This window comes from Amblyomma mixtum, chromosome 2 (assembly GCF_055824585.1).
Source record: "Amblyomma mixtum isolate Tamu chromosome 2, ASM5582458v1, whole genome shotgun sequence".
NCBI lineage: Eukaryota > Metazoa > Arthropoda > Arachnida > Ixodida > Ixodidae > Amblyomma > Amblyomma mixtum.
In genome coordinates this window covers 117044375-117262309 of record NC_143013.1, presented here as the reverse complement: position 1 = coordinate 117262309, position 217935 = coordinate 117044375, and the positions used below count along the sequence as shown (strand labels likewise).

General features: G+C 48.2%; 4 protein-coding genes and 1 pseudogene across 7 annotated transcripts; 2 read left to right on the top strand and 3 right to left on the bottom strand.

The window, feature by feature from the left end:
- Positions 1–13716: 13716 nt before the first annotated feature.
- LOC149360691 (sulfotransferase 1C2-like) lies at positions 13717–140583 on the bottom strand. Of its 2 annotated transcripts, none has more exons than XM_089572456.1 (4): positions 140448–140583; positions 21393–21755; positions 16928–17176; positions 13717–14905 (listed from the first exon to the last, which is right to left on the bottom strand). In XM_089572456.1, the coding sequence occupies exons 2-4, from the start codon at positions 21705–21707 to the stop codon at positions 14411–14413; spliced, it is 1059 nt and encodes a 352-aa protein (XP_089428582.1). In that variant the 5' UTR covers positions 21708–21755; positions 140448–140583; the 3' UTR covers positions 13717–14410. The 2 variants fall into 2 exon arrangements, with proteins under 2 accessions (XP_089428582.1, XP_089428583.1); XM_089572457.1 differs by lacking the exon at positions 140448–140583 and adding an exon at positions 46311–46409.
- Positions 46088–49277, bottom strand: LOC149360693 (26S proteasome non-ATPase regulatory subunit 6 pseudogene; annotated as a pseudogene). Its single transcript, XR_016288203.1, has 3 exons — positions 49055–49277; positions 46822–47027; positions 46088–46456 (listed from the first exon to the last, which is right to left on the bottom strand). The product of XR_016288203.1 is annotated as a 26S proteasome non-ATPase regulatory subunit 6 pseudogene (transcript).
- Positions 49615–78295, top strand: LOC149360692 (uncharacterized). The gene is made up of 9 exons (XM_089572458.1): positions 49615–49796; positions 49956–50103; positions 52207–52339; positions 55907–55949; positions 58031–58136; positions 62838–62874; positions 69016–69182; positions 74294–74414; positions 77980–78295. The coding sequence occupies exons 2-9, from the start codon at positions 50027–50029 to the stop codon at positions 78061–78063; spliced, it is 768 nt and encodes a 255-aa protein (XP_089428584.1). The 5' UTR covers positions 49615–49796; positions 49956–50026; the 3' UTR covers positions 78064–78295.
- Positions 97283–174755, bottom strand: LOC149360690 (sulfotransferase 1C2-like). Of its 2 annotated transcripts, none has more exons than XM_089572455.1 (4): positions 174510–174755; positions 104965–105327; positions 100486–100734; positions 97283–98557 (listed from the first exon to the last, which is right to left on the bottom strand). In XM_089572455.1, exons 2-4 carry the CDS (start codon positions 105277–105279, stop codon positions 98063–98065), a joined length of 1059 nt encoding a protein of 352 aa, XP_089428581.1. In that variant the 5' UTR covers positions 105280–105327; positions 174510–174755; the 3' UTR covers positions 97283–98062. The 2 variants fall into 2 exon arrangements, with proteins under 2 accessions (XP_089428581.1, XP_089428580.1); XM_089572454.1 differs by lacking the exon at positions 174510–174755 and adding an exon at positions 140448–140585.
- LOC149360689 (endothelin-converting enzyme 1-like) lies at positions 166047–217535 on the top strand. The gene is made up of 9 exons (XM_089567895.1): positions 166047–166138; positions 166563–166687; positions 182577–182668; positions 201854–201931; positions 202630–202698; positions 206530–206849; positions 208606–208740; positions 214016–214585; positions 216344–217535. The coding sequence occupies exons 1-9, from the start codon at positions 166047–166049 to the stop codon at positions 217533–217535; spliced, it is 2673 nt and encodes an 890-aa protein (XP_089424021.1).
- Positions 217536–217935: the final 400 nt, after the last annotated feature.

Here is a 217935-nt window from a genome sequence, read left to right as displayed (position 1 = left end):
TGGCGGGCCCGGGCTCGGGCTCAAAGCTGCGGACCCGAGCTGGCCTTGGGTACGTACAGAAACGGCTGGTGTCCGACTATTCATTCACTATTGCTGAGGGAAGTACACAACTGCGTCATTGGAGCAGCAACGCGGATGAGCTATGGGTTATAGTACGCATTGAGAAAGAAACTAAGCTTCATTCATTGACTTATTTATTTGCCCTATTTCCATGCCGCGGTGGCTGGTAAAGTTTCTTGACTACTGAGCCGGGGAACCAGGGTTTGCTCCTAGCCTCGGCGGCCGCATTTCTATTTAGGCGGCAAGCACGACAGCCATGTACTTTGTAGTATCATTGCTCATTGAAGAAACCCAGGCGGTGTAAATGATCCTTTGCTTCGGTGTCTCTCACAGCCTGACTCTCCTGGGGCCCTTAAGCCCCAAAAACATAGATTTATTTAATAGCTATATTTTTCTCATGAGAGAAAATTCACAAACTAAAGCGCGTTTGGTTTTCTTTTTGATCAGCTGACCGGAACATCTCGTAAATGAAATAGCCGCAAAAGCTCGCGAGAGTTTGTAAATCTCGTCTCATAACCACATCTATCCCTCCTCGCTTCTTCAGCCTGGTTGTCATGACAAGTGTTTTACCCTGTAAGTTATCACATGGTTCGCGCGCGTTATCTTCTGCTCCACCAGTAAGAGTAAAATTCAACCGGCCTTAATTGGCCATTGATCGTTCGTCACACCAAAACATACCTATACACTATTAGAAATGCATTCGGGGAGAACATATAAGTTTAGGACGCTTATAGTCTTTAAACACACACCGTGAAATACTCAAGCCTTTTAGCTTTTCGTTTCTACTGAAAGGCGACCATTTCGGCTATGAGTTCAACCTGAAAGATCGCGTTCACTAAAAAAAATGTCATCCTACTGCTTGCTAGTCAGCTTTAATGTTTCTACTTCGCGGGCGCCAAAATATAACTGATTAAAATCATGGGGAAATGCAAAGTAGTCTATTACGCTCGTATGAAGCCCTTTTTATTTGGCTCTCGGAACTTCCGAGTTTATTTTTGCGCACCTACACGAGATCACTGTCCAAAAGACGGGCCTGGCGAGCACTACTCTTAATCATGTGCACTTTCTTCTGGGTTAAAAAGAACCAACTTTCTGCAAGCCAAACTGAGGTTTCAGATCCTTTGCCGGCCAGTTTCTTATCGGTATAGTAGCAGTCTACTTGCTCAGAGTGAGCAGTATACCTCAAGCATTACTGTGAAACGGCCCGGGCTTGAAGCCACGGGCCTGGGCCGGGCTCGGGCTTCAGGTCCCGGGCCCGGGCCGGGCTTGGGCCTCAAATTGAGGCCCGTGCAGTGCTCTAACCGTAACGGCGAAATGTGTATCGCAAGTAAATGACGAGGTCATTTAAGACGTGGAATTCGAGGTAAATACCATTTTTTTTTTTTGGCGCGGCTATCTTCGCAAGATGCTTAATTTCGTTGGGTGGCTGAGTTAGGTGCATGCAGGTTTGTTGGCCAAATAATAAGGATTTTGTTACGTGTTTCGCTGAAAAATAATGGAAATAATTTTTATTTTAACTTAAAATAAAGTGGCCTTAAGGCGACACGCGAGGCTGAGGAGAAAACGAAAACACTCACGAAATGCGCCTACCAGCTTCTTGCTATGTACGGCAAAGAGAAAAAATGCTCTAGTTTGGTCAATCGCTACAACGGAGATAAGCGGTTGGTATATTTATTTTAATGCCGATTACAGCGCACGCGCATCCCCAAAACAATTTATTTGCAGAGCCATCGCTCATATGCAAACGCTCATTCATGTGCAAGCAAACATTTTGATTATTTTTGTTTTTAGAAATTTTTTACATGTAAAGCAACTTCGAAAATTGAGCCAGGCGTCACAAGTCGGAACATTGAGGCGATCACTGACCTTGCCTCACGCGTCTGCATAATGCCGCTAGCTCTTGTCAGTCTCCAAAATAAAAAAAATGGCAAAAGAAATGAGTTTCGTTAGCGCGAGCTTTACTAAACACTGCATGCTTAGTGAATTACAGCAAAAACTGCTCAGAAATAATATTACGCGTGCAACATGCCAAACGTGTTTAGCAACAGGAAAAAACTCTTCACCCTGCCCATAGCAGTTATCGAGACCTGCCGTTTCTCGTTCTCATCCATTTCATACCCAACAATTCTGGACAAAAACATTTTTTAATAGGAAAAAGTGTATGAACGCATTTTTTTTTTCATATAGTGGAAGATTTCACTATAGCAATCTCCCATCGATAGGCTTGCATTTTTTTTCGTATTAACGTTTTTCCTATCGTCAACTGCTCCATACGAGCGATGAAAAATATTTAAGATTTTGCTGCATATAGAAAGGGTGGACCATTACCTTCAATATTTCCGTTACTGTACGTTACAATTTTCCAATATTATTTTTTTTCCCCCAAGAATGTAGGACATCTCCAGGAAATCTGTAGAATTACACGGGCAGTCCTTGGCCGTCGATGTTCAGAGAACTATTGTGACAGCCCCAGACACAACAAGTTTCTCCACTCTTAGAACTTCGCAGAATTCACAGCGAGCGGCAACAACACTTTTGTGCGCCCGCGAGCAGGACGGCACGTGCTCACAATGAAAGAAAGAGTGCCAGCTGCGCGAGCAGCACGCGCGTACCAGTCGACAGGCTGCTGGCTCAATGCGCTCCGCCCGCGACGTGCCCGGACGGAAATGCCAAAATGACCGGCAGGGGATAAGTGGCGCTGGTGCAGTGGGAGCAAACTTCAGGTCCGCTTCCCTATGGAAGGAAAAATGATAGGTGTAACGTTAAGAGATCGGAAGCGGGAGGAGTGGATGAGAGAACAAACGCGGGTTAATGACATCCTAGTTGAAATCAAGAGGAAGAAATGGGCTTGAGCAGGGCGTGCAATCCGAAGGCAAGATTCCAAGAGAAGGCAAGCGTAGTAGTGGCCGGCAGAAAGTTAGGTGGGCGGATGAGATTAAGAAATGTATCGAAGTAAGACATGATGTTGGGCTGGTCGGTTCATGGTTAGAGCGAAACAAAACTGCACGAAGACGACGGGACAAAAGAAAGGCACGAATACACACACACAGAGGTCAGTTGGAAGTCTGCGCTGTGTGTGTGTGTATTCGTGCCTTTCTTTTGTCCCGTCGTCTTCGTGCAGTTTTGTTTCGCTCTAGAGATTAAGTTCGCGGGGATACGGTGGCCGCAACTGGCAAAGGACAGGGTTAATTGGAGAGACATGGGAGAGGCCTTTGCCCTGCAGTGGGCGTAGTCAGGCTGATAATGCGTAAGACTTTAGTAAACATGAATCAACACGTGAAAGTCACGTACGCCCAGTATATAACATATTGCATTTATTCTTCCGTGCAGTATCGATTTTAACAGGCGAAAGATATCTGCGACGTCACAAATGAGCACCAGATCACGTGAGACGTGCAAAAACTGCAGTATAATAGTTCTTTGACCAGTTAGTGCCATATGCGGCTTCTGGAGCAGTTCAGTGTCAGAGATTGAATGAATGAAAACGACAAAGCAGCGGTTATGTTGCAGATTTCGTATGCTGCACTTGATCCCATACTCCCTAGTGACGTCGCAACCATTGTCTGGGAACCTAAACAGAAAGCGAAACAACTGAGGAAAACAAAATTAAGAACTTCTTGTTGGGCGAGTTGGTGTATATACTGTTGTAGGTACACACGAGGGAGACTGAAAGAGCTCTTTCAGTCTCCCTCGTGTGTTTTTTTTTCCTGTGTGTGTCATTTGTGCGCAATTCGTACCTAAAACAAAATTCAATTCCAAATTATTTATTAAGCGCTGACGAATTCCACGTGGTGATCCATGTTAATTGCTAATGTCGAGCACGTCAATTCCAGAGCAAATACTGAGGTGGTCGAAATTTCCGGAGCCCTTCACTACGGCGTCCCTCATAGCCTGAGTTGCTTTGAGACGTGAAAGCCCAATAAACCAAACTATTCTGAAAAATTTGGTGTCGCCACTCCTTTAAGACAAGTGTTTTCACGCGACGTTACTCATTCCCACACCGCTACTAAAAGATAGCGAGCCCTCTAGTTCCCCAGCTCCCTTACAACCGCTAAGCCTCGCGAACCAACTAAAGGAGCGATCTTTGGAAAGGTTGGGCCTGTTGTACGCAATGCAGTGGTGGCTCATGAGCAACGAGGGAAGCCTTTGTACTGTAGTGGGCCAAGGTCGGCTGAGGACAAAAATGGCGACCATGGTGCACTCTCGCGGTAATTTATTGGCGTTTGGCGCCACTGAGTTGAGCTTTAGTCACGTGGCCACGATTGCTCCAACTCCAGATGGCACCAGCTGATGGCGCTCTTTGGTGTCCCATCTGTGCTGCCGTCTTGCTGGCTTTAATTTTCATTACGCTTCTTGTTTTCAGTTCTGCATGAGAAGTTTAAATGCGAAGAATTTGCAGGGTTTATCCCTTAGGTTTTTAGTGCGGAATCACTTTTAGCCTACCCCCAGAGATTTCGACAATGTCAACCGCGAAGAAAATGAAGCCTCAGCCAGACTCAGTAAGGGAATAGGTGTGCATGGCAATGGACAAAGGAACGCTCAATTTTGAGGATCACCCTGCAGCGAAAGGTGACAACACATAGTATGACACATGAGGGATGTCCCAAACATGGTTCCGAAATTCGACCTTGCAATGACCTTGGCCCATTTGAAGACGTGTGAGACACCAAGAAAATCTCAGTTTGGTTGGGGACGGCCTTGCAGGGTAAGGATGGCAACACCTGGTATGGTACATGAAGCATGTCCCATATGCGGTTAGGACACCTAAAATTTGCTGCTGGGATGACCTTTGCCGAATTTGACTGCAGGTGAATCAAGGTGCGCTCGGGTGGAAGACAGGCTTCACCTGTCTCAAGGAACAGGCTCAACTCGGAAACCCGCCGCGGTGGCTCAGTGGTTAAGGAGCTGGTCTACTGAGTCGGAGCACCCGGGTTCGAACCCGACTGCGGCGGCCGCGTTTCTATGGAGGCGAAACGCAAAAGGTGCACGTGTGCTTCGCGATGTCAGTGCATTTTGAAGATCCCCAGTTGGTTGAAATTATTCCGGAGACCTCCACTACGCGGCACCTCTTCCCTTCTTCTTTCACTCCCTCGATCCTTTATCCCTTCCCTTAAGGTGTGGTTTAGGTGTCCGCCGAGATATGTGAGACAGTTACTGCGTCATATCCTTTCCTCAAAAACCAATTTTAAACTTACCTCCAAAAATGGGGTTGGCGCTTCCCGACATTTGGTACCCACCCGTAAACATTTGAAAATAGGGTTGACCCAGGTTCTGAACCAACGTGGGTAGGACACCCCTAGAATGGGTTTGGCCCACCCCCAAAATTTGAATAACACGGGAAGTCTGAGAAAGAATATGAAACAGTTGTTAGCGCTTCTACTATATGGCCACTACGCTCTATTCAGTCATGCCATAGCGAACCACCTGGCTCAACACCGGTCAAGGAATGTGTGTGTCCTCTATGGCTGTGGCCTGATACTCTGCGCTCCGAGTTACAGGATCTTAAAACTAGTTTGGGAAAATTCAGCGCGGAATAATTTTCTAAGCACAGAAAGCAGCCTTGTGTGCATCCCATTTGTTTCTTACACTCGCGCAGTACTGCGCCCAGCGGCGTGAAGCGCCTCATTCTGAGGCTGTAGTCCGCTAGCCATTGGCACGAGTGCTGCCTGTCGTGTGCCAAGTCGCGAGTAAAGTTTCACAGGTTCTTTATCTTCCTCGCACCAGAGGTGCCCCGCCAGAGACGGTTTGTTCCAACTCGAAGACTGAAGCGTTCCTTCGCACCAGGGGTGCCCCGTCAGAGACGGTCTCTCGATGAGTAGAGATGCAGGGATAAAGGGAATACTTACGTACAGTTTATGCACAGCAATTTACAATAGATACAAGTTCAGGCACTTGAGACAAATTAAACAGCAAAGGACAAACAACAAAAAGGCGGAACTGGCTAACACTAGGGGAGGCCCCTACTCGGCATAGCCGAAGATGCATAGCACCTGACCTTAGCCCAGAACCCCGCTTCCGGCTCCGGGGTCCGGTTTTAAAGACCTAAAGGCCCGGCCCACATTTCGTAGCAACCAATCATGTTACACTCCTCACATGATTGGTTTACTGAGAGCATGGCCAGCCCTCCAGCTTCCGTAGGGCAAAACGCCCTTTCCATTGCACAATAAAAGTGAAAAACAAAGACAAATACACTTTCGCGCCAGCAGGTGCGCGAAACGGTACCGCGGGGCGGGGGACACCCGTAGTTCCCGGCGCGTTCGTGAGCGGCCGCGTTCCAAGGAAGGAGACGCTTCGCTTTGAGCGCCCCCAGCCGCGTTCCGATGGCCCCGCGTACACTAACGATCCCTTACACGCCCTTCCCAAGATTCTACAAAGGGCTCAAATGCCACTTTTAGAATTATAACAAGAAGGGATCGGTCCGGGTCACAAAACCACCCTGTGGGTGACGTACCGCAGCTACACCAGCGCTGGCACCAACAAAACCAAAAGCAAAATGCAAAATGCACACACAACATAAGCAAATTCCACAAATACACACGGTGGCATGCCTGCCGTGCGCCGTAACACAGCGTCCAAGTTGGTGGGTTGCACCCAGTTCACCGCCTCAAAGTACACACCCTCGTCCTGCTCGCGAACGAGCACACACACACACAGACACTCGCAACTGGAGCGTTCAGTAGCACTGATATGGGGTCCGTTAGCGGCCACGTGAGCGTCCTTGGTCGCACCGAGCGTCCCTGTGTGCGTTCGAGCCCCCACGTGTCTCAGTCGACACGATTAACACCTAATGGTCGCTATGCTCATTAGGCTGGCGCCACAGCGGGGCGAGAACTCGAAAGCTGGTGCCCTCCAGGGTCAAAAACGTCCCGGGTTTTGATGGGTCCAAACCCCTCACTACACGACGCACCTGAGGGCCCGCTCTCTCAGGCGCGCCGGTACGAACCGCGTGCAGCGTAAGGAGCATAGCCCTTGCCCCGTTTAACCATACCAATGCAGCCGGTCTCGCTACACTTGATTTGGCGACCTGCAGCACGGAAAGTAATGTTCCACGAACCGACTTTCAACATGAAAGCTGCGCGCCTGCCTCCTGGCACTTCGCCTCGCTTAGAGCCATTTGCCCCGTTCCTGCTCGGGCATACACTGACGTTGCCGTTCCCTGCTTGATAGGCATTTGCCGACTTCACGGCATCATCTGTCTCTGAGGCTGTATGAGGTGACTCGTAGTCACTTGATCCGAATTGGCCTTGAGTCAAGTCATTTCCTTCTCCTCGAAGGACCTGGTCGGACGCCCATCGGGTGCGTTCGACAATTGCGCGGCGCTCCACCCGGTAGGCGCAACAGGCCCACCTCCGTTCTCTGGCTCGGATGGAACGCTCCTGCCATCACTGACACTACGAGGCACTTCCTGCCCTATGGCCGACACAGTGTGTGTTTGCAGCAACGCCAGATTTTCACCTGTTACTAGCTCCGTGTCGGAGGTCACAATCTTTGTCATAGAGCCTGCAGGAATTCCACCGCTGTCCTGTTTGTTATCGGACACTTTGGTCTCGATTGGCCCTTGATCATGAGAATTAGGCTGCTCCTTTTCTTTGCTAGCCGCCCGCGGTGGCGGAAAAGCCGTGATATTTCCGCACCCTTCAGGAATCTCGTTTTCACTTCCTGAACCTTTAGCGGCCTTTCCTAACGAAGATGCGTTGCCGCATACCGGCTGATTGCTTTCAGCGTCCTCACTGCTGTTTTTCTGACCTGTGCATGACAAGCATAATCCTTTGTCTTCCAGCACAGGCGGCCTCACCTCTCGGGACTCAGAGCAGTTCTCCCTGGCTCTTCTACTCTCCTTGATCTTAGAGATCTCGAGCTCTACCTGCTGGCGTCTTGCTTCTATAACCTTCAAGACATACTTTACATCCTGAGGTTCTTCCTCGCGAAGCAGCGCCTTTCCGCCATTTACTTTCGAAAGTTGAGCCTGAAGGTCCGCTAAGCGCGCCTTCGCTAACTCTACCTGGTACCTCACATCCAGTGAGGGCCGGCATGGATAACTCTCCATACCGCTGTCTGTACCCCTCAACTGTCCTACCGGCTCGAACACATGCACAGGGACGTGAGCAATGCGACGAAGGAAACTCACAGTTTCGACGCGTCGATCCGCATTGCCAGCTCCTTGGCGTCGGAGTCCACCGCCACTTTCACCAGACGCTGCGATGAGCTGTCGCACGCCGCTGGTCCTGTGCCCGCTGTTGTCACTTGCTGTGACCCGCCGGTGACCGTCGAGTTCTCGACGCGCTGCTTCCTTGACCGGACGCAGTCCCGCGTCGCTGGACTACTGTCGTGGTCCTTGCCGCGGTCTCTCCCTAGGTCCGTTCTCGAACACTGACCTTGTGCCTTCTCGTCGCCTTTCTCCCTGCCTTCAGTCTTCTTCCTGCGCCGTCTTCCGATGGCCGCAGGATCCTCGTCGACTGCGCCAGTAAAGTTTCACAGGTTCTTCTTCTTCCTTCTTTGCACCAGAGGTGCCCCGCCAGAGACGGTTTATCTAACTTGGACTGAAGCTTGATCTCTGCACCAGGGGTGCCCCGTCAGAGACGGTCTCGTGATGAGGTGCCACGCAGGGATAAAAAAGGGAATAACTGAAGATTTATATACAAATATTTACAGTATATACAAGATTAGGCACACTAGAGACATAATAAGCAGCAAAAAGGACAAACAACAAAAGGGTGGATCTGGCTAATACTAGGGGAGGCCCCTACTCGGCGTAGCCGAAGATGCGTAGCATCTCACCTGAGCGCAGAACCTCGCTTCCAGCTCCGGGGCCCGGTTTTAAAGCCCTAAAGGCCCGGCCCACATCTCGTAGCTTCCAATCATGTTGTGCTCTTAACATGATTGATTCTTCAAGGGCATGGCCAGCCCTCCGGCTTCAACAAGATAAACCACCCTCTCTACCACTACATAAACATAAAAACAAACACAAATACACATTCGTGCCAGCACGTGCGCGAATCGGTACCGCGGGGCGGGGTGGACACCCGTACTTCTTGGCGCGTTCGCGAGCGGCCGCGTTCCAAATAGGAGACGCTTCGCTTTGAGCGCCCCCAGCCGCGTTCCGATGACCCCGCGTACACTACCGATCCCTTACACGCCCTTCCCAAGATTCTACAAAGGGCTCAAATGCCACTTTTAGAATTATAACAAGAAGGGATCGGTCCGGGTCACAAAACCACCCTGTGGGTGACGTACCGCAGCTACACCAGCGCTGGCAGCAACAAAACCAAAAGCAAAATGCAAAATGCACACACAACATAAGCAAATTCCACAAATACACACGGTGGCATGCCTACCGTGCGCCGTAACACGGCGTCCAAATTCGTGGGTTGCACCCAGTTCACCACCTCCAAGTAGACACCCTCGTCCTGCTAGCGAACGAGCACACACACACAGACACTCGCAACTTGAGCGTTCAGTAGCACTCGCACGACGTCCGTAAGTGGCCACGTGAGCCTCCTTAGTCGCACCGAGCGTCCTTGTGTGCGTTCGAGCCACTACGCGTCTCAACACAATTAACGCCTAACTGCCACTCGGCTCATTAGGCTGGTGCCCTCCTGGATCAAACACAGCCCGACCCTCGATGGGTCCAAATCCCTGACCACACGACGCCCCCGAGGGCACGCTCTCTACGGCGCGCCAGCACGGGCCGCGCCCTGCGCAAGGGGCATATCCACTTCTCAGTCTAACCGTACCAGTGAGGCCGGTTTTACTACACTTGATCTGGCGTACTGCAGTACGGAACGAACTGTTCCACGCGCCGACTTTCAAGGTGAAAGCCACGCACCTGCCTCCTGCCACTCCACCTCGCCCGGGGCCATCTGCACCTTTACTGCACGAGCAAACTTTGAAACCGCCGCTCCGTGCTTGATTAGCGCCCGCTGGCCCTGTGGCATAGTCTGAGGCTGCATGAGCTCCCTCGCAGTCGCCCGACCCCAATTGGCCCCGTGGCAAGTCGCCGTGCATCTCCCCGTCCTCGAATGAACTGATCGGGCACCCGTTGGGTGCGTTTGACAGCCGCGCGGCGCTCGGTCTGATCGGCCCAACAGGCCTACCTCCGCTCTCTGCCTCGGATGGGATGCTCCTGCCACCACCAACGCTATGGGGCACTTCATACCCTATGCCCGACACAGTGTGCGGTTGCAGCAACGCCAGACTTCCTCCTTTCACTCGCTCTTCGATCTGACGTCTGTCCTTACCGACCGCCCCCTGCTGAACGAAATGCTCTTTTTCGCAGCCCGCTTGAGACCGCGTTTTTGGAATTAGAGTGATTTCCAACAATCCTGAACTCGCGTCCGCGTCCCTGGTGTCATTTGGGGTAGAGCTAACCTGGGCGGCCGGATCCTCGGAGTGCGCGTTCACCGCCTCTAATACCGCGACGCTGCGTTTCGTCACTATACTTTCTTCAACTGCGATTCCAGCTTCGCAGAAATCTTGCGCACTTCTTACTTCTGCCTGGCTGTTTTCTTGACCTTTACTTGACAGGCATAATCCTTTGTCTTCCAGCACAGGCGGCCTCTCTGCTCGGGACTCGGAGCAGTTCTCCCTGGCTAGTTGACTAGCTCTCCGAGACTCTTTGAGCTCAGCCAGCTCGAGCTCTAGCTGCTGGCGCCTTGCTTCTAACGCCTGCAAATCCGGAGGTTTTTCCTCGCATAGCGGCGCCTTTCCTCCATTCACTTTTGCAAGCTTAGCCTGATAATAATCTAAGCGCGCCTTCGCCAATTCCACTCGATACCTCACATCGAGTGAGGGCCGGCAAGGATAACCCTATATACCGCCGTATGTATCCCTCAACTGTCCTACCGGCTCGAACAGACGCACAGGGACGTGAGCAATGCGACTAAGGAAACTCACGGTTTCGATGCGTCGATCCCCATTGCCAGCTTCCTGGCGTCGGAGTCCACCGCCACTTTTACCGCACGCTGCGATGAGCTGTCGCACGCCGCTGGTCCTGTGACCGCTGTCGTCACTTGCTGCGACCCGCCGGTGACCGTCGAGTTCTCGACGCGCTGCTTCCTTGACCGGACGCAGTCCCGCGTCGCTGGACTACTGCCGTGGTCCTTGCGTCCTTGCCGCCGTCTCTCCGCAGGTCCTTTCTCGACCGCTGCTGTTGCCTGACCGTCGCCTTTCTCCCTGCGTTCAGTCTTCTTCCTGCGCCGTCTTCCGATGGCCGCAGGATCCTGTCGACTGCGCCAGTAAAGATCAGGTTCTTCTACTCTCCTTGCACCAGAGGTGCCCCGCCAGAGACGGGTGGTTTAACTCGCAAGACAAGCTTGATCTTCGCACCAGGGGTGCCCCGTCAGAGACGGTCTCTCGAGGAGTAGAGATGCAGGGAAAAAGGGAAAACTTATGTACAGTTTATGTACAGCTATTTACATTGCATATATAAGTTTAGGCACTCGAGACAAATTAAAGGGCAAAAAGGACAAACAACAAAAAAGTGGATCTGGCTAACACTAGGGGAGGCCCCTACTCGGCATAGCCGAAGATGCATAGCACCTGACCTTAGCCCAGAACCCCGCTTCCGGCTCCGGGGTCCGGTTTTAAAGACCTAAAGGCCCGACCCACATTTCGTAGCAACCAATCATGTTACACTCCTCACATGATTGGTTTACCGAGAGCATGGTCAGCCCTCCAGCTTCCGTAGGGCAAAACGCCCTTTCCATTGCACAATAAAAGTGAAAAACAAATACAAATACACTTTCGCGCCAGCAGGTGCGCGAAACGGTACCGCGGGGCGGGGGACACCCGTAGTTCCCGGCGCGTTCGTGAGCGGCCGCGTTCCAAGGAAGGAGACGCTTCGCTTCGAGCACTCCCAGCCGCGTTCCGATGGCCCCGCGTACACTAACGATCCCTTACATCGCGGTTCCTTTTCTTCAAACTGGGCGAAACTCACCAGTTTTTTTGTTTTTTTGCGGGCTGGCGCCTTGGACCAACGTTGTCCAGATGAGAAGACGCAAATTTGTGTGATGCCGGTGATGCGCTCCGCGCATAGCGAAACACGGCCGCTGTGACATCCAGTGAGCGGTAATACTTAGCCGTGCCGAAACTTGTAGCACTTGAAGTGCAAGGACGGAACGAAGTGGACACCACATGCGTTATCAGCATATCGCATAAGCGTTACCCACTTGATTCTGTCCTTGTGTTTCAAGCCCTACAAGCTCTGTCACGGGAAACCAACTCGCACAAACAGTTGCCATGATACTTTGCCAGCTTTAGGAACAGCAGAACACCACCGTTGAGGATATGCCCGGACCTTCGTGTCGCCTAGTCCGTGCACCTTTGCGTGAAGTTGAATGCCTACTTAATGTCATAGTAGAAAGGACTTGACTTCGTACATTTCTTGCTTTTTTGAGTGCCATTTTCGTACCTTTGCATCACGTTTTGTATCACTGCATGTTTTTTTCGTTTCTTTTTCGTTTTTTTCACCTATAATTCAGTGCCTGCAACCGTTTTCATGTCCACATTTTCCTTTTTTTCCTTCACCGTATGCTGAGGTGCTGTGTGTATTGAGAGGCTGACATTCGTCAGGCATCCGTGCCTTTTTGTCAGCCTCTTAGACAGACCTGTATACATTTGTATCACGTCTGCCTGAAATAAACCTTCAACTTTCAACCGTGTGAACCTTGTAAAGTATAAGCTGGGCATCTGTCTCGACGTGGCGAATTCTCACGAATGACGGTCGGGTAGCAGGACCCCTTCAGCCTTTCAGGCTACAGCAAGCGGACTAGTTGTCGCACGGGGTGCACGAGCAAGACCGCTGTAAAACTCTTACCTTGCCAACGTGAATACTGGTCGTGCATATGGACGTTCTGCAGCGCTACTTTGCTGTGGCCTATGGCGAGCCATCTGTGCTGATGCCGGAGGCAGTACACTAGTGTAATTGCGCGGAGGTGGAATGGACTGCATAGGCGGCTCCCAAAGTATATATTTACACCCTTTGGGCGAGAACCCAAAGGTTTTCATACTGAGCCGCGCTGTGTGCCTCGTTATGTATCGCCAGCGGTCAAAATGTATTAAAGGCGAGAACTCTTGCCCTTTCCCCTCTGAAACTTGCACGAATGCTACATGATGCCCGCTGCATTACTTGAAACCGAAGCTCTTACTCTTTTTACTTTTGGCGCGGATTGTATGTCTAAGGTCCGTATACAAGCCAGTGCGACGGATAGTGTCATAAGGGAACGGCCGGCGTTGAAAGACAGGCGACAAGTTTGCATGAGTCGACTCATTGACCGTAACCTATACTGCACTGTCGGCGACCGACAATGTTCTCGCTAAAACCGCTATAATGTTACCTAGGTGCTTTGTACTGTCAACAAATTGCTCGGTTCAGTGTCGTCATCTAGCGACGCAATAATTGAAAAAGCACCAGTAGCTGCAAGAGCCTTCTACATATACGGTACGCCTGGTTGTCCACACAAAGCAAGTATTTTGCAGAGTTGCGAGTAACTCAATAATTTTGTAGTTTGAAATGACAGCTCGGAACATGGCGTGGGTGATGAGGAGGAACACAGCGCTAATAATTGGTCACAGCGAGTCGCTGTCAGGAATGACATGTGTGTTCTTTTCATTTCTTGTGTTTTATTCGAAATGGCACTTCAAACTAGGGCGTGCATACTAGTTCTGCTTCACTCGACTGTACAGTTCTTCGAAGCCCCGCACTGAGCTTCACGTTGCACCGTAGTGAACAGTCCCGCTACGAAATGCCAGCCTGCCAGCCGGCACGTCTTGGCACGTCTTCACATGGGGGAAGCACTGGCTAAAGTCAGTGACACTCTAACACATTTGCTTTCTTAGTCTCAGACCGGGTACGGGCAGTGCATGATGCACTCACTCGTAAGAACATGACTCGGAGTAAGGGCTAAGAGAGCTTCAAATTCTTGTTTCACAGACTGCATACTTGATGCTCAGAACCAGAGCGAGGGCATAAGCTCTCACGATCTTGTATGAAGGGGTACGAAGGGTAGTCCCTTACTCAGCTTGACAGCGGCAACATCTAGGATTACTACGAAGTCAGACGCGCAAATATTTGATGCCGCTATCCAGCTTCTTTCAGACATGGACTGAGATGTTGATCGAGACGAGAATCCTACGCGAATGAGAAGCGCTGGAATACAAGAATGCTGGAAGCGCTATCTGGCCAGACCGCGGAAAAACACGACCGACACTTTTGAGGGCGCTCAGTGCAACTACTACACGGTTCTTCCGAGAGGGATATGTGCACGGCCCTTGCAGGTGTCCTCAAGGATAGTCGCGACGCCTCACTCTCCAGACGATGGCCTTTACCAGGATGGCCTGTCCAGCGGGACCATCAGAAGTCGCTGTCGTCTTCTTCGTCCAGGTCGAGCCAGAGTTTCCAGAGGCCCGTGTCCTTGGAGCGGTCTCTGAGGAGGCGCTCCAATTGGCGTTCCTGGGTTGCGTTGAGCGTGGAACGCCAGTCGCCCACCGTCCCGCGGCGTGCGAATGTCCGCGTGCGCATGGCGGGCACCTCCACAAGCACGTCGTCGTCGTCTTCTTCCTTTTCGTCGTCCTCCTCCTGGAAGCGTCGCACGGTGCGCGTGGCGTGCTCCTTCATGAAGTCGTACGAGCTGTGGTGGACGATCATGTTGAGCGCACTCTCGTCCAGCGCCACGGACTCGAGCCACTCGTCGCCCAGGAACTGGGCCAGCTTCTCGATCACCTCGTGCGGCGCCCGCTTGATGTCCTCGTAGAGGAGGAAGAGCACGTTGGGCTCGTCCCGGCGCGCGTACCAGCCGCACACGTGGTCGAAGTAGTCGCCCCAGATCATGTCGCCGCTCACGAATTCCTGCGTCGTGGATTAGGAGGAGAGGGAAATGCGGGGAGGACACTGGGTGTGAAGGTGACGAATGAGAAAACAGCGAGCTTGAAGGGAAACTGCACAGGTTTTTGAAATCAACGAGCTTAAGAGGGTCGAATGAGTGAAACTTACAGGTAAAGCATGCGAAATCTTTTTGGGCTAGCACTTGAAATAGTGAAGTAATCGCCGATTAAAATCAGGATGCCCTTCAAGCTTCAACTCAGTGCACAACGACAAGTGGGGGGTGCATGATGACGTCATCGAAGGTATCGGTATATTTCAACGCGCAAACGCCTGCTTTGAAAGGAAAAAAACCAACGCCACAGAAGGCAAACCCTGCCGAGAGTTGTTTGGTAGCGTCTAAGGAGTCAGGGCAGGGTGTGGCTACCGACAGCGGTAATTTGAAATCAACCTTCCGTGACGTCATGCTGAATTTCTCTGCACTCCTCTGGTGCATTGAGGAGAAGCGCAACATTCAGTCGTCGATTAAGTCACTGTTTTAAATGCTAGTTCAAAAACACTTGACATGCTTTACCTACAGCAGATATAGATTTGAATCCTTGAATACCACGAAATTCTCAAAAAAGTGCTGCAGTTGCCCTTTAATACAGCAAAGACTCGCGTTAGCCATCACAAACTCAGCTGCTCTGTCTGGTTGCCTCACGCGCACATCATCAGGTTTACTAGCATGTCTGCCAAGAGCTAGATCTCTCATATCTGCAAGCCGCCTTCAGACTGTTTCAGTCACAAAATAGGCATCCAGTTTTGTGGCTGTTTCAACTTCCTGCCAGTCACAAGGTTGACTACTCTAGCGGCAGGGCAATGTGCGCTGCAGTCGTTACACACAGAATCACACTGACTCGCAACTTGCATTCTACTCCGAACTTCTGAAACTCACAACTGCGCCATTGGTTCATACGAGGAAACAGGACTAACGCGAGTTTTAGGGAATTTTTCTTTATACAGAAAAGTGTCTTCGTGCTGCGGTGGTACTACAAACATATAAATAAATGTTTGAATGAATAAATAAATGAATGAATGAATGAATGAATGAATGAATGAATGAATGAATGAATGAATATGCTCTTCCCGTCCAGAAAGCTTGCTCAAAGTACAACTTTGTGCGACAGCTAGGCCCTTTCCACTTCATGCGAAGATGATCCTGGCCTCGGTGTGGGGCGGCTGGCGGAAGAAAATACCGCAAAAAGAAAGCGCAGAACAAGAAGGCAACTGATGAGGCTACTCGAGAGGAAAGGTAGTGAGAGAAGCTCTTCAATGAAAGAGTATATAGTTTGCGTTGAGTATTCTGTGTTGGAGAGTTGGGAGAGAAAGGCGTGAGGAAAAAGAAGGGTGCAGGAAATAGTAAAGTAAGAAATGCACAGGCGATCGTAAGATGTGCTTTGTGACAAATCTGTGTTAGCAGTATTGGTTACAGCTACATTTCCCTTTTTGCATTGATTGCCTTCCTATCGCGTTTTTGAGTATGCTTTCGCCGTGGCATTTTGTTGGGTGAAGGCTTTTTTGGGGGTGGATGTTGGTTAGTGGATGTTGGTTAGTGGCCTTCTGGAGGTAGGTTTAGGTGGACAAGTGGTAGGTGGAACAAGTTGGCGATGCATTTTTGGCGGATGCTCCACCTATCGGACCGGAAGGGCGCCCAGGAGCTGAAGGCTTCACATGGAAACACAGACAACGGGCTTTTGCCGATATAGAATTGTATTGGTAATTCAGTACAAAAAATAATAAGAATAAAATGATGCAGTCGCTGAATTCGGGTGAGAGTGCTACAAATGAGAATGTGGTAAAGCTCTAAAGTTAGGGAACAAGTCCAATCTCCTGGAGGTGGGTAGACAAGCCCATCCAAGTGCAGATAAACGCTTTGTGCACAGACATCTCTGCATTGTAGCGCAGCTGTTCGTAACTGTCACTGCTTTGCACTAGGCTAAAATGTCTGGAAACGCGTTTGGAAGCGTGTTGGATGAAAGCGACGTGGCAATGTGCGTCGGCCCGTACCTGGAACGCGGCGTCCATGGACTTCTGTTTGAGGAAGAGCTGCCGGTTAAGGAAGATGGAGACGAAGCAGTCCTTCGGGTTTCGCGCTACGTAGATGTACTTTGCTCGCTCGGACCAGGGCATCAGCTGGACAGGCAGGTGTGACTTGATGGCGTTGGGTCGCGGCATGCGGCGCACGGCTTCGGCGCCCACCAACTCCAGGTGCGGAGTAGCCTTGGACCACTTGACGTAGTCGCCCGTCGGATGACCCTGCAGAACCCGATGTGGTCGCGGGCGTGAATGACCAGAATGACTACGCCATGCCGCAACTAAACATCGGCGCAACAGGGTTAAATGCAGCGCGAGGAAATTGTTGATCGTTGTTGCGCCTCTTGAAAGTAGCATGTACGAACACGAGAAGTGCATCACCACCGATAGACTTGATTTCATAAGCAAGGACGGGAAAAGAAATGAAGGTAGAGTAAAATTAATCAAAACAATGATGGAGAGATGCTTACTGAGTATTAAAAAAGGAAAAGGAAGCATGACAAAAATTACCGGAGCCCTTAAGGAACTTACGTGCGAGCACTGCAACTCTGATCCAATTCTATTCCAATTTCATTCAATTATATCTCACTTTTAATCCATTCTAATTCTATACTATTTCTTTGTAGTTGGTGCAGTTGTAAGTACTAGTACTGACTGTTACTAGTTAACGCTCCGTATTTTCCCACCTTTGATGATGTCACATCGTTTCTACCAATCGCTGTTTTTAACGCCGCCATTTTTTGGCAAACACGAGGTTTTCATGTCGATGAGTCATCACATGCTTTCGCATTATCAAATGTACCAACAAAGATGGAGATGACAGACTGCACACCATCGTTGTTATCCGGTCTGTTTGATGATGATGTCCAACGGCAGAGCGAACGGCCTCTTTCTAGAGCCCCACTGAATGATTCCAGGCAGCAATAGATTGCCGCATGAACGATCCTGGAGAGCGGCTATTGTCTTAATTGACCAAATTTAACGTGCTGGTACGCAATGAGATCTTCGAAAGCCCGTGGGCAACCGCTGCATGCGTCAGCGCACAATGTGCCCATTCTATACGTGCGAACTTACTTGGGCTCACCCTTCCATCTGATTTTCCACCACTTCCTCTACGTTAAGTTCAGCTCCACATCCTTCATGATTCTTGTCACTTTCGTCTCTTTCCTTACACGCGGCGATAGAAGAGCCTGCTCACGTTCGTATCAAGGTAAACAAAAAAAGAAGTTGCAGTGCATTGCTCTTTCTATTCCGGGCCTGCATCTAGCATCCGGCGCGCCAGCAATGTGGAGAGGACAGAGAAAGCATAAGAGAGACATTGCTCCATAAACAAAGTTTGTTTCGAGGTCTGTTTCGTATCAGCTCGAATGTCAACAAACTGCGTTAGAAGTCTGTCCTGTTTCTATCGCTGCATGCCACACTGTTATGTTTGACTTAGAGCTATGTGTGTTGCGCATTGGCTCGTGTTCTCAAACTTATTCCTGAGTTACAAAATAAATGTGCTTAATGAAATACGTTCTCGTCTACTTCCAAAATTTTGTACTTTTCGGAAGAAAAAAAAAAGCAGGAATAAAGCGTTTTTTTTTTCTGAACTTTCAAAATTTCTTGCTTCTCTACTCAGAAAACGACATATGCGACACAGTCATGTCCGCCACAACTGCCATGAAATCGAACTTAGTTGACTCTGGTGGTTCTTCACATGCTTACGTGAAGAAGAAGGATTCTGTGATCACGTATATGAATTATTAACGCCACATCGTTAAAGGCCCCGTTACCCAGAAAACCCGGCGTCGGCGTTGCCGACGTTGTGAGCGAAAAATCAGGAGCATGACTCTGGCAGGTGGTGCCCAGAGAGTAAGCTAGGAGGAAGACGGGCCACCCACGTCACGTGACCTTGCAGAGTCATCACGAACTGCCCATAGGATAGTAAGCAAACTGCCCACTGCGACAATTGGCAGTTCAAGACTGGTCGCTCGGGAAGAGCAACCTGGTCCACATAAAGTCCACCAGTGGCAGCACCTGTCATCGCAGGGCAGTGGCGCATCGCTTAACCGCGGCACCACTCCATCGGGAGTGGTATGATTACTTCCAGAGACCGATGAATGTAAAGTAGAGGATGACCTTCTACATATATGGCAGTTAACCCATTACGCTATGGCTTTATGCCCTTCAGGTGGAGCTTTAAGTGTCTCCTCCTCTTCTTTCTTTCATTTATTTCCGTGATTCAGCACATCGCGCCAGTACACCCGGCCAAATCTTAAACTGGCTCGCGTGTTGCATAAGGTTCTTTTCGGCTACAACGCTGCCATATTCATGCTGTAATTTAAAGCGTGTGATGGCACTTCGTGGTTCCTTTTTGTTTATTTAATGTTTGAGTGGAGTACTTGCGTGTTTAGATCAAAGTTATCAGAAATATTCATCGGCCGCATCTAAGAAGAGCCGAAACAAGCGGCATACGCAGCATTGGTTCTGGTCCATATGGCCTCCTCCTCTGGGCAAACTACCACTTCTTTCATGGCGGACAAGTCGTTTACCCATAGTAAGCGCAAATGCTCCACCAGAACCATTGCTGCGTATTCCGCTTGCCTCGGCTCTTCGTAGTGGCAGACAATGAATATTTCTGATAACTTTGATCTAAACACGCAAGTACTCCACTCAAACATTATACGAACAAAAAGTAGCCACGAAATGCCATCTCACGCGTCAAATTACAGCATGAATATGCTAGCGGTGTAGCCGAAAAGAACCTTTTACGAGGTACATTTAGCGATGCAACACCCAAGCCAGTTAAAGATTTGGCCGGGTGTACATCGCAGTCTTCTTGCACTAGCTGTCCTGTGTACAACGTTCGCGTCCAGACGAATTCCTTTCAACGATGTTTCCTTAGCGCATAATGCCCGAGACCGGAATGGCCTTGCCGACCGTGCTGCCATAACCCTGGTCCCAGCCGCTGACATCTAGAAATCAGTTCATTTATGTACTCCTCTTTGTGAGCTGGCCGATTGCATTACTACCCCTCATGGATTTGCCGCAATGCTTGGATACATATCAGAATCAACGAAGAAACCAATATGCAAAACAGGAAAGCTTGCAAGAAAAATGCATACGGTGTGACATTACACAGCATCTGCCACTGGGTAAGCATGCCGTATCACGTGGACTTTTGCTTGCATCTTGACTCATAAACAACGCACAAAAGTTAGGAATGCATTTTTGTGCTTGGCAGCCTACAATGCAAGACAGGACAGCGCGACTGTAGTCCACAAACTGCATAGATGCTCGATGTGCAGTCAAGGACAAAAATTCAGGGGGCACTTTGGCTCTCTAAAGTGCTGCAAGGCCTTTCCTGGCGCACTGTTTGGCACTGACTGCGAGACTGTTTGTGCTGTACTAGCGCTTTACTTGACTACACATTACAACCACACACAGTTTGACTGCTTCTTTAGCACGACTCTCTCTCTGCTTCGATGAATTCGGTTGTATCCATGGCTCTGTTCGCAGTAATGAGGTATGCAATGTGGTCACCCACGGACACCTTGCCCCCCCCCCCTGCCCCCGCCCCCCCTGTCGGAGCGGACGACAACTATTTGATTAGTTGTCGTGTACTCCAAAAGGGGGCGTCAGGCATCTGTGGGTGACCTCATTACTTCGAATCCGCGCACTCTGATGTCATAACCATTTCGACCAACCGAAAAGCGTGACACCTCTGCTGACAACCTTCTGTCGACAACAATGCGGCATTAAAGGCTTTAGCCTTAAAACTATCCCGACCGCGCGATCCTAGACCGAATCGCATTGTCTGTCCGTTGAGAGCGAGCTTCGTACATTCCAGCGCTATGACCAGAATGCTTGCGTGATGGCCTTGTCACCCATGGGTTTAGCACCAAGAACGATTGTCGCTATTACGGATCATCACGATCCCAATGAGCCAAGGAGCTCGCGTATAAATTTTCTGCTAACGTTTTACTCTCGACGACGCATTAATATAAAAGGAGAAAAAAAATCAACGAAGGAGACACAAAAAGAACAGGCAGCGGAGGACCTGCAGAACAATTTCCCGAAACTGCAGTAAGAGCGCTAAACACACAGCCTTCCTTTAGGAACAAGTACGAGAAGGCAAGAATGGGACGGTACCGGCCTCGGTAATCTCCCTTTCTTCCCTTCTCGCCTTCGTCGGTGGAGGAAAAATGTGTTCAGTGCTGTTAGTATAAAGTGCATCAACATCGACTACCATGCTTTCTGTGTTTGCTGACCGATTTCTCCTTGCTGGCATAATCGCAAGCAGTCAAATATGGCCGCTTCGAATGTCACTCAAAAATTTGAACTGTGCTTCAAGAGCAGACATTTTTTTAGTAGTCACGTCGCCATCAGGGCTGCCATTGTGTGTTTACAACGTCGAGTGTTACACAGCATGCGTGGACGGCGATCTCATCCGCACCTTGTTGAAGATGAGGTGCACAATGTGCTGGACGAACGCAGCGCCGCACTTGGAGTAGGACACGACGAAGACGTCGTCGTCTCGCGGCTCATAGTCCATCGCGGACTCGACCAGGGAGCGGGTGAACTCCCGCGGCAGCTTCAGGCCGCGCACCCAGAAGGTCTCGTCGTCTCCCGCGGCGATGGATTCGGGACTCCGTGGTGTGGCGCTGTCATCGCCTCCTTCCGCGGCGGCCCCGGAGCCAGCCTTGCGGTCAACGGCGCACGCCGCCATCTGTGGCGTCAGCGACTGCGACCGCCGGTCCGAGTGGGGCATGGCCCGGCAGAGCGCACTCAGCGACGAAGGCGGCCCTCGACGGTGGACCTGCGAAGTGCGCGAGCCATTGGTCAGTTGGGCACTGAACGCGGTTAGTGCGCTGCTCCGAAAAGTCAGACGTCTCCAGACGGAGACGTGAAAAGACACTGCACAAAGGTACGGAAAGAAAAAAAAAATGTTCTCAAGAAAACTCTCCAATGACTTCCACCTGCCTCCGGGGTGAACAATTGCGACACGAATAGATGTGCCATCCCCCTCTTTCTCATACTTGAGACAGGCTCTGCAGGCCATGATGACCAAGCCCCTCTGGACTCTACTTAATGTCAACAAAAACACCGTTGAACCGTCATAAATTTCTACGCCCAGCTATCCTTATAAAGCATCAAGTCGCGAGAAAACAGTCTAAATCCTATGACATTTTATTGGGAGTTACCCGACATGTTTATTGACATGGACATATTTGCCTAACTGTTGTTTCATGCCTGCTTTTAAGTGTTTTTAAGTGGTCATTGTGATGTATCTGACCTAGTGTGCGCTCGTTTAGGCCACTTGGCTGTTGAGGCACACTCAAATAAACATATCTATCTATCCATGTTCAAAGATGTTGGAGCCGGTAGAGTGAAGATTCTCCCCTCAATCATCAGGGACAGGCTCAAGTTAAGTGCGCAGCTGTTTACAGAATCGGCTCAGGCTCAGGATTCTTAGCACGGAGCCAGCGCATTTGTTGCTCGGGCATTTATTGCAAGGAGCTGAGAACGTCGCGCCGCCCACGGTTTGAACAGCGAGGACTTTTTCTCACATGGCTTAACGTCGGTGCGTGATGGCTGCGTGGTCGCTGCGTGGCGCACAGATTGCGGTGCGTTAGAGTGAGGAGGAATATCGTGGAATATCCTGGGCTAAACCCAGCGAGCATATTAAATAATGGCACATTGACACATTGCACTAACGTCGTTTCTGCACCTTCCCGTCGCACCTCTAATCCGTACCCATTTCTGTGGTTCCCTGTAGCCGGAATAATTATAATGAGAATACAAGCAAAGTTTTTCCCATCCCATTCAACAAATCTCTCCTTTCCAACACTTACACTTGTGAGAGTAACTAATCTCAACCGTTTTTTAGAGATATAAACTTACCCGGGAACAAACCGGTTCACTTTTATGATTCTAAAATTATGTTGTTATGTTTGTGCCTAATGCAAAAAATAAAAGAAAATTTCTGTGGCGGAGTGGTAATATAGTGTTCGCGGCTGCTTTGTACAAGGTCCCGGAGTGTAATAATTACCGACCACGGCGACAGTATTTCGATGGAGTCGAAACGCAAAAACACTCCAGTGTGCTATTCGATGTCAGTGCACGCTAAAAAAACCCCCGGTGGTTGAAATTATCCCGGAGCCCCATCACTATACGGCGCGTCTTTCTCCCTTCTTTCACTCCCAGCTGCACCACTTCCCTCAAGGCGCGGTTGAGGTGTCCACCGAGAATTGAGACATTTACCGCGCCTTTCATTTCCTGATAACCAATGTTATTTTTGTGACGTTGTTCAATGTTCACCAGAAGAAAGGAACAAGTGCTGGGCATTGAACCACGACTATACTGATGACAAAATTCTAGGTGCCAAAAACGACGAATTGGATGCTTATGCGCAACTTTACAGCTAAAACTCGATGCAAAAAAACCCAACCTTACCAAGTTCCCGATCTAACGAACAAATTTTGATTCCCCGGCAAGTGTGCATAGGGTTCAATGTTCTCAGTAACCCGAAATAACGAAGCAAACGGCCACTAAACCCTATTCAACGCAGGTTTTCCTACAATAAATGAGTAAAAAAACAGTTTCCCACTTATTTTTCCCACGCTGCCTCGCAGCTTGTTGGAAGCGTTCCAGCCGTAACATATAATCGCCCAATTCACGGCCCTGTTTTTTTTTTTTTTTTTTTTTTTTTGCTGGGGCTCCAAGCTGCGCCGCTGCATGGAACAAAAGACTCAGCAATTGGCGCGCTTCACGCCTTGACTTCCAGTCCGTTTTACAAGATGGCGCTCTCGCACGAAAGCGATTTGGGCAGCTTTTACGGACTTTTCACACGCGCAGGCGTGGGCTGTCGGCAAATGCGATGCCGCGAAATTTTTGGTGGCCGCTATACGTTGCAACTTTAGATTTGAAAGGGCGGAAAAATGTCTTCTTCGATTTTAGCAATTTGTCGATTCAGCGAAATAATTCGTGGCTGCTCTTCACTTCGCTAAACCGAGTCTTACTGTATCTACAAATGGCTTCACGAAATTGTTCCGTTACTCAAAACTTGTAAACCTGTCTCTGCGACGAAAAAGAAAGCAATATTTTTAATGAGTGTGTTAACTCTGTAGCCGAAGCGTACTTATGAGGCGTTAGGAATCCTCACTTTTCTGATGGAATGAAAAAAGGAAAAAGATCTTTGTGCAGCATTTCCGTTGTCATCGTTTGGTATTAACAACGCTGAAATACAAAATTGAGCTTTATATACTCTAACTTCCGTGCCGTGTCGTTATTTTAATTGCGAAACTAATCTCGCATTTCAGGAGAGCAAGCTGCCGGGCTAGTTGGTGATGCATTTTCTGAAGAAGTTAGAGCAAAAAACGGACAAGGGACAGAAAGAAAGGGCACATAAGACATTCACATAAGTCCTTTTCTTCTGTCCCTTGTTCCTTTTTGCGCTAACTTCTTCAGAAAAGAACCTTGCATACTCACATTTTTATAAAATTCCGCAGGAAAAAATTTGTTGATACCTTGAGTTTGGCGCATGATAGCCTTAAATGCTTATGCGCCACTAAACACCACGACACAACACAACACATCTCGCAGAGTGTGGTATGAGAGACGGGCGCTCCCACGATCAAGACACATACACTGAATGCTTTCTGCGAAGGCCAAAGGAAGCTAAATGAGACGCTTCTTGTTTCATGAGCTTTAAATTAATTAATCCAACGTTATCAGAATAATATATTAGGTGCCGCAGAGGAGGTTGTATATTCTGCCCGTTCTACTTAATGCTACGAAAACGCAGTTACTAAAGTTTCTTCCACAACTTTCGATGTGCGACTTGCGACGATTAATTTTCCACTGCAATGGGGCCAAGAAAAGGAATCACGTCGCAGACCGCGTGCATACTGCGCATTCTGTGCGTGGCACTTTTCGTTTTTGAGAACGACACGCTGTCGGCGCCCAGCGCTTTGATGACGTGACTGCCTCATCCATCAGCTCCGTCGCGAACGCGTGGAGGTAACGGAAAAGCCCGCTATTCCACGCGGCAAAGACGAGCCAAGGCTTCGCTGGACTCGCAACTTCCTGAAGGACAGTTCTTTCATTATTATTGTCGTTTCGTTTGCCCTGAGAGCCGAACTTTGAGGAACGTGCTGTGGCTTGCCTTTCTTGCAATATGATGAATAAGTCATCGTGTCGTGTAGTTACTATAGTGCGGTATAATATAGGATTGCATAGTACAGTGCGTAGTACAATGCAGAAGCGTAGTAAAGTGCTGCACATGGAACTTTGTTGTAAACAGCAGTGCTTTTGCCATTCTTTGCCTCGCTCTATCGAAAAGCTGGAACAGCTGATGAGCTGCGCTCAAATTTCGCATGAGGAAGTAACGTAATCGTCGTCAATTTTTTCTCGCAACCACCACCATCGCCACTACCAAATGCGCTGTGCATGGCGACCCCTTGGATGCCTCGATGCGAGCGGATGGCTCTTCTTGCCCGGCAAGTGGGCAGAGAAGCGCATGGCACTTGGCTCTGCAGTAGTGGTGAAAATATTTTAATGAAATAGTTTAGGAGGTTGTAGCGGCGGTTGGAGCTCTCAGTCCCGACCCCATTGGCGTAGGCTGCTGTCCGCGCTCTTTCGATGAGTTCTTTTTGACTCGTTTCGTCCGAGCTGGTCAGAGCTGCCTTCCACCCCTCCTGCGTTGGCTGGTTATTAACAGTGACCGCCTGATTTCGTTGGCAGGCCCATACCATATGGTACAGGTCCGCCTTCTCCCCGCAGAATTGGCTCTGCGGAGCTCGCGTCGTTTGCCGTGCAGTGCGGCGCTTTCGCGGCAGCTGCGACGCGGTCTGTACGAGTGCCGGCTGTCGGTTGTGCGTTGCGCAGCGCAGTGGGCTGTGCAACATCCGCCTGGCATTACTTCAGCGTGCACATTACTATAGGCATGCTGCGATCAGTCGCCGTTCTCGCTCAAACAGGTTCCGCATCATCAGGCAGGGCAGCGAAGAAAAAATTAAAGGGGGGAATTTTGTTGTGAGGTGAGGCGAAAGCCTTTAGCGCGGTGTTGCTGCTTGGGCCACAGATGTGTGGTTAAGATGTTAATTAAGTACACAATTGTCTGTGAATCTTAAATACTGCAGACACTGTAAGGCTTTTGGTAGGCATCCGTCTGATTCGGCGCCTTTCTGGAAACACTCTCCAGCGTCCTAGACTAGGAGAACTACATAAGCGTTGGCAGGAAGTAGCGTAGCCATTAGCATACTCGGCTGCGGGACGGAAGGATGGTGGTTCGAATCCCATCGCGCATAAACTGTTTTTTTCTTGTCTGACTAGAAAAAGCGTGACACCTCTGCGGACAACCTTCTGTCGACAACAATGAGACGTTAAAGGTTTTCGCCTTAATACGACGCAGTGCTAGTCGAGCCCGTAGAGTGACACCGTCCCAGTACCGAGGCATGCTATTTTATTCGCCCGTACGTAAAAGACACGGAATGATCAGTTAATGAGCGCGCATTTAATGATGCCGAGAGAGGAGAGTGCTAAATTTAGCTTGTTGGTTCGTGGCTTGAGAAAAACGCCATGTCCTCTGAGCCACCGCGTCGGCTCAATTTTGTGAGCTGACTCAGAAGGCAGGAAAGCCGCCGCGGTGGCTCGATGGTTATGACGGTCGGCTACTGACCAGAAAGGCGCGGGTTCGATCTCGGTTCCGGCGTTCGCCTTTCCATGGAGGCGAAATGCTGGAGGCCCGCGTACTGTGCGATGTCAGTGCACGTTAGAGAACCCATCATGGTCGAAATTATTCGCAGCCCTCCGCTGCGGTTTCCCTCATAGCTCATAAAATCAATAAAAAACTCAGAACTTTCTTGTGGGATGGTGGAGTATAGAGTCGTTACAATCATATAGAGTCCTCACACAAGCACCTGTTTCTGATGTAAGAATGTTTATCTAGGACACTTTGTCGTCAGTTATGAGTCAGATTCAGAGAAGAGCACGCCAAAAACCAAACGAGCGGTCCCCTAGCTGGCCATGTCAAGTGCGATAATGTACTAACAGGTCGTCAAGGTATCACATTACCATGACAGTAGTTGATTCACCCAATACTGCTTAAAGACATCTGCCATAAGAAGCCACTAAAATATCAGAACAATAGCAGGCCTCTACATATAAGAAGAAAAGTGCCACGTTTGTCATTTATGTACTCACTTAGTCCAGCAAAAATTTGGTATTTCACCTGCAGACCACCTAGAAAGATTTGAGACCCTTAACACTCGTAACACTCGCACCATCGCAACGACTCCAATTCTCCCTGCTTTGCATGAACATGCACACTTAAACCATCCTATTCCCCCCGAACCATTTGAGATTGGAACAAAGTATCAGAAAATATGTTACTATATGACAACTTTGAAATGGAAATAAGGGAATATTTAAAGTAATTTTTGCTTTTCCATTTGGTATTGCTTTCTTTACTTGCCCTGTATTCTTTATTTTCTTGTGATAACTGGTGCCTGTGTGCACGCGAAAAATTTATATGCATTATGTATTACTCATTTTCCAGTTGTCGAAGTAACAAACTGTTGTCACGAATGTTATATTTTCTTTTTGCCCTCTGCTTGGATCGGCCCCGCCGCGGTGGCTCAGTGGTTAGGGCACTCGGCTGCTGGCCCGAAAGACGCGGGTTCGATCCCTGCCGCGGCGGCTGAATTTCGATGAAGGCGAAATTCTAGAGGCCCGTGTACTGTGCGATGTCAGTGCACGTTAAAGAACCCCAGGTGGTAGAAATTTCCGGAGCCCTTCACTACGGCGTCCCTCATAGCCTGAGTCGATTTGGGACGTTAAACCCCAATAAACCAAACCAAACAAAACCTGCTTGGATCGAAAACTTAAGGTTTGCAGTATTGCATAAAGAAAGAAAGATACACGTTTCTAGCACTTGTCCTTGGGTACCGCACTTATTATCCAGTGGCTTTCTTCACTTGTACATTTCTACAATTTTAGCGGCATTCATTATTTCTTAAATTGAGTGCTTACTTGTTCTCAACTTGCCTCTCCTCTTCTGTGACTGCATGGAAGCATTATTTAGTTGCTATGTAGGGAACAACCCAATGTGTGTGCTAATGAGTGCTAAAAACTGGCCGCCTTCTCTCCTTGTGTAGTAACCTCGATAAAGAAGCTTTAAATATACACTGCGTAAAAATATCAATAGAGATAAAAAAATTCAGGGGGCACTTTGACGACCTGAAGTGCGCGAGGCGAAAGCCTGTCCACGAAACTTTGGCAGCACGGCCGTTGGCACACACGAGGCGGCTATGGGGCGACTTGGGTTGGCTAATCATGACCCATGACTAACTATTCAAGATTGCTTAATGACTGACTAGTCATGGTTGGTTATTAACTAGTCATGATTGATTAATGACTAGATAGTCATGACTGGTTAATGACTAACTAGTCATGACTGGTTAATAACTAGTTAGTCATGACTGGTTAATGACTAGTTAGTCATTACTTGTGACCAGTAATGACTAGTTACGACTTTCACTTCAGATGTAACGGATGGACGGACAGAGTCATGGCCACTAGTATGAGCGCTTAAAGGCTTTCGCCTTAATACAAGTCATCGGTATGCGGCTGCCGTGAGCGGGATAGAACACTCTAACTATGGTTTGGGCAGTCGAAATTCATGAGGAGTCTGCCACTACGACATTTCCTAGAGCTGGGGCTCTGGGTTTGCGGTGTTTATTCTTCAATTTTTTTGAGAGCTATATCGGATCATCAGAGTATTCTCTTCAATGCACCAGATCTTGGGAGTTTTTTTCGCGTTTTATTTATTCGGTACAACGCATGACGTAACATTCTTCTTAATCGCAAATATGCCGGGCCGACGATAAGTTTGTTGGCCGAGTGGTGCCCATTTCATGTAAAACCTTCGGCAGGGGGTATTTAATTGCGTACTATGATTAAATAGAGAAATGTGAATAGAAACGCCGATAGACAGCGAGGTATACGATGTTCTTGCGTGTATCACTTAACTAATGAGCTTGTCTTGTTAATATACGCTCACTTTCTCCTTTTTTTTGATCATTTCATTTTGACAGAACTGGTTACAATACAAGACCGAATAACACACATTGGCATAAAGCACTGCCAAGGTAGACGAGGCAAAAGGCGTTTAATGCACGCCTGACGAGGCCTCGTCTCCGGAATATTATTGCATCAGGATATATACAAGTGGCCGGTCGCGCCAAGAACAAGAAAGAATAAGGAGGCAGCAAAACTGTGCAGTTACAAAACAATCAGAAAGATGCTGTACAAGACGCCATTATTAGAAACATCAATCACTGAGCAGGCAGTTGTGCAAAGTTGAGTTGTGCAAAGGCACAACTCAAGATACAATAGAATACCATACATAAAAAACAATTAAGAAAAAACAAATCAAACAAATTAAAACAGCATACATCAAAACAGCGTAGTTATGTTTTATCTAGTAAAAAAGTTTTAACTTCTCTCTTAAAACTATTTACTGAGTTGGAGTTACAGACTAATTGAACAATTTCCTGAAACATGTTTAAAATTGCAGGGATTTGAAAGTTAACCGACTGCTTCCCATAAGATGTTCTGATCAGGTTTGAGGTAAACAATACATTTCTCAACTCGTAGCCACAGTGAGCGCGTTCATATGTTGCGAAAAAGCCTGGTTGATCACGTTTGATTTCGTTGTATATTCTGAGTGCTAGTACTTGGCGAAATACGTTAGTAAATGTAAGAATCTTTTTTTCATAGAAAAAACCTTCAGTATGTTCACGTGCTGATAAGTTTTCAATAAATCGAATCTCTTTCTTCTGCATGATATGAAGCCGTTCAAGATTGCCCTTTGAAGTCGTGCCCCATACCAATACGCAGAAGTGTAGTCGTGAGTAGATCATTGCGTAGTACAACTGTCGCTTGAACCACGTGGGTACTATGTACCTGAATTTGTTTAGGATACCTAAGGGTTTCGACATACTGGTGCAGATGCTATGGATGTGTGGTGTCCAGTTAAGGTTTTCGTGAAAGATCACGCCTAGAAATTTCTGCTCGCTTACTTGCGTTATCACTTTTTTCTGAAATTCTAGCTTTAGATAACAATCTGCTGCCTTATTTTTGGGTCGAAATATCATGTAGTTTGTTTTTTCTGTGTTCAGGACTAGCTGATTATATATATGATATAACCAGATAGACAATTGTTCAAGCCATGCATTTGCTTCTGTTAATATGCTGGTTAAGTCGGTTCCTTGAAAAAAAATATTTGCGTCATCAGCGTATAAGATAATATCAGGAGTTCGAGGAATACATACAATGTCATTAATATAGAGAAGAAATAAAAGGGGACCTAAGATAGATCCCTGCGGGACACCATACTGTATCAGTTTAGACGTTGATTTGAAGCTATTGATTTTTACAAACTGGTAACGGTTATGTAAGTAACTTTTAATTAAGTCAAGCGCGATTCCACGAATGCCATAGTTACAAAGTTTATTATATAATATATCATGTTTAATCGAGTCAAAAGCTTTCCTAAAATCTAAAAATATGCCTACGGTGTACATCTTATTCTCAATATTAGTTATTATTTTTTCTTTGATATTCAGCAAGGCAGATTGAACTGTTTTTCCTTTCTGAAAACCATACTGTTGTTTTGTTATTATTTCTTTCTTTGATAAGAATCTGTAGAGTCTGTTATTTATAACATACTCAGGTATCTTTGAAAACAAAGGTAATACAGATATAGGTCTGTAGTTCGCGAGAACGTTCTTAGGTCCACCCTTATGTATTGCACAGACGCGGGCAATTTTCATGCTGTCTGGGAATATACCATGCCGCATTATGTTGTTGCAAATATGGGAAAGGGGCACGCAAAGAATATCAGATACTGCTTTCACTGGTCGGGCAGCAATGTCATCATAACCACAAGCAGAAGAATCTTTCATATTTTTTATCGCTCCTTCAGTTTCATCTGGTGTGGTTGGCGTCAAAAAAAATTGAATCTATTTCAGTATTACTTAGATTTAGGTGTGAACTGACCGAGCTGCTGCGAGATGCACCAGCCGTAAGAAAATGATTGTTAAATAGGTTTGCTAGTGACTCACCGGCGTGGCTTGTGCCATCTACGACTAACTCATGGGGTATAGTGTCACTTCTCTGCGAAAGAATTGAGTTGAACAAGGTCCATGTCCAGTTAAGGTTTTAGTGAAAGATCACGCCTAGAAATTTCTGCTTGCTTACTTGCGTTATCACTTTTTTCTGATATTCTAGCTTTAGATAACAATCTGCTGCCTTATTTTTGGGTCGAAATATCATGTAGTTTGTTTTTTCTGTGTTCAGGACTAGCTGATTATGATATAACCAGATAGACAATTGTTCAAGCCATGCATTTGCTTCTGTTAATATGCTGGTTAAGTCGGTTCCTTGAAAAAAAATATTTGCGTCATCAGCGTATAAGATAATATACGGAGAATATTGCAGTATATTCTCCGCTTCCCAGATATCAGCGAAACGCTACAACAGTATTACTTTTTAGAGCGAATTTCGCAACCATAGCTGCAAAATCCGGGATATCGCTGAAGACTTCACCTTGACCATGAGAAAAAATCTCTGCGTCTCCCGTAACCGAGAGTAGAGTAAGCATGAAATGCAGGACGATGCAGAAGCGTACGCTGACACGACGAAACGCAGGCCTGACGAGAATGTATATATGCAGCGTGTTCGAAACTGTCTGAAGTTCGTAGAGACGAAAGCGTTTTCCGCATCACTTTGCCTATGTGACACTGGTGACGTCACCACTGGATTACGTCACACATAATTGATGCAGTGATGACTAATTACTGATTAATGACTAAATACTGATTAACTGCTAATTAATGGCGCTTAGGCTTCACCTTTAGGAGTGGAACGCCACAGCGTGTTGTAGCGCTGCCAGGCAGTCCACGTAACGCCACCAGCCGTTTGGCGCGATGCCTTGCCCTTTGAACGCGACACTTTTGGAGGAAAGGAAATTACGCAGTAGTTCTCTGTAATCTCGGTGGACACCCGAACCGCACCGTACAGGAAGGGAGGAACGCCACCACCCGTTCGGCTGGATGCCTTGCCCTTTGAACGCAACGCTTTTTGAGGAAAGGAAATGGCGCAGTAATTCTCTGTCATCTGGGCAGGCACCCAAACCGCACCGTACAGAAGGGAGGAACGCCACCACCCGTTCGGCGCGAAGCTACCGGCGCTTGTATACCGGTCCTGTAGGAGGGCTTAGAGTGTCTCGTTAAATCTCGTTAAATCTCGTACGGTGCCCGGATGAGTGGAATTCAGTGCCCGGATGTTGGCTCTCGGCCTCGGCGCGACGTCACCACACTGCCGACAACGGGAGCTAAAAGCATTTCATGCTTAATATTTAAATAAATAGGTTTGGTTTATGGTGTTTAACGTCCCAAAGCGACTATGGCTATGAGAGACGCCGTAGTGGAGGGCTCCGGAAATTTCGACCACCTGGGGTTCTTTAACGTGCACTGACATCGCACAGTACACGGGCCTTAATAAAATGGCTCTCAGATATGCCAGATATGCTCCTTTTGAGTCTATCTCCAAAATTGTCGACGCCAACGCCAGTGAACCCATTGAACGCCGGCGGCCTAGTGCTCCAATGCTACGTTTCTGCCACAACGCTGTTTTTATTCGATTTATTTGATCTATTTTTATTTTCTTATTTAACTTGGCACAGACCCACGCACATCGCAAAATCTTGCTCGGGGTTTATACATCAGAGAAGTGCTTTCATACTGAAAAAAATAAATTTTGCCGCGACAGGGATTCGAACCCACTGTGGCGCGGACAGATCAGCTTCGGTGGCTACCGCACGAGAGCACTTTTCTATTTTTATGCGAAGCATATTACTAGAGCTACACTACAGCCCGTCGAGCGCGGCGGTGGAGCTACCATTGACCTTTAGCGTGACCACGTGACAACACGACGTCACAGCAGAGGAGAGATGGGCTGCCGGCTCGCGCGGTCGGCCGCGGCGGTGGAGGCTCCACATCAGAGGCGCTGCAGCTGACCACGTGACGCTACAGCAGCGGTATAAAGCTGAGCTTGCCTCGCTCTTGCCTCGCTCTCCGGGCCCTTAGGATGTGTATCTGTTCTCGCTTCGGCGAGCGCTGCTTCGGCCGCTTACCTGTTTTTTTGAGCAGCGTCCGCTCCGGCGGACGCAGTTGTTGCTGCGACGAGCGTCTTTTCTTTCCTTTTTCTCTTTCCTCTGATCTTTTAACTCTCCTCTGTCTGCACGTGGCAGCGGTGGTGGCTCGGATCGAGCCAGTAGGCAGGCCCGTGCAATTTCCTTTTCATCCTTCTCTCAGTCACAACAACAACAACAACTCCGGGCACTTACGAGGCGGCCAGGTGTTGGGTTGCCGCCTAGAAGCAGGGGTGATTTGAACGAGAAGCGAAAGCTTCAGCGTGCCACAGAGACCGATGAAGAGCGGGGTGAACGTCTGGCTAAGCGGCGTATTGCCAAGCCTAGCCATCAATATGCTTCGCATCTGACTAGGCTTAACCTTAGCTAAGCCTCAGCCATTTTTTTTTTCTTTCATGGTATTACTGCCGATCACGTCTTGTGTCAAACTTGTGGGCAATTCCTCTGCGCGGAGACGCACAGGCAGTCACTCGAGGCAGGACTTTGTACAAAGGGTTTATTCTCACATCAGGGGGGCCGGTCGTCGTCGTGGCAGCTGGGTCAGGTGGTCCGTTTGCAGGGCTGGTCCGAGAGCGAGAGACCGCGAGCCTCTCCGGTCTCGCCTTATAAAGGCTTTCTCCTCGCCTCTCTCCCCCCGCCCCACCACTCGGGAAGAAGGGGTCCGAGACTACCCGCGGTGAGCGGCGCGAGATTTGACTTGCCCGCGAGCAGACCCTACATCTCCCCCCCCCCTCAAACGTCCGTCCCGGGGTCCGCCAGTAGGCGTTCGACGACCTCCGGGTCCGGGACCATAGAGTCGTCGCAGGGGGGAGGGGTGCTCGCCGGGGGGCCGCTCACCGCTGGCTGGACGGGCTCCTCACGAGCCGCCTGGGGGAGCGAGGCGCCTGGCTCCGCTGGGGGCCCTGCCGGCAGCGCCCTCCAAAGCTCCTCGGCCGCCGGGGACAGCAGGTCTGGGCGGCTGGACTGGAGGATGCGGAGGGCCGCCTCCTCCGGGCGCCCCTCTGCAGTGGCACAGCGGGGGAAGGCGCTGCAGCCGCCAAGCGCTTTTCCGCCGCGAAGGGGCTGCGCCTGGTCCCGCCACCTGGACCGCGCGCAGTAAGAGATGGCCGCTCCGTTGGCGACCGTGGTCCAGGTGGCCACGTGCCGCAGGACCCTGGGCCGCTTGGGTTGCGGCTGCTCGGCGGCCGAAGCGCCGGCTGGGTGCTGAGGGGGGCCCTGCGCCTGGTCGTCACTGGCCCTCTTGCGTTGGCCTGCACCACTGGGAGGTGCTCTCCAGTGGTTAGGCATGTGGTTTGGCGGGCGGTGGGGGCCACCGCGGCCGTGGAACCTGCGCCACTCGCGCGGCTCCTGCCGCCAGCCGGGTGGCGCGCCTTGATGGCGGCCACCGTTCGACGGTGGTCTGCCTTGCCTTCTGGAGTCCGAGCCACGGGCGTCGGTCCGCTGGAGCTTCCTAGAAGACATACTGAGAGGGCGAGAGCACTGCGAGTGATAATTGATCGAGAGACACGGGTGCTACCTGGTCCTCAGGTTGTAGCGTCGGTTGCAAACCGCACCGCTACCTGCTCGTCCTCCCGGGGGTGAGATCGCCGCATCGCGCTGATTTTCCACCGCTTCGCAGCCATCGTCCTTGCGAAGGTGGAAAGCCTTCAAATCAGCGACATGCACCGGACCGGCGGTTTCGCCGTTTGTCAACAACCGCAGCTGGTAGGTGAGCGGCGTAGTCCGTGCCGTAACTTCGTACGGCCCAGCCCACTTGTGCGCTAGCGACGCGGCGAAACCGCGCGCTGCGTTACTAAGTGGGTGCGTTCTCTTGAGTACTAGGTCGCCCGTGTTGAAAACGACGTGACGGCGACCTTTGTTGTACTGGTCCGCCTGCTCCATGCGCGCGACATCGAGGTTTTCTCGGGCTGCGTGCTGCGCTGCCTCCAAGCGCTCCCGGAGCCTTGCCGCGTACTGCGAAAGCGGAGGGGGCGCAGGCCCCGCCGCGTCGAGTAGGGCATTCTCTAGCGGAAAAGCGATCTCTCTCCCAAAATTCAAGTAAGCGGGTGTAATACCCACTGACCTGTTCACGGTTGTCCTTGTAGCGAACGCCAGTTCGGACAGCCGCGCGTCCCAATCTCTGTGCTGCTCGGTCGTCGCGACCAGCATGCTCTTCAGATTTCGATTCACCCGCTCGGTTATGTTGCTCTGAGCGTGGTAGGGACTCGTTCTCCTGTGGCAGATTTGAAGCGCCCGACAAGAGTCTACAAAGACTTTGCTTGTGAAATACGAAGCATTGTCTGTAATCAGGTCGGAAGGGAAACCGAAACGAGTGAAAGTCTCCAACAGTTTTTCCCAAATTCGTTCGGACACAAGCTTCCTAAGGGGGAAAACCTCAACCCACTTGGAATAGTGGTCCGTTATTACCAGGATGAATTGGTTTCCGCGCGCGGACCGAGGGAGGGGTCCCATGATATCGCACGCGACCACTTGCCACGGGTAGTTGCTAACTACCGCCTTCATCATGCCAGCGGGCTTGCCCGCCCGAGGCTTGGCTACCTGGCATACCGGGCAGGTACGGGCGTATCCCAGCACATCCTTTCTCATGCCTGGCCAGGTCGCGACACGGCATAACTTGTCGTAAGTCTTACTGCCGCTGCCATGGCCTGCCAGCGCTGAGTCATGGAAGTACTGCAGGAACCGTTTCCGCAACCTTCTCGGGACCACGACTCGGAAAGGGGATGCTATCGCCTCTTCCTCGTCAAGTTGGGGAATATAGCGGAGCAGCAAGCCATCATCGCCCAGCAGATACGCGTCGTACTTGCCCTCAGCGTTCCCGGTGCAAGCTGCGCTGCTCGCAAGCTCCTTCAGCACCCACTGGCAAAGACCGTCTGCTTTCTGGGCCTCGATCAGCTCTTCTCTACTGACCGCTACTCCCCAAGACAGATTTCTTTCTGCCTCGCTCCTAGGCAGGCGAGCGGTCGCCGCCACGAGCTGCTGTGTTTCCCTTCCGTCACAGCACCGTGCGGGACCTTTGTCCGCCTCCTCTCTCTCCAAACAGGGCGCGACACTCCCGTCCGCCCTCTCCTCCTCTCCAACAGCGGTGACGCCGCTTTTTACAAAGCTGGGCTGCGCCTCTGAAGCGCTTCCGCCAGCATTCCACGGTGCGCGCGATAAAGCATCGGCCACCTTGTTCAAGCTGCCCCGGCGGTACTCGATGGCGTACGCGTAACGTTGCAACGTCAGCGCCCATCTCGCGAGTCTGCCTGCGGGGTTCTTGAGCCTCTTTAACCAAGACAATGCCTGATGATCTGTCTGCACGGTGAAGACCGCTCCGTCTAGGTACATGTCGAACTTCGACAATGCGAACATGATCGCCAGGCATTCCTTTTCGGTCACGGAGTAATTCAGCTCCGCTGATGTGAGCGTGCGACTAGCGAACGCGACAGGGCGCAGTTTGCCCTCGTGTTCCTGCAACAAAACAGCTCCAACACCGTAGTCACTAGCGTCTGTCTGCAAGACAAACTGCTTGTTCAGGTCGGGGAGGCGCAGACTAGCGGTATTCGCTATCGCGCGAGCCAAGGCAACAAATGCGTCACTCTGTTCCTTGCCCCAGACCCACTTCGAGCCTTTACGCAACAGCAGGTTCAGCGGCCTTGCAAGCTCCGAACAGCGCAGGATGAATTGCCTGTAGAACGCAACCATCCCCAAAAACCTCTGCAAGCTTTTCACATCCATGGGGCAGGGGTAGTTCAGAATTGCCTGCAGTTTGTCATCATTCGGTCTCAGTGTGCCATCATCCACGACAAAGCCCAAGAGGTTCACTCTCTTCGATGCCAACTGCACTTTCTTTGGATTAATGGTTAGACCGGCACGTCTGATTCTATCGAGAACGGAATTCAGGTGAATGAGGTGCTCCTCGAACGACTGTGAGAATATCACAACGTCGTCGAGGTACGCCATGGCCACGGTGTAAGAATATATTTAGGTGTTGACACTGGCCGCCCGCCGCGGCGGAGAGCGCGCACAGATTGTGTTCGCCCTCTAGTACATGCGCCGACCGCAGCGGCGCGGGGGCGCTGCGGAGCAGAGGCCCTTCGCTTTCGGTGCGGCAAGCGGCGTGCCCAGAGCCGTATATTCCCTTCTCCGGCGTGCCCTGCTTTAGGTGCCCTTTTAGGCTGCGTTGGTCGATGTTTTGGGCTGAGAGAGTGCATCACAAGCTGTGAACACCACGATCTCAGCTTCCACGTCGTCAGCTTCCATCGTGGACGAGCAAATTTTGCTAGAACTAGCTTTTTGTGTCGCGGTTTGGCACAAGCCGGATTGACAGTTGTGGAAGCGCACGTGGTGGCGCGGGCCGACGCCATGGACGGTCGTCGCGGCCTATGTGCATTGTGTCTGTGATCTGTTGTTTGTTGCTGTGACACACCTGTCAACTTCAGCCGGGTCCAGAAGTCTGCTAGACGCAATTATGGGTAAGAAGTGCTTCGTACCCAACTGCAGTTCGGGCTACCGGAGTTGTCCGGATCAAGTTTCACTTTTTAAAGCTCCGTCGGAGCCTGCTCGCTTAGAACTTTGGCGCCGGGCAATTCCCAGAGCAGATAGGATATTGCAACCGAACGACCACGTCTGCGCGAAGCACTTTCCCGAGCATATGATATCAAAATCGTACTATGCCGAGTTCAATGGCAAGGTACTTTTAAATGTACCGAAGAAGATCCCGGTGCTGTCGGCGAATGCTGTGCCCAGTATTTTTCCCGGGTGTCCGAAATATCTGACAAAACCGACAAGGTCAAGAAAGCCTCCTAGAAAACGACAGTCTACGGCCACGTGTGGCGATCAGTCAAGCAAGCGGCCCGCTCCCGCCGCTGTCGCACTGCCCGTTGGGACGGTCTGTGAAAAACAAAAAGGCACCGATCCATCATCGAGCCCTCAGAAGAAACTGCAGACATGTGAGTGGAGTGATCAAGGAACGTGCCCTTCTCCCACCATGGAACTTGGAGGCACCTCCTCAAGTGCCACCTCCGTCTTCCTTGGCGTTCATGACGTTAAGGTTTGTTCTCTTCTGCACTGCTCCGGGTACTTAATATTCTAGGTGCTTAGTGTTCCCTGTGCATAACTTTCTGCTAACCGTATCGGTCCTCCCAGCATGCCATAGATACCTATAGGTGCCCCTGGATAACGAGATACAGTTGCTTGCAATACAGGTTAATAGTAACTGCCCAGCCCAGGACATTAAATAATTTAGCTGTTGTTAACATACAGCTTGATTAAGCCCTTAGCTTTTGAAGCAGTCGGCGAAACTTTTGCCTGTAGCTTTTTGGGTTTGGCTGCTTTTGATAGTAGCATATGTTTTATAACAATACCTTAAATCCATTTCCACTGATATAATTTCTCTCATTTTTCGTCAGGACAACCGCACGAGTCCACATCAGGGTGGTCCAGATGGATTGTGTCACGTCCAGACTGAAGCACCATTGGCAGCATGCAGCAGCCTCGGATTAGTCGAGGAAAGTCACGAGGGAGTGTCTGTCAGCGGCCAAGATGAAAAGGAACCGCTCACATTTTCATGTCTCTCGAGTTATGTATCCAGCATTCAACTTCCAGGAACCTCGTGGGCAAGACAAGTTGTTGATAGCATTGGTGTGGAGGCTGTAGTCTTCACGGAAGTGGCTTTGGCGAAGAAACGCGACCAGGCACCTTTCCTGAGGAAGTCATTAGATGCTACAGTTTCATCCAGCGGAATGCTGTCACTGCGTGCCTTCATTTATGGTCACCCTATAACTGTCAACGCCATAAGCGGCGATATTGTTCCATGCGGCCTAAGCGACTTGGAGAGTGTGATTCACAAGTTTCACAACCTGCACGTATGCGCTGGTGGCCCCGGTGGCGAGATGTACCACAACATCCAACCCGAGTGTGCATATATCGACGCATATATCGACGCATAGGCGAAATGCGGAAACGTCCTTGAGGTTTCTGTGCAAATTAAAGAACTCCAGGTGGCCGAAGTTAACCATGTTCTCAACACGGCGGTCATCTCGCAGCATTGGCGCAATACACTGCTCAAGCAATGTTTGAATGTACGCGTAGGCTCTTCAGGCCAAATGTGGGCGCGTTGAGTCCGACCTTTTATATTTAAGAGGCAGTGTAGTTAACTATGCTCACAGCAGTCGTGCGGATGAATGAAAAAAAAATTTGCTATGAACGCATTTCGATAACGAGCTCGGAAGCAGCACAGGGCTGCGTCCTCGCTGCTGTTCCGCCCATTCATGCAGTCTCAGCAAGAAAAACACGAAGTAGCCCAAAATTATTTGCTGTCGACAGCAGTTTCAATCCTTCGTTGTCTTGCCGCACTTCACAAAGCACGCGTACACGCAGCGGCACCGAAAGATCCCGTGGCATCTGCATTACGGCTGCCGAAGCTCGGCGACTAGGGGCCCCGGGTGCGTAGCGCCATCTGTCAGCGTTCGAGAGAAGCGCAGGGAGCGGCGAACAAGTCCTGGTCGCGCCGCCGAGCGCAGTGTCAACACCTAAATGTATTCTTACACCGTGGCCATGGCGTAGTTGAACCTTGCATCGCCCAGCACGATGTCCATCAGTCGCATGAACGTGCTCGGGGCGTTAGACAAACCAAACGGGAGTCGAGTAAATTCGAAGAGCCCGCGGTGGCAGGTGAATGCGGTTTTCTTAATGTCACCTTCGGCCACCTCAATCTGCAGGTACCCTCTGCTTGCATCTAGGACTGTGAAGAACCTCGCGTTCCCTAATGCGTACATCACAGCCTCGATCGACTGAAAAGGGTACGCAACCGTAGGCGTCAGTGAGTTGAGCTTACGATAATCAACACACAGCCTGACCGATCCATCTTTCTTCGGCGCTAGAACCACTGGTGACGCCCAGGGACTTTGTGAGGGTCTCACCGCACCGGTGTCAATCATCTCGTCAAGGGCACAGTCGAGAAGCTGCCTCTTATGCGCACTTAACGGCCTCGGGTTACACCTGAAAGGGCGCATATCACCCGTCTGAATCTCGTGCTGAAGCAGGTCGGTTCTGCCCGGTTTCTCCGTGAAGCAATCCGAAAACGGGAGTAAAGTTTCCGCGAGCCTTCGGCGCTGACTACTGGGTCCTGAGAAAGACGCAATAATCGCTTCTAACGGGCCACCGTCTCTCAGCGTCTCGGGTGCTGAAGGAGCTTGCGAGCAGCGCAGCTTGCACCGGGAACGCTGAGGGCAAGTACGACGCGTATCTGCTGGGCGATGATGGCTTGCTGCTCCGCTATATTCCCCAACTTGACGAGGAAGAGGCGATAGCATCCCCTTTCCGAGTCGTGGTCCCGAGAAGGTTGCGGAAACGGTTCCTGCAGTACTTCCATGACTCAACGCTGGCAGGCCATGGCAGCAGCTGGGTCAGGTGGTCCGTTTGCAGGGCTGGTCCGAGAGCGAGAGACCGCGAGCCTCTCCGGTCTCGCCTTATAAAGGCTTTCTCCTCGCCTCTCTCCCCCCGCCCCACCACTCGGGAAGAAGGGGTCCGAGACTACCCGCGGTGAGCGGCGCGAGATTTGCCTTGCCCGCGAGCAGACCATACAAACTGCAAGACACACTCCCGCTCTGCACTGCTCATCGCCGTCTTCATCAACCTCCATCTGCGGCGCGAACGGACCAGATCAGCTTAAGCTCGGTCAGTGCTTAACCTAAGTCCAATATCGTCGCCATAGGTGCCGGCGACCCAGCAAAGCAAAACTGTGAGCCAACCAGGCTAAACACATGCTTTCGCACGTCTACTCAGTTTAACACGTTAAAATTTTGTGATATTTTTCGTTTTGGCCAAACGTTTGCATGTCGGGTGTTTTTCAAAAATACGCTTCTTCAGGTAAAAAAAAGAAATCTCTGCCTCTCCCGTAAACGAGAGTAGAGTAAGCATGAAATGTTTACGGGCCTAATGTCATCTCGGTGGACACCCGAACCGCACCATACAGGAAGGGAGGAACGCCCACCACCCAAAAGGAAATGGCGCAGTAATTCTCTGCCATCTCGGTGGACACCCGAACCGCACCATAAAGGAAGGGAGGAACGCCACCACCCGTTGCCTTGCCCTTTGAACGCAGCGCTTCTCCCCCGGATCACGTATGACAACGAAGTGTAACGTGGCATTTATGTGCTTTTTGCACGCGTTATTAGAAATCGGAAATTATAATTCCGTGCATTATCAAACCCACAGCTCCACTGATATCTTGATAAACATTGAGAAGGCACTGGCAGCAGTTATTTTTTGTCTCGTTAGGAGACCGACCGGCGCTTGCATGCCGGTTGCGTAGGAGGGCTTAGAGAGTCTCGTTAAATCTCGTTAAGTCTCGTACGGTGCCCGGATGTTCTCGTTTCAGAGCCCGGATGACTGGAATTCAGTGCCCGGATGAGTGGAATTCAGTGCCCGGATGAGTGGATTTCAGTGCCCGGATGAGTGGATTTCAGTGCCCGGATGAGTGGAATTCAGTGCGCGGATGAGTGGAATTCACTGCCCGGATGAGTGGATTTCAGTGCCCGGATGATGGCTCTCGGTCTCGGTGTGACGTCACCACACTGCCGACAACGGGAGCTAAAAGCATTTCATGCTTAAAATAGTTTTGTGGCATAGTATTACTGGTGTTGGAAATAGAGGAGTTAGGCGCCTGATTGCGGTTATAGATTTGTATCCAGTCGTTAGTAATAGCCATATCAGTTTTTAGTTTTTCGAAAATGCGATTACCCTCGCTGCAGTGGCTCGACGAAATCTGGCTGCATCGTGCGAAAATACATGCGTTATCGAAAGAATGCAGGCAAAGCAACCCCTCCAGCGCACGTAACTAGACGAAAAGAAACAAACTTTGTCCATACACAGCGCCAAGGGTAATCGTGTTTTCGAAATTATAAAGACTGATATGGCTATCACTAACGACCGTCTACAAATCTTTAACTGCAGCTAGGCGCCTAACTCTATTAGTTAAAAAGTTAATTATTAAAAATTAGTTAACCAGCCTACTACTTAACACGATTCATCGGTTTTCTGGTTTCCGCCAGAATTGGTAGTACTTTGCCGAAAAAACCATATTTTACCCGAAAAAGCCTAGTTTTGAAAATTTGAAAGTGTTTGCTGAAACACCCGGTATTGTTCTAAATGCATCTTTTTTTCTATCGCTTTCGGAACGTTACAAATAGACGTTGTGTAACCTTGCCCTAACCTTAATTCAAAAGTAAAGGGCATAAATTTTGCTTTCTCTAAAATGCCTTGAAAGAAAACCCATCAGTTGGAAAGGTTTTTATTTATTTTTTACTACACCCTCAGGGCTATTAAGGCATTATAGAGGGGAGAGGTACAAGAAACGGGTAAATTAGACAAACTGGAGTTGATGAGGAAGAACAGCGCATATAAGAAAAATGGCACCTAAATATACAAAGTTAGCTGTGGCGTTCGTGAAAAAACAAGTTGGACAAAGTGCAGAAAAAAGCTCCTAGTTATATACAGCATTACCCATACAGCATTAGCTTTACAGTTATACAGGATTAGATTAAAGCTTCACCAAGGTAAACGACGAAGGCTGCACTTGAGGGTTTGTGCCATTAAGCCTGAGGACATCATCATCATCATCACTACAATACAGCGCAGCCAATGCATGCAACTCGCTTGCCTCCGGACGGATACTACGGAGGCAAGTTTACATAGCTATTATCGAAGGGTGTCCCACAAATGACAGTAGTGAATGGGATAATTAGCTAAGTTTTCAAGGAAGGAAGGAAGGAAAAACTTTATTTTACTCTAGTCCTTTTTCCTGCGGTTTGGGAGCATCTTCAGAGACGTTTTCTCCTTGATTTTACCCCCAGGAGTCTTCTCTGTCGAAGTCGTCCGCCTCTAATCAGTGGTCGGTTGCCCTCAGTCCAGGGCTCCGCTGGCCACTGCCGCCCGTTGAGCTCGCTGTACCAGACCTTCTTGGTCTTCACAGCGGTCGCTGGACAGCAGAGTCTCCCACTGCTCCGCACTCGGGTTTTGTATTTTGGGGACCACGTCTATCTTTTGGCAGGCCCATGTGATGTGATAGAGAGTAGGTTTTCCGTCGCACCAGGGACATTTGTCCGCGTATATGGTAGGGTGCATTTTGTTTAGTATATGTAGGTTTGGGAAAGAGCCTGTTTGTAATTGTCTCCAAGTGACAGCTTCCTCTCTGCTGAGAGATTTGTGCGGTGGGGGATACCGCAATCTTCTGCCTCTGTAGTTTTGTAGTATGGCCGAGTAATCCCTGGGTGCTGGCGCGAGTTCCGCGGGCTCATCGGATGCTCGGAAAGTAATGTATCCTCGAGCTATCCTGTCGGCCTCTTGGTTCCCTGCCACCCCCGTGTGCCCCGGTACCCACACAATTTTGTGTGGGATCTTGTCGCTTTGTTCTTCCTGGTTTTTAATTCTGTCGCTCGCTGCGAGGAGTATACGGAGCGCGTGACGACCTATCCTGCCATTCATGTAATTTCGGCAGGCTGTTTGAGAGTCGGTGAGTATTGTTAGCGACCGCCCGGTTCTATAGCCCTCCGCCACCGCTAGAGCAACGGCTACTTCCTCGGACTCTGCAGCTGTGCAGCCTCGGAGAGACGCGCTGGTCATTTCGCGTAAAGACGAATCGACCACCGCCGCCACAGCGATTTTGGTGTCTCCTCCTCTCCAAGACGCGTCTGCATACACGGTCGTGGCTTGAGGAGCGTATGTTCTTTCGATGAAGTCTTTGTTCTTTCGATGAAGTGTTTGTGAGAACAGATGGTGATGGCTACCCCTTTTTTTGATTTTTCAACCTTCTCCAAATGAACAAAAGCTTCCGTTTTCAGTGAAGGTAGTCCCTTTGTCATTAAAACGTAGTAATCTATCAGCCCAGGTCAACTTCGATCTGTCCTGAGTGTTCCTTCAACTTGCAATGACATCAGACAGCAAACTGGTGTTTTTACATTTTGCCAGCAGTGAGATGTGGCTGCCAAGGCTGGGATTCGACCCCGCATCCTTGCATTGAGCAGGCACACATGACAGCCACTAAGTTGCCACAGTGGGTGCTCACCTTATTGTTCGTTCTTCTTTTTCAGGCAGGGGCTTAAAAATACACAGGGTTTGTCACCAATCGCTATGTAACTTACTTCACACGAGTGGAAAAACCCAAACTACAGATCCAAAGCAGACAAAAGTAGCAAATGCAGCGCTCGTCATACGTATCGCACCCACTCAACAACTAACTGGCGTTGGCAGCAAGAACTGTGACGAGGCTGAAGTCTGCACTTCTGGTTCTCCGGCGATCTTACATAGTGATGTGAATGAACACAGTATTCAACACCTACACCAGCGCTCTCAACAAAGACTGCAGGAACTTGTTCATACAACCCAGTAAAGACACTGATCACATGCAGAGCGGCCAGCCATGCTTTCCGGAGTCACTTAAGTTCCGTCACTGCAGAAAACCGCTCAGAGAACAACACTGCTCTGTTGGCATGCTGGCTATCAGTACGGCCCCCTACAGGGAGACAAGGGAGGTTCTGAGGGGAACCTGCAACCAGTGCTTTAAGGGGGGAAGAGGGTCTTAGAAATAAATTTTTATTAATGAAGTCACAACCATGAAATCTTCGGGGAACATGCATTTTTGCGTGCTGATACCAAATATGTAATTTAATTTCATGTACACGTCCTTGTGCACTTATGCAATATGTTAGATAACGTTTGCCGAGAGTTTGAAAGAAATTCTACAGCAGAGAACTTGTTAGACTGCATGCCATTGGTTTCTCTTGACATCAAGCTATGCAATAAGGGCAAAATTACCATCCTGCCTCTCATAGAAGACGAGTCACAGGATTTTGAAATCATCAGTTGCTTCCCCTCTGTGAAGTGGCAAATTCAAAACCCTGCAACTCAACTTCTATGATAGGCAGGATAATAATTTTGGCCTTATTGCATAGTTTGACGTCAAGACAAGCCAATGGCGTGCATCCTAGCAAGTTTCCTGCAGCAAAATTTATTGAAAGCTCTCGGCAAAAAGTTACACAACATATTATATTAGTGCACGAGGACTTGTTTTACATAAATTTAAATCACACATTCGGAATCAGCACAAAAAAATACATGTTTCTTGAAAGCTGCATAACTGACTTTATTAACAAAAATTTTTTTCTAAGTCGAGCTTCCCACCTTAAATGGGAAGCACCAACTAAAACCATTGCGACAAATGAGAAGAAACTGAAATGAAGAGGCAAAACAAGCCCCGAAGAGACCCGTGAAGAAGGACACCGGAAGTTCAACAGAAGACAGCAGAGCAACAAAAGCAGGACATTTGGAAGACAGCGCAGTTTCTCAAACGGGAGGCCATGAAACAAGGAAGAGAACGGCACAGAGGAGGCAAGAGAGCCAGACATGGGAAGCAGCAACAGCAGGGGTATGTGCAACAGCAGAGGGTCAGCGAGTGTGGAGCTTAAAGGTGCACTGAAGAGGAATCTTAACTCGTCTTTGTGCCGCTTGAACTCTATCTACACGTTCCCAGCATTCTTAGAAACATCGATTTATTGCCCTGTGTAGCCGATTTCTCTAATTAAATCGAATTAACGTCCGGCTCCCGCCTTTATTTTTTGAATTCTCCCCGTACGGTGGACGGAGTCGACCAACGCGTGGAGTACCTTTCAGCCAGCTCCGTGGAGGCTTTGCTTTCGCTTTATTTTGTTTTTTTTTTAGGTTTCCGTGAATAAATAGTTTCATTCACAGATAATATAGCCGCAAAATAAGCCCGCAGAAATAAAAATACGCCCAGACTATTTGCTACTACGGACTACTATGTATTACTCCGCCGATGGCAGAGCGGCATGCCACCATGGGACTGGGTGAAAGGCACTCCACGCGTTGGTCGACTCCGCCCACCGCACGGGGGAGAACTAAAAAAAAAGGCGGGAGCCAGATGTTAATTCGATTTAATTAGGGAAATCGGCCACACAGGGCAATAAATCGAAGTTTTCCAAGAATGCTGGGAATGTGTAGATTGAGTTCCTGTGGCAAAGAGACGAGTTCAGATTCCTCGTCACTGCACCTTTAAGCAGGACGTGCAGGATCCAGAAGAAGAGTACAAACAGAGGAGCACAAAAAGCCAGTCCAGGAGGGGGAGGGAGGGGTGCCTCCGAGAAACGCAGTGCTCGCCTCTTGGCCTTGTCGATGTTGCGCGTGATGAGGTCGTGGTCGAGGTAGAACAGCCCCAACCGGATCAGGTGGAACAGCAGGTCGAGACGGTGGCCCAGAGACACCGTCTTGTCGTACGTCTTGCGCAGCTGCGTCAGTGCTGCCTCCTGCCAGCACGCAACGCAACAAATGAAAGCAGCAACGAATGAAATGCGAACAAGAAAACTGAGGTGGCAACACAAAAACACCAACATATTAGCTCCTGTATTGGAAATACAAGCGCGGTTCAATAACAAGAGACTTTATGCCTTCGAAATTGAAATAGCAGGAGCTAGTATACAGCTTCCCCTGGCTAAGAGCTGTGCATTTTCCAGTGCGTGGTTCAATTGTCTTGTTCACGTTTCATTTCTCAGTGATAGTACAGTGCAGAGGTGCTTTCGTATTTCACCTCCATTAAAATGCAGCTTCTGCAACTGGGATTCAATTTTGCAACCCAGGCCCGGAAAGTTTCCTCTTTCTACCAGCAACGCACCTTGTCCCCTATGCGGCTGAGGTACTCAGCCTTGGCCAGGTGGGCCTCACGGACTTCCATCTCGCTCAGGTTCTTCTCGGCATCCTCGATGGCAGAGTCAAGCCGCGCAATCTCGGCCGTGTTGGCTGTCTTCATGTTGTTCAGGAGACGCTGGTCTACGGGCCAGCCAAGCTCAGCACAGGTCTCCTCGTAGAAAGGGGCCATGTCTGCAAACAAGTCGATTGGTTGGTTTATTGGAGTTTAACGTCCCAAAGCAACTCAGACTATGAGGGACGCCGTAGTGAAGGGCTCCGAAAATTTCCGCCACCTCGGGTTCTATAACGTGCACTGACACCGCACAGCACACGGACCTCTAGAATTTCGCCTTCATCGAAATTCAGCTGCCGCAGCTGGGATCGAACCCACGTCTTTCAGGTCAGCAGCTGAGCACCATAACCCCTGAGCCACCATGGCAGCTCTGAAATTCTTGTTTTAAAGCGATAGCAATAGGAGGTTTATGAAGGCAGAAATTGTCCGGACAACTAGTACGCTGTTACTTGCTATGTAGTAACAGTACGTACTCAGGCTATACATTTATCAACTTTCATTTCTGTCTATTCCCTTCATCCCACCCACTGCCTTCATGAGTGGTGTCTCACAGACCTTGCAGGTTCCTTTCGAACTAAAATGCTTCACCATACTGACCGTGTGTTCATGTTATCAACACTACCAAAACAACAAAAGTTCAAAACTTGTTTGAAAGAGTTTTAAGGGCTGCATCAGCTTGTAGGATAAGAAATGGGCGTGCTTACAGACCCATCCTCGAAGTTGCTCTCACAAGAAAGTTCTAAACTGCTAATAAATGAAGCTAAGACGTGCACAACTAGCAAACATGCTCAAGCGCTAGTAGTGAACAATGAGTCATTTCAAAGATTTTATTAGTTTGAGAGAGTAAGTGCTGCAAAACTGAAGAAGGCAGGGCAGACTTGTGCACTTTGCGATGAGTCCAGAATTTTTTTTTTTCTTTCCAAAAGGAACTTTAGAAGCACCTCGTGTGTGAAGGAAATATGTCGGGATGTGACAGAACATGTGTTCTCAGACTATTTGGCATTGATTCAATGCACACACTGTCTTACATTTGCAGACTGAGCATTTGCACCCTGAACACCCCAGCCCCAAGCCGGTGTTTGTTAAACATGTCACCATTGCAAGACATTGTATCCAGCTCAGTTGTGAGAATAGCCATACTTTCGGTAGTATTAATGCATTCCCCATCAACAGTGTCATACACAGACATCAGCGTAGCCAGTGCCAGCATTCTGCACGCCACACAGAAACTTAACTTCATGAAAATACAGCGAAATTCACGGCAAACTTTCATTGTTCAACTCTGTGAAACCCACACGTGGAGATCACACATTTCGAGTTTGTTTGATAGTGTGTGTACAGGCTGCCTACCCTGAGACGCAGTGAATCTCAACACAGAAAGCTACAAAGTAATTGACAAGTTAGCTGTTTTAAGATTTTTACTCCCAGACCAAAATTTGCAGCATTGCGCTACTATGTTTGCTCCGTTCCTTATGGTCATTAAGCACTGGAGCTCTTCAATATCGCCTGGTTGGCATCGTGTGCCAGTACCACAAGCCAGGCATGTCTATTTCGACAGGTAGCATTCAGAGGGGTAGCCAATGCCCTAAGGTTTACAGAGGTGAGTAGCACACATTGGCGGTGGAGATTAACGAGCCAACGCATGTTGACCGGTGCACATATGTTTGTAAAATGAAATAGCCAACTAAACGAAAGATAATTAGCAAACAGCAACGCCCGGAAGTTTAACGGAAAGCATCGGAGTCTGCAAAATATCGAAGATGCTTATCCAGCTGAGTCACTGCGATAAGTCGCGGCTTTGAAGGCTGCGTACAAGGCACGGATCATACTAACTAGCACTTATGAGCCCGCTCTCGAGGTGGTCTGCATCTTTAACGTGTCGTGTGACGTCCAGACGAATCATATGCCTTGAATGTTATGTTCTTTTGCACTCCACCTATGCTATACCGCAAGTCTTTCAATGAACTTTGACAGGACTTCTCCCCAAGACAACTCGAGACCCATTCGCAAGCGGCAGAAAGTGCTCGATACACCGCTCGCACGAGAAACATAGTTCACGCGTTTTATTATCACGACGGCATTTCACGGGTCAGCCGGAAAAGGAAACTGTACTGCTGACCGACCGCGAACAAGTTCAGGTGCTTACTGTGCTCGGTGATCGCCGTCATGAGGTCTTGCTTGATCTTGTCGTTCTTGGGCTCATGATGGGCCAACACAAACTTCATCTGCGCCAACTCGAGGTTGGGATTCTTCTCCAGACTCTCCTCTTCCAAATTTTCCAACGGCATGATGAATCAAAATTGATCCGGCACACGACGCGCTAGCAAAGACGACAATCACCCACGCTATAGTGCCTAGAATATACTGGCTATATATATAGAATATAGAATATATGGCTAGAATATAGAATATAGTGCCAGTATTTTAGGCGCGCCTCCACGTCTAGACAGATGAAAAATGTTACGCCATGCACAGATCAGCCTAGACGTACGAGTGTCAGTAGGGTGGAAGAGGTAAGCAGCGGCAAGACGGTCTTAGTGCCAGTAGTATTTTTGTTAAAAATTAAAAATCGAAGTGTTATTTTCAATAAAAAATATGTTAAAAATATTTTATTCTAATTAAAATTAATTAACGTTTGAACTAAAGTGGTATTAGAATTTGCTACACGACTGTAGCGCCACTGCACAAGTCATCGCAGAAAGAATTTTTTTTTTCATTGTTGTGCCCTTAGTCCAATGTGTCCGCGCACTGGTCCGCGTTAATTCAAAAACGGGCAGCGCGCGACTCGGGCGACTCGGGCGATTCGGGCCTGGACACTGCGTCGCCGGATACTGGTTAGTGAAGGTGACATCCCGCCGGACCGGCCGTCAATTTGAAACGAGTTCGAGGTAGGCGCCTCTTTATTTTCGTGCTTCGATACGCAAGCATTTGCTAAGAGCCCGTTCTGCTGTAGTACGAGGCCTTGGCGCTGTCGTTAGTGAAGTGGCCGCTCAAACGGAGCTGTTTCGGGCCGTTTTACTTTTTCTTTTATTTACTTTTTCTGGCAGGTAGCCTACCTCCCGCTGCTGACTCATCCTCCCCTGCTTCACGTAGCCTGCACTGATAGTGTGAAGTGAAAATGCCTCGCACCAAGAAGGGGCGTCCACGCAACTCTTCACTCCTTCCCGGCACCACGCTCAGCCCCGACTCGATCCGGTATGAGTGGAAAGAGCGAAACATTGCAGTGCCATGACTCAAAAGATGTGTTGCTTTTCTGCTCTCTAAGCACCTTTCTTTTTGTTTGCTTTTTCTTCCTGTGTTAGGCGTGAAGCGAAAAGTATTTATTATTGGTTACCCTTGATGGGAAGACACATGACTCAACGAGAACTGTTTGTCACTGCCGCTGTTGTTATTTGCGAGAGGCAGTGGCATGACTGTGGTCATGTGACTTTGCGTTCTAGGCTCGCAGAAATCTCCCACCAAATGTGACGCCATGGGGTGGCGAGTTTCTAGGACACTTAGCACTGGAGCGGCGTTGCCTTATCTAGTCGCGTGATATGTCTCGCCATGGGACTGAATTGGACAACATGGCTCTGGTGCTAAAATGTTCTGGAAGCAGCTCTCGTGAAACTAAGCATGCCCGATGTGTGCCACACAGCCTTTGTCGCCTGGCCCTGGCAGGCCTAAGGATTTCAGCCTCGGTCATGAGAGAAACTTTTTGCTTTTTCGTTCGCTGGCGGCCTCTAAATGGCACATAGCATTTCCTCGACGGCCGGTCTGTGCCTGCATCAATAGTTAGCTGTTTCTCAGAAGGGTCTAGGAATTTTGTGAGAGGAAGAAAGCCAAAAAAAAATAGATGAGGCAAGATATCCCATCAGTGCAATCGCAACTCACATAATGGTCTGGTCAGTTGTCGGTTCATTTAAGCTCTTCAGAAAACATGTTCTGTTATTTTATTTTTGTTGACATCTCCTTTGAACCTGGGCTGTCGGGAGGGCTATTTTGCCTAGTAAATTAAAGTCAATGCTTTATTTATTTCATGCTTTTTTAAACTTTCAATCCTATTCTGGTTCTTTGCCGTACTATGCTAGTTGCTGTCTTTGTTCCAGCTTACTATGTTGCTTTGATTTCTGCGACGGTGTGTGCAGTCTTTTCGTTCTGAACTGCATAACACCATGAATACTTTCACGAATACTTTCACGAGTACTTTCACGAGTACTTTCACGAATACTTTCACGAAAGACACATCTGAGTGGTGAGGTTCAATTTCTTCGGTCCACCCCGGCCTTGTTAGGTTCTGCAGCGTAAAAATGACAGAACACCTCCTTCATTATGTTAGAGATTTTTGACCGCCGCGATCATCCCTTTAAAGTTAGATGTTTCACTTGCAGAACATTTATCTATGCGCATTCATTCTTACCACGCACAATATCTGACTGGAACACTCTGCCTTCACATATCGCAACCACCACTTATCCTGATAAATATTTTAAACTTATATCTTCAATAACTACTGCTTAACTCTTCGCATACATTCTTATTTTATTTGTTCATGGCTTCCTTTTTTGCAGGGTATGTTACTAAAAAGATTCATTGTATTAGTGTTCTGTTTGTATAATTTTAATACTGCAGTAATCTTTGTTCTTTGCCGCACTGCCATTCTTTTGATTCTTTTGCTTACTTATATGTCATGCAAAGTGTCTTATTTGTGCTTTTGATTGATTCTTTTGCTTACTTATTTCATCCAAAGTGTCTTATTTGTGCTTTTGTTGTTTGTTTTATATTTGTGGTTTTTTTTTATTCTGTTCAATTGCCTCTGCCCCCCCCCCCCCCATGTAATACCCTCTCGAGGGCCTTTAGGGGTATTCTGTATAAATAAATAAATAAATAATGGGAGAAGGAATCTGACTCTTGGTTTGCAATATTTCTCGGCAGCACTCCCCTTTTTGCGCAGAGATAATGCTGAATATTTTGCTTTATCGTATCTTGTAACAACCTTTTTTCGTTTCTATTTTTCAGTTATTCATTAAGAGTTGCTTTTTTCACCATTCGTGGCTGTTTTACAGGCTACAAGCAAACTGGCCACTTTTGCATGTTGGGTGATTCAAGTGCTTGGAAGGCCAGGTTAATAGTTGTACAAGCTACATGCAAACAAAACTCTGATGCTAATTATGTTGTGCTTTGGCTCAGGTGCAACAGTAGGATGCCCTTGAAAGAAAGTGTGACCAAAGGCATTTTACATTTACTTCGCTGTATCGTAATTCATTGTGACAAGGTGTTTTCCTCCAGTCTTGTGATGGTGTGCCCCTTGGACTGCAGGTACCTGGAGCTGATGGTGAGTGAGCTGCAGTGCACCATGGACCACTCCATTGCCACCGCCAGGGCCATAGCCAACCAGGTGCATCGCCAGGCGGACATGTGGTTCGACAACATGCTGCGCCTCGTGCCTGAGGTGAGGAGTGCCCGCCACTGCTTGGAGGAGGCAGCGAGAACAGATCGGGGTAGAGGCACAACTGACGGGATGGGTTTCTCGATTTGTCCTCGTCTGTTCGGGCTTCCTCACTCCTCTGAGTACAACCAACAAGCCCAGACAAAAATTTAATTCATCCGACCTACCGTAAAAACCGCAATGTAGGTCAGACTGGAATGTAGTTCAACGCCTCAACTAACCAATTCTAACAATGAAAAAAATCTTTCTCAGTGGCAAAAGTACCGAGTCACACCCTTACATCAATGCGACTCAACTGGTTGCACAATGGTGACAGTATATATTTTCATTTAGATGCTGCTCGTATTACCTATTAACCTTATTAACCTCACCTTATTAACGGCGCTGAGCGGCGAAACAAGCGTGATACACAGATGTGTACACATGCGCTTACTCTTAATTTTTTCGCCGCTTCGTGATAAGGTGCTGACAAACACGCAAAGCAATGGTCGCGCGATACTGTAAGAGAATTGGCCGGGTGTACAGCACGGAGAAGGGTACGAAGTGCGCAAGTATTACTCCGAGTCATCAGAGACGTCCGAACTCAAGTCGGATGACAATTGCATCTCACTGCCCACGTCCCATAGAGCATCATCCTCTGTGCTGTCTAGCGCAGTGCTTATGCTGCATTTTCTAAAAGACTTGCACACCATCTCTGTGGGGAGAGATTTCCACGCCGACAACACCCAGCCACAAACCAAAATAACTTTGTGACAATGGAAACGCAAACTGGCGGTGTCACAACGTCGCCATACCGCGCTGCTGCTGATGGCGATGGTGATGGAGGCTGTTGACTTCAGCCGCCCATTGTTGCAAGACTTCCGTAGTTTTTCTGCCAGTGACCGGTATATAAGACGGGGGTCGACTTTTTCCCATGGTTTTTTGAAAAAAAGTTCGACCTATATTTCGGTTTTTATGGTACCATTTGCCACGATATTCGTGGGGGGGCGATAGCACCCACACTGGCGAGTGCTGACATCTTCCTCTCACAAGCTGGATCATCCAGCAGTTAAGGACTTCATCTCTAAATCGACTGAATATGGCATCCCTGACAAGACAACTCCAATGAAGCCACACCTCAAGAGAATTTACATAGAAAATATTGAGAGCATTCGAGCGAATGTGCCTGACTCGGCCATTTTTTTTTCTAAATGGACGAAACATCCGATCCCTGCCGATGACCTGTCTCCCCTGAACTGATTCTTTTGTTGACCTGTGATCCCGAGTGCAAGCTTTGTGGAGGAAACTAACAGTGGGATGATTCAGCATGAATTTATGAATGCTTGCTGCAGCTTGTGGTCCAATGGGGTCCAGTATGAAAGTCTGATAGTCGTAACAACTAACCAAGTTTCATACATGAACACCACGTTCCAGAGTCTCATGTTTCTTCAAACATGTCAATTACATTGCACACGCACTGCACCAAGTCAAAGAAGAGATTTGAGACATGCACCCTATGGTTAAGGGGGATGAGGGTCTTAAAACTAACTTTTTTATTTATGGCTAGAATCTCATGAAATTTTGCACACAGATGCGTTTTTCTCTTCTGATTCTCCTCTGATTTCTCTTCTGTAAGGGCCGCACCCTGTTTTCCCAAAGCAAATATTAAAAAAAAAAATACGTGTAGGGCCACACCCAAACTTTCCATGACCCACGCGGGAATAGCCTTCTAAATGCACGCGCCACTGCCTCTGTGATTGGCTCCGGCTGCGAGCAGCTGTGCACTTCATCGCGGAGGCCGCACATGCGCACAGGAGCTTCCAGGTGCCACCCATGGATGGCGCCTGAGGCACGGATCATCGTCGTCAACTTTTTCCTCAGCCATGAGCTCCTGCTGTCCATATCGGCTTCAGTATCACCAGCACCAGCTCCAGGCTGTCAATGGCACGGGAGTTGTGGTAGCGTGCGAGTTCACCGCAGTAGTGGCTTTCATGGGCTGCCGCTGAGCATTGCCATTTGAGCACGATGGGCAAGCGCCTTATTAGCTGCATGGCTGGGAGTTTGCTCTCGAATAACTAAAACGTGCGGCGGGCAGGAAATTTGACGTGTCCCAGAAGTGCGTCCGACGATGGTGCATCCGAGAGGATGCATTGAGGAACATAAGGTGCAAAAAGCACATTTTCCGAGGCAAGCCGCGCGAGTTTCCCGAACTGAAAGAAGAGCTGCTCTGCTATGTGATGGAAGTGCGGAACAACGGCTAAGCGGGGACAGCGGACATGCTGCACGACTTCTTGTGGGATGAGCGTGCACCAGCTCAAGAGTCGAAATACTCCTTGAGTGACGATTGAACGTAGAATAAATGCCACCAATTCTCTGATTGGTGTTTTTACTTAGTGTTTTTACTCTGGAATTAGTGTTTTTTTTTTTAGTTGGTGATGAAATGGGTCTCGGGATGCTGTCTGGTAATTCGGCTATTACTAAACACAGTGTTGGTTGAGAAAACCACATAGAAATACCTTTTACCCTGCATTATCAGTTTATATGCTGGTTCTTTTCAATTATTACATTTTATGTTATCACATTTTCAGTTTCACTCAAGTGTTGTGGAAGGATCTGCACGAATATAACGCAAAGTGACTGGAGTTGATTCCATATGAAACAAAAAAACTTTCCTCGAATACCGCCGTAGACTTCCGCAGCCTCATTGCCATTCAGGAGGCAATAGTTAAGAAATGGGCGTGACATAATCAACTGCAGTAAAAGCTAATTCGTGCTTCGCACCACCAAGTGCTGCGACCGTCCACCCCTTTTTCTCCCGTCCCTACACCTCGCAGTGCTGTTTACTACCCTTGCACACTCAGCTGCCCACATTGCTTTTTTTTTTCCCCCTTTTTCCCATGTGTGTCACTCGCTGTCCCTCATGGCCCCAAGGCCTTTCCAAAGTTGGCTTTTCCTTGCAGCTCACGAGCCTGGTGGTTAAGCCATCTCGAAGACCGCCACTTTATTGACTTTGCTATCCATTTCCCACTGACTGTTGGTTTGAAATATGCCTTTACCTGTCTGTGGCTCCGAGCTGTCCTATACTGCGCGTGCTCCGCGATGTCATCATTGCGCGGGGCGTTGGTCGCCATGGGAAGACGCTGTCGTTACTATAAACAAAAAAAAAAGGTGGTCTTCCATGGAAGGCAAAATGGAATTGTGGTTTACCTTTACTATATCAGAGTTTACTGTAACGGTGTTCTACTACTAGTACACGTGCTTGGCCCTAGGGACTGCAATGCCTAAGTTGAAACTTGGCACCCTTTATAGACCTTTCCTTCGGTGCGAGGGAGATATCACCTTCTCGCTGGGCTGTTGCAAACTGGTTTTGCTGCCACTTCGGCCATGCTAGCACCGCGTGCTCGCAACAGCCCAGCAAACAACATGGCAACACCCAGGAAGCCTGTATTGGAAAGATCTGTAGCCACTGTTTTCGTGAGTGTCTGATGATGCCCTATGTCCGCACGCTGTGCACTGTTGTGACTGTGATCTGAGCGCTTTTTGAAGGACTTCGAATCCAGCGCATTTGTTATTTTTTCTTCTGCAATGCAGGAAATCCTCAACAAGCCATACTTGGAGGTCCGGGACAGTGGCAGTAAGTGTTTTCGTGGAAACACTTCTCCTCTGAACCTCTTGAGCACCTTTGGCACTCTCTCTTAAGGGGGAAGCCTGGTCGTGAAAAGAATTTTTATTAATCTATTCACAGTTAAGGAATCTTCAGGGAATATGTATTCTTGTGTGCCGATTCTAAATATGTCATTTAATTTAATCTAAAGCAATTCCTTGTGCACTTGTGTAATTTTTATGCATGTATTTTGTGAAGACCTTTGAAAAAAATTTCTTGCGGGAAACTTGCTGAAATGTAGTATGCCATTGGGTTCTCTTGACACCAAGGAATGCAATAAGGGTAAAATCGTCTTGCTGCCTATCATAGAACTTAAGTTATAGGGTTTTGAAGGTGTCAATTCAGAAATGAGAAGAAAAGTGTGTATTCCTTTTTCTGAAGTGGCAGCTTCAGTACCCGATAACTCATGTTCTATGATAGCCAGAATGATAATTTTACCCTTATTGCATTCCTTGGTGTCAAGAGAACCCAATTGCATACATTTCAGCGAGTTTCCGGCAGCAAATTTTCTTCAAAACTCTTTGCAAAATGCTTGCATAGAAGTTGCATAAGTGCTTAAGGAATTGTTTCACACGCAATTAAATGACATGTCTAGAATCAGCGCACAAAAATGCATGTGCCCTGAAAATTTCATAACTGTGACTTCATTAATAAAAATTCTTTTCAAGACCAGGCTCCCCCCTTTAATGAGCCGCTACATTATTTCGACACCTGTCGTGGTGGCTCAATGGATAGCGTGCTTGAATACTGAGCCGGGTGACCGGGTTCAGTGCCAGCCTCAATGGCCACGTTTGGATGGAGGCAAAACGTAAATGGCATCTGTGTGCTGTGCAATGTCAGCATACATTAAAAACCCTCTTGTAGTTTACATTAATCCGGATCCCTCCGCTACGGCATCCTTCCTAGCCCATGTGTTGCTTTGGGACGTTAAACCTTACAATTTAGCAAACTGTTGTTAGAAAGCCGGCCACACTGAAATCTGGGTCATTTCTGGAACGTTGCATTTAATGTGCAACAAAGTTTGAAATGTCACATGCAGCTGTACGTTTCATAATGTTCAGTAGTACTGAAAGTCCTAATGTGTTGAAAGTAATGTGTTGGAGAAGCTTCATATTTAAAAAGTGCAAAAATAAAAGAACGAATTAAAGGTAAGAAACGCATCAACAGGATGAGCGCACTTTATTCGAAAGCATCTTACGTGCGTGCTTGGTGGAAAACATAGGCCAGGAGAAGACATAACGAAGAACCCCCCCCCAATAAGAGGTTTGTGTTGCATCTGTAGTTTTGTTTTATGGTTTTCTTTCATCAAAATGCCATTAGCAACGAGCCTACCAAGGGTCTTTAACCTTTAAGGCACTCTGTGCAAGACTGTTTGCATTGCAGACTCTCAGCTTTTTCTCTGTGTGTGCACAGATTTCTTTGTGTGACAGACTGACATTGTTCATATTGCAAACAGGGCACTTTTTATGTCGGCTAGTGAACGTGACGAATAATAGCCCTCAAAACTATGAGCGTGGTAGCACATCCTCCGTCATTTTCTCGAGGACATATATATTTTGTCACTAGTAACATTGTGATTATTTTTTTTTTTGCTGTATTTCAGACATGTTTTCATGCCAAAAAAGAAAATGAATACTACATGATTCCTAGGATGCCCATTTCATAAATCCTGGCATTTTAACATTAAATTTCAACTATTCTGGCAGTTTTTGCAACATTTAGTACTTGCGTGCAAAGAAATTAACCATAGGCACGGCCGCTTGATGTTTCATTAGTAAACTAATGAATTTGCTTTCAATTGAGGCCTGGATATATACTATTTAGGCGTAAGAAAATTCTTTTGAATCGAAATGAGAAATGGTATCTGAAGGGGTTAATAATTAGGAATAGTATAATTAATACTTCTTCAGGGAAGGCTCGTGCTAGCATTGACATGCATAAATCAATGTTGTTTTTTTTGTGTGCATTGTTCTGTCTTTGTTGCTTGTCCTGTTGTGCTTGGCTACATGCATAACGTAGTGAACAATGCTAAATCTGTGTATCTTCCGCAGTCGTACTTCCTTTGCCAGACAACACTGCCCTGTCCGCCTTCAGCGCCACCTCAAACGGCATTGAGGCTTCCGCGGAGAGCACATCATCAGCCTCCCTGCAGCCACGGTGAGCTCAGTCAATTCTGTGGCGTTGAGCGGGCATGATGCTGCGTCGACACTTGGACTGACCGCGTTCGCATTCTGCTCGCTCCCGTTCAGCTAGCTTCTGCACGGGCATAGGCCGAATGTCTACAGCGTGCGCCAATGATGCTCGTCATTTGGAATTTTCAGCGATGACTGAAGCGGTGATGAAGTTGCTGAAAAGCAGGGAGGTATATTGCCTGTGTCGTGGGCTTCCCACTCATGATGTTCGTGCTTACAGCCGTGTTTGCATTCTTGACAGAAAGTGTGTGCTCACAGAACTCTTTTAACGTGGGTAGATTTATTTATTTATTTATTTCTTGTATCCTCAGGGCCCGAAGGCATTACAGAGGGGAGTGGGGATACATAAAAATTTCAGCCTAAACAGCAACAACAAGGTGAGAAAACCAAAATAAACCAGGAATACATGACAAAGTGAAAACACAGGAAGACAATGAGATTATAAATGCAATGGGGATATATCAAAACAGTGTGTAGACAGTGAAAGGCAATTTTTATGCAGTAATAAACGACACATACTGAGAAAGAAACATTAAGGACTTTACGAAATGCAGTATTATCAGAAATACCTGCGATGTCGTGGGGAACGTGATTCCAGCTCACGCAAGTTCGGGGTATGAATGAGTCATGAAAACATTTGGTGTGACAAGATGGGATTCCAACGTTATGACGGTGATCAACGCGTGCTGATATGTAACATAGTCCTGACAGTAACTTACGATTGAGAAAGCTGTTGTGGTAAATTTTGTGAAAAAGACATAATGAGGCTATTGATCTGCGGTGCGAAAGAAGTGGTAGGGACAAACTTGATTTCATGACAGTTACACTGCTTGTTCGGTGATAATTAGAAAGAATGAAACGGCATGCGCGGTTCTGCACAGCTTCCAAATCTGAAACGAGTGAATCGATGCCAGGGCTCCAGACAGATGCAGCATATTCTAACTTGGACCGCACCAATGTTTTATAAAGTAATAATTTTATTGAACTAGATGAACGTGAGAAATTTCTGCGAAGGTACCCAGGCATGCGAGGGTAGTAAGGTTTGTTGTGCAGTATAATAGTGATAAGAAAGGAGATGCTCAGTCACCTGTGGGGCCAGGCGAGCGTGCAGACATGCCTTCTAAAATGCGCACTTACTCGGCCAGCGCCATGGTAAATGGCAGTGCATACAACTATGAAAGTGAAGTTGACAGGTGCCATTTCACCTATACACTAGCACGGTTTTGTACTCATGCAGTAGCATGCAGTGGTTGTAGTGGTACTGCACCTACGCGCGGCAAAACTGTGGCGTGGTAATGTTGCATCAGGTTAGCGCCTGTAGCTACATGTGGACTGTAGTGTGATATTGGAGGGCAAGTGATTAGCTTTAACTCTCTCTGTGAATCATAACGCACATAAACATTGTGGGACCCTTTTACGCACTCCGCCTAAATTGAAGTGTGTCTGGATTCGATCCCACGACCTTGGTGTCAGCAGCCGAGCACCCAAGCCACCGAAGCACCACTGAAAGGGAAAATCTAGAAAGTAACAAAGTTGTTCAAAGCATGCTGCGGAAGGCATGGTCGCATGGACGAAATGTGTTTCCTCTACGTGCAGACTGTTGTACACACATCAAACTCAAAGAAGCTATCAGGCTTCCACGTCTGCCTGCCCCATCGAAAAATTCAGGGAGGCACTTAGTTGACGTAAAGTGCGGTGAGGGGAAAGCCTTAAGCGTGGTTGGTTTGGTTAGGTTTATTGGGGTTTAACGTCCCAAAGCGACTCAGGCTATGAGAGACGTCGTAGTGGAGGGCTCCTGAAATTTCGACCACCTGGGGTTCTTTTACGTGCACTGACATCGCACAGTGGTGTTGCTGCTTGTGTCACTGATGTGTGGTTAAGATGTTAAGTACACAATTGTTTGAGAATCCTAAATGCTGGAGACACTGGAGGACGTCTGGGAGGCGTCCGTCTGATTCGACGCCTTTCTGCAAACACTCTCCAGCGTCCTAGACAAGGAGAGCTATATATCCATTGGCAGGAAGTAGCGTAGCCATTAGCACGCTCGGCTGTGATACGGAAGGATGGTGGTTCGAATCCCATTGTGCGCAAAGGTTTATTTTCTGTTCCGACTAGAAAAAGCGTGACACCTCTGCTGACAGCCTTCTGTCGACAATGATGAGGCATTAATTAAAGGCTTTCGCGTTAATACGCGGATTCGTGCACTGAGGGCCCTGTACACTGGTGCCTGTAGCGCCGCCCTACGGAGGCGTCGTCATATTGCGCAGGAGAAAGCTGTATTCTTGTGGACGAGCCAAGACATGTTCAGGGCATCGTCGCAATCAGTGGCTTGGGTCTGTCACATTCTCGCAAGGGTGTAGGGCCCCAGCTTCCAGTCTTGCTGCCCAACTTGCCTCCTAGCTGTTGCAGCATTTTAAACAATGGTTGTGGCTCAGAAGCATCCTAAGATAGAGATAAATTTAATGAAACGAAGGCAAAGAGGTCAGCCAAAGAGATTGTTATCGGGCCTCCTACTCTGCATTGGAATGGGAGGGTCGTGATGGGATCTCAGAATCTAGCCTAAATGTAATGCACTCGGAAGTGAGGAATTTTTGTTGTGCTGCTAATTCTGGATGTAATGGAAAAAAAAAAATAGGCGGGAAAAATAATTTTCTGCAAGGGGATTCAAACTGCTATATTATGGATTCAAAAGCATAGTACTCTTCCTTCGCACTACGACCCGCCGTGGTGGCTCAGTGGTTACGGCGCTTGGCTGCTGACCCGAAAGACGCGGGTTCGATCATGACCGCGGCGGCTGAATTTCAATGAAGGCAAAATTCTAGAGGCCCGTGTACTGTGCGATGTCAGTGCATGTTAAAGAACCCCAGGCGGTCGAAATTTACGGAGCCCTCCAATACAGCGTCCCTCATAGCCTGAGTTGCTTCGGCACGTTAAACCCCAGTAAACCAAACCAAACCTTTGCACTACGGAACCGATGGGGATGAGCACATTTGTGTTTGTATCCATTCTCGTGGAATTTCTCCCATTTGCCCCTAGGTGGCGCTGTTTAACCATTGCTGATAGGGTTTAAAGATAACAATGGTCATGTAAATAAATCTGCAGTGGAAGTTAGCAAAAAGCAATTGGAGGATTGGTGGCTGGAAAGCAGAGATGTGGCATAAGGTTAGAATTGTAGGAAACCGTAGGTAAAGATGATGGCGATTCTTAATGAGAATAGCCAACACAGTAAACAAAAAAAAATAAAGAAAGAAAAGCTGAGCATGGTGGCAATTGCCACCACCCCGTTTCAAAGGGGGCGCTCCTATCCATCCATCTATCCATCCATTTATGATAAATACAAATGTGAAAGGGAAGAAACTGCTCGTAAGACAACCGTGAAACAGAAAGTACGATACTCAGAAAATACTTGCTGGCAAAGAAAGTGCTGGATAAGCCGACGTTGGAGTTCCGTAGGACGGCTAAATCTGGGATTAAAAGGGTAAAACTCCTTTGACAATTCCAAAGGCAGTGGTTTACTTTTCGAAGCTAGGGCTGAGTGCTGGAGGACTAAGTGTTGCAGGCAAAAATTTGACACCACGGATGACGTTTGCTGTTGCTGCATGCAAGACAGGGGAATGATAGAACATATTCAAATCCGGTACAAGACCCTCCAACCCTCATTGCATGATGCTTCCCCATTAATCCGCGAAGCACTAGGATTAGAGAATAGCCCGGACATGCTCAGTTTTCAAAAAGTAGAGAAGTCTTAAGAGAAGCCTAGAGAATTGGTGGAGGAGGTGAAGAGAGTAGTTCAGTAATGGGAAGAAAATTGGCAGTTAATCCGGAGGTATTGAGCACGCTGGGAATTAATGGCTAGGTGACACTCTTCACCAACCCAGTAGAAAGGGGAGGCTAGTAATTATCTATCCGACATGTTATACAAACCAGTATGTTGGAAGCCAGGGCTGAGAAGTAAAGAGCTTTAAAAGACAGGTCAGAAACGTGGACGGTAAGAACTGGATTAATTTAATGGAAAAAAAGCACTCTAGACCTGCAAAGATAATGCAAAAGGCAAATCGAGATGGTATCAATCTCTGATAACTAAAAAGATAATGCCCTGCTATCTGAAAAGCAAGAGCAGGGTGCGAAGCTACAAAATGAAATTTAGCCAAAGATATGACACACATGCAGTGTGTGGTTAATTCATTGAAACAATGGAACATGCAGTATGTGGCATTATCCATCTAGGTGTCAATAGAGCCACAGTAATAGAGCCACATAAAACAGGACAACGACATGACAGAAGTATATTGCCCCTAAACTCAAGAATTAATTTTTTTCAGTACTCTTACTTCCCACGAACTAACTATAATTGATTGGAATAACCTCACTAACGATGCAGTCACGCAGAAATGGTTAAAATCTTTTGAAGAGCACCTGAAATAATGCACTGATATTGCTTTGCCTTTGTGTATGTGAAATTATGTACATGTACCCACCCTGCTAAGGTCTTGGACAAAGACCGCAGTGTGTATAAATAAATAAATAAACAAACTTGCTTGTTAAAAATTTTAAGTTGCTCGTTGCTGGGATGGGGGGTTGCTGGTCTGCATGTCAGACTAAGTGTATAGCGTTAGTGCGGGTAGTCTTAACTCGTGCACATCCTGATTTTTCTTTTTTTTCACAGGCTGAAGAAACTGGCTGCCAGTGCAAAGGCGAAACGGGTGAGTGCAGTGGCTTTGCTGCTGTTGACTTGCAATGGCGTTTGCTGGCAGCGGCATTTACTTAAATTTTTGATGAATTCCTAAAATTAAACTGATGTTACGCATGTGCACTTGTTTGTGAACGTTTCATGAAATATGTCCAGGGTTAGTGGCTTTGCAATATACATAGTATTAGTTACCAGCGGATGTGGTTTAGTTTGTATCGCTGAATCTTGCTACAACGAAATTCATGGCACCTATGAAAAACTTCTTTGAAGCAAAAGCTAGATGTCATGAAATTGGACTACAGTAAGAGCTCGTTAATTAAAACCTTGTTAGCTTAAAAATCCACGATTCAGACTACTGGTGCAATCTCGGCCAATGCCCAGGTAAATCTACAGCGTATAGCGCTTGCTAATTCGGACGCTGCTGGTCTTTCATCGATGAACGCAAGTGTGCTCCTGAAAGGTTCAGGTATGACTGGCATGGCAGGTGATTGGCCATATAGTCCTACTTAAACCTGAACTGAGTGCTGCGGAGCTGCTCGTGCACCTCCGACATGCATGCGATAACAGGTGTGACAATGATTGGACGGCTCAGTCAGCCGAGCTCAGCTGCGTGCCATTTCGTGCACTGATTGGCGCCTCGGTAGTCTTTTTCTATCCCCATTTTTTTTTTCTCGCTGCTTCGGCGCTCCTAGGAGGGGGGGAAGTTGTATTGCTTTATATTACAGTCAAGCCCACTTATAACAATACTGGTTATAACAATATATCGGATATAACAATGGTCGGTAGTGGCACTATCAGCTTTGCTATGTGTTCTATGGTAAAATAAACTGCTTATAGTATTGCTGTCAAGGCACATTATTGGTTATAACAATTAAATCTGGTAATTGAGCGTCAACCGTTATAGAAAAAAAAATAAGGGAATGCTACAACCACACCAGCAAAACCATGCTTACAACACAAAAGCGCGCACATGTGGGGCCGACCAATGGACTAAGCTGGCGCAGCAACGCCACGAAAGCAAAAGAGGCAGGCGTCATCGCGTCACGAGAGCTGCTGCATTGGCTACGCGCGCCATGCGCGTGCGTGCAGCCAGCGGGTTTTTCTCTTCTCAGCTGTCACCGCACCCTTAGTTCTGCATGCTTCTTGAATTTCCCGTAAGAATCACTTCCGGAAAGCCGGCTTGATTCCTGTGACGCGGAGGTGCGCGAAACTCCTGGTGGCGCAGTGATGGCGGTGCTTTGGTCATCGGTGAACGGTGAACATTGTTCCGGTTCCCTGAAGTTCGAATTAACGAGCTTTTACAGGCATTAGAACAATCAAACCACTCCGGATATTTACTGTCAATAAATGCTGTGAAGTTTGTCACCTTTTCTTTTTTTTGGCACAACCCTGTTATAGCAATTATTGGCTATAACAATGGTATTTCCATGGCACTTGAATATTGTTATAAGTGGGCTTGAGTGTATATGGCTTGTTGGTGGGGAATCATAAATACTGTGCACAGGCATATTTTCCGTTTAGTCCGTGTTTGTTGTGACAGGGTTGTCCTGTTCTCTGGTGTTTTGATTGCTTGGTGTCCAGGGAAGCGAATTCGTTTGGAGCTTGCCTTAAAAGAAAAAAAAAATAAAGGTTAAAAGAAAAAAAACAATAAAGGGAGTGCCATTGCGAGAACTCTTTTTATAGTTATTGGGGCTAAACTTTGCTGCCACTTCTTTGAGGTTAGTGCCATTTCTTTTTCGGTAGTGATTAAGGTAAGCAAAGTTATTCTTTGTTTGGTTTTAGTCGCTTTTCAACGTAACCTCAGCAGTTTCAAGCAAATGAGAGTGTACCATTGTATCTGCATACTTGGCTGCAAAGAGGCTGTAATTGTTACTCTGTCCAAATACTTGGTCTAGTGGTGCTATTCTGTTTTGCGGAGAGATTTTAACCCTTGAGCCCAGCTTTCTCTGTGTGCGATGTTAAAGTAAGCCGACCCTCTGTCTAATGCCCACAGTTCCTTGCATTGGGAGGTTTCACTTTGCATAGGTAATTTCATGTTTTATTTTTATTATTTGCACGCCAATGACTGGAACAGGCATTTCGAAAACCACCACCATGTTTGGCTGACAAATCACTTCTGACTGAAATTGGACGTAAGTTAGTGAGCTGTGGATGAACTGACTGAGACTGCTTGAGAGCGAACCACTCTGCGAATGGGTGCCTTCTCTCTGGAGATCAGGGATGTGTAGCAGAGCAATACAGTTCGTGTACATGCATGGCTTGGCAAGCAGATGAAGGCCTTCTATAGCTTTTCGGATATTTGGTACCTTCAGCTTCTGCATAGGTGTTTTGTCATCGGTGAATTTCGGTAAAAGAGCCAGCACCATGTCGCCTGTGTGTGCATTATAGTTTTCGAGTTGCTGCAAAACTGTTCTTTGGTGCAGTCCTTTGGTTGTGTGCGACAGCATGATATGGTCATTTGCCGTGGCAGCCCTAGCATGAGGATCTGCCTGCAGCAAGTGAAATCTTAGTGAAGAAAAGTTTCCTTCCGAATTTTTTTCACTATTGGCACGTTGTAGTGACGGCCGTCCAGCGGTCAGGAAGACAGCAACAAAGACTTGCAAACGAAATTCTTTATTTGGGCTGAGTTGCGCCCGCAAAAGAACTGAATCACTTGGCGGCAGCGGCGTAAGCAACAAACGTGCTCGTCAGTCGTCGAACTACGAATGCCCACCGCTCGCGGCATCGCTCAATTTAAAGCCAAGTAAAACTTTCGTTTGGGCGAGTTGGTTCATCTTTGAACGGGTACGTGCTTGCGCGAAGAAGACGGGACAGAACAAAGGAACACACACGACATATACAGCGCGCAACTTCCAACTGGTTTATTTTCTTTATTTTATTTTCTTTCTTATTTCTTTTCTTATTTTATTTTATTATTTTTATTTTTTTCTTTGGTTTATTTATACCCGTGCTGGGCAGTCACAAGATTAACAGGCAAATATACGCACTTTTCATGTCAGCATCCCTTTGCCAAGTGTGCCACTATATAGCAAAACATGTAAAATTGATAACCCTCAATATAATACCATATTTACTCGCGTAATCCTCGCACTTTTTTTCCCTGAAAATCAACGCGAAGTTTGGGGGTGCGATAGTTATGCGGGGAAAATTTTCAAGCAAATGTTTCGGAGTGTTAAATGAAAAGATGAATGGGTGCGAGATCGGGATTGTGCGGTAGCGGCGGTGGCAGCGGATGATAGCACAGTACCGCCGCCTAGTAGCAAGCGCACCCAACCATGGTATTTTCGTATTTTCGCGATTCTAAGCGCCCCCCGAATCTAAGCACCCCACCTATTTTCGGAAAAAAATTTCTGAAAAAAAAACTGCATGCGAATCTAAGCACCCGCTTTTTTGCGCGGAAGAGAGCGTTGCCGAGGCCGCCAAGTGCACTTGCTCTCTTTTTCGTCGAGCCTGTGCAGTCGGAGTCCCGAGGAGAGAAGGATGAAAAGGAAATTGCACGGGCCTGCCTACTGGCTCGAGCCGAGCCACCACCGCTGCCAAGTGGAGATAGAGGAGAGTTAAGAGATCAGAGGAAAGATAAAGAGAAAAGATAAGACGGGGGTAGCAGCAACAAATGCAGGCGAGATAAGCGGGCGAGGCCGCGCGATGATTATGGGGTGCGATGATTATGCCCGGAAAAAATTTTTCCCAATTTTTGATAGCCAATGTGGGGGGTGCGAGCATTACGCGAGTGCGAGCATTATGCGAGTAAATACGGTAATAAAAAAAGACCATAACACAGACAAAAGGAAAGATGAAGCATGAGGTGAACGGTGAACATAGCAAAAAAAAAAATCTCTTATCAAAAGCAGTGTCAAAGTAAGTAAAAACAATAAAGCGGTCAATGCGTAAAATCTGCTTATCGTAGCAATAGCAGTGTCAAAAGGTAGGAAACAACCATAAGCTGCATTGTACTATAACTATAAACTATAACTATATTATATTGAAGGTTATCAATTTTACACGTTTTGCTATATGGTGGCACACTTGGCAGAGGGATGCTGACATGAAGTGCGTATATATTTGCCTGTTAATCTTGCGATTGCCCAGCACCGGTATAAATGTATCTGCCTTCTAAGAAAATAAACTAGTTGGAAGTTGCGCTCTGTATATTTGTCATGTGTGTTCCTTTGTTCTGTCCCATCTTCCTCGCGCGAGCACGTACCCGTTCAAATTTAAAGCCGACAAGGAAGCTTCGAGATAATAGGTCAAAATTAACCACAGTAATCTGGAAAAACCTAGATGCAGCTCTTCATGGCTGTTATCAATTGAGATTAGTCAGGTCGCTTCTCGCGTCACAATCAAAGGTGATAATGCCCCTTTTCTGCGGCCTTGAGCGCAAACGAACGAACACTACAATGATACGTGGCACTATCGTCCTGTTCTCTCGCCTATCTCAGCAGATCCGTAAACACTGATGAGCACGTTTCATTGAGAAATTCGACAGTGTGTGTTGGCAAGCCATCTTTGTCGGTACACGTGAAGGACTGCACTTTTCTTGACAGCTACACGTATCAGACCCTGTATCTCCTAGTTTTTTTGTTGTTTTTCCCCTTTGTGACATGTGTGACTAATTGTACTCATCCAGTTTCTTTTCTATTAAATCCTAGTTGTGAGTACAGCCCTGTGTCATTTAAGGGTGGACACTGGTCATAGAGCTATTTTCCTTATTTTTAGTCCAATACTAATGAAACTGTACCGCATTGCTCAGTTTTTTATACTGATTTCAACAATGAAATTACCTTTCTCATAAATTAGTCGGTTCCCAAGATAATTTTAGTTAGTCATTCGTTAGTACCTCGGTGCAAAAAGAACTGCTCAATAAAAAACCATTTTTAATCCATGGCTACATAGTGTGATGAGTAGAGAGTGCAATAATCAAAGCCATTTTTCCATTTTACCCTCATAAGTAATATTACAGTGCTTGGAATATCAGTGTTCAAGGTGTGAATGTAATGCATCGATAAACTTTGCAAAATTATAAATTAAGTGTGATTGAACAAATCTGCTTCGATTATTGCACACATTGTGCCTTCAGCTTCCCTTTGCAAGCAATATGACCTCTCTATCTGTCCTATATGTTGAGATATCGGCACACTAAGACAGCCAGATGTCCAAAATTTTCATGCCATTAGATTGTCTGCTGCTGCATGAATTCAGCCCTCACAATCTGAATTTAATATTATGGTCAAAATGTTGATTTCTTGCAGGAAAAAACTGGTACAGTTTGAAAATAATAGCTGTAGATTCCACAAATGCCATTTTTTGAAAATCGATTTTTTGGTCTCAAAGACTGGTGTCCCCCCTTAAAGAGGCTGTGAAACACTGCCTGGGGGAATACCGGCTATACTTCAGGTGGGTTCTTTATGTCACACAGGTGCTGACTTAAAAAGAATTACAGGAATCGATGCACAGGAATGGGAGTTATTCAGTGAAGAAATTTGAAAATACAAGCAAACAAAACGCTGCCCTCAACTCGATTTTGGCGGGGCTTCCCACTCCTATTTCGCTCTCCCAATGACGGCACCTGGCGCTACCAATCAAAACAGCCAGCCAGAGCACGTCGCGGAAGTTTGTACCCCATGGTTGCCTGCTCTCTGTAACTCGTTCTTGCTGAGACTGGCAGCGTTGTTTCCATGCCAGAGCGCCCCTGGTGGTGTATTTTTATTTTACTTGCTTTGCAGGGCTTTTATCTAAGACAAACAAGTTGTTTTTGTTGATCTAATATAAAACGCAGACAGGTGACAAAATGTGTCTCTATTTATTCACACAATTTGCAGTATATTTACTGTTTGTCCGGTCATCAAGCTCGCGCCAGGTGATGTCATATCCGCTGCTAAAAACCTGCCACTGTGTGGCGACACCATCAGAGCCATGAAGTTGTTTTTGGGAGGACATTAAAATATTAAAAAACGGAATATACGCGGTATTACCGACGCTAATAGCACCATTATAACTCACTTTATGCAATCAACAGGCAAAACAGTTAACTAAGATTGTGTTTCTGGGCCCCCTTAATTGGTGTTCTTTGTCCGTTGTATGTGTGCTGTTTATCAGTGATCCAGCTCAGCTGGTATAACGATTCACCATTTGGCATGCATGGCCTGTTCTGCAGGCGCCAAGCCAGCGTGGCTCAGTGGCGAGGGGCAAGAAGAAAGCCGCGGATGAGCCAGCCAGTTCAAAGCCGCGGAAGATGATGCGCAAGGCGAGCATGCACACACCGACCATGACACACCACATGACTGGCAAGATGCCCGTGGTGACACCCAAGTTTGACATCCGGTGAGTGCCTCCCTCTGTGTGCCAAAAAAGACGTCGGAGAACGTTTACTACCTGCGAGTCGGAGCGAAAGCACGGATTTGTCCTATGTAGAAGACGGCGGTGAGCAGGCAGTGCCGTGGGATGGAGCAGATGGAAGTTGATGAAGACGACGCTCTCCAATGCACAGCGCAAGAGTGTGGTCCAGTTTAACACGAAGCGTGTTGGCTGCGGCGATAGCCTAGGTCTCTCGCTGAGCGGCCCTTAAGGGGGGACACTGGTCTTGAAAAAAAAATATTTATTAATTAAGTCACAGTTACGAAATCTTCAGGGAATATGTATTTTTGTGTGCTGATTCTAAATATGTCATTTAATTTCATGTAAAACAATTTCTTGAGCACTTATGTAACTTTTTATGCTAGTATTTTGCGGAGAGTTTTGAAGAAAATTTGCTGCGGGAAACTCGCTGAAATGTATGCCATTGGGTTCTCTTGACACCAAGGAATGCAGTAAGGGTGCAATTGTCTTCCTGCCTATCGTAGAACTTGAGTTATAGTGTTTTGAAGTTGTCGCTTCGGAAATGAGAAGGAAAGTGTGTATTCCTGTTTGAGAAGTGGCAGCTTCAGTACCCTATTACTCAGGTTCTGTGATAGTCAGGATGATAATTTTACCTTTATTGCATTCCTTGGTGTCAAGAGAACCCAATGGCATACATTTCAGCAAGTTTCCTGCAGCAAATTTTCTTCAAAACTCTCTGCAAAATACTTGCATAAAATGTGCATAAGTGCTCAAGGAATTGTTTTACATGAAATGAAATGACATATCTAGAATCAGCGCACAGAAATACATGTGCCCTGAAAATTTCATAACTGTGACTTCATTAATAAAAATTTTCTTTTCAAGACCAGTGTCCCCCCTTAAAGGATATCTGTTCGCACAGCCGCGGGTGCGACTCCCAGTCTTGGATATTGATTCAATTCCTTTGTCTCTTGTTCATGGTTTGGCCTCTAACTCAGCTGAAGGTCAAATTTGCACGGTCTACGATTGAAGTCCCAGGTCCCGTAGTGAAGCTTCCGCTTCAAGAACACGCCAGCACTTCTTTTATCTCACTCTACCTCAGAGGATGGTTCAGGTGTCTCGAGGCGAAACGCACAAGTCGCCCATGGGCTGTGGGATGTCAGTAAATGTTAAAAAGCCTCGGGTGGTTGAGATTATGCGGAACCCTCCTCTACATTAGGCTCCTTAAACCATTCACCATCCTTCTACTTGTCAACAGTGCTCAGTGGGAATATGACTGCCTAGGCAGCAGTGAAAAAATAATGCAAACAGTCTGCTGCCAGTCTGTTTTTGACTCGCTATTGGGCTGCTGGTTATTGCACGACCACCACTGAAGCTCAAGTAGTTTGGTAGACCACTTGGTCGGAAGACGAGATGGCTATTGTTTATTCTGTTTTGTCCTTGTGTCTCCCTTTATGCTTTGTTTTTGGTGTCAGTACCCATAAGTACATCCAAAATAGTTGTGGTTTTGCGAGACTGATAACTGTATTGCACGCAGTGGTGTCATCACAGTTGTTTCCTGCTGTTGGGAGAAAGTGTTTTGGGAAAACACAATGCCAGACTTAAGGGGGACACTGGTCTTAGACCTGTTTTCCTTGTTTTTTGGTCCAATCCTAATGAAACTAATACCTTGCTCAGTTTTTATGCTGATTTCAAAGATGAGGTTACCTTTCTCATAAATTATTCAGTTCCCTAATTAGTCATTCATTAGTACCTCGGTGCAAAAAAACTGCTCAATAAAAATCGTTTTTAATCCATGGCTACATAGTCTGGCGAGTAAAGAGTGCAATAATCAAAACCATTTTTCCATTTTACCCTTATTAGTAATTTTACAGCACTTGAAATATCAACATTGAAGGTGTGAATGTAACACATTGATAAACTTTGTGAAATTATAAATTTTTGTATTATAAATTATAATAAATTATAATTTATACTATAAATTTACATTACGTGATTTGATAGCCAGAGAGTTCCCATACCCGATGACATTCTTCGTTTTTCTCGAAAGGCATGTCATCCTGATATACTATGTCGAGAGTAAAAGGTCGCAGTATTTGACACTGCAACTCGTTAAGATAATTGTAAATTCCTGTTTATGCTTGGCCTAAACAAAAAACTAAATGTCATTGGGTATGGGAATTCTCTGCCTATCAGTTCATGTAATTCAAAGCAACAAAATGCAATGAGAAAGTTCATTAAAGTTGTGTAAGAAATTACCTAATTGCACTCTAGAATTTAAAGGGACACTGAGGAGAGCTCTATTAATATTTTTTTTTACAGCAAAATCCGATAGTTCGGCATTTCATGGCTTTGTTGCCACTTGGCCGGCAGCGAAAGATGCATTTATTTCTAAGAAATTTGGATTCGAAGTTGAAACAGTTTTTCCCGCCGCTCTGATTCAAACTTGGGATTCTGCTATGACGACACAGAACTAAGTGACGTGAACCATGACATTCACATGACGTAACGCAGACTCCGTGATTTCTGGCGGCCAGCAGTGCGGCCCAGCAGCAGCCGAAAAGAAAGCTACCGCCGGCCGCACGTTGAAGGCATCTGTCGGCTATTGCGGCCGTCACTTCGTTTACATTTGCTCCGGCGTTTTGCCAGCGTTACAATGGATCCCGTTCTCGAAGTCGTCAATGAAGTTCTCTCAAATAGACGCCTTTAGCATACCGTGTACCTTGTTACCGTTAGCAGAATACCGGGAGCCCCCATACCGCTGAGAGCAAGCGCTGATTGGTCCCGGCGCAGCAGGAGCGCGCGTAGCTATCGGGTACGTGGCGCCATCTGGCGACGTCAAGGAGATTTGCGCATGCATTTTCTGCGCCTCAGTGATTCGTAGCTTCTCGTGTCCTAGTGTTGCTAGAACTATTGGTTCTAGCAACACTGTTTTGTCCTATGACGCCATGAAGCTTGTACTTGCGAGTTTGGCCTGTGGCGGCGATACCTGTATTTTGGTTCTTGCTCTTTTCTATGTTACAGGAGCTTTGTTGTCAGTATGAATGGCGTTTTTGTAATCAGGAGCTGGTATTCTGTCGATGCAAGTCAACTTCAATTTCTCCTGAGTGTCCCTTTAAGATAACTTTTGGTCTAAGACCACCAGCTCAATTATGATTACATATTTGGAATCAGAACAGAAAAACGAATCTGTGTGCAAAATTTCATGAGACTCTAGTCATAAATAAAAAGGTCAGTTTAAAGACCCTCGTCCAGCAAAGCAGAAATCTGGGCGAGTTGGTAAGTATTCATGATATTGTTCACAGCGCAACAAGAACGGGAAAAACGAAAGACGATAGAGTAACACAAACAAGCGCTGTTTCAGCGCTTGTTTGTGTTACTCTATCGTCTTTCGTTTTTCCCGTTCTTGTTGCGCTGTGAACAATATCATGAAGACCCTCGTCCCCCCTTAAATCAAGCCTTACCGTGTGCTCGTGTTATGCACGCTGTTTCCGGAGTTCAGCGTGTGTGCATTTTGTGTATGCTAAAATATTTAAGCAGGACCTGTCATTCTGGACTGAATTCGTCGCTGTTACTGCTGTTTTCAAAAGTACATTCGTTGGCCATAAATGGGGCACCGGGCTTTCACTTCGTCCTGTCTCGCCTATAACAAAACGTGCGAGCGATAATTTACCTTATTTAGAGTGACGATTCTGCTGCTTCTAGACCTAGAGATAAGTCTCGGCTTGTTGACAAAAATGGTTCCCTTTCTCAAAAACCTGATGGTGCCTCTAGGCTGAGCTCATCGTTGCTTCTGTTTCCATACGCTGAACTGAATGTATGAATGCAACAAAAGGTACAGCGTCCCACAAAATTCTTGGGTTTAGTGTATGTAAGCGTGCATACTCTTATGGTACTGTGAGCAAGAAATGAAAAGCGAACAGGACAACTGAGCAATGAATAGCAAAGTTGGAAGCTCTTACCGAGGAGAAACACAATACTAACTCAGGTTATTTAGCTTCGAAAGCGTGAAGACTCTTCTTCAGAAGTCTTAATCAGCCTGACTTGTATTTCCTTTCGAGGTGCTAATACGTTGATGTACTTGTGTTGCCACCTCAGTTTTCTTGTTCGCGTTTCATTCGTTGCTGATGGTGCATAGGGAATGTTGATTTAAGCTCTTTTCTAACCATATCTGCAAGACATGTGCGAATAGCTGTTTATTGGTTTGAAGTGAATTAGAAGCAAATCCTAGTAATTTCTTTGAATGATTTCGAAGAAAAAAAGATATCGAAGATATTTCGAATACCTTTAACACTACAAGAAATGTTGAATGGTGTATCAGGCATATCAAAATCAAGTAATTTTTTAACATACAGGGCCATTACTTGAAGAAAAGAGAGAAAGCGTTGAAGCTGTGCCAACTTACTGTAAAAAAAACGGCAATCAGAAACTGGGGGAGTCGACCTGCATGCATATGCGACGTATCTGCAGGGTGTGAGATCTGTTTGTGGGACCTCCAACTGCTGCTCTTAATTGCGATTGCGTCGTTGCGCAGCTGTTGCTTTTAAGCGACGGCTACATGAACACCTGCTAGATGCACCCAGCGCCACCCCACATCATGTGACTGAAAAGGGCACCCGCTTCCACGTGCCTCCTGCTAGCTTCCTGTCCTGCTCTCGCCATGTGATGTTTTACGCCAGCAAAACGACTCGCTTCTTCCTCTGAAAGTTGATTCAGGCGAGGGAGATTTACGAATTTCACGCGCAGAAGAGCGGCTGCCCCGCCGCGGTGGCTCAGTGGTTACGGCGCTCGGCTGCTGACCCGAAAGGCGCGGGTTCCATCCCGGCTGCGGCGGCCGAATTTCGATGGAGGCGAAATTCTAGAGAGTGAGCAAGCTTTGTATATAAATGGAGCAAGGCCTCTCCAAACTGCTATAAAGTACTCCTAAGGGCGTTTTTGAAAAAATTGCTCCAAACCATGGTTTGGCGGTCGCACCACTGCACTGTGAAATTCGTGTTTGCTGCGGTGTTCTGACTTAAAGGTGCAACATGCTTCCTGATGTGATGCCAGCTAGCCCCAGCAGCTTTTTAATCCTTGTCTCTTGTGACTGGGGCTGTTTTGTGTTTGTGCGAGTGCAGCAAGAGGCCGGCAACAGCGCGGAAGGCTCGCCAGGGGGAGACCCTTCTGTCCCTCTCGGGCAGCCCCGTCCACAGCAAGGCGGTGGAGGCCCCCATCCACGTGCACCTCAACAACGGAAAGGTGGGTGGCTGTCACTCAAGCATGGAGGGACGCCTTTAGATGTGTGCTTCCTTCTGTAGATATGATATAGATAACATGGTATAGATAGAATATGTCTACTTAGGGCATGTAGTGACCGCTGATCCAGATCATGAGAGGGAAATAACTAGAAGAATAAGAATGGGGTGGAGCGCATATGGCAGGTTCCCTCAGGTCATGAATGGCTGTTTACCAATATCCCTCAAGAGAAAAGTATACAACAGCTGTATCTTACCGGCACTCACCTATGGGGCAGAAACGTGGAGGCTAGCAAAGAGGGATCAGCTTAAGTTAAGGACAATGCAGCGAGCCATAGAAAGGAAAATGATAGGTGTCACATTAAGAGATCGGAAGAGGGCGGAGTGGTGAGGGAACAAACGCGGGTTAATGATATCCTAGTCGAAATCAAGAGGAAGAAGTGGGCTTGGGCAGGGCATGTAATGCGTAGGCAAGATAACCGCTGGTCCTTAAGGGTAACGGAGTGGATTCCAGGAGAAGGCAAGCGTAGCAGGGGGCGACGGAAAGTTAGGTGGGCGGATGAGATTAAGAAATTTGCAGGAATACGGTGGCCTCAACTGGCAGAGGACAGGGTTAATTGGAGATACATGGGAGAGGCCTTTGCCCTGCAGTGGGTGTAGTCAGGCTGATGATGATGATTATTATAGATAACAAATGGGCTCATCTGGCATTGAAAGCGGAGGAATGGTAGCAAGCATGTCATAAAGTTCTCCAGCCAACATGTAAAGCTTGGTCAGGCCATGTGAATGTTCCCTGTAGTACTAGTGAGAATGCAACAATGAATGCGCCAGTGCCATTCCAACAGCCACAGGTTTTAAAACTTATCCCCCCACTGCAGTGGTGAATGGCAGTTTGAAGACTGACTGTGCATGTTGTAATTACATGTGAGAGTTATAGATCAGGTAGAACATAGAATATTCGTTATGGTTTTGCAGAGCATATTTGAACCCCCCCCCCACTGGTTCACTGTGGCTTTCATAGATGACTTTTTGAGCTGAAACATTTCATAGTGCAAGAAAGCACCTTTTTGCAGTTGCTTTTGTAAATTCTTGGGAATAGTTTAAAAGGGCTGTGCAGTTTTTTCTGTAAGTTTGCATAGCAGCTGCTCGCTTGTTTTCTTCCTGATCCTAATGTGAACTTACTAATCACAGCAGAGTGTCTTCAAAAATTTTCTGCTGCTAGTTTTCTGAAAGGAGAGAAGTCTTTACGGCTAAGTCGCTCTTAATCAAGTGTACAACTCCTGTCCACATGCACTTCATTTTGCCCCATTGTGTCCCGAATTTTGACATTAGCAGGTATATGCTGATGTTTACCTGCACTGAATGATGCTGTTTTGTCATTCGTGCCATTTGACCATCGCGATGGCTTAGTGGCTCAGTGGTTACGGCACTTGGCTCCTGACCCGAAAGACGCGGGTTCCATCCCGGCCTCACAAGTCGAGTTTCGATGAAGGCGAAATTCTAGAAGCCCATGTACTGTGCGTTGTCAGTGGACATTAAAGAACCCCAGGTGGTCGAAATTTCCGGAGCCCTTCACTGCGGCGTCTCTCATAACCTGAGTTGCTTTGGGATGTCAAATTTCATTAACGATAAACCATTCCCGCCATCTACTCAAATCAATGCTATGGTGCAGATATGTTTCGCACCTTCAACGCATGTTAACTTCTTGACCATGGCCCCGACATTGTCGAAGTAGCGTTGACAGCTTGACGTACACTGCACACTGCTATGTGAGTCTTCCGAGTGCTTGCAGATTCCGTAGTTTATACGTCTCACTCATTTGCGCACAGGCCTCAGTACCAAGGTGATCAAAGTTCACTTGGTGCTTTTTTATTTCTTTGCTTTCATTTTCTGACTTGAGGAGGACAGCCACATCAAAATAGGAGGACTGGATAATGTGCATGTCATGTCTCACACGGCTGTTCGAAACACTCTGCTGTGGTGTAGTTTCGTGGTCCTAAACGTGGAGGCGGATAACCTAAAGTGCATTTCATTCTTAAAGGAGAAAACAAGCATAGCCAATAATTTTTCAGCGAGAGCTGTTGGTGCCTCGTTTCCCAATATCATGGCGTTGGTGGCGTAGTCCATGAAGGAATGAGATTGAGACAATGAAAAAAGAGGGGATGAAAGTGGAGAGGACTGAAACGAGCATGATGTGTGGCGAGAAGAGCGAGCGGCTCATCCACATCATGAATTGATCCACATGAGTAGTAAAACCGTTAAGGGGGGGAGATGGTCTTAGAAATAAATATTCATTAATAAAGTCACAACTATGAAATCTTCAGGGAACACTCATTTTTGCGTGCTGATTCCAAATATGTAATTTAAATTCATGTACGACAACTCCTTTCTTACTTATGCAATATGTTAGGTAACTTTTGCCAAGGGTTTTAAAGAACTGCAGGGAACTTGTTAGACTGCATGCGATTGGTTTCTCGTGACATCAAGCTATGCAATAAGGGTAAAATTATCATCCTGCCTCTCATAGAAGATGAGTCACAGGATTTTGAAATCATCAGTTTCTTCCCGTTTATGAAGTGGCAAGTTCAAAACCCTGCAACTCAACTTCTATGATAGGCAGCATAATAATTTTGCCCTTATTGCATAGTTTGATATCAAGAGAGGCCAGTGGAATGCGTCCTAGCAAGTTTCCTGCAGCAAAATTTATTGAAAGCTCTTGGCAAAAAGTTACATTAAATAAGTGCACAAGGCCTTCTTTTACATAGAATTAAATTACTTATTTGGAATCAGCACGCAAAAATAGATGTTTGTTTAAGATTCCATTATTCTGACTTCATTAACAAATTTTTTTTCTAAGACTTCCCCCCTTAAATGAAACTGCTTCGATGCCATGGAGATATTGGGCAGTATTTGGTGGCAGCACAAAATTGCGAATGGAAGCACAAGACTGTCGAGCAGTGCATGCCGTGGCAACAGAGACGAAACATCTAAAACACAAATCCCCAGATGCACTACACTTGTCTTTTCACTCCACAGCCTACAGGCAGCACTCAGTGCTGGAACGTGAGCTACAAGTGGTCACTCTCCTGTCAAATTTGTGCACTTTTTTAAATATTGCCACATATAATTTTAGTATCTGTTCGTTCGTGCTCAAGGACGCAGGAAAGGGTTGTTATCACTTTTTTTTGTGACGCGAGAAGCGACCTGACTAATCTCGATTGATCACAGCCATGAAGAGCTGCGTCTACGTTTTTCCAGATTACTGTAGATGATCTTGACCTGTTATCTCGAAGTTTCCGTGGTGGCTTTAAATTGAGCGATGCCGCAAGCGGCGGGTATTCGTAGTTCGACGACTGATGAGTGATTTAGTTCTTTTACGGGTGCAAGTCAGCCCAAATAAAGAGCTTCGTTTCCAAATCTTGTTGGTATCTTCCTGACCGCTGGACTGCCGTCACTAAAATGTGACAATATGTCATTCGCCTTTTTGAATCGTCGTCTTTCTGGATAGAAATTGCTCTCTTCTGGAGTGCCTGTCTATTCCTGACACACTGCACCTGTGTCTTTTCCAGGTGGTGAAGATGACGGCTGACCCAAACAGCAACTCGTCGGTCGAGAAACTGTGCAAAGCCATCCAGGAGTTGTGCAAAAAGTGATGGAAGCAGTCATAGGTCTTATTGCGTCAGTGACCTGCCTTCCATGGGGCACAAAGGAAGGAACTGGCATCTTTTGCAGTTTTTTTAATATGTGCATGCATCTTGCGTAATTGGCTCCGAGTACTGCCGAGGTGCAGTTGTTTGCTAAAGGAAAATTGAGCCTGTGTTTTTAATTTCTTTTACTTTTCCACAAGTGCTTCAGTGCCGCAAATAAATCATGCAGAAAGCCACACTCTTGTCTCCCACTGAAAGTAGTTCTTATTGTGGGGTGATCTGGTGGTCGCAAGATAAAAGGTCATGAATTGTTTTTCTTAGGCATGAAAGACATTTTATAGCAGTACCTGTGGAAGCTCTCCAGGATTAAGGGTATGCGAATTTACGAAATTTGAAGTTTAATTCTATTCATGCCGCGCTTTTACTATTCTTTCGAACATTCAAAATGTTAAGAAATTACAAAATGTTTATCTGAACTCATGGCCAAACATCGCGGAGTTTTCGTCCAGCGCAGTTGCAGCATATCGCTCGTGTCACACCAACTTATTCTTCTGTCCTACAATTGGCTGCCAGCACGTGGCAATAAGCGCACGCTGGTAATGCTAGACCTTGTACAAAGCCTTGGCGCTAGCTTTCTGTGAAAAGTGACTCTGTGCGCTGGCGTGTCAGAATACGTGCAGCGCCACGATGCACATGACTGGCTATGATTGCACCGGCGAAGAAAGCAAACTGGTGCCAATGTTCGTTTCGTTACAGTGTTAAGGGTCCCGTTTAGCGAGTAATCGAATGGCATTGGTGTGTCGATAAAATCATTCGTCGAGAGGGTCAAAACGTCAGCCTCATGACCTCACGTGGGTAATTCAAACAACCCACAACGATCGCACAGTACAACAGAGATGACGTCGCTACACAATTCCTCTTTGGTCTACAGGGTCGCGACGTCATACCACCGCTGTTACGTAGTGTCCCTGAAGAAAGGAAAGCAATTGTGCTGAAAAGAAAAAAGGTTGAGCCGGGACTCGAACCGCGGCCACAGAGGAGAGTTTTTTCAACTTGGTTGAAGTGAAGGCTTGTGCATGTTATGATGAATAAAAATACTATAAAATAAAGTGGCCGTATCCGTGAAGTGATATGCAAAGAGGACTCCAGGCCGCTCAAGAGACTCAGCACTATAGCGTCGCGGAGTTTAAGCGTCCCCCGAATTTTTCGTTAGCTTTAGACATGACGTGGTACGCATAGGAACCGTGTTTGCGAAGGACAGCGGCACATACGAATCTGCTGCCTGCGTGCGGCGTTTGACAGAGGCCACCTTCATTTTTGAAAGTTCTCCTAACATAGAAACTGTGTATTTTGTAAGAGGGTGTGAATATTCGAAATTGTATTATCAGCGTCAATTGAAACGCGAACAAGCCAATTGAAACGTGAACAGCACAACTCGCAGATATTGTACTAGGGAGGCAAAATACATGAGCAGTCGATTTTCCCATCGAAGCCGAAAAGGCCGCTCTTCTGAAATGTTAATAGCCCATGCCTATATTTCATCTCCAGCCTCTAATATGCTTGATTTTTTGTGCTCGCGTTTCAGGTGTTTTGTTCGCATTTCATTTGACGCTGATAGTACAACAGCGAATTGAACATCCTCTTTGATTCGCCGCATGAATCAAATAGTGCGTGTTCAAATCTGTTTGAAACAAATATAATACTGTCACGTACTGACGGCAGTCCAGCGGTCAGGAAGACAGCAACAAGATTTGCAAACGAAGCTCTTTATTTGGGCTGACTTGCGCCCGCAAAAGAACTAAACAGCACGGCAGCGGTGTAAGCAACAAACGTGCTTGTCACCCGTCGAACTACGAATGCCCGCCGCTCGCGGCATCGCTCAATTTAAAGCCGGCAAGGAAACTTCGAGACAACAGGTCAAGATCATCTACAGCAATCTGGAAAAACGTAGACGCAGCTCTTCATGGCTGTGATCAGTCGAGATTAGTCCGGTCTCTTCTCCCCTCAGGAACAAAAATGATAACACCCCTTTCCTGCGGCCTTGAGCGCGAACGAACAGACACTACAATGATACGTGGCAGTACTTTCTCACATCCGTTCGCACAAGCTGAGCGCCCGTCGCTTCTTGAGCTTTGTGACTTAAAAGTATGACGAGATATTGTCTCATAGCGGTGACGGCACTCAGGAGGACAGCGAAGCTGGCTTCCAAAAGAATGTTTATTGGGCTGACTCGCGCCTAAAAAGAACTGAATGACTTGGCGGCTACGATAGGCAACAAGCGTGCTCGGAGGTTGTTGAACAGAATGTCCGCCACTCTCAGCCGTGCTCAATTTAAAAAAACGAACTTTCCAGATACGGCGTGCAAAGTAACCACAACAGTTTCGAACAAATTAGGAGTGGTTCCGCCTGTCCGGGATCATTCAAGGTTATTCTCTTCACATCTTGCATCACAGAAAGTGTTAAACCCGCGTGCCAGCGGCATTGAGCGTGAACATATTAACATTACAATGCTTTGTGGCATTACGCTCCTCTTAAAAAGGCATCGTCTCGATGCTTTGCAAAGAAATGTGGACTAAAATAAATACTAAGAATGCAAGGAAAAAACAATCACTGAAAACGCAGAGACCTTCAGCAAGCATAATAAGACTTTAGGCACACAATATATACTACTTCCGGACGTGCACGGTGCCGCTATGATGCTGTCATTTCATCATGGGCCACTTCGTAGTCAAGGTCTCGAAGTCGACAAATTACCTTGTATGGGCCGAAGTAGCGGCGCAGAAGCTTTCCACCCAGTCTGCGGCATCGAATGGGCATCCACACCCATACATGGTCACCCGGCTAGTATTCTGCGTGACGTTGGCCCAGGGTATGGCATTGTCGCGCTATTGATCTTTGATCCATTATCGGGGCAAGCCGTGCGGGTTCTATGCACTGGAGGTAGGCAGCGGCTTCGATTTTGACTTCGTCTGAGTTGGGAGCATGGTCATGGCGTCGAGCGTGGTGGTTGCCTCCCTGCCATGGATGAGCCTTATAAACAGTGTCATCTGGGTAGTCTCTTGCGCTGTGGAATGCAGTGCGAGACCACGTAAGGCAGGATGACGACCCAAGTCGTCTCGTGTTCGGCATCGACATACATGGTAACCATGCCTGCTATGGTCTTGTTCAAGCTTTCCTAAGACCGTTGGAATGCGGATGGTAGGCGGTCATTCTCCAGTGGCTTGTTTGACAATAGCACAGGATGGCTTGCCTCAGCTCCGCTGTGAACACTGTTCTGCAGTCAGTGATGAGTACTTCAGGGGTGCCGTGTCGCAGAAAAATGACCTCCACGAAAAATTTGCCGACTTCTGCTGCTGTTCCGTTCGGCAGGGCTTTTGCCGCGGCACAGGTCTAGTAGTCGGTCGCTACGATGACCTACTTCTTTCCATAAGAACTGCAGATTGGGCTAGTTGTTGTAGGTTCATAATGATGGTTCAACAGCGTGAACACACACAGACCAAGAAAGAGACAAGACACACACATCAGCGCTGATCTTGACCTCAGGAAAGGGCCAAGCTGCTTGGTCCATGCCGATTTGCTGGAAAGGTCTTGACGGAGGTTCAGTAGGGCTCAGGAATCCTTCTGGTTCGGTGGGAGGTGTCTTCCATCGTTGACAATCTTGGCAGGTTTTCACATTACGTGCAACAACGGCAGATAGCCGGGGCCAGTAATACTGTCTTGAATGCAGCGGAGTGTGCGAGAAAACCCAAGATGTCCAGCTGTTGGCTCGTTGTATGAAGCATGCTGAACTTCTTCGCAAAGGCTTCTGGGTACAATGAGGAGGGAAGCATTGTGTTCGGTGTGAAGTTTTCACGAGAACACCACTCTGTACGCAGATCAAAGACAGTTCTTACTTGAACGTGGCTAGGAATGGAGAGGCCTTGCCCTTCAAGTACTTGAGGTGTTATAGCTCGGGATCCGAGCGTTGCAGGCATGTAAAAGTGCTGGTACGTCTTATAGCAAGGCGGCTTGTGGCGGTGCACAGGCTCATGACAGATAATTGGCGTCACAGTGCTTGCGTCCGGACTTGTAAGCAACGATGACGCCGAACCTTTGGGGTCGTAAGCTCCATCAAGAGAGGCGGCCAGGCGGGTCCTTCAAGTGGGTGAACCAGTGCAGGGCGTAATGGTTAATCATAACTTTGAAAGGCTTGTCATACAAGTGTGGGCGGAATTTCGACGTGGCCCACACTATCGCAAGGCACTCCTTTTCCGTTGTGAAATAGTTGGCCTCTGTCTTTAACAAAGAGCGACTGGTGTACGCTATTACTCTATCGTGGCCTTGCCGCTTCTAAACGAGGACGGCGCCGGGCAGCATGGTGCTTGCGTCGGTATGAATTTCGATTTTGGCGTTTTCGTCTAGGTGTCCAAGCACAGCGGCGACTGTAAGCAACGCTTAAGTTCCCGGAATGGCTCCTGTTGTGGAGCTTCCCACTTATATGTATACCATGTACTGTAGCATTGTGTGATTGTGGGTTTTTGTGCACAGTGAAGCTGCTGTAGGGGGCAGGGACCACCGTCAAGCCTATTAGGCTTTTTGTCCCTGCTCCTCACATCCTTGATGTGAAATATTACCTGATTGATTGATTGATTGAATGGCACATCCGACTTCGTTAGCTGCATCAACGGTCCACCGATGTGCAAAAAATTCTTTACAAATCGACGGCAATAGGCAGATAGCCCCAGGAATTGGCGCACAGCTTTCTTGTCAGTGGGCTGTAGAAACTGCGATAGTGGTGGTTTTCTGCACGCTAGCTTTTATTCTATTGTTGGTTACAATGTGGCCTAGAAACAGCAGCTGCTGGTAAGTGAAATGGCTCTTCTCTGGATTCCAGGTGAGCCGTGATGACTTGATTGCCTCTAGCATGGTTCGAAGCCTTCTTAGATGACCGTGTAAGGTCGAGGAAAAGACGACGCCATCTAAGTATGCGAGACAAATTTGCCACTTGAGGCCTGCCAATACTATGTCCATTACATGCTGGAGCGTTGAACAAAGTCAAAATGGCATATCTTGAACTCGTAGAGGCTATAGGGTGCGATAAAGATTAGTCTTTTCGCGGTACATATCATCGACCTTGATTGGCCAAAACCCGCATTTTAGGTCCGTGGACGAAAAGTATTCGGCGTCGCTGCGGCGGTCTAAGCTTCGATGCGGGTAGGGGTAGGCATCTTTCTTGCTTACGCTGTTCATTCGGTGGAAACTGATGCAAAACTGGACGTGCCGTTCTTCACCGAGTACGACCGGTGCTGCCCAAGGGGTCTTCGATGGTTGGATGACATCGTCGCGTAGCACTTCCATAACTTGGTCCCGGATGGCTTGGCGCTCGCGCGTCGATACACGGTAGGGACTTTTGCGCGGAGGTCGGGTGTCTTGACCGATTATAATGCGATGATGAGTCTATAAAGAAAGCGAGGGTGTGGCTATGTACAAGACCTATCCACAAAGGGTTCTTAGCAAGGAGATGTCCAAGTCTAAAAGTTGTTCAATGCATCCGAGGTCCGAAAGCGAGTCTCAGGCAGGTTATCCTGGCTATGATGTAGCAGCCGAGCTCTCGGTGCGCGTCGAGTTGCGGGCAGTGGCAGGTAAATTTGGGCTGAGGGTCGGCCTCCTATGTGCGCCCAGCATTGGCGGCTCTGGAGCTGCAGCTGACGGCAGGCGCATGAGGGGCAAAGTACACTTACGTCCGGAGAGCAATGAATAAGAAATGATAGAATGAGAGGGAACTGATTAATTTTTTTTATTGTCTGAATTTCCTTGAAAGGTACAGTCTGATCACGAAATTCTGCTCATACCTTGAAGCGCTTGCTCCGCCGTCCGCTCAGGCAAGCTAACGCAAGCTAACCGCGTAAAGTCACTGGAACTCTGAAAGTACCGCAGCTGTTTTCTCTTCGCCGCCGCGTCGCCTATTGGCCAGTTGCGATCACGTGATTAGGCGCCTCCATAGATGGTCCACTCGCTCTAGGAGCCGACGGGGCGCAGTGCTTCTGGTGGGGTTGGACTGCGTGTTTTACGAAGTAGCACGTTCAGTATCGCATCTGTGTGCGTGTGTGTCTGTCTGTGTGCGTGCGTGTGTCTGTGTGCGTGTCTCTGTGCGCGAGCGTGTGTGTCTGTGCGCGCGCCTATATCTGTGTGCGCGCAGTGTGCTGCGCGCGCGTTTGTCTGTGTGCGTGCGTGTGTCTGTGTATGCGTGCCTCTGTCAGTGCATGTGTCTGCGTGCGTATCTGTGCACCGCGTCTGTCTGTGTGCGTGCGCGTGTCTGTGTATGCGTGTCTCTGTCAGTGCGTGTATCTGCGTGCGTATCTGTGCACCGCGTGTGTCTGTGTATGCGTGTCTCTGTCAGTGCGTGTGTCTGCGTGCGTATCTGTGCACCGCGTGTGTCTGTGTATGCGTGTCTCTGTCGGTGCGTGTGTTTGCGTGCGTATCTGTGCACCGCGTGTTTGTGTATGCGTGCGTATCTGTGCACCGCGTGTGTGTGTCTGTGTATGCGTGTCTGCATGCGTATGTGTGCGCGAGTGTCTTTGTGCACCGCGTGTGTCTGTGTGCGTGCGTGTCTCTGTCAGTGCGTGTGTCTGCGTGCGTATCTGTGCACCGCGTGTGTCTGTGTGCGTGCGTGTCTGTGTACGCGTGCGTATCTGTGTGCGTGCGTGTGCGTGTCTCTTTGCGTCGTGTGTCTGTGTGAGTGTGACAGCTATAAATGTATTCCGAGACTTTGCTTTACGAGATTTCGGAGAGCTCGTCGACTTTAGGGTCGCCCAACTGCCTCCCACAAGCCTCCGACCGGCTACTGACCACACGGAGGGAAGAACAGGCGGCAGGAAACAGTAAGCGTAAAGGGAAGCGTTTTATACGCAGCAGACTTCCAGGTGAACCGATTTACTAAACCTTTTGTTATATACCGCTGGTAAGTACGCAGCCTGCCGGGTTTAAAGTTTTCCGGGTCCCGAAAACATGCATTTGCGAGCCTCTCGCGGAAGCGATAGGACAAGCCTGCTTCTTGTGTTAGCTCACACCCGTGGGCTCAAGAATACGAGAGGCTGCGCAGCTGTCGTGCAACGCTTTCAAGGTTTTCGAAACCCTCGCCTCATCTAAGCTCTCAATCATGAGTACTTTCATTAATTTTTGCGCAAAACCGATGAACAAGGCCGCCGCAAGGGAGACTTTCTTCGCCTAGCAGACGACGCGCTCGCCGCGCTGGACCACCTCTGGTACCTCTGGCAACAACACCCCAATGTTGCCTGCGCGCCGCCCGCTGGTTGCGGTACTTTCAGAGTTCCAGTGACTTTAGCACCGCGCTCCGCGCAGCGCCGCTTGCAGCGCCCGCAGGAAGCGGCGGTGGATTCTCGGGCAGGCGCACAGAGCGCGATGGGCGGGGCCACCAGCGCGTCGTCTGCTACTGTGCGTCGTCTGCTGTCGTGTAGAGTATCGCCGCGAAGAGCGCTTGCCTGAGGTGCTGATAGGAAACCGTCGACTGTTTCAGACCGATCAAAATGCTCGTTACGCAGCACACACTTCTCCCCAATTTGTACTCTTTGCTCCTCTGGAACACGAGACATTACGACGTGCTTCTGTGTTCACAGATTAACTGCTACTGCATTTAGGGGCTGCAATTTCTGACTGAAAGCTGCCAGTGATAAGTCGATGACTGCCTAAAATTTCTGCAAACTCATCACACAATCTTTCCGCGAGTGCGCCATTCTGCAGCTCATTGCGCTGACTCGACTGGCCAGCCGCCAGCGGCGCTTGGTCTCGATCAGAGCGATAACCACGACGCCTCTTTCTGCCACATCGAGTATTTATCCTTAATAGCAATGCCTAGCTTTTTTTTTCGTGCAAGCGCGCTACATGCAGCCACCGTGGTTTTCGAACTGATCTAACCTCACCATCAGTGCCGACTCCTGCGGCCGAGACAGCGCAATGACTTGAAGAATGCGGCACTCCGCGTTTCGTGATGATTTTGCAGATATTTTTTTCAGCCATTTGCTTGTCTTTGGTGGCTTCTAGTCTGGAAACTCAGGTCGACTACATTCGCGTGTAACGATCACTGCCATGCAGTAGTACAACTCGGAGGTAAACATGCCTCGTGTGATAGTTTCATGCACCGTTCTCTTTCGAAATAAAACAAAGAAGCAATTCGAACTCTTTTTTTATCCCCTCGCTGCTGTTGAGAGAAGGCGAGGAAGGGAGCGCGGCATGCGGCTGCCATTCACCAGCCATTTCGCATTCCTACAGTATGAAGTCAGATCCATGCAACTGCCTTATTACATGCCGAGAGAGTTTTAGTAATGTTGAGCTACCGTTTTAGAGAATTATGTGCTGCGTAACGAGCATTTTGATCGGTCTTAAACAGTCGACGGTTTCCTATCAGCACCTCAGGCAAGCGCTCTTCGCAACGATACTCTACACGACCGCAGACGACACACAGTAGCAGACGACGCGCTGGTGGCCCCGCCCATCGCGCTCTCTGCGCCTGCCCGATAATCACCGCCGCTTCCTGCGGGCGCTGCAAGCGGCGCTGCGAGGAGCGCGGTGCCACGCGGAGCCGTGTTCACGCTAAGTGTGATTGACCCTGTACAGTCGGGGACAAAAGTTTCCGGACCACGTGTTCCTCAAACGAAGCTTATAGCTCTACTATTAGACAGCGGCTGGCGACTGCACTTGTGCAGATGAGAGAACAGAAATTTACCTCTTACCTCCACAAGTGTGGTCTCCAGCCGCCGACTAATAGCAGTGCTATAGCTGATAGCACTGTTAGAGGAACACGTGGTCCGGAGACTTTTGTCCCTGACTGTACTTGTACGAGAAGTCGCGATTCTGGCGCCTGTCGAAGGTATTACCGCATTTGCACGAATATACCGCAATACTTTTTTTTTCTTAAAGGACAGCTACGGATGTTTTTTGAGTTGATAATCTCATTCCTTAGATTCCGGTACATAAAATTGATAGGACGGTTATGACTGTTTGACGTGAGATTCAGCGACAGCTGTTCAGGTATACATATTTTACGATAGTGAGCTAAAATATATGAGAGCGACTTCACATCTGTATAGATTTAGGTCACTCTTTCTAGTTTTACACTTTCTTCGACTCGCTATCGCAGAAATTGGATGCAGCTGTGGATACTGCGGTTTTCGAAAAACTGTCTTCTGGCTTTCCCGCATGCTTCTGCAGTTTGTTGTGATGAGGGTTAATGATTAAAGATGCACTGAGGGCAACTCAGTGCCATTATTGTCCTCAGTAAAAATGATTCCTTAGCTTTCTGGGCATGTTGTCATTTGTCAGGCAGCAAAAACAACAAGAAAATGTGGCTGATAAAATTGAATTTGAAAAATTTTCTCGCCACTCGATGTAAAGTCGTGACCTCCACACTGACGATTGGTTGTCACCTTTTCGAAGTTAGTGGCAGCGTAGGATAACTTCCGTGATCCACGCAGTAAATTCCGTCTCGACGCACGCAGTTTATAGTTGCGAAATCGGCCGCTGATGGCGACATCTGTACTTTGTTTCTTGGTCATCCGTTTTCAATAAGAGTAACCTCTTTGTCTTTCGAATGCCGTAATCTATCCATACGGGCGAACTTCAGTTTGTCCGCGTTACATTGGTGACGGGAAATGAAGCGCAGATACGTGTGCCAATATGCTGCTGGCCGCTTGTAGTTGAAAGCGTTGCAACCAACCTCTGTTTGCAGGACAAGCCACGCTGCCATAGTGAAAGAATTTTTGCTTTGAAGAGTAGTTGACTTGCGCATTTCTGCTGCCTTTCAGTAGTGCAGTGTGCCGCCGCGGTGGCTCAGCGGTTATGGTGCTCGGCTGCTGACCCAAAAGACGCGGGTTCGATCCCGGCCGCGGCGGCTAGAATTTCTTTGGAGGAGAAATTCTAGAGGCCCGTGTACTGTGCGATGTCAGTGCCCGTTAAAGAACCCCAGGTGGTCGAAATTTCCGGAGCCCTCCACTACGGCGTCTCTCATAGCCTGAGTCGCTTTGGGACGTTAAACCACGTAAACCAAACCAAACCAGTAGTGCAGTGTGATGGGCTCTGGGCAGCTTAATTCTCGCCTTCGGCCAGACATACCATCAAATAGAGCGCGGCCGGAAGCGGCGGTCAATGCGAACCCCGACGACCGTCGAACGCATTTTCTGCTGTCGCCAACGCCGAGCTTTCTTTAGGAGCAGGTGTGTCCCACTTGCTGAGCCGCGTCAGGATGTCCTCGCTGCCTTTGGAGCACTGGGCCTTCTAGTCGAATCAACCCTAACACAGCGATGGTCCTGTGCACCGTGGTCACGAAGCGAGGCGACGTGTGCCGACTGCCTGCCCGTTCGGCCGCAAATTTTAGCGGGTTACCTGCTATTCAGTAACACCAACGGAGGCAGAAAACGGAACAAAGCAAAATATAAGGAAGGTTACGGCAGTGTAGCTCAAAATTCTGTGGCAGCTATAGCTAATGGAGTGTAATTAGCTAGGCAGGAGGAAAAGCCTCGTGCAAGGGTGGCGAGCCGATGGTAATGCCATGGCGTCCGCGGGACAACGCACGGACCAACTGTAGCCAAGTGGGTTATGGAATTGGAACGCTTTCGCGACTTGCCTAGCTCAGACGCCGGCTTGCTTCGGCTCGTGCGGCGCGTACTGCGAGGTCTTGGCGCTGAAGCCGATTTGCTTTAGCTTCGGCGGCACACACCACAGGGTCTTGACAGCGAGGTGTATTGGCGCTGCACGAAGTGCGGGGTTTGACGGGTTCGGTTGCATTCTCTGCAGGTCTTGAGCACGTCGTGACTCTTGTGCAGGAGGGTATGTTGTAGCCGGCGGCTGCCGGGCGCCGCCGATGGCGAATAGAACGACATTAATTCACGTTTGGACACGTGACTAGCCAACGGCTACGGGTCCAATAACTGCTTTGTATTTTGTGTGACATGCTGTCAATAAATGCAAAAAAAATAGCTTTCGTTCAAGTCGGCTGAACCGAGTAAGACGAGCAAAAACTTAAAATAAGCACACGAAGGCAAGCACGCGTCTCGCGAATTCCGGCAGTTGCGAGTGTGCCGTCAGCTCCGCATGCGCAGCTGTAGCGAAGAGCAGCGAGTCACGTGATTCGATAGTTGCGAGGCGAGCGTCGTCGGTTTAATGCGCGCAGCTGGGACGAGTCACGTGACTAGACGTCATAGCCAAGCCTCCGCTCCTCCAGGTGTCAAGGTCAAATTTCATAGCCACATGACATTCGGCTTTGTACGGGAGGATTAGAGCTTTCGCTGTAAAAAGACAAGCTCGCGTTCGCAGGCGCCTAGTGCCGACCAATGCGCAGCGCCTTTCCTCTCATTACGAAGAGCGGTGGCGAAAAGAGGCCCGCGCTCGCAACTAGAGTTACTGTATATGCTATATGCTACCAAAGGTAGCAGAGTTGCGCGTCTGTTTTCCCTCGCCGCTCTGAACGCCATTCGCCGAGAGGCGATCACGTGATTTTCGTGACGTCGTGTGTTCAACACTCCGCGGAGAAGCTGACTTCACAGGTGCAGCGCCGAGCGAACCCTTGTGAGCTAGACGCCTCATGTGAGCCCGCGCTGTCGGCTACATTAATTTGTTTTCCGTGCACACCTGTGGCGTCAGGTTTGGTGTTCTGAAGCGGCAGTGACGGACGCAGCCGTCAGCTATGACTGGGTGCAGTGCGCCAAACTGCAGCAACCGCACGGGAAACGGAAGAGCGTTTACGCAGTGCCATGTGGAAGGTCGGCGGCCGAAGTGCGTCGGCGCTTCAAGTGGCTCTTGAGAATGAACGTCTGCTGTTTGCGGCTGTGAAAGGCTTACAGTATTGATAAATAAATGAAAATTTCTAACATGTTCCAAGACCTACCAGTGCCATCACAACCAACATTTGCCTGTTTCGACAGCGAAATCAGAATTCCATTGGTAAAAACATTTTTCATGTGTCGACATTTGTTTACCTTGAACAAATCACTAGTTTTTTTTTTCTAACTTGCACACATTATCAAATAAGGAACAGGCAACGAAAATCTTGTTTGTCTATATCTTTCACTTAGTGTCCTTTTATGGATACTAGTTTGAGCCTATACCTGTCCCTCGAAACAGTATTTGTAGCATATCACGGCATTAAAATTGTACAGAATTTACAGTCTGCATCTGCAACTTTTTGGCCCTTCACTAGGGCAGGCTCTGCTTACTCTACTGCTGCTTCGAGCCTTCTGTAGTGATGGTTCGAGGTGAAATATAAGGGACAATGAATGTTCAAAAAGCAAATTCCATGCATAGTTTTGCTACATTTTGATGCCAGTCTCACCTGCATAAACATTTAATTTGCCTATGCACCGCTGCGTGGCTTAGTGGTTATGGCTCTCGACTGCTGACCCGAATGACGCGGGTTCGATCCCGGCCGCGGCGGTCGAATTTCGATGGAGCCGAAATTCTAGAGGCCATGTACTGTTCCCTGTCATAGCCTGAGTCACTTTGGGCAGTTAAACCCCCCTAAACCATTTGTCTGCCTATGCTATAAAGTATTGTTCTTAGTAAAAATGCCCTTAAGAACCATCTGACAAGGATTAAGTGAGAGATGTGAGGATAGGATAGGCAAAATTCGCATGTAAACAAGTGTCGCAAATCTTGATGCCGCGAATACTTTCAGCTAGAAGACAGCAAATCAGCCTATAACCTCGGCTTTAAAAAAATCCAGGAGTCGCGAAATGTTTTGATACTGCGACCTGAGCCGAATCTACGAAGAAGGAGTACAAAAATGCAAAGCGGAACATTAAATTAGTTTTTCCGAGCAATAAGGATGAAGCAGGCAGGAAAACCTACCACAGTAATCAACAACTGTTATAATTTAATAACTAAGGTGAAACGATAGTGCTTTTCGATAAAAAATGAGGAAAGTTAAATAATATCTACGTGTAAGAGTACTTTCAAAGTCCTTTAAAGATCCGCCCTATCACAGCATTTAGCAACGGGGTACATTCTGTGAAATTGGTTGGGCAAGCAATTGAGTGTTTCCAGTCTTTTTTCGTCAGTTTGTCATGATTACGATTTGCTGTTAACCTTTGGAGACTTTTTTTTCGTGCTGTATGCACACCCTCGGCAAATCACAGATTAGTTTTCAGCGTTACGTTTAGAAACTTGCCTTCAAGTCAATCTATCTAAAGGAGAAAAAAAAAATGCCCAAGCGCCCTACACAGCGAGCTACGCAGCCCCTGTACGTACGAAAAGTGGCTTTCCCGCACAGCTTGGAACATGATGGCGGACCTTCGCGCAACTCTGCTCCCTGCGGGAGCATATACAGGAACTCTACTCGCAACCGCCGATCAGCGCCCTCTCCTTCCCTCCTCGCCACTTTCTCTCTCGCGACCTTGCGCACTCTGCGGATACTGAGGGCACGTTCTAGGGAGGTGAGGCACGAACAGCTGTCGCTATCAAAGTTTTGGTAACCCCGTCTTACCCCAACACAAAAGGTCGCTGTCCACACTGCGCCATGGCGTCGCCAGTATTCTAAACGTCTTTTCGTCGCTTCATCCACTTCTGCATTGGTCTCGAACTAAGACTTCTGTTGCAAGCTAGGCCTGCTACGACGACATGCGAATGGCAAAATTGCACGTTCAATAATATCCCGGATTCCCTTCTTTCACGGACGGCGTTAAGTTTGGAGACCCGCTGTGAAGCGATCCATCCATCGCTTTTGAGACCAGGGCGCAGTCCTTGGAGTTGCAAGAATTATCTCTAACGGCAATGGTATGTTTGCCCTGTTGTTGTGATTCTCCGTCTCCCGACCCAACCTAGTCAGAAGTGCTCGTCCGGTTCTTGTGTCGCTGAGTCTTTGAAGTTGTGCCTTTATTTGGCATTCACTCAGCTCTTCAAAAGTGTTGTTTAGCCCTAGTTGCATTAGCTTCATAAGCGTACAACCCATCCCCCGCAACATGGACCCAAACCTCCATGCCAGCAGGAGGAGAGCCAAGACAGAATACTATGAAAAACAATAGGGCACAGGGACAGCACGGTATACACCGACGCTTCCCCGTACTATGGTGAACGAGGAAATAAAATGGTGGCGGTAGTCGTCAACCACCAGGGAGAACACATAACGAGCCTCACGGCCAGGGCATCAAATGTAGCAGAGGCGGAGGAGATAGCGATAGCCCTAGCAATGAGGGAGGGGGATAGAAAGGGGAGACCCTTGAATATCTTAACAGACTCACAAGAAGCGTGTCGAAACTACACAAAAGGAAGGGTAGGCAAAACGACACTCAGGATCCTCAGCGAGGGGACACCCTCGGGGAGGAGAGAGAAGCATAACATAATTTGGATACCAGGCCACGCGGGGGTCTGGGGCAACGAAAGGGCGGACGAACTAGCTCGAGGGCTTACTATCCGAGCTGGGGGGTCACAAGCCCCGGAGGAGCTCTGGACTAGCCTAGGGGCTGGGTACTCTGAAACACTAAGTTTATACAGGGGGCTAAGATACAAATACCCCCCACCACACAAATAACTAAGCAAGGAAGAAGCCGCAAAATGGCGGAAGCTACAGACAGGCTCCTTCCCCAACTTATATATACTAAGCAAGATGTTCCCGACACAATACCGCGCCACATGCCCTTGGTGCGAAGCGAGGCCAACACTATACCACATAACATGGGAATGCGACAGAAACATATCGTTCCACAAACACGACACACCAAGTGCGGAGCAATGGGAGAGCCGGCTCACCAGCTGCGAGCTAGAGGCCCAAAGGGCACTCATAGCACACGCAAGCGAGGTGGCCAGACTCAGTGGAGCCCTGGACTAGGGGACCACCCAAGGCTAAGTAGGCAACCTCAAGACTTGAAGAGAAGACTTGAAGAAGACCTCCACCGCAGGCTAAATCTTAGAAATCAATAAAGTTTCTACTCACTCACTCACTCTAACGGCTATTGCTTCTGAAGTCAACAAAGACTTCTGCTTTTGTCGCGTCAAGCCACTCTACACTTCTTCCGCTTTCAGAACCCTGGTGTTGCACTCACCCCAAGACTTTTATCATGCGGACAGTCTCGTGGAGGCTAAGCCTCATCAACAAGGCCCAAGCCAGCTATGCCGTGGGAAATTACCATCGCGTTCCTGAAGGAGCGACGGCAAAGCGACGACTCCAGTAACCCGCAGACACCACCCACTGCAATGCGACGCGTGCAGAATTGGTGACTTCGAATTTACGGCACCTTGTGCAGGGTATGCGAGGGTGTTAAAGGTGCTTAAAGAGGGGCTTAAAGACGCCAACATTTTTCATACCGTATTTTTTGCTTTTAAATGGTGCGTAAGACATTAGTAAACATTGAATCACCGCCTGAAACTCACGTACGCTCAGTACCTAACTTGTAATGGAATTCCTTCTTCCGTGCAGTATCGGTTTCAACGTTCTAAAAACGGCTGCGACCCAGATCACGCGATGCGTGCAAAAACTGCAGTATAATAGTCTTGGCTCATTTAGTGCCATTGCGCTTCTGGAGCACTTAAGTGTCAGAGGTTGGATGAATAAAAACGAGCAGCGGTTATGTACCAGTTTCTTTATGCTTCACTTGATCGTATACTGCCTATACACGTTGCAAGCATCGTCTGGCGACCGAAAAGGAAAGTGAAATTACCGAGGAAAGCAAAATTCAATTCCAAATTATTTATTGGTTTGGTTTGGTTTATGGGGTTTAACGTCCCAAAGCGACTAAGGCTATGAGAGACGCCGTAGTGGAGGGCTCCCGAAATTTCGACCACCTGGGGTTCTTTAACGTGCACTGACATCGCACAGTACACGGGCCTCTAGAATTTCTCCTCCAAAGAAATTCAACCGCCGCGGCCGGAATCGACAAATTATTTATTAAGCGCTGATGAATTCCACGTGGTTATCCATGTTAACTAATCTCGTGCACATCAATTCCAGAGCAAATACACATTACCAAAAATTTGGTGTCGCCACTCCTTTGAGACAAGTATTTCCACGCGACGTTACTCATTCGCACACCGCTACTAAAAGATAGCGAGCCCTCTATAATGGGTCACGCTTAACTCTGCCCCAGCTCCCTTACCACCGCTAAGCCTCGCGAACCAATTAAAGGAGCGACCTTTGGAAAGGTTGGGCCCGTTGTACGCAATACAGTGGTGGCTCATGAGCAACGACAGAAGCCTTTGCCCCGCAGTGGGCCAATGTAAGATGAGGACAAAGATGGCGACCATGGTGCACTCTCGCGGTAATTTATTGCCATTCGGCTTCACTGAGTTGAGCTATAGTCACGTGGCCACGATCGCTCCAACTCCAGATGGCACCAGATGACGGCGCTCTTTGGGGTCCCATCTGTGCTGCCGTCTTGCTGGCTTTAATTTTCATTACGCTTCTTGTTTTCGGTTCTGCATGAGAAGTTTAAATGCGAAGCATTTGCAGGATTTATCTCAGAATTTTTAGTGCGGAAGCCTTTTTAGCCTAACCCCAGCTATTTCGACAATGTCTACCGCGCGAAGAAAATCAAGCCTCAGGCAGACTCAGTAAGGGAATAGGTGCGCATGGCGATGGACAAAGGAAAGCTCAATTTTGGGGATCACCCTGCAGCGTCAGGTGGAAACACATGGTAGGAACATGAGGGATGTCCCAAACATGGTTAGGACTATCCTAAATTCGACCTTGCAATGACCTTGGTCGGTTTAAGGACGTGCGAGACACCAAGAAAATCTCAGTTTGGTTGGGGATGACCTTGCAGGGTAAGGATGGCAACACATGGTATGGTACATGAAGCATGTCCCATATATGGTTAGGGCACCGAAAATTTGACTTTGGAATGACCTTTGCCGAATTTGACTGCAGGTGAATCAAGGTGCGCTCGGGTGGAAGACAGGCTTTACTTGTCTCAAGGAACAGGACCAACTCCAAAACCCGCCGCGATGGCTCAGTGGTTAAGGCACTCGTGTACTGAGTCGGAGTACCGGGGTTCGAACCCAACTGCGGCGGCCGCGTTTCTATGGAGGTGAAGCGAAAAAGGTGTCCGTGTGCTGTGCGATGTCAGCGCACGTTGAAGATTCCCAGGTGGTCGAAATTATTCCGGAGACCTCCACTACGCGGCACCTCTTCCTTTCTTCCTTCTTTCACTCCCTCCTTTATCCCTTCCCTTAAGGCGCGGTTTAGGAGTCCGCCGAAATATGTGAGACAGTTACTGCTGATATCCTTTTCTCAAAAACCAATTTCAAATTTACCTCCAAAAATGGGGTTGGCCCTTCCCGACGTTTGGTGGCCCACCCCCAAAAATTTGAAAATTGAGTTGACCCACGTTCTGAACCAACCTGGGTAGGACACCCCCAAAATTTGGATGATACAGGAAGTCTGAAACAGAAAATGAAACAGTTGTTAGCACTTCTATTATATGCCCACCGTCGCTGCCTCCTACGCTATAGTCAGTCAAGCCCTAGCGAACCAGCTGGCTCAACTCAGCACATCGGTCAAAGAATATGGGTGCCCTGTGCGGCTGTGGCCTGATACTCTGCGCTCCGAGTTCATCATCATCATCATCATCATCAGCCTGACTACACCCACTGCAGGGCAAAGGCCTCTCCCATGTCTCTGCAATCAGCCCTGTCCTTTGCCAGTTGCGGCCACTGTATCCCCGCAAACTTCTTAATCTCATCCGCCCACCTAACTTTCTCCCGCCACCTGCTACGTTTGCTTTCTCTTGGAATCCACTCCGTTACCCTTAAGGACCAGCGGTTATCTTGCCTTCGCATTACATGCCCTGCCCAAGCCCATCTTAAAACTAAAGGATCTTAAAACTAGTTTGGGAAAATTCAGCGCCGAATAGTTTTCTGAGCATAGAAAGCATCCTTGTGTATTTGTTTTTGACACTCGCGTAGTGCTGTTTCTCTGCGCCCAGAGGCACGAAGAGCCGCATGCTCAGACTGCAGTCCGCTAGTCATTGGCCATGAGTGCTTCCTGTCCTGTCTCAGGTGGCGGTTCCTCTTCTTCTTCGTCCTGGGTGGAATTCACGTTTTTCTGCGGGCTGGCACCTCGGATCAACGTTGTCCAGCATGGGAAGACACAAATTTGTGTGATGCCGGTGACGCGCTCCGCGCATAGCGAAACACGGCCGCTGTGACATCCAGTGAGCGGTAATACTTAGCCGTGACGAAACTTGCAGCACTTGAAGTGCGAGGACGGAACGAAGTGGACACCACATGCGCTATCAGCATATCGCATAAGCGTTACCCACTTGATTCTGTCTTCGTGTTTCGAGCCCTACAAGTTCTGTCACGGGAAACAAACTCGCACAAACAGTTGCCATGATATTTTGCCAGCTTTTGGAACAGCAGAACACCACAGTTGAGGATATACCTGGACCTTCGTGTCGCCTAGTCCGTGCACCTTTGCGAACCGTGTGAACCTTGTAAAGTATAAGCTGGGCATCTGTCTCGACGTGGCGAATTCTCATGAATGACGGCCGGATAGCCGGACCCCTTCTTGAGCTTTTCAGGGTATACAGCAAGCGGACTAGTTCTTGCACGGGGTGCACGAGCAAGACCGCTGTAAAACTCATACCTCGCCAACGTGAATACTGGTCGTGCATATGGACGTTCTGCAGTGCTACTTTGCTGTGGTCTATGGCGAGCCATCTGGGCTGACGCCGGAGGCAGTGTGTAACTGCGCGCAGCGGAGATGGAATAGACTACATAGGCGGCGCCCAAATTATATATTTACACCCTGTATCGCCAGTGGTCCAAATGTATTAAAGGCGAGGACTCTTGCCCTTTCAGCCGCCGCGGTGGCTCAGTGGCTATGGTGCTCGGCTGCTGGCCCGAAAGACGCGGGTTCGATCCCGGCCGCGGCGGCTGAATTTCTTTGGAGGAGAAATTCGAGGCCCGTGCACTGTGCGAGGTCAGTGCACGTTAAAGAACCCCAGGTGGTCGAAATTTCCGAAGCCCTCCACTACGGCGTCTCTCATAGCCTTAGTCGCTTTGGGACGTTAAACCCCATAAACCAAACCAAACCAAACCAAACCGTCGTCATCTAGCGACGCAATAATTGAAAAAGCACCAGTAGCTGCGAGAGCCTTCTATATATACGGTACGCCTGGTTGTCCACACAAAGCACGTGTTTTGCAGAGTTGCGAGTAACTCAATAATTTTGTAGTTTCAAATGACAGCTCAGAACATGACGTGGGTGATGAACACAGCGCTAATAATTGATCACAGCGAGTCGCTGTCAGGAATGACATGTGTGTTCTTTTCATTTCTTGTGTTTTATTCGAAATGGCACTTCAAACTAGGGCGCGCATACTAGTTCTGCTTCACTCGACTGTACAGTTCTTCGAAGCCCCGCACTGAGCTTCACGTTGCACCGTAGTGAACAGTCCCGCTACGACATGCCAGCCTGCCAGCCGGCACGTCTTGGCACGTCTTCACATGGGGGAAGCACTGGCTAAAGTCAGTGACACTCTAACACATTTGCTTTCTTACTCTCAGACCGGGTAAGGACAGTGCGTGATGCACTCACTCGTAAGAACATGACTCGGAGTAAGGGCTAAGAGAGCTTCAAATTCTTGTTTCACAGACTGCATACTTGATGCTCAGAACCAGAGCGAGGGCATAAGCTCTCACGATCTTGTATGAAGGGGTACGAAGGGTAGTCCCTTACTCAGCTTGACAGCGGCAACATCTAGGATTACTACGAAGTCAGACGCGCAAATATTTGATGCCGCTACCCAGCTTCTTTCAGACATGGACTGAGATGTTGATCGAGACGAGAATCCTACGCGAATGAGAAGCGCTGTAATACAAGAATGCTGGAAGCGCTATCTGTCCAGACCGCGGAAAAACACGCCGACACGAGCGACACTTTTGAGGGCGCTGAGTACAACTACTACACGGGTCTTCCGAGAGGGATATGTGCACGGGCCTTGCAGGTGTCCTCAAGGATAGTCGCGACGCCTCAACTCTCCAGACGATGGCCTTTACCAGGATGGCCTGTCCAGCGGGACCATCAGAAGTCGCTGTCGTCTTCTTCGTCCAGGTCGAGCCAGAGTTTCCAGAGGCCCGTGTCCTTGGAGCGGTCTCTGAGGAGGCGCTCCAGTTGGCGTTCCTGGGTTGCGTTGAGCGTGGAACGCCAGTCGCCCACCGTCCCGCGGCGTGCGAATGTCCGCGTGCGCATGGCGGGCGCCTCCACAACCACGTCGTCTTCGTCTTCTTCCTTTTCGTCGTCCTCCTCCTGGAAGCGTCGCACGGTGCGCGTGGCGTGCTCCTTCATGAAGTCGTACGAGCTGTGGTGGACGATCATGTCGAGCGCACTCTCGTCCAGCGCCACGGACTCGAGCCACTCGTCGCCCAGGAACTGGGCCAGCTTCTCGATCACCTCGTGCGGCGCCCGCTTGATGTCCTCGTAGAGGAGGAAGAGCACGTTGGGCTCGTCCCGGCGCGCGTACCAGCCGCACACGTGGTCGAAGTAGTCGCCCCAGATCATGTCGCCGCTCACGAATTCCTGCGTCGTGGATTAGGAGGAGAGGGAAATGCGGGGAGGACACTGGGTGTGAAGGTGACGAATGAGAAAACAGCGAGCTTGAAGGGAAACTGCATAGGTTTTCGAAATCAACGAGCTTAAGAGGGTCGAATGAGTGAAACTTACAGGTAAAGCATGCGAGGTCTTTCTGGGCGGGCACTTGAAATAGTGAAGTAATCACCGATTAAAATCAGGACGCCCTTCAAGCTTCAACTCAGTGCACAACGCCAAGTGGGGGGTGCATGATGACGTCATCGAAGGTATCGGCATATTTCAACGCGCAAACGCCTGCTTTGAAGAAAAAAAAACAACGCCACCGAAGGCAAACCCTGCCGAGAGTTGTTTGCCAGCGTTTAACGAGTCAGGGCAGGGTGTGGCTACCGAGAGCGGTAATTTGAAATCATACCTTCCGTGACGTCACGCTGAATTTCCCTGCACTCCTCCGGTGCATTGAGGAGAAGCGCAACATTCAGTCGTCGATTAAGTCACTATTTTAAATGCTAGTGCAAAAACACTTGGCATGCTTTACCTACAGTCGATATAGGCTTGAATCCTTGAATACCGCGAAATTCTAAAAAAAGTGCTGCAGTTGCCCTTTAATACAGCAAAGACTCGCGTTAGCCATTACAAACTCGGCTACTCTGTCTGGTTGCCTCACACGCACATCACCAGGTTTACTCGCATGTCTGCCAAGAGCTAGGTCTCTCATATCTGCAAGCCGCCTTCAGGCTGTCTGAGCCAAAAAATAGGCAGCCAGTTTTGACGCTGTTTCAACTTCTTGCCAGTCACAAAGTTGACTACTCTAGCGGCAGGGCAATGTGCACTGCAGTCGTTGCACACAGAATCACACTGACTCGCAACTTGCATGCTACTTCCAACTTCTGAAACTCACAACTGTGCCAATGGTTCATACGAGGAAGCAGGACTGACGCGAGGTTTTGGGAATTTTTCTTTATACAGAAAAGTGTCTTCGTGCTGCGGTGGTACTACAAACATATACTGTTCCTGTTCAGAGAGCTTACTCACAGTACAACTTTGTGCTACAGCTATGCCCTTTCCATTTCATGCGAAGATGACCATCGCACCGAAGCGGGGCGGCTGGCGGAAGAAAAAGCCGCGAAAATAACGCGCAGAACAAGAAGGCAACTGACGAGGCGACCCGAGAGGAAAGAGAATGAGAGAAGCTCTTTAATGAAAGAGGATATATAGTTGGCGTTGAGTACGCTGTGTTGGAGAGTTGGGAGAGAAAGGCGCGAGTAAAAAGAAGGGTGCAGAAAATAGTAAAGTAAGATATGCACAGGCGATCGTAAGATGTGGTGTGACAAATCTGCGTTAGCAGTATTGGTTACAGCTAGATTTCACTTTTACATTGATCGCCTTCCTATCGTGTTTTTGAGTATGCTTTCGCCGTGGCATTTTGTTGGGTGAAGGCTTTTTGAGGGTGGAGGTTGGTTAGGCGCCTTCTGGAGGTAGATTTAGGTGGACAAGTGGTAGGTGGAACAAGTTGGCGATGCATTTTTTGGCGGATGCTCCACCTGTCGGACCGGAAGGGCGCCCAGGAGGTGAAGGCTTCACATGGAAACACAGACAACGGGCTTTTGCCGATATAGAACTGTACTGGTAACTCATTACAAAAATAATTAGAATAAAATGATGCAGTCTCTGAATTCGGGTGAGAGTGCTACAAATGAGAATTTGGTAAAGCTCTAAAGTTAGGGAACAAGTCCAATCTCCTGGAGGTGGGTAGACAAGGCCATCCAAGAGCAGATAAATGCTTTGTGCACAGACATCTGTGCATTGTAGCGCAGCTGTTCCTAACTGTCACTACTTCGCACTAGGATCAAATGCCTGGAAACGTGTTTGGGAGCGTGTTGGATGAAAGCGACGTGACAATGTGCGTCGGCCCGTACCTGGAACGCGGCGTCCATGGACTTCTGTTTGAGGAAGAGCTGCCGGTTAAGGAAGATGGAGACGAAGCAGTCCTTCGGGTTTCGCGCTACGTAGATGTACTTTGCTCGCTCGGACCAGGGCATCAGCTGGACGGGCAGGTGTGACTTGATGGCGTTGGGTCGCGGCATGCGGCGCACGGCCTCGGCGCCCACCAACTCCAGGTGAGGAGTCGCCTTGGACCACTTGACGTAGTCGCCCGTCGGATGACCCTGCAGGACCCGATGTGGTCGCGGGCGTGAATGACCAGAATGACTACCTCATGCCGCAACTAAACATCGGCGCAACAGGGTTAAATGCAACGCGAGGAAATCTTTGTTCCTTGTTGCGCCCCTTGAAAGTAGCATATACGAACACGAGAAGTGCATCACCACCGATAGACTTGATTTCATAAGCAAGGACGGGAAAAGAAATGGAGGAAAAGTACAACGATTAATCAAAAGTATGATGGAGGGATGCTTACTGAGTATTAAAAAAGGAAAAGAAAGCATGACAAAAATTACCGGGGCCCTTAAGGAACTTACGTGCGAGTAATGAGAAAGCACTGCAACTCTAATGCAATCATATTCGAATTTCATTTAATTATATCTCACTTTTATTCTAAGTCCATTATAATTCTATGCTATTTCTCTGTAGTTGGTGCAGTTGTGAGTACTAGTACTGACTTTTACTGGTTAACAGTCCGTATTTTCCCGCCTTAGATGATGTCACATCGTTTCGACCAATCGCTGTTTTGTAACGCCGCCATTTTTTTGGCAAACGCGGGGTTTTCATGTCGATGAGTCATCACATGCTTTCGCATTATGCATTGTGCCAACAAAGATCGGGATGACAGACTGCACACCATCGTTGTCATCTGGTATCTTTGATTATGATGTTCAACGGCAGAGCGAACGGCCCCTTACTAGAGCCCCACTGAATGCTTCCAGGCAGCAATAGATTGCCGCATGAACGATCCTGGAGAGCGGCTATTGTCTTAGTTGTCCAAATTCAAATTTAACGTGCTGGTACGCAATGAGATCTTCGAAAGCTTTTGGGCAACCACTGCATGCCTCTGCGCACAATGTGCCCATTCTATACGTGCGAACTTTCTTGGGCTCACCCTTCCATCTGATTTTCCACCACTTCCTCTACGTTAATTTCAGCTCCACATCCTTCATGATTCTTGCCACTTTCGTCTCTTTCTTTACACGCGGGGATAGAAGAGCCCGTTCACGTTCGTATCAAGGTAAAAAAAAAAGAAGTGGCAGTACATTGCCCTTTCTATTCCGGGCCTGCATCTAGCATCCGGCGAGCCAGCAATGTGGAGAGGATAGAGAAAGCATAAGAGAGACATTGCTCCGTAAACAAAGTTTGTTTCGGGGTCTGTTTCATATCAGCTCGAATGTCAACAAACTGCGTTAGAAGTCTGTCCTGTTTCCATCGCTGCATGCCACGCTGTTAGTTTGACTTATACCCCTGTCAAGCGGGCAAGTTAAGTGCACTTACGGGGAGTGCGCTTCGGCATCCCGAGTGACACTTTGGGCTACGCAGTGCTAAACGGGAAAGCAAAGTACACTCGTAGTACTCGTAGTACGAAGAGCCGAAACAAGCGGCATACGCAGCATTAGTTCTGGTCCATATGGCCTCCTCCTCTGGGTAAACTATCACTTCTTTCATGGCGGACAAGTCGTTTACCCGTAGTAAGCGCAAATACTCCACCAGAACCATTGCTGCGTATTCCGCTTGTTTGGGCTCTTCGTAGTGACAGACAATGAATATTTCTGATAACTTTGATCTAAACACGCAAGTACTCGACTCAAACATTATACGAACAAAAAGGAACCACAAAATGCCATCTCACGCGTCAAATTACAGCATGAATATGCTAGCGGTGTAGCTGAAAAGAACCATTTACGAGGTACTATCGGGGACAAAAGTGGTATACTCCACGCAACCGGAGCCGGAGCAACGAAAAACTAGAGTTACTGTATATGCTACCAAAGGTATACAGGAACTCTACGAAAAACTGCGTTTCAACGCCATCTGCAGGCGACAATCTCGGACCCAGACAGCCAATTTGTGACCTTTATTTTCAGCAAGCATGTCGCTTGACTCGTTTCAATGTTTCGTACTTTTGCTCGCCAAACTGCCGAGCGGTGCCGCAGCAGTAGCAATCTGGTGGCCCTCTTTACATTTTGTGTCTTCTTTTTTTCAACGCGCGTTCGAGATACGGCTTGATAGCGGGCGCTCGCACCGTCATGATGCGATCCAATGCCCGCGTGCGTGTGGCTAAAGGCCGATTCACACGACGGACCGTTCGCCCGCGGCCCGCGCACTACGTGTGCATGCGTCAGCACTTTGAGGGGCGCGCTGGATGGCTGGATGGATGGCGGCCGACAGCGCGCCCCTCAAAGTGCTGACGTATGCACACGTAGTGCGCGGGCCGCGGGCGAACGGTCCGTCGTGTGAATCGGCCTTAACTTGTCGTGGAAGCAGCGCATTTTTGCAACATTGAAACGAACCGAGCAGCATGCCTGTTGATAATAAAGGTCACGGATTGGCTATGTGGGTCCGAGATGGCTCCTGTAGATGGCGTTGCAACGCAGTTTTCCGTTGCTCCGGCTCCCGCCGCGTGGAGTATACAATTTTTGTCCCCCATAGTACATTTAGCGATGCAACACCCAAGCCAGTTAAAGATTTGGCCGGGTGTACATCGCAGTCTTCTTGCACTAGCTGTCCCGTGTACGACGTTCGCGTCCAGACGAATTCCTTTCAACAATGTTTTCTTTACGCATAATGCCCGAGACCGGAATGGCCTTGCCGACCGTGCTGCCATGACCCTGGTCCCAGCCGCTGACGTCTGTAGAAAATCAGTTCATTTATGTACTCCTCCTTGTGAGCTGGCCGATTGCATTACTACCCCTCATGGACTTACCTCAATGCTAGGATACATATCAGAATCAACGAATAAACCAATATGTAAAACAGGAAAGCTTGCAAGTCAAAATACAAACGCTGTGACATTACAGAGCATCTGCTACTGGGTAAGCATATGCCATATCACGTGTACTTTTGCTTGCATCTTGAGTCATATACAACGCACAAAAGTTAGGAGTGCATTTTTGTGCTTGGCAGCCTACAATGCAAGACAGGACAGCGTGAGTGTCGTCCACAAACTGCATAGATGCTCGATGTGCAGTCAAGGACAAAATTATCCTGACCGCGCGATCTTATAATAAGAAAAAGGCAGCAGTTGCTAACACTGGGCCGTCGTCCGCGGCGACCTGTATTACTCCGCTGGTCAATCGCAACAGCAAATGAAATCAGCTTTTTAACGTTTGATTATATCAAACAATCCACGTATCAAAATTATAGAGCTCATAATTTTTTTTTGTGATAAGCTTTTTATTATGGTATCAAGAAGCGTTTAAGCAGCGGACTACTTTTTCGTCGTGGAGGAATTCTGTGCGCGGAGGCTGAATGTGGGCAGAGCTTCACTGCAGACTTAACTTGCATCCGACTATAGACCTAATCGCATTGCCTGTCCGCTGAGAGCGCGCTTCGTACATTCAAGCGCTGCGGCCAGAGTGCTTGCGTGATGGCCTTGTCATCCACGGGTTTAGCATAAATAAAGATTGTCGCTATTACAGATCACCACGATCCCAATGAGCCAAGGAGCTCGCGTGTAAATTTTCTGCTAAGGTGCCACTCTCGGCGACGCATGAATATAAAAGGAGACAGACAAGATAAGGCAGCAGAGGACCTGCAGTACAATTTCCCGAAACTGCAGTAAGAGCACCAAACACGCAGCCTTCCTTTAGGAACAAGTACGAGAAGGCAAGAATGGGACGGCACCGGCATCGGTGTTCTTCCTTTCTTTCCTTCTCGCCTTCGTCGGTGGAGGAAAAATGTGTTCAGTGCTGTTAGTGTAAAGTGCATCAACATCGACTACCATGCTTTCTGTGTTTACTGACCGATTTCTCCTTGCTGGCATAACCACAAGCAGCCAAATATGGCCGCTTCGAATGCCACTCAAAAATTGGAACTGTGGTTCAAGAGCAGAAATTTTTGTTGCGAAAGCAACAATACGCGAGTCGCCGAGCCATTGCGCGGAGGTGACGAAAGGCCATACTGCGCATGTGCAAGGAGCAGTGGCGTCACACGGCGCACAGCTGGCGCGCTGCCGCCGTCGCTGCCCGGGTGACTCAGAGGTGCCGCCGCCGCGCTCGCCAGTTGCGCATGCGCAGTAGATACGCATAGCTAGCGTGCCGGGACAGCCGCCGCTGCCGCGCGCTCTCCATCACCTCGCTCTCTCCTCGTTGCTTTCGCAATCCTTCAGGTTTAATCGGAGCTAAACCACTGCCAATTTTTTTAGAAGCCACGTCTCCACAAGGGCTGCCATTGTGTGTTTATCGCGTCGAGTGTCACACAGCACGCGTGGACGGCGACCCCATCCGCACCTTGTTGAAGATGAGGTGCACGATGTGCTGGACGAACGCGGCGCCGCACTTGGAGTAGGACACGACGAAGACGTCGTCGTCTCGCGGCTCGTAGTCCATCGCCGACTCGACGAGGGAGCGGCTGAACTCGCGCGGCAGCTTCAGGCCGCGCACCCAGAAGGTCTCGTCGTCTCCCGCGGCGATGGATTCGGGACTCCGTGGTGTGGCGCTGTCATCGCCTCCTTCCGCGACGGCCCCGGAGCCGGCCTTGCGGGCAACGGCGCACGCCGCCATCTGTGGCGTCAGCGACTGCGACCGCCGGTCCGAGTGGGGCATGGCCCGGCAGAGCGCACTCAGCGACGAAAGCGGCCCTCGACGGTGGACCTGCGAAGTACGCGAGCCATTGGTCAGTTGGGCACTGAACGCGGTTAGTGCGCTGCTCCGAAAAGTCAGACGTCTCCAGACGGAGACGTGAAAAGACACTGCACAAAGGTACGGAAAGAAAAAAAAAATGTTCTCAAGAAAAATCTCCAATGACTTCCACCTGCCTCCGGGGTGAACAATTGCGACACGAATAGATGTGCCATCCCCCTCTTTCTCATACTTGAGACAGGCTCTGCAGGCGATGATAACCAGGCCCCTCTGGACTCTACTTAATGACAGCAAAAACACCTTTGAACCTTCATAAATTTCTACGCCCAACTATCCTTATAAAACATCAAGTCCCGAGAAAAGAGTGATTTCTTTGACATCCTTATTGGGAGTTACCCGACATGTTCAAAGATATTGGAACCGGTAGAGTGAAGATTCTCCGCTCAATCATCAGGGACAGGCACAAGTTAAGTGCGCAGCTGTTTACAGAATCGGCTCAGGCTCAGGATTATTAACACGGAGCCAGCGCATTTATTGCTCGGGCATTTATTGCAAGGAGCTGAGAAAGTCGCGCCACCCACAGTTTGAACAGCGAGGACTTTTTCTCACATGGCTTAACGTCGGTGCGTGATGGCTGCGTGGTTGCTGCGTGGCGCACAGATTGCGGTGCGTTAGAGTGAGGAGGAATATCGTGGAATATCCTGGGCTAATCCCAGCGAGCATATTAAATAATGGCACATTGACACATTGCACTAACGTCGTTTCTGCACCTTCCCGTCGCACCTCTAATCCGTACCCATTTCTGTGGTTCTCTGTAGCCGGAATAATTATAATGAGAATACAAGCAAAGTTTTTCCCATCCCATTCAACAAATCTCTACTTTCCAACACTTACACTTGTGAGAGTAACTAATCTCAACCGTTTTTTAGAGATATAAACTTACCCGGGAACAAACCGGTTCACTTTTATGATTCTAAAGTTATGTTGTTATGTTTGTGCCTAATGTAAAAAATAAAAGCAAATTTCTGTGGCGGAGTGGTAATATAGTGTTCGCGGCTGCTTTGTACAAGGTCCCGGAGTGTAATAATTACCGACCACGGCGACAGTATTTCGATGGAGTCGAAACGCAAAAACACTACAGTGTGCTATTCGATGTCAGTGCACGCTAAAAAAAACCCCGGTGGCTGAAATTATTACGGAGCTCCTGCACTACGGCGCGTCTTTCTCCCTTCTTTCACTCCCAGCTGCACCACTTCCCTCACGGCGCGGTTGAGGTGTCCACCGAGAATTGAGACATTTACCGCGCCTTTCATTTCCTGATAACCAATTTTATTTTTGTGACGTTGTTCAATGTTCACCAGAAGAAAGGAACAAGTGCTGGGCATTGAACCACGACTATACTGATGACAAAATTCTAGGTGCCAAAAACGACGAATTGGATGCTTATGCGCAACTTTACAGCTAAAACTCGATGCAACAAAACCCAACCTTACCAAGTTCCCGATCTAACGAACAAATTTTGATTCCCCGGCAAGTGTGCATAGGGTTCAATGTTCTCAGTAACCCGAAATAACGAAGCAAACGGCCACTAAACCCTATTCAACGCAGGTTTTCCTACAATAAATGAGTAAAAAAACAGTTTCCCACTTATTTTTCCCACTTATTTTTCCCACGCTGCCTCGCAGCTTGTTGGAAGCGTTCCAGCCGTTACATATAATCGCCCAATTCACGGCCCTGTTTTTTTGTTTTTGCTGGGGCTCCAAGCTGCGCCGCTGCATGGAACAAAAGACTCAGCAATTGGCGCGCTTCACGCCTTGACTTCCAGTCCGTTTTACAAGATGGCGCTCTCGCACGAAAGCGATTTGGGCAGCTTTCACGGACTTTTCACACGCGCAGGCGCGGGCTGTCGGCAAATGCGATGCTGCGAAATTTTTGGTGGCCGCTATACGTTGCAACTTTAGATTTGAAAGGGCGGAAAAATGTCTTCTTCGATTTTAGCAATTTGTCGATTCAGCGAAATAATTCGTGGCTGCTCTTCACTTCGCTAAACCGAGTCTTACTGTATCTACAAATGGCTTCACGAAATTGTTCCGTTACTCAAAACTTGTAAACCTGTCTCTGCGACGAAAAAGAAAGCAATCTTTTTAATGAGTGTGTTAACTCTGTAGCCGAAGCGTACTTATGAGGCGTTAGGAAACCTCACTTTTCTGATGGAATGAAAAAAGGAAAAAGATCTTTGTGCAGCATTTCCGTTGTCATCGTTTGGTATTAACAACGCTGAAATACAAAATTGAGCTTTATATACTCTAACTTCCGTGCCGTGTCGTTATTTTAATTGCGAAACTAATCTCGCATTCAGGAGAGCAAGCTGCCGGGCTAGTTGGTGATGCATTTTCTGAAGAAGTTAGAGCAAAAAACGGACAAGGGACAGAAAGAAAAGGCACATAAGACATTCCTTTTCTTCTGTCCCTTGTTCCTTTTTGCGCTAACTTCTTCAGAAAAGAACCTTGCATACTCACATTTTTATAAAATTCCGCAGGAAAAAATTTGTTTATACCTTGAGTTTGGCGCATGATAGCCTTAAATGCTTATGCGCCACTAAACACCACAACACAACACGACACAACACAACACATCTCGCAGAGTGTGGTATGAGAGACGGGCGCTCCCACGATAAAGACCTGAATGCTTTCTGCGGATGGAAAAGGGAAGCTAAATGAGACACTTCTTGTTTCATGAGCTTTAATTTAATTAATCCAAAGTTATCAGAATAATATATTAGGTGCTGGAGACGAGGTTGTATATTTTGCCCGTTCTACTTAATGCTACGAAAACATGGTAATCGCAGTTGCTAAAGTTTCTTTCACAACTTTCGATGTGGGACTTGCGACGATTAATTTTTCACTGCAATGGGGCTAAGAGAAGGAAACACGTCGCAGACCGCGCGTATACTGCGCATTCTGTGCGTGACACTTTTCGTTTTTGAGAACGACACGCTGTCGGCACCCAGCGGTTTGATGTCGTGACTGCCTCATCCATCAGCGCCGCCGCGAACGCGTGAAGGTAACGGAAAAGCCCGCTATTCCACGCGGCAAAGACGAGTCAAGGCTTCTCTGAACTCGCAACTTCCCGAAGCAAAGTTCTTTCATTATTATTACCTTTTCGTTTTCCCTGAGACCCGAACTTTGCGAAACGTGCTGTGGTTTGCCTTTCTTGCGATTTGATGAATAAGTCATCGTGTCGTGTAGTTAGGTTTGGTTTGTAGGGTTTAACGTCCCAAAGCGACTCGGCTATGAGGGACGCCGTAGTGAAGGGCTCCGGAAATTTCGACCACCTGGAAATTTCGACCACCAGCCTGACCAAGAAAACGTTAAAGAAAACGCTGGGGACAAGCTGTCTCAATTTTGAACATCCTTACCACAACGCTCACAGAGGTGGAAGCCATCCTCAACTCTCGTCCACTCACGCACGTACACACCGAAGCGAACGAACCTCAGCCACTGTGCCCAGCCTCGTTTCTCACCGGCAGGAGGCTCACCTCACTGCCAGATGTTCCGAATGCCGAACTGAATGCCATTAGTGGTGCGACCCTACGACAAATGTTCACGAACAGAGCTCGACTCCTTCGCGGATTTTGGCGGCAGTGGATGAACGAGTATTTGAGGGAACTGCAAACATCACAGCTTCACCAAAAGAGCCCCACCCGGAGTCTACAGGCAGGCGATCTTGTGCTGCTTAAAGAATCTCTTCAGCCAAGACAGCTCTGGAAGATGGCAATCGTTGACGCGACCTTTCCCGGCCGTGACGGGCTAGTTAGGTCGTGCACCGTGCGACTTCCCGGAGGAGCAACCCTGCGTCGTCCGGTTCAACTGCTCTATCCGATAGAGCTTGTGAAGTGAGTGTGTCTGTGAAATGTCAGTGCCATTTCGGGCGGGAATGTGTTGTGAACGTTATGTTTCGTAGAACACAGTTTTCCGTGCGTCGACCTCGAGGACCGATTCTCCGCTTTTGCGGAAACATTTGGACTAATTTACGACCGTCTGCGCCCTTCGAGGACGGGACCCCCCGTCCCCCTGCGCCCCGCCAGCCGCCTATCCCTGGAGAGCGTCGCTCAACACCGGAGCCCTCGAGTGGCGAGAGGGAAGGTGTCTGGCGGCTGAGACCGGGGGAGCGACGAGACTACAGCGAAAGCGTCAGTCGCAAAACGAACCTTGTACTCATCGAACCTTTTTGTAAGCTCTCTTTTACCCAGTATTAAATTCAGTTATTCTTTGTTCACCGGATTGCTTATTCTTCGCCGAACGTCAACGTATTAACGACAAAAATCATACACTTGGTGCCGAAACCCGGGACGGGAAGTGAAGAGAAGAAATTCTGAACAACGAACCGTGGATATTCGCCTTATTGTGGCCTTTCATCGCAACGCACAAGTAGTCTACCCAACGCTGCTACATGAAGCCGTCTCATCCTCTGGTTCTCTGAAGTACTTCCGGTGATCCTCAACGATACTGGTTCAACGATGGAGCGCCTCTGCAAAAAACGAAAGGTACTGCGCAAAGCGGCTAGAACAGCTAGCTAACGCAGAGCGATGCTAGTATCTTGCACGCTCGACTAACGTCTCTCCATGCTGAGCTCAACGCTGCAAACAGTCAGTTCGAGGAGTCACTGGATGATGAGCAGGCCGAGACGGAGTACGAACAGATTTTCGAATACAACGATCGCATCGTAACCGTCTTGGCAAAACTGCAGCAGTGTCTCTCCACTGGAAATCCACCGACTGGAAATCCACCAACGACTCAGCGCGAGAATAACGGCGCCCAGACAACGACGAGCTCGAAGATCAGGGTCAAACTACCAAAGCTGGAGCTCACAAGATTCAGCGGACGGCGACCCGACTGGCAGCCCTTCTGGGAAGTATTCGAACAAGTCGTCGACAAGAACCAAGAACTGTCATCTGTCGACAAGTTCCACTACCTGAGGGCTTCGGTCGCAGGCGACGCCGCCGCTGCACTCGCCGGACTTCCACCCACCGCACGATGCTACAGTGACGCTGTAGAGCTCCTCAAGAAGCGCTTCGGCAACGAAGAACTCCTGATCCAAGAGCATATGAAGAAGCTAATTGATGTACAGCCAGTTCGCTCTTTGGACGACGTACGCGGGCTTCGCCGCCTGTACGATACGCTGGCTGCGCATTTCAAGGACTTGGAGACACTGGGCCAAAAGCAGGATTCATACAGCTCACTTCTGACGCCAATCGTGCAACGAGCATTGCCAACGGACATCCTTCTCGACTACAGCCGTCAATGCGTCATCGAAACAACTACCTCCTTGGACGAAAGCGAGGATACAACGACCGACGACGCTTCGGAAAGTAGGAACGAAACTGAAAAAGGTACTGTGACGTCCTTTTCACGTCTTATTTCCTTTCTGAAAATCGAAGTGGAAAGTCGAGAAAATCTGGCTGCATTAAGGAGCATGGACATAACGAAAAGCTGTAAAGACAGCCGAAAAGATCAAACGAAGCCATCGTCCAAAAAATCGAATAAGCCCTTTTCAACCGCTGCAACCCTGCATCAAAATGTAACGAAGGAAGCTTGTTTCTTCTGTAAGGCTGACGAGCATCAGACGCATGAATGCGATGCACAAAAAAGCATAGAGGAAAAGAAGCAACTTCTACAAACGGCAGGAATATGCTTTAAATGTACACGGAAAGGGCATCGTTCAAGATATTGTAATGTGTACATAAAATGCATGAAGTGCGGGAAGAGACACGCTACTGCAACATGTGACCCATCGTACCCGGAAGCTCGCAAAAAGGAAGCAGCTAATGGAGTCACAAACGCGCAGGTTAGCCTCGAAACTTCGGCGAGAGGATCCGAATCCGCTCCCATGAGAACCATCTTACTTCAAACAGCGACAGTGAACTGCGGTGGCCAAAACACCTGGACGCACCTGCGAGTTCTTTTCGATGGCGGAAGCCAACGCTCGTACATAACATCGGAAGCGTCGAAAAGACTAGGATGCAGATTTCTCGGAGAAGAAATGCTAACCGTCGGTGTCTTTGGTGGTCACCAAGAAGAAAAACTGTTTAAGCGAGTAATGGTGAAGGTAAAAACTAAAAAGGGGAAAACTTGCGAACTGGAGGTTCTGGAGACAGACATCATTTGCGATCAGCATATCCCAACACCACCCGTGACAGTGACGGACAGGCTAAGAACGCTCGGCTATGAGGCCGCCGATTTTAGCAACGATGGAGGGCCTAGGGATATTGGGCTTCTCATAGGATCCGATCACATTTGGGAGCTAACGACCGGCCGATCCACAAAGATCGACGGAAAACTGAGAGCAATTGAAACCGCTGTTGGTTGGACCATTCAAGGACCAGTTCAAGGCATAGACGAAGGACCCTACTGCATGCAAACGGTTGCCCTGAGAACGTCGGTCACAGAAAGAAGCGCAACTGACATACTGACAAAATTCTGGACATTAGAATCTATTGGGATAAATGACAATGAGCAAAAGAACGGAACGAATGCTGTTCTGGAGTTTTTTGAGGATACGATACAGCTGAAAGAAGGTCGTTACGAGGTAGCCCTTCCATGGAAGCCTGTTACGGCTTTGGAGGAGAACAAAGAGGTTGCTCTTAGACGCCTACACCAGCTGACAAGACGCCTACAGCAATCTCCAGATCTACTGAGTGATTATGATGCGGCTATAAGACAGTACAGCGTACTGGATATGGCGGAACCCATCGAAACGAACGACAGTGGCGCAAACACTGTATATCACATGCCGCATCAGGCGGTTATCCGCGACGAGCACAAGCTGCGTGTTGTTTTTGACGCCTCGTCTCATAACAGGTCAGCAAAATCTCTGAATGACAACCTGGAAAGTGGTCCAAATTTAACGGCTGATCTTGCGGGCATGTTGCTTAGCTTCCGCAGACATAAAATAGCTCTCGTAGCGGATATCGAGCAGGCGTTCTTACAGATCTCAGTGAGACCTGAGGATAGAGACGCCCTGCGCTTCTTGTGGTATGAGACGACGCCTGAGCTAGGTGGCCCACTTCCGCCAATCCTGACGTGGCGCATGAAACGAGTTCCATTCGGGACGACTGCCAGCCCGTTCTTGCTCTCTGCCACTCTCCAACATCACTTAAAGAACATAGAGCCACAGTACCCGATCACTGCAAAGCGGCTGCAACGAAGCCTTTATGTCGACGACATACTGATGGGAGCCGAAAACGAACAGGCCGCATTGAATCTCTACAATGAGTCAAACGCAATTTTCGGAGCGGCCTCGATGCAGCTGCAGAAATGGGCATCGAATAGTGAACAGCTGTGTCAGAGATTTGTACAAGATTCGAAGGAAGCCAAGCCGCGGGGTTACCTATCAGGAGTATTGAAGGTGTTAGGACTCACGTGGGAACCAAGTACCGACATAGTAACATTCTTCCCCTGCACCGATAGAATCTCCACGACAGAACCACCCACTAAACGATCCGTCCTACAAACCACAGCACGGATTTACGAACCCCTAGGGTGGCTATCCCCTTTCATCGTACGAGCGAAGGTGCTATTTCAACAGCTTTGGCGCCTGAATATCGAATGGGATGATGCCTTGCCCGACGGAATTGCCGCGGAGTGGTCAAATTGGGTTGACGAACTGTCTTATCTCCCGGAGATCAAAGTGCCGCGATATTACAAGGCAAAGGCAGGCAGAGACGGAACGACCAGTCTGCACGTTTTTGCGGATGCGAGCCTAGTCGCCTATGGAGCGGTCGCCTACCTGACGACAGATGGCGAGGATGGTAGTGCGACAATACTAATAAGCAAATCTAAGGTCGCTCCAATTAAGGAGCTTACCCTGGCCAGACTGGAGCTAATGGCATGCCTGCTGGCTGCGCGATTGGGCCGCTACATTCTCGACCAGCTAGAAGAACCTCCCCAAAATGTCTATTTGTGGACAGACTCAACCATCGCATTACATTGGATTCACGGGAACGCCGATCGCTGGCAGCAGTTTGTACGCAACCGCGTGGTCGACATTCAGAGAATAACTGCAGAATTTGCTTGGAGGCATTGCCCAGGAGGGGAGAATCCTGCAGATCTCCTTACCCGCGGTCTACCCGCACAGAAGCTGTCAAGGAACGAGCTTTGGTGGACGGATCCACGATGGATCTGCATGGAGGAATGCCACTGGCCGCAGAGCGGAATCGCGCCTACATTCACCGATGCGGAGCTGGAGCGAAGAAGGGAAACGAAGGCACTACCGGCCTTCTCAGCTACACCGGCTGAGAATGCCTTGACGGAAATACAACGCTTCAGTTCCTTCTCACGCTTGACAAGAGTGACCGCCTGGGTGCTGCGATTTGTCGCGAAAACAAGACGCCAGAAAAGTGAATCCGGACCACTCACATCGGAGGAGCTGAATAGGGCAGAGAAATACTGGATACTTCGTGAGCAAGGCACTAGATTTGCCGACGAAGTGGAGTGCGTACGAAAGAGCCGGAGAATCCCATCAGAGTCACCGCTAAAGAATGTGTCCTTGCAGCTCGACAGTCACGGTGTTCTTAGAGTGCACGGAAGGCTTCAGCAGAGCCAACTGACTTATGTCAGCAAACACCCTATCATTCTGCCTAAACACAGTGACTTGTCTAAGCTTATTGCTAAACAATGCCACCGACAAGTGCTGCATGGGGGTATCCGCGATACTCTGACGCAACTCAGAGAAAAATTCTGGGTGATCGGCGCAAGACAGCTGGTAAAGAAAATAGTCAAGGAGTGCGTTATCTGTCAGCGCTACCACGCACAACCAGCTAACGAGGTCTGCGCGCCACTTCCAAGGGACAGAATAACAGAGGCTCATCCGTTTCAAGTGACTGGAGTTGACTTCGCCGGTCTTTTACTTATCAAGGGGAACGGTGCGTCAAAGTGTTACATCGCTTTGTTCACTTGTGGCGTCACCCGAGCGCTCCACCTTGAATTGGTGAGTGACATGTCTACACTCTCCTTTCTTATGGTTTTTCGCCGATTTGTCGCCCGACGAGGTATACCGCATATCGTCTACAGTGATAATGCACTTACCTTTAAGAAGGCAAGCAAGGACCTGGTTACTCTTTGGAGCATCATCAGAAGTGACGAAGTCAAAAACTACTTCGCGAACACCCGAGTTGAGTGGAAGTTTGTAGTGGAACGCTCGCCATGGTGGGGCGGCTTCTACGAACGACTTGTCAGCCTGACCAAGAAAACGTTAAAGAAAACGCTGGGGACAAGCTGTCTCAATTTTGAACATCCTTACCACAACGCTCACAGAGGTGGAAGCCATCCTCAACTCTCGTCCACTCACGCACGTACACACCGAAGCGAACGAACCTCAGCCACTGTGCCCAGCCTCGTTTCTCACCGGCAGGAGGCTCACCTCACTGCCAGATGTTCCGAATGCCGAACTGAATGCCATTAGTGGTGCGACCCTACGACAAATGTTCACGAACAGAGCTCGACTCCTTCGCGGATTTTGGCGGCAGTGGATGAACGAGTATTTGAGGGAACTGCAAACATCACAGCTTCACCAAAAGAGCCCCACCCGGAGTCTACAGGCAGGCGATCTTGTGCTGCTTAAAGAATCTCTTCAGCCAAGACAGCTCTGGAAGATGGCAATCGTTGACGCGACCTTTCCCGGCCGTGACGGGCTAGTTAGGTCGTGCACCGTGCGACTTCCCGGAGGAGCAACCCTGCGTCGTCCGGTTCAACTGCTCTATCCGATAGAGCTTGTGAAGTGAGTGTGTCTGTGAAATGTCAGTGCCATTTCGGGCGGGAATGTGTTGTGAACGTTATGTTTCGTAGAACACAGTTTTCCGTGCGTCGACCTCGAGGACCGATTCTCCGCTTTTGCGGAAACATTTGGACTAATTTACGACCGTCTGCGCCCTTCGAGGACGGGACCCCCCGTCCCCCTGCGCCCCGCCAGCCGCCTATCCCTGGAGAGCGTCGCTCAACACCGGAGCCCTCGAGTGGCGAGAGGGAAGGTGTCTGGCGGCTGAGACCGGGGGAGCGACGAGACTACAGCGAAAGCGTCAGTCGCAAAACGAACCTTGTACTCATCGAACCTTTTTGTAAGCTCTCTTTTACCCAGTATTAAATTCAGTTATTCTTTGTTCACCGGATTGCTTATTCTTCGCCGAACGTCAACGTATTAACGACAAAAATCATACAAACCCATTGAACGCCGGCGGCCTACTGCTCCAATGCTACGTTTCTGCCAAAACCTTGTTTTATTCAATTTATTTGATCTATTTCGTTTTTTAAATTTCATTTGGCACTAACCGATACACATCGCAAAATCTTGCTCGGCGTTTATACATCGGAGCCGTGCTTTCGCACTGAAAAAAATAAATAAATATTGCCGCGACAGGGATTCGAACCCGCTGCGGCGCGGACAGATCAGCTTCGGTGGCCACTGCACGAGAGCACTTTTCTATTTTTTTTTCTTTCATGGTATTACTGCCGATCACGTCTTGTGTCAAACTGCAAGACACACTCCCGCTCTGCACTGCACGTCGCCGTCTGCATCAACTTCCATCTGCGGCGCGAACGGATCAGATCAGCTTAAGCTCGGTCAGAGCTTAACCTAAGTCCAGTATCGTCGCCAGACGTGCCGGCGACCCAGCAAAGCAAAAACATGACCCAACTAGGCTAAACACATGCTTTCGCACGTCTACTCGGTTTAACTACGTTAAAATCTTGCGATTTTTTTTTTCGTTTTGGCCAAACGTTAGCATGCTGGGTGTTTTAGCGAACACTTTGAAAATTTTTCAAAAATACGCTTCTTCAGGTAAAAAAAAATAGTTTTGTGGCATAGTATTACTGGTGTTGGCAGTCATCAGAAAACCCGTGAATCGCCGGAAGTAGCAAGCTGGTTAACTTATTTTTATTAATTAACTTTTTAACTAAAAGCGTTGGTTGGTTTGGTTGGTTTATGGGGTTTAACGTCCCAAAGCGACTGAGGCTATGAGAGACGCCGTAGTGGAGGGCTCCGAAAATTTCGACCACCTGAGGTTCTTTAACGTGCACTGACATCGCACAGTACACGGGCCTCGAATTTCTCCTCCAAAGAAATTCAGCCGCCGCGGCCGGGATCGAACCCGCGTCTTTCGGGCCAGCAGCCGAGCACCATAGCCACTGAGACACCGCGGCGGCTAACTAGAAGAGTTAGGCGCCTGATTGCGATTATAGATTTGTATCCAGTCGTTAGTAATAGCCATATCAGTTTTTAGAGTTTCGAAAATGCGATTACCCTCGCTGCTGTGGCTCGACAAAATATGGCTGCATCGTGCGAAAATACATGCGTTATCGAAAGAATGCAGGCAAAGCAACCGCTCCAGTGCACGTAACTAGTCGAAAAAGCCAAATTTTGCCGATCCACAGCGCCAACTGTAATCGCGTTTTCGAAATTCTAAAAACTGACGTGGCTATTACTAACGACCGGCTACAAATCTCTAACCACAGCTAGGCGCCTAACACTATTAGTTAAAAAGTTAATTATTAAAAATGGTTAACTAGCTTACTACTTCAAACAATTCACCGGTTTCTTGGCTTCAGCCTGCACTGTTAACACTATGGCGCAAAAGCCATATTTTACCCCAAAAAGCCTAGTTCTGAAAATTTGGAAGTGTTTATCGAAACACCCGGTATTGTTCTAAATGCATCTTTTTTCTATCGCTTTCGAAACGTTACAAATAGACGCTGTGTAACCTTGCCCTAACCTTAATTGAATATTAAAGGGCATAAATTTAACTTTCTTTAAAATGCCTGGAAAAAACCCACCAGTTGGAAAGGTTTTTATTTGTTTTATTTACTACACCTTCAGGACCATTAAGGCATTATAGAAGGGAGTGGTACAAGAAACGGGTAAATTAAACAAACTGGAGTAGATGAGGCAGAACAGTACATATAAAAAAATGGCACCTAAATATACAAAGTTAGCTGTGGCGTTCGTGAAGAACAGGTTGGACAAAGTGCAGAAAAAATCTCCTAGTTATACAGTATTACCTATACAGCATTAGCTGTACAGTTATACAGGATTAGGTTAAAACTTCACAAAGGTAAACGACGAAGGCTGCACTTGAGCTCTACAATACAGAAGAACCATTGCATGCAACTCGCTCGCCTCCGGACGGATACTACGGAGGCAAGTTTACATAGCTATTATCGAAGGGTGTCCCGCCAATGACAGTAGTGAACAGGGTAATTTGCTAAGTTTTCAAACAAATTAACGGGACCGTGCATGCTATATATGACAAGCATAATATTAATAGATTTATTGCAGCGTACGCTTAGTTGAGAAATATACTGTCAGAACATTGGCAAAAGTTCTGGGACACAATGCTTGAAATATATTTTTAATGTTGTTTTGTAGTTATGATTTAAACATTTCTATAAAATTCAGTAAAGTATCTTGAAACGATATTTGGTTTGCATGTTGGAATATTGTTTGCGGTGCATCGTATAACATTATTTTTTAAATTTTATAATTACAACAACGTCCCAATGTAACACGTTACGTTACTGCAGATTGTACAACAATTTTATAACATTATTTTGATATTAAGTGCTACCTGGGTTTTGTCGACGGCCGTCGATGTGTGCTTGTTTAGCAATGCCGGGAAAACACGCTCAAGTGTCCCAGTGATGAGGGGCGAGGCAGTAGCTGGAAAATGGCGAAACTCTCCTTTTCCGTTGGGAATATCTGAACCGGCACGTGGCTTGCGAAGCGGAACTCAGCAATACACGGCTCCTTCTATCGCGTGAAAGCAAATCGAAAATTAATGAAAGAAACGGGAGAAAACAGCCGTTTTCCGCTTTCTAGCCGGTCGCGACCGGTCGTGACCGGTTCCTTCATCCACCCATCTTGTTGACAGCCCCGTGGAAGCGACAAGCGCGAGGCGACGGCTTAGAGACTTGTTCGGTCAGCTCGGAAGCGTGCCAGAGCAGCACACTCATTGGAGCCTCGCGCGTCTGAGTGAAGGAATAAATACAGTTTGTACTACTCGTAGAGCAAGTTGAGCAAGCTGTAGGAAGGCGTTCTCGCGCAAAGAGGAAATATATCAGTACCGAGGAGCAGCCAATTGAACTCAGGGCTGTAGTCTGACCGCGGAAAGACCACTATAATCAATGGCAGTAACGACGACGACGACGACGACGACGACAACAACAACAACAACAACAACAACAACGACGACGACGACGACGACGACGACAACAACAACAACAACAACAACATGATAATCATCCCCAGCCTGACTAGAATCACTGCAGAAGAAAGGCCTCTCCCAAACCTGTTCAATTAACCCTGTCCTCTGCCAGTTGCGGCCACCGTATCCCTAGAAACTTCTTAATCTCCAGCAGTACTTTGATTTGAGCTGGTTGGTTGTTGCATGACATGGTTTACGCAAACAGCGAACTGGCGCTAAAAGACGGAGACAGCACACACAAGACAGGACTGGCGCCAGTCCTGTCTTGTGTGTGTTGTCTCCGTCTTTTAGCGCCAATACGCTGTTTGCGTAAACATGTTCTTAATCTCATCCGCCCACCTAACTTTCTGCCGCCCCCTGCTACGCTTGCCTTTTGGAATCCACTCCGTTACCCTTAAGGACCAGCGGTTATCTTGCCTTCGCATTGCATGTCCTGCCCAAGCCCATTTCTTCCTCTTGATTTCAACTAAGATGTAATTAACCCGCGTTTGTTCCCTCACCCACTCTTCCCTCTTCCTGTCTGTCAACATTTCTACATTAAAACTACAGCAAAACTATAGCAAAAAGAATCTGCTACACTTTTTACCGTGTTTCGGGTGACATTCCTACGTCACAGGTGTACCACACACGAAAACCGTACCTTTCTGAAGTCTTTAACCGAACCGAACTGAACCGAAGCCTTGAAGTGCGCGCCCAGACTTCAATTTTGGCTCGGTAGTATGCCCAAACAAGCGCATTTTCAATATCGATGCGCTGATTGACAAGCTTTTTACCCGTTGTCATGGAGGCTTCTATCAGTCGCTGCAGAAACGCGGCATTTTTCGGATATGGAAGGCCTACTATTGGCCGATGGGAAAATGTGATAATTCGGATATGGAAGGCCTATTGACCGAAGAGAAAATGTGATAAGAATGACTCAAATTTAGCAGGACTGGCGCTCCGAAATGTGTGAGCGTTCTCAAAATTGTGCCTAGAGGCAAAAGGGATGCTTCGGTGGGTCATCCACCGTGAGCAGGTGCATAAATTCTCGTAAGTGCACCCATCGTATTTGGCTAGGCTAGTGTTTTGCAGAAAACGCGCATTCAGTCGTTAGCGTTGTTGTAAATGGCATAACATTTTCACCCACCTGTGGCTCTGTGCTTGCGCTATTTTATTTCAAAGGTTTGTGAACCAACTAGCCAGGCTTCAAGTCATACTCAGTACTTATTAGGTCGTAACAATACGACTTTTCTCTAAACAGAGCTCAAAGAAATGCTTTGCTACTTTTCATTTCAGCCTAAAAACAAACAAACGCGTGTGTTAACATTATTGAAGCAATTAAAATCACACTATTATAACAATTCTGCTCACAGTGGAGAGAGCATCCCGGTGCAGCTATATATAATGCCGCAGCAGGATCCACGTTTCCGTTCCAACAGTAGCCAGGCCAGATACGAAGTGTGCACTTCCCGGCATTCCCGTAGTCTCATACTTAGCAGTGCAAAAAAAAACGAGGACCAAAGCGAACAAGGAGACACAACACAATAAGCGCAGACTATCAAATTAATTTTTTATTCACGAAAGGGAAGCTTTTATAGGCGTTAGAAAATACAAAATCGAAACACAACAACCACTACCACGCGTGCAAAGGAAACCTATGACATATCATTCCTGCGTGAAATACGAACACAACAACATGATAACAAATGCAATCACATAAAGCCAGCCCCCCGTACTGTCTGCTTGTACTCAAGAAACTGCGCAGAAAAGGAACCTCCTTTTCCTGCAGGCTGACCGACGGTGATGCGGCACAAGCGTCTCCTTCTTTCTTAATCAAGTAAGCTTCTATCAGCTCCCGGCAAACCTTATATCTGTGCCTGAACAAGATGTTTGTCCTATCTAGGTGGGGGAAGCAGTCTTTGCAACCCCTGCAATGCAAGGAGAGGTTGGAAGACACAGCACCTTTCAATGATCTCCGGTGTTCCGCTAAACGCTCATTGATACGTCGACCGGCCTGGCCGATGTAATTCTTACCACAGGAGAGCGGAATGCGATATACAACACCTGTGTCACAATCTGCGATCCTTTTTCTGTGGGCTATCGTACAACTACCCCTTCCGCGGATACCACCATGCTCAAGCTTTTTGCGCACAGCACTGCACACACCAGCAAGCTTATTCTTCGCGGTGTAAACAACGTTCACCCCGTACCTCGCCCCCACTTTCTTTAGGCGATGTGAAATGCCGTGGACATAGGGAATTCCTACCAAGCGTTTTTTCGTCGCATCCTCTTTCACGATGACCTCGGGCCTACCGGTCTTGGCCAAGATCCTTTCAGTGACTCTAGCCAGAGTGGGATCAGGAAAACCTGCTTCCTTAAGCCGGCGTATTTGTGCCGGGAAGCTTGTTTCAACCTTGTGGCAGCAAGATTTTGAGAAGGACGCTTTTAGGAAAGAATTAGCAATGCCGGCCTTTACCAATTTAGAATGACCAAATCTGAATAAAAAACTGAATAATAAATTGAATAAAAAATTCAGTTGATAGTCTGCGCTTGTGTGGTGTCTCCTTGTTCGCTTTGGTCCTCGTTTTTTTGCGCTGCTAAGTATGAATCCACACCAACTAGCCCAACTTTCTGTACTTATTCCCGTAGTGCATGAAGCGCTAAACAAGGAACTCGCATAGACGGTGATGCCTCTTTTCCGTGTTGGCAGTTTTGAGAAGCATCATGCACCGGAACACTTCGGCTGTGTGCCAAGCTCTAAGAAATTTTTCGCCGCGTCTTACTAGGTCACCACACACTTGACAAATAGCCAGCGCAATGCTCTCCCATACAAGGACGGAAGCAGTATGCAGCCATCCTGTCCCGCCTTTACAGGCGTAATCTTGTTTGGTAACCGGGTATGGGATCTTCTCAGGGGGGTGAACGGTGCCACTGCTTAGACGAGGAGAGTAGGGATACTTCTGGAATGTTTACTGCAATAACTGCAGGAGGTTGCCTCTCCGGGGTAAGTGGCGTAGCCGTCCTGTCGCAGTAAGGCGTAGCAGAAAACTCCCGCGTACACCTGCCACATTACCTGCAGAGATGGCGCGCTGTCAAGAGCCCCTGCTCTCCTGACCCAACTCCGTATCGGCCAGGCCTACATGGAAAACACTTTCGCTCGGGAGCACGTGAAGGCAACAGCTTTTTTGGTTCAGTACATTCGACGGCGTCGGTGGCATCGTTTCTTACAGATGATGTTATTAGCAATCCCGCCAAATATTGATCTCGAAATGATATTGAAAATAAGCTCGCCTTGTTGGACGCCTGGGTGCTCTGCAGTATTCAAGATATTGCACACCAGCTGGATACGTCGCCAACTGCGTACGACCGCTGAATTTTTATATTTAGAGTTGGTTTTATGAGGTTTAACGTCCCAAAGTGACCCAGGCTATGAGGGACCTCGTAGTAGAGTGGTCCGGATGATTTCGACCAATCATTCGGAGCACTCCTTTACGGCGTCCCTCATACCCTGAGTCACTATGGGACGTTAAACGTTATAAAACCAACTCTAAATATAAAAAAAATCAGCGGTCGTATGCAGTTTGCGACATATCCAGCTGATGTGCAATATTTTGAATACTGCAGCTCACCCGAGCATGCAACAAGGCAAGCTTATTTTCAATATCCTTTCGACATCAAAGCGTGAATAATGTGTATTCACGAACTGGTTGTCTCTTCCAAGGAGCCTGCATCGCTGCGCAGTGTGGGGACAATAGCAGCAGGGCCCGGTGACCCATCCAAAGCACGAAGCAGGTAGTTGCAGCCAGCTCGACCTTGCTGGGCCGCATGCGCTTGCACAACGGCGTTGCCGGCCACAATTACGCCGAGTGGGGAAGAGGAGTGCGCCTGCACTGTTTCCTGCAAGCTGCTGGCTGGAGGGGGGAAGGGGGAGGGGGGGGGGGGGCAGCGTGTCGCTTCTGACAGCAGCCACAGCTGCGTACCGAGGGGAGGGTAAGGGGGGAAGGTTCACGCGATGTGGAGAGACCGAAAGCGAGAGTTTAGCAGATGTCGCAGGCGCGGTTGCTCTCCGTCGCTTTTTTTCCCCGACCTGTTTTTCTCTCGCGGTGGAATCTGCGCGTGGAGACAATTCAACAATCTCCTCCTCTCTATTTATATTCTTTTTCTCGATGTGCATCGCGTTGGGCAAGCCGCTAGCGCAGGCCCGACGCGCTCCACGCGTCAGTGGAAAAGACAGGGTCTTTCGCCATTCGTGCCTTGAAGTGAGCTTTCGACGGAGGCCAACCGTACAGATTGGTAACGCAGAGCTTGGAACACGGTAATAATTTAGGAACAAATATTTATCTAGGAAACAACACACCGGTTTTGAAGAGGCGACACAGCAACACACCTGTGTTGTGTCGCCTCTGCAACACCGGCATTTTGTTTTCTAGATAAATAATTGTGTTCCTAAATACAGTTATTACCGTGTTCCAAGCTTTGAGCTACTAATGCGTACGGTTGGTCTCCGTCGAACACACCTGTGTTGTGTCGTCTCTTCTAACATGCCGCTTCTACACACTGTTTTATCATCATATTCTCGAATGGTTTCATTTATGGTTTATGAAGTTTAACGTTCCAAAGCGGCTCTGGCTATGAGGAACGCCGTAGTGGAGGGCTCCGGATAACTTCGACCACCTGGGGTTCTTTAACGTGCACTGAGATCGCACAGTACGCGGATATTTATGGCATTCCGCCTCCATCGAAATGCGACCGCCACGGCCGGGATGGAAACCGCGTCTTCCGGGTCGGCAGCCGAGAATCACAAATACTGAGCTACTGCAGCGGTCTCATTACATACTGTTGTCAAGAGACAGCGTGTCTACTATATTACAGACCACTGCGAAGACCAATTTATTTGCGTCGCCGTATTGTTCGCCGCCAGACTGTTAGCGTGCATGAGCGGCTAGCACAGAACAAGTGTCAGCGCGAGCGTTATGCATGTGCTCGCAATAGCATAAAAACTGCTTGCTCTGCCTCTTTTGTCACTGAAACCTTGCATAGCTAGGTGTCACAAAATTCGGCGCTATTTAGAAACAAAGAAAAAAAAAAACAGCGCCGCACGGACGCGTCTCGCCGGCGCGGTCGTAAAAACGGGGGAAAAGGGAACCCCCGCTGTGCGACTACCCTGCTGTGCGTTGCTGCCCCCTCCACCACCGACACGGCGTGCGGGGAGGGAATGAGTCATCCATTCCGAAGATTTCTCTTGAACGTCCGAGTCGCTTCTACTGCTAACCGGGGGAAAAGGGCGTAGCCTTGCGTGCGCTAAGACATGTCCCCCTCCTCTGCACTCGGACGTAGGCGACGGCGCCATGCCAGAACTAGCCCGAACCTTCGAGAAGAGATCCCCGACCTCTGACCAATGGGGACGCGCGGCCGGTGTGAAGAGGAAAAGGAGACAGCACGGCCGATACTGCGTGTATGTGCGCGCAGACTCTGGCGCGTAGAACAAACAGACGCGGACCAAGCCTATATAAGAAGGGCGTTGACCGCTGTCAGATTAGTCGGAACCGCCGTTTAAGCTTCATCGAAGCGCGCCCGTTCGACTCCCGGGAAAGCACCACTCGGCCAGCATCGGACCAACGAGGCAACGTTCGCCAGTCTGCGGGACGGCATCGTCGTGGAACTCTCGTCGTCGGACTGTCGCAGTGCCCGGTGAACAAATTGTGTTTTGTTTGTTTACCTCTCTCTCTGGTGTTAGTGCACTTTAGGTGCAATATTGCCTTTGTATTGTATTCACTCTCGAGTTTAACTTTGCACGAGTTGCATTGGTTTGTTAACCACTTTGTACGTGCTTGTACTAGTGATTGTGAAATCCTCTGTATCGTCTCATTGCTGTATAAACTTTGTTTTGTTTGTGAACCTTTGGCTCCGACCCATTCTCTGGCTTGCGACCGGCGAAAGCTGGGCACCAAACAATTATTTTTTGTTGTTATTGTTACTAAAATATTTTTCTTGCGAAGAATACAGGTTAAAGTCAAATCTTCATAAATATATGCATTAGCGAGAGCTACGTAAAGCTGCACGTTTATGTTGGGGAAGCCCTCGAGATACTTGCGAAGCGGCTACCGCCGCCTGCATTTAAAGAAGCCGTGTCGAAAGCTCTGCGTTTCCGTGAGAAGTGCTTCCTCTGGACCTTCAGAGCGCAATTACTCCCGAGACAATAACTGTCAGTTGGCGCGTTGTTGTGTTCGCTCCGAGGTCAGCCTGAACTTGGTGTCTCAGGATTTTCCTCTACTACTGTGCTCAAGTTCTTCAGTGAATAGGACACCCCAGATTGCGCTGCTTGCTGCTAGCTACACACCACGCTACGCAGTAAGTTTGTCCGCAGCAGTAACAGCGCGCACACGCTGAATGCCGTCGCTAATTTTTCATTCATACTGTCCGGCCAAGCTACCCCCTAGCGCAGTGGGCTTTGTTGTTGCACCCTCTAGAAATTATTACTAGAGCATCGTCTATACCTTATCGCTTGCTCACTGCCAAAGGTGTTCGCGAAATGAAATAAACTACCGGACGCAACAGCATCCACACCATGAGTTGGAGGTAGAGATGCTGGAAAAGTGGCTTTTTATTATTTATTTTTATTTGTTAGAAGCTCAAGGGTCCCTGGCGGGACATTACATGAGGGGTGGGCGCAAGAATGGCGGCTAACGATCAATGTTGCGTGGGAATAATGACGATGACATGGCTTCCTCGATGGGAGTCTTGAAATGGGCGGGATCAGGGATTAGCGCTAAGCCGGAGGAAAGGTCATTCCAGTCGCGAGCTGTGTGCACAAAAAAATGACTTCTGGAATGTAGTAGTGCGGGCACGGTGCGGGATGACGCTGTTAGGATGGCCTGTGCGGGGTGTTCGACGTACTGGTAGAATGAGCTGACTGTCACGGGGTGAACAATGGAAAAAGCTGTGATAAAGGCAAATACGTGAAATGCGGCGACGGGGAGCGAGAGACGGAAGTTGTAGTTGGAATTTTAGGGCGGATATGCTAGAGTATCGCGAGTAGTTTGAAAGAATAAAACGAGTAGCACGATTCTTAACAGATTCAAGGGCTCAGAAGAGGTTACACTGATGGGGATCAAATATTGCGCAAGCGTGTTCAAGTTTAGATCGCACAAGTGTTTTATAAGTTAGTAATTTCAAGGAAGAAGGTGTCATGCGCAGGTTATGACGGAGATACCCAACTGCTCGATTAGATGAATTATTATGTGGTTAATGTGGCAAGACCATGATAAGTCACTAGTGAGGTTAATACCAAGATACTTAAAAGAGTTAGTGGAAATAATGGCAGTATCGTTAACTTTATAAGTAGGCGGGGTATAATTTCGGCGGTGCTGAAAAGAAATGTGTACAGTCTTGGTAGTATTTAGGGACATCAGCCACGTAGTGCACAACTGCTCTATGTCATCCAGGTCATTTTTGAGGATGTAAGCATCCTCGGCATTAGTTATGGGGCGGTAGAGTACGCAGTCATCCGCGGAAAGGCGGATGCTAGATGTTACTGCGGAAGGTAGGTCGTTAATGTATATTAGAAAGAGCAAGGGACCAAGACCTGTGCCTTGGGGTACTCCTGAAAGAACGCATGAGTAAGATGATGAGAAGACATTAACGGAAACAAATTGCATGCGGTCGGTTAAAAAGCTTCGAATCCGGTTCAACACTCTAGGATGAATGTTTAACAGAGACATTTTAAGTAGAAGGCGGGAATGGGGTACTTTCTCGAAAGCTTTCTCGAAATTAAAAATTGTCCATCAGTTGGGATATTGCGGCCAAGATAGGAATGAATGTCATGCAGGAACAAATCTAATTGGGATTGAAATATTTTAATAACAATAACAACAACAAATAAGTGTTGTCCTCCAAGAAGGTAGTTGATGAGCTAGCCTTGATGAAGAAGAAAGTAAAGGAGGCCGTGGGACGCGGGAGGGCTCCCTTTTGGGTTTTCTTATGAGAGTCTTTAGACGCCAGTCAGGTTACCAGACCCGGGTGTGAGCGTTAAAAAACTGGAGAGAAAGTTCTGCTCCGGGACTAATACTCAAGATAATAACAAATGCATGCTTAAGAAGACTTGCAAACGTGTGATCGAAATCGAGAGTTTTCCTTGTGTCTATCAGAACTCTGTTTTTTTTTTTACGGCTTTCGTTAATGCGCCGTACAGACTGTTTTTTCATACACTGCATCACTTGCATGAAAGGCTCTTGCACGCAGCTGCCAAATACGGTTTTTTTTCGAAGCACTGACTCTATGATTGCTGCTCAATGATTGGGATGACCGCCTTAAGGTTTTGACATGTTCGTCTATGTTTTGACAGACCGCTGCCCTAGTCTGCCGCCTCGTGATGCTGTAAGCGATGCAGAACCTTGCACTGACTGAACCGACGCGGTACTCAGTTCAGGCTTATCTTCCTAGTGCGCGAAGCCTTCGAGCTTACCCTGGTCTTCCCGAATTTGTCGGGATGCGAGTCTGCAAGGGTAGTTGTAGAGTGTCCGCTGTGTACGAAAGGTACGAAAGCGAAATGTTGGACACGTCTGCAACTCTTCCCCAGCTGTGGTCGCGAACGTCATAGTTGAATTGAATTGAATTTATTTTTCCAGAACAACTGGAAGGATTTCCAGGCAAAAAGCCGTTACATACAGTGGCTTAGACATTTCTCGTTGTCACTCTCGTTCTCGTTGTCACTCTGCACCTGCCTCAGCTGCGCATATGATTTTGATTTCATGTCAGCTAAGGGCCTGGCGTCATAGCGCAAACGCTACCAACAATGTCAGTATCATTGCGGTAGACCTGTTTCCCTGAGCACTGAAGTGTCCTGTACGCATGATATGGTCTATGCGGCAGCCGGCGGATACCGATCTTTTAAAGAAGCGTTTAATGTTCAATTCAGGAGCCGGTGTTGCTTCTGTTAATAGCGGCTGACGTAGCTTACGTGCCACCTAAAGCGGCAAGATGGTGACCGCACGAGCGTCCACATAATCACACTGGGTCTGCCTCAGAGCTAGGATGAACTGCTTGACTGCATGCCGAAGTGACATGCTGTGTAAGGAAGAACGGTGTGAGGAGCCTCACAATGTATCAGTCAAGATTCCTCATGAGTCTATGCCAATGGGTACCACTCCAACTATGCACAATATAGGAGTCATTCACGTGACGTCATCCGCAAGGGGCGCTAGCGGCTGGCGTGACATTCGCCATGTTGGGGGTCGCGCGCGCGGCCGCCCCGTCCAGTCGCAGCCTTTCATTCGCTGGTGATCAGTGAAACGTGCGTGCATTTCGCGTCTCGTCGTAGATAATTTCTGTCCGACCCGTAACACTGTGTGACTGAGTGGATACGCCGTGAACTGCGCGAAACAGAAAAGAGCGGGCACGCTGAAAAGGTTCCACTTTGTGAAAACGTCGACACGTAGGAATGCGAAGGCGCCGGCGTATAGTGTGCAACGTACACGACTACTGCAGTGCGTTGAATTCACCGACATCGAGGCCCGCCTTGTGCACGGCTTAACTTCGCTGACAGGCCAAGAGATTAAAGCGTACAAATCTATGAGAGTGTGCAACTGTTTTACAAGCGTCTAATGAGCCGTACTGAGGGTGCCGACGGCCGAGGTGCTGTTTTTGGAAAGGTAATTCGACGTATCTTTTCAGTTAGCTAGCTCAACTTTCTCATGATGAAGTTAGTGCCAAAAACGAGGACTAAAGTAGGATAGAAGACACAACACGAGCGCTTTCATGAATAAGATTCAACTCGCCCAACTTTCCACCTTACTAGCTCAACTTGTCATCTCTGTCTGCTGATTTTGACGTTTTTTTACTAAATTTAGTGCAATTGGCTGCACACCGCGTTGCTGCGAACCGGCCTAGATTCCGGGTCTTGTGCATTCAAAGCAGCGATACATTGCTACAATCAAAACTGGAAAACATTCTCGCTGCATCTGCAGTTCGTGCTGCGAATGCATGGCAGTATTTGCTCGATCGTTCTGTCGCTTAAATAAGGCAGCTATGACGCTTTGCCTTTCTGCTGAAACACAGTCCTCAGCAGATCGCGGACTACAGCCGCTGGAAATATGAGTTCCTGTGGCGCCAGTTTTGGAACCTGGGTAATTAATCATGTACTGTTTAACCACGATGTGTCCTGCATGAGTAGCAGATAGTTATCGACTGATATTAAAAGCTGCAAGCCGTGTACATTCTTGCGTGCAGTGCAGCCCACCAGTTTTGCTGCTGAATTATGGATAGGGTGGCCCCTGAACAGCCAGTTCGGTTTTACATCACAGCTCAGAATTCTGCAGTAAACTTCATGCACACAAAGCTTTCCACAAAGATTGGTTTGGTTTATGGGGTTTAACGTCCCAAAGCGACTCAGGCTATGAGAGACGCCGTAGTGGAGGGCTCCGGAAATTTCAACCACCTGGGGTTCTCTAACGTGCACTGACATCGCACAGTACACGGGCCTCTAGAATTTCGCCTCCAAAGAAATCCGGCCGCCGCGGCCGGGATCGAACCCGCGTCTTTCGGGTCAGCAGCCAAGCACCATAACCACTGAGCCACCGCGGCAGCCTTTCCACAAAGAAAAGTGGACGTTGACGCATTTAACAACGTGCAAAGGTGTTACGGATCCCTACCGACGTAGGCTGGGTACCTCATGGCGTACTTGACCCCAGTGAGCTGGCGTGAAACGACCGCCAACGTGGCGTGCCAGCCGCGACGACGCTCCTGCTGTCTGGTAGCTCGGCTTCAGTGAATGCCTCCTATTGGTTCTTTCCACCTCTTCGTTAGCGCGGTATTCTCTAAGCCCTGACGTGCACTTTCATGTCGGTGCGGAGTGTCGACGCATGAGACTTTATGCTAACAGGCGTGGAAGCCGGGGGGTTACTGGGAGGCAGGTGCGTGTTCACTTTCCAGCTGCAGCGCGTGGGTGCATGCAGTTGCATTGGAAGACGTGTCGCTTGCAGTGTCCGCTTGCACCGTTACCCACTCGCTCCCGCCGCGGTGGCTCAGTGCATGCACGATGTTGGCTGCCCAGCCCAATGTTACGGGAGCGTATGTGTACTGGGCTTCGTGGGAGCATTTCGGGGCAGGTGAAATGTAAGCACTTCTCTTTGCTGTAAGGTTTCAGAGCTCATTGAGGAAGGTGGCAGAAATCAGTGCGGACTGCCTGCTACGGCGTCTTCTTATGCCATCCTTGCGGCTTCGTGTATTTAAACACTGCATACCATCCCATCCCATGCCATACCATACCATACCATACCATACCATACCATACCATACCATACCATACCATGCCATGCCATGCCATGCCATACCATACCATACCATACCATACCATACCATACCATACCATACCATACCATGCCATGCCATGCCATACCATACCATACCATACCATATCATACCATACCATACCATACCATACCATACCATACCATACCATACCATACCATACCATACCATACCATACGATCTCCCAGTGTTGTTTAGGGGAATTCCCCAATATGGAGTGCAGTTGCGATAATTGAGTAATATTCATTAACATTCACCAGGAGTGGTTAGGGTGGATGACAATAATCACTCTTCCCTTGATATTACATTATACCATACCATACCATGCCATATCGTACCATACGATATCCCAGTGTTGTTTAGGGGAATTCCCCAATATGGAGTAGAGTTGCGATATTTGAGTAATATTCATTAACATACACCAGGATTGGTTAGGGTGGATGAGAATAATCACTCTTCCCCTAATATTACACCATACCATACCATACCATACCATACCATACCATACCATACCATACCATACGACACTCCTGGCGGACAAATTATCTGGAGCCCTCGTATACAGCGTCCCTCAGAGCCTGAGTTGCTTGGGGACCTTGAACCCCTTAAACCAAACCAAACCAAACCATAGGATACAATGCCATACCGCACCATACTCGCGTGACACCGCCGCGGTGGTTCAGTGATTATGGCGCTAGGCTGCAGGCTGGGTCCGAGGTCGCAGGTTTGATACCGGCCAGCGGCCGCGTTTTGATGAAAGTGAAACGCCAGACTCTCTGTGTGCGGCCGGACCTATTGCTGTTTATTGATTTACGCAGCTTATTCTACAACCTACAGCAGTATCTTAAATTAATGCAACCTTTCCTTTAACGAGCGCGCTACAATATGTCTGCTGTGCCACATTAAACATTGATCGGCTGGTTGTTCGATGCACTGTAACATGGAAAAGCGAAACTGCGGATTACAAGTGCTGGGCTTTAGACTGGCTTCTACCAGCGTGAATTCTTTAACGGCCACCTAAATCTCAATACATAGCCTTTTTTTTGCATTTTTGCCTGCATTTTTACCGGCATATGGCGGCCGCGGCCGAGCATCCAATCCACGTACTCGTGCCCTTTATCTGAACAGCACAACCGCTGAGCCCTCGCGACAGTTAATTAATGGAGCAATCTTAGCCTGTATTTTGCGCATGCACATTTTCAGTTTTCCTTTGGTTATGTCGTCGTAAGCATATTCATTTCCTCTCCATCCCACCCTCTCTTTTTATTTTTTTTTTCATCTCTGATTTTAATCTTGTCGACTGCCAGTCTCACTAGGACCCGGTAATTTATCCTTTTGACGTCATGTGGAAACGAGACATGCCAAGCTTGTGCTATTTATAGAGTCGCTGCAAAAAGGTTTAAAAACATTTCGAGAGGATCAAGCTGTTGGTTCACAGACTGCTCTGCCAAGAGGCTGAGTATCTTGGAGAGCACGGGGAGTATCTCGCAGCACTTAATTTTCTCTCCCGACGTGTATGGTCTGCACTGGGTTATTGTTTTTCCCCCACTTTTCGATTTCAGTGTTGAGCCAGCACTCAAAGCGTTGGATGAGTAAGGAGGTTGGTCATCCGTTAGGAACCCTTGACTTCTCAACTGAGTGCATTTTTTTATGCGACTAGCAAAGGTAGCGGGAGCGCAGTTGGCCTTGCTGAGTGCGATGTGGTCCTAGTGCCGCAGAAAACCGCATGACAGACTTCTTCCTAAAGGAAAGTGCATGCATTGAAGGCCTAGTTTGTCATTAGTGGAATTTTCATTTACCGACTAGGCAAAGGAAGTGTGGAGCATACGGGAATGCTTCCTAAGGGCCACGTTAGCCGAGCAGTGAGTGCTCCTCATAATGTGCATCTTCTGGTTACGCGATTGCTCTACGAATGTCTGGGACTGGACACGTTCACTGGGGAATGGGCTGTGGGATAATAAAACTGTCACTAACACTCCTTCTCCTCAGCGGAGGGCGAACAGTCCGGAGAGCAGAAAGGTAGTCTAGTTGGTTGAGATGCATACTGAAAAAACTGCGCAGAAAAACGAGGACAAAGCAAAGACAAGACAAGGACGAGCGCTGTCAGGAGTTTTTCTTCAATCAAAGTTTTTATCCGGATCCCTCGTCTTCTGTTCGCAAACCGCCATGCTACAAAACAACTGCCGCCGCCACCACGTTATTCGTGAGAAATCATCGTATGTCGGCGTATGTCGTCCGACAGGTCTCATGGGGTTCTGCTTAATGGCGGCATTTTCCTGAGTACGCAAGAAAAAAAAAATATGGAGTTATGACCTTCCGAAACTCCCGCACACCTGTTCGGAAACGTTGCCGGGCCCTCTCTATTCTGAGCTTGCACTGCAGCAAGAACAATCCCATGGCAGCGTCACTACCAAGCATCTACTCTGGTGGTGCTCGTACACTAAGGACACAAACTATGCCGTTACATGCAAGACCACGCAATTACCAGCTATCTAGATTACCCGAATACCGAGAGCAGTAAACAAACTTGGCCCTCCTATGCGTCGTCAAAAAAAAAAAAAAAATCCCAACCCCATCAGATTTTTATGACCCATTCTCGCTTCATTTTCATAGACAGACCACGTGATATATCCGTTTTTTTAATAAAGCACATTGGCCGACTGATTATGAGCGCGGAACTTGAGGCTACTGTGGCGGGTGACGCAGGGGCGCAAAGAGGACCAGGGAAGCAGGTGTTTCTAAGCGTTAACGCTGGTGAACATGGCACCGTAATAAAAATGGTGGGCCGGAGAAGAAAAGGGAACCAATACCCAAGAGATATGAAGTAAGATGTCGACTTTGGAGTGTATTGTACGTCTCATTAGGCGCTCGGTCAAATTTCCAGTGGAGTCCGGAAGAGCCACAGCTAAACGCATCCTGCCTTAGGTTTGACCAGCGGCACGCGGATGATCTTGACAATTATTAAAGCTCTTTGACAGCGCTCAGTAATTTATTCGTAACAATACGTGCGCAAATAAATGTTTCGTGAAGCCTGCATTGTGCTTCCAGCTAACGGGCCCTATCTGCACCCATCACGACCTGACTCAACCCATAGTTTCCTCTCCAAAAACATAGAACGCACAAGAAAGCTCGGACCAGGCAACCGATGAACTGAAAAGAAGAAATATGATTTTGCGAATTACGACCTCAGTTCAGTGATGGAGTCCAAATCTGCTAAGCTGTCAAAAACTGCAAAATCGTGAAAGGTGACGTTGTGTAAATAGTTTGCCGTACTGGAGGATTGAAGGATTATGGGATTTGCAATTCTAAACGCTACAAATGTTCCAGCGTCTTGAAAGAAGCTATATGCGTACCGTCAACGGCGCGCGCCATAATAGAAGGACGTGTGTTTTGTGTAACAGAATTGAGTTAAGAAATTAGTGTTGTACTGAGAAGCAAACACGGGTTATAATTATCATCAGCCGTCAAGAAATGGTGTTTCATAGCAATAAAAAGAACACATTTGCGCTTGGCGAAGTCACAATAACATCAACTTGCTGGAAATGCGCTTGCACATGGGTTGAATCATACCCAACAATTGTGGACAAAAGCATTTTTGAGCGGGAAACCTTTTATGAACGCAATTTTTTCATAGAATGTAAAATTTCTCTATAACAGTCAATATATCTGCAGGTCATCCAACGGCAGTCTTGTACTTTTGTTGTATATTTATTCACCCTCCACAGTGATCAATCTGATACTATTGGGACGGAAGTTTCTAGGACGCCGAGAAAGGCAGCCCAAGCGAACAGGTGTAATCTGCGCCGACAATCTCCTCATTTAATTGGGATGCTTAAAAGCATGAAAGACAGATTTTCACCTCTACGACAGTGGTCTTGAACCATGTTCCAGTAATGCCGCTATGCAGTTTAGTTTCTTCTTGCACTTCCTAGAAAATTTTATCGCGATTTCAGGTTACGAAGCTAATATCTCCAATTGTCACCAAAAGAGTGTCTTTGCCATCATCATGTTGTTATTGCAAAAAAAGATAAAATCCGCGAATAAGAACATTCGAAATATTTTTATTGGTCGGTATAGGAGGGAGCAAGGCAGACAATATTCTTTACCCAAAGGCTAGCAGTCGCAGAGTACTGCGGGTCGTAATAGAAAGCACAGTCGTGGTGGCACAGCTATCCAGACTTTGTTACGGGCTGCGAAGTTTAGGTTTCAAACGCTGCCTTGCTGGCGCTTCCGCAAGGATAGCCAACACGATTGCACGTCCACCCACGAAAAGGACTACGCCGCAGCGAAGGAGCGTATGCGCTCGTTTGCTCAGCTCACCGCGAACTCCCGCGCTGAGCGCCTAATCTACCCGCCACCCCACCCATCCCTGACTGCTAGAGAACAGTCAGTCTGGCGTCGCCTGCAGAAGCGTACGCTGCCTACACTAGCCAATCTTTCTAAATTTATGCCAGTACCCCCCATATGTACCTTGTGCTCCCGCCCCAAGGCCATGCTTACCCACATCCTCCTATCATGCCCGGCGTACCCTCCCTCCACCGGGCCGGTGCCCCTTTGAACCTGGGAGGACTGAGAGACCTCACTGCGGCCAGCGGACCTGTCCAGGCAGAAGACCGCGGTCAGCCAGGACGCATACGTCATGGACCAACACCACATGAACGTTTAGACCATGAGAACCACCACCACCAACGCCGCAGAACACCTGATAGGTACGTGGGCAGTGGTGGCAGTCTAACGTCAGTAAACGGGTGTTTCAACTTAAGTGATTAGTATCCATGAACGATTTCCTGTAGGGCGTACCAGCTGCATTTGAATTTTGCGAAGGGAATAGCGACAGAGCGAATTGTACGCTACCCTGGCGCAAGCTTCCTCGATAGTGGGATGCATCTTCGCAGCAGTGACTGACAGTGCAACATGCACAGTGTTATAGCACCACAAGACGAACACGGAGAAGTAGGACAGGACGAAGTGATACATCATGGATCACCTCGTTCAAATTTTTCCCATTTTGCAATGCAATGTTTCTGACCCATGTGCTGAGCTGAGTCTGCTTCATCGCGTCCGGCGCAGGAATGAGCCTTCACCCTCCGTTTGTCTTCCAAGTACTGGGTATTGCAACTGCCTGAGGTGTGTCTTGTTCTAGTCGTGTGTCATAAGCAGTTGGTCCTCATGCCGCCTTAGAAGACGACATTCAATGTTAACAACGATGTTTAAGACCAAGTACCAGCGAGCCTTGGCAAGAGGGTACTGGGGTGACCAAAGACGAAGGGAAGAGTAGTGTCGGAGGTAGGCCTTTTGGAGAATAAATGCTCAGGAGAAACAGCCCAGGATAGGAAGAAGTGGAGGACGTAGACTAGAAACACCACAGAGGAAAGCAGGACAAGCTGAAGGAAGAAGAAAATGGCGGGTCTTGGCTGACTAAACTGCTATTCAAGAAACATTTTTTTTTGTCTTTCACAATGAAGCTTTTTATCTCTCTCTTTCTCTTTCTCTCTAACTTGCACTCATTGCGGTTTACAAAGTGTTGCGTCGAGCATCCGGCACTTAATTTACGTTATTTTCTTGACCTCCCATTCGTGCTCGTTATGTGTCACCAGAGCTATGTCCTCGTAAATCGTCGAATCGCTTGCCTTTCACTCAGCGAACACCAACGAGATCACGTGGTTATACTGAGGCGCGTCTGGGCATATCTGACTGTGAGTCTGGTGTTTCGGGCCATGTCCGATATTAACCGTCGACCCTTGCCACAGCCCAAACTTCTTACAAAACCACTCCAAATGATACAGAAAATTTACGCCGCAGTATTTATGGTGCCAATTTTTCCATAGCCTTGTCAAAAGTTGTTTTTAACGCTGTCGCGTGAAGGCTCCCATCCTGCAGAAGATCCGCAGTCGTCGTCGCCACTGTGAGCGAAAAATGGACCGGGGTCCATTTCGTGGCCACCAGGGGCGTAGCCAGGGGGTGGAATTATGGGGCTTCAGCTCCCCCCCCCCCTTCCCCAGAAATTTTTTTGAACTGTCACTGACCGCAGCATGGCCCAAGTACATATCGCGACTTCTGCTATCAAAGTTTTGTTCTCCCCCGGATAGTCTGTCTTTCCTTGTGTAAAGTTTGCTATCTGTGATTGCGCATGTTTATTTGCCTTGTTTGACGCATTATATAGAGCGACTTTTGCTTAGACACCTAGATTTATTGGAGACATACGTGCATTTAAATATCTTGGTGCTTGGTTTCGTGTATACATACAGTGGCTTTGTTCAAGTGACACTTTTTCATCCTTTATCAAGTTGTATCTTCGCATTTATAATACTCTATTTTATCTTCGCACTTCTAATGCATATTTTGCAGAACTCCTAGTTTATACATGTGCTCGCTGTTGCGACTAATATTTCGGTGCAATTATACATGACCGGTGACAGCTGCTGCTGCGCAGTACACTCATACAAAGGACAGCGTCCTTGAGGTTTTTGCCTGGCCGTCGCATATGTACAAAAATATATGGGTTCTTGAACGACAAATATTCATTAAAATATTTGCCCTCTACTTTCTCGTTTCGTGGCCTTTACATTTTTCATATCAGCGGCGTGCACTGATTTGCTGGTTTTGGACTGATATAGTTCTAGACTTCATGTGATATTTTCTTTACTTATTAAATATGCAAAAACACGGAAGCATTTTTATCAGTTATGTCTGCCATGATTTTTACGACATACGCATACATTCTTCTATTAAAAAAATACAGAATACACTTGTCTAGACAGTGCGCAGCATTATCTAATATACAATTGCATTATCAATATGGCAATGCAGTTATTATTCTTGCGTTTGATCCCTCCATAAATTCTAATAGGAGGCCGCGCTGCAACATGAGCCCCCCCCCCGAACAAAATTTCTGGCTACGCCACTGGTGGCCGTCCTACCTTAGGTGTTTTCTTGGGATGGCGTTGCGCACACGAACAAACAGACACAGGAAGGAGCAGAAGACAGAAAGAGCCTTTTTGTCTTCTGCTCCTTCCTGTGTATGTTTGTTCGTGTGCGCAACGCCATCCAAAGAAAGCTATGCACCAACTCGCCCAGCAAGAAGTTCTTCTACACTACCCTAGGTGGCAGGTGACATCCCAAAGTCATGTGACCTAGGTGGCAGGTGTGCCACCTAGGCCACGTGACCTCGTGACGTCATCACAATCTGCCCACAGGATTGTGAGGAAACTGCCCACCGTGGCAGGTGGCAGTTCAGTTGATGACTTGTCGCGAAATATTCAGTTAATGATTGGAAGCGAGAGGAAGAGCAACCTGGGTCTCACAAGCCCCCGTCGGTGGCAGCACCTGCCAATCGCAGGGCAGTGGTGCATCGCTTAACCGCTGTAACACTGCGTCAGGGGTGGTACGAGGACTCCCAGGGATCTATAAGTGTAACGTCGTGAATGACGAAGTCTGCATATATGGGCATTAACCCATTAAGACTATCGCCTCATACCCTTAAGGCGCAGCTTAAGAGTAACCCCCCCCCCCCCCCCCCCCCCCTTAGTTTTTACCTGCAACTTCACACGGAGTCCAGAGCACACGGGACAGAGAGAAAACCCGCGGTAGTCGATGCCGTTTGACGGCCTTGAGCGAGTGGCGGAAGCCGTGCTGCCGCGCCTTAGTATCATGCGGAAAACGTGCCTTCCGCGCAGATAGAGCAGCCAGTGTAGGTCTCTTAGCCACACGGCGCAAGCAGAAGCGCGCATGTAAGGTCAGGGAAGTGCCGAACGACGCGGCACCTATAATGCAAAAGAGGCGACAGTCCAGACGACAGCACAGCTGGTGTTGTTCCTCTGGCATCTGTCGTCTCGCGGCAAATGTCGTCCAGGAAACCGCGTCTGTAGATTGAGGGCGACATTTTTGGGAAGCCTACGCACTGGCTCGTCTCGGTGCAAAAATAGGATGTCGGGAAGCTTATTATAGAGGCGCGCAGCAAAGACCCGACAAAGCGACGAATTTGCGGTGCTAAAAATGCATGGATACTTGCCTGACCTATATGCGCAGATCAAACAGTGCGCCTCTATATTTTTCTTCATTGTTCATAATTCCTTGTGGACAGGATTTAATGCGCAGTCTGGTTAGTGAATCCGGACCTTTTACACAGCAGTGTTTAAGTTAGGACTGACATATTGTGTGTTCGGAAGAAAGGTTGTGCACACACACACACAAAGAAATAGACGGTGCCTCCGATGTCTGCATTCAGGGAACGCTGTCAGAGTACTGGGAAAACGACATTGCACATTCGAGGCGGCGACCAAATAATATTGCATGTCGGTCACAGCACAGTTCACTTATACCGGCGCTTGTGTGATGGGAGACCGCAGGTGAAGGCTCCATAGGCAGAGTTACTCCTGATGCGTGTAATGAACTATGAAAGGAACCGTGTTTCATATTTTGCCGGTTTTGGTTGAGATATTGGTTTACATCGATCTTGAGCTAATTATTGCGTGCTTTTACTGTAGCTGATGAGAACGGAGCATGTCGGTTAGCGGAAAAAAATATGCGTTGCCTAAGGAAGCTGAAGCTTTCTTCCCCAGAGCTGGTGTAATGCCCTCGTTAAGCCTCTTCTTCTGGCAGTGGCAATGGAAGAACATTTCTGCAAAAATGATGACGTCAGCAGGCACCACAGCCTATTACTACGGTCATAAGGAAAACAAATGCAAAAAAAAATAAGTTTTGTAGTTTCGGTGGAAGCAGCTATCAAGTCTCTAAGGCAAAGCAAAAAAAAATTGCGGCTGGTTGGTACGGCATACCTCAACGCAGCTGGAACTATGAATGCTTTGTGGGGGCATGACGCAAAATATAAAGCGACCGGGATGGGACTCGTATGCGTCTGACGGCTGCACCACCGAGTGAGCGACACGGCTGTCACTCTGTCGTGCTTCGCGCGACAGTTGCCAGATCAACAAGACAAAAAGATAAGATCCGCCGAACGCTGTTTTGTGCTCAGCGTCATGGCGCTCGGCTATAGAGCACGATTAAAAGCTTGCCGTACACGGAACTGCGTTATGAATGGTTGCGAAACCTGGACCGCCAGCGGTAGGCAATGCACTAAATATGCAAAACCATATCCCCTACTGCGTTTATTGCTTTTTTTTTTCAACACCGTCGCTTAACAATTGCCGGCAGCTCAAGCGTCGTATACCTGCTGGAGCTATAACGTGATATTCGTAGACCATTTTCCACAAACCTCATCTTAAACCTGTACCCGTAAAACGTGACGTTCTTTAGATTTGCGTTTTAAATAGAAACGAATAGGTAATTTTTTTTTTCAGCGCTGCGTCACTGTTCGCTGTTTTTACTATGTGGCTTCAGGTTAACAGCAATGAGAGCTTGGACGTAAAAAAGATCAAAAGTTATTGTCAGTGGTGTAGTCCAAAGAAGCGAAGTTTGTTTCTTGGCTTATATTGCTGAATTTGTTTGCGAACAACCATTCGACATTCGTGCCAATGATCATTTTGTAGGCGAGGCACAAAACAAGTAGACAGAGAGAATGATCACGTGATGTGGGGAAATCATTAAATGCCTCGGCCGCCTTGTTTGTGCACGCCGGACATGAGGAAAATTAGTGGAGGGTTACAACAAGATGGAGTAGCAAGCGAAAACTGCACGAACGGTAAGGTCGAACTAAGGTTGAATACAAAGAAAACAGAACGCATTACTTATTAATAGAATTCATCGGTAACTTGTAACCATGTTGAAGAAGAAAAAAAAAAACGGAGTGGCACTCTTATGCCTTGTGTTTGTCAACTTAGTTCACTTTTCTGGAAGAGCGATTTTATTTATGCGCTACATCAAGTGCAACATAACAGTTGGTCTGACGTCAGAGCTTCATGATGCTTAGCCCTCTGTGCGACCGTCACAGCCAGCTTGTAGTCAACCGGTCCTAAAACGGCTGGCCTGCAGCTTAAATTCAAGCGGTTCAGAGTAATAAACGTATGGAATGCCAAGTCGATGCTCGTCACTACCCTTTTTGCGTCCTCTACTGTTAAAATAAATGCATAAATACTTCTTTGAGCTTGGCTGCAAATACACACACAATAAAACAAGGCATAACAAGTGAATGCTCCTCTCGACCGCCCCATGGTGATTCAGTGGAATTTTAGTCGGGCTGCCGATGCCAAGGTCACGGGTAAATATTAGTCCTACCCGTGGGACTTGATCTCACCCTTGACTTGATCACGGGTAAGTATTGATCACAGCCGTGGCGGCCGCAATTCGATGGAGGTGAAATACAAAAACGCCGATGTTCTGTGCGATGTCAGCGCATGTTAAAGGCAGTCTAAATTTATCCAGAGCCCTCCACTACGGCGTTCCTCATAGCCCATCTGTCGCTTCGGGGCGTTAATCCCAACAATTTACAATTTTAATTTATGCTCCTTTTAGGGTACGAATTTTTCAGCTGCGCCGGAACGCAAGGCCCAAGTCATACTCGTCCACGAACCGAGATATTGTTCTCCCGAGTCTTTTGTTCCCTCGAAACGTCGACAGAAACGTGGCAAAAAAAAAAAAAGCCTACCGCGAAGAAGCCAAGAGCTTATTGCGACAAACAAATGAAGAAAATACGCACCGTCGGACTTCAAGGGCAGCGCCGTCCGAGCGCAGCAGTCAGCTGACCCCGTCGACGCGTGAGGTGAGGGGCCGGCTCACGCGGTCAAACCTGACCCCGCCCCTGGCAACACTGCCAACAACTGGACGACACCACCACGCAGGTCGCGCGACTCCCCCGACCCACGGAACAAACGCGGCTGGAGCGACTTGGGCGATATCAGCGGGCGTCGGCAGCGGGAAACGGAGCCCAGATACAGCTGTTGCATCCACTCGCGCCCGCAGCACTCGCGGCAAAGGTGCTCTCTCTGTGTGTGTTGCCGCTGCTCGCAGTCGGTTGCGTCCGGACGGCGGCGACGGAGGCGACGCGCTACGCGCGTTGCGGCAACCGTCGCCAAGCCATTGTCTTCGGGGCTCCCTCCGCGACCGTCCTTGCTGACGGACGCGGGACGGCCGACCAGAAGAAGGCGACCGCTCGCTGTCTTTCTGCTCGTCGCTGCGTTACGCGCCTGTTGGCGACGCCGCAGTCGGCGGGGTGATTAATGCGTCGCCCCCTTGTTTTGCTTTTTCCCCCCGTAAGGCGCAGCAAGTTTCCCGGCGAGTCGCCCGCGACCGATGCCAAGAAGGGCTCATTAGTGCGATCGCCGAAGAAGTCGCGCACGGAGCAGGTCTGCTGCGTCTTGAACGAGGTGCTCCGCATTTGATTGACGGGCCACGCGCGATTGCTCCGAGCAGCGCCGGCTGCCTTCCTCGCCTGAAGAAGACTGCGGCGGATCGGCTGTGTCGGCCGGTACGCGGCGGATGCGTATCCCCCAACCGCCCTTTTCCTCCCTTAAAGACTTGTACGTAGTCGCTGTGGAGACTTCGTTCAGTCACACCAAAGAGCTTTCCCTTCCTAAGATCATCCTTCCCAAAGGTCGTTCATGTGACGAAGAGCACTATACCAGGTCAGAACCAAACACAGAAACCTCCTTTGTACAGTCTCCTTCCTCTTTTTTACGCTGGTTTACGCTGGGATAAAAGGAGCCGCTGCGGCGATCGCTGTTCCGAACGAAGAAGCCCTGCAAGCAGCAGACTCTCAACTAGCTTCACATCATTGGCGTGCTGCACAGGAGAGTAATAACGCATAGCAGTAATAACGCGTTTCAGTGCCCTCACTATCTCTGAAATATAAACAGACCGCTTAGCTCTTGACCAGAGCAGCCGCTTTTGTTTGAGGAGCGGTGCTAGCGGTGGTACGTCTGATGCCGCAAGTACTATATGCTTCTAATACTAATATAAATACTTGTAGTAGAAGGGAGAAAAGTTAACATGACAGCCGTCACGACACCACCCTCTGCAGCGTCCACTTCGAGTCTCACAGTAATAGGACACTCTTTGCGTCGGCCAATTTTCGTCTATTCTTGCATTGGGGTCTCTTTCGCGGTGTTCCAATATGGTTAATGAACGCCAACTCGCCGAGTGTTTTGTCCTACTGAAGTTCACACTAGGGTGCCCCGATGCCAGTGCCACCAGTAGCAATCACACGCATAATAGTGAGGCAGCCAATCTCGAAGATTACATCTTTGCTGATCTCGAAGATCACCAAAGACGAGAACAATGAGAACATACGCATTGATCAGCGTGAGTATATAAAAACGAGGTGTTCTCATTGGACAGAAGATCATCACATGATATGAGAGATGATGTCATCGTGATTTTGCCTGGGGCTAACTACTATGCTTACTACTACCTCTACAGCTGCTGCAACGACGACTAGATATACCCTGAAAACGTCCCTGGCACAGTTGAATTTGCAAACAAAAATGCAAAACTGTGGTGTTTGACGCCCTGAAGCGACACATGGACTATCAGGGACGCCGTAGTGAAGGGCTTTATGGTTATTTAGGCAACACGGGGCTCTTTAAAGTGCTCCGTCTTTAGTAAAGGTAAAATAAGGTAATATACATGAGTCAATCAAGCGAGGCTGATATCAAGTCTGTTGAACTGGTTTCAGAATTTTCAAGTATCATCGGCTACGAAGCCGTTGCAGCAAGCCTATATGGTTTCAAGAACATCATTTTGTCTTTATAACTAAGCTCAAGATCGTTCGAAATCATGGCGATGTGATGAGCGCACAGACTCCCTTGAATATTTAGCTCTGATACATACTGAGCAGTGAGACCGGTGGAGGTGACCGCCAAAGTTTCCGGAACTAGGGTGGAGTGGAGGAGAAAACCTATTCGCGTACTCGGTGCTCAGGCTGGAGATAAGAGACGCACTTGAGCAGCTGCGCACGAAGTAAGAATTACACCCTTCATTAAGCCTTGTCTATTTTTTAGTTCACGTTCCTAGTTCTCGCGAAGTTTCTTTGACTGCTTGCGCATGAATTCCTAGACAGCCACCCAAGCATTCACGTGTGTCCAGCTCATCCGCATCCTACTCCCTCCCCGCTTTCCGCACAGACAAAGACAGAATCATTTGCGCATTTCAATGCCAGAGGTGTCTTCCTGAACGCAGAGGCAAGGCGCCTTGAAAAAAGCGCTCCGCTGTCACCAGGCATTGCCGGGAAGGTAGACAAGGGGCCCTTACAGGGGACGCACGTCACAGCACGAGTGATGGATTGCGAACCGCACGAGCTGCGGACGACGGGACCGGCGTTTAGCTGCGTACGAGCATCTCCTTGGAAATGAACAGAGTGTGCCTGAGCACTACTGGTGGAAACAAGCTCACTGCTTGTACGCTACGTTCGCATTCTTGTATATTTTTCTTGCCAAAACAAAGGGAGAGTTCCTGAGGGGCACCCCATTTACTTTTTAGCAATTGGGCGGGGGAAGCACCTTAGGCGCGGCCTTGTCGAGGAGCAAGCACGCCGTCTGAAAGACGTGCGACGGTGGCTGGAGACAAACAAAGGTCCCAACCTTGGCCAAGAAGACACTTCCGCGCTGTCGGGCAGGCTACGTTCTGCCGCTACCATCGCCTCCTCTTCGGCATCAACGCGTGTGCAAAAGACTGACGCGCACGTGACTGTTGTCGCTGGTTTGTCAGTGGATCAGCTGATTTTGCTCGTTTGGCCCAGGCGGGCGTTGGTACACTGGCAACATAGGTAATTTGGGAGGCAGGCCGCACAGTCTCCGTCACGTTTTTGTGCACTGGAAACAAGAGGGCTGACGCGGGCGCAGAGTGACGTCATTTCGGTCATTTCTTCGCTTCTCGAGCAGAGCAGATATCGACTCGCTGCTGGGACATAAGTATAGCTTTGGTCAAAAGTCTTAAGGCCACAGCGTTCAGCTCCAGTAAAATGAATGTCCCTAGAATGCTCCTTGTAGCGGATCATTCAAAACACAGGTCAAGTAGGAAGCTTCTCAAGTAGGAAGCTTCTAAGAAAGAACATTATGCTAGCATTTCAAGGTCCTTCTTTCTTTAATAGTGCCGTAATGGCTTTGTTATGGGGCAAAAATGAAAAGCCTTTGGCCTTAAGGCTTTTGACCAAGACTGTACATTAGCGACGTGTTTGTTGCCATCTCTCTTCTGTTCACGTCATCAAGCATCATGACCCTCTTTGTTTCCCTTTCCCTCTGCCCTGCTGCAGAGTGCCAGACCAGGAAAAATATAGCTCTGGCCAACTTCTTGGTCTTTGAAAAATCCGGCTCCGTCTCCTTCCAGTGCGAACTCGAAAAAGTCTAGACGTTTGCACGCTAGCAGCATCAAATGTTCAGCACACCGAATATGAGCTCCACCGTGAAGTACATCGCGACATTGCTGATAGCTGATGGGGGCGCTCGCATTCAGTAGTTATTGCTGCTATAGGAAACCAATGAGGAGCTTGTTTTACGATAGCGAAAACCTGAATCCACCGAGAGACTGAAGTTTTGTTGCATGGACAGGTTGAAAGAGATGAAAATTTCAGTCCTCTTTGCTCCACCTAGTTTTGTTGTTGGTGGTGCAGTGCTTCAATTTGGTGCGTAAGCGTTTTAGGACATCAATGACTGTTCACTCTGCGTGCCAAGGACGAAAGAGTCGTTCCCTGCTGGCAAGGATGGTGGCGAAAGTTTGTCCCCGCAACTGCATAAGTTGGCCAAGAAGCATCCAAAGTTGTTTTCCTCTGTCAAACAACAATGTCACTGAGCACTTATTTGCGACTCTGTCAAAAACAAAGAACTCACGGCTGTTAGGTGAAACACGCATATGCTTCGCAATCTCACTCTCGCGTGGCAACCTGCCATCTCTTGCGACTTCGACAAAAACACAGCAGATCGATCAAAGGACAGCTTTTAAACGCTGGCTTCGGGCCGTACTTGTACACAGAGCAATATGCTTTCGTGTGAGGAGTGTCTTGTCATATGGGGTTCGTGAAGGTATCGCGTATCCGGCCAAAGGTTTTCGACTTAGTCGCCCCGAGCGAAAGGGAACATAGTCGGGGCCATTCACAGCTCGGGGTGGGGGAGAACATATGTTTCATCAGTTGACGCTTGAAGTGTAGCCCATTAGGCTTTTGAAGGTTCCATACTGCCACCCAGCGCAGCACGTGTCCCATGGCTTGATTGCTCCAGAGAACTTGCTCTAGACAGGTGGGCGTCTTGGCTAGCGAAGCGACGGCGCAATTGAAGCGAATTTGCAGGTGAACTGGAAGCGAATTCTCCTTGCATTGCATGTGTCTAAATCTGAGAAACAAACGCGATTAATTGTCGAGGTCGGTGCTTCTTAGTGCTTGGTTTCATTGGTACAAATGCTACTAAATTGATGATGGATTTTTATGGCTCAAGGGCAACTGCGCTACTAAATTAAGGCTTTCATTTGTGAACAACGCGAACGAATACGAACGCATGGAAAAACGGAAAGGGCACGAGCCTCATTTTTGGTGTCCATGCCTTTTCCGGCGAAGTTTAACTTTGAAATCGCCCTAACCCGTCTGGTTGTTTTGTTTTGTTGAAAATAAACGCTGAGACTAGCGGTTGGCTACCCACTCGTTGGGCAGGAATACATTTACGAGAAATTCTTAAACATGGATGTGAAAACGCACTCGCTACTTCCACTTCTCCGACGCCAAGTCGCGACAGCAATTTCTTACTGCAACTTGTGAGCATACGTGAACGTGTGTGCAACAAGTTGATGAAAATATTAAAAACAAAGCTAGCACTTGCACTTTTGGCCCTGAAACAAGAGCCAGACACTGGAAGCATGTATAGAGGAAGAAAGTGAAAGAAAAAATTGACAGATGATTACGGGAGAGGGTAATGTGAAACTTGAACGCAGCTCTTCACACGCCACCTGTTGCCGCTCGCAGATGACGAATTACGTCTTCCCGTTGCAGCCACTTTCCGGTGGCGCTTCGCTGTGCTACTACCTGCCAATACGCCACCTGCGAGGTGGAGTGTTGACATGTACAATAGCGTCGTCACTGGTGTAGCACGCCACCCGTGAGGTGGCGTGCTACACCAATGAAGACTCGGAACGCAGGAACGGGCGCCTAAGAGCTGCACTCTATACAAGTAAGAGTCGCAAAAACTGCATTTTCTTTGTTGATCATTCTTGTGCAAGCCGAGCTGTATCCTTGACCATTCGACACCTTTCCCAACCGCCAAGTGACCAACACATACATCAATCAGCTTCGGCAGTTTCACTGCAACCTAGAGCAGCACGTGCGCCCGCCGGGCGTCTCCACCAATTGCGCCACCGCGTAGCGTGTCCGAAGAATTATGCGCGAAAACTCACGCACGCCCGTCCGCTCACGGGCGGCAGTCGAGAACGGTCGTGGCCGCGTCGCGAATCAGCGCGTACGCATCGTGCACGACCGCCAGCAGCTGGCAACGGGACAACGCAGTCAGGTTGGCCGCGCGTAAATTTACATCTTTTTGTCTCCGAGCGCGGACGCCGTTCCTCGTGTAGACATGTGTGTTCCGTTCGTACGGGGGCAGCTGGTCAAACGTGTTCTCGCATTCGCCTCACTTGTGATGAACGCGGCGCGGGGCTGCCTCGGAGCAGCGCCGCCAATCTCACGGACATGCGCTTATTCCGAAGTCTGCCCCTACTGTATTTGGGTCATGTAGCTGCCCCTTAACACCGAATAACATTTGGGAGGCACAGATGGTTTAATTGCGCAACTGGAAGTAGCTGAAAGCTAAGAATGTGCAAATAACGATGGCTCCTCGTCGAAGTGAAGACGAAGATAATACTTTTACACGAATTCATAAAATTTACAATTAGAATAACACCGAATATTCGGCGGCGTAAACTTGGAAAAGGAAAGCTTAGGGATTCGAGGGTAAAATGTTTAATTTGTCTAACTTTTGGAACACATTTGCGTGGTGAGCTATTTACTCGAAACAGGACTCAACTCGGCGGGTGCGGTAGGAGTGAAATAGAAAACCGGGGTCACGTGATAAATGATATTCCCTTTCACCTGCGTGAATTACACTGCTGAGTAGAAGTTTTCACACGTTGAAGTACGGCTGACACAACAATGTGAATGAGAGAAGTTTTATCGAACTTTATTCACCGAGAAACGAGGCTAAACAACGTTGTCGGAAATTGCAACGTTCCCGCTACCTTTATTCGGTACGGTGGCAACGGCGTGGAACGAAACACGCTTGCACGGCTTATCATTATGCTACATGAACGTACTCAATTTGTGTATAAGAGCATACGTTGTTGGGCTAGTCGGTAAATCATGGTAAACAAAAGGGGGTACTGCGCACAAAAAGACACGGACAAGAAGGTAACACAACAAGCGCTTGTTGTGTTATCTTCTTGTCCGTGTCTTTTTGTGCGCAGTACCCCCTTTTGTTTACCATGATTTGTGTAGTTGTTTTCTCAAGCACGCCGTGTCCGGGATGCGAAATTTTTCAGATTATTGCGAACAAGAAAAAGACAAGTTGGCACACTCTATACACGAATTAGCCTATCTAGGAATAAAATGGGCGTAAGCTTCCCTTTAAAGCAATGTCTTTAAAGGGCAGACTATACTGCCAAGGCCCTGGGGCAGATTTTCATCACTTAAACGTGAAATACTCATGGTTGGCAACGAAAACATGCCCTCTTCGAAACATGCGAAGTTTTAGCAGTGGCGCCGCGGTGGCTCAGTAGTTACGATGCTCGGCTGCTGACCCCAAATACGCGGGTTCGATCGTGACGGCCACGGTCGAATTTCGATGGAAGCGAAATTCTAGGTGCTCGTGTTCTGTGCGATGTCAGTGCAGGTTAAAGTACCGCAGGTGGTCGAAATTTCCGGAACCCTTCACGACGACGTCCCGCATAGCCTGAGTCACTTTGGGGCGTTAAACTCCTATAAATCAAACTAAACCAAGTTTTAGCAGCTGAGAAGGTCATAACGAAGGTTTCAACCTTCATTATTTGCTAACCTCAACACCTGCAGTACCGCGTTTGAAAGCCTCCTCTCAATACAAACTGCATCGTGTTACTATGGTTTGCCGCGGGAATAGGCTTCCCTTGCAAAAAGTAAGTATTCCGTGCATTCAGTGATCGAAATCGACTCCGGAACTTGGACAGCATACCCTTCCCCTGAAAAAAAAAAAAGATGCCCAGGCTTAGCTTGGTTAAGCCAAGAATGCGTTGCATATTGCGCGGTCTTTTTGCGCGAGGTATTGCTTGGCGGCACTCGATTTTCTCAGCAGCTTTTCCTCCGTGACGTATGGATGGATGGATAGGAGCGCCCCCTTTGAAACGGGGCGGTGGCAACCGCCACCATGCTCAGCCGTTTTTTCTTTGTTTCTTTTTTGTTTTTGTTTTGTTTTGTTTTCTTTGTTTTTTTGTGTTTTCTTTTTTTCATTTTATTGTGTTTACAATCCTCGCCAAGAATCGCCATCATCTTTACCTACGGTTTTTCTTCCGGCTGTCGTGACGTCAAGTCACGTGGTTTGGTGGCTGCCCGGCCGCGCCCAAGGACTGAACTGAGTGATTGCAATATGCTACGCATAAAACTGGCGGGGGCTTAGCTTTGGTTAAGCCTGGTAGGTTGCGAAAGCAAAAGCGCAGCGCCTCCAACAGAAGGAACGCAGTGCGCCGCGTCTACAGGTCACGCGTGGCCTACAGACTGAAAGCGCCTTCGGTAATTTTTTTTTATATTTTGTTTTTGATGTTGTTGCGACTGAGAGGAAGAAAACATAATCTACAGCTGGTATGACGTCACAGCGGCAGTAGCGCCACAGGTGCGCGGCGCGGTGTATACCTGCAGCCGGGCTATCTGAAGGAGCGAGCTGGTCGCCCATATTCACTCCGCTAAAGGTCAAACGGAACTGCGGCAAGGTCACGCGAAGGCTTGAAAGTGCGCGTAGTATTGCTTTCGCAATAAAAGAGTGCGCTATAGGAAAGCTTACTCCCTTTTAATGCGATGGCACTTATGCCGTCGTTATGCAGTTACTGGTTGCTCCGTAACGGAATTATCCGTAAGAGGTCACGTGACCTTGCAACGTCATCACAACCCAGCTTAATGGGCCGTCCTGATTGGTCGAGAGAGGCATGTGACTTTGCGATGCAATCATACCCTGCCCACTGTGGCCGATGCACCCCCAAAATTAGGAAGTTGGCCACCCTCAAAATTCTAAAGGACCCCCAAAACTTTGGAAGTAGGCCCACCCAAAAAATGTATTGAGGTAAATTAATGACTTGCATTTGTGTAATCGCATATGATAATCTAAAGTAAGGTACTCCACCATTCTAGAAGGTGACGACTCATGTATACCATATAAGAGCAATGGAATCGGTTCCAACCAGAGGTTTGGCGGGGAAATTGCAAGAACAACATTAGACACTCATTGTAGACACCCTAGCAGGCAACCTAAAGGTTATCTAATTTTCTTCTTTGAGAATGTGGTTGAGAAGGCTACGGTGCGAATGGTGTAATGCTGTCCATACTGTCGGTGTAGATGTGAATGCTGTAGTTGGGCAAGGGAGACCTGAAGGTGCACTGAACGGCCTCGTAGACAACGCGGAGTTAGAGTGAAGGGATGTTTAAAGGGGCGCGCTCTGAGCGTGAGTTAGCTTGGGCGTGATCTTTCTGGGTAGATGGAAGACAGTGGCTGCAAAGCTTATCCCGCTATCTTCATTGTATACCGAGGGTAGAGTCGGTGAAGATGTGGGTATCGAGAGTGTCGAGTAGTGGCGCTTGATGCTGCTAAGCGATCTGGTCTCTAAGTTATTTCCTTTGTGTTTTCAAGGCGGTGCATGGAGTGACAGTGCAAGCTGTCCGAGGGGGAGAATAAAACGTTCAGTGTGGTTTGTATTACGCACGCGAGCGATGTGGTGTTGGGCAAGACCATCTAGTATGGTGGTGAGCCAAGGCAAGCAAGCATGACGATGAAACTTTTCGATCCGGGTGTGCCACACAAAGTCCGTGTCTTGCGGGAGGTCAAAGTGGGGAAGCCCGTACGTTGCCTTTGAAATTTGAGGAGAGCTTGGATGTGCCAGAGGGCGATCTCTGTGCCAGCGCCACCGCTCTTGTGTGCAATGTGCTGGATGATGTGGACGAGGAGTCACCACTGTTGTCGAAGTTGCTTTATTCTTTCGGCAGCGAAGGCACGATTGTTCACAGGGACACCGCCCCCCCCCCCATGCACTTATTCTGTAGATTTACGTGTGCGACGAGTTGTAAATTGTGAGTTAGCAAGTTATTTCCAGAGAGGGACAGATGCCAGTTGAGCGCAAGGAGATCTGAGAGGTGTAGAGTGCATCTTGAAGTGCGTAGATTTGTTCGGTCAGGAAGACGTCATCGGTGTAGATAGTGAAACAAAACTCAGTGATTGCGTGAAGGCTCCAGGTGAGGGGTGTCATGACCACGTTGAACAGCAAGGGAGAGATTTTGGAACTTTGGGGAAAGCCCGTTCGGTTAGAGTAGAAAATACGGACTTCGTGGTTGGGGGCGAAGTTCGCGCCGAGTGTCCAGTCCTTCGGAAAAGCTTTGATGAAGCTGGCGGTTTTCCAACCAGCGCTACAGATTGGGGTGCGTCCGTTATGGATTCATGGTTGACGGTGTTAAACAATTTCTCTAACAGCAGCGCGCGATTACAGCATGCAAGCCCAAGGCTTCGTGAGTGATTGCTTCCTCGAGATGTTAGCAGACGGCAGCATACCATAGTTTCCGGTATGCCGGTATGCAGTTCGTGCACTATGCATGAGTAAATATTGTTTTTCGCTCTGCGTACGGTCTACAGACGCAGACTGATGAAGCATTTTTGTTCTCAAGGACACCTACAACTTGTTTCGCCCAAAAAGCGGGCACTGCGGAACAGGGGAAAGCAGGGGTGGTCTCCCCCAAACGGCATTTATTTAGTAAGGGCACTGCGCCCACACCCATTTCTGACAATAGGCTAATCTCCCCAAATGAGGGAGCAGCACGGAACAGCAAAATAGAAAAGAGCTTAGAACTGACCAGTCTTAACTGGAAAAAGGCAGAAGCAAATATTCCTAAATGCCCATCCGCAGGGATAGAAGAAATTCCAATCTAGCTGATTAATGAACTTGGCAAGTAGCAAGAAAACGCCGATAAAAGCATTGTAGACATTCATAAAGAATAAAAAAATTCCGCACAGCCGGAAACAGAGTAAAATGAGTTTTATTTATAAAGGCAAATTAGATAAGATGAACATAAAATTCTTCCGACCGATTACGATAACGTCTGTTATACAGGGTGTTTCACCTAAGACTTTCTGCAATTTTTAAAAATAACCTATTTGAATTAGATGCGCGCTTTTTCTGGCATAGCATTGTCAGTGGTGTAGTACATCATAATGCAGCTAAGACGTGCTAACTAGCAGGCTTGTTAACCAATATTTAATAGTTAACTTTTAAACTATTACCGTTGGGCTCCTTAATTATTGAGAGGCATGTAGCCCACCGTAAGTAATGTCCATATCCGTTTTTAGAATTTCGAGAACGCGATTATCCTCGGCGCTGTGGCCCAACAAATTTTGGCTATTTCGACGAGTTAGGTTCACTGGAGAGGTTGCTTTGCCTGCAAGCTTCTCAAACCGCATGTATTTTGGCGCGATGTAGGCGAAATTTGTTGGGCCACAGCGCCGAGGATAATCGCGTTCTCGAAATTCTAAAAACGGATATGGACATTACTTACGGTGGGCTGCATGCCTCTCAATAATTAAGGAGCCCAACGGTAATAGTTTAAAAGTTAACTATTAAATATTGGTTAACAAGCCTGCTAGTTAGCACGTCTTAGTTGAATTATGATGTACTACACCACTGACAATGCTATGCCAGAAAAAGCGCGCATCTAATTCAAATAGCTTATTTTTAAAAATTGCAGAAAGTCTTAGGTGAAACACCCTGTATACAGGCTGGCAATGCAGGCGGGGAAATTATTTATTTATTATTTATTTATTTATACAATACTGTAGGTCGTTAAGACCCAAGCAGGAGTGGGATAAACATACAGAGAACTCTGACGACCAGCAGAAGACGACGTCAACAGCAGAATTCACTAGAAGCGATGTAGTAAATACGGAGCATGAAAATAAAACAAGTCGCAACAAACAACAGACAATGGTTAACGCTCAAGTACTTGTTCAATGGCGGAAAGCACATTTCGGATACAAACACATGAGGGGGTAGGTTGTTCCATTCTGCTATAGTTCGAGGAAAGAAAGAATATTTAAAGTTATTAGTGCGGGCAAACAAAAGAGATAATTAATGCGGATGGCAATGCCTTGTTACTCTAGTTGTTGAAGGTTTCATATACAATGAAGGGTCAAGACGGAACTGAGAATGGTAGAGTTTAAAGAGGAATTTAATTCTTGCTAGCTTTCTCCAGTACTCTAAGGGTTTGATGTTGTTGATTCTCATTAATTCAGATGGGGTGTCATGTCGACGGTACCGGTTATATATGAAGCGAACTGCTGATCTTTGAATGCGTTCAAGTTTGCTAATGTCTTTTTTAGTGAAAGGGTCCCAAACCTCGCATGCGTACTGCAATCTAGATTTGATCAGTTTGTTGCAGGCCAGAAGCTTTACATGACTGCATTTAAAAATGCAGTCATGGGTAGAAGGTAATAGGATATTCGGAGAACATCAGCACGGGGTCAGAAGGGGTAGACGCTTAGATGATAGCTTGTTCGGGCTTACCCAATGAACAGAAATAGCCAAGGCGGAAAAACGACCTCTTTTAGCCTGCCTGTACTCAAGCGGTGCATGCGACAACGTGAACAGGGAACTCCTCTGGAACATATTAAAAGATGTAGGTATCGGACTTGAAGTAATTGATCTTCTACAGGAAATATACCAAAAGAATAAAGTTGAAATTACATGCGAAGGAATAAGTGCGAGAACTGTCGAAATACGCAAATAATCAAGACAAGGTTGTCCTATATCACCGCTGCTATTCATGCTTTATGTGATAAATATGGAAAGAAGGCTACAAGAAAGTAATCTAGGTTATAATCTGTCGTACAGATTGGGCGGAATTGTACTTGAGCAGCGGCTCTCGGATTTAATGTATGCGGACGATATTGTACTGTTAGCAGGCGGGCAGGAAGATTTGCAAACTCGGGTTAATCATTGTGGAGACGAAGGAGACGCTCTAGGTTTCAGTTGTAGCGCAACTAAGTGAGGTATGATTTATGATTTCCAACGATACAACTGATCAGGTGCTCATAATATAAAGCATGAAATACCCAGAGTGGCCGAATACAAATATCTCGGGGTATGGGTAAACGAAGCACACATGTACAGAAAAAGCACGAAGAGTTCTTAGTGTCGAAGGGTGAAGAGATGCTGGGATAATTAAGCGCACGGCATTGGGTGGGTACAAAAATATGAAGTACTGAGATGTATTTGAAAGGAGCAATGATGCCAGGTCCTACTTTCAGGAATGTGGTTCTGTGCTTAAGGGCAGAAGTTCAGTCGAGATTAGAAGCAAATAAGAGATTGTTGGAAGATTAGAACTAGGTGCTCACGGCAAAATCGCAAACGGGGTAGTACAGGGTGATATGGGCTGGGCATCGTTCGAAGCACGAGAAGCTCAGAGTAAAACACTATATGAAGAACGCCTGAAGAAATTGGACGATAACACACTGTAAACAAAAATATACCCAAAAGGGAGTATAAATGGTGGCGGCCACCCTCTTTACTCCATTTTTGATAACATTTACTCCATGTGTGTGGAGTAAAAAGGTGGACTGGCCACCATTTTACTCCCATGAGGGAATAATGGAGTAAAAATGAGGATTTACCTGCATTTACTCCATCCATCCATCCATCCATCCATCCATCCATCCATCCATCCATCCATCCATCCATCCATCCATCCATCCATCCATCCATCCATCCATCCATCCATCCATCCATCCATCCATCCATCCATCCATCCATCCATCCATCCATCCATCCATCCATCCATCCATCCATCCATCCGTCCGTCCGTCCGTCCGTCCGTCCGTCCGTCCGTCCGTCCGTCCGTCCGTCCGTCCGTCCGTCCGTCCGTCCGTCCATCCATCCATCCATCCATCCATCCATCCATCCATCCATCCATCCATCCATCCATCCATCCATCCATCCATCCATCCATCCATCCATCCATCCATCCACCCATCCATCCATCCATCCATCCATCCATCCATCCATCCATCCATCCATCCATCCATCCATCCATCCATCCATCCATCCATCCATCCATCCATCCATCCATCCATCCATCCATCCATCCATCCATCCATCCATCCATCCATCCATCCATCCATCCATCCATCCATCCATCCGTCCGTCCGTCCGTCCGTCCGTCCGTCCGTCCGTCCGTCCGTCCGTCCGTCCGTCCGTCCGTCCGTCCGTCCGTCCGTCCGTCCGTCCGTCCGTCTCCGTCCGTCCGTACGGACCGGACGGACCGGACGGACGGACGGACGGACGGACGGACTCTCAAATCAAACCGTCCCCAGTAGCACAAGGGGGCGGGCCCATGCGGGTCCCAAATGGGCAATGAGGGCTGGTGGCAGCCTCCAGTAAACCTACATGGGTCCCCGGTGGGTGCAGTGTTGGCACAAATCGCTTGGGCTGCCCACATCATGCTTGAGTGGGGCTCTCGAAGGTTAGGCATGGGCTCTGACTGAGCAGCCCACCTAAATCCCACTGTAGATACCTGCAGCAAAGATGGGGGCTCTGTTATGGTGAAGTGCGGGTAACCCCAAAAGGGGATGCCCGTACATCACCCTGAGGGAGCTGCAGTGGATTTGGGTGGGCAAAGTGCTAGTATTCCAGCCTTCAGTCGAGAAAATACAGGACCTAAACTTTGGGCTTCACAGTGGCGAAGCGTTATAGGCATGCAGTTTGAGCTGTCTGAGCAACACCTGCGGCGGTCCCGCATGGTCTGGGCATGGGCACATTTGCCATTCGCACGTCTTCTCCGCTCGTGTCCTAAATCGGGTACGAAAGGGCTAAGCATGTGGTGCATGCAGTTCGTGTGCATAAAAGATGGGGCTTCATGATGGTCAAGTGCGGGTACCCCCAATAGAAGCTGCCCGTGCAGCACCCTGACGGAGCCAATTCGGCTTTGTGTGGGCTAACACCCGTAATCCCGTCTGTAGCCTACATGGGTCCTGAGCAGAAAATACATGGGCTGGACATGAGCACATTTGCCATTCCGACATCTTCCCCGCCTGTTTCCTTCATATCTGGTAGAAAAGGGCTAAGCATGGGCTGCGCAGTGGCGAAACATGCAGTGTGTGCATGAAAGGCGCGGGCCGCATGACGGTGAATTGCGGGCAACCGCAATAGGGGTTTGCCGTGCAGCACCTTGACAAAACCAAGGCGGCTTTGTGTGGGCAAACAGCTAGTATATTTCTGCCTGCAGCCTTCGTAAGTCTTGCGCAGAGTACTTTGGGTTTCACAATGCCGAAACGTGATGCGCCATTAGCTAGATGCCGGGCAACGCCTATCGACAGTCTCAGGTATATTAGTTGTACACGGGAAGAGCTGACATTCTCACATTTAGCATGCCTGCATATCCTTCATCGGACGTAAAAGAGCTAAGCGCATCTAAATAGCAAGACCTTGCATGTTTCACTCTTTTGAAGAGCTGCTGTTTGAACTTAGTAATAACGAAAAAAACGGAATTTTTTAGTGCTTCTTTTGCGCACATCGCATTGCATTTTTTCTGCTTTACATCGGTGGCCGCGGAGTGAAAACATGCGCTATGACTCGCTCGCCCTCGTTCACTTTGTTTCATACACAGTTTTGCGCATTTCCCTGTGTTTCATTAAACAATCCACGATCGAAGATGACAATGCCGTCCTACGCGGACGTCGAGTGCAAGGATAGTGGAACCCTATCGTTGCCGTCTTAGTGATGGAGTTTGCTCCGAAAGACGTGAGTGGTGAACAATAATACTGACTGACGTTTGAGAGGTGAAAGCCACGTTGAGGAAGAAGGATTTTATGACGGCCACGGCGTGGTGCTAGCGCGTAGGTACCCACTTGAAATCACTCTGTTTTATAACTACTGTCTACGCCTTGGTTATGTGCTCGGCGTCAACGGAATCTTTCGAACAGTTCAGGTCTTTCTTTAAACAGCCATTTGTCGATTCTGCAGCGTAGAGGGACAAAATATCGCAAAATTTTCGCTCATTTGCATACTGAAATGTCTTGTCCTTCATGGTAACATGATTGGAATTAGTTTTATTGTTTGTATTCTTTCTTTACAGAGGCATATGCTGTATACGAGCGCGAGGAATCAGCGAGAAGCGTCTTGAGGGGGAGCGCCTCAAGGCCCCGAACAAACAACTCGCATCGATGCTGCGGAATGTGCCGTATATAAAGGAGGATGACCACGCAGGTATTGGAATCGTCCGGGCTTTTAATTTATAGCAGCAGCCTCACACCATTGATGGAACAATGTTACGATGTAGAATTACAAAAGATTATTGATTCAAATACCAAAGAGGTGATTTACATATTCACAATACTGAGCATTGCCCATGCACAGGGCCAGGCGTCATGTGACCGTGTCCGTGTCTTCTCGTTCGTCCTGTCTTGTTTTGTGCGTATTTTTTTCTTTTTAAGCCATGTGACGTACAGCTTCCACTCCGTGAGATTCTCGGCAGCGCCCTCTCTTCCTTTTCCTCCCTTTTCCCCCTTTTCTCTCTTATTTCTTAGCGATTACCAATCCACAATCACATTACCGATCACGATCGTTTATTACAATCACAATTATCGATTACCTATAATCAACCACTATCCAAGTTACAGGGCATGGCATACATACGACGCCACTTCATACTCATACACACGATTCATTTCAGTACAATGAAGCACCATAACACGGCGTTTTCATTCCGTGCTATTTCTGAGGAATAATTAGCATATTAATATTTGTTTTTTTCACTACTGTAAGATCATAACACATCCAAAACACACGTTACTAAGTCATACACCCCATAAGGCGTTCACTGAGTGCTCCTCAAACACTCATGAACCAATGACCTTTCGTGGCCTACGGACAATAAAGAACAAAAAAAAAAAAGGAAACCCTTCGTGGCATATGCGTTGCGTGCCCACCTGGAGCGGTGGGGCTCGGTTCGAACACAAGTGACCGCTATTTTCTTTTTCTATTTTCTGGTTACAGGAATGGTGGGATTTTTGCCGACTGACGACGGGCCAAGCCGGGATTTCGGCAGAACGAGCTCCTTACGCTGTCACTTAATACCCGCGACTGTCCATAGACCTCTCCCGGCCTGCATCACAGCGCGTGTTTTTGGTCCGATGGGCAAAAGATAGCGCGCATCTAAGGGTCTATAATCGGTAGAAGAATGACTGCGACGCACAGCAATCGGCGTCTCTAATCGGGAGAAGAAATGGGGCCTGGGAGCGATCGTTCCAAGCAAAACCAGTTGAGAAGCGAAAGTGGACGGTTTTGCCTGTGTGCCTGGCATGGGATCGCCCATGTGGACCTGGCATGGGGCTGCCCAAGTGGGCCACAGCTGCACTGTCAACTTAGCTCCCGTGCAGGTCTCCTCTGAGAAGCCCATTACTGCCCATCTGGGTCCCACAAGGGACCGAGGAAAGCCTTCTTTATCGTTTTTATGCATGCAGACCATAAGGGTCCCCTGCTGGTGCTATGCAGCAAGACCGCTGGGCTGCACTTGTGGGTCCCGCGCGATGCCGAATTGCAAATCCCGCACATATCCCCCATCGGGCCCCCGTGGGCTGCCCGTGCCGGGCCCACAAGGGCCCGCAATTCAGAGCCCCGTTTGTGCTACTGAGGGTGTACCGGCAAAGAAAATCGAATCCAGAAGATTGCGACGGGGGCTAGTTAGATGGCATTCTATAAACTTAAAAACTGGGCAAAGGACGGGACACAAGAAGACAAGAAGCAAACAGGACAAGCGCAGACTGACAACCCCGAGTTGTTAGTCTGTGCTTGTCTTGTGGCTAATTTATAATGAAAATCGATCTGTGTGTGTGCGTGTGTGTGTTTGTGTGAGGGGGGGGGGGGGTTGACGTCCCGAAGTTGCAAATCCATTACGTGTTTTAGTTTTATAGGGTTTAACGTCCCAAAGCGACGCAGGCCATGAGGGACGCCGTAATGAAAGGCTTTTTCGGCAACCTGGGGTTCTTTAACATGCACTGACATCGCACATTACACGGGCCTCTAGCATTCCACCTCCATCGAAATGCGACCGCCGCGGCCGGGATCGAAGTCTTGTCTTTAGGCTGCACATGGGGCTATGAAAGACAGTGTAGCACAGGGCTCCAGAATAATTTTACCCAAGTGGTGTTCTTTAAACGCGCACTAACACTGCACTGCACACCGATATTTTTAACGCGATTGCATTCAAACCTTAATCGGAGAAGAAATCCGGTACCGTCCGGCATCGTCCGGTGCCGTCTGTAATAAAATTCTCTGATTCGTTGAAGACGTGCGACACGCCGTAAGATCACGCGACATGGCCAAGCGCGGTGGGGCGGGGTGGCTCTGCAACAGTCGGTGTAGAGGAGAAATTAAGGATGTCGCTTCTTTGGGAATAAGAAATGGCGAGTGAAGACGACGCACATTTTCCCAGCCAGTGGAACATCCAAGGTAGTAAACGCGTGTACGTAACTTTTAAGGCATGGGTTGTTTGTACCTGGTCCCTGCCGACTTTCTTGTTCAAATAAAAAATGCAGAGCAAAGAAGGCAAAAACACAAGTCACAAGCGCGGTGGTGTCTCTCTCTCTTGTTTCCTTGTCTTACTTGTAGTTCTTTTTCAGTTAAACAAAAAAGAAATGAATACCAGTTAGGTAGGCAGTCACTCTTTCAACCCTGCAAGAGTGACTGCAGCATGCCTGCTATGGGCGTTGGACAGCAGTTTTGCATGGCTGTGCCTAGAAGAGCGGTTTTAAAAGCGCCCAAGACCTCGTAGTATTTAATGTCGCTGCGTCAAGAAAATAAATAAGGAAAAATTAGTTGAGCTAAGCTTCCCGGCTTAGCGCATTATTCAGTGAAAGCTGGTTGGAATTAGCGGCGTTTCAGACGGTAATGTCATTACGGCGGTGGTGTTGGCAACGTTGTCGCAGAAAAACGGCAGGGGAGCAAACAGTGCGGTTAAGGTGCCCACTGAGAAGTGATACAGATGCTCTCGTATTTACAGATGATAAGAATTGTGCAGGTGCCCCAATAATTTTCTTCTTTTTCTTCCTTCAGTAGCAACAACAGCAACCATCGCATCATGAGAAGTCTCTGCAAATCATGTGTACTGTGCTGCCAAGTTTGGGCCACTGTGGCCATATATTTTCCAAGCATGGCAGCGCGTGGAGAGGGACAGTGAACGCGTTACTCGTAACGTTACGCGTAACACGTTACGCCTTCTGATGCACTCCCCAAGTGGCTTAAACGAAGCTCATTCAGCTTTCACTGTAGAAAGGTTAGATAGCCGATTTAATGCGGCCTTCCAAAGCTATCAAGAAAAAGGCTATGCTTACTTCATGCCATGCTTACTTCCATGCTTACTTCAGTTCACAAACACGGAAACAAATTACTTGCTTTTCGTGGTGATTGTCCTGTCAATAGCTTCAGCGATACCCGCAACTACTAAAAGAAGTCCTTTCGAGGAGTAATTGGCTTTTCTGGCATAATTACACGTGTGGTGGCCGACTTCGGAAAACAGGTGATTCAAAAACTAAATTTCAATACCTGACCTCATTACTAATGCAGTCAGGCAACTGGTTGTAATTAGATAATTTGTAGCTATCTTAATCAATGGATATTGTCGCGGCTTGACGTACAGGCTGGCGGCGAGAACAGGTGAAGACAGGGCCACGAAAGGAGGGAGTTCCGCCAGCAGCAGCGTCGTCGTCGGTCGCTCCTCGTCTTTCTCTTTCAGTCGCTACTGTGACGACCCCACATAATGCGCAGGTCCACACGGGACGGAGAGGCAAGAAGACACCATATGGCTCACTTTAAACAAAATGATGTAATCAATAATTATACATTGTACATCAGAGGCTGGGGTGCCCGAGCTTACGTGGCGACGCCGTCATGGGGGCGATGGAGGTTCTCCGGAGTTGCGATCCGTCGGTTCCTGGCAGAAGCTGCGCGCCGTCCGGCTTCGGCGCTGAAGGACCCTTTTTCGTCTCCGATCTCGTCCTGCGCGTGCCTTTCGTCCGCACTCCCCAGCTATATCTCCCCGCCGGCCACGCCCGATCTCCTGTCTTCCCGACTGGAATGTTTCTTTCTTCCTCCTTTCCACGGCGGCGCCTGCGGCCCCCCGACCTCCCTCGTTGGAATGCCGTTTGTCTCCCGCCGGCAGCTTTCTTCTCTTGTCGGGTTGTCAGCCTCTCCTGTGTCCTTGTACGGCCAGGCAGCCTAATTGGGCTGGCTTTCCCTCCCGCCGGCGCCTTTGTACCATTGTACCCCTTCAGTGGCTTGCCGCCGCTGGGGCTCCGTCAACGCGGCGCCGCCGAACGCGGACCGTTTAAGGGGAGACAAGGGAGTAGGACGGTTGAGCACAGAGATTCCGCCGAAGATATGGGCCCTGGTAGCTCACGCACGGAACGTCACACTACTCTACTTTCCCTTATAAAGAAGCATCGTCCCGATGCTAACCCGATAGCAAAAAACTATGGAGGAAAACTAGCAAGTCCTGCTGGCCGATGTAAAAGGCAGTGGGAAATCATTTAGGGGGCAGGCAATCATCGCGTGTAATACGGGTTAAGCCGGACTTGGTAGACAATTTCAGGGCGGGGCAACGACGATATGACGGTCGCGTTCCTTACGGCAGCACCTCGTAGTTAAGTTCATCGATGCGAACCGCATACGGGCCGAAGTAGCGCTTCACGAGTTTATTGGAGAGACCTCGACGGCAGACTGGCTTCGACCACCAGGCCTTGTCTGCAGAGTAAAAATGAACGCCACGTTGACGGAGATTGTACCAACTCGCGTCGGTATGGTGTCGGGGTTAGATGCGAAGTCTAGCGAGTTGTCGAGCTTCCTCCGCGCGCTCGCAGACTAGTCGGGCATCGTCGACTACATCGACAGGCGGCTCGTGCGGCATCATAGCATCAAGCATCGTGGTTAGCTGTCTGCCATGTACCAGCGGGAATGGGATATATCTGCCGTCTCCTGGACATACCTTAGAAAGGGCTTTGAAAAGAAATAAAAATAAAAGTGCTTGCGGTATTATATGTGAATGTAACGTAGGGCAGTACCTCGTTCCGACTGCGATTAGCGACGTCCACGTACATAGCGATGATGATGATGATGATGTCCTCGGGCTGAATGGCACATACCCACGGCGGGGGATTGGCCAGGGTGCATAGCGGATACAAACGCACTCATGTGCAGGGAATGGAATATATTTAAATCTAAAATTTGGGACGCAGAGCTAGAATTTGTACAAAACAAAAAATACGGAGAAAGAAAATAGGTGAATTCACATTCTAGCAGAGGAATCTACCAGATGAAATTATATAATCGTGAATAGAATCGAACACTGGTTTCAGGGCATAACCCTTGGCGCTTGCCCCGAAGGATAAGAGAATCGGAATAGATAGAGGAAGCCCAAGCCGAGCGAGGGGATCTCCAAGTAAATTCTACGGAGAGCAGCGAGCCGCCGGCAGGAGAGGAAAAAATGTTCTATAGACTCAATTTCGCCACAAGACTCACAAAGGTTGGATATCGAAAGCCCCGATAGGCATAAATAAAGATTTAGCCGCAGTATCCTGCAGCGCAAAAGGGTCATGGACACCTCACATTGCCTCGAACTGCACATCCGCAGACTCCAAGGAAATGCCAGGTGTTGAAAATCCGCTGCAGCGAGGAGAGGCTCATGCCTCAAGGTGTGGAAACGCTGGAATCGCTGAAAGCGTGCTAGAGTCAAGTGAACAGTATTTGGGACGAAAGGGACAATAGGACCACCAAGGGCAGACTTTGCTAAAAAATCAGCCCTCTCATTAGAAACAATGCCACAGTGCCCAGGGACCCAGTGAAAGCGAACTTCTGAAACATGTGGAGGAATAAAAAATTGAAGGGAACGGCTCATAGGAGTATCACTCGAGGTTGCGAGCGCTGCCAAAACAGAAAGGTTGTCTGAGAGTATAATAACCCGAGTGATACTGCAGGGAATCCTTATTAAGGCCAACTCAATGGCCAGAAACTCAGCTACAAAAATAGGGGTATAGTCAAGGGCCCGAAATGAGTAGCTCCAATCAAGAGCCCTTGAGTAAATACCAATAGCGGCCTTTTCATTTTGTTGGGAGGCATCTGTATAGACGGCAATATGGTTAGGAAAATTGTCTAGGTACTCCTCTATGAGCCCATTTAACATATTGGCGGGCAGGTTCTTAGCATTCTTTGGGAGGGTGTTGTCAAAGAAGACTGCCGTGTCAGCGCGCCTGTGGTTGACTAGTACTATAGATCTCATTGATACAGAAATATTTGACAGCAGGGAGTTAGTGAACACCACTTGAGGGAGCTTATACCGAGGCCAGGGAGTATCAAAGAAGAGAGTTGGGTTCGATGTAAATATAGGGTTAGCCAATCCAGGAACAGGCTCCAAAGACCTTAAAAATGTCCGCACAGTGATAAGCTCAAACCGGGAATTGAGATCAGATATTCGCGCCTCCAAGTACAACACAGCATTAGCTACTGATTTAGGCAGACCTAAGCAAAGGCGCAGAGCGCGTCGCTCCATAACAAACAGGGGTTCACGCTTGTACTTTGGGCACCCAGAAAAGAGAACGGAGCCGAATCCGAGGATTGGCCGTACATAGATCTTATAAAGAAGTAGTAGGGTGTCTCGTCGCATACCGAATTTTTTGTTGCTTATCCTCACCAACCGGCCAAGGGCACGCTCACCCTTAAGCGCAATGCTTCTAATGTGTGGCCGCCAGTCTAAATGCGGGTCATATATTATACCCAAGTATTTTGTTGAATCAACTGTCGGCCATAATCTTTATCATCCTCTCCTTCAGCCCATTGGTTTGCAGATGGTTTGCAGTAGTTCGGCGTTGGCTGGTGCAGCTGAGAGGGATGATCTCCTGTGTGAGCTATCCCAGAAACGCGGCACCCCGGCCAGTGATCAAAACGGTAGGAACACCGTGATGGAGCCCAATACACTCAATAAAAAATTGGGCTGCCTCAACAGCCTTTGCGCGACGGAAGTGCTCGAGACTCCGCGTATCGCATTAGGTAGTCCGTTGCTATGATAATGTGTACCCGACTGTGAAGTTGTAAATGGGCCGAGAAAATCCATTCGATTGTGTGGAACGAAGCAGGTGGTGGCCCGAGACTGGAGAAGACCAGCTGGTCGTGTGGGCGGTGGTTTCTGCCTTTGGCCCTCTCGACAAGTTCTTATGTAGTGACGGATGTACGTAGGAACTTCCGGCCAGTAGTACCTTTCTCGAATACGTGAAAGTGTCCGGCTGTAGCCAAGGTGACCAGCTGCGGGACCGTCGTGACAAGCTTCGGCAACCTCGGTGCGCAGGTGATCGGGCACAACAAGGAGCCACGACTTCGGACTGCTGTCGAAATTCTGCTTGTACAAAACACCGTGCATAATCCTGAACGTAGGCAGAATACGCAGGAAAACGCGGGGCACCGCCTCTTCGTGGCCTTCCAAAAGCGCCATCAGCTGACCAATCTGAGGATCATTACGTTGCCGAGCAGCCAAATCTGTCGTGTCCAGTGCCCAAGGAAGTTGTCCTCGTCGTCATTTTCGCCTCCTGGAATCGGCCCCGCGGGAGCTCGAGACAAGCAGTCAGCATCATGATGTTTGCGGCCGGATTCGTAGATGACGATTACGTCGTACTCCTGTCGCCGAAAACTCTACTGAAAAAGGCGGCCTGCGAGATACTTCAGATTGGCGATCCAGCACAGCGAATGTTCGTCGGGGACGGCACGAAAAGGGCGACCGTACAGATAGGGCTAGAATTTGGTGGTGGCCCAGATGACAGCGAGGCACCCTTTTTGAGTTGTCGAGTAATTGCTCTCCGCCTTCGAAACAGCTGGGCTGGCATACGCAATAACCCGCTAAGCGCAGTCCTGGAATTACACAAGCACTCTGCCCAGTCCTTTGTTGCTGGCGTCCGTGTGGAGTTCAGTGTAGACGTCTTGATCAAAATGGCCTAGTATGGTCGGGTGCTGTAAGGGCGAGTTTTAATTGGCGAAATGCTGTTGCTGCTTTTCGGCCCACTCAAAGGCGACACAATCCTTCGTAAGGCGGTAAAGTGGCGCCGCGATCTGGGCAAAGTTCCGAACGAAACGTCTGAAGTACGCGCAGAGACTGAGAAAGCTTCGGGCAGTCTTCTTGTCCGATGGTGGAGGGAAGGACGCGACGGCAGCCGTTTTCTCAGGATCTGGCTTCACAGCTGGCTGATCTGGCTGACGAGATGCCCTTTAGGAACATCAACTCACTGTATGCGGACCGGCACTTCGAAGGCTTGAGCGTGAGGCCGGCGTTCAGAACAACTTGAATAACTGCTTCAGTGCTTGAGAAGATGACAACGTCATCCAGATACACGAGGCACGTCTGCCACTTCAGTCCGGCGAGCACAGTGTCCATTACTTGTTGAAATATCGCGGTCGCTGTACACAAGTCAAACGGAATTACCTTAAACTCGTACATGAATCCGGTGTTATAAATGCAGTCTTCTCTCGGTCGCGCTCATCCAGTTCAATCTGCCTGTACCCACTCTTGAAGTGTATGGACAAAAATCGCGGGCATGGCGGAGTCGGTCGAGGGTGTCGTCGATGCGAGACAGTGGATACACATCCTTCTTGGCCACGTTATTGAGTCGCCGGTAATGTACGCAAAATCAAAGGGTCTCTTCTTTTTTCTTGAGCAGTGCGGACCACGGACTAGTGGATGGCTGGAAGACGCCGTCGTTTATCATATCGCGCATTTGCGCCTGTATGGTTTCGCATTCCTTCAAGGAAACGCGGTGCGCCGGTTGGCGAATCGGGTGCGTTCCGGCATTGACAATAATTCTATGCTTGCCAACAGGCGTCTGGCAAACTCGGGATGTCGTCGCGAAATGGTCGTTGTCCCGACGCAAAAGAGAGAGCAGTTCGCGTGTTTGGGAAGGCTCAAGTTTGGGATCGATGTCCAGGGGCAACGCTGTTGGGTCTCGTGACCTGGGCGGGGATGCCTCCTCAGGCAGCGCAACAGCTTCGCGAACGTCACTAAGTTGGTCCATTTTGGCTATAACTAACCCTTTCGTCAGGTGCTGCTGCTCGTTCCTGAAATTGATCACGAAGATGCTGGCACGCCGTCGCAGAGAATTTACGATCCCTCGCGCAACATCATTGACGTACACGCGTAAGTAGCAACTGGACATTTTCTTCTAGAAAGCCTTCGCCACATGCGGTTTTATCGGCTTGGACAGGCTGGAAAACTGTCGGCAACGGCGGCAAGTGAACATGGTAGGCGTCAACTTTCATCGCAGCGCGGGTGGCCTCGGGTGGTATTGGTGATGAAGAACGTGCGCGGTGGGTCAGCCTGTTGAGCCCTACGTCGATTACGGCGCCATATTCATGGAGAAAGTCCATGCCAAAAAATAACATCCTTAGAGCAATTCTCCAATATCACGAATGTGGCGGGGCATGACTCACCGTGAATCTCGACGCGGGCAGTGCACTTGCCAACAGGGTTTACGAGGTGGCCGCCGCCGGTACGTATGGGAGGGCCGTCCCACTGGGTGGTAACCTTGTGAAGACGCAGAGAGAAACTGCCGCTGAGGACCAAGTAATCGGTGCCGATGTCGACAAGCACCGTTATGTCGCGCCCGTCGATTAGAACGTTTACATTGCTAGAGGCCACTAAACGGTTTGCGCTTCCAAGGATGCCATCGGTCGAACTGGGACATTCCAACGTAGGCGGAGGTTCTTTGCTTCGTGCGACTCCGGCAACGCCACCTCCAGGCGTCGCCGTACTCAGTTTCACCGAAGTGGCGAAAGGCTCTCACGGTGGGACCCGCGAGAAGGGGATGGTGGGCGGCGAGGTGGCGGCGACCACAAGGTGCGAGGTGGAGCTGATACCAGCGATGGAAACCGTCGAAGGTAGTCTTGTACCTCGCGGCGCTGTTCACTGTAACGGGAGCATGGATCAGTCCGGTTGAAACCTCTTAGGCCGAGTTGGCGGTACGGACAGCAGCGATACGTGTGGTCAGGCTCACCGCATGGGAAACACAGCGGTCGCCGGCCTGCAGTTATACAGATGTCGGTCATCCTGCGGCCCAGCGTTCCCAGCCGTGTATCAGACTGGGGCAAGAACTCGCGGCGTCGAGAGCCGGAAGCGGCAGCGCTCTGGTACTGGCGATGGATAGGAGGCGGATGACCAACGGAAGCGGCATAGCTCAGAGCTAGTGGGTCGGCTGCAGTCACAATTTGGCACGTCTTCTGGCGCCAGCGTCTGTCGAAGTTATTTCCGAAGAGCCGACGCGATGAAGACAGATGCAGGCTGTCTAGGAGCTGGGAAGAGTTTTTTCAGATCCTCGCGGACTACTTCGGGGATTATTTCGCGAAATTAGGCGAGGTCAACACCGCCCAGGTCAGACGAGGCAATACTTGAGACGACAGGAAGGGCGCTCAGTCGTTTAAAGTGACTGGTTCCCTTCGCTATTGCGTGCTCGATGTTGGTCGCCGGCTATTGTAAGCGGAGGATTGCGGAAAAGGCCTCCAAAGATGTCATTCCAGACACCCCTCAACAAAACCCGCACCTTTTTCTCTTCAGTAGCCCGAGGGTCAGCGCTCAGACGCAGCACGTCATTGACGAAGTTCCTGACGATTTCGGTGAGACCCTGGCTAAGAGCATGGAGCAGATCTTCAGCATGCTGTCGCCGGTGCTGGTTCGCGAACGTGGGTACCAATTCGCTCTTGTACATCTCCCATCATGTTAGCAAAGCAGTATTTCGCTGTGGCATCCAAGGAGAAGCATAGGTTCTGCAGGGATTGGTCGGGTGTCCACCCGTTATGTGGAGCTACCCGTTCAGAGTGCTGGACCCTGTCTTCAACATCGCCAAGGCCATCGCCATGGAACGCGGCGACAGATCTTGGGGTGACTGGCACGCAGAGGATCCTCGGCGCAGTCGCGGTGTCGGTTTGTTGTGACTGGGACGCCATGATGACGTTGGCCCTAGATGTACTCGATCCCTCGGGTAAGAGTCTGAATTCTGGCTCTTGGCCTTGCTGACGTCGGCTAGCGCGAATCTCAGTTTCTGAGGGCTGCTCCAAGAAAACTCGACGGCCAGGACTAAGTACCGGGCTCGAATTATGAGGCGGGATGCGCTGCATGAGATGCGCCACCCGGAACCTCCATCAAATGTCACGGCTTGACATACAGGCCGGCGGCGAGAACAGGTGAAAGCAGGGGCACTAAAGCAGGCAGGTCCGCCAGCAGCAACGTCATTGTCGATGATGATGATGATGATGTCCTCGGGCTGAATGGCACATCGCGCCGCGATCGCTCCTCGTCTTTCTCTTCCAGTCTCTACAGTATGTCGGTACATAGAATTCCGAAAAAGACGTTACGCTAGGAGTTTTGAAGCAAAGCATTTTGCCTATAACCTCTTCCTTCGGAAACCGCGCGGCTGTGGAGTACAGAAAGGAGCTGTGCTGTGGAGTGCACGCCAGTACACGTCAAGCGGCGGCCCACTTGTCACATGGCACCGCCCCCCCCCCCCCCCTCTTTCCATGGGGCAGAGCAGGGAGGCATTACGAGCAGTGCTTCGGACATCTGGTGGTTACGTGTACCACTACTTCACATGAACGAGTGGTAATAGTGACCTGTCGCTAGGTGCAGTATGGACAGATGTCATGAATACTATGTCCGTAACTAATGCACGCGATAAAGGAAAGATGGTAGCAAAAGGCGAGAAGAGGGGAAGAAAAAATGGGAAAAGGGAGAAATAAATTACATCAGACACTTACCATCTGTAACGGGAACATTAGTGATATGAGATCTCTGAGTAACTATTCCTTAATTCCCCCTTCCGGTTTACTTCTCAGTCGTATATATTAAAGCTATTATCCCAGCCCTCAAACTCTAAACGTCTATATGGTAAGAAGTACCCCTGTCCTCACCTTCAAAGAACTTTTTGATCTTAACAGAAGCCGTGAGGGCTCTACTATATGAATGAGAAGCAAAATCATGCAGCCTGGTTACTTTTGGCAGACTGTACCTATGTGCAGCCTCCAGTAATCATTTGCACTGTTACTCCTTAGAGCAATTAGGAAGAGCGCCCGAATTAGAAAAGACGCTCAGACACGTTAGAGCACCTTCTTTCATCTTATTGGGTGATTACATACACTGCCAGCTTGTGAAAAAAAAATCATGGTTAATTTGCGTAGTTAGGAAAGATGCGAACTGGGTGCGCTAGCAGTTCGGTTTTCACTTCGGTTCCGTTGTTCAGATGCAGCATTAACGGATGGCAGTTGTTCGGGTTGCGATAATAGGTTTAATGTCCACAAGTTCGGAATTGGTCATTCTATACCATTTATAGATCCCTGGGAATCTTCTGGGGAATCTTCTGGGAATCTACCACTCCTGACGCAGTAGTGCAGCAGTCAAGCGATGCGCCACTGCCCTCCTACCCTCCTAGGTGCTGCCATCGGTGGGACATGGGTTGCTTAGGTTGGGCTGCGACCCAGGGCAGCCTCGCATAATTAAGCTGCCGTCTGACACGATCTCTCTCTCTCTCTCTCTCTCCCTATATATATATATATATATATATATATATATATATATATATAAGAAGGGGGTGAAGATCGGATGGATCCGGTAGAACATAAACGTAATTCGGTTGACACACGGTAGAAAAACAACAACTTTATTCTAACGTTTCGACTCTGACGAAGGCCAGACCCGGGTCGAAACGTTAGAATAAAGTTGTTGTTTTTCTACCGTGTGTCAACCGAATTACGTTTATATATATATATATGTATATATATATATATATATATATATATATATATATATATATATATATATATATAGAGAGAGAGAGAGAGAGAGAGAGAGAGAGGGAGAGAGAGAGCAGCCAAAGTTCCTAGGGCTAGGTTGGTAATACACTTGAAGAATAGATATACCTGATCGTTTGAGCAACCTGAACAAAACATGTTCCAGACTAACAGACAAGCTAAGTGCTGGAAATGTCACTAAAAGTGGTAGCGCACTGAAAACTTGGGGGCCTTCTTAACCACATTCTTCACGAAGAAAAAGTGATGGAGTTGAGGTTGCCTTCTAAGGTGCCTACAATGTTTATGAAATGTTCTACTAGCGCTTTTCCCGCAAAAACTCAGGTTGGGGCCGGTTTCATTATATGGCATGCAGAAGCCTTATATGGCATGCAGAAGTCATCACTTTCCAGAATATAAGTGCCTTCCATTGGATTATCGTATAGAATTGTACTAATGTGACTATATAACCCCGACTTATCCACCGACTAATCTACCTTAATCCATTTTTCATCCGCAAGCCTACTCCTGAAATTTTGGGGTTCTTATGAATGTTCGGGGGGTGGGTCAACTTCCAAATTTAGAGGGTCCTCGTAGTTATGAAATCTGGAAGTACCCTATGACTGGCCCACTGGTGGTCACGTGGAGTTGATGCCATGACCCTCCAATTCGCATTCATAGATGGCGGGGAGTCCTCATACCGCTACTGGCGCAGTGACGCATCGGTTCAGCGCTGCGCCCCTGCCCCGGCAGGTGGCTATCAAACACAGCCGCCGGTGCGGTTCCTGAGAGACAGGTTGCTGTTGCGGAGTTCCCGTCAGGCTAATGAGCAGCCCCGGAGTAGGAATGTAACAACTGCGTTGAATTTATTTTAATTAACTTCATTGCCTCGTGCTACGGGAGTGCAGGTTGCTCACAACCTGGTGGACAGGATGCCACCTGCCATGGTGGCCAAGTTGTCATGACATCGCAAGGTGAGGTGACCCCTCTCGGCCAATCATTAACTGCCGTTTGCCACGATGCGCAGTTTTCTTACATTCCGTTGGTCAGGTTGTGACGAAGTCACAACGTAACGTGATCTCTCTCGACCAACCAGGGAAGTTCGTGACAGAGAAGCCGGAAATTTTTTGTAGCGTGAGCTACACTGGCCGAGGTTGAGCAGTTTCACGTGGCTCCTGGAGAGCTGTGCTGCGCATGCGCGAGGAGCAATTGACGTCACTATGCACAGCTGGCGTGCCTCGCTGCTCGCGCTTGCATTCCTTTCCTTAAAATGACCGGAGTGTAAAACGTTGTCATCGCCAACGCCAATGAACACAACGAACGCCGACGACCTATGGCTTCAGCGCCCAGTTTCTGGCTCAACGTTGTCAATGCCAACGCATGCAGCGCACACCTGTCACTACCGCCACTTAGCTTAAAGCATGGTTGAGGTGTCCACTGTTCCAAGAGGGCAGTTATGCGCCTTCCCTCTGGTTTAGGCATCCACCGAGATCTGCACACCTCGCCCTCACCTCACGCTAGGTATATCGTGGCATAGCTGAGCTAAGCTACTGCCAATCTTTTTTTGTTAGACAAGAACATAGATGCTATCACATTGATAATCTGTTGGCACTTTCTGCAGTTTTCATCAAAACGGCGACCGTAAGATTCTTCTAGAATGTTAATATTGATGGTTGATTTTAATGGCGCAATGCGCAATGGAAGCTTGGTCAAAGAGCCTCATGGCACAAGGTGTTTTTCCTCAACACAAGGCGGAGTAAGAACACATTTATCGAGCATCTAACCCCAAAGAAAGCCTCCCACCTGGGGAGGTAAAGCTTGTATACATTTTATCACCAGTGGGTGCACGGCGGCGCTGGCGTCGACACCCGCACCCCCCGCATACGATGAGAGTGCTCAGACCACTATAGTATCCCAGTGGTTAGTACCCTGTGGCGTAGTAACAGACACAAAATTAGTCTGCAGCAAAAAAATTAACTTATACTGCGGGACAAAACCTAAATGCGAGTACGCTGTTGCTAACAGCTCGTCGCAGTACAGATTCAATCATCCGGCAAGGACCTGCGACCAGGAGCAGCGAGGTCATTAAGCTCTATTTAAAACGTCGACAAGGTTGACTGAGTCGTCACGGTTTGAAAGCTTCTTCAGCGTCAAGGGAATCGTTATACAGCTGTAGAACGAAACGACAGGGTGCGCAAGACGACTCAGCGCCGCTCATCGTAAGCTTCGTAGGCATGGCTACAGTTCCGAAGTAATAGAGGCCATTTCTGGTCATAAGAGTGTGGTCATAAGAGTGTTTTAACGCGATAGAGTTAAAGGCGGCATTCTCGAGAAAATCCGGTGTTGGTGTTGTCCGCGAAAAATGACGAGCATGGCTCTCGCAGGTGGTCCTCAGAGAGCAAGCTACGAGGCAGGTGCGCCACCTAGGTCACGTGACCTTGCGGCGTCATCTCAAATCGTCCACTGCCCAGCATGACAGGTGGCAGATAAATTAATGATTGGTCGCTAAGGGAAGAGCAACTTGGGCCGCATAAGGCCGACCCCTGAGAGCACCTGCCATCGCCGGGCATTTGCGGATACTGCACGACTGGGCCAGGAGGGGTATGCTCTACCAGGGATCTATGAATGCAAAATAGAGAATGACCTTCTGCATGTATGGGAATTAACTCATTACCCTATCGCGTCAGACCCTTAAGGATGAACTGAAGTGTTCCCTCCGATTTTTTTGTTTCTGTTCCGAGCACTATTCCTAAATCACCATTAGTTCTTATCAAATATCGTGACTTCAGTCATGTTGACGGTGTATATGTGATTGAAGCATTAGCTAGTGTTTGAAAACATTTCATATGCTTAGAACAAACTGTCATGTGAATATCCTTGTCGCATACTTCAAAGGTATTGTCACTTCATGTGCTGAACTCTTTTTTTTTATTCCATGAAAAGAAAAAAAACACTAGCATTCCTTGGACACTAATGTTGAGGCATTGAAGAGATCTCAGGGCCCTGTGAACATTGCTAGGCTCAGTAAGGCAAAGAGAAACTCCGTGTGGAAACCAAGTCAGTTAAAGACTTCTTCTACTGTGTGTAGCTTCCAGGTTTGTTAAAAAAAATCACCGTATATTGTGGGGATCCATTCAACATTCTGACGACTGTCTTTCGTTATCCTCAGTTACTAATGAAACAATTGGGAATCCTTTAATATCACTGCTAACGCCTTCAGCACACAGTTTTAGTCAGTTTTCACTCGCGATAACGATATAGTTCCTTCTTTTTTAAGCACTTACCGAGAAAGCTTCGTTAACAATATCTGAATTCATTCAGAAGAAGTTTTAAGCCTGGTATGCTAAACCTGGACGTAAAAAGTGCGGCGGACCGGACGGCAACCCGAACTCGTGTCCTTTTTCTGTGTTTCTTGTGAACCTCACGCTCTCTCACTCTTTCTTTTAATAAATCACTAGTCCCCGGCGTTGTCTTTTCATCGCAGAATATGGCGAAGGTCCTTTCATTACAAAAGTCAGGGAATAAGCGTCTATCTACCGGCGTATATCTTACAGCTCGAAGCATAATGCTAAACCGTGTAATTTTAAACAGTGTATAGAATTTTATGGATCAAATAGAAATGTACTTAAAATTCAGTGTGCATTGAGATATGGATTTAGCACAACAACACAACTGATTGAGTTCACGCATGACGTACCAAATAACTTGCATAAGGGTCTTAAAATTGATGCCATGTTTATAGATATTTCCAACGCTTTCGATACGGTGATTCATTCAAAACCTTTGAGCAGACTAAACGCCGTTCTTAACAATCCTCAAATGGTGAACTGGATTGCAGGTTTTCTGTCTCATCTTCTTAATTTGTACGATTTAACTCAGTTAATTATTCTGTAGTAGATGTATCTACAAGCGCCCCTAAAAAATTGGTCTTTGGCCATCGCAATTTACATTATATAATTGATCTGCAAGGGACATTCCATCTAAAAACCGGCTATATGCAGACGACTGTTTGTTGTATACCGCAATTAACCCTCCTCTTGACAATCATTGCCTTAATCAATAATTCGCCATGTGTGTCAGATGGTGTGACACATGAAAAACGAAAATTATCTTCCGGGAAGCCGCCGTCTTGTCATTCACTAATAAATCGTGCGCTTCCTATTTTCAGCTACGATTTTAAAGACAATACTCTGCAAAAAAATTTCGAATATTAATATCTCCACCTCAATTCTACCACTAATTCGTCCTGCTAGAAGCACTCTGATTCCATTAGTGCTAAAGTTATTGAGAAACTTGTCTATTTTCATCAAGCACTGACTAACGCTGTGCATGGCACATGCTATTGCACAACATCCTTAACCACCTCATGCTGTCATGATTACGGCATTATCATACGGAATCATCATTATCAGTGCAAATTGAAACAGCTGAGGCGATCTACAGGAGGGCCAGTGGTTTTGTCTACCGTCCACATGACTAAAAATTGTTGCCGACATCAGTCATGTTCACATTGAACATAGCTTCGCATCTGAGATCGTAAAATGAACCTGAACTTTCTCCACGCATTATTCATTCATCTTGTCGCCTCTGTAGTAAAGAGTACGTCACCTTCACTAAGTAATAATCAACTAGGAGACATCATAAGTTTGTCATCACACCTATTTATGAACGTACAAACACGTTCAAAGACAGTTTTTCTCCCTCGCACTATGAAATGTTGGAATTCGCTATATGTACTACTCGCCCCTTTCCGCTCAATGAATTTCACCCTGTGCTTGCAGATATTTGGAACTAATTTTGTTTCTTTTGTTTTGGAATTTTTGGTATTCATTTATCCTCAGGGCCTAAGTAATTACAGAGGGGACTGGTTACCACGTCAAAGTCAATAAGAATGCAATAAAAGGTTATACAAACAAGTTATTATACAATGTTAGGTAAATAATTCTGAACAAATCGTTTATCATCGACACAATTTCAGCGGGAAGGTGGGACCGTACGGAAGACGTAAGAGAGATAAATGACTGAATTTTTTTTTATAACGACAGGCAATTACTTTGTGAATGTGACCAGTCGGACGGGAAGAATAGAACGGATCAATAATTTGCGTGCTGTAAAGTATGGGATTGAGAAAATATTTACAAAAAAAGTTAAATGCGAAATTTTACGGCGAAATAATAAAGACGGAAGCGCAATCCTACTTTTCGTGGCTCATACACTGGCTATTCGGTTCTAATTAAAGATAATGAAGCGAGTGGAATGATTTTGAACAATTTCCGGAGAACTGGTTAGGTTCATGTGAGCAGGATCCCATACTGACGATGCGTATTCGATTCTAGGGCATGTTAGTGTCTTAAAAGGACAAGTAGAAGGAAGGATGGCACGCTGAAAATATTACAGCAGAGATAACCTGCTTGCAGTTGTCGTTACTGGTAAAGTAATTAATGTGTCTCGTCCAGGACAAGTTACTTGAATATAAATCTGAGCACTGCTACAATATACTGCGCAATTGACTATAACTTATCCGATTTCTTCTCACTGTGGTTAGTTACTATGCATTCTGGTCCTCTGTTCCTACACTCATGTTCTAGCCCGTTTGGGGCTGCAGTATGCGAAAATAAAAATGAAATAAATTGAACGCCTGACTATGAGGAGCTATATAAAGGGTCTTACCTTTCGTCATCTCTTGCTGAACTAAAGCGCAAGGAAGACCGAAGCAGCCACCTACCTGAGTCCGTCTCTCCGTTCCATGACACAGCCCGTGACCTACACACCAGCGACGTTGTCGTTGTCCGCTAGTAAATGCACTAACACTACACGAGCATCCCGCCGGAAGATGAGCGCCACTGCGCACGTGAGCGCGCCAGCGCGCGCGAGACGTCTTCGGGTCGTCTGCCCGGCGCGGAGGTGGCCGCCATCTTGGAAAGAAAGTTGGCGGGCGCCGGCGGCGGCGGTGGCGTGGCTCCTGCGCAGTCCCGCCCCGCCGCCCGCCGCTTCCTCATTACGCGCCGTTACGACGAGGAGGCGGCCCGGAAAAACGGCGCACAATGGCAGCCACAATGGGCGCGCCGACGAAGCGAAAATAAGGAAATAAAAGGCGGCAGCCGGGCGCACGCATCATGTCCTCTTTTGGGTCGCACAGCCTCCGGCCCGAGGTGTCTTGGCGGCCAGGAAGGGACGCCTCAAGGAGAATACGAGAAGTGGGATGGAGGGTGCTTTCACTGCCAGATGCGAGAGTGCAGGCCTGTGGTTCTAAAGTGTTTCTTTGTGTCTAGTTTATCCGGATTTATTGCAAGGTGTGTCTGTTGGCGCTATTTAGTAAGCGCTTCAGGATTCATGTGTTTGACCTCCGAAATAAGCAGAGTCTCTATTTACCATTCTCGCTGGGAACCACAATTCTAGACGGGAAGAAGCGCAACAAAATTAGCTCTTGTTAAAGATTTATTGGTCCCGTCTTCTATCAGGCTGCTTTAAACGTGATGCCTTTTTTTCCTTCTGTGTGAACGAGAGGCGGTGGAAGAGGCGGTATTAGTTTCATTTATCGAGCTGCAAGTGCATGTATGACCATTACATTATGTCCAGGCTTAATCACGTGGGCGAAAGCATGTCAAGATCCATAGACTAGCCGATGGTCTCATACTGTCACAAAAATGCAAGGGTAAGGTTGTGGTCTAACCGATTGGTGGGGGTTACATATGTAAAACCAGTGTCTTAGCTCACTCGGTTGCTTCACCAAGCATCCGTATCAGCAGCAAATTGGAATTCTGAGCAGGAACACATATGTACTTCGCGAAGCTTGGTAAAAGAACGATGGTGCAATGATTAAAAATTTGGCTTCGAAGCCGTATATCATCGATATTGTTCGAGTCTGCTCGCTATTTACGTGTTATGACGAGTTTCCAGAGCCTCTTAAGAGCGTGTACGTGTGAATAAATAAGCACACAAAGTGGAATATGTATTAATAAGGCACTTCACCAAAATCCCTTCGAAGGGATTATAAAGGATTGAACAGAACACTGTGCCCGTCCTCTGACGATTTCTCAGCGACTGCCGGTGAGGATGTGAACATCGTCGCGTCATCGTATTTGATTTGCGAGGTCGATGATTGCAAAATGTTTCGCGAAAGCGTGCGACGCCTTAGGACACGTGTGAGACTGTCGCAGCCTGAAATGGAGATTCAATCGAGGCGCAGAGAGGGAAGATAGGCGGGGAGGGCTGTTGTGACGGAGACCTCTGACGCAGGCTGACGTCTCGTAGAAGGTCTGAAAACGCTAGGCACGTGGCGGGCTGACTATGAGTCGATTGCAGGGAGCAGCGGATGAGGAGAGAAGAGTAATACATGTCCAACATTCTGAGACAAAAATTTTTAAAATTGGAAGATTGTAAGATACTTTTATGGAAATATTGAATGCATTGGCGCATTCTTTTGAGAAGCAGCAAATTCTTTTAAAGTCTTTCCGTCAATCACATCGAACAGTTAGAACTGCCATAGAAAAAGAATGAGGAACGCTTTTGACGATAGCAATAACGTTAATAAAAAAATACAAGGCTGCCGTCGGATAATCTGCGCATATATTTATTTATTTATTTATTTATCAATACTGTCAACCCTCGTGTGAGGGTCCTTACAGAGAGGGTATAAAAATTTCATAGAGAAACAGTACAGTATAGATTGTCAAAGTGAAATCTTACATTATATTGAAAGAATTGCGTTCATAAACGGTTTCCTGCTCAAATATGCTTTCTTTCAAAATTGTTGGGTACATTTACTTACAACTCGTGAAATCCCGCAATAACTTTTGATTATTCAAAAACTGTTCTTTGAAAAACGCTTCTTTTCAAGAAGTGCATTAAAACCTCTATATGACCCTAGCCGTGACCCTAATCATTTCATTTCATTTCATTTATTGGTTTTGTTTGGCCAGTACAGAGACTGCAAACAAGGGAGAGCAAGCTAAAGGCGCCTAGTAGCGCCTGACAGAGGCCTGCCCTCCCCATGTAAAAAAAAAACAAAACAAAGTGGCACTTGGCAATGGTACAAAGTTTCCATAAGTAACAGAAACTAGAAAAGCAGCGGATATATTGACAACGAAACAGAGATCAAGCATGCATAGAGCTAAGCACAACAAACTAAGATCAAAACATAACAAAGACAAAAACTGATTAGGTAGAAACACACCACAACTAGCTATAACAAAAATATTCATGAACAGTTTTCCTAAACCTGACCTCGGACATATTTTGTAGCGACAATTCTGTTAAATATGGATAGGTGTTTAATGTATGAGGAATTATGTGAGTTAGTTTTTGGAACCCATAGTTTGTACGGGATTTTGATGCATGGTATTGAGGGTGCCTAAGACTGTATGCTGTTTGGGCAATTAAATATGTGCTCTCGAAAGTCTGCCAGTTTCCTTTCATAAGGTTTCTGATATAAACAGCAAGCTTCTTGTGGTAAGCCGCCGTGATGGTTAGCAGTCTATGGTTGAGGAAGGAAGGACCTGTGCTCTCACTGTAATGTAAATTATCAATCGCTCGTACAGCTCTTTTTTGTAAAGTAAGTACTTTCACAAGATTGGTTGAGGTAGTCGTTCCCCAGATCAACAAACAATATTGTACATGCGAAAAGACTAGAGAGAAATAAATTTGTAGTTTGAATTTTCGAGGCAGTATTGTGCGAAATTTATTTAGGATACCAACAGAGCGAGCCATTTTAGTGCAAACGTAGTTTACATGATCTGTCCAGAGTAAATGTTCTTCAAAAATGACTCCAAGGAACATTGTAGAGCTGACACGAGTTATAGGAGCTTGTTCGAAGTGAATTTGGAAGTTGTTCGGAACTTTCTTATTTTTGGCTCTAAACAGTATGTACTTTGTTTTCCTGACATTAAGTTCTAACCTATTTGATTTTAACCAAACAGACAATTGGGATACGTACGTTCTCTTACATAACCGGCACGTTCATTCGCTATTTTAAACCCCAGGATCTGCTCAGACTGACTTGAAGAAATGACCCTTTTCTCCAGTGCAGTCACCTATTGGAATAGCTTACCTGTCCGCAGTTTAGAGATGCGGGATCGAGTAATCAAGGTTTGACAAATCCCTGTATCCTGTAACGATCATTCAACGTGTTTCTAATACGACGTCTCCAGTTTATACTCAACGTATTCGGCTTGTATACTTATGTCTTCTTTGCAGTGTTCTGCGTTGGTTTGTCGTGCGCAGTTGTGTTTTTGAGGCTTTCTTTTTTGTGTTCTTTCCATATTTTCTGTACGCCGCTCTTGGAGCAGTGCTTGTCTGCAGTATTGTGTAAATAAAGAAATATATTTACCAAGGTAAGTGGAAGTACACATCGATGCTAACCATTCGAACTTGCGGCTGGCACAAAGCAGCTCTTCGGCAAAAGCTCGCAAGTGAAGATGACGAAGACTGGCTCGCGCTTTCGGCTCATGCCTTCGGCACGCGCCGATCTCTCGAGGAGAAGAAAAAAGGAGGCGCAAGAAAGCACTCGCAGAGACCCAAGGCTACCTTGTGGACATCATGGACTTCGCCAGCTCCTCGGTAAGCTTTCCTCAGCCGGTCTAATGGTTTGCACAGTTCATTATCTTCGTGGCTCAAGAGGCTCGGAAGGTTTCGAAAAAAGAGATGTGACGCTGTCGTGGCGAGATGCGGTAACGAGTGAAGTGCAAGCTTCCACGAAGTGCAGTGTCTTCGTGGAACCGGTACTAAACCGGAAAAGAGGGTAGCTGCTGTTAAGTGACTCAAACAGCTGGTAATTTGCGCTGCGAGGGCTTAGACTTGCTTAGATATTAGGACGACGAGGAACAAGTTTGGTGCTGGCCGAAGGCCAGTTTTTTTAACTGATGGTTCTAAGTTCATGCCTTCCGTTAGATCGCTTTGTACTTTGCATCCTACCTTTATTCAAAAGGGCGAAAACCAACAGCTGTTGTTCATGAACTTGACACCTGGGATTTGACTGCTCCGGCGTTATTTATCAGTTGTAGTCTTGATAGTCGTCACCTCTCTCTGCACTCTGTGTATACCTTTATGCATAAGTGAATTTGTATTAAAATACATCTAAAAGGCCGTAAAAGGAAGCAAGGCGTTACATGCCGTTTCAAAAGGTGTCGAAGAGCGGGAACTCCGCCGCCTAGCACGGTGTCTGCTTCACCAGCAACCGATCACGTCCTTCAGTGTTGCTTAAGCGGATAAAGACTGTTGACAAAGCTTTGCGGCTAACCTGCCAGCTTCTTGCATAGTGGTCCCCTGACAACAATAGTATTCTGTATCTTGCGCCTGATTACGAAGCGTTCATACCGAAAGCAGAGTTTCGACACAAACTACGAGGATTAAGAACCTGGATAGAACGCACCGATTTGCCACCTGTATGCCTCACGGTTCTTCCCTTCATGATGAGCTCTTTCTGCCACCACCTATCTTTCCACACATGACCACACATATCAAGTGAAGCGCATGAACTGACGCTTATCCCACTATGCATCTTCTTTCCTATCGTGCACAATGTGAGAGCGAAACGTCTTATGTCATCAGATTGTGTCACTGAATCCAATCCAATTCAGTATTGTGAACTTGTTCGCTAAGGCATCGCTGCCTTATCTTATTTATTTCCACTTTTCGTGCTTTTCAATGCGTTTTATGCTGCGTTGTTTTTACTCCTTTGCTTTAATTTCACTGATCTGGTCTAATGTTTTCTTTGTTACATTCACTGGTTCAGAATGATTTTGGCAAAGACAGTAGTTAAGCGCCCGTTAATTAGTTTTGTGTCGTTAACTGTTCATAACTACTTAGAGTTATTGATCAATTCGCTCTTGCTGTGCGATAATCTTGCCGTCCCAGTTAGCTCAGTTGGTAGAGCGACTGCTCCGGTGAAGCGGTGCTCCCGGTATCGAACCTCAAACAAGGATGAATTTTTCTCTAACTGCGAAGTTTGTGGGAAAGCTGTATAGCTTTCCTTTGTAGCCGCATGGCTGCGCTCGGGTGGATACCAATGAGTAATTACTCCCTTATAACAAATCTACAACACTATGGGGGATTCCACTAAATATTCGACCAGCATTGTTCCTACTTCGAGTTATCGATCAATTTGCTCTCGCCCTACCATAAGCTTACCGTCCCGATTAGCTCCGTTGGTAAAGTGACTGCTCAGGTGAAGTTGTTGGCCCAGGATCGAACCCCGAACCAGGACGAATTTTTCTCTAACTGCGAAGTTTTTGGGAAAGCTGTATAGCTTTCCTTTGCAGCCGTATGCCTGAGTTTGTGTGGGCACAAATGAGTAATTACTCCCTTATTACAAATATACTCCACCTTGGGGGATTCCCCTAAACATGTGACCAACACAGTCCCCACTTCGAGTTATTGATCAATTCGCTCTCGCCCTACCATAAGCTTGCCGTCCCGGTTAGCTCAATTGGTAGAGCGACTGCTCAGGTGAAGCGGTGGTCCCGGGTTCGAACCCCGGACCAGGACGAATTTTTCTCTACAGGCGAACTTTCTGAGAGAGCTGTATAGCCTTCCTTTCTAGCCGTATGGGTGCGCCTGGTTAGAAGCCTGTGAGTAATTACTCCAGCGTTATGTCTTAGTATAACGTCGGCGCAATGAGTAAGTGCGTTGCCAGGGGGACTACCCGTAGGCTACTTACCGTGGAAAGAGGAGTGTGCTGCGAAAGTGGAGGAATCCCCAACTGAAGGATGGTTACCCTACAAGGAGCAGGGTATGGCGAGATCTAAGGAGCAAGAGGTGGATGGTTGGCACGGAAATCATTCGGGGGGTAGTTATCCTGGAAGGGGTCACCGTTAATGAGAAGGGTATGGCAAGAGCGTAGGAAGACGTGCCACTTGAACGATTCGGGGTGTAGTTACCCTGGAAGAAAGAGGGGGTCACCATGAATGAGAACGGTATGGCAAGAGCGCAGGAAGGCGTGCCACGGGAAGATTTGGTGGATAGTTATCCTAGAAGAGGGAAGGGGTCACCACGAATGGGAAGGGTAAAGCAAGAACGCATGAAGGCGTGCCTCGGGAATGATTCGGGGGGGTAGTTACTCTGGAAGAAGGAGGGGTCAGTATGAGTGAGAAGGGAATGGCAAGAGCGCAGGAAGGCGTGCCACGGGAATAATTCGGAGGGTAGTTACCCTGGAAGGAAAAGGTTACCGTGAATGAGAAGGGTATGGCAAGAGCGTAGGAAGGCGCAACTATAGGGTAGTTACCCTGGAACAAGGGGGGACAAGAGCATGGCGAGAGCGCAGGAATGTAACGCAGTCCATCAAGCAGCTGCGAAACGTGTCCCCCGAGGAGAGGGTAATTTGTGGCATAGCGGGCCGTGAGCGGCGGACTGGAGAGGAGTTATTGGAAAAACGATGATGTGTAGAAAACTAAAAAGAGCGTTTTAGAACGATATAGATATGATGTGGCTCTCATAAAATCTACCTAAGCGCGTCGTAACATATAAATGCCTGAACAGCGGTCGCTTAATAACGCTTTACACAGTAGCGTGGCTTATTGGGCTTGTTGGTACATAGTTCCAATACACTGTAGCGCAGCAAAAGACGAAGACACAAGAGACGAGAGACGAACACCACGAGCGCTCCTGGTGTTCGTCTCTCGTCTCTTGGGTCCTCGTCTTTTGCTGCGAAACAGTGTGTTGGAATTTACACAGTAATAATCGTAGTGCAAATTTTTTGACCAGCTCTTTATCACGTATCATTTTCAGCGTACTTAATTTTTGTTAGTGCGATCTGTGGTCTGTAAACAGATACCTGTGTAAGTATGTCCCCCTCCGCTCATACCGCCACCCTCGGAAATGAGGGTCTTTGGGGATATTTTGAATAAAAGGATAAATATGCTTTGGATAGACAGCGCATTTCCACACGTTGTTTCACGCACCTCGGCTTACTCCAGCGGCAGAGAACAAAGACCTGTTAACATGCATGTGCCAGACGTGTCTTGATAATTGCGAATTACGATAACTCTGAGATTGCTCTGGACCTGCAGAGCGATACACGCTGTCATGCCCTCTTTAGTAAAGTTTCTGACTGTATGTCAAAAGCGACCAGAATATTTACCAGCCTGCCTTTAGGAAGAAATAGTGTGAACTTAAAGTCACCCAGTCGCCTCTGAATACGCCAGAAAACCAGGACACATTAAATTTCCTTTCCTCAAAAACCAATTTTATAATCCCAATGTTTAATCTGGAGGGATAACAATTAGGCTGAAGTGTAACTTTCAGCACACTGTTGGTGACCTACGTATCGGTACACCTGTGTATGTGCCCCTTTCGGCAATCTCGCAGCCTCAGGGTTCTTGAGAGCCCTCGTGGCTTAAATGTAGCGCTCCAGATTTCTTTCTCCTGCTGTTTTTAGTTAACTTCAATGCAAACTTAATTTTGGCTTTCTTTCTATAATACGTTGTGGTGCCGATATCTGGCGCGTTAAGTCCAGCGTTCTTACCACCTTGCTCTAAAACAGAATATTTGTTTCACTGCAAAATTTGCAGCATGCGTGTGGTGGGAGCGTGTGTTACGGTATTATAACAATAAATTAAACAGAACCGCTCTCTTTTTTCAGAAGTCAGAGAGCGTCATTTTTATTACCAAATTACAGACCTAGCCTTCAAAAGGGCTTGTGCTCCCCATGTTTCTTCAAAAACTTCCAGAATAAGTTACTACTGGACTAGCAGTTTGTATCTCGCATGATCCTCTAATGTGTAGCAGGCTACTTTATATACAGCCTGGAAAGCAATAATAGGTCTTCGTGCGTTTTTCCAGCTTTCGCAATCTTCAGATAGCAAGCTGAAATCTGAAATGAAGAAGCCTCCCGAGGTGCCCCAGCAGCCGCCCGATAAGAGCAAGGCAGAAGCCGAGGAAGAACAGAAAGTAAGCGGTACTTGTAATTTTTCTTGACTCGAAAGACATGAAAAAAGCCAAGAATGTTTCAAAATTCTATATTCTAGACCTGAAAATCACAGTGGAGTGTTGTTCTGTTTATGTTGTTGATTAATTTGTTCAACGAGTAGCGTGATCATTTTAGATGTACGGTAATTCAACACAAAGTCGGTGAAAAGGCAACCACATGACGCCGGCGGGATCCGAACCCATGACCATGGATGTAGTGGTTTCGGATGCCGCCGGCGGCATGTGGTTGCCTTTTTTCCGACTTTGTGTCCCACATCTAAAATTATCACGGTTGGTCAACGACATAAAGAAAGCCCTCCGCTACGCTTTCCTTGGTTAGAAAAAATTGCCTTCATTCATATGTACAGGCTTTGTGAAAAGTTTTTAGCCCAGGGGGTTTGCTTCTGAGCTACACTATGTGGTTCGTAATGCACCTCCAGCGCTCCAAATTTCCTGAAGGTAAGAAGATTTCTGATCCTGCATCCTCCAATGCTTAGGACTACCACGAGTGTTAAAGGAGTCCCACTGCGAGGCTTAGCAACAAACCCCTTGGGCTCTAAACTTTTGACAAAGACTGTACATAATAACGGGAAAAAAAGTTAATGACCCCCCCCCCCCCCCCCCCCCCCCCCCCTTCAAGTTCCAAACAGCGCCGAACTGCGCACCTGACGATGCATTCCTGATGCCGAGACCGGTGCTGTGCATCGTCAGGTTCCGCCTGCCTGCAGTGAGATACGGTTCCGAACTTGGAGGGGATTAGGGGAGCTCAGTTACTTTCGTCCCCGATATTACATCATAACTAGGCCCTGATTTCTCTACCCCTGATTGGAGAGAGACTGGACAACTTTATTTTTGCAACACATGCGTGAGTCTAGTCTCGATGTGATTCGGTCCTCTTGTTGTCGGCACACACTACGAGGTGTGTTTTCAGATGCCAAGAATTTTAGCAGACAGACTGGGCCACACGACAGCCTGTAGTTAGTTGCGAAGCGAGGGTGGTCTAGATCAGAATATCCGTAACATGTAAGAGATACTGCGAAGTAGGAGGTTACTGAAAAGGAAACAAGGCGATTGAGTGGCCATAGAACACTTTCAATGCGCATGTTCGTTACCCAGGAAACTATCGCAGACCTGAGAGTGTGGACGCTTTGAATGTTAGTTGATGGCATGGTGTAACATGTTACATGGTAAGGAACGCACTTTATACTATGCGAGTGGTATTGGCGTCCCGTCATAAAAGAGCGTGTGAAGACTGGGTCGTTCCTATTGCCTGGAGCGTCAGTGCACGTTTAAGAACCAAGATGTTCGAAATTTCTGGACGTTAAACGTTTAAACATTTAACGTCCCAAAGCAGCTCAGGCTATGAGGGACGCCGTCGTGAAGTGCTCCAGAAATTTCGACCACGTGAGGTTCTTAAACGAGCACTGACGCTCCAGGGAATACGAACGGACCCAGTCTTCACAAGCTCTTCTATGACGGGACGCCAAAACCACTCGCACAGTATAAAGCGCATTCCCCATAAAACCATAAGCCCTTCTTGGAGCCTGGCATCTATTTGAAAACAGAAACTAACAAACTACCGAATTAACAGATGAATAAACAAAGAAACATATTCAACGATGCTGCAGGGCCCAGGCAGGTTTGTGCAAACCCGGCCTGGATGCCGGATCTCGGAGGCCATGCCTGATGCGAGGCTCTCGCTCGGTCATGCACTTAGATTGGGCGCTAGTTTATTATCATCCTTTATGAACAGCACGCGCCACTTATTCTATGCGCGTGTCATGACAATGATAGTTATTAGACTCACTTTGTGTTGCGACTCCACAAATGGAGATTAGTGTTGTGTCTTTTAACATAACACTGCTATAGCTGTGAAAGGAGCACTTCGCTTTTTATCACTGCTCATTGGATATTCGCATAAGTAGCGGATATTCGGAAAAAAATATTCCATTCGTATACGACTTTGTTCGCTCTCTTTACGATTCGTATTTCATTTGGATTTTAGCTAAACTATTCGTATTCTATTCGGCGGGAATTAGCTACTCAATGCGCATTCGATTCGTTTTGGAGAAAGTGCTATTCGTAAATCCCTAGTTTTAACGCTTCAAGCATGCTCCCGCCGTACTTTCGACGTGATGACATGCAGTTTATTGCTCTTCGCTTTATTCCTTCACAGCCTCGGGAACAGTCTGCGACGCCGAGTGCAGATTCATTGCTGTCACCACATGGAGAAGCTGGTCGCGAACCGGAGGCGCAACAAGCTGTAAGAACTCCTGTACACTCCCGCGTTTTTCTCTGTTAAACGATCTCTTTCTTATTCTCCTCGTAAGCGAACACACAATTGTTTTAATTTGTTTTTGCTTGAGCAGCTCTCCTCTATGCGACAGCCTGTTTATTACGGCAGGGATAGAGGGCACAGAAGAAGTACGATGTGCTTAGCACTTTGTCGCATTACTACTTCAAGAGCTTTTTTTTCGTACGAATGACACTGTCATTTGCAAATCAGCTGCAGGAATTCGACCACTATTAAACCTGCTTAATTAATTCCATTCCATCTCTAGGCTGGAGTCTGCCTTGCGATGATGAACGTAAATAAATTTCCACATTTTTTATCTCAACTGGCCAATAGGGGCGCGTTTGAAGATACTAACGCCGCCTGGTGAGAGGGGCTGGGTCGGCATATAGCGTGGTTGGCATGCCGATTTGTGTGCAGAGTTTTCGTGTTGCTGTCGAAGGAACTTGTTATTCTAGTTGTTTTTCTGTGAATCCAAATAGAAATGTTCTATTTGTCACCCTATGCAACTGCTTTCGATCCGTAGCGGTGACTTCTAGTGTTAAACTTTCTATAGACCACTTTCGCTGGTGGTCTGTTCGGCACCACCACATTGCTGTCTTCATTCTTCATTCTTTATTGAGACATTACCCCGCAGCTTTAGAAGGCATTACAGCAGGGAGATTATTACAATATAGAAAAGAGTACATTTTGATTCACGCAGCACACATGTGTTTCATTTAGCCGACTCACTCTCCAATCGATTTAATAAAAGAAGGATTTTGCATAAGTACCAGTCCTGGCATAGTAATCAAAAACTTTACGGCAGTGGACTATGCGCAAAAACTTAACGGAAATACTGCCTGCTATTTTCCAATACAGCACGTTTTCGAGGTAAACCCAGGTCACATGCATCCTGAAGGCTGGCAGCGACTGTTTTCAGTAAAGTTAGACCTTTTATTGGCCCTGCAGCGAAGAGAAGTCTAATTTCCCGCACCACACCCACCGACACCACAAGTGCATGCAGTCTATGGACTATGTTGACCCTATTAGCACAAGCGGCACACACTTTGAACAGCCTAATGTGTGGCTCATACGTCCAAGCGCTGCAAACTGGAAATGAAAGCTGTCGGTTCCTGTTCATAATGTACATAGTGGGAGTGCTATAAATGTTAGCTGAGGGGTGTGCGGTTCTTAGAATGCACCGCGTACGCTGGATATTTCAGGTGGGCGTGGTTCTCATGAGGACTAGTGGGCACTTCTTTGGCCAAAGCGCGGAGCTCCGCATCGATCGCTGTGGCGTCATAGCTTTGGAGGGTGGGGAAAATACCGGCAGTTCTCGTATTAAATGGTTTAAATATTGGCGATTTGCTCCAGCAGAGAGCACAGTGTTAGGTAAACATGTAGTGAACGACTGATGGCGTTGTTCTGTTACTGCTAACGATATGCAGCCTTAATTTGTGAATAAATTAAAGCCAGCTATATTCGCTCTTCTCCGAGTCAGTAGATGTCAACAGCCTCGCTCCTGGTCATCTGTATGCTTAAAGGAATTCAAGCGCTTTTTTTAGGGCCAAGTGACCGTTACTATAGGTTATTGGCTTTTTTGTTTATTTGGTTTTTGATGAAAGAAAATTGCGCAGTATCTGTCTCAGATGACGGCGGACGTCAAATTTTCACATTTTACTTACAACACTTGCTTCTGTAACGCGGCAGTTTCTATTAGTAGTGGGCGGACAGAACAGATTAGATCACCGATAACTACATTTATTTGTTGAGGCGAATTGAAAGGCCTTACGCATTATTCTCCTCGTTATATTTTTCCCGGCTACCGTCTGTTGCCATAGCCCATGAGACCTGGGCTCACAGCTTGCAAGGATTGTACTGCCGCCGTCTTCTTAATCGGCGGTAGGGCTGAGCAAGGCCAGAGAAAAAGGACTGAACGGTACAAACAATATTTAAAGCTACGGGCCCACTTTCGCACCAATAAAAAACTATAGCCGCCGCATTGGATCAGTGGTTATGGTGTTCGGCTGCTTATCTGAAAGATGCGTGTTCTATCCCGGCCGCGGCGGTCGCAGAATCGATGGAAGCGAAATGCCCGTGCACTGTGCGATCTCAGCGCACGTTAAAGTAGTACACCAGGCGGTCGATATTATCTGGAGACTTTCACTACGGCGTCCCTCATAGCCTGAGTCGCTTGGGACGTTAAACACCATAAAATCAGAACCAGACAATAAAATCATTTCAAGAGCATGAATCCCTCTGGGACGTTAATGAGGCGACATATTTGTTGGGTGCGGATGAGGTATCTACATTTTACAGATACACAAAATTGCCTATGAAAAGAAAGCGGGCTCGTTGCCGAACCACTGGAAACTAATTTTAATCATTTGCAATGTAGTACAGAACAGTGACACATGATTCGCCGCTTTGTATTTCAGCAGTGCGGCATATTTTTGTCGGTATGTTTCTAACAAGGAATATAATCCTCACAGTTTTAGATAACTCTCTGGTTGGTGTATAAGCATGGTTACCCACAATTGTTGCTTAAGAAGCTGTCTGCAAATGCTCATTTTCATTCTCATCCAGAGCTCATCTCTTCCTGGAGCTAGACCTTCTGGCGTAGGTCCAGCAGCACCGAAGATCCTGGCTCCAACGCCGAAGTCTAAGTCAGTGAGTACAGTTGGTTTCATCCTGTCTCAGACGCCCATACCGCACGTGGCATTGCTCATGAAAGCCTCGAAATTAACGATTTCGGCGCGTGAAACCCACAAAGTTCGTACTATTTGATAATCAAGACTGGAAAGGTGGTCGGAAACGGCTGGCTTACAGCGAGTGTTTCACGTTAAGAAAAATTAACTGCAAATCAATTAAAAAGGTAATACGAAATGCCATAGAAGAAGAGGCTAGTACCGAATAAAAATGAGAAGGTGCCTAGTTGCTTCATACTAAGCTCAATTATTGGCTATGATTACATAAGTTCTAATAGCTGCAGTGGAGAGGTACTGCCACTATAAACAGAAATGCGAACAGCGCGGCGTCTACATGTACTGCTGCTGTTCGCATTTATATTGGTCATCAGTCACAAAATCTGGTGTCCGGCGTCCACAATAAACGGACCGAAAACCCATATGACCTTATGACGTCATCGGGAGTGTCTATATCAGGAAAGAAAGAAAAATAAAATTTCTCCAGAAGTGTATTAAGGCGGAAGCCTTTAATGTCTCATCGTTGTAAGCAGCAGTTGTCGACAGAAATGTCACGCTTTTCAATTGGTCGAAACGGTCGTGACGTCACAATGCGCGAATTTCAAACGGGGCCAATTGTACTTTGGCTAGTAACCATGCAACCAATTGAAGGGATCGTATAGTGATGCTCCAAGTAAGTGCGACTGAGCTTAGTTAATTTCTTAATTGCCCAATTATCGTAATTAACCTGTCTAGTCAGGCCATATAAATAAATAAAAACGAGTAGGAAATTGGTCGAGCTCGGGAATCGAACCCCGGTCTTCGACGTGCGAGACGAGCATGCTATCCACTTCGCCATGCCAGCACTTTTTTTTGTTTATTGCCTGGCTTTGGCTCATGACATTGCACAACAAAAATACACATAACGCTATATACATACTACACTGTCGTGGTCAGCCAGCACCAGACTGGCTTCGTCAGCTTAAAATTCCCGCAACATACACAACGGCTCTAGTCTTGAGAGCCACTCGGGAGGCTCCGCAGCTGCTTTTTGGATGTCCATGCTTTCCCGAAAATAAATTGGAACGTTGTAGCAGAACGAACCTGTTCCGGCGGGTAAAAGACGGGGGGCTAGGGCTAGGGCACCTCTTTTTAAGGCAGCTGGTGAACCGTTTTTTGTTTTTTCGCGACGTCACAAATCGCCATGCCAGCACGATGGTTTGGAATGAACAAAGGCGCGTCTAGTGAATACGGTGTATTCGCTCACTCTCATTCTTCTCCCTTCCCTTCCGTCCCTTCCAGCGAGGCTTAGGTGTCCACCGAGATATGAGAGACAGATACATTTCCCTTCCTCAAAAACCAATTTACCGACGACCGAGCCGCAGAACCGAATGGGCGATGGCGTTCTGTGGTCTCCCTGGCAGCGTTGCAAGACGCTGTCGCGTTCAACTCTTAGAGGCGAAGCTTAACATCTTAACCACACATCAGTGACCACACTTTAGGTCAAAAAAGCGCCCTCCTGAATTTTGACGGGTGTCCACCGAGATATGTGAGACAGTTACTGCGCGATTTCCTTTCCACAAATACAATTTTCATTTTCTTCATTACTGGCCCTCTTTGTCTTCTTTCACTCCCAATTCCTCCCTTCCTCTACGGTGCGGTTAAGGTGTCCACCGAGATGACAGAATTACTGCACCATTTCCTTTCCTCAAAAAGCGGCGCGTTCAAAGGTCAAGGCATCGCGCCGAACGGGTGGCGTTCCGTGGACTCCCTGGCAGCGCTACATCATGCTGTCGCGTTCCCCCTCCTAAAGGCGAAGCTTAAGCGTCATTAATTAGCAGTTAATTAGCATTCAGTCATTAATCAGTAATTATTCGTTAATTAGTGATTTGTCATCACTTAGTAATTAGTACTCAATTATATGTGACGCCACCAGTGCCACAGAAGCAGCGAAAGTGGTGCGGAAAACGCTTCCGCCTCTACGCACTTTAGGCAGTCAAAGTGCCCCTGAATTTTTTATGCGAAGCATACTAAAATAGCCCAACCCAGCTCCTCGAGCGCGGCGGTGTCGTTATCATTGACCTTTCGTGACCTCCATGTCATACCACGTGATGCGTGACGTCACAGCAGATGAAAAACGGGGGCCCAACTCGCGCCGTCGCGCGAGGCGTCGTGACCAAGGATGACCACGTGGTGCGTGACGTCACAGCAGATGAGAAACGGGGGCCCAGCTCGCCCCGTCGCGCGAGGCGTCGCGACCAAGGAGGACCACGTGATGCGTGACGTAACGACATAGGAGAAACGGGGCCCCAGCTCGCGCCGTCGCGCGACCGTGTCGCGACCAATGTGTTTCCTGCTTCTGCCGCTAGGTGCGTTGTAGTGAACACGTGATGCTGGAGCGGCGGTATACAAGGGGGTGCGCCTGCCTCTGCTAGGCGTACACGGGATAGAGATGCCTCCTGGAGACAGGGCTGCTCGTTGGAATGAGAAGCAAAAGTTGCGGCGTGCTAGAGACTGATGAAGAGCGTGAAGAACGTCTAGCCAAGCGGCGTGCTCGATATGCAACTCGGCGACAATATGCTTCGCATCTGATCTGACTAGGCTTAACCTAAGCTAAGCCTCAGCCATTTTTTTTTGAAGTCAGGCCGGCGCAAACAGATCAGTTTCGCCGGCCACATCATTAGAGCGCTGCGACATCACCGTAGCACAACCCCGCTGCAGTGCCAGTCTCTCGTGCTTGTAGATTATGTAGGATTAAGTTGAATTAGGGTGGATTGTGCTGGGTTAAGAGCGGATAGCATCGGATTAAGTCGCAGCAGGGTAGATTTGGGTGAATTACGTTGGATTGCAGTGGATTGTAGTGGAAGATTAAGGGTGGGTTCTGGTGGATTAAGAGTATGCTTACGTTGATGTAAATTGGATTAGGATAGATAGCGGTGGATTAAGAGTGGATTACGTTGGATTAATATCGTTTAGGTGATTAGGCTGGTTACAGTGGATTCGCATTGATTTCGCCTTCACAGCACCTAAGTAGTCTTAAGTGCACTCATTAATATTTTTCAGTGCGCTTGTACCTGCGTTGTTTAAGGCACTAGAGCCACACAAAAAACGCTAGCGTCGTTCACGATTGTAACAAGCACTATAGGGGTTTTTTTCTTACCACACATGCACAGGCGCGCTGAAAAGTAATGCGAATGTTCATATTTCTCTTTATCGCCATAGTGCATGTCTCGATTTGAACCCATCTGTCCGCGAAACAATTATACAGAGAACAGTTCCATATAAGCAGGTCCCTTCACACACACACTGTATACGGCAAGATGAATAGGCAGTTTTAGAGTAACACATTACAAAGTGTGTTTCGTAGTGCGCATTCGTGAAACGTTATTGCAAATCGAGCCTTACCGTACATTTGCCTTAGTTACGCTATTTTCCGATCGTGCTTGACTAATGCATTCGCTAAAACAGCGTTTCTAACCGATGCGCTTCAATGCAGGACCCCTCGCTTTGGAGTGAATTCGTTATTCTTATTGCGCTTTCAGTACATTCACTGATCATATATTGGGCACCGGCCTTTCGTTTCGTCTCATCGCGCCTATAACAAAACGTATGAGCGATAAACTTTTTTTTATTTCGGGTGACGATTACGCCTGTCCTAGTCCTAAAAAAGTGCGTCGATTTTTTGGCAAAAAAAAAAAGGTTTCTGTTCTAAATACCAGAGGGTGGAAGTAGGCTGAAGTTATTGCTGCGTCGGTTTGCATACGCTGAACTAAACGGGATTTGCCAAGTAGCATAACGTCTCTCAAAATGTGTCATCTAGCCTTCGTAGGCGTGCATACGCTATTCTAAAACTCTGTTATTTCGTAAATTGGCATTCCTAACTATAGTAACGGCAAATATTATTTCGATGGGTGTCTATTACCGAGGGTGCAGTGAAATGGAACTTTGAAGATGAGCAAATTGAGAAATGTTCCCTTTAGTTCTCTCAGCTGAAAAGAGCACTGTTCAGCCCAGTTGGCTGAGCCTATGTTAATATCGAGGAATGAAATAGTTCCAGAAACAATTTCTTGCAGAATACTGGGAACTTCAGGCAATCATTCTGTGCTTAGCAGCTTCAATCAAATGCAGTAATTTTCTTCAAACATTTTTACATTCAATATTGCGAGGCACTCTCAAATCATGAACGACAACTTAAGAATATCCCTCAAGAGGAAAGTATATAGTATAACTGTATTTTACTGGTACACACCTATGGGGCGGAAACGTGGATGCTAACAAAGAGGGCTCAATTTAAATTGAGGACAACGCAGCGAGCTATGGAAAGGAAAATCATGGGTGTAACGTTAAGGGCCAGAAAGAAGGCAGAGTGGGTGAGAGAACAAACGCGAGTTAATGATATCCTAGTCGAAATCAAGAAGAAAAAACGGGCTTGGGCAATGCAATGCGTAGGCAAGATAATCGATGGCCGTTAAGGGTAACGGAGTGGATTCCAAGAGAAGGAAAGCGTAGCAGAGGGCGGCACAAAGTTAGGTGGGCAGATGAGATAAAGGAGTTTGCAGGGACAATGTGGTCACAGCTGGCACTGGACAGGGTTAATTGGAGAGACGTGGTATAAGTCTGTTTCCTGTAGTGAGCGTAGTCAGGTATGATGATGATATTTGACTTGTGGTAGACTACGGAAGTTTGTCGTCGCTAGTATGCCCATTTTCTGGCACAATTACCGTATTTAGTCGCATATAGGTCGACCACGAATACAGGTCGACCCCTATACATTGGGCTCACCGAGAAATAATAAAAAATCATTCGAATACAAGTCGACCCATATCTTTTGAAAAACAAGCACATACGACGTAGGAAAAGCGCACACTTCATCTGACTTTAAACTCTGAAAAGCGAGCAAATATACAGAAACCTAGGCATGCGGAGAAAGAACCTGAGGTGCAATCAACAGAACCGTTCAAGATAAGAAGTCTTATTTTTGAAAGGGTTCACACATGTATCGCTGACGCAACTTCTTCCTCCTTTTCTTATGTGGTACTCATCCAAAACCTCCCGTGCTTTATTACCACCGCTCCTGCCCAGAACGCCAAAATAAACTGTTTCCTATGCTGTCTAGCACGATAAGACCCCATAAATGAGCGAAAGAGCAATGCGGAACACACAGGAATTCATTGTGTGCACCCGCATGATGACGAAGACCTGAGTCACGAATATAGGTCGAGGTTCTTATGGGAAAAATTTCTAAAAAAAAAAAAGGTCGACCTATATGCGAGTATATACGGTATGCCCGTTCCGTGACAGAGGGTTTCACTTTCTCGCTCATCATTGCCTTCTGTGCTGAATTTTTCTCATCGCTTTCTTTTAAAAGAGACCCTCTCTTCCTTGTGCAGTCCTGGGAGTCTTGCATACATATCAATGTAAAGTCCTATCGTGCACGTTTTTCGAAAGGAACAGTTAAACCCATGTTGTTATCCGCAGCATCCACTGTGGCTTTGGTGAACTCAGGGCTAAGACACACATTCGTAATTGCTTTTGCCGAAGTTTCGTGGTAAAAGATTGCTGTACCTGTGCAAAAATTACCCACCTCTCCATCAAGCACTAATTCAGCTTTCCAAGATGTTCGCTTTATTGACAGTTAAGATGTGTTGAAATTCGTTCAACTCGAACTGATTTGCACCATATACTAGGACAATGGCCTCCCGTTAGGCCATTCTGCAAAAGCATGTCTATCTGAAAACCTCGTTCAAGCAAAGTTTGCGCATATGGTGTTTCACTGTAGAACTCTTCACCAAAACTTAGTACAGTGCTGCACTGAAGGCGGCGTGTGCTTATAAGGCATTTTGAGGAAATCCGAGCCCGAACACCTCAGTCTTAATTTCGCCGCCAAATAATAATAAAGAGTTATAAAGAGCCAATCTCGCACGCAGTTTCATCTAATGGAGAAAGCAGTTCGACAGCTGCACGCCCCTCGCAATGATTTCTTTCCAACTTGTTATATATATTCAAGCCCACTTCTTCCTAGAGATATGGTGACGGGATAAACTTGCCAATGATTTAGCTGTGCAGCTTTCTGAGAATTTAATCGCCTCGCGTCTGGATAAGAAGAGGCTTAAACGTATGCCTTTTTTTTTGTGCTTGTATGTGTTGCTTCACGTGATGCATTGTGGTGTCTTTAGTGGGAGTGCTAGTTTTCTGTTTTGTTTTTGAAACTGACAAAAACGTAGCAATTTAGAGTGCACAGTGCTATAACCTGACTAAATAAAGAAATTTCCTGCCATTCTGGAGTATCGAAAATTGAGAGAGACATTTCGAAACAATTATCGATGGCTGCCTTAACGAAACACCTAAACAACCGGACTTCAACGATGTTTTTCCATGGTGTTTTCCAGGGAACTCCGAAATCCGTCCACATAGATAACGCTCGGGAACCATCACCCAGCCATTCTCGGAACAAGACTAGGCGGCAGGTGAGCAACTCTGTCAGAGATGCCTGGTACAGCCAGCTGTGAACGGTCTGATAGATGCGGAGAAATTCCAGAGGTATCTCATCATTACGAGCGATCAATCGCTGTTTCCTTGAGTTTTTTGGAGGGAGCTCCAAAGATAACGTGATGAGAGTTCTGCTGTTTTTGCGTAATATAACAACAGGCACGTATTGCAAGGAATCCTCGATTGGAGGCACATTCTTTTCCATGAGTTATCGCATCGCTGCCATGTAGTGAAAAGTGTTGGAACTGCTTATCTATCAGCTATGTGTTCTGCTTATGCTACAGCGTATAATTTCCGAAACCCCTATAGAACAATTACTAAGAGGTTCGAATCTGCGTCCAAAGGATTGAATTTTCTAACTGCTCATCGAATACTTTGCTTTATATGAAGCTCCAGTTGGTTCTGCGTTCCACCCTAGCGAAGGAGTCACAAAAAGAGCTGTCCTGGGCATAGCCACACAGAGTCGTATTCCTCAACCCGATGATGGCTGCATGGTATGATGTCCACTACTCGGACTACTTGTAAGATCTCTGCATTTTATGGTGACTACTACTACAGCGTGCCTTCCTTGATGCTTAGCGTGGCTCGCACGCTCAGTCACGACTTCACTTACTTCCTTTGTTTTCAATCTCTTTGCAACGGTAAACATCAGCGCTGTCCTGCAGCGCACGTGACGGAAGCAATTCATTTAAGTAGCAACTGCGAAAGGAAGACCTGCGCAGAATCGAAGCTGCCATGGAGTAGCCAGGAAGGGGTGAATTCTCTTTGCTGTTAACTGCAAGAGGATTAAGAAAACCAGTGAAATTGACTAATGACGTGAAAAGAAGGCCCGGAAAACGACGGCAGGACTATCAACCGTGCATTATTGATGAAAATATTTCACCCGGCAAGGCTAATAGGGCACGCGATATGCAACCAGCATCAATGACTATGCATCCTATGACTATGAAGTATGCCTCGAGAAATTCACGCTGTTCTTAAATATCTACCAACGGGTCCAGATTTCGACTCCCCTACAGTCACAGATGCTGTGCCGCTATAGCTTTCTGTACACTACCAAGTAGTTATGCAAGGCCAGAGAATAAGGTTTCCAAACATCGTGAAGACTTGTTTTGGTTTTTGTGCGTTTTTGTCGAGTGAGGGTCTAACTCCTTGGTTGTAATCCGTGCCCGTGCACATTGAGCGCGATCAAGTGGTCGTTTAAACTGTCCAACCGTACGCTCGCAATTGAGCTGTATGTTGCCACTATGTTTCGTTCCCGGTGAATATTTTGGAACTCAAGGAGCGGCAATATATTTGCCAACGAAGCCAGGGTGTTTATTTCTCCAAACGACAATTGTGGAAACGAGCCTGCATCGTAGGGGCGGTTCGTTTGTTCGCGGGTCTCGTTTCAAGTGTGCAGATGTTTGTTCGAATCTGCCTCTTCTTTAAACATTTCGTTAATATTGTCACGTCGGTGTAAGACGCGCTAACGCTCAAGGCGGTTTAGAAGGCTCCCAAGAACGTCCGGTGCCGAGTCCGATGGTGGCGAACTTCGTCCTTTTCGCTTAATGTCCTCACGTCGTCGTCTTCAGTAGCGCTAGCGTCATTAGCCCCCCCGTTCGAAAAGCATCGTCCCGATGCTAAAGGAAACCAGCGTCAGAGGGAGTGTCACAGTGTCCTTGCGTGATACGGTTTCAGGCGAACGACGTGTACCACCTCGGGGCGCGCGTCGCGTCGTGAGCGTGGTGTTTGATCAGGAATGACTTCATAGTTGAGATCGCCGATGCGCCGCAGGACTTGGTAGGGGCCGAAGTAACGACGTAAGAGCTTGTCGCTGAGTCCGCGACGTCGGATTGGGGACCAAACCCAGACAAGGTCGCCTGAGAAATATTCGACCGCCCGTCTCCGCAGGTTGTACCGTCGGGCATCTTGGTCCTGCTGAGCGCGAATTCGCACCCGGGCTAGTTGACGGGCATCCTCGGCGCGCTGTAAAAAGTGGGCAACGTCGGCATTTGGGTGGTCGTCGACGTGGGGAAGCATAGCGTCGAGTGTTGTGGTCACCTGTCGTCCATAGACGAGACTGAACGGTGTCATGTTGGTTGTTTCCTGGACGGCGGTATTATAGGCGAACGTGACATAAGGCAGGACTTCATCCCACGTTTTGTGCTCCACGTCCACGTACATCGAAAGCATATCCGCGAGAGTCTTGTTCAGACGTTCGGTCAAGCCGTTCGTCTGGGGGTGGTATGAGGTCGACCTGCGGTGGCTCGTGTGGCTGAAAGCAAGGATATGCTGCATGAGCTCAGCAGTAAAGGCAGCCCCTCGGTCAGTAATGAGAACCCGGGGTGCGCCGTGGCGCAGGACGATCTGAAGCACAAAAAATTTGGCCACATCGATAGCGGTTCCACTCGAAAGAGCGGCTGTCTCCGCGTAACGCGTGAGATAGTCTGTGGCGACAATTATCCACCGCTTTCCGGAGTTTGATATGGGGAACGGGCCGAGCAAGTCCATCCCGATTTGTTGGAATGGTCGGGACGGCGGGTCAATGGGCTTGAGGAAGCCGGCGGGCTTGGCAGGAGGAACCTTGCGGCGCTGACAGTCACGGCAAGAGCGAACGTAATGCGTAACGTCATGTCCAAGGCGAGGCCAGTAGTATTTTTCGCGAATCTTGGCTTGCGTTCTAGTGACGCCAAGGTGGCCGGAAGCAGGTTCGTCGTGGCAGGCATTCAAAATTTCGACGCGTAGGTTCTCGGGCACGACGAGCAAGTACTCGCGACTGTTAGAAGAAAAGTTCTTTTTGTAGAGTACGCCGTCACGGAGGCAGAGGGAAGACAAAGCTCGCCGGAAGGCGGCAGGTACTCTGCCACTGGCACCTTCAAGATAATCAATGACGTCTCGAAGGTCCGGGTCGGCGCGTTGTTGGTCAGCAAAGTCGGTAGAGTTTAGGGCGGTCACAAAGGCGTCGTCGTCCGCAGCGTCGTCAGGAGCTGGTTGTGCAGGGGCACGGGAAAGGCAGTCGGCGTCCAAGTGTTTGTGGCCGGATTTGTAGGTTACAGAAATGTCGTATTCCTGCAGTCGGAGACTCCATCGTGCAAGGCGCCCTGAAGGATCCTTTATGTTGGCCAGCCAACAAAGTGCGTGATGGTCGGTCACTACTTTGAAAGGTCGACCGTAAAGGTATGGTCGAAACTTGGAAATTGCCCACACGATGGCGAGGCATTCTTTTTCGGTGGCAGAGTAGTTTGCCTCGGCCTTAGACAGTGCACGACTTGCGTAGGCAATTACACGATGTTGATTTTTCTGGACTTGAACTAGGACTGCACCCAAACCGACATTGCTGGCGTTGGTGTGTACCTCAGTGTCAGCATATTCTATTCATCAAAGTGCGCCAGAATGGGTGGTGACTGTAAGCGGCGTTGAAGCTCTAGGAACGCCTGTTGTTGCGGCGCTTCCCACTGGAATTGGACATCGGCCTTGGTCAGGTAAGTAAGGGGCGCAGCGATTTTAGAGAAGTTTTTCACAAAGCGGCGATAATACGCACATAGTCCAAGGAAACGCCGAACTTCTTTCTGATCGCGTGGCGGCGGGAAATTCGCGATGGCGACGGTTTTTTCAGGGTCCGGAAGGACCCCTTCTTGGTTCACGAGGTGACCCAAAAACTTCAACTCCTCGTAACCGAAGTGACACTTCTCGGCTTTTAGAGTGAGTCCAGAGGATTTTATGGCCTGCAGCACCGCCTCGAGGCGACGAAGGTGCTCGTCAAAAGTTGGGGGAATACGATCACATCGTCCAGGTATACGAGGCAAGTGTGCCATTTCAGTTCCACGAGTACTGTGTCCATAAGCCTCTGAAAGGTCGCTGGGGCGGAGCAAAGACCAAATGGCATGACCTGGAACTCGTACAACCCGTCTGGAGTGATGAATGCCGTCTTCTCGCGGTCCCTCTCGTCTACCTCTATTTGCCAGTACCCAGACTTCAAATCTATGGAGGAGAAATACTTGGCGTTGCATAAACGATCCAAAGCGTCGTCGATTCTGGGCAAAGGGTAAACGTCCTTTTTAGTAATGTTATTCAGTCGCCGGTAATCAACGCAGAACCGCAATGTTCCGTCCTTTTTCTTTACGAGCACGACAGGTGCGGCCCAGGGGCTCCGAGACGGTCGAATGACGTCGTTATCAAGCATTTCCTTTACTTGCGTGCTGATGGCGGCGCGTTCTCTAGAGGAAACACGGTAGGGTGACTGTCGCAGTGGTGGCGTCGTGTCGTCCGTAATAATCCGATGTGTAGCAAGGTGTGTCCTGCCGACTCGCGAAGACGACGCCAATGTGTGTCTGTAGCGATTGAGCAGGTCACGCAGCATGCCTTGTTGTTGTTGCGGCAATGTCTGATTAATGTCGTACTTGACGTCGACTATGTCCTCTGGATCCGGTTGTGAAACACGAGTCAGGCTTTGTGCGCACTTGGTATCAGTGACGGCATCTATGTAAGCGACAGTCGTCCCCTTGTTCAGGTGCTGGTGCTCATTGCTGAAATTAGTCAGGAGTACATCAACTTTGCCGTCTTCCAGAAACACGACCGCCCGAGGTACTGCAATACCGCGGTCGAGAAGCAAAAGTTGTTTACTCTCGACTATACCTTCAGTGTCTCGAATGGTATGCGAACCGACAGTCACCAGTATACTGGAGCGGGGAGGCACGGTCACTTGCTCGTCGAGAATATGGAGCGCCGACGGGAGGGCATCTGTGGTGTCAATGGCATTCTCTGTCGAAAACTGGACGGACTGGGACTGCAGGTCGATGATGGCTCCGTTGTCCGTTAGGAAGTCCATACCCAGGAGAACATCACGAGAGCAATCAGCGAGGACAACAAACCTTGCAGGGAACGTTTTCCCTTGCACCGTGACCCTAGCCGTGCACATTCCTATCGGCGTAATCAAATGTCCCCCAGCGGTACGTAACTGCGGGCCGTCCCAAGCTGTCATAACCTTTTTGAGCGCAGCGGCGAATTGTCTACTGAGCACAGAATAATCGGCACCAGTGTCAACTAAAGCAGTTACGGCTGTGCCGTCTACTGAAACGTCTAAATCGGCCGGTGGTGGCGTCTTGCGGTACTGTCGAGGAGTCCGATCGCGGCTTTGGTGCGTCGAAGGGATGCGGCGTCGAAGAGAAGCGTCGTTGTTACGAAGAAGTGCGGCGGGTTGTCGGCTTGTCTTAACATGCTGTCGTTCGTGGGTCGTCGAGGACGGTGTGTTGCACGGCATTGGCGATGTGTCTGGCGGCGTTGGAGGGTCTTGTTCTTGTCGTCGAGCAGCCGCACCTCCAGAGGCTGCCGCGTCTAGTTTCCCCTACGGGGACTTCTAGACTGGCCCTGGTCGCTGGGTCCCGGGGAACTGTAGCGGCGCGGAGATGGTGATCGCGAGATGCGACGCTGGCCGGAGTCCGCATGGGAGATGTAATCTGCGATCTCCCTTGGTCGCTCTCCAGGCAGCGGACGGGGAGCACCGAAGGGGTACTCTCGAAGACCCATCTCCTTATATGGACAGCGGCGCAAGATGTGCCCAGGTGCCCCGCAATGGTAGCACAACGGTCAATGGTCCGGGGTTCTCCAGACGTCAGTTCTGCGACGCCTAGGTCGCTGGACAATGTTCGACTGGGAAGGTGGAAGCTGAGGAGCGGCTGGCGTAGGTGCTTCATATCGTTGGGACGAGGCCGGAAGGAAACGGCTTGCGGCGGCAGCATAACTCAATGTTTGTGGCGGCGGTGGAGTGGCTGCCGGAAGCTGCGACGTACCTAATGCTTGTTCGACCTCCTCGCGAATGACATCTGTAAACGACGCAATCTGCGGCTGAGCAGGGGTTTGCTGCAAAGCCTTCGCCACCTCTTCCCTTACAATGGCTCGAATGACCTCACGCAGCGATTCTCCTGAGGTCATGGAGGTTCCCTCAGTACGGGTGCAGAGCATCGATACGTTAGTGCGCTCGTACTGTCGTGCCCGCATGTCGAGTGATTTCTCAATGGACATTGCTTCCTTGACGAATTCGTTTACTGTTGCGGGTGGACTACGAACCAGGCCTGCGAAAAGCTGCTCCTTTACACCCTTCATCAGCAATCGCACCTTCTTTTCCTCCGGCATGCTTGGGTCTGCGCGACGGAAGAGGCGTGTCATCTCTTCCACGTACACCATTACACTTTCGTTCGGAAGTTGGATGCGATTCTGCAGAAGAAGGTCGGCCTTCTCCTTGCGAAACGTACTGGTGAACGCCTGGAGAAATTCTGCTTTGAATGTCTCCCATGTTTGCAGGCAAGATTCATGGTTTACGTACCATGTCCTTGCAGAGTCTTCCAGAGCAAAATAGACATGGCGCATCTTTGAGTCCCCGTCCCAAGAATTGAATGTGGCCACCCGGTCGAACTGGTCGAGTCAGTCCTCGGCGTCCTCATGAGGTAGGCCGTGGAAACGCGGCGGATCCCGTTGGTGATGGAGAAGGACGGGCGCAGTTGATGTTGGAGGATTCATTGCAGCAGCGCCGGTACTCCTTGTTGACTTGTGGTCAGGGAGCAGCCCGAACTCGGGAGATAGGCCTTGTACTCGGCGGCTGCCCTGGTGAACGGGCGTGTCTACCGGGGGTGGTCGACCTCTGCTGGAATCGCGGCTTGATGGGGGCGTCCGGTACATGAAAGATGTACCCAGCAGCTCCACCAGATGTCACGTCGGTGTAAGACGCGCTAACGCTCAAGGCGGTTTAGAAGGCTCCCAAGAACGTCCGGTGCCGAGTCCGATGGTGGCGAACTTCGTCCTTTTCGCTTAATGTCCTCACGTCGTCGTCTTCAGTAGCGCTAGCGTCAATATTGCATTTTTGTTGAAATTTAGCGTGCAACTTTCTTCCGGTGAACATCGTTTGGCGGCAAAATATTGTCTGCGAAAGCTACCCCGCGCATATCATCGTGTCAGAATAAATTACGTCCGCCATGTATGTTTAGTTCAATGTTTATTGCTTTGAGAACTTTTGGGTCTGGAACAGTAGTACAAGCAGATCTTTTTGTTCTTGAAGCAGAACATACATTTTTTCGAATTTTACTCTATTTATTTAAAACATAAGCCATTACGTATTTAATTTGGCCCCATTTGCAGAAGTAAAACTTTCTCTTTCATCAATTATACATAGCGGTTTAAACCAAACGCCCGTATTGAGCCTTTTGTAATTTAAAATAATTATTAGTTAGCATTATTGTTACGCATAGGATTGTTTGTATACCGTTGTAGGCTCAAGGAAAAGGCAATAAATCAAGGTAGCCATTTTCCTCTTGACATGACAAAGACGACAATGCGCCTTTCAATGAAAAAAAAAAAACGACCAAATGAAATGAACTCTACTTCACGAGTGACACCTATTGTTTCCCGGGCCCAACAATTACATCCAATACTCTACATATACAGGAAGTCTACTATTTTGCTGCCACAGATTATAGCTGCAGAAGCGTAATTGAGATCTTGACTCTCAGACAAGGCCTACATCCGGCCTGTGCTGTTTTATGTACCCTTTTTAGCAATCTGCCGTGGTGGCAACGTGACGATTCGCCATGTTTTTGGAAAATGCGCTGCGCAGTCTTCGTGCGTTTATCAAAGAACGCTCATTAAGACAGCTTGCGATTGAAAGCAGAACTAGACTTTCCGAACGTAAGATGTATTGCAAAGCGAGACATTAATGTTGTTTTTCTCTATCGTTTTTTTATGCAGACAGTTTCTGACCTCCTGTGGCACTACATGCCACGCAGCTCGAGCGCAAGCTCCATTTCAAGGCTGCTGTTCCTCAGGGTAAGAACTGTGCTGACAGCGCTGACAGGTTTGAACGTTGGTCTTTAAACATCTAGTTCCTGTGGCTCAGTTATCCGCAACAGCGAAAATCTGCTTGAACAAGGTGCTGCTCGAGCACCCTTCATTTTTCTCTCGTCTTTGATCAATTGGTATGAGGCATATGAAAGTTGCCTGGCTTAATGTAACGCCCAGTTTCTGGTGAGCCTTTGTTCGTGTATACTTGGGTAACCACTTTGTCGTACGGCTGTTTAGCCAGCGATGTACGTTTAACTAGCTAGTTCCTATAGTTAGAATCGAGCAGAGCAAGTTCCTTGATGCTCGGTTGTACTCGCCAGCTTTTAACGCATACACTATTACGCTAGTAAGCACCAGGCTGCTGCTGCTGCAAGAAACACTCTTTTGGATTCACGTCACATCCCTCCGTTTCCTGCAAACAAAGCACTATCTACTGCCTTGCATAATGGAGTAGCAGTCAACCCCCCCCCCCCCCCCCCCCGCCTCGCCGCATGCACATGCTTGTCTTTTGTCTACTCCTCTACTACTTGCCCACAGTTTTTTGTTCTTTAAAAGGAAATAGTAATATGAGTAAGAGGCAGGGTGGTAAAGAAAGAAGGCGGTAAAATAAAATGATTTGCATGCTGTAATGTTCTACCAGTGAGCCACGTTGTTTTGATTTTTGCGGTGATCTTGTTGCCCAGAGAGGGACGGCAGACAACATCCCCCCGTCTTCGTCGCAAGGCAAGGACGACGGTCAGACTGCGAGTAAGGTGAGGGTGTACGCTATCCGGCCTCGACGCTCCAGGGTAGACCGAATCACTAGTAGTCGACGCGCAGCTAACATAGCGCATCTTTAACTGCACCACCTCAACTTCTTTTGAGAAAAAAATAGAGCCCTCAGTGAAAACGTACGTACAGCAGTGAATAAGTATTCGCACTTTCTGCCAGTAGCGCGCCAAAAGTGACAGACGGTCACGGGCCACGGGAGTCATGAGGAAACAAAATCTTTGGCTTGGCGTACGCAAGCTGAAAGTGAGATATGCGACATACGAGGTCTGTTAGAAAAGTATCCGACCTTTGGCCGAAGAAAAAAACTGGCATAGCTGGAGCCTTGGAAACCTAATCATCTTCAAAGTAGTCTCCATGGGACTCCCCACACTTCTCCCAGCGGTGCTGCCATTGTTGGAAGTATTCCGAAAAGGCCCCTTTCGGAATTCAGTTTAGCTCAGCTGTCGCGGCAGCCATAATGTCATCTCTTGTCTGAAATCGCGCTCCTTTCAATGGCTTCTTGATTTTGGGAAACAGCCAGAAGTCTCAGGGGGCCATATCAGGAGAGTAAGGAGTCTGTTGAACTACAGGACTGGTTTTTCGCCAAAAAAGTCAGAATCAAGTGCGAGGAATGTGCAGGAGCATTCTCGTGATGGATGCGCCAGTTTCCTGTTGACCTCAACTCCGGTCTCTTGTGCCGCACAGCATCACGTAGGCGACGGAGGACATCCCTATAGTACTCCTTGGCCGTTGTTTGACTCTGTGGGGTGCGTAGTTGTGGTGTGCCACACAGAGGGAGTCAGAAAAAGCAGACAGCATCACTTTGACATTGCTGCGCACTGCACGGGCCTTCTTTACCTTGGTGACGTGGAATGCTTCCACTGTGACGACTGGGATTAGGTTGCCGGGTCGTATCCGTGCACCCAAGACTCGTCACCAGTGATTATGGTGTTGATAAAGTCGGGGTCACTGTTTGTGGAGTTCAGCATGTCCTGTGAGACTTCAACTCGAAGCTGCTTTTGCTCCACCGTGAGCAGCTTCGGCACGAATTTTGCCGCAACTATTTCCATGGCCAAATCTTCGGTGATAATGGAATGTGCAGAAAAATTGGTGATGTTCACCTCTTCCGCAATTTTTCGGATAGTAACACGACGGCCCCACAGCACCACAGAATTCATTTCGGCAATGACTTTGTCATTTCGGCATGTTGATGGGCGATCGGAGCGTTGCTCACTCTCCACCGGTGTGCGGCCGTCTTTAAACCAATTGTACCACTGCTGAATATGTGTGCTGCTCATACCATCGTCATCGAAAGCCATCTGAATATTCAGAATGATTTCCACTTGGCAGTCGCCCAGTTTCTGGCAAAATTTGATGCAGTAGCGCTGCTCCTGTCGCTCCGCCATTTTCCTTTCAATAAAAAACCGACGAGAGCACTGCGCACTGCCTCACTCAAACGCTGTGTGCCAGCGACCGACGCTATCGGCAGGCGGGAAAAAATTCGTGCAGGCGCAGGAAAGGCCAAGGTCAATTGATGCAAGCGCGCTTTTTTCATACACATCAGGTGTTCGCAAAAAAAAAAATAAAGTCGGATACTTTTCTAACAGACCTCGTATGCGCCTAAGTTGCCTCCCACTAATCGGAGACGGCGCATGTTGACTGCTGGCTCTGGTCCTGCACGAACTGAGCTCGCTGCAGCCTCCCGTGATGTACAAATATTGATCCGCAAGTGTAGACCGTGCGCTGTGGTTAACTGTCGGCTCCTAAAGCTGCACTGGGGTATCCGTTGTCCCACACGCGCAGTAAGAAGTGGATGATTTGATTGCTGTCAGATCCCGAATTCGTTAATTCGGGTTTTGAATATTCGGCTCGAAATTCTAGAGTTGTCTCCTCAGTCCAGTTTTGGAGGTCAAAAAGGGGATATGCATTGCTTCGCAGCTTCAGCAGTTTTTTTGTTGTAGCTTCGTGCCCTGTTTTTGCGCGAAGGATCACTGAATTAACTGTATTGGAGTGGGATGTTCCTGTCGGATGTCGTTTAGACGAGTGGTACGAGCGCCTGCGAAGCGAGATACATCGCAGCACGCACGCACTCACAGCGTCCCAGTCCACCCGTTTGTGTCACTTGAACCGGTAAAGCGTCACAAAACATAGATGATCTCATTCGCTTCACCAGCATGACCACCGGCTCATTAAAATCACTATAGTGGAAACCTGGGAGGAATGCCGATAGGTGCTAGCGATAAGTGAATCAGTCATGTTATAGAGGACATTGCTTGCTGCGTTGGAACTCGCAGCACCATGGAAGCCTGAATTTTTAAAAATATTTCGGATGGCGCGTGTATCAAGGCTGCATTTCTACGCTGTCCCCCTTGGTAATACGACAGCATCAGAGCTGTTGCACCAAATCGCTGCCGATATCCGAGGCGAAATTCTCTGATTGCGGGAGACAGGTCACGTGACACGTGGCAGGTGGAAACCTGCAGCCCACCGGATTGTGAGGAACATGTCCACCGTGGCAGGTGCCAATTAAATTAATGATTGGTTGAGAGAGATCACGTGATCTTGCGACACTTGTGACGTCATCAAAACCTTGCCTCCGAATTGTGAATCTAAAGCAAAAACCAAAAAAAAAAGTTATACACGCAAATGTCGGCACCGTAACAGCATAGGGGATACCTACAGCTCGCAGTCCGGCTATGGTGGCTGATCGACCTACTATTGCAAAGCTGACCAAAACACACGCAAAGGTTGCAAGCGAAGCTGCGACACATGTGAAATCTAATGCTAACGGATTCCACCCTTAAGTTGGTTTATGCGTCCCCATAGTTCTTGATGACCATGACGGAGCGTTTAATTTCTCCTGTTTTTGTTTCTGATTAGCAATCGTTTTCATCATTTCTGGATCTCTCCTATGCACTTCTGCGCCGGTATCAGGTACATTAACGCAAGAACGCTTGGTGAATTCTTGGTGGCCATGCAGTGCGCGGCCCAGCCATTCTTTAAGTACACTTCCGTGCGTCCGATGCTCTCTATCGCTGAGCGGACGATTTTTACTGATATGTGCCTAAAATAGACTGCATGGTCTGAGCCACGCACGGTGTCGCAAACTTTTCTTTCTTTCTATATTCAAAGCGAGTTCGCCCACCGGACGTGAAAGTATTCGTTCGAGACGATAAGGCTGCGAAAAGTTCATCGAAAGCTAGAAAGGTAAGCAAATCCACCGTACAGAACACACCATTGTGTAGCATTAGCTAGAATGGATAGCGAGGGTCAAGAGCGTAATGACCTGCATCTTCAAGTGTTTCACTGCTTTACACGGGTACCTCCGTTGTACACGGGTACGGGTGAGCTACCATAAAAAAAAAAGCTCTTGTGGAAGGCCTGTGCGGTCAAGCTGCAGAAAGCAAATGCAGAGAACAGTCTCCTCGACATGGTGCCAGATTCGCACACTCCTCTTCGGTCATGATACATGTGAAGCAGCTTACCTTCAGGGCTAATCGGTTATTCTCCCTTAAAAAAAGTAGTCTTACGCTGTCACCACGCGGGTAGGAAATGGTAATGCCTGCAGTAAATTAACGGCATTTACCGCGCAGCCTGATAGAACAACTTGTCCTTCTAGAAGCTAATGCGAATTACTGATATCACTAAAGTTTCGCCGTTCCATTACCGCAGACAACACAAAAGCTGTAGTTCTTAGCGGGTGCTGAATGGTACCTATGAAGAGAAGGAGCCATGAAATGGGCATCACTTGTATGACTGACAATACGTTGTTCTCCAGTACACATGCATTCTGTAGCCCCCCTTCTCTCTCCCCCTCTCCGGTGGAATGGCAGGTGGCGGCCCCCAAGAAGAAGGCCCAGTGCGTGTACGAAGAAGGCCTGCACGACCTGCTCACCAGCCTGCCCACCATGGCTTCCTCCTCGTCCACGATGCACCAGCTGAACCCGGGCCCGCAGCTGACACGCGTGCAGCGCGAACACCTCCTCACTGCGCTCGAAGCCCTGGCCTGCCTCATCTTCGTCGTCATGCTGTGCGTCTTCTTCTTCTACGGCGTCACCAGGACGAAGCCGATATGCCGCACCGACGTGTGCCGCTCCTACGCAAAGGTTCGGGAGGAGTTAAAGGCGCCCGTGTGCTCCGGCTCCAACTCCCGGTTTGCGTGCAGATCAGCTGAGCCTGTAAACGTGTCGAGTAGATTGTTTATGGGCGATGGGGCTTGTACTGCTGTCCTGGTCACGCTAACCCCATCCAAGGTACCGACATCTCTGTAGTTAGAGATTGAGGAGCCGAGTAGGGTGGCTCAAATAGCAGGAACTAATAGTTTCGTCTGTTAGTGCTGATGTGTGGATGTGTGGACATGATCTGGAACCTTGGTGACTCCATGGAAACTTTCGAATAGCGCAATGGCGCCCACCGTTCGGTTGGGAGACATGGCCTTTAGTGTACACAGGTTATGGGGCCATGTCCTTTGAACTTGAAGAATCTAAATTTTCTATTCCTGCTTTTACTACTCCTCCATCTTCAGCACGTGGGATTGACTCAGTGTGCTAATGTGGAGTGACTGAATGCTTGCGAGTGGATGGGTTTCAAAATTTCACCGCATACTAAAGACACGGTTGCAGTGTAGCTGAGCGCACCAACGCTTGTTCAAATGATTACCAATGAACGGACTGGTGTAACATAATTAATTGGTTACAGTGAGGCTGAAACTAGAGCTGAAGCTTCGCGCTTTCTCACAAGTTTTGCCATTTTGGTTGTACTTTCTTGCAATTATGGAAAAGGAGGTTCCAGGAGGAAGTCAGCATGAAAAGGTGATGCTTACACCTTCTGAGAAGAGACAAGTCTTATTTTGGCCGGCGCATGTTCGTCCTGGCTCCAGCGTAGTTTGCACACGCGAAGGCCAAATGAAAGCGGGCAGCTGAGGAATGTGCCTCATGCCAGTGAAAAAAAAAGCTCCGGGACCGTTAACTTAGTCTTCTTTCATTTGTCACAGACCATTATGAATTCAGTTCTATGCGAGCACGAGTAGATTATTTTATTCGTGTGTCGCCGAAACGCGCTTTCAACGGTGGAGATGGGGATGAAACTTCGTATGATAAGGCGCCTTCAGAAGAAACGCAGCTGTTTGAAGACTGCAACAAGTTGCGAAGTAGCGAGAAGGAACACTGTCCGCTGCTCTGTTTTCCGGCTTCTTTAGTTATGCAAACATCGGCTGTGATACCTGAGCTTCAATAAGGGGAAAAGAGGTTTAAGCCTTTGAGGCGCAGCATTACTTGGTGCGACCCACTTCGAGCCTAGTGGACGCGGCTGAACGTGCTTTATTGCCACCGGCTGCTGTTTTAGCCAAAAGGTGCCAACAGCGTGTCTAAATGCTCTTCAGATATTTCAGGATTTCTTGTGGACAAGCAGAAAATGAAACTGGCTGAACCTGACTTTGTAATGGCTATAAATGCATTTAGAGAAAAAGAATATGCAACACTCTTCCTGTAATCAGACTGAGGTACCAGTTCAAGTATTCCCTGTGGCTGACATGCATTTAAATCTTTTAACTGTATTGGGCGTCTGAGAGCTCGCGCTTCACATTTTGCATGGCAAATGAGGGAATAAAGATATAACGCATGAATGAATGAATCAATCCATTCATCAAGAATCAATCCATTAATCAATTACTTCGTGAATCAAAGCCCACCTGTCTGAAGGATACCGGGCTCGCGGTATAATAGTCGCAATAATTTACTCGTAGTCATAACTAAATGGACACATTTTCAACGCAGTCTGCTACGCTAGAGTGTAGCGTCTGTTCTTCTTCTTAGAGGGTACTGACGAAAAAGGGAAAGCACTACTACCATTCCTTTGTACTGACCGCGCCTTTTGACGGGCACCTTAAAGGGTTTTGTTCCCCTGTACAGACCGAGCATGGTTTTGCAGCTTCTCTTGGAAACGCTGAACGTTTCGGCGAACCCCTGTGAAGATTTCTACAGCCACGTCTGTTCGAGATGGGACGCCCAGCACTTCTACACATTGAAGGAGGGCATATACCAGAAGTACGTTGCAACGTGCTCTTCTCGTGGCTGGCTCAACTCCCCGCTTCAAAATAGCATGCTAATAGAGGTATGCGGGAATCTGAGTTCACACGGCCGCGACCCGTTCAAGGAAGGGCAGCTTGACTGGCTACGCCGGTGTTAGTGGCGATATGGTATGTGGCGGTGACCACAAGTGTCATAAAGACAGTGAGGTAAGCTGAGCTCTCGGGATAGGTTAATAACTCGTCATAGGCTGTGTAAACTTCCAGTTGCTGTCATGTTAATTTTCACAGTTATGGTAACTGCATTCATGAATTACATGCTTCATTCACGAGATGAAGGCGGATATTAAAAATTGGCAGCGGTTTAACTTTGTTATACCTGGTGAGACGAGCAAAATGTCTTGTTAAACAAGGTTACACCTTGTTTCGCTTGATCGGTCTGCCTCCATGGCGTCGCGGAGCGCGACGGAGTACTGGAAGCGAGCCCAGCTGCCGCCTTTTAATTGCGCGTCACGTGGTTAAGAGAGGAAGAGTCACGTGATCAGGCGAGCGGCGAGATCCGGCGCGGCGGCGAGCTGTAGCCAACCACGCGATATGACGTCAGACTACAACGCTAGCCAGCCACTTGCACACTGAGTGCAAGTGGCGCAGGAATGAATTCTTTTTTGATTGAAGTAAGGCAGCAGTGAATTCAATTATCAATGAAGATGGAAGCAATGGATTCCTATAAGATGCGGTTTTTGACACATTAGGACACCATTCCTCTGCCCTTTTTTTGTCTGCCTGCAGCATTTCCTACTTCGTGTTCTCAAAAGCTCACTTGTATAACATGTATAACATGCATGCAATTGCCTACGCGGGCAATAAGCAACGTGCCCTATGCGCAGTCATCTATGAAGTGCACGCTTGTAAAGACGTAGTCTCGTTTAATTGGTATTAAGGTCAGTGTTAACTAAATTGCTATCAAAGTGAGCTCTTTTTTTGTAGGCCCACACGTGGAACCAGAGAAATATTGCTTGCGAGCGTATATCGATACTGCTACGTGACGGCAAGCCGAAAAACTAGACGTGATGATAGGTGGCAATGATATGATTTAGTAGCCGCGGGCTTAGCATGAGCGCTCCTGCCTGTGTCACAGTCCGCTTCATCGTCTTCTAGTCCGTCACATACCTAGGGTTCGCCGAGCGATAGTCGAGAATGCGGGATCGTACAATGTCAGTGCCGATGAAACGCTGTACGCGGCAATGGGCTTAGCAGATGTGATGAATAGAGAAGAGAAGATAAACGAAGATAAACGAAGATAAACGAAGATAAACACTCAAAAGACTTACCCATCAAAACCGACATAATCATCAAGCACGGTTACGCCAACGTCAATCACCTTATAGCACTGTGGGCCAAGCTGTATCATATCCCGACTACGTATACGCTCCGATAAACCCTCCCTCGAAGCCGCCATTATGGAGGTTGAAGTCAGAGCAGCCCTCATCTAGCTCCGAAACTCAACCCCTGGGAGGACCAAATCACAAATGTCATGCTCAGAAATCTAGATGACCGTTCGCTTTCACTTCACACCGAGTACTTCGATGAGTGCTGGGAAAGGGGGGCGCTACCTGCTGAATGGGAGCACCGGAAAATAATTTTCATCCCTAAATCAAATTATCCCATTAATGCCGAAAAACTCCGTCCCATTTCACTGACTTCGTGCCTGGGCAAACAGAGCATGTCATCCTCACCCCTCTCACGCAACACGTGGAATCCCATGGACTATATCCCCATACTATGGTAGGATTTGGAGCCCATCTCTCCGCACAGGACACCCTGCTGCAGGTTTCTGACGCTATCCTCAATGACATGCTACATCACACCAGAGCAATCCAGGCAGTCGACTTCACAAAAGCATTTGACAAAGTTACGCACAGCGCCATCCTGCAGGGCATCCAAGAGCTGCAGTTGGGGCCTAAGACCTACAACTATGTCCGGGCCTGCTTAAACGACCGCACCACTCCCTGCATATAGATGATATACAGACCCCCTCCTTCACCCTTGGTAACATCGGTACCCCGCAAGGGGCGGTGGTATCTCCCTTCCTCTTCAACCTCACCTTCATCCCCCTGGCCAAGGCTCTCAGCCGCGTCCCGCACTTAGGATACGCACTTTACGCGGATGATATAACGGTTTGGTTCACATACGGCTCGGTTGGCGACATAGAATCGACTCTTCAGGAAGCAGCCACAACTATAGCTACTCACGCGGCAAGCATTGGTCGTGAATGCTCCCCCGCAAAGCCAGCACTCCTCATAATCCGCCCGCGGTGCGTCCCTACCGCCCCCATCACTATTTACCTGCATGACACTCCTATATCACGAACATCTATTCTCCGCATTCTTGGCCGGCATTTACAGGGCACGGGGAAAATCAACCTACCCTGAAAGCACTAAAACAGTCAACTTACTCTGTCATCCATCTTTATAGAAGGGTTTCACATTTACGAGCCGGTCTAGACGAAGCAGACAATCTCAGGGTGCTGCATGCTTATGTGCTTACTCGCATTCTTTACGCCACTCCTTACCTCAACCTCTTCTATGCGGATAAAGATAAGATAAATGCTCTAATCACCATGGGTACCAAAGCAGCGCTCAACCTACCAAAGAGCACTAGCTCTTCGGTAGGTTATTAAAATTGTGCTTAAAACAGGCCCTTAAAATTAGGAATGCACAACACTATACAAGAACTTACAGATGCACATCGCCACACACAGTACCTTCGTCTGGCTGGCACAGAAACAGGGCGATACATACTGGATTTTCTAGGAATTCGCACACCCGCACACGCTACAGACTTAATCTCCCTCCCTCGCGCCATACACGCCGCGCTTATCCTCAAACACCTTCCTGAGAATTTCCGCCCTGAATACCATCAATCACGCCGAGTCGCGCGAGCCAAAGCTCTCCAAAAAGAATATGGCATTTCAGAGGATGTGCGCTGGGTGGACACCGCGTGTGGTACAGACCGTTCAGTAGCTGTGGCTTAGCATCCAGCAGCCCCTCCCACCTACCCATTTCACAGAACCCCCCTGTACCCCGGAAGAAGCAGAGGAAGCAGCTATAGCAAAAGCTATTGCCCAAACCAATGCGGCTTATCAAGTTTGCGAATCCAAAACAGCCATTCTTCACTTCGTCCGCGGTTGCGTCCATCCCTCCGCGTGGCAAATATTGAGAATGCTCACCCGAATACGCCTAAAGAATAGGCGTATTGAGCTCGTGTGGGTGCCGGCTCACTGTGGCAATCCCGGAAATGAGATCACCGATAACATTCCCCAAGGACTTATTTTCCGGGCAAATGGCGACCCCAGCCGGGATTTCTCGGAGGAGGGGGGACGCACGCTCTCAGCACTGACTCAACAAGCACGTCTCTGCCTTCGACTCTACTCCCCTCCCCACCCCCGCCTATCCCACTCCCAACAAATCCTCTGGAGGCTACTCCAGGCCCGAACTCTCCTACCCCTCAGCTTCTATCCTACTTCCGCCCTGTTTCCCCAGAGTGCAGTCAGTAGAGAATCGCACGCCACCCTGGTCCACATCCTCTTCGGCTGCCCTGCTGATTGTCCCCCGCAGGGACAGCCCGCCATCGGAACATTGGAGGAATGGGAGGCCCTCCTTGCATCGCAGGACCCGAACACGCAATTTCGCTTTGTGAACGGGGGTGCCAGTGCGATGACCCTATTTGGCCTGGACTCATGCGCGTAATGTGAGGGCAGTGCGGTGGCCCTGAGCTCTTGCACGATCCTAACAAGCTCGCATAATAAAGTTTTCCATCTATCCCAACGGCAAGGGCGGGGGTACTGATTTCTCATGTGTGGGTGGGTGGTCAGTGGTGTCTCTGCTCAGTGGCGGTGGTCTGGGTCAAATGGGGTCGTAGGTCGCCATGTCTACTAGGTTCTTATGTGTGGTCGTCTTAGGGTGGGGCGGAGGAGGGCGGCAGCGTCGGGGCATACCTGCCAGGCTGGCGAAGCGCCGGGAGGTGCGAAGCCACAAGCACTCCACAAAAGACCTCGGTGGACAGGAGGCTCCTAACCTCCTGGGCCGGGAAATGGCGAAGGTACCGAGCACCTTACATCAAATGTTACGTGACGGAAAGCCGAAGAGCTAGACGTGATGACAGATGGCGATGATATAATTTAATGGCTGCTGACCTAGCACGAACGCTCCTGCCCATGCCACTGCCCGCTTCACTGCGTTTTAGTCCGTCACATTATTACGCTGCATGTGATCTCACTATGAGGTGAATTCTACTTATTTACGCCTTAATGTTATGATCCTATCAGACATTTTTCTTCAAAGCATGATTGCAATTTTAATTTGTAACTACAAACGTGTCGCACGAAGACTTTTAATGTAGTAAAAATTTATGCAGTAAAAAACTAGATTTTAGCAGCAGAGCTCGAAATGCGCTGGTGAAGTATACATTTTTTCCTCATGAAGGTTATAAACCAGCTACGTATATTATTAATAATCTGGCTGCTAAAATCTGGTACTCTACTTTCCGACACCCACTAGGCATGCTGGTTAAATGATCGGCAGAAAATGAAAATTCATAGCAAAGATTCAATCTGCCAAAGTTATGGGACTTCTACGACCAGACTGCCTTCGGCAATTTTTGTGAAACATGAGATACAAAATAAAACATGCTTTGTGACTTGAATATGGTTCCTGATCTATCTGTTGCCAGTAATATCAAGTCATCAAGTTGTGTTTGATTCACGATAAACGTAGCTATTGGCGGCAGTTATCTGATATTGTGCGGTAAAAATAGTATCAGGGGATACGCGCTACACGCTGAGTGCAAGTGCGGCAGGAATGAATTGTTTTTTGATGGAAGCAATGCAGCAGTGAATTCAATGAAGCAAAGACGACTAACTAAGTGTCGCCATAGAGGCTAAGCGGACTAAGCGTCAGTATAGAAGTTTAGTCTCATTTTTTGCTGTCCCTCGCCGTGGCGGGCCCATCCACTGCGTCTCAAGGAAAGGCAACAGTGCCAGCGTATATCTCTGGTTTAATTTTTTTTAATATTTGAATTTGCTGCCTGACCACCTAATCCACTAGTCATTTCCCACCCAGTGCAACCACATAAATGGGTGCCTGTTTTTGAGGCGGCTGTGTAGAACTTACAATGGCTACTATCACTGAGCATTTGCCAGGCTTTCACAATAAAGCACCGGGGTTGCAGGCACTCGGAAAAGTTCGGCGATTGGCATTTAGCACGCCTGACCACCGCAGTTCATCATTATGCAGGTTCATCCAACGCGTCTCCGACAGGAACCTCCACACTGCCGTGCCGGCGCAGAACCAGAGTGCGGTGCAAAAGGCCGCGCAGTTCTACCAGTCGTGTTCCCAGATTTACACGACGGGTGGCGAGCGAGAGCTGAGCATGGTGAGACGCTTGCTGGCCGACTTCGGTGTCTTCTGGCCTCGGCTGAGCAACGCCTCCAACCTGCTCCGCATCTGCTTCGCAATGTCCGCTGTCCTGGACTGGGCACCCGTCATCCTCTTTTCGCTGGCACGCCCAGGGTACATCGTGGTGACGCCGGCGCCCTTCTACGCATTCCTGCTCGGGCGGAGGCGAGCCACGGTCGGCAGCGGTATCAATGACGGCCGCGAGTACAAGTCCTACTTCAGGCACATGGTGGACACCTTCAGCCAAACAGGGCCGTCCACCGACGTCCTCTCCTACGATGACTTGCTCGCTATGGAGACTCAAGTAGTGCCGGTGCTACAGCAAGCGTACGCTGCTGCAGACGGCGGGATTATGAAAAACGGGACTTTCGACGACATCCTCAATCTGGCTGGCGAAGCCATCCCGAGGTGCGGCACGTTTTTGCCTAATTATTTCAGAGTTTAAATTGATGTACTTTCTAGGGCGGTTATGTTTGGCTTGCATTTATAGCCCACAAACAGTGATATGCTAGTATTGAAAAAGAGTAGCTTGTTGGGCCAGTTAGTGCATGGTAAGTAGAAAACCAGCGGAAAGGACGCGTTCACAAGGAGAAGTAGTACACACGACAACGCTACTTTCATTGCACTCCCACCTGGGCAGGCTTGTAAACATTTGTATGCTATCATTTATTTGGTTGTTTATGAATACGCGAGCACTAGAAGGATGTGTTTAGGCGAAAATGGCGACCTCTTCTGCCGGTATCCAGTGGACGGTAGCACTTAAGATCTTAGTATACTACCCATACAAACCTAGTATATTCTAAGGTTCGTTATATCCAAGATAGTATACTATCTTGGATATAACGAACCTTAGAATGCCATGATGGATAACGTTTTTTTATATGTTAACATCACATATAACGAAACTTAATATGAAATTGTGATGTAAATAACTTTTATATCATACCCTCGGGTATAATAAACCTATTTTACCGTCACGCTCGTAAGCAAGATGTTCTCAATGTGATTACGAAACGAGGCCGCGAATAGAACAACTACAGTCCTGTCTTGGCGCGAACAATTCTCAAGAGTTGCTCATGCGTCGTACCTATAAGCCATAGCTGCAAGGGTGCAGAAACTGCGGTCCATTAACGTGGCAGAGGCAGCCATGCTCAGCGCAGCTTAATGCACGCGTAAATGAATGCAACCAGATATTTTGGCTGAGATTTCTTGCCCGGACAAGCAGTAATGAAAATTACATAGCGTGTTCGATTTCAGTGTCCTTTGAAGTTCCTTGTGACTAGAGGAATAAATTCCGCTCTTACTTTTGTTGGTAATAATGTTCCCTCGAGCTAAAGGGTGATGTTATATTTGTTTCAATTACTGTTTTATGAGGCATTTTAAATGAGCACTTGTTTGCTCTCAATGGGAGCGCACTTTTTCAGGGCGATATGTTGCATCATAGGTTTCTTCGCGTAGTTCTACATCAGGGTCGTGCCCAGCACCTATCGCCATCGCGGAGCAAGGTTATAAAGGGACCACTAGGACACCTTTTACGAGATCACCCATTATTACCCACTTTACCACTGCCTTTACGCACCGCCAATAGATCCCCATCTCGCTCACTCAAATTCGTAGCGCCAGCTCCAAACGTAGGCCTTCCCAAATCCCACAGTTCTTTTGAATATATACCCAAGTCTCTACTCTCCCAGCTGCAGATTCCGCGCCCCGGTAAGCTTCTCCATCCCACATCATGTGGGCCTGCCCAATCACCCCCTTCCCCTTAATGGCTACCGAGGAGCGGTAGGATGCCACGCTGCGCCGCACAGAGCCGTGCCCTCAGGCTCGGCTCGTCGAGCTGTCTGACTGAGTTGCCAGACGCATAAGCTCTTGGCCATCCGGCGGGGTTGACCTGCTACCTTTTGAGGGGCTCCGCCCTCTTCACTCAATCAAAAAGTCTATTGCTGGCTGTCGGTCACTGTGGTATCCTTGCCTAATATTATTGGTCTTGTTCTGGGAAGCCCTATACATCACTCCATTAATTAAGGTTAAAAAAGTAAGTGGTCTTCAAGTCGTAACGCTGACATACTTCTTTGCGTGCCGCTTTCGACTGTCAGCGTAACTATTCTTTGCAACAACAAACGTTGTCGTTCTGATTCACGACGCGTGACATTCGTCACTGCCCAGGTCCAAATGGAAGGATGAGCTCCGTGAGAACTTCAAATCTGTCAGCCCCAACGACACCACGGCGCTCAGGTTCGTCATCGACAACGTCTTCTTCTTTAGCGAGTTTTTCGCTCTGGTGGGCAACCTGAGTGAGTCCCAGATGGCTTACTATGTGGGCTGGGCCACCGTGCAAGGACTTTCTCTGCTGACCAAACCCGAGGTCATCAACTTCTACTACCCGTCCCGCAGCGAAGCTCTTCAGGGTCACGTGCTGGCTTGCGGGGCACTATCGCACCACTACATGGGTCTGGCCTTCTACGCAACCTACATCAGAGAAGAATTCTCGGCTCACGCGGTCGCCGACGTGACCGCCCTAGTGAGTCGTGTGCGTAAGTTCTTCCGGGAAGGGTTCTCATCGTCGGGGGCTTTAAAGGAGTTCATCGACAAGAGCCAGCAGTCTCTGGAGCAGAACACGCCATTTCCGAGCACCTCAAGTGCTCCGCTCAGCTTCGTCACCGAATCCCAGGAGGGACAGCTGAACGGGCTCTTCAAGCACTTTCCGGACCAGAAGCCAAGCATTTTCGACAACATCCAGAGTGTCGCTGCCGCAAGGCGAATGACGCCGGCTGATACACGCGCGGCAAATTTCCGTTGGAACGGCACGGTGCGTTTATACTACCTCACCGAAGACAAACGCTTCGAGCTTCTGCCCACCGCTTTGGAGCCGCCCTTCTACAGCGCCGAGGCACCACCGGCAGTCAAGTACGGGGCGCTGGGGTCCGAGATCGCGGACGCCATGGCCGCCCTCGTCTCCATGCTGCTTCGCGATGCTGATGAGAACACGCGGGCGAGGGTCTACGCCGAAGCCCTGTGTCAACGTAGCCCTTCCGTCTTCTCTGCTACGGCGGCAACCCCCAAGAGGCCCGGGTGGCCCCATATTTCGAGGCGAGAGCTTGCCGAGAGGGTCATGTCCCTAACCGCGGCGTTCAGAGCCTTTCTCGATGCCACCGACGGCGGCTATCAGTACAGACTCGATGGCTACGAATCGCTGACGGGGAGGAGGATGTTCTTCATCTTCTGGTGCATGGCGCAGTGCGGCGCCTCCGACGGGAAGCACAAGTGCCAAGACCCTCTGAGGCTTTTCCGTCACTTCGCCAGAGAGTTCGGCTGCAAGGTTGGAAGCGCCATGTCCACAATGACAGAATGTACCTGACATGGGGACCATTGCTTTACGTTTTTTTTCTGTTTGTCGGGCGGATGAATTTTTCGCTTTTATTTTATAAGCGTTGTCACTGATGATAGCCTTTTATTATGGGTGTTTCAACACTGTTATGACCTTAATGACGCTTTGCTGTTTTTGACTGTGCTTGCTTAAGCCAACATTTGCCTGCAGAAATCTCAGCTGTGGTGGGACGGTGTGTACTGCAGTATCAAAGTTTCCTGGTGGGCACGATTCATTACCTGCTGCACACATTGACAATAGATTTTAGCATATAGATTTTTGTGCCTTTCTTCAGGATGGACTTCGTGATTCTCTAATCTTTTAGCTTTCAGCAATCATCATTGGATTTGCAGTGTTTCCATTTGTTTCACGGTATTAGAGACTCACTAAA

What these genes read in the sequence shown, in the direction of transcription:
- LOC149360690 (XM_089572455.1), bottom strand. Translation starts at nt 105,279, where the DNA reads ATGCCCCACTCGGACCGGCGGTCGCAGTCGCTGACGCCACAGATGGCG. An exon ending in TGCACCTCATCTTCAACAAG is followed by an intron (nt 100,735 to 104,964) that starts GTGCGGATGGGG and finishes CGGGTCCTGCAG; the next exon opens with GGTCATCCGACGGGCGACTA. An exon ending in CCATGGACGCCGCGTTCCAG is followed by an intron (nt 98,558 to 100,485) that starts GTACGGGCCGAC and finishes TCCACGACGCAG; the next exon opens with GAATTCGTGAGCGGCGACAT.
- LOC149360689 (XM_089567895.1), top strand. Translation starts at nt 166,047, where the DNA reads ATGTCGGTCATCCTGCGGCCCAGCGTTCCCAGCCGTGTATCAGACTGG. An exon ending in ACGGTCAGACTGCGAGTAAG is followed by an intron (nt 202,699 to 206,529) that starts GTGAGGGTGTAC and finishes GTGGAATGGCAG; the next exon opens with GTGGCGGCCCCCAAGAAGAA. An exon ending in AAGGAGGGCATATACCAGAA is followed by an intron (nt 208,741 to 214,015) that starts GTACGTTGCAAC and finishes ATCATTATGCAG; the next exon opens with GTTCATCCAACGCGTCTCCG.
- LOC149360691 (XM_089572456.1), bottom strand. Translation starts at nt 21,707, where the DNA reads ATGCCCCACTCGGACCGGCGGTCGCAGTCGCTGACGCCACAGATGGCG. An exon ending in TGCACCTCATCTTCAACAAG is followed by an intron (nt 17,177 to 21,392) that starts GTGCGGATGAGA and finishes CGGGTTCTGCAG; the next exon opens with GGTCATCCGACGGGCGACTA. An exon ending in CCATGGACGCCGCGTTCCAG is followed by an intron (nt 14,906 to 16,927) that starts GTACGGGCCGAC and finishes TCCACGACGCAG; the next exon opens with GAATTCGTGAGCGGCGACAT.
- LOC149360692 (XM_089572458.1), top strand. Translation starts at nt 50,027, where the DNA reads ATGCCTCGCACCAAGAAGGGGCGTCCACGCAACTCTTCACTCCTTCCC. An exon ending in CCAGTGCAAAGGCGAAACGG is followed by an intron (nt 62,875 to 69,015) that starts GTGAGTGCAGTG and finishes CCTGTTCTGCAG; the next exon opens with GCGCCAAGCCAGCGTGGCTC. An exon ending in TGCACCTCAACAACGGAAAG is followed by an intron (nt 74,415 to 77,979) that starts GTGGGTGGCTGT and finishes TGTCTTTTCCAG; the next exon opens with GTGGTGAAGATGACGGCTGA.